At 32.9% G+C, this 288358-nt stretch overlaps 3 protein-coding genes across 3 annotated transcripts; all 3 read right to left on the bottom strand.

Annotated features, from left to right (window-relative positions):
* Positions 1 to 16471: 16471 nt before the first annotated feature.
* LOC147075263 (uncharacterized) lies at positions 16472 to 49376 on the bottom strand. Its single transcript, XM_085942786.1, has 9 exons — positions 49082 to 49376; positions 47472 to 47822; positions 44980 to 45144; positions 40720 to 40921; positions 24377 to 24575; positions 23362 to 23489; positions 21830 to 22005; positions 19123 to 19252; positions 16472 to 17298 (listed from the first exon to the last, which is right to left on the bottom strand). Exons 1-9 carry the CDS (start codon positions 49137 to 49139, stop codon positions 17256 to 17258), a joined length of 1452 nt encoding a protein of 483 aa, XP_085798912.1. The 5' UTR covers positions 49140 to 49376; the 3' UTR covers positions 16472 to 17255.
* On the bottom strand, positions 37390 to 40518 carry LOC147075264 (uncharacterized). Its single transcript, XM_085942787.1, has one exon. It carries the CDS (start codon positions 39795 to 39797, stop codon positions 38844 to 38846), a length of 954 nt encoding a protein of 317 aa, XP_085798913.1. The 5' UTR covers positions 39798 to 40518; the 3' UTR covers positions 37390 to 38843.
* A 9084-nt stretch (positions 49377 to 58460) lies between the features above and the next one.
* On the bottom strand, positions 58461 to 260689 carry Nox (NADPH oxidase). The gene is made up of 20 exons (XM_085942785.1): positions 260545 to 260689; positions 225974 to 226504; positions 82683 to 82777; positions 80546 to 80657; positions 79451 to 79548; positions 78866 to 78986; positions 78312 to 78462; positions 77914 to 78124; positions 76524 to 76750; positions 75257 to 75445; positions 73703 to 73896; positions 72117 to 72438; positions 70255 to 70396; positions 66902 to 67081; positions 65624 to 65755; positions 65309 to 65532; positions 63756 to 63892; positions 63409 to 63618; positions 61976 to 62179; positions 58461 to 59164 (listed from the first exon to the last, which is right to left on the bottom strand). The coding sequence occupies exons 2-20, from the start codon at positions 226421 to 226423 to the stop codon at positions 58967 to 58969; spliced, it is 3597 nt and encodes a 1198-aa protein (XP_085798911.1). The 5' UTR covers positions 226424 to 226504; positions 260545 to 260689; the 3' UTR covers positions 58461 to 58966.
* Positions 260690 to 288358: the final 27669 nt, after the last annotated feature.

Genomic DNA, 288358 nt, shown 5'->3' with positions numbered 1-288358 from the left:
CACTCCAAATAATTGCATACTTACATAAAAAAAAAGTAACTACAGCTGCAAGCTACAAAAGAATTGTGCCTTTGCTGACATTGTTTGAAAACCTTTTTTACTTAAATAACTTAAATTCAATAAAAAATAAAGTTGGCACCTACATATTTGTATAATAATTTCTAAAGTATGAAACATCTCAGTACAGTCTCGCTTTTACCTTTGACTGGTATGCATTGCGAATTTACTTACCTACTAATTTATTACTTATATTTTATTGTGAGTGATAAAACTTATTTATTTTCATCGCCATCCAATCGCCGTGTTAATTTTATACCCACGTCTATTTTTGCGGGCAAAATTTTCGGTGGTAAAATTAATATGATAAAGTTTGGTAATTTAAATCGTACAATTCCGCTAAAATCTACTTATTAGTGATAATCGCTTGTTTTTTAAAACATTTTGTATTATTTAAATTTGTTCTCTTAAAATTTGGTTAAACATCTCAGCAGGCGATACCTTTCTATATATTACATATAAGTATATTTTTTGTCGTTGGTATCCAAATTGATTTAACATATAATGCTGTTGACCAGTGGCCACAAGCAGAATTTTTTCGTTTTGAAAATGATAAATATGAGTGGATATTTATAAATTTTATGAAGGTTTAATTAAGTAGTAGGTACTTCGTGTAAATCTGCTAAAACATTAAGAATTCACTCCGATAAGCATTTAAGATCGACAATACAGTTGAAACAGGGTTTTCTGATTCAATGTCATTTCGACAATTGACTCGACGTTTTAAAAAATATTTATGACGTGTCGTAAACCTTTATTTTTACAATGAATAATAAATAAATGCACCATTATGCCATTTTCCTACAAAAATGTTTTTGGTATGAAACTATTGAATAGCCTACCGTAATAAGTTTATTTTTAAGGGACGTTTCTATTGTGTTATAATTACATACGTTGTAACTTGCTACTTTAAAAATAATAGAAATAATAGATACCTACTATGTAGAGAACTTTTAGTTAATTTTTGTTTGTAAATTTGTTTTAAAAACAAAGTAATATCCTCCAATAAAATTGTATTACTATCATAATAATAAATTATTGTTCTGTATTATCATTATTCATCACCGTGGCAATAATAATGACTATAATGAGACTAGGTAAGGACAAACATCACAAATTGAATCGTTTAGTTTAAAATACACTCACAAATTAGGTAGGTACGTGTTCAGTGCGACAACAAATAATTTTAGATGGTAGTCATAGATTAAATAAATACGGTGGTAAGTTCTTTAATATGAGGTGGTAAGTGTACGTATATTACAATAATCAAAGCATCATCATTGTAACATATAGGTCATGGTCTCCACAACGAGGGGCTGAGAGGGCTCTAGCCTGGGAGCCCGTGCTCAGGAGGAGCCCGGCGAGGCGAATCGACCAGATAAGTGAGATAAACACACATCACAAATTTGCTTTAATAGTAAAAAAAAGAATTTTATTACAATACTATTATTTATAGTTATGTGGTTATACGAAACAATTCTTAATTGTTTATCAATACTCGACATCTCCATAATTCGTATGGATGTTTTAAAATATACAATAAAACACTAAATATACAGATTATTGTTACCCCGTACATACTGCCTTTATTCTTAGCGATAAGAAGGGGGCCCCACCAAAGATCCTAGCCTGGGGGCCAGCTTCACGATGTGGGGCCTATGGTATAGGTATATACATACACTACAATATTAGTCCTTATAATGTTGAATATAGGTAGGTACCTACTGATTAATGACAATTTTATATTATTCTATAGGAATCGTGTTTAGCAACTCGAGTTGCACCTTCCGTCATGTTTTATCTTATATAATTAATGATACTTCTTCTTCTACCCTGTCATGTCCTAATATTGGGGCATAGGGCAAGCATTGGCGCCACTTCCCTCGGTCCATCGCCATGCGCCTCCCGCCATGTCAGACCTGCAGCAAATAGGTCGCTTTTGTAGCACCGCTGCAGGGTGAGGGAGAGGCGGCCACGGCGATGGAACCCTTGAGGCTGTGCCACAAGGGTACGAAGTGCCGCACTCTTTGGCGGCATCCGGAATATGTGTCCCAGCCACGTAAATCGTCTCTTCGTGATAACTTCAATCACCGAAGGCTGCTGTGCTCACGAACTCGGGTATTTGTAACGCGGTCGTACCAATGTACCCCTAAGATTCGGCGGAGACATCGATTCTCAAAGCTCAAAAGCCGATAATTAATGATACACCATTGGTAATTTAAAATGCTATAATTACGTAGTTTGGTGATGATGGCTTGAAGCTTTTCTTAGAAGTAGGTACGGCTTAATGGCCCTTATGGTGGAGAAGGTTCAAAATAAATCTTTGAGGATCCTTTGTTTGAAGCTGTGTGGATGCCATCCATGGCTTTATCCGATTGATTTATCTTAAGAACGCTTACACACTGTGTTCAACCAAATTGTTTCGGATATTGGTATATTCCTCCTGCGTGAGAACGAGTTTATGTGAACGATTTATAAATTCTTTGTTTTATAACTTCTTAAATAATTAAATGGCGTAGTTAGCTCTATCGGTGTACAGATATGTACTGTATAAATTTTGTATTTACTCGTCTCTGTATAGGTACTTACTATTTTTTCTAATAGTTGCTGGATCTATTTCTTTATTTTTAAACACTATTTCTTTGATTTTTTTAAAATATTCTGTGCTCGTCTTGAATCTATAATCTGTAAAATTTGTTATATGTAAATTAATTTTTAATTTGAATCTTTATGGTAGGTATGTGGATATGTTGTTTTTTAAGTTTAATTAATTAACAAACTGAACTATCCCAAATGAGACAGTAATATAAGTTATAAGCAGTAACGAGTGGTGGTAGAAGTAACATGCCTGCTGATTATGGGTGGTAGATAAAGTAAGAGTAAAGAATAATACAATTCTTGACGGTATACTTTGTTGAGACGAGGTTCTTTCGCCTGCGGCGCTGACAATCCTTGCCCACTTGCTCAATATACATCCACGTAAGAAGTTCAAAGTTTATTGATGCATTTATACATCCAACGTACGTACATATGTAAAGAAAAAAATTAAGCATACCGTTTTTTCGGAAAATTATAGAGCGTTCCTGTTCGTGAAATTTTTCATTTCGAGCACTGCTCGTAGGTACCAAGCCGACAGTCTGTATGCAGAGTGTTCTGTTAGTTAAAAAGCCCATTAGGTAGCGACGAGTATTAAATTTATATCTTTGATTATTTTAATCTTATTTAAATAGTATTATGTGCAGTTATTATATAAATAGACACACAAAGTTTGGTTTTTGACCTAACTTTCAAAACGTATATTATAACGCACGATGGGTTGGCAATGTGAAAAATGGACAATTTTTTTGAAGGGTAAGTACCTGCCTATAACAATTTCTAGCACTTCTTCTATAATGTATAAAAAGCCAATTTTCAATACGTCTTTTGGGTAGGTATACAACGAAAAGGAAAATTAAAATAATATATTCAAAATTGACCTACCATGTTTTCGAGCCTAAGGCTGCACGTGCCTACGACATAAAGTATTTACCTAGTGTACCAAATCAATGGGTTTCATGGTGATAAGACTTTTTTTATCATTTTATCTAGACTTATTTCTATTAGATTAGGACACCAAGCGACCTGCAGGGTCTAGCGAGGCTATCGCCTTAGCACTTAGTATGTTATTTTATTACTTAGGCACTTAATATGTTATTTTATATGAACAATATGTAAAAACAGGGGGAAAATATTCCAATATTTACCCATTTGTATACATGGACATTGATATTAACTGATTTGTTTTTTTTATAAATTTTTGTATTTTTATTAAAAATACAACCTTTTGCATTATTCTTTTTTACCCTCAATCCTAATAAAGCTTTTATTACGGGAACTTTTAAGAATGAAAATACTCTTTCTCAAAAATAGGTTACAGGCTGAAGTATTGATATAAAAAATACTCAGCGGGGCGTTTTTATATCCTAGTACGGCCCATTTGCGGCACAGTATACCTAATTTCATTATAATAGCATTTGCCTGTCTATCGAAATGTATGCAATACGGTAGGCTCTGACGGCGAAGCCTAAAACCATTGCGAATAATATTACTGTCTATGATTGCAACTTTGTCCAAAATAATCAATCACACATAAATAAATATCGATTGTTTTTAAAAATAAAAATAATTTTATTTAATGATTTTTGATTTGTATAATTTTTTAGGAAAATATGTACTTAATTTAAACTCATCGGTCAATGTTATATCGTCAGTGAGTTGAAATTTCAAATCATTCAATTTCATCGAATCGGTGTGTCGTTTTTTTTATTATATTCTCATTTCCCGTAAGTATAAAGTATACCTACCTGACAAGTGTGCTCTACTGTAATTATTGTACGGCAGTGGTTTCCAAACTTTCCGTTACTAAGCCTCCCTTTAAAAAAAGTCTAATCTTGGCGCCTCCCCCCTTTATTTCATTAATTAATTAATCAGTTGTTTGTTCTCCCGAGGAGCAGAACTAACCTGCCATTGGTGATGCCAATTGGGAGGGCAATAACTCTATTCAACCAAATCGCTTCGGATGTTGATATATTCCATCTACGTGAGGATGAGTATAGGTGGACGCTATTTTATAAATTCATAAAATAGGGTCTGCTTAACTCATCCGGTGTACTTCCTTGTACCTATATATATTTTTTTGTATTTACACATTTATACTGTAGAATAACTTAATACTGGTCTATCTCTTTTGTTATGTACCTAATATTGTTTTAATAATATTTCGTTGTTTCTAAATGTCATGTTGTGAACGTCTTAAACTTATAATTTTGTAATGTCCACAATATGTAAAATAAATGAATTGAATTGAATTGAATTAAATACATTTTTACACACACATTTTTAAATAGTCAAAAATGCAAAAAATTGTAAATATAACTTAGGTATGTAGGTAATTAAAAAAATAAACAAGATTTTACTATATTATATTCATTTTTTAATTTATTTATTTTTCATGCGATGGGTGTGCTTGTTTATTAAAAAGTATTTTTTTTAAACGGGCTCCATCTATATAGATTCCATTGTATCTAATGCAGTAAATTTCGTTTCGCATAAATATGTAGCAGTATTAGCAGTAGATACCTAACTCCTGCATTGCTTTTCCTGACAATGCATTATAATAATATTATTATTCTTTAGTTCGATTCAACCAAAATTGAATTTTTGTTTCCATATACATAGCCACTTTTATTAGTCAATTAGAAATACTGCTAGGATATGGTGTCCCACGGAAACTGGTCGCCGTGATAAGTGCTCTCTACACCAATACAGAGTGTCGCGTGAGAGCAGCCGGAACATCCTCTGACCTCTTTGAAATCACGTCAGGAGTCAAGCAAGGATGTGTACTTGCGCCCTTTCTTTTTATCATCATGATGGATTTCATAATGCGTAAGACGGTTTGCCCCGACAGTGGGATACGCCTACATCATGATGACACAAGCGATCTATGCGAAGAAAGACTGTGCGACTTGGAGTATGCAGACGACGCAGTCGTGTTTGACTCGACGATCGAGAGGTTGGAGGTGACCGTGAACAGGCTAGCTGCGAACTCGATGCGTGTGGGTCTTCATCTGAATGCCGCTAAGACCAAATCCATGTGCAGTGCTGCTTGCATCGACGCCGACACTCCTCTGCGGGTTTCTGGTCTGCCCGTCGAGCTGGTGTCCAGATTCAAGTACTTGGGTGCCACGGTTGCCGATGATGGTGGTATCTCTAATGAGCTTGGAATCCGCATGGGTGTGGCGGGCTCTGCGTTCAACCAACTTGGAGTCGCATGGAGGTCAAGGCTGTATTCTGTGAGGACCAAATGTCGTTTGTTTAACGCGTGCGTGCTACCTGTGCTCCTGTATGGCTGTGAGACATGGCATCTTACTAAGCTTCAAGAGTCACGGCTTTTGAGCTTTGAGAATCGATGTCTCCGCAGAATCTTAGGGGTACATTGGTACGACCGCGTTACAAATATCCGAGTTCGTGAGCAGACACAACAGCCTTCGGTGATTGAAGTTATCACGAAGAGACGATTCACGTGGCTGGGACATGTATTCCGGATGCCGCCAAAGAGTGCGGCACTTCGTACCCTTGTGGCACAGCCTCAAGGGTTCCGTCGCCGTGGCCGGCCCTCCCTCACCCTGCAGCGATGCTACAAAAGCGACCTACGTGCTGCAGGTCTGACATGGCGGGAGGCACAGGAGTTGGCGATGGACCGAGGGAAGTGGCGCCAACTTGTGCTTGCCCTATGCCCCAATGTTGGGACGTGACAGGGTGAAAGAAGAAGAAGAAGAAGAAATACACTACAAATAATTATAAAATAAAATTCTACGTATGAATTATCATCAACCACATACATCAAACCATGGCCCCCATAAGGGGGGGCTGACAGGGCTCTAGCCTGGGGGCCCGGGCTTAGAGGGGGCCCGGCGTGGCAAGCCGACCAGTTAAATGAGAAAAACGCACCACAAATTTGCTCCAATAGTAAAAAAAAGTCGTCTGCGGCGCTATTTTCCTATATAATTATTAACATTTAAAAATATGTGTCTGTGCGATGTAATTTGATGTGATATATTGATTGATATAATTAAATAATAATTCACGCGTAGAATTTTGTTATATAATTATTTTGTGTGTTTTCTGGCGAATATATGGCGAAGGGTTCCATGTTACTTGGGTACCTACCACAAAATGAGGTCGCGATCCGGGCTTCATTATTTATGCTGAGTGCTGACAACTCAATAAATCAACTGGATTTATTTAAAAATCGGTAAAAATACACGGAATACCCTTAACCCTAGGGTTCCGTGGAAACCATTTGAGGAACACTTCTGTAAAAAATCACTGCCCTTAGCCTTAGCTATAGGTAGGGGGGCCCACCATAGATCCTAACCTGGGGGCCCGCTTTTGGATGTGAGGGCCATGCATCACACAATCACATCAAATTGTATCATACAGACAGATATATTATAAAATTACAATATACTGTACTATATTATAAATGACTTTTTTTACTAGTAGAACGAATTTGTGGTGTATGTTTATGTCACTTAACTGGTCGATCCGCAACGCCGAGCCCCCAGACTGAAGCTCTGTCAACCCCCCTCTTGTGGGGGCCATGCACAATAGTATAGAAATGAGGTACCTATAATAAAATTAGTCTCCAGGTATGCAAACAACCTACCTTTTATAGGACTGTTTTTTTTATGTAGTTTATAACTAGCTGCCGTTTTATGAATTGGCAAACTGCAAACCTGTGGCTACATTATTGTGTTAAACTTTTCGCGTCCCCCAGTTTGGAAATCGCTTTTGTACGGAATAGCATCAATACTGCTATCGTATCGGAAGAGAAGTATTAAAGTATAGACACGATTTTGACTGCCCTATTTGCAGTTCCGTAATGCCATACCAGGGAACTCATAGGGAAAATAATGGGAACTGAAATACACAACGGGTAAGGCGATAGCAGGTAACCGACTCGAGTAAGGATGAACCCGGGTTAAACTTACACACGTGTCTAGAATACGTTTAACGTCGAATACTAAAAACTGCTCTCGGTTTATGCATTTACGCTCCTTAAATGTTGGTGTATTACACATACTATTGCACGTGCATAATGCGTGCTGCACACTCACACATTCAAAAGCCTGCTTCACTATGCGGCGTATGAATATAGTCTATTGGTATTCTATTTATTATCTGTTCTGTGTGCCATACCGTCGTACGGAGATAAATATTGTAATAATGTAGATACTCACAACAGTAATAACCGCTTCTGAATCGAGTATCATTGTAATTCTTGCCTCGGCACCAATACCCTTGTACTTATAAATGTTAAAAGTCCCTGACCAGTAATTATCCTTAGACGGAGATCTCCCGGTTTCTCTTGTCATCGTGATGAATCCACTAGAGCATGGATCGTAACTCGATATAGCGGTCCCGATGTCAAGCATCGAAGCGTCATCTTCATCTGTCTCCTGACAGTTTAAACCAGCTAAAAAACACACCACAAATAAAGGAATAATTTCGACGAAGCCTCGCTTCGCCATACTGATTTTATTCTTTCGCACTAAGAGAGAAATTTTAATGTTGACGAGGCCAAGAGACACTAACTTACGTAAATGTTGTAAAGTCAAATGATATTATAATTTTCCTTGTTTGCAGGATTACATCAGTGGCGCACCGAGGGGGGGGGAGGCAAGGGGCCCGGGCAACCCCCAAAGATGAAAATTATCAGAATGACTTTAACCATTGAAATTGAAAGGCAATAAACTATACCTTGCGCATAGACAAATAAAAACACGGCAAAAAATGATTTGTAATTATTCTCCGGCACCCTTTTTAGAAAAATTTCTTAGATTTTAATTTCTAGCACAAAAATTTCGAAACACTAATGTCGGGTTTTTTTAGAAACCCAATGGGGGCCCGGGCTGTGTGGGCCCCGGCATGTCGGGTTGACGAGATAAGTGAGACAAACACACATCAGAAATTAGTTTTAATAGTAAAAAAAAAGTCGCCTGTGGCGCTATTATACTTAATGTCCATGAACATTTTAAATTATATAATTGTGCAATATATTTTCTGATTATTATGTGTAAATACTCGAGAGCCCCATTATTACAATTGATGTATTAACAATCGCCAATAATTCACTGTATAAGTAGATACCCTTAATTTGAACTTGAACACAATTTGAAAAACGTTAATGTAGTGTTTCACATTGCCTTTAATCTTAGCGGTAGGTAGGAGGCCCGCCAAATATCCTAGCCTGAGGGCCCGTTTCAGGATGTAGGGGCTATGGTGTAAGTACACCGAGTGCAATAGAAAAAAGACCGATAAACGAGAAATTAGGCTGTGTAGTGTTGAGCAGGTTTGTGTATAAGTTAAATGCAATAATACTTTTTTTGTCCATTTTCAATTAACATTTTGGAACCTCTATAAAGAAACCTAAAATCGACGATAAACTTTCGGCGAAAAGAACGACTACACACACTAAAGTCGGTGGTGGTGTAAATCAAAAGAACATTTTTTTCATTGGAATTCGACATAAATATTATATATAGCTCTCTAGACCAAGCGGGTAACACAGCTGATATTATTTGAGTAATATTTTAGCATACTAGGCGCACATGTCCAGCATGGTCGCTGTTAGTCACTTCCAATCCGCCAGTCGCTGATGACACGCTCAACGGTTACCGCCACTATGCCTCCAATTAAAAAAAAACTAGGAGAAACTGTAAAAATATACCGCCATGTATTGTGAAAATACAGGGAACTCAGAAATAATGGGAACTGAAATACCCAACTGGTAAGGCTACGCAGGCAACCGATCTCGGGTAAGGATAACATTAAACGCGTGTTAATAAAACGTTATTCTAAACTTGTGCGTTGCCCTGACAACTACTGTCGGTTTTATGTTCATTTAAAATTGAAAATAGCAATCTGCTCAGTAAAAAGTTGTGGTAATGATACAAATATGAAAAATAAAACAAATAGTGCAACTACATTTCACAAGTAAGCATATTTTTATTGTTATTTTGAATATTTATGTCAATATCGTAACATGCATTAAAATTTATTTTCTGCATGGCATTTGACGTTCACCCACAAACAATGTTAAACGTTATTGACGAGTGCGACGCACACCACTGTAATGCATATAATGCGTGTATTTTGTTTGAATAACAGGGCCGCATTTCAGACAGGGAATATTAGACAATATTTATAATAATCAATTAGGGATAACTGTTTTCGTTTATCATAATGATTTATTGTTGCATATGCAATATGCATAGGTAAATGTGCATTTATTTACTGTCAATATTCATTTTAATTATAAAATTAAAAAATAAAATCAAGTCATTAAATGTTTCAGTTATTAATTATTGCTCACCGTTAATGTAGTGTATTTAGATACCGTTTTGTCATCAAGTAAGCAATTATTATGATATTTGATTTATATGTTATATAATGATATTTTCTGTTAATATATAATTATAAATGCGATTAATGTTATGCCTATTTAGAATTACCTTTGTATGTAAATATTTATGTACTTATCTTGTTATTACTTAATCTTATATATTATGTCACGTATAAGTTTGATGAGGTTTTAATAATTATATTTAATATTTTTCATAATTATTCTGTACAATGTACAAACATAGAAATATACTTACTACAAAATACAATTAATATCCTTTTTTCAATTTCTATAAAGTATATTCCTAACTGTGTGTGAAAAGTATGTTAATTTAAAAAACGCGTTAAAACACCAATATTAGTAATATGTATTTATAATATTACATTGTTTCGTATGAAATATTTCTAATAAAAAGTAGACATCAATGATGCGGCTCTGTGTGCGCTGTGAAGGTCATTTTTTGTCCGCCCACCCTATTAACGCACACTTCTAAAATCCTGCTTCAATTTGCAGCGTTTGCAGGACCTTGGATCAGAGTTCTATTTATTTTTCTTTTCTGTGTGAAAATATGTAAAAATAATTATATGAAGGAAAAAAAGCCTATGGGACTAATTTATATTCTCCTTGGGCCCCCCCAATATTAAATCCTTAGTGCGCCACTGGATTACATAATAATATATGCGTAATTAATTAATCTTGAGCGATGATTCTTGACATAATGAAAATTAAGTGACGGCAGAAAACGTAATGACTAATGAGATATAGGATCATGGCCCCCACATGACTGACTGGGCTCTAGCCTGGGGACCCGGCGTGGCAAGTCAACCAGTTAAGCGAGATAAACACACACCACAAATTTGCTTTAAGAGAAAAAAAGACAAAACAATCAACCAATGCCTTGAAGTATCCTATCAAATAATATTATGTCGATAACACTTAGTAATTAAAATTAATAAAATTACACGTTCATATTAAATTTCATAATAGGTAGGTACCTCATGAAAAGGACACTAAAACCAAACATTCTTAATTATTAACATAAAACAAAAATATAAAGCAATAAACACGTACAATGCCACATTTAATATCATTATCATCAGCCTGAATCTATCCACTGCTAACTTTATCATTTAATCGATCCTGCGGCCTCTATGTCTACCTTGCGAATGTTTTGTACCTCTTGGGTACCACTGGATGACTAGATTTGTTTGTGACGATAGTCTTTTCTTCGAGCTCGATCTATTTAATATAATATCACCAAACAAATAATTATTTTGATTACCTAATCAATATTTATTTTATTGATTGATAATTCGTTTATAAAAAAATTAATATCGGTAATAATACATTATTACCACTTGATGGACAATCGAGCAAATAGAAGCAGTATTAATTCTAATAAAATTATGAGTCAAAAGTAAATAAAACATAAATAAATAATAAATAATTCTATGAACTTATATGTTGAATCAATAAGACAATCCTCCGATTATTATATTATAGGATACAACAACGGAGAGGACACAACATTCAAATTAATCATTTAACAATTTAGAATTAGGCAACAATTAAATATATTAATCTCTAGCTGAATCGTTCTGTGTAACTTCTGTTTATTATTGAATCTGGTTGGATCTGCAAGGCTGCCGGTCTAATTCAGCAAGTCCGCTTTTGGGCGAACAGCAGTGTTCCGCCAAAACCTGAATAGGTGTTCCACGACAATTTGGAAAGGTTTTATGCACTGCAACACATCTTCTACAAAGCAGAAGTAAAATAAGTAAAACTAAAATAATTAAAGAATCTACTTCATATTGAAAGGCGAGTGATGATCAATCTCCACTGATGTTTATGACGTCAAGTATCTAGATAGGCCATGGCTCCCACATGGGAGCCTGGGCTTACGGGGGGGCCGGCGTGAGAGATCGACCAGCCAAGTGAGATGAACACGTATCACAAATATGCACTAATAGTAAAAAAAATGTCTCACTTTAAGCATACTAACATTTAATAATATGTAGTTTTGCCATTCTTACAATTTTTGATTATTGTCCATATTTGACATTTCCATAATTGTGCAACATAAAAGTGGATGTATTAAAAATACGAAAAATTGCTAAAAATACCCTTAATTTTACATTGAACACCATTTGGAATATGCAACTGTAGATCGTCATATTACCTTTAACCTTAGCGATAAATAGGGGGCCCGCCAAGGATCTGAGCCCGAGGGACATGTTATAGGTACAGACGGAGGATCATCTTTTCTCACAGCGTGCGCATGAAAAAGATGGGGTAACTATGTATATTGTTTTTAACTGACCGGCTGACAAATCTTGTCAGTTTAACGACAAATGCCAAAAATGGCAGAACGGTTAGCTGCGCTAATAAATAACCTACAAAATAAACTAAGTGTTCCGTAAAAATTTCCGGGTTTGCGAAGTGTTCCATTGTAGAAAAAGTTTGGGAAACCCTGGTCTAAATCACGGGCTATATCACGGCCTATGGGTCCCGACCCTAAGTAGGGTTGCCAAGGGTTTTATGTGGGGTCGGTGGCTGAAACTGTTAACACAAAAAATATTGATTTTGATCCCCTAGTTCTAGTATGACAAGGTCCAACCAACATAATCGACATTTTGAGTTAGAGTTGAGAAAGTACTTCCCTTATCGATAAGTACGTTTTATGGCATATTTTATTGTCTGGATTATCTGCTAGATAAACTAATTTAACAAGGTTCCAGCTGCATTAATTTATTTACACAGCCAATGTACACACAGAACGCAAATTAACACTATCACAGAATATTTATTTTAACTAATATTATTTTAAGATTTTACGGTTTGAATTTTATTTTTTCAAATAAAAGTCTCATTATTGATATTTTGAAGCTGGTTAACTAGTTATAATTTCAACCATCGCATTATATGTCTTAAATTAAAATTGTGTTTTACTGAAAGTCTCTTTTTCATGCGTTTTCTTCACCATTGTTAAAAAGGATTTTTACAATTTATCGGTAGGAATCGCGGATTACTTGGCAACTATAAAATGTGGTCACGACTTGAAAAGGATTGGGAATGTGTGGTCTATACTATATAACGACGAATGACAAAGCCATGGTTTACTTTTACTTAAACCGGTACAACATTAGAGAGTATAACATCGTCGGATGTATTTCTGTCCCAAGCTTTCTACCTCAACTATAAAGTGTCGTATAAACTATTTTCGGACAAATATAACGAAAGCTTTCTAATATAAATAATACACAACTAGGGATTCCAATCCCGGGATTCCGAGATATTTTCGATACCTATGAATCCCGGGATTGATAAACATAATCCCGAAACTTTCGAGATTGATTATTTTACCAATTTTTCTGAAAATAAAATAAAAACGAAAATATAACAGAAAAAATACTTTTATAACTAATAACTACATTAGAAATAAACCAAGTTTGAATAAAGTTTGATTTATACCCATGTGTAAGTTGCCGATTCATTTTATTTTTTCACATAAATTAATAAAAATGAGAAAAATTGGAAAAGACAATGCTTCGCACTATTAACAAAGTAATTCCACCATGATCTCATACGTTTTACGGCAGTTTCATATTTGGCTGACTAATTAGATTTATGAAGCGGAAATGCCATAAGTACACTATGATTTGCTTTACTATTTTAAATCTCGCTAACTCATCCATTAAGTCTTTACTATCAGAAACAGCAATCTCATATTAAATTCACATTATTATATATATTACAATAGTATTTACTCTATTAAACTTATGTATTTCCAAGATTGAACATATACAATATTAACAATAAATGTCTTAAATAGTATAAATTATACTAGATTTATTTTTGACCGATTTTATCAATGTTATTTGTAAATATAAAAATTTTATATTAACAATGGAAAAAAAATGCCAATCCCGGGATTGTCAAATTGTAATCCCGAAATCCCGGGATCAGAATTTTGGCTCGGGATTGGATTCCCTATACACAACTAACCGTGTAATTAAAAATGTTTTTCAGCATTATTTAATGAACTAAATAAATAATTAATGAGGATAAAATGTAGCTGGGTAATTCTTTGAGTTATTCGTATTATTCAGTGTTGCTACTGCTTTTCTAATTATTATCAGTTGAATGGGTTAACCCACTGTTTTCTAGAAACGTCGTGTACAGGTTTGCCAATCGTGTATTTCTCGACCATGTTTCCGGTTATTCTGCGATTGAATCATTCTAACATAATTTATTATCACACTTCTTGCACGTGCTCCCATACTGTTTGGTCACATCGTCTTCTTTGCATATTTTCGCTCCTTGAGTAAAGCCATTGCACACTGAAGAAGGAGGCCGAGACATTACACGACTGGTCCTACTTTTCGCCCCTCCCGTTGTCTATGGATGACTTGTCATTGTCTATACTCTATAGAGTGCTCATACTGACGCGTCTGTCGTGTTCACTTGTCGGAGTATTCTTAGTTTCAGATTATTTTAACGTTTCTTGGAGTCCATCTGATTTAGTGGTTATGTGTTATTAATAATTGGAAGTGACGATCAAAGTAAGTAAACTTCTTGTGTGTATAATAATATCTTAATACACTAGGACGTTTGTCAATGTGACAGTCGATTTTAAACGACAATAACTAATAACTTATTTATAGTCTTCAGTCATTATAGAATACCAAACTGTGCTTGCAAGTAGGTACGTTATCAATAAATAGTATGGCAGTGGACCACTCGTTGCTTGTGCGAAAAGTTATGCTCAGGCTTTATTAATCTAAAGATGGCGGTGGTAAAGCATATTATAGAGCAGGGACGGCGAACCTATGGCACGCGTGTTTTGCATGTTTGACAAATAAATTAACAATATTAAAAAATAATGACGACATAGCCATGCGTATTTTCTTCGGTTTTTCATATTATTATGTTTAGGTAGGTACCAATCGATGCGCAAACGGAAATGACGAAATTCTTGCATAGATAATGACAAATCACATTGTATAAAAAATTGCAGGCAAATCATTTTCAAGAATAATTATTACGTTTAATGTAATTGTACGATTGCATAGGTCGGTCATCAGGATCGGGGAATTAAAAATAAAAATATTCAATCAACAATCATTATGAAATTAATTATCGGCAGTCATTCAAATATAATGACTGCTTGTAATGTTACCTCCAACACAGTCTCTAACAATGGAAAACCGCTCAGTGATGGAGAATATAATATGAAAGAAGAGAGGTTTAAATGCATCCACAATCTCTTTGAGTAATTTGAAAACAAGGAAAAAAATATTCAAAGAATAAAAGATTTGCCTACAGCTAGAAATACGGTGAAAGATATAATATCAAAAACTCAATTGTAATTTTTAAATCTTTTTAATAGAATTCTTAAAAACATTTTTTTGGAAAACTTAAAAAAAACACATTTTTTCGCCATAAAAAAACTGCTTGGCACGTCAGACAGTCGAAAAATATTATTTGAGAAATTTTAGCACGCGTACGTAAAAAGGTTCTCCAACCCTGTCATAGAGTATAGACAATACGTGGCGCGTGCCATTCGTTTTTGGGTAAAACACATGATACAACCTAAATCAGATTTATTGAATATAATAAAAAAATAGGTAGATTGGTATCTATATTGTTTATTGAATATATAAAAAAATTTACACACAAAATGAAAGAAAATACTAAAGACAGTTGTATCGTAATTTTGTCTATGAAATCACTAAAAGAAGATAAAATAGAAAAATTGTCATTTTCAACTTCTAACATGAGACTTTTCACTGTGTTTTTTTAATTAATTTGTCTATGATGAATACGGTTTCTATTATTGTTAGGTTATTTTTTTGCAGTTGTTTATTGATCGAACTAATGGTTACCATGGTAAACACAGGGAATGGTTTGATTTGAATAGATAAGTTACATGATAAATAATACACTAGCATTAACACACATTCTACAAATGCAATGCATAGATCAATGCTACATATTTTTTGTAAATCGATATTACCACCGGTTTTTGTGTGATGGACAAGTCTGATTTTGATAGCTGATGAATAACAGGAATGTATATTATTTATAATTTATTAATATATTTGATTTGAGATTTTTTTATAATTCAATTTGAAACGAGAGACGGCAAATCAATATGTCAAGCAATCTGGGATCTAATTATGACAGCTGAACAGTGTACCACTCGTTGCTTGTGTAAAAAGATATGCTCAGGCTTTATTAATCTAAATTTGGCGCTGTTTACGCCCAAAGAAATTTAAGACAACTCATGTGTATTCAACTAATTTCATAATTTTATAAATACATTTTTGAAATATTATTCTGTAAAGCGCTAAGGCCGCACATGAGAACCACTGGTATAGACCCTTCTCAACGTTTTTCAAAAATGTCTCTTTTATAGTAAAGTTATTAATAAAACTACGTATATTTACAATATTATATTTTATTTGCAATAAAATAATATAGGTAGCATAAGTATTTCATTTATAATATAGTTAAATTGCAATGTATGTATACAATAGAAAAACTATCACAATATATGCTATGAATATTAGTATATTGTTTGTTTTGGAAATAAGTGTTTATAATACTTATCAATATCATATTTATTTACTGAACATGGTATCTTCAATATAAAATTACTATGCCAAAAGAGCGTAAGGATGTGAAAATAAGTAACTTTTGGTGTCAAATTGCTTAGAGTTTCATTTGTTACATCCTAGTTAGCAAGATCTATCTTATACAACAGGGGAAAAAAGTTACGCGGAAGTTATTTCTTATTTTAATGTGTGATTTTGCTATATCTGTTTATTTACTTAATATATGATGGCACATATTTAAAATGAAAGTCTGTTGAAGAAGTATAAAACAATGTTATATTATTTAACCATACAGACATATCAAAATTAATAAGAAGACGATCACCATAGAATACAAAAAAAAATGTGTAACTAACGTCTTAACCAAACAAGCTACAAAAGACAGGTTCAAGGTTCTAAAACAGTGGAAGGTAAGCACCATTTTTCGACCAATCGCCACTTTATCAAGAGAAAATATCTAAAGTGACACTCAATGGTGTTTTTATATTAATAATAATTGTATTAATGTAATAAATAATATAAGAGACACTAATTAGTTTATGTTATAAGGTCCTATTGAATAAAGTTAATTCATTATCACAATAATTTCATTTATAAAAGGATCCATAATCACAAAGGCGCTGTGTGTAGGCTTATTAGAGATTTGACTCATTCGAATCCGTGGCGCCTCCGCTCATTCTGAAACGAAAAGAGTTTAATCAATCAACTGTTTAATAATCCACAGATATACAGGTAATTATTCTACTGCAGGCAACATAATATTACTATAATGGTCAATAAGGACTTTGACTACGGTATGTATTTCCAGAATACCAGTTTTCGAATGTGGAAATCTTGGGATTGAAATTTTTGATTGAAAATAAAATTCTTTACTTCTACAGTTAAAATAATTTAAAGTTACATATTATATACAGTACACTCTCAGTAATCCGCCGCTCGATTATCCGACAACTACTATAATCCGCCGTTAGTTTTACTAGTTGAATGCCCAAAATCAAGCTCTATAATTCGCCGGTATTCGATTGTCAAATTCAGTAGTCCGCCGTGTACAAGTATGCAACGCGGATGAGAAGAGGTTATTTTGGAAACTTCTCCTTCGTAAAACCAGTGACGTCCCGTGGGGGTAGGCAGATTGAGCGCCGCTTGGGGGCGGCAGTTACTCGAAGGGCGGCAAATCGAGATTTGGTATACTTATAGAAATAGCTAAAAATATTTTGTTTACATGTTGTACCTACCTACAATATTAGCTTTGTAAAAATGGTGTGGAAATTACAAATCTGTGTATTGCTAAATGGTACAAACCAAATGTGTCAGAAATATCAACCAAATACGACATCAGACTTTGATGATTTGGGTAAGTAAGTGTCTAACTTAATTATATTTATTTGCTTTTTTCATCTAAATTTAATTTTGTATGCTTTATTGGTGTATATTTTGTTAGTAATATATCAATACAACACATTTTTTAGATACTGGAGTTATGAAAGGGTGATAAAAAATACTGTATAAAAAATGGGGCGGCTTTTTGGTGCTGCTTAGGGGCGGCATTTTGCCTAGGGATGTCACTGCGTAAAATGTATGTTCATCGCGAAGAAGGTAATGCACCAGGGAAGAAAGTGCCCAAGGACCGCATCACAATAAAATTATGCCGTGCTTCAATGCAACCGGGACACACAAGCTGAAGCTTTTGGTCATAGGGAAAGCTAGGAATCCTAAGCCATTCAAAAATATCTGCCTCACTGAACAACTGGTTGTGTCAAGTGATTTACTGTTTAATATTTAGTTAATAAACTTAGTTTATAAATATGTATAATTTAGTAAATACTTGATTTTGATTATAAATAATTACAAGATAGAAGAACTTTTTATATACAACGTTTTTAAATTTTCTGTTGACTCATGACTCATGTTCACTCAACTTGACTAGACTAGCTTAAACGATCAAAAAAATTTGTACTTGATAGAAATACTGAATAATGAAATGTCATTTCATATTGATTTCCATAGTAACGCACGTATATATTATTTATTAATAATTTAGTTGCTAGGACCCCCTAGCAACCAATAATGGTATCGAAATAACTTTTCATACAAAACAGAATTAACTGAAAATTAATTCAGTTCTACTTAAAGATGGCTAAAAGTATTAAAAAAATGCATTGGCATCGTGTTCTGATATATTCTAAAAGTTTCAAATGTCTAGCTAGTCGGGAAGTTAGTTAAAAATCGATTGCAAGATTTGTACCGGACAAATAAGAATACGATATAAGAAAAACGTTGTAATAATAAAACCGTAATTTGCTAGTATAAATTTCTCAAAAAAAAACTATTTTTACGAAATGCCTGTTTTAATAATTTTTACCATATTTTGTACGTATGCACTATAATCCGCCCCTTTCACTAATTGGACACTTTTCTGGTTTTTGGGGTGGCGGATTACTGAGAGAGTATTGTATTATGTTTTTTATAAGTTTCTAGGTTCAAATATAATATAAATGTTACCTTATAGTTGATTGGTCCTTTACATGCGTTTCCGGCAGCGACATAATTATTTCTTCATCCGAGTACAAATCGTAGAGATCTCCGTCCCTGGAAAATCCTAAATTCTGGCGGCCCATTTCTCCAGAATCAACTAAAATGATATACAATACTTAAATCAAAACAAACACTTATACATTCGATGCAAATAAATATTTTTTCCAACTTTCATACCACACTATACATTTGCTAACACTTCAATACTGATAAGTAGGGAATCCAATCCCGAGCCAAAATTCTGATCCCGGGATTTCGGTATTACAATTTGACAATTGGGATTGGGATTTTTTTCCATTGTTAATATAAAATTTTTATATTTACAAATAACATTGATAAAATCGGTCAAAAATAAATCTAGTATAATTTATACTATTTAAGACATTTATTGTTAATATTGTATACGTTAAATCTTGGAAAAACACAAGTTTAATGGAGTAAATAATATTGTAATATAAATAATAATGTGAATTTAATATGAGATTGCTATTTCTGATAGTAAAGACATAATGAATAGATCAGCGAGATTTAAAATAGTATAGCAAATAATCATGGCGTACTTATGGCCTTTCTGCTTCATAAATCTAATTAGTCAGCCAAATATGAAACTGCCGTAAAACGTATGATATCATGGTGGAATTACTTTGTTAAAAGTGCGAAGCATTGTTTTTTTACCAATCTTTCTCATTTTTAATAATCTATGTGAAAAAATAAAATGAATCGGCAACCTACACATCAAACTTCATTCAAACTCAGTTTATTTCTAATGTAGTTATTTTGTATTAAAAGTATTTTTTCTGTTATATTTTCCATAAAAAATGATAAAAAAATCAATCCCGAAATCCCGGGATTATGTTTATCAATCCCGGGATTCATAGGTATCGAAAATAGCCCGGGATTGGATTACCTACTCATAAGTATGTGATAGGTCACATCTAAATATGGTATGTAAGATGAAAGTACTTAATGATGGTTCATTGCACAAACAACTCATTTCATATCGAAGTTCTGCCCATGGAAAATAAATCTAATGTTGACATTTTGTTTACATATTCAATTTTTACGTGATTGTTCATTTAAATATTAATGCTTCACCATCCATTCATAACAAATAATCTTTCATGGATTATCTTGACAAAATTTCCACGTCTAATAGGTAATTAATGTGGACGATGAAACTGTGAAATTTTTTTATAAATGAAACATAAAACAAATTCAATCATTAGTCTTAGTAACCTTTTCCGGCTACACTTTCATATTATATTATAGACTCTGTCTATCAGTGGCGAGGAGTGGAAGTAGGGTGTTAAGATTTAACATAAATAGTGCACACTAAACTTTGTCAGTCATATTTATTTATATTCATTGAACTAAGGATACAATTTGCAGATGGTACTAGTTCGTTTTTTTTTAATTTAAGTAAACCCTGCCTAAACCGAACCATAATAGTTTAGGTATGTTATAGCCTATGGGCGATCCGACAAAAATAGTGCACAATTTTTCAGTCATATTTGTTTGTTTTCGTTGAATTAAGAGGACATAATGTGTCGCTAAATTTCAAAACCCGCTAAGTATAACACTTTCATTACCAACATATTTTGAGAAATTCATTAAAAACTTTTTGAACTAAAGAGGTTTTTGAATGTTACACATAGGGAGAATTGATAGACGCATTGATTTTGTTTCATAAATGACAGTCAATCGTAGCGGATTTTGAAAACGAATCCATTGAATTACTTGAAAAAAGTGATATAGCTGATTTTGGAATTTAGCTACACATATACAGATGGTGTTGGTTCTTCTTCTTGGTCGTACACTCATGGCTGAGGATCGTGACCACATTTGAATTTCATCATCCTTTGAGCGACCAAGACTTTCCATCCTTCTCTATCTTCCGCTTCTCTCAGGGCAGAAAGGATGGTGACCCCGGTCAGCTCTTTCACTTGGTCGCTCCAGCGCGCAGACGCTCTTTCTCTGCTTCGCCTTCCCTGGAGGCCACCTAAAACCACCAGTCTCTCCAGGTAGTCCGGTCCGCGTCTGACAATAGTCCAAAAAACAGCAGAATTCGTCTCAGACATATTGTCGAGAGCCGTTCCTTTATCTGCAGTCTCTGTATGATTGACTGGTTTGTCCTGTGCTCCGTTCAAGAAATACGAAGCATTCGGCGCCAACACCACATCCCAAAGGCATCAATTGCCTTCCGTTTCCTTGCCTTCAGGGTCCACGACTCGTGTTGGTTAGTCTGTTTAAAATTCATTAAGCCCTGCCTAACCAAACCATAATAAATAACAAATATTCTGCTATCTTAAGTTATGTACTTATCGTTTAATGGCATATTTTTTTTTTTTAAATATTTTTTTGACTATTATCTACTATGGCTTGAATTAGGCAGGGTTTAATTGAATTTTGAAAACTAACAAACACTATCTAGTATCTACAAATTGTAGTCTTAGTTCAATGAAAACAAATACGTTTTTGACAGTTAAAGTTTAGTGTGCGCTATTTATGTCGGATCTTAACAGCTTACCTCCACCCTTCGCTGCTAGTCTATAATATAGAGCAGAATTTCATAAATATCTTTGTTATGAACTGTGATAATATAGTATAAATAGATATTTATTGTTTTTTTTTTCCAGCAAAGAAAGAAAACCAACACAAATATAAATGAACTCACATTGTGAAGGATTTTCTTGGGAGTATCGTGGAGGTAGGTCTTCATCATACCAATATTTGTCATCAGCATAAGAGTCCATGCCAAAGATGGGAGGCACAGGCTGGTGAGGAGTAGGGAAGAATGAGGCCACGCTGTCTTTTTTGTTAGACACCAAGCTGTCACGCATGCTTGATTTACTGGAATAGAATAACAAGTAAAGTGATTAAATAAATAATAAAACATAAAAATCTGTATGATATCGACGCAAATGTAAAAAACAAATTACGGCAAAATTCGAATTATAGCTTGATTTGAGAAAATGATATCTGATCTACGTTCTGCACCCTAGCCCCAGAAACAACAATAACTCAATGAACATTTGAGTTATTGTTGATATAAATAAAAAGGATTTCAAGTTATACACATTTATATTTTTATAAAACTCGATGTTTTTAAAAATAAATATTAAAAATATTAAAACGATGAATAGTCAAAAATCGAAACGTTAAAAAATTGAAAACTTAATAAACTAAATTTTAATAATACATTTGACCATAAAATATAATGTAATAATAAGATGGGACCCTGCAACAAATTCACATTTTTTACAATTATTGTAAGTATATCTTTGACTTAAAAAAAATCTTTTTAATGTTTTCAGATACATATTTATTAATCAATGCAGCTGAAATTGTAAATTATCAAAAAAATATCTCAAATTGCAAGCTTCGTATTTTTCTGCTGGTACTCCAGTCTACTTTTAATATTTATTTTCTTCAGCAGTTTGTTAAAATGTTAACAAACTAATAATTATCAACAAAATACATTACAAATAGACAAAAATGTGTGATTCCTAAATACGATTAAAAACAAATGAATTACTATTGTCTATAGTAATGTATAATATATTGACATATCATTATTTTATTTTATAAGATTCTAAATTCAAATATCATTTGTATGGAACCATATGGAACTTTTGTTGTTTTCACTAGACATCGAAAAAAACATGAAATTTGCAAACTTCAATATTTGTTGCAAAAAAAAAATCCCACTATTTTTGGGACCCGGGGCTTTTATTCAAGCCATCAACCACCAAAATCAGTTCAGTGGTTTTTCCAGAATTTCGCATAGTGTACATAAATGAAGGCGTCCCTCGGAAAGGAGTTAATCGCAAAGTTGCAAAAACAAAATTGTTCAGGAGAGGATAAAAACGTTTTATTCGATCATACGGACTTTTGGAGTATATCTGTGATAATACTTATGTTCATGAAAACACTCTTTTTCATTGACAATTTTTTGTCAAAAAAGTCATATAAACCCCTCTTCTACGGTAAGCATTTTAGTATTACTAATATCCAATGACATTAATGTCATAAATAATGTCATTGTTAATATCTCAAAAACTGTTGCAGATAAAATAATAAAACTTCCCAATAACGTGAGCAATGCTATATAGACCCGTTTTACACTTTTTGACATGATGTATTATGTAGACCCAATTGTAGACCCCTTTTCGGGGGACGCCTTCAAATATAGAATAAATTAGGTACCTGACATATTCATAGAAAAAGCCATATCTCCAAACCAAGAAGATTATCAACAGGAAGAATAAAATAACTCCAATGGAAATTCCGACCCATACTGTAACAATATGGGCATCGTCTGGAAGTGGATATACCTGAAATAAAACCACATTTACTTATAAAAATCATATTTAGTAAAAAATAATTATGCTGTCCGTAATCAAATAAACATTGTATAAAACCATGCACAAAATATGTACTGACAAACAAGCAAATGTGGTAGGTTTTTCTTTATGGATTGTCCAAACCACATTTAATTAGCTTGCAATGTTTGCAGGTGTGAACTTGTGTCGAGCTTTAAACAAATGATTGTGCACATGTCTTCCTCTGTATCAAACTGATATTTTTATTTAGAAGAGTGACAATTGTTAATAATTTCTCTCTGTAATCCATGAAAAGAAACAACAATGGTAAATTTTATAAAATTTATCATCAAATACTATCATTATTACGGTGGTTTGGATTGACCAAACGAAAAAGCTCAGAAACCTCTACCCATCTCAAAATTAATAATTTTGCACATATAAATGAATTTACCACAAATACCTATTATATTAGATGTTACACCAGTGATCGGCAACCTTTTGAGAGACTGGGTAAAAAAATTCAATTTTCAAAAATTTATTTGGTACTTAAGTGGGTTAATGTTTGAAACCATTTTTTAATATTTTTAAAAACAATTCCATTTTTATAAACTGAAAAATATGTGCATATAATATAATACGTATATTTGCATATGTATGTGGAAATACAAATTTATTTTATATAAACATACATATTACAATTGCCGACCACTGGTTATGAGTATACTTATCTTGTCACCACAGAAAAAAAAATCTGCTTTCCACAAAACCTACTCTCAAAAGTTGTATCATTCACTTTCTTTTTACGCCGTCCCTAAGCAGTGTGTGTCTTGCCTATCTCTACCAGATGTCACTGGCTATAATTATAAGCATTGTAAATAAGTTGATGTTATACTTACTTCTAAATTTAAACTGGAAAGGTTCATGTATTGATGATATCTGAGCCACATATCGGCCAAATGATCACTGGTAAGTTCATATGTGTCAGAGTCATTGTCAAAGTGGACAGGAATGGAGTAAATTATGTGGACACACGTGTCACTGTCAGGCCAATTGTAGAAGCAGCTGCCGATTTGATGGTAGTTCACATTTTCTAGGCTGAAATCAATAATAAAAAACGTGTGGCGACATCTGTATAAAAATATGTAATTGACACGTGTATAATTTGGACTTGCATTGTGAGATGGCAGTATTGAAAATATTTATCAACTTAGCTAATAAAACAGAAACACGCTGAGAAGCAAGAAACTTCATTTATCATGTCAGCTCTGTAACCAAGCGGTTGTCTTGTGCTCCTATACATGGCCCCCACATCCTGAAGCGGGCCCCCATACCCATCGTTTAGGTTAAAGGCAGTCTGTCACACTACAGTGGCGTTTTTCAGATGGTGTTCGAGGTCAAATAAAATTCTGTGTATTTTTAGTGATTTTTAACGAATTAAAATAGCCCTGCAGGTGACTTTTTTTACCATTAAAGCCAATTTAAGATGTGTTTATCTCATTTATCTGGTCGACTCGCCACGCCGGGCCCCACTGAGCCCAGGCCCCTATTAAGAATAGGTACTCACATATTATTACAGATGGTGTTGGTTAGTTTTGTAAAATTCAATAAGCCCTGCCTAAACCAAATCATAATCGATAAAAAATATTCTCCTATCTATAAGATATCTAAAATTATGTAGGTTTAGCGGCATAATTTTAGATATTTTATAGGTTGACGAGTGTTTTTTGACTGTTTATCTACTATGGCTTGGATTAGACAAGGTGTAATTTAATTTTTAAAACTAACCAACACCATCTACATATTGGACAACAAATCAAGTATGACTGACAAAGTTTAGTATGCACTATTTTTGTCGGATCTCCACAGCTTACCTCTACCATTCGCCACTGAGAAAGTAGTCTTTGTTTAATGAAAACAAGTATGACTGACAAAGTTTAGTATGCACTATTTTTGTCGGATCTCCACAGCTTACCTCTACCATTCGCCACTGCGATAGATAAGTACTGGAACCAACAGGTATTACTTAAAAAACTACTAAAACTTTCAATTTCAAAAGAGGATTTATTTCAAATAAACAGAAACATACAACATTAATAACAAATTTAATATATGGCACAATACTAAATGTAAACATTAATAATTAATTAGTAAATATTTAAATAATAACATTCTATAATTAAATTACTTTTTAATCAAGGTTGAATGTACATAAGACTTAATAAAAGTGACATTATTTTGAAAAGCCAAAGAACATATTATTTAAATAATTATTATTGTTATGAAAAAATCTTTGAAATAATCGTTAAAATATCGAATACACATCTTTCACTTATCAAGTAAAAGCTCAAAATTAAACTACTGACCCAAAAATCCTTCTTTAGAATAATTTCAAATAAACTATGCAATCTGACATGTTCAAATTCCTACCTATAAATTAGTTAGTAATATCGTTACAATTAGGGATTCCAATCCCGGGATCCCGAGCTATTTTCGATACCTATGAATCCCGGGATTGATAAACATAATCCCGGGATTTCGGGATTGATTTTTTTATCAATTTTTATGGAAAATAAAATAAAAGCGAAAATATAACAGAAAAAATACTTTAAAATAAAAAATAACTACATTAGAAATAAACTGAGTTTGAATGATGTTTGATTTATACCCATGTGTAGGTTGCCGATTCATTTTATTTTTTCACATAAATTATTAAAAATGGAAAGATTGGAAAAAAACAATGCTTCGCACTTTTAACAAAGTAATTCCACCATGATATCATACGTTTTACGGCAGTTTCATATTTGTCTGACTAATTAGATTTATGAAGCGGAAAGGCCATAAGTACGCCATGATTATTTGCTTTACTATTTTAAATCTCGCTAATCCATTTATTAAGTCTTTACTATCAGAAGCAGCAATCTCCTATTAAATCCACATTATTATTTAAATTACAATATTATTTACTCCGTTAAACTTGTGTATTTCCAAGATTGAACGTATACAATATTAACAATAAATTTCTTAAACAGTATAAATTATACTAGATTTATTTTTGACCGATTTTATCAATGTTATTTGTAAATATAAAAATTTTATATTAACAATGGAAAAAATGCCAATCCCGGGATTGTCAAATTGTAATCCCGAAATCCCGGGATCAGAATTTTGGCTCGGGATTGGATTCCCTAGTTACAATGATTTAAATTGTAAATACTGTAGCTATTTCTTAACACGTTGATCGCCATGGGGGTCACCGGTGACCGGCATTGGATTACATTCAGGGGGCCATGGGGGTCACCGGTGACCGGCAAAGAAGACCTGCCTTAGAGTTGTTCTACAGCGCCGGCGGGCACGCGCGCAGTGCATTTTTCGATACGCGGTGACCGGCATGGCACTTCTGTATATTACTGCCACTTGGCCTGAAAATAAGTCTTCCCAGTCACAAAATATAGGCTCACTAATGTAAAGAATGTACATAATGAAAAAAAAAGTTTTCCTTTTAAATTGTAAATGTGTTTTTATTGATATAAAAATAAAAATTAAATAGATTATAAAAATGTAAGTTATAAAAAATATGTAAATAATAAAAAAAATAGAATAACAAAAATGATTATAAGGTTTGTATACGTATATTTCCAGTTTATGTGTATCCAGGTATTATACTACCCAATTTGAAAACATTATTCCGTATTTGTGCCTTTTCTGTTTATTATACTATCTAAATCTAAATATAATTCGACCGCGAAATGGCACCATGCTCTCGTCAACACATATGGACAGGTGACCGGCGAAATGGCCGGCACGGCCCAATAGAATAAATTAACTTGTTGGCGCCGCGACGGACACATGTGGCCGGCACATCATAAAAACCAATATTTACGTAAAAAAATCATCAAAATGAAAAAAAAACATTATATTCTTTCATAACCTATCAAATAATACCTTAAAAACAAATAATCATTTTTTAACTATTTTATGTAAAACTAGTTGGCGATCAATGTGTTAAAAGAATAATGTAGACAGACATTAGGAATTAATTGCAATGACACTTGGGTCGGTAACTTAATCAATTACATGTACCTACTCGTCCGTGAACGAAAAATATGTGTTCAAGTCCTACTCGAACCAAATTTTTTCTTATCGGCTTTTCAAAATAGATTGTTTCTAAAAACTTAATTGAAAACTTCTTGTAAGTAACAAGCTACATTAGTAATACGAGTTCTACCATGTAAATGCCAATAATTAATACTCTTAATATTTGACGATATCTATCCTAATAAATCACATTGGTAAAATAACTGACTAAATATACTTATTAACGGACCATAAGTTCTTGGCACGTTAGGCAGGATTGTTTTATATATATATATATATATATATGCGATTAGGAGCCAAATATGTATTGTTGAATTATAATACTTATATTTTTATTTAATGTTTGTAAAATTAGTTAAGTGCTTTATGTAATATGACTTAGAACATAATTCGTACTGTTAGAAATGAATAACTGTAAAAACACATAGCCCTATGAGAATTAATGAAACAGAGTTAAGACGCATAGGACTTTACTGTGGATTAATCGATAAAAGGTTCGATTTAGGCATGCTTAAATAAGTCCCATTATTACAAGTTTTTGGAATATTTTATCTTCAGATTTTAGTCATTTCCAATATACTTGATTTGACATCCTTTCAGCACCATGGCCAGTGAAATTTATGAATTTCACTAATCTTTTGTTGCTTTAAAATTATGCTGGATAGGCATTATGCATAGAACGCATGAGAAGATACTATGCATGCATTCCCTGAGGGTAAGAGATCTATCCGGCTGAAACTGATATGGCAGCATTATGACGTGAGGGATTTGAGGATGCTTAACAAGAGCAATTGAAAATACCAATTAATCTCAAAAATTAATATAAAATGACATTTAAAAATTAGCTGATCTAAGTAAGAAACATCCAACATACTCCATATTGATTGAAATATATTTAACTTTTTTAATTAAAAATAATATGTAAATTCAAATTTTATTGCTATTATTAATAATTTTTTATATTGTTTTCAACATATAAGATATGCTTCCTGATTTACTAAGTTTCAAACAACATTTTTCTCTTTGATTTTTAATGAAAGGCTCAAATTCCGCTGGATTAATGGATTTATTGTTCAGCCCCGAAACATACCAATTAGGGGGTTCTGAGCTATATATAACCATTAGTCTTATGGCCAATCTAGTCTTGTACAATACAGATGTATTCTTCTTAACCACAAGAGAAAAAAACATTATTCTTGTCTTCAGATATGTGTTTGATAATGCATAGTCCAAATATGAATGACATTCGAATGATCCTAGTGATGGTGGCAAAATAAACAGACACAACTTGCCATCACAAAAAATATTTTCGTTATAACTAATGCAAAATATTGTATCGACTCTATAATTAGTAAGGTCATCATCACATATTACAATTTATTAGGATAACATCATTTTCAAACTGGTAAGTGAATAGCAAAGAATGACCTTTTGGCTGATTTAAAAAAAAAAAAATCACTATAATGCAGGGGTAGTCAACCTGGTCCCTACCGCTCATTAGTGGGCGTTCCAGCTTTCATGTTGGGCGGTAGGGGTTTTATAAACATTTTCATTATATTTTCATAAAATTCCCCGTGACAATTTAAATATCAGAAAATAAACTATTTGTATCGCTCTATAAAAGAATGCCTGTCTTATAAATCCAAATATGTAGAAAATGATATTCAGTTTATTGATACCTTTTCCTATCTCATACCTTGTGGAATCAGGCTTTAGTGCTGTTCATAATCATAATATTATGACCAAAGAAAGAAACCTCCTGAATATTTCCGAAAGAGGAGACCTTCGTTTGTTCCTCACAAAAATTGAGCCAGATATCCATTATTTAGTTTCACAACATCAGCCTCGGGGATATCATTAATAATTTAATTAATTAAATGTAATTTCATCAGACTTCATGCTTCTATGTAAGTATGCATAGTATAAATAAAAAGATAGATTACTTAACTACAGTAAGTTGTTTTATAAAGATTTATTCTGCCAAACTTGGCGAAAGCCTGACATAAAGTATTTGGTAAGTAATTATTATTATCTGCTTTATAAATTTTATAAAGTAAAGTTACTTCCCTACTTTATAGATCACTATTAGTGTGGAACCGGTGGGCGGTCAGAAAATTTTACTACAAAAGTGGGCGGTAGGTATAAAAAGGTTGACTACCTCTGCTATATAGATGTAAACCGTTGACCAAAATTTTAATTAAACAATATTTTTCGAGAGGGATTTAGAAATTAGATAACCTATTTTGATGTTGAGTATTTCTACAGCTATAACTAATGCAAAATATTGTATTGACTCTCTATAATTAGTAAGGTCATCGTCACATATTACAATTTGTTAGGGTAACATCATTTCCGAACTGGTAAGTGAATAGCAAAGTATGACCTTTTGGCTGATTTTTTTGAGAGATCGAGAGATTGGATAACCTATTTTGATGTTAAGTATTTCTACAGCTATAACTAATGCAAAATATTGTATTGACTCTCTATAATTAGTAAGGTCATCATCACATATTACAATTTATTAGGATATCATCATTTTCGATTTGGTACGTGAATAGCGAAGAATGACCTTTTGGCTAATTTTTTTATAAAACATCGTAAGATGTAAAAACGTTGGCCAAAGTTTTTATTAAACAATATTTTTTTCGAGAGCGATTGAGAGATTAGATAACCTATTTTGATGTTGAGTATTTCTACAGCTAGCATGTATGCAGAAATTTTAGACAAGAGAATGACCTTTCTGCTGTTGCTGTCAAAGTCCGTAAAGTAAATATAATTTGATTACTTGATTAGTCTGTCAAAAACTTTTACTTGGGAGTTTATATATTTCAAATTCTAATGAATTTGACTCCTGTATTACTTTGGATTTGTTTTTATTTAACCTTATCACTACCAGCCAATTTTTACTAGATGGACACTTGTAGGCCAGCTATTTTCAGAATAAAATAAATCCTTTAAAAAATATGAAATAGGAACGGAATGATAAATATTTGTGAAAAAAAAATCGTGAATATTTTCACACTAAAATGATAAATATTGTTTATAAAATATACACATAATGTTTATTCAGAAGTTATGACGTTTACAATAACCCGCGAATATATTCGTGTGTGGCCTGACGCGACATACATGCTTTGGCGAGTTAATTCGTCCGTGGCACTAATTCTAAAAAAAATGTTTTTAAATGAAACAAATCTATCGTTAATTTTCATTAAAATACGCCATTGGTCTCCATCATACCTTTATGCTGTAAAAATATTATACATCAAAATAGGGTATTTGAGAAGAAAATAGGGTATTTGAGAAGATAATATTGTCTCATTCAAATAAAAGATATGTCCATTCGAATTAGATAAGTATCATAAAATGCTTTGTGGATGGTAATACAATTGCATGGATAAAATGGTTGCCTAAAATCTGTCATGCTAATACTAATAGCTCTTAGTGATTTTTGATGATGAACAGAGTGGAGTGTCTATAATAATGAATTCAACAACTATCATAGTGCGAGAAGAAATATATTGTGCGCTAAGTTATTGATTCAGTATCTATTTTATCTTATTATCTATTTAGTAACAATATAATTTTTAAAATCTCATTACATTAATACTGCTTTGCTAAGTAAAAAGACAGTGTCTTTGGTTTTTGTGAAATGAGAACCAAAGTTTTAAACTACCGTTTCTCCTATATTATGTAAAATCATTGGATTGTTTTGCCATAGGGTCGTATGCATGAGATTCCCAAATACTTTACAGGCTAAATACTGCTCATTTGTATGCATGAGTGCAAATGTAATCCGTTGGTTAGCGACGTAACGATCTGGTGTCATAATGTGTCATGGCGTCCATATAATGGCAAACTTATAAAATTTCATTCCCCGATAATTAATTTAAAATTTTGAAATTGTAAATGTGTCTGAAAGTGTGCAAACGGTACCATATAAATTTAATAATTATAAATGAATAATTATTATGAACTTTAAATAATTTATCAGTTATTTTATCACATTTATTTTATAATTCTACCGTACGAAAGGATAAAGTATTCCTAGTGAAAATTTCCATTTGGTGGCAATACATACAGTTATATTGTGACTAACTTCACTTCAATCATTTCTATTATGAGATGACAAAATGGAATAAGAATAAATGAATGAATGAAATGAATAAACAGCATGACTAGGAACTGTTTTTAAAGTTCGCAAATGTTTTACAGAGTCTACAAAATGAATGAGGGCCTCAAGCAAACGTTTGTTGTAATGAATGCATTATTAAAATGACATTTGAAAGTGACATATAAAGCAGCCATTTTGAATGACGTGTGACGTCAGATTGCTTACGTCACAAACAGTGCTATACGCTATATGGTGGAAAATCGGTTAAATAGCTTATAAAGAATTTCGGAATCTCATATATACGGCCGATAATCTCTAAAGATAATGTCAAAACAATCCAATTATTTTACATAATATAAAAGAAAAGGTAGTTGAAAACTTTGGTTCTCATTGCACTAAAAACAAAATACTGTCTTTTTACTTAGCAGGTCAGTATAATATTACATTACATTTTGTTATGTTAAAAAACACAACAACGTACCTATCTATTTAATTATTCAAACTTTTTAGGAAAAATAAAATTATAATAAAATAGATACATACAATAATATATTTGTAGCTGAAATACATTTTTGTATTACATAGAAACATAACCATGAGAAAGATACACTGTTAAAAAAATGTTACTAATGTCTAGTCCGGACCGAGATACATCTGTACGTAAACATTTATATGAACACTTTACTTAACGCTCCCGCCACTGTGGTGTCCTGTTGTAACCAAACAAAGGCGTTGAGTGCACATGTGCAACTTTGCCAAACAAAATTAATTTAATAATATGCGATTTTCCTTTAGAAAATTTATCAACGGATTCTTGAACATGATTAAAATTTAATTGAAATATTGCTATAATTTTGTGATTGAAATTTGCTGATTTTTATCAAACATTGTGGTTGTTCGTGCGTATCTCAGTGGCGACAGGTGGAGGTAGGCTGTTAAGATCCAACATAAATAGTGCACAATAAACTTTGTTAGTCATATGTATTTGTGTTTATTGAACTAACAATGCAATTTACAGATGGCGTTGGTTAGTTTTAAAAAGTCAATTAACCCCTGCCTAAACCAAACCATAATAGTTTTGGTATATTTTGGGCGATCCGACAAAATTATGCACACTTTTTCTTTCGTACTTATTTGTTTTTGTTGAATTAGAAATAGGTACATATTATTACACATGTAGGTTAATTTTTTTTAAATTTATTAAGCCCTGCCTAAACTATAATAGATAAAAAATATTATTCTATCTATAAAATATCCAAAATTACTTCGCAAATTTACTTAAATTAAATTACTTAAAATTTAATAGCATAATTTTATATATTTTAAAGATAGACGAGTATTTTTTTTACTTTTATCTATTATGGTTTGGTTTTGCAGGGTTTAATTGAATTTTAAAAACTAACCAGCACTATCTGCAACTTATAGGTTAGTTCAATGAAAACAAATACGTATGACTGACAAAGTTTAGTGTGCACTATTTATGGCGGATCTTAACAGTCTACCTTCACCCTTCGCCATTAAACTAACTTGATTTGAAACTAACAGCCACAAATGTTCTTTTAACAATGTTTGTATACAGTTTTCATACAATGTCCATGTGTTCACATACAGATGTATCTTGGTTTGAACTAGGCATAAGTTATACATCAAAAATATATTTGTAGACTGAATGATAATACAGCCGAACTTGGTTATTACGAGGAAGATAGGACCTAATGAATTTAAGCGGTACTCATTATATCAGAGAATAGGTATTTTTAAATGAACGGTCACATAACAAAAAAAGTAAAAAATAAAAAATCTGAAAACCATCGTAAAAATCCCTAAAACAAGCATGGCCTACATAAACTACAAAAGAAGTTGTTTATTGTAATGAATGCTGGTAGGTACCTACGGACTTCACAGACCTTGGATTTTTCAACCATATGCGTGGATTCTTTTTCATTATTATTGGCGAAAACAACAATTAGGTAGGTACTTAGACACTTAACTACTGTCATAAACATAATCCGTCCCCGGCGGCATCGTGTCCGATCAGATTTTATTGCTTAGGGTCGAAATGTTTTTAAACGATCGATACATTAACAGTATTTTAGCTCGGTATATCCGATAAGTTGCTCGTTATAACAGTGAATAAATGTACAAGGAAAATCATAAACCAAAATGTCAACGAATGTTTCCTCATTACATCCGAGATCGTAATAACCGAGTTTGACTGTATTACATTTAATAATTCTGACTTAAATAATAAATTATTGCTGGAATAAAATTGAATGTTTTGATAAGACAACAGATTATCAGCTGATTCATTCTTGTATTACCAATGAATGTGAAATACATTTTAGATAATCTCGTTTTCTGTCCAGCATTTTTGAAATAGATCTACATAAGTAATGAATTAAATAAGAAATCCCCTTTTTGTAGTTACGTTTTTGTGTTAGTAACATAGCGAATTAGTAAGTATGTACATATATTATAGTTACAATCAATGTAATGCCCATTTACCCAAATACATATTTTACATATTAATAATATAATAGCTAATTGCTTTGAGTATCTTTGAAGCCTGTTATTAATCTTCATAAGTCTCTTCTACACAGCTTCTACAAATAGTATATATAGTTTTTTGAATGACTAAATAAAACTATATACAGTACACTCTCAGAAATCCGCCGCTCGATTATCCGACAACTACTATAATCCGGCGTTATTTTTACTAGTTGAAAGCACAAAAACAAGCTCTATAATTCGCCGGTATTCGATAGTCAAATTAAGTAGTTCGCCGCGTACAAGTATAAAACACAGATGAGCCAGGTCTATTTTGGAAACTTCTCCTTTGTAAAACGTACGTTCATCGCGAAGAAAGTAATGTACCAGGGAGGAAACTGCCCAAGGACCGCATCACAATTATGCCGTGCTCCAATGCAACCGGGACACGCAAAATGAAGCTTTTGGTCATAGGGAAAGCCAGGAATCCTAAGCCATTCAAGAATATCTGCCTCACTGAACAACTGGTTGTGTCAAGTGATTTACTGTTTAATATTTAGTTAATAAACTTGGTTTATAAATATGTATAATTTAGTTAATACTTGATTTTAATTATAAATAAAACCGTAATTTTCTAGTACTTACAAATTTCTTAAAAAAACTATTTTTACGAAATACCTGTTTTAATTTTCACCATATTTTGTATGCATGCACTATAATCTGCCGCTTTTACTAATTCAACACTTGTCTGGTTTTTGGGGTGGCGGATTACTGAGAGAGTACTGTAATGGAATATTTTAATTCATAATTTTAAAATGTAGTTTAATAAAATTTATACAATAGGTGCTTATACTGTCCACAAATTTCAAATGATAGGTATATAAAATCATTTATACATATAAAGTTTATTACTAGGGGTAGCCAAAAAAGTACCAATAATAAAATCTATATTTAATTTTGCTACTTTTTTGATGACCACTATTTATTACAAAAAATTATATTATAAAAAAAAATATTAAGTACAATGCAATTAATATAATTGCTAAAATAAGTCAAGTTATTTTGGCGTTAAACATTTATTATAAATAAAGTTCACTATTAACAACAAAAAATTAATCTTTGGTTTATCTTATAAAACTATATAAGTATCTAGGTAACATTGATAAAAGAACTGAGGCTATTGGTTTCAAAGTTGATTACCTCCATTTTATTATTTTTGATATTTTCTTGATTCTGGTTCTGCAAGTACTGTTTTATCATAAGTAAATATATATTCATAAACTATCAAATATCTGTTTCTTGGTAAAATAGTATTAAACCAGAAGTTGATTGCAATGTTGGTTATATATTCTATAAGCTGCCATCTTTTTTTTTGTCTACCAATTTTCAAGATGGTTTTCTTTCTTGCTTCAGTATTCGCTTTTTCTAACTACAGACGATTCCGCTTTATTTTGCAACCACTTATTTGGGTCAAATCTCAAGAAAAGGAAACCAAGCCAATGAACCAACAGTATGTAATTTACATCACTAATTGGGACAACATTCTGCTTAATTAAGAGAGAACTTTAAGATTACAATACGGGATATCCGACAACCAAAGTCACCAACTGTCACCAACCAATGTCATTATCTTACAGAGTACATATCTGTATACTGTAGGGATCAACCACTACCATACCTTATTCACTAAACGCTACACCACCTCGCATATGCAAATTTGCTTTCTGTCAATTTTATTATTTTAGTATTATAGGAATAAATCTTTTTTTTATGCGGAATTCGCTTAATTGGGGCAGCCGCTTAATCGGGCCAAAATGCTCTAGCTAGTCTACTATGCAAGTCCCGATGTATCCCAATAAAACAAATCAATTGCATTTACAAATATGTTCGCGAGTAGAAAATATTCTATTTGCAGTCCTAAATACGCTTTTATGAATATCTCAAAATGGCGAAATATGTAGATAACCAACTTTAAAACCAATAGCCTCAATTGTCACTTTCGTAAATCTGACACGGTACCAAATAGGTATCTATTGAATACTTTTAAAAATGGATATTTTCTCCTGAATACTTTTATAATACCTGTTATAGGACAAATAATTTGGCATTGAGACCAGTAGTTTCTTTTTAACAAATAGGTAACTATTACCATAGTCAATATATAATATATATTACATATTATTATAATACTTCAGGACCTAAGTATCTTTTTTATACACTTAAGGTAAATCTTAATTTTTTTTAATTAAGTAGACAAGATTAATAAAGACGTAAGTAGATATATTATATTATCTACAGAGGATTATCTACAATTAAAAAATATGTCATAATTTATTATGATAGAAAATAATTGATATTTTTATAATAGTCATAAATAAAAATGATATGGTTAGAATGATTTTAAAAGAATTGTAAAATAATTCATACAGAAATATTAAGTACTACAATTTATTAGAATAAATATTTTGCTTCTAGGTAAGTATATGTAAATATTAATGAAATTGCCTAATTGAAAGTGTTTGACTATTATAAAACTTGATTTTACTAAAATTAGATTGTGTAAATGTCGTCTGAGCTATCCCACATTTTGTAAATAATTTATTATTCATGATTTAATCATATTTAAAACCCAGCAGGTCTATTCTTAACGGTTACCACTTCAGCACGTTTCCATTATTTTCATTGGTCAAAATTAGCACGGAAGGCATTCTATAAATAAAACACTTATCGGCCGCTATCTCTAATTCATAATACGACAAAAATTTAGATTGGTAGACACGTCGGTCAAATTCGGATATGTTCGTAATGGCAAACCCAAGCAGATAAAGCCGAACGAGCGCCATCTAGTTGGCAATTAGCCGAACACAAGAATTTTGCATTGACACGTCAGACATATCAACATAACCTACAATTTTCTTAGTCATGTCATTGCGATTGCAGAAAAACAGTCAGATCTTGCGTCTTAATTCTCAATATGTAAAATTGACATACTCTGTCTCGTACTCAAAGTTAGCTTTACCTTTTGACAGTTCAGACGGTTAACTTTTTTACATTAGCTGCCAGAATACGTAAAGTGACAAATGTGTTATATTTATCACAATTAGCTCTTTTTTGATGTTAAGTGGTGATATGTTAGAATAGGCCTGCAGGTGAAGTAAGTTTTGGAAAGGTTGATTTATTTGGTTAATACTTTAATTGGTATGGGATCTGGTATTATTTCATCAATCCACCTATAACTGTGTAATGTGTTCAGTTCAGTAGAACTTTATACAACCCAATTAAACGGTCCAGGATAAAACAGGATCAACCCTCAAATTTTTAATTTCAAGAAATATTAAGTACAAAGTGTATCCGAATCTATGAATCAAAACAAATCAAATTTGATTTACCCATTGGAAACAGATTTAAAAGGAAAAAAGATGAGCCAACATCAGAGTTCACTAGAAATGCAACAACTTATTATTATATTTACTTTCAATAGTTCTTTTAAAATTGTGTAGTTATTAATATACCTATTTCAAATGATAAAATCTTTTAAAAATGTGGGCTTTGAAGAAATATTTAAAAATAAAAATTACCAAGAACAAGTGCCACCAAATTGATACCATATGATTAACAGCGGCATCAAATTGGTATTAATTGTCTACAATGGGTTAATTTGATTACAGAATCATAGGAAACCTATGCATTTAAATTAACAAACTTTGGTAGCCTGGGTACACTTTCGTGTATATTGGTCAACATGCAATGAATGCAGGTTCAAGTTTCCGGCTGGCATAATAGTTTTTTCAAAATTTCTTATAATACCTAGGTATGTTACTGAGGTGTTCCGAATCATCTATACTAAATTTATGGTTGATACTATTTTACCTCTAAGATATTTTACTATATTCTTTAGGTAAAAAGATGCCCAAAGCCCACTTTGTTCAGGCCGCGGCACAAAATAGTGAATTTCGATGGTAGTACTACTAGTTATTGCTTATACTTCGAATGCAATATGGTAAACTGTTATCATATTGCATTCAATGTTAAGTAATAACTAGCGCTACCATCGGAAATCGTGATTTAGTGCCACGGCTTGACTATATATTCTTGAAAGATGCCATACTTAGTCCGAAAAGACAGTTTTGATAAAAAGCTTAAGAGGCAATTTTCATAGATGGCAGAGTTCTCAGAGTGAACTCATTTTAACTAAAATGAGGGTTAGTACTATTTTCTCCCAGACTTTACAATTATTAATTGTGACTTTCATTAATGTATAATAGTAATGTAAAAGAAACATTTATAATCATTTTTAAATTTCACATTCATGTAAATGTAGGGAAATCATTAAATTTTCATCTGAATGGGGATGATGAAGTTTATACCAGCTTCTCTTGAACGATTTTGCAATTAGTGAAACTAGTCTGAGCGTATTCCTTCTCGACGGGCTTCCTCTTGCTAGTTTTTGATTGGAAAACAGCCTCCACTTGGACTTTGACCCTCGCCGGAGCCAGGGCAGGAGACGAATGAGCGGGAGTAGCCGGAGAGACGCGAGCCGAGGATACCTGACTCCTGTGCGGAGAGTGCAGCGGGATAAATTGATCGGGGGCTTGCGATCACAAGGCGACGGCGGCGCAGTTGGAAGCCGGAACTTCCTTCTTGCGGTCGCGGCCGCCGGCCGACGGCTAAGTCTGCGACTGGACCATGGAGATGCTGGCCGACTCCGGAACCGAATGCGTCTGGCTCGTCTCGTCTGTTGAATCATACAGAGGAAACTCGCAGCACAGGATGAACTTCAAGGTTTTGGGTACTTCCACGTAAATAGCCGGAGGAATCGGAATCAATGGAGACGTCGAGGATTTATAGTATCGGTAGTCCGCGTTGTCTCGGTGTCTCTCGTCGGAAGACCGTTCCAGAGCAGGCACGCCCGAAAGAAATAGAATTATCATTGTCGTAAAGATCGGTGACAAAATGGCGACCCACTCGAAGCCTTGAATGACGTTCAACGATATGATGAAAATCCCCCACCACAAGACGATCTCTCCAAAGTAGTTGGGATGACGAGATAGTCGCCAGAGCCCATCGTTGCACCATTTCCCACAGTTAGCCGGGTCTTGACGGAACGAGAACTTCTGCAAGTCGGCGTACGTCTCCGCGAGTAATCCGACGAAGAATATTCCGGTGCCGGCCGAATCCAGAGTCGTCATGGTCTTCGGAGACCGAGGATACGAGTGGTGAGGCGAATTCACCACCATCACCGGCAGGCTGACTATGTACACCCACACCGCTTGGAACGTGTAAAAGACTGCGAATCGGAGAACATTGCTCTTTCTGTCTTCAAACTTTTCATCGCGGCCTATCTGAACAATTCTGTAGAGGAGATATCCTGATAGGCGGGCTCCCCATAGGCAAACGAACACAGTGACCATTAGCTGCCGGCTGTCGTAGGATTTGGCCAGACTACCCCCCTGCCCCAGGAAGAAGGTCATCAAAGCTATTATGATGAAATTGGCCCCTCCGGTGAAATCCGTCAGCTTGTCGCATCTGAACGTGGCCGCAATCGTGAAGAACACCACTTGAAGCGCGAACGTGACCATCGCGCTAATGGCCATGTTGTTTTTATCTAAAATCACCGTCATTTTTACGCTTATTTTGGACAAGCTAGCTTTTAACACGCGTGCTAGATGTAAACAACTCTGTCGTTTCCGCTTTAGCGCCAGAACAACGAGCTAGCGCATAATTATTATGTACTTAGCTTATTTATTTTAAAAATAAAATGTTCGTCACATTTTGATAATATCATCGAGGGAAACTAAAAGATTACACTCATATTTCATTATGTTTTTACAAATAGAAATCATTACAAACTAAAACATTGTTCGTACAACACGAGATAGGCATGTTGCACTAAAATCAGCTGTGAACGAAACATCGATCGATATATTTTCCGAGCGCCGCATTGCTGTATTCGGCATACACAAAAATGTGAAATTCTATTAATAAAAATTGCACATGCACAATTTAATTATTCCGTATACGGTTTATTATTGTTTCACTTTTTTAAATTGTAATAGACTAATACTGCATCTCGTTTGGCTTTCACAATAAATTCGGACATAGTTTTAAAAATATTAAAAACGAATACTGAACGTATTATGTATAGATGTCAACTGATTACGTTGGGTAAAACACGTAGAACAACGTCTGCATTATGCGAAAAGTAAGTCATCTGAAGATGCTTGGCTGTATGCCAATTTGTTTCTAGTGCAAATTACGCATTATTTACGATAAATGCATTCAATGCGAAAAAGTCAAAACTTAAATAATATCTCCTGTCAAAATCAGCGCCTGCGTACGCGTAATCCTCTATACACTGTTGCCAATGTTGCCACTTGCACCGTGAAAAAAAATGTAGCCACGCTTAGAATATAAATTAGATATATTGATAATAAAACCTCTATAATTCAAATAATTTTTCGACATTTCATTTTTATTAGATCCCTAATTCAGTCACTTCCATTTTTATTATTGGTTAAATTATAAATAAAGTAAAAATCTTACATTGTGATGTTGTCGACTGTAATATTGTTTTCCGAGCAATATTTCTCCGCAACGAACGCCAAATTCTTTCTGAAATTTTCACTAATGTTGAGGAAGGCAGTTGGAGTAAGTCCTTTCAAGTAAATATTGCTTTCTTCCATTGGTGCTACAGTCACAGGAGCCTCTTCTGTAGTTGGGGGCATAGTTGTTGTTGGTAGTTCGCCTAACATACAAGCATATTTTAGTACATAGGTATTCTTTTAATAATTTTAACCTATCCACAAAAAGTACCGGTAAATGTGCCGCAGAGGTGGCCATGAGATATCGTCGCTATAGGATTGGTTTGTCGAATATCCGTTTTTGTCGAAATCGACCTTTTAATGCAGAATGATTTTTTGTATCTAAATGGACCAGAACCATCTTTTTCTTTAAATTGCTTTGTAATGAAAACAGCATTCATATGCTGTAAAAACAACAATTTAAATACCTTCATGTATTTAAATATACAGCGACGATAATATTACAACTTTCTTTTTAGACTAAACCAAACTTAACCTAACCTACCCCAACCTATTATTACCTCATATTATAATCTTAGTTTGTGATAATGGTGCATCAAAATGTGTGAAAATTTCAAATTTTCAATTAACAATAATTATTGGATCGAAAAGCCGATGCGCCGACAGAAAAAGGTATTTTATTATAATTGTCTACATGGAATAAACTGTTTTCGTAAAAAAAAAAACATAAAAGCTTATGGCCACCTCTGCGGCACAATTACCAAAATACCTTCAAGTCGCCATAATAATAATTAATTTTTTTATGTTTTTTCACCATATTATTATGAGGTACCTACCTATCTATTTTCAACAACCGATATGATAATTTTGTTTTATATAAGTAATGTGGTTTTATGTGTATTATGTTTCAATGATTCGTTTTAATATTAGTTTTTTTACCATTTGAGTCGCTTAGTTGCTAAACCCGCTCTGGAGGTTTTTTTGAGTTTCGAGTAAATCATGAAAAACTGTTTTGTTCATTTACGATGTTGTTGATGCTAGTAGTGGTGACGTTTATATAGCGATTTAAACGTTTGCTAAAAATCATGGTTTGAATCGCGACATTTGATTGGTTGGCTATGTAGAGCGGATTTACAACCTGTTATTTATCCTAGAATGGATATGGCGACTCAAGTCAATTCAATATTTATTGAGATTTTTTGGAACCGGTGTTGCCACTTTTCAGATATTCTGACTGAGGACTTGAATTCTCATGTGATGCAATCCGGCTAACCAGATCGTCGTTTACCCTTAGGATATGTTAACAAAGCCCATTTTGCTGATAGCTCTACCATTATTATATTATATTGTCACTGTTCTGGCAGAAAACACTAATTCGAAAAAATGACTTATTGAGTTAGTACCAAAATGTTCCATATTTCAAACTTTACCGTCTGGAAACCTTCTTAATAAATAAACAGTCTTTATTTTAAAGTCATCCTTTTTACGATTACTTAATAAACTCATATGATAGACCATTATTTCAAACATTTTAATAACTTCAAAGTCAAATTACTCAAAACTAGTATTCTCCAGTTAGTGTGTTCTGCCAGAACAGAGACGATAATATATTATATGGTTGATAATATTACTACCAATGTAATATTTGTCAGTGGCGAGGGGTGGAGATAGGCTGATAAGATTTCGACATAAACAGTGCACACTAAACATTACCAATCAAGCCGCATTTAGACCAAGCAAGCGAATGTTTGTTCTTCCTCCACTCTAGTGAAATTCTCTTAACGTAAACGCTTCTTGTCAAGCGAGCATAAGAATTTCGCTAGAGTAGGGGAACAACAAACGGTTCAAGTCGGTTATGGGGAAGCCAGACGGGAACCACGGTAATTGTCATAGCCGATTTTGGGCAAAATTCATGAATTCAAGAATGAAAACCTTACTTTACCTAACCTAAACTAACCCAACCTAACAAATAATCCAGTATATCAGCTATTTTTAAAATGTATTTGCCGCTGGCTTCCCCATAACTGACTTGTTCCGAACAAATATTTGCTTGCTTGGTCTAAATATGGCTTCATACATCTTATTTGTTTTTATTGAACTAAGAATACAATAATGCAGATGGTGTTGGTTAGTTTTTTAAAATTCATTAACCCCTGCCCAGTGACGTCCCGTGGGGGTAGGCAGATTGAGCGTCGCTTGGGGGCGGCAGATACTCTAAGGGCGGCAAATCGAGGAGAATTATTTGGTATTATATAGAAATTAAGAAATTATATAGTTATATTATTATATATAATATAGTTATATTATAATATTAGTTATATTATAACCAGAGCGTTGGAGATGTTTTTTTCCGGATGTTATTTTTATCCAGTACTTACTACAGTACAGATTTTAGTATGATGTCACCACGCTTCTCGAGGAATTTTTGTTTTATTTTTGACTGCTCTTGTTTCGTATACAATGCCAATAAAAAATATTTTTTACTACTCTTGGCGCGTAGACACATTATGAATATTATGATAAATGTAAAACACCAAAAACCAATAATAAATCAGTCATAATATAATAATATATTGTCATTTACTCAAATTAAAGAGTTCCTTTCATAATAGTGATATTATGTAGGTATGTGCGCAAAAAACAATTATGTCGCGCCATAGGTGGCGCCGAACAAGCGACGAATGTAGGTATTGAAACAAAATAATTACTATATATATTTCAACGTTGGTGACGAAGCAAGGAAAATTATGGTAGAGATTTATAGGTAGGTACATACTTCCGTATTTTTTAATTTATCCAAATATTTTTGCCAGTCACTCCCGAGATTTAAAAGTTGCCGGATGTACCTATTGCAAAATAGATATTGTAATGATTATTAATCCATTGACATTTGACATAATCATATGCATATAATAGGTATTTACGTTAAGTACCAGCTAATTGTAATAAAAATGTACACTAGTAGGTACCTACCTAGATTATATCGTATTTATCGTGCTGTGAATAACAATATCTTCTTTTAAGTCGATTTTTTGTAAACATATTTTGTGCCGATAATAGTGTGGATTTGTGGTTTATTTCAATCATCAACGGTTGGATGTTGAGATTATTAACTAAAAGTGTATTTATGATTAAAAATAGGTTTATACTAAATAAATAATGAGGAAAATTATTTTGTTTACATATTGTAGCGTACAATAATAGCATAGAAAAAAAATGGTGTAAAAATATTACGTCTGCGTAGGTATTACTAAATGATACATACTAAATGTGTCAGATATATCAACCAAATGGAATCTCAGACTCTGGTGATTTGGGTAAGTGTTTAACTAATATTATATTTATTCGCTTATTTATTTATTAATATCTAAATTTAATTTTGTATGATTCAGCTTAGTGGTAGGTATATATTTTGTTAGTAATGTATCCATCCATACCATGCCCCCACAAGGGGGGGCTGACAGGGCTCTAGCCTGGGCCCCGGGCTCGATAAGTGAAATAAACACATATCACAAATTTGCTCGAATAGCGAAAAATTCGCCTGCGGCGCTATTTTCTTCAATAGTGTTATTATTTAAAATTATGTGGTTGTACAATACAATTTATAATTGTGTAGCGATACTCAAAAACTCCATAATTCAAATGGGTGTATTAAAATTTACAAAAAAACACTAAATATACACATCAATTTTAACGCGTACATCATTTGGAAAACATTACCGTAGAGCGTCACACTGCCTTTATCCTTAGCGATAGGTAGGGGGGCTGCCAAAGATCCTAGTCTGGGGGCCCGCTTCAGGATGCGAGGACCATGCTTCATACAATACATTTCTTAGATAGGTATTGGAGTAATGAAAGGATGATAAAAAAATGGGGCGGCATTTTGACGCTGCCTATGGGCGGCATTTTGTCTAGGGACGTCACTGCCCCTGCCTATACAAAACCATAATCGATAAAAATTATTCTTTCATCTCTAAAATATCTAAAATTATGTATGGCTTAATGACATAATTTAAGATATTTTATAGATAAATGATTATTTTTTTATTATTATCTACTATGGCTTGGATTAGGCAGAGCTTAATTGAATTTTAAAAACTAACAAACACTATCTACGCATTGCAGTCTTCAATATACTTCAATGAAAACAAACACATTTGACTGACAAAGTTTAGTGTGCAATATCCATTGTCACTGGTGTTTGCGTTATTATAAGCGACCTTATCACAACATTAGAAAGTAGTAGGACATGGATACTCACCGATTCTTTTGACATCTATTTTGAATCCAGTATTTTTGTTTCCTACTTTTTGGTTAGCAAGAAATTTAATGGTAAGTTTGTCTAAATGAACAAGCCTGTACATCCGTTCCTCCTTCAGAAACCAGGCAAAAACTAATTCATCTTCGGTCAATACATCCATGCCACCTGAAAATATAATAATATATATAGAAAGGTATTGACGAAAACCTTCTTCGAAATATATTGATGACGCCGTGTGTACTAATTTTCATACAAACGTGAAGAGTTTCCTTGTAGTATAGAAAAATTACATTTATAACAAACTGAAAATGGTTCAGCGATTTTGGTAGGTAGAGAAAACGCAAAAGGCTCCATCTGGTAGAAAAAGGGTTTTTTAACACCTTTGGTCGTATATGTAGTAAGTACAATGTTATTATCATCTTCTATATAAAAAAAATTATAATTTTCACGAAAACATCATGACTTGTAGAATAGGATATTATTTTTTTACAAATATTTTAGTATTGAGAGGCTGATAATGTCAATTAAAGCGATGTGAAAATCTTCTGCAAACTTTCTGTAAGAACAGTTTCGAAACCCTACAATCGTGCCAAAAGTAAATTATATTGTTTATAATGTAGATTTTGACAAAAATTTGACACCTATGATTTTTCGAGGTAGGTCCTGCATATAAACATATTCTACGTTAAAAAAGTTCTATATTCTGTAGAACATGGTAGAAGTGAAAAAAATATACAAATCAAATCAGTGCATCTATTCTATACACAAGACTGCTTTTGGCCGCTACCTTAGCTATCTAGGATAGGTTTGTATCGCAGATATCGAAATCCATAGAAACCCTGAAAATATTAATAGTGATGATGGATTATGGTTAAAAACGTCATGGCTTCCGGCACTGTCAGCAAAATCCAATATTCGATACGGTATCTTTGGTCGTAACGATTGACACATTACTCTGAGCAACGTTTATTCTTAGCTCATAGGATTCCTTTTGGCATTCTTAGAGCGACGTTTGCATTCATATTGCATACACTACACTTCATCAGAACACATATCATCTCTTGATAATGGCCTCTGCAACGAGCCCAAAACGTCGAGGAAAGAATACACGGTGGCAATCTGACCGATCCTAATAAGATCATATGGGGCTCCACGGAGTGGAGGTTTGCATTAACAGATTTTATTTTTACGAGAAATGGATGTCGGCCACTTACTCAACCTATTAGGTCCATACTCTGACTCATGCATAAATTAAAAACAATATGTGTACTTGCCAGACCCAGGATTCGAATCTGGGACCCATGATGCTAATTTAGTACCTATAAAATAATTTTTTTTTTTGACCCGATAATAATAAGATCATATAGGCCTCCATAGAGTGAAGGTTGTATTAACGGACCTTTATTACGAGGAATTATTGTTAGACTTTCGCTCAACCCACACGGTCATTACATTAGACACATTGAAAAATTACTTTTAATATAATAACATAATACAGTCGAACTTGATTATTACGAGGAAGATGTGACAGACTGAATATCCTTGTTGTAAGCATTACTCGTTATATCGTAATATAACATTTTTCGCGCCACATTCTATTTAAGCATAGAACATAAAAAATCTGAAAACAGAACATCGAAACAAGCATGGTATTCATAAACTAAAAGAAGTTGTTTATTGTAAAGAAGTGATGAGCCGCCGGCGCTGGTAGGTAACGTACTGACTTCACAAAGCTTGGATTTTTTACATGCAATTTCAACCATATGCGTGGATAATTTTTCAATGTTGTCGGCGAAAACACCAATTAGGTACTTAGACACTGAATTAGTGTCATAAACGTAATCCGATTCAGGCGGCATCGGTCCAGTTAACTGCCCGGTCGGATTTTATTGCTTGAAAATGTTGTTTTTAAACGATTGACACATTAAGGCTATACTTCAGCTGGGGCACGGTCTAAAACGATCGTGACTACGTGACGCGAAGATTGTGCAAATGACGCGTGCAGAACAAAACATAATTATTGTTATAAAAAGTCAACATGCGTCCATTTAATGTTCCATTACTAATAATAAAAATATATTCATTGACATGTTTTCTTTTTCAAGTAAATGGGTAACGTTTTTTAAGTCATCTTTAATTAATTCCCCTGTCACCATCACAAAACAAATTTACTTGTTCACAGCTCGACTTTCGCTCTCTCAGTCTGAAATTTTGTCGCACCTATAGTTGAAAATTATTTGCCGTTTCACTGAAGTACCGTCTTAACAGTTTTGCTCGGTATACCCGAGAAGTAGCTCGTTATAAAAGTGAATAAATGTATGGAGAAAATCATAAACTAAAATGTCAACAAATGTTTCCTCATTACATCCGAGATCTCGCTATTTCCGTGATCGTAATAACCAAGTTCGTCTGTATATCAATTTAGGTGAATATTATTTATTTTGTGTCTTTCAATGTGGTATATTATAGTTGAGTTTAATTATAAGTATTACCTGGATGTATGATCAAATAATCATTGCTAACTCCGTTCAAGTCCAATGCTCTGACTATCATTTCAACTCCATACCCTGGACCAAAACCGATAGTCCACTCCACATCAAACGCCCCATCAGGATAGGGCAACGGGTAATTATCTGACGTGATTGTGGTATACTCGCTACTGTCAATGGGAACATCGATTCGGAGCTTCCTTTGGATGATGGGAGCCGGGGATATATCATAATGTAGTTCGTCTATCACGCTGAGGTTGTAAGATTGCGGCGTATTCGCAGCTAGGCTTATTACCTTTAAGGATTCCTCGGTATTTATGTCTGGAAGGTTGCTTTGTGTTGTTTGCGCCAAAGCTGTAAAAATTGTATTAACATGAAGTGAAATATTGCAATTATCATGTAGGATAAACACAGAATACTACAAATTTAAAATGTAATATTTTGTACATTTTTTCACAACTGAGGAAAATACTATGTAGCCACGGCTTGAACCTGGGAATCAGAACTGTCAATAATTGAGGGAATGTGTGACAAGATTGGTTGTGCAAAAGTGACCTCCTATTAATTGTGTCTTAAGCGTAAAGTTTTCAACCAATGTGTGCTTCCAGTGCTCACATATGCGTGTGGAATATGGACTCATAATGTAAGAGAAATCGAAAAATGTCTAGTAGCGCAATATAGTATTGAAAGGTGCATGTTGTGCATAATGAAGAAACACCATAAAAGAAACCAATGGGTAAGAGGCTATCCATAGACTGAAACCGTATGCAGTTTAGTACCGTGTGCCATACTAAACTTATGATTTCTGTTCATGGAAATATATTTTCATAATATATATTATGAGCATCTGATTGTATCCGTTTATACCATACAATTGCATTTTAAAACTTAGTGAAAATATATTTTCATGAACAGAAATCATAAGTTTAGTATGGTACACGGTTGTAAACCGTATACGGTTTCAGTCTATAGATGGTCTCTAAGTAGGCAGACAAGAATACGCAATTGCCAAGAGATGAAATGGCAACGAGTTGGACATAATGTTCGGAGAGTGGATTTTGGATCAACGAACAGTTTGATGGATGTACATGGTAGTGAAGAACTAATGACCGAGAAAAGTGGAAGGAGCAAGCGGAGGCCTTATTCCAACAATGGATCGACCCCGGCTGATCATGATGAATTTTGAAACTTCTACAATAAAAGAAAAACAATGACGTAAGATTGATGCCTTTAACATGTGGTGTTGTGATTATAATATAAGTGATAAAGTGAAGAATGCCATCATGAATGGATTCAGTAAAGTTATATGGACGACGGAATGCAGGGATTACTTCCACTTCCGACAATGTCCGATCCTAATAAGATTATATGGACCTATGGGTTTTTACGAGAAATGGATGTCAGTCACTCAACCTATTAGGTCCATACTCTGACTCATACACAAATTGATAAACAATATTATGTATACTTGAAAGACCCAGGATTCGAACCTGCTGGGATTGCTACAGAAAAATAACATGGATATTTTCAACTAATCTCAATATGCAATATATAATTCAAACAATTTATAATAGGTAGTTAATAATATTATTTGATTAGTAATGTCCACTTACCTGTGATTCCCACAGTAATTAATATTACAAGCACTAACCACCAATCACGTACGGCCATTTTGCCTTTTTGCTAACCACGGAACAAGCGATAAATCACACCGAATGACCTAATTCAAAAATATTTCTCACTACGTACCTAAATAACTAAACATCTTCCTCAACTAAAATAACTAAATACCCACACAATAAAATTCACTTCAGGAACAAATATTATCAATTTGTTTCTTTCTACACCTGACTCTATAATAATTGGTGTTAACGTTAATTCTTAATAAAAATCACCTAGGTATGTTTTTCACACTTTGTTATCAGTGAATGATAACAGTAATCTCTACTACAATGTTTGATAAGGCCAAAGGTATTCATAACTTAATGACTAATGAGATAGAAAAGTCTTGTTTCAATATTTTAATAATAGATGTCGCCAGTTAGAAATTAAGATTAGGTTGATAAGAAAATAGTTATCTTAATGTTATCCTAATTACAGATAAGACGGCTAATTTAATTGTAAATGTGTACATGGCTACCATAATATAGCTTCCACACGGTACAACTTATCTCAATAAACCAACAAGTACTTTTAGAACTGCAAATCGACTGCTTAATCGACGAGTCTATTACAAAAAGGGTATTTGTCAAAAAATACGATTTTTCAGGAGAGAGAAAAAACTGTCCATCTTGGTTAATAATAAAAAACATAGTATTTAAAAAAATATATTTTATTAGTGAAGTATATGAGATTCTTGCCACCCGATACAAATGTACCGAATTTGACACGTATTTTTGGAATATGGAACTCCATGATGACTTTAAATTTTTTATTTTATTTTTCTCATTACTTTTGAATATATATTTACCGATTAATAAACTTTTCTAGCTATTTTTCGATAACAACTTTACCTAGAGACATCACCTTAAAGAAAAAAATATTTCAAAATAACATCTAGAAGTATGAGAAAAAAAAATACTAAACATAGCAACTCCTTGCACTTGACATTTTTGTAAGAAAACAGCTGAAAAATCAATCATTTTTAATTTAAAAAGGTATGAATAATTAAAAATTAAGCTCTTAGTGGGTAAGTAGAAAATATAGATTTTAAATTTTAAAGACCAAATATTTTTTTTTTATTATTAATACAAATAAAATAGTAGAGAAATATTTAATGAATTTATAAATCAAACTTCATCTCCACTATGAATAATTATCCGACACCTCAATATCATGACCTATGTGGTCTTCAGATCCCATCAAATTATCATAAAAGTTATGATTTTCAACATATTTTTCTCACAAAAAGGTTATTTGTCCGTGACATCTGACGTTTCTGTTAGAAACTCTTGCAACACATGACGTTTTTGTAGAAACAATGATTTTTCACACTTCAATATTATCATCTGACCTATGATGTATTTGTAAAATCGAAAAATAGGTATAGATATATATCGTGAACGGCCGCAAGATGGCATTCAAATGTGGATTTCTATAAAAATTGACAAATATGCCCTTTTTGTTATCAAAATCTGCATATCAGCCAATTGTACTTTTGACCAAAAATGAGATTTTGATGGCATTTTGTTTAAAAGCATGTTTTTATGCTCACACAAAATTTTAAGCTCCTAAACCTATAAACAAATCCGTTATCGTTCTTCACACAAAACACCCAACTGTAGGTGCCAAATTTCCAATATTGTAGATGGAACAACTCCGCTCTTTATATAAATTTTCTTTATATATAAAAGGGAAGCTAAAAGAGTGTATTAATTCATAGTGCAGCTTATTTGTAAAAAAAAAATATTTCCAAGTGTATTTTTTGAATTGTTAAATTCCGTTCGATAATTAAATTATTAGGTTTTATCAGCTTCCTAAACAATTTGCCCAAGTAGAGTTAGTCAGTTTGCAGATTAAGTAGTCGAAATTGAATATTTTCTTTTTGTAAACATAGTAAATAATTAGAAAAAGCGAATGGTAAAATAAAATGTCATTAAAATCATTAAAATTAATAAAACTTCCCAAATTATAAAAAAAAATGGCACCAGCTGTCTCATAAACTACTTTACAATCAACATCTGGGTTAATTATATGGTTACATGTAAGTTGTACGTAAAACATTTCACCGTGGCACAGTTCACCGTGAGCACTCTTATCGGAAAGAGATGACCGTATACTATACGATCTCCAATTTTATTAGATTTATGAACATTAATTCAATTTTCAAAGCCGATTTTGGCAAAATTCATGAATTCAAGAATGAAAACCTAACCTAACCTAACAAATTAATAATCCAGTATATCGGCTATTTTCAAAATTTGTTTACTGCTGGCTTCCTGTAAAGTGTAAACCGACAAAAACTGTGTTTTATTTAGACATGAATTTTATATCAGCACTATACGACTCAAAGAGGTTGGACGGTCTTTAATATACGGCTATATATTTCCGATACAACATTTCACAGTGAAGTGTGATACGGCGAACTGCATACGTACAATTTCCGGACACGTAAATTATACAGGGTTATCAAATAAGAGATATATATACTTACTGAACTTTTCTCTCAATAAGTTGAGTCAAGAGCTGTATGGTATGTTGCACCATCTTGTTGGAACCACATATCATTAAAATCATCTAATTCATGCCAGAAAAAATCAGTAATCATGTTTCCGTAGCGTTCTTAACATTATCTTTTTTATAAAAACACGATCCAATTACACCTCCAGATCATAAACCACACCAAACTGTTCATTTTTGTGGATGTAAAGAATAGTATGTGGTGTTTCATTACTCCAAATGTGATAATTGTGCTTATTTACAAAGCCATTTAACCAAAAATGAGCTTCATCTCTGAATTTTTTCACGAAATAATGGGTCTGTTTCAAATCGCTCTAAAGCCCAATCAGCAAAATTTCGACGTACTAAATGGTCATTCGGTTTAAGTTCTCATGTTAACTGTATTTTACACGCAAATCTTTATGAAGAATATTCCATGTGGTGCCATAAGAAAGTCCAATTCGGAAATAAAACAACATATTATTTGGGTACATGGTATAAATATATTTAATAAATTATAATGGTATTTGAATGGTAGGTACATTATATTTACAAAAACAGCACATATGGTAACTTTTGTTAATAATCTTAAGTAAAATAATAAACAATGTGTACCTATTAATTCTGTACCTATATTATTATAAATAGTAACAGATGATTTTCAAAATTCTGTACCTATTATAAAGGTAGAGATGAAATTCGCATTCTTGTTCTTCAAACTGCTATGAAGTATGGTTGTATATATTTCTTAATGAATTTTAATGATATTTACAAATTATTTAAAAAAAAATCATATTATAATTTAGATAAATTTGAACAATTTTTTGTGTAATAAAATAGTTATGTTATAATAATAATATGCAGCAGTGACGAAGACCACCTTTTGGATTGAGGTCTGATTAAATAAATTAAAAGATTTTTTTTTTTTTTAAGACCATGTCCGATCCTAATAGGATCATATGGGCCTCCACAGGGTAGAGGTTTGTATTAACAGATTTTGTTTTTTACGAGAAATGGATGTCAGCCACTTGCTCAACCTATTAGGTCCATACCCTGACTCACACACAAATTGAAAAACAATATGTGTACTTGCCAGACCCAGGATTCGAACCTGAGACCCACGGCGTGATAGTCCAACGCTTAGTCCGCGCGGCCACCGTGGGTGATTAGAATTAGATTAGATTAGAAAGAATTACAATATTATATTCTTCAGTAGTACAATAGAATATAGAAACACAAAGTAATTCATGTTAATTTGATTTATTATATTTGACTTAAATCAAAGATTTCAGATTTAACTGTATTTTAAATATTATATTTTATTGAAGTTATACTTCTTTAGGCGCGTTAGGAAATCAGATCAGAGTGTATTTTTGACGTGTGACATTTAACAAATAATTTATTTTTTCACACAAAAATAAACCCACTCGATTGGATTCGAACCAGCGATGGTTCAGTTATCAGCCAAACGCACTACCATTATGCCACAGTATGATACTCCAATCGTGACGATTATACAGTATAATATTATAGTTTGGAATAGTTCCGTTGCGTAGGCAGCGAATTTATTATACAGTATAATATTATAGTTTAGAATTGTCCCGTTGCCTAGGCAGTGAATTTATTATTGTCGGCCATTTGCAATTCCTTACGTAAACAAACTATTAAACGTCATAGTGGCAGTTGTTACTTTAAAAATAAAAACAACGATAAATAATTATATAGTTTAGTAATATAAGTTAAAGTGTATAGAAATAAACCAACGGTGTTCCAATAAGCGGTCCTTTTTCTTGAGTGTGTAATTTAATAAGATAATTAAGAGCTAGTCAAAGAAACTAGGTTATCACAAGTTTTGTTTTTGTTTTGTTACACCAAAGAAATATAACTTCTAACGCGTGTACATAAGTAGTCACACCGATTTTTTTATCTTTCTTATTTCTCTAAAGTGCAGTGCTATTTCATACAAATAATAGTTATGATTACAGGCCCAATAATTTCTGAGTATTTAAAGGTGTCGCTTGTATGTCACGTTGTAATTTTATTAGTTACTAATAATAAATCAATTTTTGCTATTCGTGAAAATATTGCATTGTTTGACAAATTCCCTATTTCAATTAATTTTACGAGTCTTCGCCACTGATATGCAACATCAAAAACAAAAAAATTATCAATGCCCAAATCACATAAAAATGGTAACTCAATAGATTATTTAAATACAATGTTATAAAACTTAATTATCTAAAATAAGCTTTCTTATGAACAATATTAAAATAAAACAAAAATATTCTCATATAATATTGTATTTTGTTGTTGGGCTGTTCCTTTATTTTCTTTTTTATTATTTCCTCAACGTTTCAGACTAATTGCAAGGGCCATTCTTTAGACATGTGTTAATGTTGTTGGTTAGTGTACTGTTAACTGTATAATGTGTCAGCAGGGCTCGAAATGGACCGGAACGCACCAGAGCGCCGTTTTTGTTCGTCAAATCGGTAAAATTATCACTCTGTCTCGTGGAAAAAATAATTTGACCGTCTGAGCTAGATAGGCCATATAATAGAAAATCTAACACACTTATTTTTATGAAATACACATAAAATTTGATAACTGTGTAAATATATTCAGAAAACTGTCGAGCGCTGTGTGTCAGACATGTCAGCAAACAAGCCACGGATACAGGGGACTGGCCACTTTGAGACTAAAATACTAGGCCAGAACAAGGAGTACTTTTCGAACATAGAAAAGGACACGATCCAAATATACCTTGAGAATATTAAAATAGACGACGAACTGTGTTTGAAAATGTCATTAATTCCATGTTTTTGTCATAATATCTATTCGATATTAAGAAAGTAAACTTTCACTATTTTTACTATGAGCAGTGTTTGGTATCAGGTAAACCAAACAGTTTTTGATACACTTAGAGATGATACACTTATAAATATTCACATTTATAGACCTAATAGTATACAGGTAATCCCCCCATCTGTTGATCGCTGGGGATGCGTTTTGGACATGGTCACAATAAGCGAAATTTCATAATCAACAGCAGATTCGACAAATTAAATAATTAAAAATATGAATATTCTGATCAGACATGTGTGATTTCATCTATTATGACGATTGGCACATGTCAAAATAAGTGCGGGATAAAAAAATATTCGTGACATGGAAAGCATTTGACAAATAATGACGTAATTGTGATGTATGCTCAATACATGCATCACAATATACCAAATGCGCAAGCCCACCACAGATATTATTTTGCCGATACACTTATTTCTGTATGGGAACAGTTATTAAGACAGTCAGAGTAGTGTTAATTTATTGAAGACTATATGAATACGTGTATTAATTAAGACGCTAAGTACCAAAAAAATAAAAACTGACATTTTTATAGAAAAATGTTCTACATACCAACGCCAATAACTTCAACTATGGTCTAAGTGCCTCAAGCAAGTCAAAAAAATACAGAAAAATATTTAAACCTGTCGACGTTGTAAGTCCGTTGGCGTGTTTTATTTATAATGGTGTAAGTATCACTGCAGTGGTCAACGGCATTCAATATAAAATGGCTGACGATGGTGTGTTGACACTTGCGAATTCTTAATACCTAAAATTATAGAAGCTGCCGTGATTGCTTCACACTGTAAAACCATATTTTTCAGAAGGTCTGCTTCATGAATTTTTACTGCAATGACTCAGTATTTTGTAACTACAGGCAATACTACTTTTTGGTACTTAGAGCCTCAATTAATACACTTATTCATATGACTCACTCCGGTAGGTCGACAAATACGTAAAAATGATGTCATATGACGTCATGTCGTCGAGTGACTTCATGTCACGAGTTACAGCATAGGGCACGAGGGATACCTGTTCTTTATTACGAATTATCTATAGGATGGCCTCTGGAAAGAGTCTGAAACGCTGAGGAAAAAAGGAGAAAGAAAACAGAGTGACAGCTCTGAAACTAAATACAATAACAAGTGAATATGAAAGTCTCAAACGGTATAATACAATCTTACAATAGGTACACAAAAGAGACTGTTCACATACATCCGTCAAAATCCTTCCTCTGTCAATTATTTTTTTTACCTATAATTTTGACAAAAACTATTATTATTTTACATAGTATAAAATATAATAAACATAATATGTTGATTCTATTAAAAGTAAATATTACAATAATCCACAATGTTAGTTTATTTGGCATTATTTTCTCTCAACCAGTTTGTACTGGTGACTAGTCAATATTGCTATAAAGAAATTTAAGTATTCACAGAAAAGTGAGCCATAAATTAATAAGTATTTACCTATGTACATATTTTTAACGTGATAAATATTTAATTAATTATAATAATAAAATTGTGCATATAAATAGGTAACTGGAATGAATAGTATAAAATTTATTTATTTTCAAGGATGTTGAAGCAAAAAATTCTTTTATGCAGATAGAACTTTTGTATAGGTACTTAATAATAATTAGTGGGGTTGCTGCCAAAAGTTGGTAAGTCAATAATTTAGGTACCTATTTAGAGTTAACAACGGATTGTGTCTATATATAAATATGTATGCTATTGTCGAAAAATAAATTCTTGTCCATGTGTTAAAACTGTTAATTAACAATACCCTCCAGTGCAGCTAATCACACTTCCGTTTTCAAATGAGGAACACCCCCAGATTTATCATTTCATTTTACGCTCCCGTTATATATATAATTTACGTAATATGAAGCTTTTTATAATAAAAATATGTCTAGAATGGTCAGAAGTGATTTTAGAATTGTTATTAGTTAACTTTTGTTAGATACGTAGATACGTCACCGAGAAGTTTTCTATATGCGACTACAGTGATTCCCTGTTATCGCCGATTTCTTGTTGTCGAACAGTAGAAAAAAATTCAAAGCACAAAGAAAATTAGCATTATGCTTGATTTTAGAGGGCATGTCAAACTTTCAAATTGCAACTACTCCATAACATGATTTCGAGACTTAACAACTTTTGGCAGTAGGCCCCACAAATATAAATGATGCTAAGAAAATGTAACTATCACTAATGATTAAATTACCTGCAAGTCATTTCGCACTGCATATTATTCATTTGTACCAAATTTATACATTTTGCTCTGAAATTTATTTACAACAGTTTACATTAAGAAAAAAGCGTCTTGTATTAGTGTTTCAATCTTAAAAGAAGTTTTTTTATACAATAAACCTTCATTATTTAGATAAACAATCATGTATAATCATAATAATAATAATAATATGTAAGTATGTAATCAATATTAAAGATGTCAACAGCTTGTCATTATTTTCTTTTTCTCGTTACAAATAATTCATTTTCTTATGGAAAATTTTTCTGGAAGTGCTGTTATATTATGTTGTTATACAAAATGATCATAAATGATTCCCTAGAGAACAACTCTTTGCTTTAATCCTAAAAAAACTGTCATACAAGACATAAAAAAGAGTACATGCTATGCAAGTGAATATAATTCATAAAATATTACAGAAGACTGAATGAAAAAATATTGTTATGTTCATTTAACTAAAACTACAGAAATAAATATACAAAAATATATTATGTTAGATTATAATAACTTAATATCATCCGATGACTAATCGGCTTTCTTATATACTAAAGCTAAATATGCACTAAGTAAACACAGTTGGCAACATGAGGAAAAACTTAACATTGCATGTTCACCAACAATGTTGTCTTAACATTCCATAAACAGTTGACCAACATGTTTTAAATTTATTTTACAATAATAAATTATTATTTTTCATGGCTATATTAGAATTATTGGTGTCTTGAACTTTCATATTATAAAGGGGCTCGTAAACGAGCAGCTTTTTACGGCAATATAATACGGCAATTGTGTTGCTATAGTTAATAATAGTTCCCCAAAACACGAAAATAGTAGTTTAAGTTGCCGAAATATTCCATCTATTGCCCATGCTTTCTGGCAGCATGGTTGGTTGATATATCGAATATCGAATGCAATCGAAAATACAGCAATAATTCCTAGATAAATAAATATCTTCTCACTCTGCCCAATATGTGTATCTCTGTTTGACCTGTCGTCAGCCTACCGCACCCCTAGCAACAACAAAAACATCGTAATGTACACACAAAATACATCAGCCTCACTTGCCCCACAATTATGTTGGGTCATACATTACCCAGCTACTAGGTAATAGTTTCACCATTTTTTTGGCAATTGTATCGGCAATCTACTATTTTTAATGCTCTTTAATGGACCCCATTATGATATACTTAGGTAATTATAAAAAAAAAAATATTATCTTTTCAAATGTTTATGTTGTCTCCGTATATGATAATACATAGTTGATTCTAGAGCAAATAATGCTAAGTAGTATAGTAACGTTGATAACAGTGTTGTCCAACAGCTAGACATTCTATCGTATTGTTAGATGACTGTGTCCCAAAAGTTACTGGATTTTACAAATAGAGTAATATATTTTCTTAGTGTTGGTCAACCGTCCATATGTAGCCTAAAATTTATGTTAGTATGGTCACATGTTCTGACAACAAACTGTTTGAGAAATGTCCGAAAAATTCATTGTATTATTAAGCAATTTTGAAAAACAATAGTTCGTATAACAATCAGTGGTGATGTGCTAGAGAAAAAAGAATGGCGGAGCACTGATTAATTTTAATATTCTTATTAAATAATGCCCACTACTGAAGATTTTCTAATATTCACTGCACACTTTAACAAAAAAAAAATAGCAATTGGAGAAAAAGATTAACAGCACATAATTGATGAAGGTAAACTTAGTGAAATCGATATATTATAGGGGTTGTAAACGGTAAAAATTACTCCATTGTGACTACCAATCTGTGGAAATATAATCATAATATGTAGAATGATTCCTTAGAATTTGTGGGTACATTATATTATGTGCATAAATATTTATAATCGTGAGGTTCCTGCCAAAATTTGGTAAGTCGATTATTCAGGTATTTAGAGTTAACAACAGATTATGTGTCTATATAAATATGTATGCTAGAAATAAAAGCACAAAGAAATTAGCATTATGCCTGATTTTAGAGGACATGTCAAACTTCAAATTGCTATTACTCCATAACATGATTTCGAGACTTACCAACTTTTGGCAGTAATCTCACGAAATGTGTACCTATATCTAGTTATTGAAAAATGTTGTGCAAAGCCGACTACATGTTCCACCCCACTACACAATCAATAACAAGATATCCGAACAACTTTCCTTCAGAACATGCAGCCATTCTAACCTAAAAATAATAGCTTAACTTATTAATATTGACGATAAAACAACAAAATAGTATATTATATCAGAAGGCTTCTTTTCTGAAGCTGAATCCAAACTGGTCGCATTTGATCCTCAGGACTCTGGCGAGTTGAGGGGGTCCACAGTAGAAGACGGTGACTTTGCCCTTCTTCTGGTCTTGAATCTGTTTGAAGACTTTGTCCCAGTTTGGTCGTCCTGCGTTTGTTCTTGTCTTCAGACCGGTGATTAAATCTCGCTTTTCCTAAAAATGTTAAAGAAATAAAAAAAAATATGAGCAAATCGGTTGGTAAAGAATGTTTTGTTGTTTAATATGCAGAATCTGAAATGTATTTTTCTTCATCTGACAATAATTCAATGGAAAATATTAGAGAGCCAAACACAATAATTCAATGTATATTTTTACCCAACTATCCTCTATTTCAGGGGTAGTCAACCATTTTATAGCTTCTTCTTCTTCTTCGATGGCGCTACAGCTCAAGTCAAACCCTAGCCTCCTCCACCGCCGTCCTCCGCACGTCTTTTCCAGTTCATGATTTTTAGCAGCTGGTTGGCATCTTTTGTAATGTTGTCACCCCATCGTGTGCGTGGCTTTTGGGTTTACTTCGAGGATCTTCTTCGGTATCCGTGACTCAGGCATGCGCTGGACATGGCCTGCCCAGTTTAGCCTGTTTAGCCAGTTTAGCCTAGTTTTATGAAGGTGGAGAGTTTTGAATCATGGTATAAGCGGTATAGTTCCGTGTTGTACCTAATTCTCCACTCCCCACCATCATTCATGGGTCCGTATATCCGCCTCAGGATCATTCTCTCAAAGCAATCCACCATTTCAGCTGCTTTCACATTTAGCGTCCATGACTCGCACCCGTATGTAACGACTGTGTGTATTACAATTTTATAGCTACCGCCCACTTATGTATCTATGTTAGTAAACTTTTCTAACCGCCCACCGGTTCCACTGTAATGGTGATTTATAAAGTAGGTTACTTACTTACTTTATAAAATTTATAAAGCAGAGTGCCTAACAGCAAGTTAAAGCATATAATAATAATTACTTACCAAATACTTTATGTCAGACTTTCGCTAAGTTTGGCAGAATAAATCTTTATAAAACAACTTAACTGTAGTGAAATCTATATTTTTATTTATACTTTGCATGTCGTAGAAGCATGAAATCTGATGAAATAACATTTAATCAATTAAATCAATTAAAATATATTAATGAGATCCCTGAGACTGATGCTGCGAAACTAAAACCTGGATACCCTGCTCAATTTTTGAGAGGAACAAACGAAGGTATCCTCTTTCAGAAATATTCAGGTAGTTTTTTTCTTTGGTCATAATATGATTAACAGCACTAAAGCCTGATTCCACAAGATGTGAGGTAGGGAAAGGTATCAATAAACTGAATATCATTTTCATATATTTCGATATAAGACAGGCATTTTTTTATTTTGCCATAGGTAGGTTTTCATATCCACCACTATCGAATTTATATTTACTTTTTTCTTCGCGCTATTCTGGGACGAGGCTCTTTTGTTTGCTGTCGCATTTTAGCGCCCTTTAGTTTCACTAACGTGAACTAAACTTATGCGAGGGCGATACAAATAGTATATTTTCTGAAATTTAAATTTTCATTGGGAATTTTATGGAAACATAATGAAAATGTTTTTAAAACCCCTACCGCCCACCATGAAAGCTGCAACGCCCACTAGTGGGCGGTAGGGACCAGGTTGACTACCCCTGCTTTATTTAAATACATAGTTTAAGCCAATTCTGGGGAAGTACGTGGCAACACAACACAGAGGGGTGGGGAAAATGGAATCAGCTTGGAGACGTCTTCATCCAGCTGTAAATTGGTCCAGGCTGATGATGGTGACAGAAACAAGAATGAAAGTCAGTGCGAAAGTATCAAAAAATGCATACCACAGTTTTGAAAACACTGCTCCACTGGTAAGGTGAATTTCTTTTGCATTTCATAGAATATCTATTGTTACTATTCAACGCGGCAGTGGAGTAGTGGCTGACTGTTTGCATGGTAAGGTAGTGGGTCGCATATTAAATATTGTTTGGCTCAAATTCACATTCACGATTCACAAAAATATCAGCCTGGATCAATTTACAGCTTGATGAAGACGTATACACCATTTATGGCGGATCTCAACAGCCTACTTCTACCCTTCGCCACTGGTAGAAGGCATATTATATGCTTCGCTTTAGAGCAGTGGTCTCCAACCTTTATGTTACTACGCCTCCCTTTAAAAAAAATCTAATCTTGGCGCCTCCCCCCCTTTATTTCATTAAATAATACAGACACTTTTTTAACACACAAGTTTTTACTACTTACTTATATTTAATTCATTTTTTAATTAATTTTTTTTCATGCGACGAATGAGCTTGTTTATTACCACAATCAATTTTAATAGAAGTCAACCAAATTCATCATCGTTCATTGACAAAAATTAATGGATTCTATCATGGGCTCCACATACTGAATAGGGCCCACAGGCCAGGATCTTTCACCCATATATTTAAAATATTTAATAGCTCTGAAACAAAGCAGCGCCGCAGGCGACTTTTTTACTATTAATAAAATAATATGAAAAATGCATTAGCAAACTAACCAAGAACTCAGGAAATAGATTTTTGTTTGCTTCAATATATCTGGCGTAGAAATCATTTAAAAGTGAAGACATGTATTATTGTTATATTATATTAAAGAAATCACGTCAAAAACAATTTAAAAAAACAATATCACACCCTGCCTACACGCTTCAGTTGACACTTTAGCTACGAGTGACATTTAAATTTGAGGTTATTGTTTTCATGCAACCAGCGGTCGTTTTGTGCATTACCGAAACAGAGCGTTTGCAAAAGCGCCATTTTTAAATTTCTCCGCTCCAAATATTTTATTTGTAGATATTATGGTATAAAAATTAATTTATTAAAAAAATTTGGCGCCTCCCCTGGCAATAGATCGCGCCTCCAGGTTGGAAACCGCTGCTTTAGAGGGTAAAAATCGTAATATACTATTAATTTTTCTATAAGCAAGGTTCACCTTTTCATGTAACAGATCCAAGGCAAGTTGTAGCCCAACGGCCTTCATGTCGCAGCGTTGCAGGGCACTGGTGATGTACATGTGCATGTCGAGGAACCTTTCCATGGCGCCGCCCAACTCCGCCTGCTCCATCTCCAGTTGTGACAGCAGGGACACAAACCACTCGAATGAACGCTGCTCGCGGTTTATCCAGAAGAAATCCACCTGAAATATCCCGATTATCTTTATTTAAAATCACCAAATTATGGAAAATTTCAAGTCTGGAAAATGTAAAATGTTTTTATATTAAAAAAATTTGTGTTATAATAATAATTATTGTCACTACAAAATGCAATCTTTTTATCAATGTCATTACGATGCACTGTTCAAATTATGTTTTTTAGTCAACATTTCCGATGTCTCGCCGTGAACAGGCTCAAAATCCAGCAGTTTTACGTGCATACCTTCCAATTGTAAAAAGTACGAGTATATAACAACAGGCGCTAGTTTTACTTCTTTTATATTTGTTGTTAGTAACACTTACAAAATGCGTCTTCTGTTTACGGCCAATTATAATAATGTATTATTGCATTGCCGACTGAAGAGGAAAGCCGATATATTCATGACTGGTCCTACCTTTCCGCCCCTCCCGTTGTCTATGGATGACCTGTCATTGTCTATAGAGTGCTCATACTGGCACGTCTGTCGTGTTCACTTGTGGGAGTATTCTTAGTTTCAGATTTCTTTCAGATTATTTTAACGTATCTTGGAGACCTTGGAGACCTTGGAGTTCATCTGATTTAGTGGTTCTGTGTATTAATAATTGGAAGTGACGATCAAAGTAAGTAAACTTCTTCTGTGTATAATAATATCATAATACACTAGGACGTTTGTCAGTGTGACAGTCGATTCTAAACGACAATAATCACAGAACAATTTTATACTCTTCAGCCATTATAGAATACCAAACTCTGCTTGCAAGTACGTATTCAATAAATAGTATGGCAGTCAAGCGGGTAGCACGGACGATATTATTTGAGTAATGATTTAGCATGCCGGGTGTATATGTCACATATGAGACACAAGTATGGGCAGGACACAGGATAGAACGGGACAGGAAAACGACTGGAAATGTTGCATTTTTTTGTATGGCTGTCTGAGACATGACTGAGTTTTATTAAATCTATGATGGCAGTGGACCACTCGTTGCTTGTGCAAAAAGTTATGCTCAGGCTTTATTAATCTAAAGATGGCAGTGATTATTGGCAATAACCCAAAAAATGCCAATATGCGGAATAACAGCCGGGTCAAAATTCCAAACTGGCCGGGACACCGGGACCAACGTGTGATACCGGGACGTATATGGTAAGCCTACTTATAGGGTGGTAAAGATAATTCTGGTACTAGCAGAAGGCGTATAACCTTAGATTTAGGGTGACACTCTCTTGGCTTACCTTTCTAAGGTGCATAATAGTGGGTGGAATCTCGCTAGCCCAGTTGAACCTGCAACGCGGGCAGCGGTGACGCGCCTTCCAGTAGCGGTGCATAATGGACTGTAAGATGGAGGCGAAGGGAGTCACTCCAATTCCTGTGCCAACCAGCACCGCGTGCTGGGCTCGGAATATGTGGGAAGAAGGAGCTCCATAAGGTCCGTCTAAAAATATCTAAAACACACATTATCAGTATTAGAGCGAATGTATTAAAAGCTTCGCTCTACATTCAACGTGTGTCGTTAAATAGACAGATACTGCCATAGTAATATCGTGAGGCATAGTTTATTACAAATGAATAACAAACTTACTTCAAGTGGTTTCCCGACAGGATAATTGACATATGGTGGTTTTCCAGCTGGTGATTCTACCTCCACTACAGCAGTCTCTGTTTGACCTTCCTCTGGATCCTTGTCAGGGTTCAAAGTCTTGGATAATCTTCGACGAGCTGGAAAATTGCAAGACGATGGATATTAATATTACAAACTGATTTCAATACCTACATGGTTCTAGCTACCTAGATCATTGAAAATTGAAATTATTTGATTTATGTAAAATGCATAAGATTTGGTGATAATAATATAGTCTAATAATGCTGACATCTCGAAGAAGTATCCTCTGCCTATTAATTGTCTTTGGACTGCTAGCCGCTAAGTGTCTAGAATTTATAACAGTCAATTCAACACATTGTTTATAACCATAATTAAATGCACCTTCTGTTATGCTATTATTCACAAAAAGTTGAAGAAATCCTCTAAACCTAGAAGACGAACGCTAAATACATAAAAGTGAAGTTGAAGTTGCTTATACTCAGACAATTAAATCATTTCACATCGCACATTCATTTGTAGCAAGCTTCACACTATTAGCATCTGTCATAAGCTACAAAGCAAATCAACACAATAATTTCAGATTCACTCAAACAGTCAATTACATAGGTACGTAGATTATGCCTGAGCACTCTCTAAAGAAACCCTTAAACTTGAATTCCCAATGGATGAATTTTTTTTTATTAATTACATACATACACCATTTTAATACGAAACACGGTCGACTTGTACCGAAACCAAAATATTCAAATTATAATGCAAAACAATGCATCCTATGAAAGGAAAGATTCTATTAGCCAGCTCTCACATCTAAACTGGCCTCGTCTACTGTACAGCCATAAATCAAACCTTCTAAGAACATCGATCTGATGTTGAATATGAACTACCTAGCGACCGTCGCATGTAGCCTCATGGAACATATATATATCTAGATGTGGTGACCGGCGAGCCGGTATAGGAATGACTAATTCGTAGGTGTTGTATGCCTTGTATTATAAATAATTCTCAATTTTTTTCATAATATGGACTTTACATCACGTAGCCCCGCCCAGTCTATCGAATTGTATGAACCTTAAGGTAAGCTCCGATCGCAGAGCCTAAAACCGAAAAAAAATAATTTCTATGGTGTTTAATCGAATATTAATAAATATAGAATGTTTTTAAAAATAAAAAGAACTTTTATCTAATGATTTTTGATGTGTATAAATGTTTTGAAAAAATACGTAATTTAAACAGCTGATCGCTTAATTTCATGTCGTCAGTGAGTTTTTGAAGTTTCATTAAATTAGTGTGTCGTTGTCATTAGTGTGTACCTATTCATTAGTAGTAAAATCATTCATTATCTTCTTATTTGTCGTAAGTATACCTGACAAGTGTGTTATTTTTATCAGATCTCCACAGCCTACCTCTTTCCAAAAGTCATCCTTCGCCACTGCGGCTTATGCATCGATAGGCAGTACTGAACTATATATCGTTATGTAGAATATTTAGATGAATAAGTAAATAATTTCATATTGTTTGGTGTGTAACCTTACCCATGGTAATCATGGAGACGGATGAGTCTTTCTGTTCACAGTTCTCCAAGCTAGGTGTTTTAAAAGCGATGATGGTCGGTTTGGTTCTCATGTAACGGAAGCTCTGTGCCAGTGACTTGTTTTGGGGGCTGAGGTATGCCAGTCCCAGGGCTTGCAAGTGAGCTCGTCTCATCTGACATTCGTCAAAGCTCTTCTCTGACTCCGAACGGGTGTACTCTCGCAGACTGTATAATTAATTAAAGGGAAGATTAATGAGAGCTATTTTACTGTGCTGTTACTAAAATGTCTTCATTATTATTGACACAATACACTTACGCCATGAGTCTTTCTCTCTTCTTTGTCTTGGTCTGGATATCCGGCATAGATTTAGATTTCTCCAATGGAGCTTTATTGTGGAGTAAAAGCAGGGTTAACTTCTTCTCGGGGGTCAATTTTCGCTGTGGTGCACTGCCTATAGAAAGAAAATATTAAGTAACGTTTAATCAAATGGAAATGTTCTCGACAACTACAATTAATTTGTTAATTTTTTGATAACCTTAATTCCCATGAAATTATACAAAGCAAAATAAATGCTTTCAAACATTATAGCGCCTATACACGTGTATGGATTTACTGGCAGCAATAGTGCGTATTTTAAACTATCGTGACAATAACTGTTTACATGTAAAAGTGCTGACTGTCTCACCAATCTTATTCTTCAAGAGTAAGCGAGACGTGATGTTGTCATTTTACGGTAATATTTGACATGTAGGTAGTGAAAATTGGTTAACCTCAAAATGAGTATAATTCGTTTTTTGCCGGCAGGTTTATCACTCGCATAGGCGCAGATCGAAAAAATCCCGACTGTCACATGAAAATTCAGAAGCTTCCAAACTTTTTCGATTCATGCATGCAAGCTTGCAACTTTACTGCAGGATAATAGGTACATGTTTATCCCTACATTTTCTTGTTATGGCCGCGATAATACTTACTGTCAACAGTAAATACATGCACGTGTAAGAGCGAAGCCACACGGGCGCTGCGTCGCAAGACCGCTGTATTCCGACTGCGAGTGGGAGTGAGTTCGCAACAGCGGTGTGTCCTTACTTCCGCTCGCAGTCGGAATACAGCGATCTCGCGACGCAGCGCCCGTGTGGCTTCGCTCTAAACAGGGTATTATTTTCTTCTGAAAGTATCGCTGGATTGAAGTACTCACAGCACCAGTAGCTCCTGCCACAACAAAATCTACATCAAGCCATGATCACAATGATCATTTTCCATCTAAACTAGGTTGATGATGCATCTCAATATTACTACAAAAACAATAAATTCTAATGGATCTAATTAAGTTTTGTACAATTTCATTTGAGTAATTTTTTGCGACCTGGGTTTCACCTTTCCGCATCTTCAGGCACTATGCGCACTCAACAATCGCAAATACACACTGACAACGACTACAGTTTATATAAAAATGTTTATGTAGTAATATTTTAACTACTCAAATGGAATAGTACAAAATTTAAATCAATTAAAATTACATTTAGTACCTACTCTCGGTCGAAACTATTATTTTTTTAAAAATAATAATATGAGAACATACTTGTAGAGCTACACGAGGCTCCTCGGGTTAAGGATTCGAGTTTTCTGTTGAGTTCTTTGTTCTCATCGATGGTGAAGGCATCGTTGGCGTAACCGGAGAATGCTGCAAATTCCAAAGACTTCTTCTTCTTTGTCGGAACTCCGTTGCCATTGGCTGGAGGATTTCCGTTTTTGGTTGATATACCATGCTCCAATCTGTGAACGACCATTTTATAATCTTAGAATTAATCAAATTAGTTTATGAATTGGATTTTTTATGACATTACACTCTTAACACATTATTGGCCAAAGATGTAGAAGAAACCCTTCTCCTGCCAGATCGTCGCTATAGGATTGGTTTGCCGAATATCCGTTTTTGTCGAAATCGACCTCTTAATGCAGAATGTTTTTTTGTATATAATTGGACGAGAACCATCCCTTTCTTTAAATTACTTTATAATGGTAATGAATACATCATTCATATGCTGTAAAAATAACAATTTAAATATCTCCATGTATTTAAATATAGGATTATGAAATTTGTTTTTCGTCTCCTGAACATTTGGTCTATTCGGGAAACCAATCCTACAGCGACGAGATGGAGCCTTCTCTGACTTCCCTGTAGCAAGTTACAAGAAACAAACAATGTGTAGGTTCATCACTGTTCAGAATTTATATGCAAATTAGTAGTTACTTAATATGGGGACTTTTCTTGCTCTGTGCATCCTCTCCCAGAGGCAATCTTTACTTAATGTCATGTAAACTCAGTCAAAACCTCAGAGTAATAATATAGAGAGAGTGGGTATTTTTCGGCAAAATGAAGCCGTGTTTCATGCGTATAATGCACAGTGCACCTCAATGTTATTATTATTAACTAATGTAATTAGGTAATTACATACATCATTCGAAAACACTCCTGAGAAATATATTACATCGAATAGAAAAAAACCTCATAGTAATAATATAAAGAGAGTGGGTATTGTTCAGCAAATTTAAGCCGTGTTTCTCGCATATAACAAAAAGTATAACCCTAGGTCTGAACAAAAACGAACCATAAGTACGAGTGAGTAAGCATTCGGCACGCTTATATCTCCGCACTATGAGTTAGAGTAAGATAGAATTTATATGGCTGAATTAAATATTTTTTCAAGACGTCACCGCTAAAAATGGATTAGACTGATTCATTCATTTAAAAACTGCGAGTACGTATTGCTGAGATTTGTTGTTTTTGTGTTAGATAATATAAAGTTAGTGGTAATTAATAAAATCGAAGTTCAACTGTGCGTTATACGCAAGAAACACGGCTTCAGTTTACTGAAAAATAAGCGTTCTCTATATATTATCATTACTCTGAGGTAGAACCTAAATTTTATTATTATTGACATAACTATGAAACGTTATACCATCATGTTGCTTCTCAGTACGGCTACCAAATTTAAACACAACATATTTAAACATATTTTTTACTAAATTAACTAAAAATAATTACCACTAACTTTATATTTAACACAAAAACAATAAATTTCAGCAACAGGTGCTCGCAGTATTTAAATGAATATAGTCATTCAAATAAATATTTACCGGTGATGTTTACAAAAAATATTTTATTCAGCTGTAGAAATTCTATCTTACTCTAACCATTGGCGGCTTAATCCGGAAAAAGCTAGCAGGTCAATTTTGAATATATTATTTTAATTTGCCTTTTCGTTGTATACTGAAAAGACGTATTGCAAATTGACTTTTTATACATTATAGAATAAGTGCTAGAAATTGTTATAGGTAGGTACCTACTTACTCTTCAAAAAATGTCCGTTTTTCATAACGCCAACCCATCGTTAACCGAAATTGCACACAACGCGTTATAATTTTTTGTAAATTAGGTCCACTTTTCTTTCTTTGCTTTTTGAAAAATCATCAATCACACGATTATAAAAATTGTCTATTTTTCCCACATATTTTTTTTCAATACTGAGCATTGCAAGAGCGGTCAGTCTATCTTGGCCCTATTGCGTAGAAAGGTTTTTATTCTTTTGAGAGTGGAAAAACATCTTTCACTTTCAACTGTTGTCATTGGTATGACGCAAATAAATGGAGAACTTTGATCGACTCGGAAAATGTTTCGTTGAAATTATTGCTGAGTAAAAAATGTAGAAGAGAAACTGCACTATTAGCGCCATGCAAATCATCTCGTTGATAAAACACCAATAATTCATTTTTTAACTTGATTATGTTTATTTCTTCTAACAGTTTTATCAAATTTACTTGACGTGTGGGAAAATTATTTTTAAAATCAGTGTAATTTTCTTTATTGAACAAATCAGATATAATGAGATGATCGTTGGATGCGAATCGTGCTTCCATTTCCATTATAATTGTATCACAGACTTCAATTGCTACTGCGTGCGTACTAACTGCTTCACAAAAATGTTATAAATCACTAAAAACCAAACGTTGTGTGTATATGCAATAACTGCACCAAAAACTCCTTACATATGATTAAAATAACCAAAGGCATTCGTCAAAACCTGTCAACGAATCCGAACCGCATACACAGTTGCGTCTTGAGACCAATTATCTAGTCAGTGTTATCATTCTGTTTCATTTAATTAGGTGAAAAAATCTTTTGTCTCACACTCGGGCATTGCCGATATTACAGTAATTCACGCACCGTTACAAGCTTCGATCTCGTATTTTGTGTTATATCGATCTCTGTCTTATATATGAGAAACGAGAGATAAAATTTTATAAAAATATTCAATTTGGGTCAATTTTCAAACTGCCGGCGAACACAATATTTTTGTTCGGGGAATTATCGCCCAAACAAAAAAAAGCCCAATAGACAGGGTCAACACAATGTCGCGCGCCCTATAATTTCAAATCCACCGATTATTATTAATATTATTATATATGACATTGCACATATTATTAATATTATTATGTCGATTGTAAGGTATTTATTTTGGCAGGTCAATGACCGAATGACCTAAGCAGGGAGCCGCCAGTGACTCTAACGCATATTGCGGAGATATAATCGTGCCGAATGCTTTCTCACTCGCACTTATGGTTCGTTTTTGTTCAGACCTTGATCAAAACACATTAGAGTGCTTGGTGATATCAATTTTGGGTTACTACTCCTGAGAATTAAGCAACGGGTTACGCTTTAAATCCATGCATAGGGCCTTGTGATATGTCCGATTTAGACCGGGTACGGTACGTGGTGGATTGATTTGGGGGAGTCTTATGTTTGCAGTTCGATCAAAAAGTTGTCTACTATCTGGATTTGGAACCAGAAACACCATTATCCAAAAACCATATTAGAAAACTACTGAAAGTCTGCATGATACTAAAAGCTTTACAAACTTTTCCTTTTATATTTCCATTTTACATACCCATTCTGTTTTTTTGGTGTGTTTTTGGAAGAAGTAATGGCAGGAACCTCTCCAGCGTGAAGTCGCTCTTGCTCATGTTCGAACCACTCGTAGAGTCGGTTCGTCCACTGGCCAACTCCTCGGATGTGCAGCCACATGTAGTCTATAAACAAATGAAACTTTAGTATTGTAAAAAGGTGTGATTAATAGTACATATGCTTAAAAATAATTTTGGGAAAAAACGTTTACTTAAATAAAAATATAGGTATTAATTTCACGCCATATAAACTGTCCAAACAGTGTTAATTGTGACAAGAAAAAACAAGTAGCCAAACTTTGCTGGGTAGATGGAGATATAATAATTGCCTTATACTTGTAGCAAACTCCCATGGTGATGATAACAATATTATATCTCTATTCACCCCATTTTAAATGTGTTTAGAAAAGAATGCTAATTAAGCAAAATATGCTTTAAACCTCAGATTAACTTAAATAAACACACAAAAATGCTCAAATTCAAATTCTATTTATTTTTACAACGTTTTTATTAGGTCGTATTCTTATTTGTCCGGTACAAATCTTGCAATCGATTTTTAACTAACTTCCCGACTAGCTAGACATTTGAAACTTTTAGAATATATCAGAACACGATGCCAATGCATTTTTTTAATACTTTAAGCCATTTTTAAGAAGAATTAAATTCATTTTCAGTTAATTCTGTTTTGTATAAAAAGTTATTTCGGAAGAAATTCTTAATCCAATCCACTATTATTGGTTGCTAAGGTAATAACAACTAAATTATTAATATATACTTGCGTTACTATGGAAATCAATATGAGTGTCAAAATGACATTTCAGTATTATTTCTATCAAATACAATTTTTTTTGATCTTTTAAGCTAGTCAAGTCAAGTTTATATGATTCAACAGAAAATTTAAAAACGTTGTATATAGAAAGTTCTTTTTATCTTGTAATTATGTTACATATTATAGTGAACATTAAAAATTATTAATTTAATTAGAAACAACGAAATAGTATTAAAACAGTATTATATAAAAAAAAAGAAATAGATCAGTATTAAGTAAAGTTATTAAACAGTAGAAAAGTGTAAATACAAAAATTATCGTAAATTAGATATAAGGAAGTACACCGAATGAGCTGAGCAGACCATCTTTTAACGATTTTTAAAACAATGCCCACCTATACTCATCCTCACGCAGGTGGAATATGTCAATATCCGTAGTGATTTGGTTGAACAGAGTTATTGCCCTCCGAAGGTGATGAGTCTAAGGAGGAATCAAAATTATTCCGTCCTCCATATGACGCAGCAAATTTTTCAAATGCCTCAATGTTAGCCTTGGTTGATATCAAGTCGCCGTGGCCAATCGGGCCCGTGTGTGGACGAACCCTGGCAAACAGCTCTGCTCGGTCGGATCCCATCAGCATATTATGGTGAAAGAATATGCTCCATGGCCCTAGACCAGTGGTTGCAAATTTTAACTTTGAAGTAAAAAAAATAAATATCCGTGGCCTGCTGTTTTTAATACAAAGTTTGAGAAATGGTGAAGGCAGTCATTGTTTGTTAAATACAAAAATGGCACTTCGGTGATTTTGATATATAGAAGCCACAGACGTCTGCATCTGGAGAATGATTCGACATATTTCGTTGTGAAAAAGTACAATTTGCCAATTTGTATTTAAATACAATAGTATAATACACTCGAAAATGTCCCACTGAAGCGGACGAAACCGGTCCTAATATATTAATTAAAAGTGGAATAAGTACTATAAAAAATTGCGTTTTATTAAATAAAAACAACGATACAATGCAGTTCCACCATGAATTGACAGTTAACAAAATAAAGGAAAATAATACACTTTACCTTCTTGTTCTGGAGCACTGCTAATAGTAAACGGATGCCACTCATAATTTGCGATTGCAGGAATATTTACGAAGACATAGTCTCCAGGGTGATAGTCGAAATGGTGTGGCCGCTTGATGACGAGGTGAGTGACCTTAGAAGGCAACAGCAGACCGGAGCTGATGTAAGTCTTGCCCGTATCGCCCGTCATACACGCCAGTCGGGACAGCCTCTCAAACCCGTACACCAGCCCGGGGAAGACGAACCACTTCCAGAAGTTGGGCCCGTGGAAAATCAATATCAGCCAGAACGGTAGATACAGCAAGTGGGTCCAGTAAAACACCTGAAGATAATTCATTGGGATTTCATTTATTTATTCGTGTCCGGAAATTTGTACGTATGCAGTTCTCTGTATCACACTTCACTGTGAAATGTTGTACGGAAATATATGGTTGCATATTAAAGACCATCCAACTTCTTTGGGTCGTATAGTACTGAGATAAAATTCATGCCTAAATAAAACATGGTTCTTGTCGGTTTACACTTTACAGAAAGCCAGCAGCAAACATATTTTGAAAATAGCCGATATACTGGATTATTTGTTAGGTTAGGTTAGGTAAGATTATTGTCCACGAACAACTCGTAGTTTTTTCATGTCGGCGGCGTCGGCGCTATAGAGATGATCGTATAGTATACGGTCATCTCTTTCCGATAAGAAAGCTCACTGCGAACTGTGCTATGGTGAAATGTAATACGTACAATTTACATGTAACCTTATTTATTTAGATCAGTTTTTCTCGAAAACTGCGTGTTGAAATTCTTGAATATAATATTTGAGTACCTATTTCTAATTCTGTAAGGGTATGATTGCAATTATTCTGAAGTGTTATTTTGAGTACATTTAAATTGTTATCTAAAGGAAAAAGTTCCCTTACAGAATAACAAATACTCAAATATTATGTTTGAACCTAGCTTACTCAAAAACAACCAGAATGGACTTGGTTCACTATGATTGTGAAACACTCATTTATTATAATGGTAGGGAATCATAATATGACAAAAGCTGCATCACAAAGCTGTAGTATTTGGTTACATGTAAATTGTACGTAAAACATTTCACCGTGAGCATTCTATCGGAAAGAGATGACCGTATACTATACGGTCTCCAATTTTATTAGATTCAATATGAACATTAATTCAATTTTCATAGCTGATTTTGACAAAATTCATGAATTAAGAATGAAAACCTAACCTAACCTAACAAATAATCCAGTATATCGGCTATTTTTTTTTAAATTGTTTGCTGTTGGCTTGCTGTAAAGTTAGTGTAATCCGACAAGAAACGTGTTTTATTTAGATTTGAAATTTATGTCAACTCAAAAAGGTTGGACAGTCTTTAATATACCGCCGTATACTTCCGATACAACATTTCACGGTGAAGTGTGATACGGCGAACTGCATACATACAGGTTATTCAACAATAATAAACACTAATTGAATCTCTCAACAATGAAGATAATGCAGGTATTTAAAATTAGTGATGCATTTATAGGCAGAGATTTTTTCCATTTAAAAATACAAAATTATTATAATATGATCATAACTACCTCAAAACTGCCTCCCCTTCTGACGAAAGCCTGGGAGCAAATAAACATGACCATCAGAATGACTAAAAGGGCGATTCCAGTCGGGTTGGCACACCCGCCAACAAGGCCAAACACTCCAGGATCCGCAGTCAGCAGCCACTCACTCACCGTGTAATTGTTTGCGTTTATTATTGGGTCATTTACTACGATTGTACCTGGAAAAGAAAGTGGATTCATATGAAATTAATCTTTTATTTCAACATGATATGCAGTGATACTAATGTTCCATTCATTTTAGACCTGTCAGATTTTGTGGGTCATAGATTCAAGCTTCAGAGCTGGGTTTATATTGTTTTTTTCTATTTAGCAACGTGCTTTTATAATGCTGTCAGTTTGACATTTACTTTTATAATGATAGTTGCCTGACTTTAATAATTATTTAAAAAAACAAAACAAAATAACAATAATGGGTACATTAGTAAATACCAATGGCGGTTTCAGATATACAGAGGCACTAGGAGGTTTGGAGGTGCCCTCACGAAAAGTTTATCTATGCAATAAACCTTCATTGAGCTTTCAAAATACAGCAATAGCTATGTTGCCAGGATTTTTTACATTACGATTTTGAAAAATACGCATCTGTTTGCGATTTGAAATTAATGAATTGGTAACTGTTTAACCTTTTCTATGCCTCACAATATTAATATGGCAGTATCCGACATGCCGCAGATTTTTAACGACACATATTGAATGTAGAGCGAAGCTCTTACTAAAATCGCTGTAATATCGATAATTTATGTGTTAGTGTGAGGCCTCAGTGCCAGCGTGCGGCGCAGCGTTGAGCATTATGTGCAACTCAAACGTATAACCGTATAAATGTATAACCAAAAAAAGACATTGTCTACGAACATTTTCACACACGGTTATACGTTTGAGTTGCGCAAAACGCTGCCACTCAGGACGTACACTTAGCATTATTCATAATTATTCAAACAGATGTCGCTATGTGTTTAATTTTTTAGATTATGCAAATCAATTGACAGTGGCTAGTAATTATTTAAGTTTAACACATTCACGGACATGACGTCTATAAACGTCATATTTTGTGAGATGTGATATGACAGGACGTCCATTGACGTCCTGTACTGTAGAACAGAATACGACATGACATTTATAGAAGTCGTATTTTTGATTAAAACGATATGTTCCCTGCTACTTGTGTCATGGTGCGAACATATTTCCATTAGATAGTGTTGTATCTGAAGACTTAACTCATTTCTGTCTAAATCGAAAATGTAATAAATATAAATTTTAATATGTGTCATATTATCGCTAACATCTATTAACTAACATGTGTTCGTGAATGTGTTAAAGTCGGATGAGGTAACGTGTGCCTGTCAATCACGGCCTCGTAGAGCAAGAAAGAAAATTAGCTGGAGGCATAGAACTGATTAAGGAAAGCAAAGTGAGTCATCGAATCAGCTCATGGAATTAGATCATTTAGAAAATATTGTAAAATTGTCCCTTGATCTATAAATGCATTGTGATGTATAATTAGATAATTTGTTGACTTACTGAAGTTGAGAAGATGCATGATGGTGTGGAGGACACTGAGTATGAAGATGAGCATGCCGGTGACTTTGTGCAGGTAGATGTGCTGGTCTAGAGGCAGCACGAGGCCCAGGCCGCGTGTCCGCAGGAACGTGATGCAGCGCCGGAGCATTAGCACCAGCACCCACATGCAGTTCAGGTTCAAGCACTGACCTGATCCAACAATATATCACTTAACTTATCTCAATGGGAAAACTAGGGTCATTCACTAATAGGGACTTTTAACTTAAGCACATACTGTAGCATTAAGACTTCCGGTTTCCTTCCAGTAGACAGGCAGAGTGAAAAGCTTAGATTTCATTTTGAGGGGGCTAGTGGATTTAAATTATTTTTTTAATTACCAAGTCAAAGTTAACTTTAATTATTAATCATTTACTATTGAGGTAACATAGATTTAAATTATAATCATTAATATATTGTAATAAGGGTTCTACCAAGGAAATGTATGACTTGATTAATAATAATAATAAACATTGAAATTCTTACACAGTTCCAATCTCAGAGTAATAATAATATATAGAGAGTGGGTATTGTTCTTCTAAATGAAGCCAAAAGTTTCTTGCATATAACTCTCGGTAGAACCTCAATCTTTATTATTATTAACTCAATTATGAAACGTTATACTATCATGTTACTTCTCAGTATGGCTACCAAATTTAAACACTGTATAGTTAACCATATTTTCTACTAAATTAACTAAAAATAATTACCACTTACTTTATATTTAACACAAAAACAATAAATTTCAGCAACACATGCTCGCAGTTTTTAAATGACTAGTCATTCAAATAAATATTTACTGGTGACGCGTACAAAATATATTTAATTCAACCGTAGAAATTCTATCTTACTCTAAGACATATTGCGGAGATATAAGTGAGCCGAATGCTTTCTCACTCGCACTTCACCGGTTGGTTTTTGTTCAGGGCTAGGTTCCAATAATTTAATACTAATTAAGCGGCTTAAGCATTGGCATGTAACGTTGTGAGTCCTAAGTTCGAATCCTGGGTCTGGCAAGTACACATATGGTTTTTCAATTTGTGTATGAGTCAGAGTATATGGACTTACTAGGTTGAGCAAGTGGCTGACATCCATTTCTCGTAAAGACAAAAATCTGTTAATACAAACCTCTACTCTGTGGAGGCCCATATGATCTTATCAGGATCGGATATGGTCGGAAAATTAAATAATATAATATCCATACAACAATATATTGGGGCAAATAACTTACCGCAAGCCCTAGCCACAATGACATATCCATTTGACTCCCGGTACTCTATGGCTCTGGAGATGAAGAGACCGGCGTTGAGGACCACAAATGCGCCAAGAAAGAGAAGGTAGACATAGTTATTTCGAAGATACGGAGCAGACAGTTGGTAGGGTCTCAAGGCCATCAGTCGGCCAACTTTAGAGGCTGGCGGAGGTTTCGGTTTAGGTGGAACAAGCCATCTGTCAATGCTGGAAGAGAAGGTGCATACATATTTTTGTATTGTCGGAAATGTTAAATAAAACAAAAAAAATTGACTTTAACATAGGTAATAAAAAAGAGATTTTAAAAACACTTGACAGCATGGAATATTTTTAGTGTGGTAGATTTGGTAGCTTGTGCAAAATTAATATATTGTAAGTTGGTGGAATGGAATTGAAACATGACAGCATATTATTTATAGCTGCCATATTTATTTTAATTTTTTGTCATTCAGGCTTCAACATTCTTGTACGGGAAGATAAAATCGGCTGATTATCTAACTTTCGGCTTACTATACATCCCGATTTGACCGAGATTGCCACAGATTGATGATGGGTCCCAAAATTACGGCCGATCTGTCATTTAGTCCCGGTTTATAGTGTTATAATAGTACTTATATATTTTCTGATCGAATTGTGTACATTTTTATTATTGTTTGTTAGTCATCACCACTTATTTTTGTCTTTGACATATTGAAAATCAAATATTTAAATGATATAGACCAGGGGTCGGCAGTTTGTCAACTGAGAAGAACCAAATTGTCAAGGAAACAGGATAACAAAGGTACCAGAGAGCCGCATATTATATGTAATATACCTACATATGTATATAGATATGGATTTTTACGCGGGAAAAAGTTCAAGATTTTTTATTAAAAAAAATAATTAGAACGGCGCCATGCATCGCTTTTGATAGCTTTAAGATATCTGGCAAATAGCTACTTATTTTTAATTGAATACATGATTGTAAATTTTCATTCCTTATTCTGCTTTTAAGTTTATTTTTTATTTGGTTCATAGATGAAAATGTTTGTTCGCATATGTAGAACCAAAGATTCTGAGAACACCAAAAGCTAGTTTTTTTAACGCGTCATATGTTTCAGGCAAACTATTCCATGTATTGAAATTATTATTTCTATTTTAGGCAGTTGTTTTATGGCTGTCCACTTGTGCTGAGAAAGAAGAGCTGCAAACGTCTATGCAAAGAGCCGCTTCTGCCGACTCCTGATATAGACCATTCATAATTATTGTTTCCAATTTAAATTTTAAGATTTTTTTGTTCTATAAATACATTCTTAGATTTTTTATTTTAGTTTGTCCCGGTGTGGAAAAGAATAATTATAGTAAGCCTATTATTATCGATATTAACTAACCTAATGGTAAGGTTTTCAAGAAGTCCACCATGTTTCTCAAGTTGGTTCTTTAGAGCTTCGTAAGTGATAGCACCTCTTCTCGAAGGGTCCGCATCTTCCAGCAGGGCATCGGCCAAGTCCGCCAACTGAGCTTCGCTGAATCGCATCCCATTCTCTTCCATACACGCCCGCAAGACATGACGTAATTCACGCTGCTGGATTAAGCCATCGCCTGGAATTGACCACCAGATTACTCTTATTAGATGTATTCATGGAATGGGGGCTAAACATTGTGTACTTCCAATTCAAGATGGAAATAAAAAAAGGGACTTTTACATAATATTATGACCACATTTTTGCTGTAAACACTTTTCTCTCGTATCAATGCATTTATTTAAAAAATAAATAAAAAAACGTACCGTCAAGATCGTAGACTTTGAATAAAAATCTTATTTTATCATCGGGTGACTGTCCTGCAAATTGGTGCATCGCATCCAAGAATTCTTGCAATGATATGGAGCCAGAATTATCTTTGTCGAATATTTGAAACACTCTCTCCGTAAAAAATGGCTGAAATATAAGATTTTTTTTTATCCATATTCATTTCAAGATCTTAATTATTAGCTATCGTACAGTGGTTTTCAAACTTTTCTGTTTCACAAAATTATCGTTTTGTGTAATGGGTGAGTCTGTTGTTCACCTAAAAGTTTCTTTAAAACGCATGAAAAATGGCAGTGGTTAGTATTTAAAAAGTATTCTTATATTAGTAGTTGGCGTATAAAAGGTGTTGATAGGTGATTAGCCATTCCGCAGACAATGGAACAAAGGGAGAGAAGTGAGCTATCAAAATTTTAGAATATACTATAACACCTCTGAGAGTTAATCGTGGTGCCCCAGGGCATCAAGGTACACACTTTGATAACCTATGATCTAATAAATTAAATAATTATAAAGTAGATAGGTAGGTACAAACATTTTTTGAAATGACAATCTTTTGGAATTCCTCTCTTCTGATTTCTTTTTCATTGCCTACTGTTTGACGGAAGAGTTTTTCGAGCCATTCTAGACTACTTTTGTCGAAACCTCCTCTTGGCCTGTAAAGAAAAGTTGAATAATCAATAATCATTCCTTCACAATAATAATATAATTTTATTGGAGTAAAAAATATAAACATGGTTTGTAATACAGTACCATCTATTAAAATAATATGATACTTAAAATAGTAATTTATTTTTAAAACAGGCAGCTGTATTAAATACTTTTAGCTAAAACCAATAGATGTCACTATAAACACATTAATAATGAAAATAAAAAAAGATATATATTATTTATTATCTTGCCTGCGAAGTTTTTTAGTGATAGGATATTTTATTTTTTGTCGGGAATCAGGATTATAGGAATTTTCCGTGGACGAGGATCTGTAAACAGAATTTCAAAGGAATTAATTTGTTATTTTTTAAATAAATCAAAAACTGTTCTCATGGTGGACTGGGAATAATCTCATGTGAGGGATATTTTAGTTAAAATTCGAAAGTTTTGTTTTTAATTTATTATTTACCTAGTGTTGGTAATTCCTGTGATAAACTCCAGAACTTCATCTGGAGACGCGATTCCATCATTGTCTCCATCTATGAGTCGAAACATTTTATCTACAATCTGAAATAAAATAACATAATGAATGATTTCTGTGGTAGATGGACTGCATAGAACAGATAATAAATAGAATTCCGATAGGCTATAATATATACCAGCCATTTGCAGAAGGCATGCAGCCAACACGATTGACGATCTTCAGAGTGAAAACGGCACATGGAGAAAAATAAACATTAATGGTCATGGTGCAGGGCTCGAAATGGAACGGAACGCACCGGAGCGCCGTTCCGGCTCGTGAAATTTGTAAAATTATCGCTCCGTCTCGTGGAAAAAATATGTTGACCGTCTGAGCTAGATAGGCCATAGAATAGAAAATCTGACACACTTATTTTTATAAAATACACATACCATTTGATGACTATGTAAATATATCTTCTGAAAATTTGTCGAGCGCTCCGGTTCGTAAACTTTTCCATTTCGAGTGCTGTCATGGTGTGATGGAGGATGATTAAGTCGAGATTTGGTGGTTGCTCCGATGGATGGAGGAGCAAGTTTTATTGACAGTGTAAACAGTCGGTACAAGAGTATGTTACAGTAGTTATGTTACAGTAGTTATGTTACAATACTTATGATACTGTTCCGAGGTCCGAATCTCGGTTCAATGAGATGTTATGCGGAGAGATACAGAGATCGGGATACTAACAGACCGGGAACTTATATTCGAGTGACATGTCCAATGAATTATAATCCGCTATTTATTGATGTAGTTACTCGCAATCAAAACAATATCTTGAAAAGAATATTTAGGAAAGAATTATTGTAATTGAGTCAGCTACTATATGGAGTTTGCATCATAGGATATAGTTGACTATGTGGAAAAATGAATATCGCGGAAACAATCTGCAGTAAGCTATTTACTGAGTTTACAATAATTGGACACTCCGGGGAATGGATATTATTAGATAATTTGTAATTTCGGTAATATATTTAATATTGCCGATCAATATGCTGACACGGATTGAGTTGTTAATCACCATATTATACTTAATAAAAAACTTACCCCTTTAGCGTGAAATATTTGGTTGAACCTGTCAAGTGTGATGACATCTTCTCCGCAAAGCACGTAAGAGACGCTCTCCACCTGCTCTGCCAGGTCTATTTGTTTTTCATCTCTGTGAAAAATAATTAATTGAAAGTACCTACTTACATATTTTTGTAAACAATAAATGATTCCATTATAATAAATGTACGTACTTATCCCAAACTACCCATATGTTAGCTCCGACAAAAACTTTCCGAACTTTGAATGAATATTAGCTAATTAATCTTTATCGCAATTGTGTAATAAAATTAAAAAGACGTTCCTTTATCTGGAATCCATGGATGATTATCTTGTTTATCCTGTGCTCTATAACTCGACACCGTAGCACAGTTCGCCGTGACCTTTCTTATCCGAAAGAGATGACCGTAGGTATAGGTACTATACGGCAGTGGCGAAGGGTGGAGGTAGGCTGTTAAGATCCGCCATAAATGATGCACATTAAACTTTGTCAGTTATATGTATTTGTTTTCATTGAAATAAGACTACAATTATTTACAGATGGTGTTGGTTAGTTTTTAAAATACAATTAAACCCTGCGAAATCCTAGCCATAATAGATAATAGTCAAAAAATACGCATCTATCTATAAAATATCTAAAATTATGAAATTAAATCTTGATACAAAATAACTTGGATATATCTATACTTGGTAGTTTGGTTTAGACATGGTTTAATAAATTTAAAAAAAAAACTAACAATTATGTGTAATATGTATTTCTAATTTCATTGATTTTTAAAAACTAACCAACACCAACTGTAAATTGTAGTCTTAGTTCAATAAAAACAAATACGTATGACTAACAAAGTTTAATGTGCACTATTTATAGCGAATCTTAACAGCCTACCTCCACCTTTCGCTACTGCTAATACGGTCATTTCTATAGCACCGAGATGAAAAAATACGCGTTGTTCTGTATTTCTAATTTAATTACATACATATTATTTTCTATTGTCTTTTCCTTGTATTTCGGCAGTTTTTATTACGTATTTTAAGTGTTTTAGGTACAAGTCGGTTTACAGGAAGCCAGGAGGGGACCGCGCCAATTTTCAAGGCCGATTTTGGCAAAAATCATGAATTCAAGAATGAAAACCTAACCTAACCTAACAAATGATCCAGTATATCGGGTATTTTCAAATTTTGTAAACCGACAAGAACCGTGTTTTATTTATACATGAATTTTACCTCAGTACTAGGGAATCCAATCCCGAGCCAAAATCTTGATCCCGGGATTTCGGGATTACAATTTGACAATCCCGGGATCCCGGGACTGGTCCCGGGATTGGCATTTTTTCAATAGTTAATATAAAATTTTTATAAATGTACAAATAACGTTGATAAAATCGGTCAAAAATAAATCTAGTATAATTTATACTATGGCCTTTCCGCTTCATAAATCTAATTTGTCAGCCAAATATGAAACTGTCGTAAAACGTATGATTTCATGGTGGAATCACTTTGGAACCGATTCACTGCAGAGCATTTAATTACTTCTTAATTACCACATTTAACATGCTAAATATATCTAATGGCCCCTAATCAGGACACGACAGCTGTGGCGTTCGCGCTGTAAGGATTAAAAGTGTGAACCATTGTTTTTTCCAATCTTTCTCATTTTTATTAATTTATGTGAATAAATAAAATGAATTTGCAACACATGGGTAATAAATCAATCTTCATTCAAACTCAGTTTATTTCTATTTTAGTTATATGTTATTAAAAGTATTTTTTCTGTTATAATTTCGTTTTTATTTTATTTTCTATAAAAATTGATAAAAAAATCAATCCGGAAAGTTTCGGGATTATGTTTATCAATCCCGGGATTCATAGGTATCGAAAATAGTTCGGGATCCCGGGATTGGAATCCCTACTCAGTACTATACGACTCAAACAGGTTGGACGGTATTTAATATACGACCATTTATATTTCCAATACAATATTTCACGGTGAATTGTGATACGGCGAACTGCCGAATCTTCCATATAGTGGTAAGACGTGTCATTGTATTTTTCGCAATCTGTGTGCGCCTTCTTATTTCTGCTTCACATCCATTGGAATCTCATGTATTGAAATAATGTATAAAATTAAATATCTTACGTGAGCCTTTCTTTGAGAAATTCCACCCAGTCTTCTTGTATTAGGTAATTATTTCTTTCTTGATCAAACAACTGGAACAGTTTTTCTAGGAACTCCTGAAACAATAGAAATTAATATTTTAAATTAATGTATGTATTAAATACTAAATAGGCTGATTTAAAAACAAGAAAAATATGGTTTTACAACAACGGAACACATATTATGTACAGATATATATGTACTAAATTTATATGTACTAAATTTAGGAAGGCATCATTGACGTGCGGTGACCTTTGCTAGTGGGAATGCTGTAAAAAATACTACATATTATCTACTTAGGGTGGAGTAACCAATTTAATCATAGCATGGGATAAATCTATGACATTCTTAAAATATTTACGTATTATTAGACTGCGACAAGTTTAACGTGCAGCGTGGCCGTTTCAAGAACTACAATACTGACAATCCTTTCATAATATATCGTAGCGCCACGACGTCAGCCATGACACTTCAACTTATAATTTTCGCACTCTAGTTATATAGAAACTTTAGAAGTTAAGTAAAATTCACCACACAATTCCACAATGCATATATTAGGTACCAGTGGCGAAGGGTGGAGGTAGGCTCTTAAGATACGACATAAATTGTGCACACTAAACTTTGTCAGTCAAAAATAGGTATTCGTTTTGTTTGTAAAGTTCAATTATTAAACCCTGCCTAAATCAAACCATAATAGTTTAGGTACGCTATGGGCGATCCGTCACAAAGTGGACACTTTTTCAGCCTAGGTACTTATTATTTTGTTTTCGTTGAATTAATAATAAGTACATTATTACAGATGGTGTTGGGTTGTTTTTTAAAATCATTAAACCCTGCCTAACCAAACCATAATTGATAAAAAATATTCTTCAATCTATAAAATTATCTAATATTATGGTTTAATTTTATATATTTTATAGATAAACGAATATTTCTTGACTATTATCTACTATGGTTTGGATCAGGCAGGGTTTAATTTAATTAAAAAAACTAACAAATACTATTTACACGTTGTAGTCTTAGTTCAATAAAACCGAATACTTTTAACTGACAAAGTTTAGTGTACATTATTTATGTTGGAGCCTACGCCCACCCTTTGCCACTGGTAGATATTTTATCAATTACTTCTAGGGATCTTGCTCATTTAGAGTATATAATTGCGAAGATTGCTTGTTGGAGAGAGGTAAACCATGACTAAATGAAGAAAAAAAATCATTTGATTTTTCTTTATAAATTCCGGAATCTTTTGTATTTCGCCAGAGTGCGCTGTTGGTGGTTATCACACAACTTGAACAATGTCGAATATTATCACATAATTAACTAATTATCGATGCAATAAGTGGATAGGTAGGTACTTTTTATTATTATAGACGTTGCTAGTTTTTTTATTCTGTAATTTCAATAGATACCTAGGGACTTAGATTATTTGTCGTAATTACATTATGTTTAACAATATCTTCGTATTTGTTTAAGTTTTATTAAATAGTAATTTATATTATATTTCATACATACCTACGATGTATTTTTGTATAAAATTGCACAATCTTGAAAACCAGCAAAGAACACTATCTACATTGATTGATTTATAAGAACATGTTTGACATTTCATATGACTCATATGAGTTATGACAACAAATAACCATTTTGGGAAAACACAAACGAGAAACAAAATTATTTATTTATGATTACAAAATTTTCATCTTTTGGCTTACACACAGTATTGGCAGATTTTTTTTGTTAATTTTCACAAAGTTTGAAGTTAAAATGGAACGTCTGCATCATTCTTATACTATAATATATTTTTTTCGATTGAATTAATGAATTTGAAAACTACAATCAGCGACGTCCCTAGATAAATTGTCGCCCTTAAACGACTGCCCCTAATAATTTTTTGTTACAGATTTTCTGCAAATTGGTTAGATGTGTTGAATTACAATAAAATAGTTGTAATTGTTACAATAAGTGCTATGTTTTAACAGCGCCTTTCTTGGCTATGCTAAATTTTAGAGCAAGATAGACAGTTAACGTTACAGTATAATAAATTATACAATACAAACAAAAAACAACTGATGGAACATTGATTTATATCAATTATTTGATTTGAGTACCCTAGGTACCGATAGAGTTGGGTATTTCCCGAGAAAATCTCCTGGATTTCCCGAAATGATGAAATTTTGAATTCTCGAGATTCGGGATTTCCAGAAAAGAATTCTCGAGATATCGAGAATTTTCAAAAAAAACATTCTAAAATCAGTGTAAAAAAGACAAATTCAAAAAAATATGATTTTTTTTATTTAAGTAAGAAGACAAACAAAATAGAAGTAGGAAAACAAAAATAATTCAAAACATTACTTATTAAAATAGGGTATCAAAAAACACAGACTGTCAATGGCTGCGTATGATAAATTGAATCTGATGTTGAAAATTGCGCTCGTTTTGAGTCGACATTGGCTTAAATTGTGTTAAATGCCCCGATCAAACTTTGAACGTTTGTATTCTCTGTCCACTTTTTTCATATAGAAAAATCATTTTTTTAATTAATATTTGATAATGAAGAAAACCCGAGAAAATATTCTCGAGATTTCCCGAAGTGTTAAAAAAATTTATATTCTCGAGATTCGGGATGGAGAATCTCGAAAATTTCTCGGGAATTCCCGAAACCCAACTCTAGGTACCGATCGACCCACCCCTCTCCTTTATTCTACAACAGCAGAAGCAACGATGTCTTATAATATTTCAAAGGGAAATAAATTCTGAAAGCAATTAACGTTTTCATACTCGCGCACTAATGACAGGTGAGTGATTTATGTTGCTTGCTGTTGCACAGACCTGTTGCTCGTTGCTCTCAGTTGCCCGCGGGGAGACCTTTCATGGACGAGACGTCAAATTGACCGCTCTAATTAGTTGCATTGTAACACAAAAAAACTTAACTAAACAACGTATTGTAACTTGTGGTTAAATAATCATCTGTTGATGTAAGCAAAAACCGAACTAATGTTAGTATGATTATTGCCGTGATGAGAATTTGGTTTTGTATGAGTGATAATAAACTATCAGTATAATAAACTACATGTAATGAGTGGATAAGGAGACAGACAAGGGTTTGCGATGTAATAGAGTTTGCAAAAAACCTCAAATGGAAATGGGCTTGATCATTGCCCACTGAATAAGAAAGCCGATACATTACACGACTGGTCCTACTTTTCGCCCCTCCCGTTGTCTATGGATGACCTGTCATTGTATATATAGTGCTCATACTAACGCGTCTGTCGTGTTCACTTGTTGGAGTATTCTTTCAGATTGTTTTAACGTATCTTGGAGACCTTGAAGTTTATCTGATTTAGTGGTTCTGTGTTATTAATAATTGGAAGTGACGATCAAAGTAAACTTCTTCTGTGTATAATAATATCATAATATACTATGACGTTTGTCAAGGTGACAGTCGATTCTAAACGACAATAACTAATAACTTATTTATACTCTTCAGTCATTATAGAATACCAAACTCTGCTTGACAGTTTTTTTTATCAATAAATAGTATGGCAGTGGACCACTCGTTGGTTGTACAAAAAGTTATGCTCAGGCTTTATTAATCTAAAGATGGTGGTGGCTGGATACATAGCTCAAAAAAAGGACAATTGTTGAACAAATTTATATCCAAGAGGTAAAAAACGTCCGCAAGGTAGGCCTAGAGGCCGCTGGATAGATGAAATGATAACGTTCTGCGGAAGTACATGACAACGCACCGCACAGGACCGATAGTAGTGGAATCAGCTAGGAGAGGCCTTCATCCAGCAGTGGATAGATTCAGGCTGACGATTATGAAAGTATTATTTACAGTGTAAAGTAATTACGCTACCAAAATAATTTGTTGCCAATCTATTCTATTCAATTTAATTGTCTATTTCATTTAAATTCCTACTAGGATTTTGGCCGGTTAGCCGATTAAAATTATTACTTTGTTAACAGTTATTTCGCGGTTACCCGGTTTCGGTTTAACCTGGCTTGGAAACCCTAGTCATTGTACAGGTTTTAATTGAAAATAAATTTAATGGAGATGTTAGTTAAAAGAAGTAGTTAATGTCATTTTTAAATTAAATTTAATAGTAACGAATATTCTACATTTTGTAATTTTAACCGATAAATCATTGTAGTCAATATAAGGTTTTTGTACAAACAGTGATTAATGAATTAAACTAGCTAATGACACCCACATGGTTATATTAATGTCTTCCAAAAACATCAAATAATTAGCATAAAACTAACATAAAATAAGTAGTTAGCACATTAAAAAAATACATATTATTAGCAAATTAGCATGTTAGATGTGTAGAGTCGTCGGTGTCCTGAGGGGCTGATAGACCTTGCTCCCGATATCTTTTATTCTGGTGACGTCATCCATATATGTGGCCAATCAAGAGTCACTTGTTCAGTGTTTCTCAAAAATAAACTGAGTGGCACCTTCTCATTGGTGATATACCTCATTTTTCTTTGGACATCGATAAACTGCTGACAGATGAATGAATGCAATTATATTAAGCCCTACCCTCGCTTTATATTGTGTTTTAATCATAAAATTTACAAGAAAACACGTATTACATAAACTATTTTACACACTTAAACGGGTGCCATTTTCTGTATGCGAAAAAATGCAATAGTAGGGAAATGTACGAATACTGCACATACGAATTATTATAAAAATAATATGTTTGTATTACAAATGGCGATGATAATACAATATAAATTATTATTTTAATGGATTTAAGTTTTGTACTATTCCATTTGAGTCGTTTTCTGCGACCCAGGTTTCGCCTTTCGGCATCTTCATGCCTGTGTACACTCACCAAAAGGCAAACACACACTGACAACGAACACTATTAACTCTAACTTATATGACAAATTAATGCAATACAGTACGTAAAAAGGTACTGTTCGGTTATCAGGAATACAGCGGAAAACATATTTTGAAAATAGCCGATAAACTGGATTATTTGTTAGGTTAACCTAACCAAACCTAACCTAACCTAACCGAAACTACCAAATAATCCAGTATATCGGGTATTTTCAAAATGTGTTTTCCGCTGTATTTCTGATAACCGAACAGTACCGAAGTGTTTGTAAAAAAAACCCTACCTAATAATACACTCGGAAAGCGTATAAGAATTTAAATTCAAATTCCTTCAAGTACCTTCGGTAGATAGTATTAATATTATAAATTAATTTATTTTGCTGAAAATCTGATATTTCGTTTAGATTTAATGTTTTGTTAGTTTGACAACCAATGAGTTAATTTATTGCAATGAAAAGATGTCAATATTATACCTACACTATTCAATGAACTTTTCACAAGATTGATAGCTTGTAGTAAGAAAAATGCCGAATAGATTTACAAAATAATAATGTTAATCTTAAAAAAACATGTCTTTCTGAAAAAAAAAATGATACAATTTACAACATAGATTTCTAATGGAGCCGTCTAGTAATAATGAAATTTATAAGCTCTTTCAAGAATAAAAACATTTACATATAGAAAAATTAGGCTCGCATGTCTTCGGGCTAATACAAAAACAAAGTGTTTTAAATGTCCATTTGTCATTGGAAAATGGAGAATAAATAACTCAATGTTGATAAGTACAATATAATATTTAACTTATTTAGAAATTATTGTTATAAGGTGCGGACTTTTTGGGCCATACTGCCCGAAGACTTTTCCAAATTTAATGAGGCGACCATGTATTTTTGACTAATTATTAGGAACCAAAATTGGATGGAAAGTCTATCAACATCTAAATTCTTGTTAGTTTATTAGGAAATGTATGTTGATATCCCGAATTAAGGAACATGTCTCATATAAAATAACAGAAATGAATGCCTGAAGTCTTCCTTATAAAGTTGGTACCTAATCCTATCATTAATTTTAATGTTACTGTCAAGGAAAATGTCATGCGTATATTGCAGTGGTAGCCAAACCACGGTGCAATGGATAATTGCAAGTGGCGCATTGCATCTTTGCGAATTTGAAAATGAACTACCTAATGAAAGAACCTTAATATTTGACAACTGGCTGTTTGATTTGGCATTTTTAGTTAATATTACTAGCCATCTCAATGATCAAAATTTAAAACTACATGGTAAGAATAAATTATTTCCTAGCTTAGTAAATAACATCAGTTCTATCATGTGTGAGGCTTTCACGGTTGTTTTTAATCGTAGTAGATTTTTGTGTTTCCACCTTGTGTCATTCTTCCTTCTTTACTCGACGTTTCGGGCTCGTTGCAGAGGCCATTATAAAGAGATGATATGTTTTATGATCGAAATGTAGTGCAGGTATAGGAATGTAAACGTTGCTCTAAGAATGTCAAAAGGAATCCGATTAGCTAAGAACAAACGTTGCTCAGAGTAATTTTTCAATCATTACGACCAGTGCTCGAAATGGAAAAGTTTACGAACCGGAGCGCTCGACTATTTTCTGAAATTATTTACGTAGGTGTCAAATTTTTTGAGTATTTTATAAAAATAAGTGTGTTAGATTTTTTGTTGTATAGCCTATATAGCTCAAACGGTCAAATAATTTTTTCCACGAGACGGAACGATAATTCTACCGAGTTCACGAACCGGAACGGCGCTCCGGTGCGCTCCGGTGCGCTCCAGTTCATTTCGAGCCCTGGTTACGACCAGTTCCCGTTCCGTCTCAGTTAGAAAATCAGGATTTGAGTCAATTTCTACACTTGAAAGAGCAGAATGAATGTGCTACGGATAATAGCAATTTGACCAAATTTATTGAAAAAATCAAGATATTGCAAGGGTCATTTGAAAGTAGTTTTCATGATTTTGCTAAAGAAGAAAACTGCATTCTCGTATTTATAAACCCATTTTCACTTAGTGAACAAAATGGAATGCAGATGCCTAGTAACATACAAATGGAACTGATTGATTTAAAAACAAATTCATTATTGAAAACGAAATTTGATGAGCCTATTACAGATCAAAATGCTTTGGCATAATTAATTTCTGGCATTCATTACTCTGTGAACATTGCCCAGAGCTAAGAAAATTTGCAAGTAGTTATATACTATATTGTATAAGTTTTATTTCCACAATTAATAATTAACGCATACATTCAAATGAGCAGAATGTCTTCATAAAAATCATAAACCTACCGGAAATTTTTACGTAAACAGTTCACCGCAGGACACTAATGTGTCGCTAGATTTCAAAATCAGCCAAGTCCATAATAGATGAATAGGAAAAAAACAGCGTTTTGTTTTCTCAAATACACAGTCACAAGGGTGAAAGTTTATATTATTTCGAGTATAGAATATTTAAAATTAATAAATACCTCATTTTGATAATGTAGAAATGTTAGAAAGCAGTAGCTCTTCAGCAATTCACAAAAAAGTCAAAAATACCTAAATGTGGACTTGGCTGATTTTGAAATGTAGCGACACTTATTCGTGCGCCGCAGTACGTGAAACATGAGTTCGTGTAACATTATTTAATCAAACGACGAGTTCTTCATTGAAAATTTCACCGTGGAGTATATTTGTACGTATGCTACAACATGTGGCAAATTTTAAGAGATGTCTTTACTAGGTTAGGTTAGGTTAGGTTAGGGTTAATCTAATTGGAACAGTACTATTTGCAAACAATCACCACATTTCGTAAGATACGTACAAATGTATTCCACGGTGAAATGTTCAACGAAGAACTCGTCATTTGATAAAATGTAATACGAACTCATGTTTCACGTACTGCGGCGCACGAATAAGTGTCCCACGATGAACTGTATACGTGCAACTTACGTAACCTTCAAAAACACATTATAACAAATCTTACAGCACGATTTATATCAATACATTCAGTCGAATGGCGGCAGAGTGTAGATGACAATATAGAAATATCAAAAGAAACAAAACCTCAGCCACAAACACAAAATTACAGAGCGGAGGCAGGGCTCGCAGCGCTATGATTTGTAGAAAATTACATTGGTAAATAGTTATAACTGTAATGTACTATTATCACTAATTTTAATTTAAAGTTGAGGTTAAATTCTGAACAATAATTGTTATCATTATGGTCACCGCAAAACAAATTGCCCAAAGGTGAATTATACATTACAAAAAAACTGTTGTAATGATGGTCCAGTGGTAAAAACGAACGATAGCGAATCGACACGCCCGAGGATCAGAACAGTCCAGATCTTGGCCAGTTAGCATGTCACAGTTTACACCTTTGCACGCGAGAACAATTTGTCAAATTATTTTGACAAGCCCGCCAGGAAGGAGTGACCCACATTTGTGGAAGCTTTGAAATGTTTTGAATCATTTAGATTTTTTTTCATAGTTGTTTTGTTTTAGAGAATACACGAAGATCGTAGATAAAGGCATCAAGAACTTTCTTACAATGACGTACATTAGGAAATATTATAAGAGTTTAAATGTGATATTATTACAATTATTATTTATTAATGGCATATTATTTCGTCACCCTGGGAAAAAAATACTTCTTTGAATAGCATCAATTATCAAGAAATTGGTTTAGTTTTGGTGTCCCTTAAGTAGGCATTGCCAATGCGTAAAAATTTTGCTACTCGGATTTATCTAATAATTATTATATAATAAATCTTGTTTCTAACAACATAGCATATTTAGATTTGATAATTAAACACACAGAACAGATTAATAAATATAATTTTGATGCAGGGGTTTGAATTTATGAATGTTCTACGAAAATAAGCCATGCATTATGGACGTGCAATAGTGTGTGTTGCAACCTTCAATACGCCAATATTAAATGAGCGTCAATGCATAAACCGAGAGCAGTGGTCAATATTCGACGTATGACGTATTCTTGACACGTGTTTCAGTTTATTTCATATTCTTCCACTGTCGAGATCGGTTGCCTGCTTCTCCACACCCGTTATGTATTTCAGTTCCCTGATTAAACACGATTAACTCCAAGTAGTAAATCACTATACTGCCCCCATAAGCAAAAACACAGCTAATGGGAAAAAATGAGAAATTAAAGTAAGTATGAGGTGACATACTAGATAAAATTCTTAACATAATTGCATAACAAAATAAACTGGAAATCATTTATTTTAATATAGAAATCATCATAATGTGTTCACTACTTTTGCAAAAATGTTAGGCTTTTCGATGCAACAAAACAGTAAATAATGATTCATAAGCAAAAACACATCACATCTATCGATTTGCTGTGTTTTTTGCTTAAAAACGCTGGCTTACTGTTTTTTTTGTTTATGATTCTAGAATTTTTACACAAACGTAATACCGCATGTAACTGGTAATAATGAGATAACCTCAAATTAATCATTCACTAATTTCATATCGCCCTACATTTTTAATGATATTTTAATACTCAAATGTGATTAAGTTCTAAATTGGATTAGGAATTGTGAAAAAAAGATTCTCAACTTTATTTTGGAGAGTATGCAATTGGATAAACTTGATCAAAATGCTGCAAAATCCAATGAAATTATAATGGCAAGTAAAATGCTAATGACCAGTTAATTACATTTTAATTACCACATTTAAATATCATGTTAATTATATCTAATGGACAACTACTGAAAACGCGCCAGCCCATTGTTAGCACTAAATGAGTTATTAATTTTAATCTTAATCTATCATAAAACACATTTCTAACTATCTAGTTTTATTAAATTAATGATATTTGTACTCACGTCTCTGAACATTTGATATTTAAAAATAATGCAAACGGAAATTCCTCAATATTCCCTTTTTCCAATGCGAGCCGCATAACTGCTTCTACGTTTACATCTGTCAACTAGCTTCGATATTTGTTTTTTATGAAGTGCATTACACTGAATAATCTTTCACAGTATACAGTAATAGGAAAAATTGACAATATTAACTCATTTAGTGCTGACACTGCGACTGGCGCGTTTGGCGCGACTGGCCATTAGATATAGTTAACATGATATTTAAATGTGGTAATTAAATATTAATTAACAGGTCAGCAGTTTATGGATTATATATGGAAAAGAAGAAATGCATAATTCAAAAATAAGGAAGAGTAATGCCTACAAATAGGATGACGTTTTGGGAGTCTTCCCACCAAAACTGACGGATTTTTGTATATTTAAAAATATATATTGTCATTCCAATATTATTTAATGAACAAAATACCATTACAAGTATTTAATTTTTCAAAAATATCCATTACAATTTAAATTATAAGCAAAAAAACATATTTACTGTTTTTTTCCTTATGAAACTGACATTATTCCATTCAAAATCATAAATAAAAAGACAATAGTGGAGTTTTATAATCAATATTTTTGTAATTTTGCAATTTTTATGTAATGAAAATATCAATTTTTAAATAATCTATTATAAACCGAAACATTTATTAAAATTGATTAACTTTTAATGAAGCAGCAATGAAAAACATGATAACCTCTCTTTTCTCAAAATTGACTTTTTCCCATTAGCTGTGTTTTTGCTTATGGGGGCAGTATATGTATCGCGGCTTTTATATATATATTTGTCAGCGTGACAGCACGTGACAATACGCGGTGTGATGGTAATGTATTCGGGCCATAAGACACACCACAATAATTTTTGTAGGTACCTACGCATAATCGCAAACCGACTGCAAACGGACTTCAAAATGCGGTAACTATGTGCATTGCGGTCTTTAACAAATTTATTATTAAATGTCTATAACAATGTTAACAGTGCAGTTCATATTAAGACGTATATTTAGGGTTTTGCCATACTTTTTTATAATTATTATGTCCAAACATTAGGCCAGCTTGGAAAATAACTAGATCAGTATTCTGATCAGTGATTTGTTACTTGCGACAATATCTCTTGTAATATATGCACTGCATTTGTATATATTGGAAGGACAATCCATGAATCCCCACTCACTCATCGAGTCCGCCACGCGACGCACTACTATTGTCACGAGTCTTTCACTCGACCAAAATAATGTTCCAAATTCAAAAATATGTTAATATTTTAGGAAAAATATTGAGCGCTCCGGTTTGTAAAATTGTCCAAGCGCTTGTGACTATACCATTGAAATAAGTAGGTATCATATTGTAAATCAGAATTGCATTAGTGCAACGTCTACACCTCCTTGCACTATTGAAAGTAACATAATACATATATTTCAACTAAATGTTAGCCACCTTGTATCATGTAACCTATAATGAATATAAATCTAAATCGAATATAATAGAGGTCGTGACGTGATCCGATCTTTACGAGCGCAAAACAAATATAAATGTTTGTACAAATGACGTTTAAATATTGTGCATGTCTTATCGACCGGTGTCATCTTTCGGACACCTGTGGTTTTCAACAACTGACTTGTTTTGTACTTACGTTGTTACTAACTATTAAGTTGGTAGTTATATTTCCTTACTTTACTTGAATGCATTATATATATTAACTTAAGATCTTTAAGAAACCAATGTTTGGTTAAAAAAGGTATGGAATAAAACGGTTAGTTACATGTAAATAATTGTACGTATGTAGTTTGCCGAATACTAGGGATTGCAATACCGGCATTACAGTATTTATCAATACGGAAATACCGGTTTTAAAAATCCAAAATACCGGAGTTTTCGGTATTAAGAAAGCACACTCGTTTATGTTTTTTGAAAATGAATTTTATCATAAGTGATGTGCTACTAAAATGCAAATATATTGAGTAAATCCAACAGAGGTGAAAAAATAATAAAACAGATTTCATCAAATATATTTTATATAAGTAATTGTCGCGATGAATTATCATAATATTATTTCGAAATATAAAACATCCGTGACAAAAATTTTCAATTATTCCATAATTATTAATGACTGTACAAGCGTTGAACTTAAGCAGCTTTTCCTGCAGCCGGACTTATTTGCACTTGATGAACTTTTGAGAGCTTTAGTTAAAATTATCAATATATTCAAATTATTTGTAGAAAATCACTAGTTCTACAAATATGATCAATACATATTTTTAAATGTAAACATAATAAATGTAGGTATGTAGGCTTTTGCTATAAAATAATATTTTAAAAAGATTTTAATAGCTATATTTATTGATAAGCACGTATTTATGTTTTTTCTATGTTTAAGAAATACCGGTATTCAATAAGAAATATCGAAAAACCGATATTGACATTTTAATTCGTTATTGCAATCCCTACCGAATACATTATCGGCGTGAATTTTTGTACCGGTAAAAAAAGTAGTACCTATAGCATTTGACCTTTTAGCATTAGCAATTTTGTACGCAACTGCGTCTTATTTAATATAAAGTTTATTTTATAGAAAACGGCAAACTACACTTTTTGAAAGGACCGTTAAACTTGCCATACATGTTTCTTTAGACCCATTGTCAAAGTTTAAAAAGAGGAGCCATCTGAAACCTTCCGACAAAATGGCGACTATGTTCCAAATTAGATGGTATAAAATTTACATTACTTACATCACCATCCTAAGAAAATCATACGAGGATTATATTATGGATTACATGTAAGTTGTACGTATGCAGTTCATCGTGGGACACTTATTCGTGCACCGCAGTACGTGAAACATGAGTTCGTATAACATTTTATCAAATGAAGAGTTCTTTGTTGAACATTTCACCGTGGAATACATTTGTACATATCTTACAAAATGCGGCGATAGTTTGCAAATAGTACTGTTCCAATTAGATTAACTCTAACCTAACCTAACCTTGTAAAGACATCTCCACATATTGTAGCATACGTACAAATATACTCCACGGTAAAATGTTCACGAAGAACTCGTCATTTGATTAAATGTTACACGAACTCATGTTTCACGTACTGCGGTGCATGAATAAGTGTCCTGCGGTGAACTGTTTACGTACAAATTTCCGGATACGTATATTATGGGCCTCCAGCAGAGGTTGTATGAATGTAATTTGGTTTTTATCACAAATGGATGTTAGCTCAACCTATTAGGTTCATACTCTGAGTTTAATATGCGAAATTTTACAGATCCGGGATTCGGATTTGGGATCCATGGGGTATTACAACATATTCACGATAATATTTATAAAATTTTAATTACCATAATTATTTTAATATACTTACTTATGTGAGTTTGGTGTCGCGTAAAGTACCTATTTTATAGCATTTTTTTTGGAATTCAACATCCATAGTTATAATTGGACACCAAAGTTACATAAATATTAGAACTAGGACGGACATTTTGGATATCTCGTCCTATAGATTAATAACATAGTTTTTAAGTATTTTTTGAATTAAGTATCCTTAAATATATAAGTAGACAACTACCTCGAATATCTAAATTACAATTACAAAAGAATGACGATAAAAAGTACGTTTATGTTATATTTAGTACACAATATTTTTTAACACTATAACGATTGCCTAAACTCTCACGGTGGGGGTACACATTATGGAATATGGCATTTTGCAGAAAGAGCTCGAATGGGAATGGCTGGAGCAACATTCAACTCGAACCGGAATATCTGGGACTCATGGGAATAATGCCGCCTATTCGACGCTTGCATTCTGACAGTGCTGCTTTACGGTAGCGAATCATGGCACCTTACGAAGGCTCACCGTATACTGAGCTTCGAAAACAGATGTTTGCGACGAATACTGGGTGTGCGGGTGGTATGACTTTAGGAGCAACGAGGAGATAAGAAAACGCACAAAGCAGCCTCTCATCACGCTGAAAGTGAAGAGACGACGTTGGACCTGGCTCAGCCACGTAATGCGGATGCCAGAAGAGAACTTCAACTTGGCTTGCCTGTTCTTCAAGCCGAACGGATTCCGGCTTCCTGGAAGGCTGCTAAATATAATCTACAGAGTGAATACGGCGGAGCTACGGGATGTTGGTTTGACCTGGAATGTAACAAGAAGACTGGCGAGCGATAGGGATTCTTGGAGACTCCGCGTGGTGTCCATATGCTCCAATTAAGGGGCGAATATGGCCAAAGAAGAAACTCTCACATTCGAACATTTTCGTCGGTAACATATTATTAAAGACCATTTAGCGACTCGTGGAGAGTTTTAAATCTAAAGTAAGATGAATTTCCACTCTATTGTTGAACGTTTAGCTGATCTACTTTAGTAGGCAATTCAACCAATTACTAAATTAGTGAACCAAAAGCAAATACATAACCAGTCACGCGCGTATAAAGTTTTATTCGACGTATATAAAAGATTTACAGCGGTCATTTTGTAGAAACGTGATACTACACTACAACATGGCAACAGAAACAGCTGATCGTCGATAAAAGAAATTTGAACGTAAGTTAATTTACGACACCCTTGTATTTATTTTTATTGTATACAATTAAAATAATATGAGTAACAACAATGTATGAAAAAACACTACGGTGAGAATTAGGGTTTGTAAGTCGAAGAGAATTTAAATTCGGAATCCCATTCGATTTTTCGGTCCAGAAACCATGGTATTTCGGACGGCCCACGTGCTCGTCGTAGGTCAAAATTGAGTTTTTATTGTATTTTCAACCCATGATCCTGGACACTTCTTAAACTTTGTAGATAATCTATTTATATAATTTTGAAGCCTTATTATCCTTTATAGTTATTTTAAACATTTGATGACTGCATAAAGTATTTTTGTTACATAAAATAGTATTCTTTTAAACCTCTCGCTCTAATGTTTTAGAATATAGTCATATTTCGGTACATAACTGTGCAGTGGTGTTAAGATTTTTTACATTTATTAATTTTTAAACGCATTTATAAAACCATTAGTATAATTTATTACGCGATAATTTTTGTAAAATATTCACGATAAAAAATTATATTGATAATCTCTGTGATCCCAAATTTGACAAGAATTAGGCATTTTATTATTCAAAAAATCGGCAAGATTAACACATTTGAAGATAATTCTAAAGATATTTAATATAAGCTATGTCTTTGATCATTTAAGTGTGATAAACATCTTATGAATAATGATTGCTTTATAATAATTATTGACCTAAGAATAAGGTAGTGTTTTTTTGAAATACGCCATTTCTTTTGTCATTCCCCAGTGGTTAAGCTACAACATACGGCCGTAGCCATAAATTGACAAATTATAATTAAAGTAGGGAGTAAAATGATATTGACGCGCGTGTTTGAACATGTAGGTACCATTTAAAAAAAAATAAAAAAAAATTCGGTTAGGTATATGTTCAAACACGCGCGTTAACATAATTTTACTTCCTACTTTAATTATAGTTTGTCAATTTATGGGTACGGCCGTATGTTGTAGCTTAACCACTAGGGAATGACAAAAGAAATGGCGTATTTCAAAAAAACACTATCTTATTCTTAGGTCAATAATTATTATAAAGCAATCATTATTCATAAGACGTTTATCACACTTGAATGGTCAAAGATATAGCTTATAATAAGTATCTTTAGAATCATCTTCAAATGTGTTAATCTTGCCGATTTTTTGAATAATAAAATGTCTAATTCTTGTCAAATTTGGGATCACAGAGATTATCAATATAATTTTTTATCGTGAATATTTTACAAAAATTATCTCGTAATAAATTATACTAATGGTTTTATAAATGCGTTTATAAATTAATAAATGTAAAAAATCTTAACACCACTGCACAGTTATGTACCGAAATATGACTATATTCTAAAACATTAGAGCGAGAGGTTTAAAAGAATACTATTTTATGTAACAAAAATACTTTATGCAGTCATCAAATGTTTAAAATAACTATAAAGGATAATAAGGCTTCAAAATTATATAAATAGATTATCTACAACGTTTAAGGAGTGTCCAGGATCATGGTTTGAAAATACAATAAAAACTCAATTTTGACCTTCGACGAGCAGAAACAACACCGCGGAAGTCAATTAATTCAAATTTTCAGGGGAAACAAAAAACGTCTCAAAAAATTGAAAATAAGTTAAAAGGTAACAATTTTCAATTTTTTGAGACGTTTTTTGTTTCCCCTGAAAATTTTTATTAATTGACTTCTGCGGTGTTGTTTCTTAAGCGACGATATGCTTGCTAGAGAGATATGTCAAGTATTCATTTTTTAATAGTATTTGTAGGGGTAGAAAAATGTTGTCGCACTCAACTGAGAAGGTGATCGATCAGTTTTGAAAACCATTTTTTTTACCAAGGTAAAACATAATATACTAAGTACTAATAAAACTTCTTCTTCTTTGCCCATATCCGCCCCTTAACTGGAGCATATGGACACCACGCGGCGCCTCCAAGAATCCCTGTCGCTCGCCAGTCTTCTTGCTTCGTTCCAGGTCAAACCAGCATCCCGTAGCTCCGCTGTATACACTCTGTAGATTGTATTTAGCGGCCTTCCAGGACGCCGGAATCCGGTCGGCTTGAAGAACAGGCAAGCCAGGTTAAAGTTCTCTTCTGGCATCCGCAGCACGTGGCCGAGCCAGGTCCAACGTCGCCTCTTCACTTTCAGCGTGATGAGAGGCTGCTTGGTACGTTCTCTTATCTCCTCGTTGCTCCTAAAGTCATACCACCGCACACCCAGTATTCGTCGCAAACATCTGTTTTCGAAGCTCAGTATACGGTTGCTCTGAGCCTTCGTAAGGTGCCATGATTCGCTACCGTAAAGCAGCACCGTCAGAATGCAAGCGTCGAATAGGCGGCATTTGGTTTTGACCGAGTACAATCGTGAGTCCCAGACATTTCGCATCGAGTTGAATGTTGCTCCAGCCATTCCCATTCGGATAGCGAGCTCTTTCTGCAAAATGCCATCTCCCGTGATGTGTACCCCCAGGTACTTGAAGCTGTCGACGCTCTCGATGCTCTGTCCATCGCTAATCAGAGGGAAATCTGGATCAGGACAGGTGCTATTGCACAAGACGTTGGTTTTCTTCGCGTTGATTTTCAAACCAACGCGAGAGGAGTTGTTATGCAACCTGTCGATTGTCTCTTGAATGCCCTCGATTGAGTTGTCGAATGGGACAGCATCATCGGCGTATTCCAGGTCGCATAGCTTCACCGTGGGGGTAACAGGTATGCCTCGGTCGGGTGGTATTGACTTCCGTAGTATGAAGTCAAAGAGAATGATAAAGAGAAACGGTGCAAGGACACAACCCTGTCTGACTCCGGTCGTGACCCCGAACCATTCCGTGACAGTGTCTCCAATTCTGACACAGCATTCGCTATTCTCGTGCAGGCTTTTGATTATGGCAATGATCTTGGGAGGGATCCCGTATGCTCCCAGTATCATCCAGAGGGAGGGGCGGTGCGGACTGTCGAAAGCCTTCTCATAATCCACAAAACAGCAGGCCATCGGACTGTTCAACTCATGGCTCTGCTGGAGAAGACATCGAAGGTTGTGGATTTGGTCTGCACACGCTCGACCAGGTAGAAACCCGGCTTGGTTTTTCCTGAGGACGTGCATTATTGGGTCCCTTATTCTCATCAAAATGATGTTTGTCAAAATCTTTCCCGGAACACTGAGTAGCGTAATGCCTCGGTAATTGTCGCAGCTTAGAGGGTCACCTTTTTTAAGAAGTGTGATGATTTCACCGTTCACCCAGTCCCTTGGGCAGCGCTCTTCTTCCCACACCTTTGTCATCAGATGAAACATAGGGTGCAGGATTGCGCTCAAGCTAGTGGATTTTATTGTTTTTTCTCTGTGAAACGAAATATAATATGTATTATTTAATAGGTTTTCTGAGTTACCAATTGTAAATAATTTTTATAACAAACCACACTGGCGAAGAGTGGAAGTAGGCTGTTTAGATCCGAAACAAATATTGCATAGAAAACTTTGTCAGTCAAACGTATTTGTTTTCATTTAACTAAGACTACAGTGTAGAGATAGTGTTTGTTAGTTTCTAAAATTAAATTAAACCCTGCCTAATCCAAGCCAAGGTAGATAATACTCAAAAAATATTCGTTTATCTATAAAATATCTTAAATTATGTCATTAAACCTTAAATAATTTTATATATTTTTTAGAGAGGAGAATATTTTTTTTATTTGTTATGGTGTCGTTTGAGCAGGGCTTAATGAGTTTAAAAAAACTAACCAACACAATCTGTAATGTGTATTCTTAATTCAACGAAACAAATAAGTATGAATGAAAAAGTGCGCATAATTTTGTCGTATCGCGCCAAATATACAAAAAAGCGGTCTTTAATTGATTTTTAAAAAACTAACCTATTCCATCTATAAATTGTAGTCTTAGTTCAATGACAACAAATAAGTATGACTGATAAAGTTTCGTGTGCACTATTTATGTCGAATCTTAACAGCCTACCTCCACCCATCGCTACTGCAAAATCATATATTTTCCCTACAGAATCAAGTTTAGATTTGAGAGTTATACCTATGTTGAAGTTAATCTCAGCTGCCAATTTCCTTTAATGCGGATCTTTTGAGTTGCCGATTAAAAGTTTCTCAGTTATTTCTTCATTTCAATTTATTGAATCTATGCATACTATTTTTGATTTTACTTACCCGATTATAAAATTTATAAAAGTATTTACAATACTTAAGAACATATAAATTTCCAAATAACAATATCAACAGTGGGTTTTTGAAAGAACAAAAAATACTATAGAACCTAGAATCATTATCCGAATCTAATAAGACCAAATGGATCTCCACAAAGAAATAACAGATTTTTGATTACTTATACGAAAAATGAATTTTAGCCACTTGCTTAGTAGATTAGGTACATACTCTGACTCCAAATACAAATTAAAAAATAATATGTGTATTTGCCAGACCCCCAAGCCGATGTGTAAGCCACTCGGCCATCACAAAAATATGAGCAAAATATATTTTAAGTAAGTATATAAAATAAAGGAGGAATGGTCACTCTAATTAGACCTAAATATACACACATATATATATAAAATAATATTAGCTTAGGCACCTACGTAATACTCGTATCATAATTATTATTAGGTATATACCCATATATTTAATGCATATATGAAAAATAACATTATTGTCATTTAATTTCGTGACCTTATGCCTAATACAAAAATAATTATAATCACATTATCTGTAATAAAATAATCACAGTAATTATGCCCTTAGTTAAAAACAAGAATTTAATAAAGGGCATAGTTGATTATTGCTAAGGTGAGTATTTAAATAATTATATTTTATGACTTATCATCAGTGACTTTATTAGTTTATTACATGTTATTTGAATTGCATAATAATTGTACTTATGGGTTATAAATGAGGGGGTAGATTATTTAGTAGATTAAGTCCAAAAATATATTTTAAAATAGCAATTGGCGCTTGATTAAGAAACCTCGAATATATATATGACGTTTCAGGAAAAATATAAATTTAATATTGAAATTGTTATATCTCTATTATGTTGATAGATTTTTAATAGCACAGATTTTCAATACGCCATAATAAATCAAATTATATACCTAATTTCTGCGTTCCTAATCGCTAGAAAGCCTCAAATAAACGGGACTTTGCCGGCTTAGGATATCTCATCTTAATCAATATAATATGTTCAAAATGATTGGGTGACTAGGTACAACGAAATAATGACCTAACCTAATCTAAATAGATTCCACAAAAAATAATGTTTCATTTTTCCGCTGACTGTTCTGTTTTGTCACTGTTCTGTTTTGTCATGTTCTATTTTGTCATTTTCTGTTTCGTCATGTTCTGTTTTGTCACTGTTCTGTTTTGTCACTGTTCTGTTTTGTCACTGTTCTGTTTTGTCATGTTCTGTTTTGTCGTGTTCTGTTTTATCCGGTTACCGGAAATGGAAGAAAGATCAATACTACATACATTTGTGATGCCAATTTTAATTCAAAAGTATTCTGTTACAATACGAAATAAATATTCCACTCGGAAGGTAAATCACACAATTTAGTCCGAGTGTTATATTTTATTACAACGTTTTTCTTAGCTCGTATTCTTATTTGTCCGGTACAAATCTTGCAATCGATTTTTAACTAACTTCCCTACTAGCTAGACATTTGAAACTTTTAGAATATATCAGAACACGATGCCAATGCATTCTTTTAATACTTTTAGCCATCATCATTTTCAGTTAATTCTGTTTTGTATGAAAAGTTATTTCGGAAGAAATCCGTAAAAAGTAAAACTATTATTGGTTGCTAAGTGGGTCCTAGCAAATAAATTATTAATATTAATATATACGTGCGTTACTATGGAAATCAATATGAAGTGTCAATATGACATTTCAGTATATTTATTCAGTATTTCTGTCAAGTACATTTTTTTGGTCGTTTAAGCTAGTCAAGTCAAGTTTATATGATTCAACAGAAAATTTAAAAACGTTGTACATAAAATGTTCTTTTTATCTTGTAATTATTTTTATTTTTTTTATTATTAACTATGTCCTCGGTTTTTCGTACAGGGTGGTTGGGGGGGGGGGGGTTAATTATGTTATTCCATTTGTATATTTAATTTTCTTTATGGCCAGAATTAAACATTTTGTGTAGTACTCTTGTGTTGTTTTGTTGTTTAATATTTCGTGAGGTGTTTGAAGGTCAAATTCATGATTGTGTTGTCTACACAGAGTTCTGAGAGCCAGACATTCATTATGCATACTTATTAATACTTGATAAGAATACAAAGATATGCTCAAAGTTACTGTGCTATAACAAGAGACTCCACATCGAGGTTGAATGTTGCTGCAGCAATTCCCATCCGGACAGTGAGCTCACTGTGTAAAATTCCATCTCCCGTGATGTGTACCCATGACCCCTATATCCTGAAGCGGGCCCCCCAACCTATCGCTAAGATTCAGGACAGTGTAATGTTATACATTAGTGCTCCCCAAATGATATTCCCTGTTTTTTTTAGCGATTTTTGGTATTTTTAAATAAATTCAATTAAAATGTCGGCACTCGGCATCATAATATTATGAAGCAGTTATCGCAATGCCTTTTTGTGATGGCCAAGTAACATGCGACCATTTGCCATATTGGATAGTTATTTTTATTAGTCAGGGAACATGCTAAAAATAATTTTAAAATTAAGAGCCATTCGAGAAATAGCGCCTTAACTTTTTTTTTTTACTATAAAAGGAAATTTGTAGTGTGTGTTTATCTCACTTAACTGGTCTATCCGCCACGCCGGGCCTTTAGGCTAAAGCCCTGTCAGCTCTCCCTTGTCGGGGCTATATGTGTACCCTCAAGTATTTAAAAATGTCGACGCTCTCGATGTGTATAATTATTATTTCAAAATTTGCTTTTTTGACTTGGTCCGCTTTATTATTAAGCTATTCATAATCAATTACTAACAAGGTTTAAGCATAATATTAAATAACTCTCTTTCGATTGCATATTTGAACTAAAATATTTTTTATTGGTCATAAATAACAGACTATCAAATTGAGCCTTTGGTATTGAAAAAAAAACTATTTTGATAATAGCACCTATTAAATTATTGATGTCGTGTTTCCGTTTCCAATCGTGTCACGATGCTATCAAGGTTCGATAAAGATAGTATGTAGATAATATAATATGCTGATCAGGTGAGATAATATCATATTAAAACCATTCCAATCCTTTACCATTGATATTAATTAAGATATTAATCACCTGTTGAAATTATGAGTGACTAAATTTAAAATTAACTATTTCTTTTATTCAACGAATAATTCACAAGATTTAAGAATGTACCATTCTAATTATTGAACATACATCATTTTGAAAAACACTTTCTGAGAAAATATATTATAACCAATAGAAAAAATCTTTTTGAAAAAAGTAAGCCACCCCGGCAGGGAATCGAACCCTGCATCTGCCGGGTTTACGTCCCATCCGCGCATTACTTCTATGCTACGCAGTGACATATTAATTGCGACAAATTTTAACTATTGGCCTTTTTAATACCTACTCATCAGCGTTCTTTCAAATCAAACTACTTTGGCAATCGGTTTTTGTTTTATTAAATCAAAGTAGATACCTATTACTTCAATTACTAACCGACGTCGTTAAACGTTTTCTTTTATTCAACGAATAATTCACAAGATTTAAGAATGTACCGTTCTAATTATTAAACATACATAATTTTGAAAAACACTTTCTGAGAAAATATATTGTAACCAATAGAAAAAGTCTTTTTGAAAAAAACGGATGGGATGTAAACCCGGGGTGGCTTACTTTTTTCAAAAAGATTTTTTTCTATTGGTTATAATATATTTTCTCAGAAAGTGTTTTTCAAAATTATGTATGACTAAATTTCACCCATCCTTATACACATGCCTGACTTAGGATGAATTAATGTTTATCACCATTCATCAGTGGCGAAGGGTGGATGTAGGCTGTTAAGATCCGCCATAAATAGTGCACATTAACCTTTTTCAGTCAAATGTAGGTATATGTTTTTATTGAAATAAGACTACAATTTACAAATAGTATTGGTTGGGTTTTAAAAATCAATTAAACCCTGTCTCAACCAAACCATAATAGTATTGGTATATTTTAGGCAATATGACAAAATTGTGCACATTTTTTCATTCTTACTTATTTGTTTTCGTTAGATTAAGAATACGTATTACACACATAGTTGGTTCATTTTTTTAATTCATCAAGGTATGCCTAAACCAAACTATAATAATAATAGATAAAAATTATTATTCTATTTATAAAATATCAAAATTTATATATGATTTAATTGCATAATTTTAGATATTTTATAGATATACGAGTATTTTTTGACTATTATCTATTATGGCTTAGTTTTCGCAGGGTTTAATTGAATTTTAAAAACTAACCAACACCATCTGTAAAATGTAGTCTTATTTCAATGAAAATAATTATGTATGACTGACAAAGTTTAGTGTGCAATATTTATGGCGGATCTTAACAGCCTACCTCCACCCTTTGCCACTGCCATTCATATACCTACCTACAAACTGCCTAATTTATCTCCTGCGCATCTATTATATACACAAGGCTGCTATTGGCAGCTATCGAGTGTAGTTTATATTTATGTATTGAGGAAGTTAATTATTACAATAAGTTAACCGTGTGAACTCTCAAAAAGTGCTGTTTTAACAGCGTCTCTCTTGGCTGTGTTAACTTTCAGAGCGAGATAGACAGTTTTCACATTTTAGACGGTTAACTTATTGTTACAATAATTATTATAATACCTCGATACATAAATTTGATAAACTATCCTCGATAGCCGACGATAGAAGCCTTGTGTGTATAATATAATTATGCGCTGATGTGTTTGAGAGAGTAAAAAACATATAATGGCCCTGCATCTTTAAAATATTTTATAAATAGCTTAAACAACACATAAAAACTCTATTTGACATATTTTATTGTTTCCACTGACACACAAAATATAAAATAAAGAATATAATTGATCAATTATAAATATAGGATTTATTTGAATTAAATGAATATTAACTGAAGAGTGTCAATTTTCCTGGAAAATCTACCTTGTCTCCAATGGTTTAATAAATTATTTAAACCGTTTAAATAATATCTTTAGTTACTAAAGGTTAACTTTTAGTTTGTTAACCATGTCATGATTAGGTTATAAGAAGGTATACAATAAATTCTCAAGAAGTTATGCACATAGCACGGCCGCCGGAATGCAATTATAGCCAGTTGAAGAACATAACCGACTTGTTAATTTATAATATTGTAGAATTTAAAAAAATGTTTAAAACCATCTATGCAGTGTCGCGTTTAGTGACGTAGAGACCCGACGTACTGACTAATTTTGAGGTCCCATAATGATAATCAATTTTAATTTACCCAAAAAATCCATGCATTTAAACTTTTATTATTCATTGTGTTAATTGTGTGTAAATTATACAAACATGGTTAAAATTGAATTAGTCTTCATTTAACAACGTTTTTCTTAGCTCGTATTCTTATTTGTCCGGTGGTTCTTTGTCCAGTACAAATATTGCAATAGATTTTTAACTAACTTCCTGACTAGCTAGACATTTGAAACTTTTAGAATATATCAGAACACGATGCCAATGCATTTTTTAAATACTTTTAGCCATCTTTAAGTAGAATTGAACGCATTTTCAGTTAATTCTGTTTTGTATGACAAGTTATTTCGACACCATTATTGGTTGCTTGGGGTCTGGGGTCCTAGCAACTAAATTATTAATATATACGTGGGTTACTATGGAAATCAATATGACATTTCAGTATTATTTCTATCAAGTACATTTTTTTTGATCGTTTAAGCTAGTCAAGTCTAGTTTATATGATTCAATATTTTTTTTTTTAAATGTTGTATATAAAAAGTTCTTTTTATCTTGTAATTATTTACAAATTACAATACATAAGTACCTGCATGCAGCAGTACACTTATGTATGAATTTATATTAAACACGAATAAAACGGAAGTAGGTGAATTACATTTAATGAAAACCTTTGTCAAAATTTACTTCTCTAATTTCAGGATATAAAGAGGTTTTTATTGCAAATATGCCATGGAACTATATAAATGTGCATATTTTATTTGTTAACAAAATAACAAGACATTTATATATATCATGTAAAAATAGGTAACAAAAGGATATACAACGAAGATGTATCTTAATTAGTTACATATTATGTACTGTTGCTTGTATCAGTAGAGTTGATAATTTATTTACTCTTGTACGGTAGTAAAAGATGTTATCTTAAAAAGATGCTTTGATGTTGATATGATTTTGTACGTGAAATCAATATGCCAGAACTAAAAGTTACGTATTATATTACTACAATTTTATTATTGTATAAAGGCGTATGCAGTGGTCACAGGGCCCCATGGATAGCGGGTTCGACTCCCGATCTAGGCCATGGGCCGAAGAGTTTGAAGCGAATGGCGAACAATTATTTCTCGATAAACATAATACTTGTCGAGATATGGCCAATATTCACATAGGGTTGTAGAACCAATGAAAAAATAGTAAAGCACAAACTGTATTATTCTTTACATTTTTTTCGTGTAAATGAAATTCTATTTAAAAACTTTAAAATGTGCTGACCAAATAGTTATAGTTTTTATTCGCAGGTGTCATTGCTCATTGATAATAATTATATTAAACATTAAATGTGATCGATCAGAAAAAAAATAAGTAACTAAGTATATACATAAAAATATTGCCATCATACATAAAGATTAATTTTCTACATAAGTAGTAGACAAATTATTATATAAATTAAAGATTATAATGTCGTGGGTCTCGGATTCAAATCCTGGGTCTGTCAAAAAATACACGTGTTGTTTTTCAATGTGTGGCTGGAGTCAGATTATGGACATAACTAGTTACAAAAACTGTTAATACAACCTGCATTTTATGGAGGCCCATATATGATCATTTTAGGATAGGATATGGTTTTAAAGATATATCTGTAGATATTTTGGTATGTTATTTAATTTTAGGTTAGGTTAGGTTTTCAAAGATTTCGGTTTAAATTAATTAATTTAGTTGTTAATGTCGTAATGAAGTAAATTTTAATAATTACTAATAAAGTACAAAAGAGTCATTTAACACTGTTAAGATATGTGGAAAATCATTAGGTAGGTACTTAAAGTTAAAATAAGCCTATTTACTTAGAAAAGTTAGTGTTTTTTTTAGGACGATAGGATCATTTAATTATATACTGAAGAAAGATACCTATAGATACATACATAATCGATCTGACAGCAAAATTCGTTTCACTTGTTTCGAATGTTAGATTAAAAAATTTCCTTTATTTTTTACATACCCATACCTATATTTATATTTATCTCAACACCTTATAATATTATGCTGCCTTGATACTTTTTGATATTCCGTGGCGAATTATGGTCTCATATAAATAGGTAGGTAGGTACCTGTATTAATTTTTCGGGTGATTTTACCAAACCGTGGTCAAAAAAAGTCAATACAGTGTCAGGGTAACATTGTTTTAACTCTTGTTTATTATTATAAATTGTGTCAAGAATTCACATTTCGCTAGATTTATATTCAAATTTGTAAATGCATAAATGTGTTATTATTTATTTTATAATCTAGTCACAAGTGGTTGCTATCTCACTGAAACTAACCCTATCATTTTGAAATAAATCCGAATGAAAGCTCACTCTCAAGGTGTTTTAAGTAGTAAAAATAATAAAAGACGTATATTTGTCACGACTCTCCACTGGCCTTACAAGTTATGTTTTATTTGTCAGTGGTACGCTAACTATGGTATGCGAGAAACAAATAAATAAGTGTGGTAATATCCGGCAGGAAAGAACTTGTGTCGTATAAAAGTGGAACGAGCTAGAGAACGCCTTCATCTAGTAGTGGATTGCCCTGACTGGCTGATGACGAAGATACTTAGTTTATTTAAATATTTTTTATCGTAGAGGTAGGTACTCGAAATCAATCTCAAGCGCATCGAAGAGAGTCGCCACTTACATATGTGCGAAATGTACATTTCCTGAGGACGGCCAGAAATCAGTATTTTTCATTTTATAAGTAAGTTTTTTTACAATATTCAGTCCTAATCGGAGCATATCTATGTTGTGAGACATTCGACCAACCCATTGGGTCCTTTTACTTAATTAATTAGACAAAGTGGTCAGATAGCAGTCACTGGACGAGCTGAGTAAATCAGAACATATATTTAAGCCGCGTTGCCAGTACAGGGTGTCTGATCATTCATACAAACGTCATCATGATTCATATTAATCCACGTGTAACAGTGAGAATGACACTCCTAAACTATTTACCTACAAGTGCATGAGTGCATAACCCGGGATCAGTTCCAGCACGCGCTAGCCCTCTCAACATCAAAGGTGAGTGCCTGGAATCCTGTTTAAATCCCCCCCAGATCCGGAATTCACAAGTATCCTTCAAAATTACAGTCCACAAAAGCTCAACCAATTCAAATGTGCCCCTTATCGTTGTACGGGGGGTGCCTTCAATAATTATTAATCTTCCTCTTTTAAAAAATAATTACTTCATGACGTAGCTTTTAGAAAAGTTTCATTACACCTGAAATTGGTAGCTGTTTACTCGCAAGTGATGATTTTATCCTCCGCGTATGTATAAAAGTAAAATTATCGAACTGGTTTCGAAACCATTCGGAATATTTTAATGCTAACGTGACTTACGTAATCTAGTTAAATCCATAATATGATACTAACTTATAATAGCTCGACTGTAATTTACTGGCTCAGTAGTCAACAACGAAACGTGATCAATTACAAGACTACGGAATATTACAATATGTTAACTAAACGGGCGCAGTGTTTTTAATTTAACAGATATGAGTAACCTATGAGCACCCACAATAATTAGAGTTGGGTATTTCTCGAGAAAATCTCAATCTCGATATTCGGAATTTCCCGAAATGATGAAATTTTGAATTCTCGAGATTCGGGATTTCCAGAAAAGAATTCTCGAGAAATCGGGAGATTTCAAAAAAACTTGTAAAAATCCTAAAATCTGTGTAAAAACAGACAAATTCCAAAAAAAATATGTTTTTTTTTATTTATGTAAGACAAAAAAAATAGAAGTACGAAAACAAAAATAATTTAAAACATTACTTATTAAAATAGAATTTCAAAAAACACAGACTGTCAATCGCTGCGTCTGACAATCGCGTACGCTTTTGAGACACAAAATTCCCTGATGTTGTAAAAATTGCGCTCATTTTGATTCGACGTTGGCTTAATTGTGTTAAATGCCCCGACCAGTCCTTTATTCTTGTGTTTTCTGTCCACTTTTTCCATATAGAAAATCGTTTTTCAATTAATATTTGATAATAAAGAAATCCCGAATCCCAAGAAATTTTTATTTTAAAAAAATTTCCCGAAATGTTAAAAATTTCTATTCTCGAGAATTGGGATGGAAAATCCCGAAAATTTCTCGAGAATTCCCGTCGGGAAATTTCCGAAACCCAACTCTACCCACAATGGCCGCACGGCTTAAGCGTTCGCCTATTGCGTAGTCGGTCTCAAGTTGGAATCCTGGGTCTGACAAGTACACTACTGTTTTGCAATTTGTGTATGAGTCAGAGTATGGACCTAACAGGTTGAGCAAGTGGCTGACATCCATTCCTCGTAAAAACAAAATCTATCAATACTAAACTCCACTCTGTGGGGGCCCATATGACCCTATTAGGATCGGACATGGTCGAAAGAAAGAAAAGAAAAAAGAGTACCTATGTCATTCCTGATATACAAAGACTTTTGCTAAATAATCAATAGCATACTAATGCTTCGGTGAAATTTATAATCCATTATTTTGGTGGAAATATTCAATTGTATTCAAGGAAACAGAGAATTTTTACGAGAAACATTGCATATGATAGGCTTTCAATTTAAAACAATCCTTTCTAAAACAAAGGTTATTGTAGAGAGATACGACAGTTGCGTGGCGAGCTAATATCTTAACACTATGCGAAATAATCGACTTTGTGAAAACCGCCCTGCTTTCTATGTAGACAAATAAATATGCACGCCAATGGCGACGGGTGGAGGTAGGCTGTTAAGATCCTATAAAATTGTCTTTTATTGTCTGCCTCTTCTGTCGAAAAAGTGAGGTTGTTTATCACTTGGCGGTGTTGTCGTATTTCAAATAATTTCAGTGTTGCAAAGTATATAATATTTTCATTGGATTTTAGGACGAAAATTTAATAATAAAAAACATCCAGAGCAGTGGAGAACTACAAACTTTTGGTGCTCCGGCTCTGGTTAAAACCCCATTACTCCATTGCTCCGCGCTTTTGCTCCGAGTTCCGCTCCAACGCTCTGAACATTACTAATGAGGAGGTGTTAAGATGAGCCAATCAAAGAAGAGAGCATGTAGCTATTATCAGTCGCAGAAAGGCTGCATATTTCGACAATATTTTCCGCAATAAGAAGTATGGTTTACTCCAACTTCATAATACGGAGGAGATAAATGGCAGCAGAAAATTAGATATTAGTAATAAGATTCTCTTGGCTACGAAACTTTCGTAGGTGGTTCAATGTACAATGCGATAGGGATCTAACACGACACGACTGATCCAGGATAAGGAGGTGCACTGCAAGTTGGTCGCAAACTTTCGATAGTAGATGGCACCAAAAGAATAAGAACAATTTGATAATATGATAATCAATCTTACATATAAAAAATAAACAATTACAATTTAAAAAGCTGTTGTAAAATGTGTGTTCATTGACGAATCTCCTCTTATTATCATTGAATTGTAATTTAATGAGTTAATTCGAAGATCATAGATAAATAATGTGTGAGACCTTCACGGTTGTTTTTTTAATCGTTATTCTTTGGTTTCCACCACGTGTACTTCTTCTTTCTTTCCTCGACATTTCGGGCTTGTTGCAGAAGCCATTATCAAGAGATATAATGTGTTATGTTGAATTAGATCCGGTATCTCTGGTCGTAACGAGTGTCACATTCCTCTGAGCAAAGTTTGCTCTTAGCTAATTCATTTTGGCATTCTTAGAGTGATGTTTGAATTTATACACCTACACTACACTTCATAACACATATCTCTTAACAATTATTGCCTTTGCAACGAGCCCGAAACGTCGAGAGAAGGAAGAAGTACATGGGCTGAAAACCCAAGAATCGGTTCCATGACAAAACATAACAACTATAAATATAACTATGACCTTTCAGAAAAAATATAAATTTAATATTGAAATTATCCTATCTCTATTATGTTTTTAATAGCACAGATTTTCAATACGCCATAATAAATCAAATAATATACCTAATTTCTGCATTCCTAATATCGCTAGAAAGCCTCAAATAAACGGGACTTTGCCGGCAAGCTTAGGATATCTCATCTTAATCAAAATAATATGTTCAAAATGATTGGGTGACTAGATACAACGAAATAATGACCTAACCTAACCTAAATAAATTCCACAAAAATTAATGTTTCATTTTTCCCCTGGCTATTCTGTTTTGTCACTGTTCTGTTTTGTTCGGTTACCATAGTGAAGCTTCTTGAAGCAGTTTTTAAGAATATAATTTTTTGGATGGCAGTATTATAAAACTATATTACTTAAACCAGTTTTTAATCTTATATTTTATGAGGGAAAAATAGGCGGGTACTTTGAATAAATGTTTAATAAAGATATACATAATTGATAGATCTTCAATAAAAATTGCGTAAAGCTGCATAATGAAACAATAATAAAATTTAATATTTTTGACTCACTTTTCTAAGCATAATTATTGATTTTTGTAGAGCAATCTAAATAGTAATAATAGGTAATAAACTAGATAGATACGGACTTCAGTTAAAATCAATATAACCACTGGAGAAAACAATTACCCAACATCCACGTAAGATGGACGATAAAAAATGCTGTATGTAAAAAGATAATTATTATAATAATATGTAGTTTAGATATTTTGTTTTTGAATGCGTCCAAATTATTATTGTAAGTTGTAATAACACGTGACTTATGATTCGTATGAGAAACAAATTACCTTTCGTTATAAACAATAATTTACACTTTTAAAAAAATAGAGCACAGTATACAGTAATTACTTTATTGTATACGATAGAGATAAATTAAAATAACACCTCTAATTTGTTTCAAATTGTTTTGTAAGAAATGTAGTTTATTTTATGTATGTAGTGAATGTGTAATAACAATGTTGAAAATATCTATACTACGAGTATGTGGTTGGGCTTTTTGCAGTCTACTGTAATTGATCGTGGCATAGCTGCCAAAAATTGGTAAGTCGATAATTTAGGTATTTAGAGTAAGTTAACAACGGATTATGTGTCTATATATTATAATGTATGCTAGGAAAAAAATTCAAGACCATCCGATATATAGAACACGCACATAAATCACACAGAAATTAGCATTATGTCTGATCATATATAGGGCGTGTTCAACTTTCAAATTGCAATAATTACTCTATAACATGATTTTTCGAGACTTACCAACTTTTGACAGTAACCCCACAAATTTTGAAGATGCTGGTGAACTACGGATCTAGGGGGAGGGGGGGTTGAATAGGATGCCAGGCACTGACCTTTTATATTCAGAGGGCTAGCACGCTGGAACTGGTTACACCCACGCACTGGTAAACGGACGGTTCGGAACTAGGGGCGGCAGGTTATATGAAAGTATGGTGAAGCAGGCAAGTATGGTGAAAAAGTATGGTGAGGCAGATTGGTAATCAGTTTGCGGTAAAATTTCCATATTAACAATATATTATATGGGTACGTTATAACGACCAAAGTAAATCCTGCATGATGCCCTGCATTTTTTTATCGCGTCGCTATTTCTCGTAAGTTGTCGGCTATTGTTGGTCTGCTTCATTCAGGTGTATGAAAAAGGTGATTCCTTGCCCCTCTTTTTAGATAAGGGGGGATATGCTCAGCGCAGGTCAAAATGGAGCTTTTGTTCTGTTTTCAAATCATGATCCTGGACATACCTTAAACGTTGTGGATAATCTATTTATATAATTTTGAAGCCTTATTATCCTTTATATTTATTTTAAACACTTGATGACTGCATAAAGTATTTTTATTACATAACATAGTATTCTTTTAAACCTATCGCCCTAATGTTTTAGAATATAGTCATATTTCAGTACATAAATGTGCAGTGGTGTTAAAATTTTTTACATTTATTAATTTTTAAACGCATTTATAAAACAATAAGTAAATTTTATGTTAAGATTATTATAATGAAATATTTACGATAAAAAATTATATTGATAATCTCCGTGATCCCAAATTTGACAAGAATTAGGCATTTTATTATTCAAAAAATAGGCAAGATTAACACATTTGAAGATAATTCTAAAGATAATAATTATAAGCTATGTCTTTGACCATTCAAGTGTGATAAACATCCGACGAATAATGATTGTTTTATAATAATTATTAAACTAAGAAGAAGGTAGTATTTTTTTGAAATACGCCATTTCTTTTGGCATTTCCAAGTGGTTAAGCTACTGTACACTGCACATGGATGTATTGAAATATAACTATATTCTTAAACGATCGAGAGGTTTAAGAGAATACTATTTTATGTAATAAAAGTCATCAAATGTTTAAAATAAATATAAAAGATAACAAGGCTTCAAAATTATATAAATAAATTATCTACAACGTTTAAGGAATGTCCAGGATCATACTTTGAAAATACCATAAAAGCTCCATTTTGACTTACGTGGAGCACATGGGCCGTTAAACTATGGTATCGATACTTATTAAGTTATTATTATTCTAACATAATCTTCAGTAGATAAGTTTAAAGAAATAATTTATTGTATATTATGTCCGTCGGCAAAATCGAACACCCTTTAATATTTTCGGAGAATTTTATTATCGAGTGCTCCGGTTCTTAAAAAAAATTCGAGAGCTGTATATATGTATATTTTTTTCATTGTCGAGTTGAGATAATAATAATTATTAATAATATAGTAGTGCATTTCTCTATGGATTTGATTAATTAAACGATAAATAAATTATTGTATTGCCTGACCAATCATTTGAATAAGTTCGAAAAATTTCCACGAATAATGACCGTCCGTTTAGGGACAAATAGCTTTTTAATCTTATTAGCATGATAATAAGAAGAAATGGAAGTAGGCATGAGACACGAGTCGTGATCAATGTTTAATGTTACACCAGCTCAGGCGAGGGCTAATGATAGAATGATTAATTGATTTGAAAAAACGTTTACGTATTTGGGTCACGTTGTCTAACGATAATTAAAATCAATCACGTTGTTTCGGCCGGTTCTTAGAAAATTGCATGGATCTCACCAATTGAATGTCGTCGACGTAATTATGGTATACGTACCTACCGATTTATTTTTTATTAAATGATGAAGACCTTTGCAGGATATGTCTATTATCTGAGAAAAAAATCAATTAGATCTTGAAGGAAATCATCTATTACGGAGCAGGGATGTTCGATTAAAAAAAGATCGACTCGATTTAGGTAAATAATAAACATCTAAAGAAAAATATCGATTTTCTTATAGTTAATCGTGGGTTAATGCTAAAAGTCTTCAAATCATGTTATGTAGTAATTGAAATTTGACGTTTGACATGCTCTCTAAAATCAGGCATAATGCTAATTTTGTGTGCTTTATCTGCATGTTCTATATAAATCCCATGATCTTGATTTTTTTTCAAGCATACGTATACACATAATTCATATATACGTATACACATATACCTAGACACATAATTCGTTATTAACTCTAAATACCTAAATTATCGACTTACCAACTTTTGACATCATGTAAATTACGAGTATTTTTATTATTAAGGCCCACAAGCTCAGCGTAGGTCAAAATGGAGCTTTTATGGTATTTATATGTTCAAACATGCACGTTACCATGATCTTACTCCCTACTTCATTTATCGTTTGTCAATTTATGGCTACGGCCGTATGTTGTAGCTTAGCCACTGGGAAATGCCAATAGAAATGGCGTATTTAAAAAAATACTACCTTATTCTTAGGTATTATAAAGCAAACATTATTCGTAAGATGTTTATCACATTTAAATGGTAAAAGACATAGCTTATAATCAGTATCTTTAAATGTGTAAATCTTGCCCATTTTTTGAATAATAAAATGCCTAATTCTTGTCAAATTTGGGATCACAGAGATTATCAATATATTTTTTTATTGTAAATATTTCACTATAATAATGTCGACATAAATTTTACTAATGGTTTTATAAATGCTTTTAAAAATTAATAAATATAAAAAATCTTAACACCACTTTACATGGATGTACTGAAATATGACTATATTTTAAAACATTAGAGCGAGAGGTTTAAAAGAATACTATTTTATGTCATAAAAATACTTTATGCGGTCATCCAATGTTTAAAATAAATATAAAAGATAATAAGGCTTCAAAATTATGTAAATAGATTATCTACAACGTTTAAGAAATGTCCAGGATAATGCTTTGAAAATAGCGTAAAAGCTCCATTTTGACGTACGCAGAGCATGTCCCCCCTTAAGTACCTAATAAAAATCTAAAGAAAACTATTATAGATAATATTACATAACCATATAACATGTTTTTAATGTTAAATCAGCTATTATGTAAACGAAAAAAATCTTACGCATTAAAAATAAGTACTGATTTCGATTTTTTTTTTGAGTAAAATAAATACATTATTAATTTTTGAATACATGATTTATAAAGTAGGTCAGCTAGAAACCTGTGGCGAAGGGTGGAGGTAGGCTGTTAAGATCCGCTATAAATAGTGCACATTAAACTCTGTTAGTCACACGTATTTGATTTTATTGAACTAAGACTACAATTTACAGCTGATGTTATTTTTTAGTTTTTCAAATTCAAAGCCTGCCTAAACCCAAAATTTTCCACACTTTTTCATTCATACTTATTTGTTTTCGTTGGATTAATAATACATATTACACATATTGTTGGTTATTTTTTTTTAAATTCATTAAACTCTACCTAAACCAAACTATAATAGATAAATAATATTATTCTACTTATAAAATATCCAAAGTTATGTATGATTATATTGCATGTTTTTAGATATTTTATAGATAGACGAGTATTTTTTGACTATTATCTATTATGGCTTGGTTTTCGCAGGATTTAATTGAATTTTAAGAACTAATTAACACCATCAGCTGTAAATTGTAGTCTTAGTTCAATAAAAACAAATACGTATGACTGACAAAGTTTAGTTTGCACTATTTATGCCGGATCTACATAGCCTACTTCCACCTTTTGCCACTGGTTCACCCATACCAAAGTTTCGATACCGCATCTCTCTATTTCAGGCCACTGGTTTCAAAATTGGTATCTTCCATTTATTTTCTCCTTTTTCTTGTTTTTGTTCTCTAAGTACTTTTAAATCGTATGTAGGTAGAATATATTATCAGACTATTAAATCTAGCTCGAATTTTTGTGAAATATTATTTGGTCAGCACCACATCTTTCAACAAACTTTAAACATGATTTTTTCATCAATTGAAGCGCTTAGTTTTAAAAGCCCTTAAAACGGTTTTTGAATTTTTTTGAGTTAGATAGGTATGTATTTAGATGGATATTTTTGTTATCTATATTATGGCCAAAGATTGAACTTTATAAAACGAAAAAAACCGTTAATACGTATGATCATAAATTAGGGTAAATTTCAAAACCCGCTAAAATGGATGGGTGTGCTTTTCAAATACCCCTAAAATGCAAAGCCAAAATACTCTATAGAATGTAACGAATTAAAAAATAAATACATAAAGTTCACAGATTTAATAGATATGATTTTTTCTCATTTTTCTCAAAACTATCTAAAATAGTTTTTCTCATTTTTCTCAGAACTACCTAAAACCGTTTTAGGGGCTTTTGAAACTAGACACTTCAATTTTTGATTATTATCTGTTTGCAAAAAAATACATAATATTATATAGGTACTATTTGCAGTAAAAATGCGTTTGACGATTTAAGCTAACTAAATGGAGCTAAATTAACAACTCTGCATGCTGTTTATTGCCAAGTTAAACCAGATGATTATGCATCGTGCTCTATGACTGATAAATTTATGGTGTTGTGAAAATTTGGCACCCCTGGTTATTATAAAAAAACAGTAATTTTACGCGCGGTATAATTAAGTCGAAAATATGCTTATTATCAATACAGAAATCTATTTCTGACACGAAAACAATAATAGATATCAAATAATTGAGTCTAACTTTAACCATTGAACCTACTTCATCAATCAAATCCTAAACTGGCTGCAGTATAAAGACTATCAATCACGCGTTATGCGATCGTGCAATTACACAAATCATTAAGCCTCTACTATTACAAAGTAATGTGTATCATTCGCGTTTCGCATGGCGATGTGAAATGCTAGCGTTTCGAAATAAACATTGCCCCTGTAAGCTCCCGTGGATACGCTTATGGATTATTATCACAAAGCATGGTGGTCTGTGGATTTTTTTTATAACTAAATGAGGAACTTCGTGATATACCAAGATTTCTTTATTAGGAGTTTTCAACTTGCTATCGACTAACGTAGATATGCGTCACAGCGTGTTCCTTTTTAATGGTTATCTTTTCGAAAATGGGTATTGTTCTAAATACGGCGGCATGTTTTGTGGATTGATAGCGGTTACCAAATCGGTCAAACAAAAAATAAAAAAATAAATGGAGTCCACATAATGAAGTCTGATCGAGACCACAATAGAATTCTTAGATTTCTCTACTTAGCCCGGGCTCACATCTAAAGTAGCCTTGTCTGCCGCATAGTCATAAATCAAATCTTCTAGGAACGTCGTTTCGATGTTGCATATGAAGACCGCACACATCTACCTAGCGACAGTCGCGCGTAACCTTTCGAAAAATATACCTATACATTTGGATGCGGCGACCGGCGAGCCGGTATAGGAATGACCAATTCGTGGGTGTGTGTATGCATTCTGGCGTCTTCATTAATTACAATTCGTCTACACCAGTAAATATTAATTTTCATGTTTCCATCAATATCACTCGTAGCAGTCGTAGCTCTGCGGTCTTCATGATACCCCGTCGCAGGACGGATGTGATGTTTCATGATGCTGTGTATCGTGCGATTAACTTGCCCGATGGCACCATAAAGGTTGTTTTTTTAACTATATAATATTCGTTGATGTGTTAAATAGTTTAAAATTGTAATGTTTTTTATCATTTTACTGTACTATTTACAATTTACTTTCTCTTCCACTTTATTATTATTTGTTAATTTGTAATTAAATCATTTTTTATATTTTGTATATATTATGTATTATGGGAAATCTGTCAATCTCTGTTATGCCACAATACTTTTTTTTAATAAAAAAATAAAGAAATATCGATAAATCCACATACCAGTTTAATAAGATGAAAATGCGACCAAGCTTTTTTACCGGATTTGGCTTATTACTTAAAACTCAAAAAACGCAAAGCTCGCAGAGGATCGTCAAGTAATACAAAAATATTAGATGTGCATTTTGTTCGCATTGAAAATAAGATAAGTATTCTTTAACACCTGTTTTAGTTTATCCCATATTTCTCCACACTCGAGATTTATACCTAGTTACAGCCAGAAGGTAAACTACTTACCTATCATTACGTTTGTGTTCCCTCTTTACTATAAACGAATCAGCAATGCTAAATGAATTTGAGTTAATGTAATATTATTCGTATCCGGAAATTTGTACATAAACAGTTCACCGCATGACACTTATTCGTGCGCCGCAGTATGTGAAACATGACTTCGTATAACATTTAATCAAATGACGAGTTTTTCGTTGAATATTTCACCGTGGAGTATATTTATACGTATGCTACAACATGTGGAGATGTCTTTACAAGGTTAGGTTAGGTTAGGGTTAATCTAATCGGAACAGTACTATTTGCAAACTATCGCCGCATTTTGTAAGATACGTACAAAATGTATTCCACGGTGAAATTTTCACCGAAGAACTCGTCATTTGATTAAATGTTATACGAAGTCATGTTTCACATACTGCGGCGCACGAATAAGTGTCATGCGGTGAACTGTTTATGTACAAATTTCCGGATACGAATAATATTACATTAACTCAAATTCATTTGGCATTGCTGATTCGTTTATAGTAAAGAGGGAACACAAAAGTAATGATAGGTAAGTAGTTTACCTTCTGGCTGTAACTAGGTATAAATCTCGAGTGTGGAGAAATATGGGATAAACTAAAACAGGTGTTAAAGAATACTTATCTTATTTTCAATGCGAACAAATGCAAAAATGCAAACTGCATACGTACAACTTACATGTAACCAATAATATTATGGTTCCATGAATAAATAGAACATGAAGAAACAGAACGGTGACAAAACAGAACATGAAAAACACAACATGAAAAAACAAAACAGTGACAAGACAGAAACAGAAAACAGAATCTTTATATAATGTTGTACGTATACATTTTTAATAATACTTTTCAATACACGTAAAAAATCAAACTATATAATTTCTGTATTCCTCATCGCTGGAAAGCCTCAATTAAACGGGACTCAAATCGGTGTTGCCGGCAAGCTATGTATATTTTGACTTAGGTAATCAATCTAATATGTTCAAAATGCTTAGGTGACTAGGTATAACGAAATAATGAGTTTAATAATTCTGTGGAGTTGTGGATGATTATCCAAATCAAGCAGTTAAAATTGAGGTTCTGATGCCGAAATGGTCAACATGCTGTGATTATATATATATTGAATTTTATATATATTTCGTTGATAAAATTAAGTTTCATAAGTATTTAATTAATAAATAGATACGACAAAAATGGATGCTGTAATTTTCCCCTGGCTGTTTTGTTTTTTCACTGTTCTGTTTTGTTCGGTTACCAATATTATTAGTCTGATTTCAACATAGTTTGAATACATATTTAGGGTCTGTCTTCATAGAGTAGGTTTTTTTCTAACGTCTATGGATTTTTTTATTTTTGACATTTGAATAAAAAAACAACTCCAGAATGATGTAACATTATAACGACGTGATTACTTTGATATTTTACTTTTAAAATATTATAAAGATTTTTAAAGAATTAAAAAAAAACACATCATTAACATAAATGAGTCCTTGATCGGATGAAAACTTAGTAGTAAGTTAATACACCTGTATCGTATAAAAAAAACACTGGAACGTTTTTTAAGCGCCGAATTTCAAATTTAAAATATAGTTTAATAATTGTATATTTCCGTTCATGCGCGTTGAAGTCATTTATTACGATTGATTGACTTTTGAATAATCCAGTCGTCAAATTTTGAAACCGACCATCATATTTTTGCACGAAAATAATTATTATTAAAAAATAGAGACGTCTGAGTGTGTATTTAAAAATTGAGATATTTGCAATGTATTTTAATTATATTTTTTTCATTAGGTAAGTAGATATTATGTCTTAGATAAGTAGTAATGTGTTTATTAGCAGAACTTTGGATCATATTACTATATTATGAAGTAAGTATTTTATAATGAGTTGTTTACACTTAAAAATAATATTCAAATGGACAGATAATTATTATGATCTTTTAAATTAAAATCTGAAATAGATGTTACTCAATAGGATTTATTAATTAATGAGCACATTTAATATAATGTTTTAAATGACTCAATAATCACTGATTATTACTTTCTAAAATAAAGTTTGGCATACCTACCTAGAACAAATCATACAAAACCAATCTCGAGTTCCATTATCCGGTGGCTTAACTATGCAGAATTATGAATCATCATAGTGATCATGTGGGACCGTTTTGTTTCTTTGCCTCTTTCAAGATAAGTTGCTCCATAACTACATTCATAATAATTGTATTGTTTTTTTTTTTAAATATTATTTTTCAATCCCTGGTAAGCAAGATTACTAATACCAACTATTTTTTTCTAGGTACTTAACTTTTATTTTTCCTTACACTGTATGCAATTTTTAATAACTGTAATAATTGGTTATTCTATAATGCTTCTTGTACCCGCCTGCTAGTATAGATTATTGCTTAATAATATTATTTTGTATAATATCATTCTAGTAGATATTTTATACTTATATGATTGATTATGTTCGTTGACGGAAATAAAAAATATATCAAATTAATATAAATAATAAATATATAACAACGAATGTGTGAAATTGCGTATTACATGAAATCGGCAAAATTTTGCCTAATTTATGAAAAATGCAAGCCCATTGTCTTATTCATGAATTAGGCAAATTATCTGCCGAGTGCGTGAATTTGGCAGGGTATGGAATTCTTAAACTGTCAACATAACAGTAGAAAAAGTAAATTTAATACGGATGGTTTTATTAGTTATAATTGGACATAATATAATAGTATTAGGTTATGTTAGGTTTTGTAATTCTGAATTCAACTGAGTGTCTATTTTGAGGTTAACTAACAACTGTCAACAAACTATCAAATCATACTATCACAAACAAACAATAGACCATTGCCTGAGATCCAAGCACGAATCAAATCGCGAAAGTACCTTTTAATAAATTTTTTCCGTTATCATAATATTATTAAAGTTCTATTTTTGGGCATAGTAAATGGATATGAATGTCATTGTAGTTATTGATTGGTATATTTTTATGTAATCAATGACATTTGACACATTTGGTTAGTTTGATTAGTTGCAAAAACACCACCGGAGCGCCACCACCTATTTTGACCAATGCATGAGCATTTGACACATTTGGTTTAGTTGCAAAAATACCACCGGAGCGTAACTATCTAATTTGCCCAATGCATGAACGTGGCAGAAAAATTACTGCCGAATTCACGCACTCGACAGATATTTTGCCTAATTCATGAATAAAGCAACAGGCTTGCATTTTTCATGAAATATGCAAAATTTTACCGATTTCATGTAATACGCAATTTCACACATTCGGCGTAACATAATATATATTATTCTCATTCGTTCTCACTCGATAAATATGTTTAAAAATTGATGACTTATTTTAAGTCGCAGGTTGTCAGATATAATAGTAAGTGTGTTCTACAGAAATAAATTAAATGTCTAATGACAAATGTGACCCTAGATTTCAAAATCAGCCAAGTCCATAATAAATGAATAGGAGGAAAAAAGCTTTTTGTTTTCTCAAATACACAGTCACAAGGGTGAAAATTTATATTATTTCGAGTATAGAATATTTAAAATTAATAATTTCCACATTTTGATAATGCAGAAATGTTAGAAAGCAGTAGTTCTTTAGCAATTCACAGAACAAGTCAAAAATACCTAAAGGTGGACTTGGCTGATTTTGAAATGTAGCGACGCAAATAACAAAAGCCACGAGAATATAAATATTTTAATTGATTCAGGTAGTTATAAAAATATATTCAGTACTAACTTTTAGTTTGACAATTAAGTTTTGTAAATTAAGTTAATATCTAAAACAATATAATATACACAATGACTATTCACGGAAGTTCAAAGGGCTTATTTTCAAAAACCGATCCGAAGTCTAAATAATTTAGGTTACATCCTAATAACAAATATGTACACAATATTATTCTATGCAATGATTCGTAACTTCTTAACCTGTTAAAATCACATGAATAATCCTTACTAAAGATGGATCATTATGTCTCTGTTTAGTAGGATTTCAAAAATATGACTAAAAAACTGCATAATTGCACTAAAAAATACTATTGCAATCGCTATAATTACACAAAATTAAGATAAAAAGGTATTGTTCGGTTGTCAGGAATACAGCGGAAAACACATTTTGAAAATACCCGATATACTGGATAATTTGTTAGTTTGGGTTAATTTAGGTTAGGTTGGGTTAGGTTAGGTTAGGTTAGGTTTGGTTAGATTAAACTAACAAATAATTCAGTTTATCGGCTACTTTCAAAATGCGTTTGCCGCTGTATTCCTGATAATCGAACAGTACCGATAAAAACTACGTTTTTCTAAATGCTTACATGTTATATACTATATTTACGTCAGCGGTGTATTACGTCTCATTCCACAATTAGTGATCTTAAGTAAACATCAAGCAATCGGAAAGAATAATGTGGCAATTATCAACAATCACCACAATGGCCTATTATATTAAATGAAAGGTATGCAAGCGCATCCTCTTGATATATGATAGTGGAGTCTTTAGTATTCAGGCAGCGTGTGTCCAGCTGTCACCGTGCACGACAAATATCTAGCCTTCGGTGGCCGCCGAAGCCTTGTAAAAACCGCAGGACAGGAAATTCCTCAGGAGTAGAAAAAATCAACGTGAAACTGCAATGCTTCAATATGGGCAATTAGCTATTTCTAAGTTTGCAATAAATATCAGAACTATGTGCGTATCTGATTGCCAATGGTAGAGAGCGGTGTTTGTAATTGTATTTATAATTCTAATGCATTTCAATTTTGTACCATTCCATTTGAGTCGTTTTTTGCGACTCTGGTTTCATCTTTCGGCATTTTCAGGTACTGTGTACACTAAACCAACACAATTAACTTATATAACACATCAATACAATAAAGTAATCTCAATAAAAAATATAACCATCAAATTATGAATAGTTGAAGTGTTTGTAAAATTATTATTAATTATTAGTTAAAAGTATTATTAGGGACCTTTTGGTGAGTGCACATAGTGCCTGAAGATGCCTAAAGGCGAAACCCAGGTCGCAAAAGACGACTCAAATGGAATAATACAAAACTTACAAACTTAAAAATAATACAAAACTTAAATACAAACTTAAATCCTTCGGTCGATGGTATTAATAGTATTTATAATTATTGATTTATTACGATAAAACAGGTAAAACCAAAGAAAACCTTCATTAATAGACGCAGGCCTGCTTTGTATGCATATAAGTATAAAATGTGCTTTACAAGAAGGTGGCAAAAGTTAGTGGGCGACCAAAAATCAGTTTTTATTTAGTGACTGCCAACCTTTACAGATATGAGTAGGTTACAAGCAAAATGACTACTCTCCAATACCCATATATTAAAATATGTGGATAAAAATAAATACACTGTTATAAGGGGATTTCAGATAGGTGTATTAAAAGTTTTATCAGATTATAGGTAGGTATTAATGGAATATATTGAGAAACTTTGTCCATTGTTGAAATTAAAAATAACGTAAAGTAAGCAATATAGAGAGTGACTAATGTATTTTTATTTCTTTTGGCCATTTGCATATTAACATAATATTATTTTTACAAGAAATGGATGTTAGCCACTTTCTCAACCTATTAGGTCCATACTCTGACTCCGAACACATCTTGAAAAACATAATGCGTATTTACCAGACCCAGAATTTGAACCTGAGACCCACGGCATTATAAGCCGACGCGTAAGTCACACGACCGTCATTGTTGTAAACTTGTTGACTGCGGAGAATTTAATTACCGCATTAAAATAAGATGCTAATTATATCGAATGGCCAATTAATTAGTGTACAACAGGTGTCCCGTCCGCGTGGAAAGGATTAATCTACTCATATATCTCCCTTCCCAAAATAACAACTTCAATGAAACTACAATATAAATCAATGCACCGAAAATTATTTCGTAAGGAACGGTATAATCCTTAAATATTGAGAATGAGTAGTTTCGGTTACGTCCATGGATAATTAAACCATAGAAAATTATTTAAATTAAAACTAATGAAGTTATTTGGTATAATTTAAATATTTTATAAGAGTGAATGTTGAGCATTTCAAAAATTTAGAGAAAATCTAATAATTAAAATATTTTAATATGCAAATTATCAATAGTCTAAAAGTAGAAGCTTCGTATTTTTTCCGTTAGGTGTCTCTTGTAGGCTGAGATGTTGAGATAATCATGGAAGCTTGCTACAGGTACTATTTTATAATAATCTTTTAAATCATTGCAATTTCAACATAATTCTTCTCGCGTCTATAAATACATATAAGGCAACATTCTAATATGGAGAAAGAATTTCAGCAAATGATTAAGAGGAAAGATTTTAATAGAAACATATGTCGGAATTCGTACACTGCTCCATATAATCCGAAACGAAACTGGAGTTACCGCATTTTTCGATATCGACGTTTCCTTTTTGAAAATTGAACGATCGCATAAATCTATCAATACGGCCCGTTACATTTTTATTAAAACAACAATGGTGGTATTTCCTTTTACGTCAAGTAAAAAAAGCTTGTTAAAATAGATAACATAAGATGAATAAAGTAGCTTAATATATATATATCCTTTTAATTTATTATATTATTTCATAGTTGATTTAAATCTATATTATACATTTTTCGAATGTCTTTGAAATTGAAAATATAATTGAGTTAACATTTATAATTTTCCATTTCAGGCATTTTTACGACTCGGGTTTTACCTTTCGCCATCTTCAAGCACTATGAACACTCACTTACGTCATGTCTTATTACCTAATATTTATAAATAATCCAATATAGGTAAGTATACCTATTTATACCTGTGCAGTTTTGTGGCTTATGTGTTTAATGCACTTGTTGAATCATTTCTAAATACTTCATCTTCGCGATATTTTAATGCAGGTATGTATTTATTAGGTACATATATAAACAATTATTATTAACTATATTCTGTGTCATGTTGTGCATTTGCCATTGGTAGAAAAATAAACATTCATAATATAAATTATAGGTTTAAGACCATATAAAGTACTTATTTCTTTGATGACAAAGTGCTACTGTATGTTTACTAAAAGATTCAGAGCTTTTTAAGAATGATGTACAATTAATATATTGTAACAATATTATTCAGCATACGCCTCATCGATGAGCTGTAATAAGCTCCGATTTGAGATTATTTTCAAAATGGGCTTTTTTATGTTTTCTGTTCTTTTATATATTATATTACACGTATAGTGTGTAGTATAGCTTATCTCCTCAATTATCTATAATATATCACTAAAATTAAAATACCATTAGTTAGAGAAACCTCAAATTTTCGCGGTATTCACGGAACTATAACATATACTCTACAATGAGAAGTCCTTTTTCCTCACCATGTCCGATCGTAATAATATCATATTATGGGCTTCCAGAGAGTGGAGGTTTGTATTAATAGATTTTATTTTTACGAGAAATGGATATCAGCCACTTGCTCAACCTATTATGTCCAATGTCCATACTCTGACTCATACACAAATTGAAAAACAATATATTGCGTACTTACCAGACCCAGGATTCGATCCTGGGACCCACGGCGTTATAGGCGTCCTTTACGACCGGTTATTTAGTTAAAATTTAATGAGTTATTCAAAATTAAAAATGCATATCTACCTGTACCTACATGTTTGTATTTTAGGGCAGTTTTTTTTTTACATTTCTTGTGTAATTTCAAATTTCGATTTTACAGCTTAGTGACGGTTTCATTGTAATTGTAATGTTATTGTCTATCTTTCGCGGTACACAGTTTTTCTATTGATACACAATTTTGAGAGGGGTGTAATTAATCGTGGCCGGAAACATGTAAGCATGCAGTTCGCCGAATCACACTTCCACCGTGAATGTTGTATCGGACATATATGGCCGAAATAATTAAAGACCGTCCAACCTGTTTGGGTCGTATTGTACTGACATAAAATTCATGTCTAAATAAAACACGGTTCTTGTCAGTTTACACTTTACAGGAAGTCAACGAATTTTGAAAATAGCCAATATACTGGATTATTTGTTAGGTTACGTTAGGTTAGCTGACGTTTTCGTTCTTGAATTATAGAATTTTACCATAATCAGATATGAAAGTTGAATTAATGTTCATATTGAATCTAATAAAATCGGAGACCGCATAGTATACGATCATCTCTTTACGATAAGAAATCTCATGCCGAACTGTGCCACGGTGAAATGTTTTACTTACAATAAATTTACATGTAACCGTAGTTAAGGCTATACTTCAACTGAGGCACGGTATAAAACTCTAAAACGATCGTGACTACGCAACGTACAGATTGTGCAAACGACGAGTGACGAACAAAACATAATTTGTCATAAAAATTCAACATGCGTCCATTTAATGCTATGTTTATTGTTATTTAAGTAATAATAATATGACAAGTTTTGTTTTTCGAGTAAATACGTAACAGTTTTTAGTCATCTTTATACGATTTAAGAATTAATTCCTCCGACGCCATCACAAAACAAATTGACGTGCAAACAGGTCGACTATCCCTCTCCGACTGGCAACGCATGCAACATTACTTCCCACCTATTGCTGAAAATTATTTGCCGTTTCACTGAAGTATGCTCTTAAGACAAAGGGAAAGTTTTTAATCGGGTGGTAATATCCAGTTATTAGGATTATTTTAATATACCTATTATTTTAATCTTCTCCACAGTAAAATCACCGTCTAGAATATTTTCCAGTCAACCAAAAATAAGCTTAGTGAAATGTGAAAAAAACCTCGCATTATTATTGATTAATGAACCCCCAATAAAATGTCTGCGGCGATAAATAAATTATTATTTTGATGCAACGAAAGTGACGTCGGCGCATTTGATTTTGATGTAGCCGAAACAGAAAAAAGAAAAAAATCAAATTAATAATATTATTATGTAGGAGGCAATCTTGGCTGAGATGTTGATTCGTTAATTATACATGCCACGGGGACAAGTCGTCTAGTTTTTTCGACTCTTGATTGGACGTGGAATCATGTTTAGGGAATATATTAATTGAGACACCTCCACACTGTCGTATTCCATAACAGTTTTCAATATCGGGTGTAATTGTTTTTACCGCGATGAGCTTATGTGCAATGTTATAATAAAAACCATTAAAGCATCAAAATTATCTACTTAAAAAAATGGTGTGTGTACTTATGTACGCGCGTTAGAAGTTATACTTCTTTGGCGTAACAAAACAAAAACAAAACTTGTGATAAACTAGATTCTTTGACGAGCTATTAATTATCTTGTTAAATTACACACTCAAGAAAAAGTACCGCTTATTGGAACGCCATTGGTTTATTTCTATACACTTTAACTTATATTACTAAATTATATAATGGTTTCTCGTTGTTTTTATTTTTAAAGTACCAACTTTCAATCTGACGTTTAATCGTCTGTTTACGTAATGAATTGCAAATGACCGACAATAATAAATTCGCTGACTAGGCAACGGAACAATTCTACACTATAATATTATTATACTGTATAATCGTCACGATTGCAGTATCATACTGTGGCGTAAAGGTAGTGCGTTTGGCTGATAACCGAACAATCGGTGGTTCGAATCGAATCGAGTGCGTTTGTTTTCGTGTGAAAAAATAAATTATGTGTTACATGTCACACGCCAAAAATACACTCTGATCTGATTTCCCAAACGCGCCAAAAGAAGTATACCTTTAAAAAATCTCGATTGGAGATGTTTAAAAATAGAATTCATTGTCCGTGCTAAATATGAATTCTGACGAAAACCTATACTTCCTATTTTTTATGTTATGAATTACCACTTATTTTTTTACTATCAGAATTAATTTCGGGGGCTTTTCGTATCTATTTTTTTATAATTCAGTGGCAAAGGGTGGAGGTAGGCTGTTAAGACCTGACGTAAATAGTGCACGCTAAATTTTGTCACTCCAACGTATTTGTTTTCATTGAACTAAGACTACACTGTGTAGATAGTGTTTGTTCCTTTTTAAAATTCAATTAAGCCCTACCTTATCCAAGTAATAGTAGATAATAGTAAAAAAATATCTAAATCTATAGATAGAAGAATATTTTTTATTGATTATGGTTTGGTTTAGGCACGGATTAATGAATTTTAAAAAAACTAATCGATACTAGGTATCTGTAATATGTATTCTTAATTCAACAAAAACAAATTAGTATGACTGAAAGAGAGAACACTATTTTTGTCGAATCGCCCATTGCATACCTAAGCTATTATTGTTTCGTTAAGACAGTATTAAAACTAACCAGCAACATTTGCAAACTGTATTCTTAATCCAATGAAAACAAATAAATACGACTGAAAAAGTTAACTGTCCATATTATATTTATACATACGCCTACAGAATGAGATACAAATCTCACTGTGGGAAAAATTAATGAAAAATCGATACGATGTAATCTTATAAAATGACAGTGTATAGTGTGACTAAGCCATTAGATTTAAGTAGTCAAGGAACCGTATAAAATGTTAACGGCTTGAATTAAAAGTTAATACAAGTTGACAAGTGATTATGGTCAACTTGAAAGCGCCTCACCGAACAAAGATTACGGCAAAACAATATAAGGTTTATCTTATACCAGAGATATAAATAGAGATACGACGTCTTATTAATATATCAAAGACACGCTTTAGTAGATGATCATAATATGATATAATATTTGCTATATACATTTTCTCTAAACTTTATTATCAATAATTGGTATAGATTTTCTCAAGAGATTCAGAGTTTATTTAATGGTGGATTCATGATAATTAATTCATAAAAGTCACTTAGTATTGTTATGTTCATTTTTAAACATGACCAACTTTAGCCCACTGGCAACTCGAATTATCATCGATGGTCAAGTTGGAAGAGCGTTCGGCGAATAAACAGATGTCGCTGTTGGAATTTCCGGAGACAATGTCAGGTCGCGTGGTGTGACGGCAGAAACAGGGCTTTTTGATTTTGTCTGCCCTTCAGAACAGTCGTGCTCCGGTTGGGTCTACCCAATAGTAATCACGGACGCCACCTAACGGAGCACGATGAAGCCGTCATGTCGAGAGTCTCTGATCGTTCCAATTGAGTATTTTAAAACTATTTAATTAATCCACCATTCTTCCTTTATTTCTTTTTAAATCTTAGCCGCGTGTATTTAAAGTTAGATATTTAAAATTTCAGTATCGAGCTGCCTAATATCCATTTAATGTATTTTAAATTTTTGTCTTTGCGATAATATAGTTTCTGTCAAGTATAACTCGCTCTTTTATTTTATTGTTCCTATATTCCACACATTCATAAGATTGTGTTGCGCCCAGAAATTTATTATGTTATTTCTAACCTTGGATTCCACGAGCCTTCAGCCGTGCGAATCTCTTTTTTTAATCCAAATTCCAGTTATCGGTTGCGAGATTTCTGAAGGAGTAGCGGAGTTCGGCTTGGAAAAGATCAGGTAACTTCACGACCCGGTTTCATGTCTCATGCTCATGTTTGCTTTTACTATTTTATTTATGATTCTTTAATTTGTAATTGTGACATTGAAAATCACAGTTAAAGAATTTTTTATGCATTACAGTATTCACCACAAATTTTTACTGACTAAAGTAAAATACTGAACATACATAAATTGAACACCTCAGATATTGTTACAACCCCGAATGGTCCCCATTTGGGGATGTCTCCTCTGGGGCTCTAAAGAGGCCTGAACCATTCCGAGCTGACGAATAGTAATGGTCGATTACGAGAAAATAAAAATACCTGGCAACGTTGTTTGTCCGAATGTCAAAAAAAGGCAACGCGGCAATTGTACACCGCTTTTGTGGTGAGAGGTCCCTTGCAGCGCTAAAGTACTTTTGCGCTTACAGCGACATCCAAAAGCGCTTTTTTTCACTGAAAGCGGTCGAAAGCGAATACATGATTTTGGCGGGCAGACGCTCCTAGATATCTTAATTTGTAAACATATACATTTCGTCCACCGCAAAAATTATTAAAATAATTACAAGATAAAAAGAACTTTTTATATACCACGTTTTTAAATTTTCTGTTGAATCATATAAACTTGACAATTCTATGTGTTAATAAAAACTTTTTATTGTACATGGTAGAAATCTAATATATAAAAATTAATATTTGTGTGTTTGTGTGTTTGTTTGTTCGTATTTAATGCGCAGCCATACCGTTCATCCGATTGCGATAAAACTTTGTAAACTTATTGCTTGCACTTGCGGAAAGAGTAAAGGCTATACTAATATATAAAAATGAATGTTTGTCTGTCTGTATGTCTGTCTGTCTGTGTGTCTGTCCCGTATGCGTTCCTATACCATTCATCCGATTGCAATGAAATTTTGGTAAGTGGTTGTATGCATACCCATAAAGGTTTCTGAATTAGAAAAATCATCAACTTCTTCTTCTTCTTCATTATATTTTCTTTTATTCGTATGGTTCCTATACCATTCATCCGATTGCAATGAAATTTTGGTAAGTGGTTGTATGCACACCCATAAAGGTTTCTGAATTAGAAAAATCATCATTTTCTTCTTTTTCTTCATTCTATCTTCTTTTATTCGTATGGTTCCTATACCATTCATCCGATTGCAATGAAATTTTGGCAAGTGGTTGTATGCACACCCATGAAGGTTTCTAAATTAGAAAAATTATCATCTTCTTCTTCTTCTTCATTCTATCTTCTTTTATTCGTATGGTCCCTATACCATTCATCCGATTGCGATGAAACCTTCATCAGTTGTTGTGGTAACACCCGCAATGGTTTTTGAATTAGTACAACCATCTTCTTCTTCTTCTTATATTCTATATTCTTCTATTCGTATGCGTTCCTATACCATTCATCTGATTGCAATGAAACTTTGATGAGTTGTTGTGCCCTTGCCCGCAAAGGTTTCTGAATTACTACAATCATATTTTTCTTCTTCTATTTGTATGCGTTCTTATGCCATTCATCCGATTGTGATGAAATTTTGACCAGTTGTTGTGCGCAAGCCCGCGAAGGTTTTTGAATTAGTACAACCATCTTCTTCTTCTTCTATTCGCATGCGTTCCTATACCATTAATCCGATTGCAATGAAACTTTGGTGAGTTGTCATGCGCATGCCCACGAAGGTTTCTGAATTAGAAAATCATCTTCTTCTACTATTCGTATGCGTTCCTATACCATTCATCCGATTGCGATGAAACTTTTGTCAGTTGTGTGCGGTTTCTAAATTATTATTATATAACATACAAAGTTTGTTGTTTGTTTGTTCCATCCAATTTTGATTTTTTTTTTACTACATATTTATAACATTAATAACGTTTTCATATTTTGGATTCGATTTTAATTTAGTGTTCTTATGTTTGACCTTTACTCCTATTATAATTATTTTCATATTGCCATATTGTATTACACAGATATTTTAATATTAAAGAAATAATTACCTCTTATTATTTTTCAAATATCTAAGATAAATATAACCACGAAGCGACCCCGTGCGAAGCCGGGTACTTCAGCTAGTACTGAATAAATATTATAGAATAAAGAAATGTCATTTTGACATTTCATATTGATTTCCATAGTAACGCACGTATATATTCATAATTTAGTTGCTAGGACCCACTTAGCAACCAATAATAGTGAGTAGTAAATATTACTTTTAACGATTTTTTTCCAAAACATACAAAATAGAATTAACTGAAAATGAATTCAATTCTGCTTAAAGATGGCCAAAAGTAATAAAAGAATGCATTGTCGTCGTGTTCTGATATTTATATTCTAAATAAAAATCGCCGTTTTCGACAATTCCGAGGTGATTCACTCCCAAGTCTCACATGACAGCCGATGACCAGCAACCAGCATACTGAGTGAGGAGGGGAATGCATCTTCTCACTCCTGAATTGACGGGATATGACAATATATACCCAAAAAATACGACGCCCGACGGGATTCGAACCCGTATATCTACTGGTATTACGCCAATATGTTTTAACCAATTAAGCTTTGGGCCTACTACTTAACTTAGTCAAAGTACACTTGATTGCGTGACAACCTCAGTCTTGAGCATCTGCTCCTAAGATATTCCCAGGCGTAAACAGCTACTGATGCTTCATATCAAACGTAGGGAGTAATGATACGCTCAATTAAGACCGAGTATGGTGTGGAGTGGGTTGGTTTGGAGGAAACTATTAGCTAGTAGTTTTCTGTAGTATGTTCACTCGTCTTATTGATAATACCACAATTATATATGCGTATTTAAATATATTATTAAAAAAACTGTGTCGGTAGGTTTAATAACATATTATTAATTACTAATACTTCCGGTTCCAACATAATAAAGAGGTTCTCAGGGTTCCGGTTATATTTTTCTAGCTCTGATTTTAACATCCAGTCAATTTGACCAAACATTACATTTAATCGATTTTAATTGTAAACTGGCGATGTTATTATAAGAATTATTAATATTTTTATTTTATTGTCCTAATTACATGGCTATCGATCTATGACAAGCGCTAATTAAAACACCTTTTTAATAATTACGTATCTGCAATTATTATAGAACTTAATAATTATTACATATAATGTATAATATATTTTTTAGAGCCTTGGCGGTATGATAGCTTTTTGAGGGCGTCTAACTTCACGACTTATACGTTATAATATTTAGTATTTATCTTCTGGAAACTGGCACAAACTCTATTAAGACTCAACAATAATTTATTATCAACACATAATAAGATCTAAAATTTATGTGAAAAGCAATAATGTTGTTAAAAATAACAATCTAGAAACTAATAAATAATTTAGAAATTTAGAACTATGCGCTTACATCGCAGAGGCGTAGATGCGTGTTTGTTATTTAAGGTTTACTGGTGTCAGGCTGGTTACTATAATTTAGTTCACCTGATTTAATCAAAAAAAAATAAAAAATGATTAGACCCCCTCTTCCATAAATGACGTCACATAAATTTCTGAAGTTATAATTCTTTTGGGGCTTTTGGTAGAGAGTGAAATTAAGAGCTGCGCGCGCACACCGTTACGAAAGTGCGCGACAGTATGAAGTTAGCTGCGAATCATTCAGCTGTATACAAACGCAAGTTTGATAGTATAATTATTCCGTTGCCTAGGCAACGAATTTATTATTATCGGTCAATTGCAATTCCTTACGTAAAAAAACGATTAAACGCCAGAGTGACTGTTAATTAAAATATAAAAACAACGATAAATAACTATATAATTTAGTAATATAAGATAAATTGTATAGAAATAAACCAACGGCGCTCCAATAAGCAGCCCTTTTTCTTGAGTGTGTAATTTAACAAGATACTTAAGAGCTAGTCGAAGAATCTAGGTTATCACAAGTTTTGTTTTTGATTTTTTACACCAAAGAAGTATAATTTCTAACGTGCATATATAAGTACACACACCGATTTTATGTTTAACCTCTCCCTCTAGTCTTTTTGTTCGATCCCAAGAAGATCATAATAATATTGGCCTCCACAGAGCAGGAGTTGTATTACCAGATATTGGTTTGTACGAGAAATGGATGTTAGTCACTTGCGCAACCTATTAGGTCCATACTCTAGCTCCAAACATACATTGAAAAATAACATGTGAATTTTTTGCCAGACCCTATATTTGAACCCTGGACCCACGATATTACAGGCCTACACGTTGCCTAAATCTGTGACGTCTGTCTAAAGTATATCTTATTTATTAACTTCTTTCGTTAGAAAACAAATCCGTCGGTGATGATTGATTTCAGTTTAATGTTCTCACGAAAAAAAATCTCAAAAAAATGAATTTCTTTTTCTGTTGTTTTTGTGACAATAGATATTTTTCTTTGAGCAACGTTCGCATTCATACACCTAACTAAACTTGTAATATTTTGATTACCTGTGTGTTTTATTTCGTTATATAAAATATCTTTTTAAATTAATGTCATATTACTTAAAATTATTTATACTTTATAGAACACCGAAAAAAAATATTATTTTTAATTAAAAATACTGACGCCGTTTAAGAATGAAGTTGGTAATGTTATTACCTCGATTTAAATTAAAATAATGGTAAATATTAGTGACATGAGTGAAACGACAATTAGCATCTAGTTGTCTAGTGGTAAGTACCCTCGCCCGGAAATTGAACTATTTTTTGAAGGTGTATTTTTAAATTCCACATAGTCTAAGATTTGTCTGTGATTATGTAATATGACGTGAGTCTTCATTGAATGAATCATGTTTGATCATCGATTTATTATTTACAAGACTTTGAACATTTTAATAGTAAACGCAAGGAATCACGTAGCAATTAAACTTATTTAATTACTTATTTATCAATAAATTTAATATGTCTTGGATTAAAGTACCTATATGGAAATGAATGGTGTTAACCTATGAATTATAAAATGCAATTAAAGAATATCTCACGATCTTTTAGTCCCATTGACACTATCATGACTCGCACCGTGAGTGTAAAACCAAGGCATCTGCAATTTTTTCAATTTCGAGATTAAATGCAAAATAACTGCAAAAGTCGTGAACTTGATAATGTAAAAGTGAAGTAACTGATAGAAATGCAATATAATGTAGATATAAACCAAATATTATGGTTTTTTTTTAGAAACTCTATTTGTCCTAACAAAAGGAAGACTTCAAACCGTAATATATCCATAATATGTCTTTTGCACATGCCTTGGTTTTACACACACGGTGCGATGTGTTTGAATGCACAACATACATGTGAAGCGCCTAGTTTCAAAAGCCCCTAAAACGGTTTTGGAACATTTTTGAGTTAGATATGTATTTAAATGGATATTTTTGTTACCTATATGATAGCCAAAGATTGAACTTTAAAAATCGTCAAAACCGTCAATACGTGTGATCAAAAATTACGATAAATTTCGAAACGTTCTAAAATGGTTGGGTGTGCTTTTCAAATACCCCTAAAATGGAAAGCCAAATACTCCTTTGAATGTTACGAATTCAAAAATAAATACATAAAGTTCACTGATTTAATAGATATGGTTTAACTCAATTTTTTCAAAACTACCTAAAATAGTTTTTCTCATTTTTCTCAGAACTATTTAAAATCGTTTTAGGGGCTTTTGAAACTAGGCACTTCATGTATCTACTCAGTTTCATTCAACGTAATCACCAACATCTAAAAACACATCCATAATTACTGGTATTGAGTTGTACAAAATCAAAAGTAGAACTATCCATTATTATTACAATGGATTTTTCACATTTACAAAATAATCCCTAAAAATATTTAGCCTTCCTGTAACATGTAGTACATTTAAAAAATATATTAAATTGTCACATCATTCAATCCTTTATTGAACGGTGAAGCTGTTTAGAAATCAACAAGAGAATTATGTCTGCGAATAAATGCTACTTTGGCCTGTTAAGACATTGTAAGTCCCGCATACTATCTCGCCGAACTAAAAGCACTCTTTACAAGACACTTGTAAAACCAGTGCACACATACGCATCGGAAACCTGGACATTAGCTCTGCGAAATGAACGAGCCCTGAACATTTTTGAAAGAAAAATTCTCCGCCGTATATATGGACCGATCAGGAATGGCAGATATAATGCTGAGCTCTACGGGCTGTACGAAGATTGCAGTGCAGTTCAATCAATTTAAGATTGGGAGACTGCGATGGCTAGGTCATGTGCACCGTATGAATGACAATGAACCGGCAAAGAGATGTCCAGCAATCAAATAGGGCATAGAAGAAGAGGCAGGCCAAAGATTTGCTGGTTGGATGGAGCTGCCAGTGACTGCCGTATTCTGGGGGAACCGAATTGGAAAGCGGCCACACTGGATAGGGATAGGTGGAGGGAGCTGTTGGAGGAAGCCAAGACCCACAACGGGTTGTCACGCCCCTGATGATGATGATGATGAAGCTGTTTAAATTTTATTTCATTTTTAGAGGTAAATATATCATCAGCTGGGGTTAATCCACCGATTGACAAAAGCCTCCCTTCAGTCTTTACGGTCCATAGTTCTTCGCTGCCACGTGACGTCCACCGAACTTTACGAGCTCATCTATCTAGCGGGTTGTAGAAGTGTAGTGCTCCTTGGGTACCACTGTATTATATATTTTACATAATCCATTATTTTCGGCCTAAGCCCGCTACTAACTTTATTTTTATTTTATATAACGGATACAACGGATAATTCACAAGATTTTAGAATGTAACATTCCACATATTGAATATACATAACTTGAAAATACCTCAGATATATATCAACTAGAAAAAATCACATTTGAAAAAAATAACGCAATTTGATAGATATTTCATGTAGGACCTACTAGTTTAAATTATCGCAAATAAGTGGGAGGCAAAAAAACCAGTGGATATACGGGTTCAAATCCCGTCAGGCGTCGTATTTTTTTCAAATGTGATTTCTTTTATTAGGTATATATCTGAGGGGGAATGGGACAACTGAACGCCAGGACAATTGGACGCCGCACTGTCGTAGACACGTATACAGAACGTAGACGAGGAATTTTAATCAGTTTTTATCTACTACTTAGTAGTTTTAATTCATCTTACTCTTAATATAATGTTTTTTTATTGCGGATTGAGAATTACCAAGGCTTTATATACAATAAAAAACTCTTTTTTCGTTGGAACTTAAACATATGCATGATTAAATCATTATTTGCGTATGCATATTTAAATTCTCACCAACTATTATATCATAATATAATAATTTAAATATAAATAATAATATTAAATATATTTTTTTAAAGTACGTATAACTAGCTAACGTCTATTTATTTTAGAAATGCGTGGCGTCCAGTTGTCCCGGCGCCGAATCGTCCTAGACCCATTTGAGGTGTTTCAAGTTATGTAAAACTCTTTATTATTATCACTCTTTTTACAATATTGAAAAACATGAATTTTTGTAGGAAATAAAAAGCGTATAACTCGAAATATATTGTATATATGTATTGTATAAATATGTTGGCATAAATACATGTATTGTATATGTATTTATGCCAAATCAAGCCTCTACAAATTGAAGACTATATTTTTGGAGATATTTAACATAGGTAATCAAATAAAATAATTGAATTAAAATTTATAATTCATTTCTAACCAAAATCATTGGGGACAATAATTCATAAAGCCACACCTTATGGCGTTTCTTTAACAAAAGTAAATTATACTCGTTTTCTTATAAAATAGTTTATAATATGATGTGTCAAATCTAATTTTAAGTAAATCGTATTAATTACTCGTTTCATAATTCCAACACTAGATGTCTCTAATTCTCATATTACATTACACCTCAATTGACTTTTAAAAATTCAAAAAAATATCCCAAGAAGGTTGACCCGTCACTTTTAATTATCAACTACACACGGTTCAGTTGTGTGTATGCGTTTGCTGGAGTAATTATAAAAGATAAACGCATATTAATATGTGAAAAAAAAAACTATTTGATTAATGGCCGCTATATATTACCGGTGAGCCAAGCATGGGGACAGAGCGACATATATTGCCTAAGGTGAACTTGGAAAAAATAACTCAACACTTCTAGATGGCGACAGTTCCAACTGTGTTACGTTATAGACAGTAATTTATAAATAAAATAAAAATATTTTAAAAATGCATACAAAGAAAATGTGTTAATTTGCAACATGTCACCAAAAATATGTTATTGTTTATCGAAGATATGAATTAGAACGAATTTACTCATTAAAACATATAAATATGATAGTCCGATTAGTGCCGATAAAATCTGTGGTTGGGACAATTGTGGTTTCCCTCATCCGTATATTTCCCTCCTACCTATAATCCAAAGGATTATCGCAAGCCCAGGCACAACTCAGTAACAAGTCATTAGTCGAATGTTATTAATAAATAAACGGCAGTTAGCAACGAGCGGATATAGGCTTGTTAACTGTAAACTGAAATCAATTAGAATTTAAATTCAAATTGTATTCCTAAGTCAATAGAATTGTTTAAAAAAATCGGTGTGTGTACTTTTGTACGCGCGTTAGAAGTTATAGTTCTTTGGCGTACCAAAACAAAAACAAAACTTGTGATAAACTAGATTCTTTGACTAGCTCTTAATTATCTTGTTAAATTACACACTCAAGAAAAAGGACCGTTTATTGCAACGCCGTTGGTTTATTTCTGCACACTTTAACTTACTTATATTACTAAATTGTATAATGATTTCTCGTTGTTTTTATTTTTAAAGTATCAACTGCCACTCTGAAGTTTAATAGTTTGTTTACGTAAGGAATTGCAAATGGCCGACAATAATAAATTCGCTGCCTAGGCAACGGAACAATTCTAAACTATAATATTACACTGTATAATCGTCACGATTGAAGTATCATACTGTGGCGTAATGGTAGTGCGTTTGGCTGATATCCGAACAATCGTTGGTTCGAATCCAATCAAGTGCGTTTATTTTTGTGTGAAAAAATAAATTATGTGTTACATGTCATACGCCAAAAATACACTCTGATCTGATTTTACAAATGCGCTTAAAGAAGTATAACTTCAAAAATATAATGTTTGCTAATGTTCCATTTTATATAATATGTTATCCCCATTCCAGTTCGATGGCGATAGTTTCCTGTAATAGTCCCTAATTACAATATACAAGATTTTCAAGAACTTTATTTTGTATAAAATTGTAAACCAGTTGCGCATCTATAATTTTACGGTGCAGAGCATTTTATGTTTATTAGCGAACATGATCGCAAAGTGGAATAATTATTAAGTTTTAATTTAATGAACAGTTTGAGAGCAAATATCGCAGAGCGCAATATGAAGCATTATGGCAATATCCGGCCCTTAAACCGGATCTGGTGGGGATAATGTGGACTAAAGGCAATAATTATCTATACATGACTGCAGTACAGTAATTAAGGACAATACTAGATAGCAATAAATGAATGAGCTTATTTATGATGCCCTTTCAACATCAGTTTTATGTATCTGTTATCTTAGAATATCAACACTTAGATCATTACTGCGTTCGAAATGGAAGATTTTATGAACAGAAGTAGGTAATCGATAATTTTGCAATTTTTTTTATTTATTTATATAATAATCATTCTATGTATTATATAGAATTAATATACCCCCAGGCTCCGACGGTTAAGTGGAGTGATTATCATTCTTAACTTGTGGCATGCAATATTAAGACATAATTTAATAAACTATTTCTCTTATTCACGAATAAGACACAATATTTGAGAATGTAACATTCTATATATGGAATATAAGTATATAATTTGAAAACATCTCATGCATATACACACTAGAAAAAAAGACACCCGACGGGACCTGAACCTGTATCTGCTGGATTCGCGCCAGTATGCTTTTCCAATTAAGCTACGGGCATCTTAGTTAATTACGACGATTTTAGCTTGTAGTTTTTACATGAAATGCTTATCGAAGTACTGTATAATGTTGGCTATCGGTATCAATTAATTCCTTAATTACTAACCGGCGTCGCGGATTACTGTAATGTTTAGTTTTTATAACGTACTTAGGTTTGCTAATAATTTAATAAACTATTTTTTTTATTCAACGAATAAGACACAAGGTTTCAGAATGTACATTATATATATTATTATTGAATATACACAATTTTAAAACATCTCTTGCATATACATACACACTAGAAAAAATCATTTTGTAGAAAAAAAAATAAGACACCCGAAATGATGAAAATGAATTGAAATGGTTTTTTCTAGTGTTTATACATAAGATGTTTTCAAATTTTGTATATTAAGACATAATGCTGTGAGCGCGCAGATGAAAATCGAAGTTTACGCCACGTTATAAATATTTTTTTTCACTATGATTCCGACAAGTTTTGTATAAACTTTAAAAATATATATATTTTATTATATTTTAACAATTCTCGAACCGGAATGCAATATTCCAATTATATCCAATATACAATTTCCACAAGGCGGATCGATAATCTCGGGAGTTTCACGAACAAAAGCTGCGCTCCGGTGCGTTCCGTTTCATTTCGAGCTCTGGTTTATTATTTAAATGAAGTACATAATGCATATGTAAATATATATATTATTAATACTTTAACATAATTTTCAGATGGAAGTCAACAATAATAAAGTAGAGGCAGAGTACGTAATATATTTCGAAAAAGCGGGAACGGAACCGGAAGCTTAGCGATATGTGTGGAAAAAGGGGGATTTTTTGTTTGTTTGTTGTTATAGAGATTTTTATATATATACACGACATTAATGTAACTGTTTATTTTATTCAAATAAAATATATGTATTTTTTAAAATAAGCGACCATTAATTGATTAGTCATAGGTTATATTATATGCTTAGTTAAAATATATTTTTTTTTGTTTTTATTTATTTAACCAATAGGTAAAGTATATTAAATGTATGGATTGCATAGAGAATTACACTTGGAATTAATATGTACACAGTACATACATAGTAAATAATAACAATAAAATAATAAAACTAAGTAACAGTGATAAAATGATATAAGTCCTTATATATTATAAACTAAAAACTATAACCAGACAAGAGTACGCGATGTGATAGAGGTCGCTAAATAGGTGAAATCGCAGTGGGCTAGAAATGTTGCTAGTGGACAACCGCTGGACACAAGGGGCATTGAACGCTCACATATACGCCCTAAAGCCCGATGTGTAGACGAACTTATAAAGCTTGGTGAATGTACGTGTCAGGACCGTGAAGAGTGTAGAGAGCTGAGGGAGGCCTTCATCCAGTAACGGATCGACCCCGGCTGATAATGATGATATAAACCAATAATTTCAATTAATAACACTTCATTAAATTTAATATCCTACATTATTACAGAATGCAAAATATATACATTTATATATGTGAAAAAAGCGTATGCAGTTATGTTCATTAGTGAAACTCTAAAGATGAATCAAAATTTAACTACAAGTCTTGTAAGTACGATTTTCCATATATACACTCTTTTCGAGAACTAATTGCTTACCTCCCTTTTGCAGTCACTACTTTATTGACATTGTATATGTTTTGTATTTACATCGTATATAATACTATTTTCCTTTCGATATTCGTCACATGATTATTTTCCAAACGCCTTTCTACAAGGCATGCTTACTTTTCACTCTCTTGAATCTCGTAGGTCTCTTCTGATCTTGAAACACTTTAGCCTGTTATCGCGAGGGATGGTTTCCAATCCTGGTGTCCTAATGAATTTGAACTTACATGCGATTGTCAATTACCTGCGTGGTCGCAGCCATGGTTTATTTTGGATCGGAACCGTTTCCTCGTGTCAAGCCTATCAGGTACCATTAGCGAGGGGTACAAGATTAGCCAATGCGCTCCCCAAAGACGTAGATATTTTTGGTGATGTGCTATGTATTTTGTATTCGAAATACGTAAAAATGTTGTGCACGTCTTGAATGTAGATTTGTTATGTCCACAATATTTTGTTTTCTTAAATAAATAAATAAATTATCTGAAATAACCACTGGCATACGATACACAACTATAATAATATGATCTCAGCTTCTACCTAGTATAAACGAAAAACATTTTTATGTTACGAGTATTATAGTCACATCGTAAAGAATTACAAATTAATACATGCCATATAATATAATAACACAGCAGACATCTTTCCAAAGCTGCGCTCGTTACCTAAGCTTAAAAAGCTGATCTGTCAGGTAAGATTTATGCTCGAGAGCTTTTTGTTAGCTTTTTGTTTACCTCAAGCAAAACCAAAGCACAGAGATATGCTTTTACGCGATCCGACGCCGAGTCTAAGTGCATTTTTATGCAGCAACGATGTGGAAGTCGGATTGTACGCAGAATCGCAACTCTGGGAGGAATTTTAAAAGTACGAGTAATTTAAAACAGTGACACTTCGAAATGTGGTTATATGGCATACGTTGCACTTTATTTCAGTTGCAAACAAATGGTGGTATTTTACTACGTCATAATATTATTAACTTGCAGTATATGAACATACAGATATACCTATACCCACTATAAAAAATCATGTTTGAAAAAAAATACGAAACTCGACGGGATTTGAACCCGTATAATGTGCATTACCATTTCATGTATGACCTCCTAGTTTAAATTGTCGTAATTAGATGAGAGATTCGTGGCATAAATTGTTAATGCACATATTGGCGCGACACCAATGGTTATACAGGTTCAAATCCCGTCGAGTTTCGTGTTTTTCATCAAATATGATTTTTTCTAGTGGGTATATCTGAGGTGTTTTCAAGTTACGTTCAATATAATATGTAAGGTTACATTCTCAAAATCTTGTGAATTATTCATTGAATAAAAGAAATGGTTTATTAAAAATTGCAGTAGATGTTTGTGATTTCAAAATACCTGTCTCCTAATCAACGTCTTTACTCACTGAAACCACTATTGCGCGTCAATATTGTGTGATTCATTTTTGTAGGACACTCAAACATTCAAAACCCTGTTTCAAAATGCAGTGTATTAATATATCAACACAGTAACGAAATAAAGACACCGCCTACATATGCCGTGACAGCGTGAAATAAACGCCTTTTAATCGAGTATATGCATGACTTTGGCTGTTCAGGATTTTGTCACTATTTCCACGCGATCACCCCAAGTAGACATTCACATATTCCATCCCCAAATAATTATGACATTGTTATGGTTTTTACCAAGGTATTTAAGACAAAATGATGAAACAAAGTGTGGTTAGCAAGTATGCAATGTATAATTGGGTGGATATCACAACAAACTCGTCCATAAAATATTACGGTGGAAGAAATCAATCAAATATTCATAATTGGCTACGGTTAATTATATAATTGGACCAATTATATGAACATTTACAAGAATTATGTTCGGAAAAAAACTGACATTTCAGACACCAACGTCAGACTTGGCTGGTAACGGAAATGCTCTGCTATCTGCAATCTTCAATAGAAGATAACATGCGATTAGAAATTCGATGATTTATATGTTGACACCGTTTTTTGTTATAATCTTCGAGTTATAAATATTATGTCATCATTTGACAGGTAAAATTCATTATCTGCATTTTTTGAGATAAACAATTTATTAAATATGCACATAGATAACACAATGTCAATATATTATATCGCACAACGAAATAATCGACATATCCGCTCCGCTGGGATGGCAAGAAAAACATTATTCTTTATTACATCATAATTATTGAACGTATTTGGTATATTATTATCAATTATGGTACTTGGCCTCCTTCAAAAACTTCCTCCATCCTGGACGATCCAGCGCCGACACTCTCCAATTGCTTTGACCTAGCATTTTTAAATCTCCCGTGGCACAGTCCAACTATCTCAGTTTCGGCCGTCCAGTGGGTCTATTCTATACTTATCGAACACTAAATTGATAAATAGTATCAAACTTAGGGTAGGTTTGTATCAAAATATTAGCACTTATCGTAACAATTACACGAAGCTGGTTTTTATTGTTGCAATAAGTGCGATATTTTAACAGCAGCAAGATAGGTGCTGTTAAAATATAGCACTTATTGCAACAATAAAAACCAACTTCGTGTAATTGTTACAATAAGTGCTAATATTTTGATACAAACCTACCCTAAGTTTGATAATATTTATCACTTTATCCCTTTAGCGGTCGATAAGCATAGAATAGACCCACTGGTCTTCTTTTGGGTTGCGTATATAGCTCGCCTCGCCGGTATATCCTCCGGCATTCTATGCACGTGGCCGATCAAGAGTAGACTCTGTATTTTCATATGCCACGTGATCTTTTCGCCACCATAAAGTGTGTATAACTCCTCATTATACCTTGACCTCCAAATGCCACCTTCTTGAACAGTCCCAAAGATTCTTCTCAAAACTCCCCTCTCGAAGATATCCATACTTCTCTCATCCTGTTTGGTGAGTGCCCAGCATTTTGATCTAGGTATATGTTAATAACGGGTGCAGGAGAGTTTTTATAAGTATATTATTATGTATATTATAATAAGTATTCCATGTAGGTAACGGTATAAATGCTTTACCTAGGTTTATTCTTAACGGTTATCATTTTAGCGCGTTTTCATTATTATCATTGTTGCAAATTAACACAGAAGGTATTCTATATAGTAAACGGTTATCGGCGGCTATCTCTAATTCGTAATATGGCGAAAATTTAGGTTTGTAGACATGTCGATCAAATTCGAATATAATCGTGCTGCCAAACCCAAGCAGATAAGACCGAATACAAGCGAGTAATAATAGCGCCATATTGTCGGTAATGAGCCGAACACAAGAATTTTGTATTGACACATCAGACATTTATCAACATAACCTACACTTTTATTAGTCATGACATTGCGATTGCAGCAAAACAGTCGGTCTTGCATCTCAATAACATGTAAAATTGACATACTCTGTCTCGTTCTTAAAGTTAGTAGGGCCAAGAGAGGGGCTGTAAAAGATATCAACTTTTGACAGTTCAGACGGTCAGCTTTTTTACATAATTAATCGCTAGAATACGTAAAGTGATAAATGTAATATATTTATCTCAATTAGCTCTTTTTTGATGTTAAGTGATATGTTAGAATAGACCTGCCGAAGCCTTAGAAACTTGGATATTAAGTACCTAACTCTGCGAAATGAATGCGTCATAGGCTTTAGATAATACCGAGTATATGCCGACTAAGTACTAAAGGATTCAACTTACGTCGTCTCTCAAAAGTGAAGAAAAGTGACTTAAGCCCTTATTACAAAATGGTATAGAAGAAGCAGGAAAAGCTTCATAAATATTGGTTTATTACAACGTTTTTATTAGCTCGTATTCTTGTTTGCCCGGTGGTTGTTTGTCCAGTACAAATCTTGTAATCGATTTTTAATTAACTTCCCGACTAGCTAGACATTTGAAACTTTCAGAATATACCAGAATACGATGCCAATGCATTCTTTTAATACTTTTAGCCATCTTTAAGCAGAATTGAATTCATTTTCAGTTAATTCTGTTTTGTATAGAAAGTTATTTCAGAAAAATCCGTAAAAAGTAAAAGACTAAGTGGGTGGTCGTAGCAACTAAATCATTAATATATACGTGCATTACTATGGAAATCAAAATGAAATTTCAGTATTCTATATAATTTGTTTGTTTGTTTGTTTTTTATTTACTTCATCAAGTACAAATTTGAGCATATTGAGCATAATAATTCAACAGAAAATTTAAAAACGTTGTATATAAAAAGTTCTTTTTATCTTATTATTATTTTATTTATAACAGACAGACAGAAAAGCAATACAAGATTATATTTTTTAAATTAAAATTTTTAGCTGATGAAAATACAAACATTTTGAAACCACTCAAAAAGACTGCAATTTTATTATTAGACAATAAATCATTGTTTTAGAAAGAGATCTATCATTATACACCCCTGTTCAATCAATGAAATTATTCTGCCCATAGTTCTATCTTGATAAAATAAAATAAAACATACAAGCATTGCTCTATGCAATTTACACCCACGCTTGATAATATGTAATTACTGGTGGCGGGACCGCAGGCCTTAGTTGCAGAGGCCTGCAAGCGTGATCTAGAAAGGTGTTTGTCAAGAGAGCCTCAGCCTCAGTCACTTGCCCCAGATATGTGATACTTCGAATACGTCCCTATGTGTCTAACGCACGGCGTTCAATGTTGACCGTTCATTTTACTATTGAATTTAATCATCATTATCTATAATTTTTTCGTATAAAACTCTGGAAAAAACATTTTGTAGAAAAAAATACGACACCCGGCGGAACTTGAACCTGTATTTGCTGGATTCACGCTAGTATGATTTTCCAATTAAGCTACTGCAATAAAGCGTGCTGGTGCGAATCCAGCAGACACAGGTTCAAGTCCCGTCGGGTGTCGTATTTTTTCTAGAAATGATTTTTTCTAGTGTGTATAGGCATGCATGAGATATTTTCAAATTATGTATATTCAATATATATAATGTTACATTCTGGAATCTTATGTCGTATTCGTTGAATAAATGAAATAATTTATTAAATTTTTAGCAGGTATAAATAAAAACTAAATAATGGAGAGATCCGCGACGTAGGTTAGTAATTAAGTAATTAATTGATACCTACATTAATTTAATATACTTACTTAAACCGATAGCCAACATTATAATGCAATTCGAAAATCATTTCATGTCACAACTCATAGTCAAAATTGTCGTGATTCAATAAGATTCCCGTAGTTTAAATGGAAAAGCATACTGGCGCGAATCCAGCAGATACATGTCCAAGTCCCGTAGGGTGTCGTATTTTTTTCTACAAAATGGTTTTTACTAGTGTGTATATGCATGAGACGTTTTCAAATTATGTATATACGAGGGTGGGTCAATAAGTCCTTAGAAAAGCCGACAAGTGGCGCGACTAGTACTGTAAGCGGTTTGTTTTCATGCAGCGGCACTACCGATTCAGTATGCTGCGAAGTTTCAATCAGATTGGTCGGGTTGTTGTGTGTTTTTCGTACATTTAAAAAAAAAAATTGCTTGTGGAAAATGGAAAAATGGAAAATGGAGAAAATTGAGTTTAGAGCTGTTATTAAACATTTTAATATAAAAGGGTTAACAGCAAAGGAAATAAAAAATGAGTTGGATTTAGTTCACGGCATATCTGCTCCTTCACTTGCAACTATTTATAACTGGTTAAATGAATTTAAACGTGGTCGTACATCAACAAAGGATGAACCACGCTCAGGACGTCCTGTAGAGGTGACTACACCAGATATGATCAATAAAATCCACGATATGGTGTTAAGTGACCGAAGATTAAAGTTGAGTGAGATAATTGAGGTTACAGGGATCTCAAAAGTTAGCGTCATTTCTATTTTACATGACAAATTGGGCATGAAAAATATTTCTGCAAGATGGGTGCCGCGTTTGCTCACAGTCGACAATAAACGCAATAGGGTGGTGGCCTTTAAAGCCCTGTTGTCGCTCATGCAACGCAATCCGGATGAATTTTTTCGTCGCTTTGTGACTGTAGATGAAACATGGATACACCACTATACTCCCGAGACGAAAGAACAGTCAAAGCAGTGGATTGCGAAGACAAACCATGTCCAAAGAAGGCGAAAACCGTAAAATCAGCTGGTAAGGTTATGGCTACTGTATTTTGGGATGCACGTGAAATTATTTTCGTTGACTATTTGGAAAAAGAAAAAACAATAACAGGGGATTATTATGCATCTTTATTGGACCAGCTAAAAAACGAAATTGAAGAAAAATGGCCTCATTTAAACAGGAAAAAAATCCTCTTTCATCAGAACAATGCCCGTGTTCACACATGTTTACGATCAATGGCTAAAATTGAAGAATTGAAGTTCGAATTGGTCGACCACCCACCGTATTCGCCAGATTTAGCCCCCAGTGACTATTTCCTTTTCCCAAACTTAAAAAAATGGCTAAGTGGACAAGGTTTTTTTTCAAATGAAGAAGTCATCGATCGGACAAATGCTTATTTTGAGGACCTTCCGAAAACTTATTTTTCTGACGGTTTAAAAAAAATTGAGAAACGTCTAACCAAGTGTATTGAGCTCCAAGGAGATTATGTTGAGAAATAAAAAAAAAATACAAAAATAAAAACTGTTTTAATGCTTTTTTCTAAGGAATTATTGACCCACCCTCGTAGAATGTTACATTCTGAAATCTTGTGTCTTATTCATTGAATAAAATAAATAGTATAAAACGCTACTGAACTATTTTTTATTAAATTGAAAGCTTCTGAAAGCTTCACGAATACTAATCCTCATTATATATAGTACAAACACCGTAACCTAGGTCTTTCAACTTTAATTTTTTGTCTATTGAAGAGGAGTGTCTTGCGCGTCAAACAGGATGAAAAATTCAAGAAGATCTCTAAATAATATAATAGTATAAAATATAGAGTATTTCTATAATATGGAATTCGGCAGTCACTCGTTGCTATGTATGAAAATATTGTTATCCGAGGATTTTGGGATTAGTTTATTAAAATGGATAATTATTTTATAAAAAAATACATCAATATCATTAGGGCCTGCTGGAATTCAAATCAGAAATTTAAACTCGATGGTAGAAGAAATAATATTATTCTTAATAAGGCATTTTCTATGCCAGTACATTTTATTCTATTGGATTAGCATCAATTAGAGTAGTTTGCGTGCCAAAGTCTTTCTATTTTTATGATTTTACCGAGGATTTGACTGCGACTCGCTGTCATATTGCCTCTTCTCTTCTAGAAGGCCAATCAGGTCCTTACTCCAATTCTGTTAAAGAACTTTGCCAAGCTCTCCCATCTTACCCACCGCCACGGCACCTTTCAATTCGTCGACATTCTCAAAGATATCCGCAATAATTCGCAGCTGTACTCTTTGTCGTTCATATTTAGGGGGCGTTGTCTGCTATATGTATAATGTCATCCAAAACATCACATTAATCGCAGAGCTGCGAATTGCTTCTTTCCATGAGGACATCAAATCTTTTACCCATTGTATGCCCTGTTCTTAGTTTCAGTATGAGCTTAAGCTCATTCCTCTTCAATGGAGACTCTACAAACCAGGGCACCAGCTGTGGGGATGGTAGAATGGACTTACTCCATTTCCCCTTTTCTAATGATGCCCTATGGTGAAAATCTATCCACATGCTTTGTCACATTTTCTTTGTGGCCTTATTCCAGTCCAGGCTTTCTGGTATCCACTGATATGGCATACCTGAATGGCCAGCTTCCTTTGCCAGATCATCAATCGAAACGTGCAACAAAATTAGAATTTTCTTGTTTATTTTTATTAACATTAATTCATATTATTATAAGTAACCGACAGACAGTAATAAAATTAACAAAATTTCTCTAAATTCTGTTCTCTAATTTCGGCGTTGAAAAAAAATACAAATCACGGGATATTAATATAATGTAAGTGAAATTTAAATCTCTAAATTTGATTTTCATTCTAGTCTTGCGATTTTTTTTTTTTAAATATTTACATTTTATTTAGCAAGTCAATCTTGAACACTCCCCGTATGTACATATGATTTATTCGAATATGCGTGTACGGGTAAAAAATGTAGGGAGTGGAAACAAGCAGAGGTCACAAGATTGCAACAAACGACATACAATTTATTATTTATTTTATTTATTCACCCAACACCCAATTATTATTGTTTGAGATAAAGATAAAATAGTTGCAATAATAGACATTTTAATCGTAGCCACGGGGCGGACACCAGGGTAATTAAATATATATTTTATTTTCAATTTGAATTATATCATTTTATATAATTTAATATGGCTTTAAAATTAATGAGTTTAGAAGACAGGCACTGATATAACTAGGGGTAGGCAAATCTAACAATCAACAGTATTTTCGAATTGGAGATATATATTTAAATAATTACAAGATAAAAAGAATTTTTTATATACCACGTTTTTAAATTTTCTGTTGAATCATATAAACTTGACAATTCTATGTATTAATAAAAACTTTTTATTGTACTTGATAGAAATACTGATTAAATATAGAATACAGAAATGTCATTGTGACGTGTCATATTGATTTCCATAGTAACGCACGTATATATTAATAATTTAGTTGCTAGGACCCCAGACCCCTAGCAACCAATAATGGTGTCAAAATAACTTTTCATACAAAACAGAATTTACTGAAAATTAATTCAATTCTACTTAAAGATGGCTAAAAGTATTAAAAGAATGCGCTGTCGTCGTGTTCTGATATATTCTAAAAGTTTCAAATGTCTAGCTAGTCGGGAAGTTAGTTAAAAATCGATTGCAAGATTTGTACTGGATAAACAACCACTAGACAAACAAGAATACGAGCTAAGAAAAATGTGCTAAAAAACGTGTTAAAATAGAACGATTGAGTAGTACATTTACAATAATTATTCTATAAATTAGAGGATTTAGCTGGGGTCACTATGCCAGGTAACAAAACACATACGACGATGAAAATGAACAAAAGTAGACATATAGTTGAATTCTTTGATTTTTCTTATTAAATCTACCACTGAATTGAACATAAAATACTTACAACTAAATTATAACTATTATTTTTCAATTTTCAGTTATTAGATCACCCGTAGTTAGTTTCATCTTATCGTAATAGATTCTTGGTTTCCATCGCGTGTACTTCTTCCTTCTTTCCTCGACATTTCGCGGTTGTTGCAGAGACAATTATCAAGAAATATATTGTGTTATGATGAAGTGTAGTGTAGGTGTATGAATGTAAACGTCACTCTAAGAACACCAAAAGGAATGCGTTTAGCTAAGAGCAACCTGTAATGCGTCAATCGTTACGACCAGAGATACCGGATCGAATATTATTTTTTTCTGACAATGCCGGAAGCCATGACGTTTTTAACTGTAACCCATCATCCCTAATAATATGTTTAGGGTGGAACAAAAGAAGAAGTACACGCGGTGGAAACCCGAGAATCTATTACCATGAAAAACAACCGTGAAAGTCTCTAACATTCTAGCTGAAGCTTAACCCCCGAAAGCGAATCAATATAGTAAGTGTCAGTACCTATATAATAATAGTAAGTTTAAAAAAAAAACCATTGTATTTATAATCACATTATCACTCGCGGTGAGATCTAGCCTCCCATAGTATCAGTTGTCATCCCCATGCTGGTATATTCTTCAATCCGAGATGCTGATCGTTTGCGTATCCTGAATTACGCCATTCAACCACCACGCCTTAGGGTTTCCAACACTCCTCCAATCAGAAGGTAACATATAAAATATTTTCAGGGGTCATAGATTCAAGTTCATTCATTGGACATTACTATCCCAACTCAGTCGGAAAACTTGAGTGCTTTCTTAAATTCTCTTAGATGTATATATATTACACTCTATTTTACAACGTTTTTCTTAGCTCGTATTCATATTTGTCCGGTGGTTCTTTGTCCGGTACAAATCTTGCAATCGATTTTTAACTAACTTCCCGACTAGCTAGACATTTGAAACTTTTATAATATATCATAACACGATGCCAATGCATTTTTTAATACTTTTAGCCATCTGTAAGTAGAATTGGATTCATTTTCAGTTAATTCTGTTATGTATGAAAAGTTATTTTGACACCATTATTGGTTGCTAAGGGTCTGGGGTCCTAGCAACTAAATTATTAATATATACGTGCGTTATTATGGAAATCAATATGACATGTCAAAATGACATTTCAGTATTATTTCTATCAAGTACACATTTTTTTAAGCTAGTCAAGTCAAGTCAACAGAAAATTTAAAAACGTTTTATCTTGTAATTATTCATTCTTAATTCAAAATATCGATGTAAGAATTTTTCTTTCATAAATATAACCAGAATATGACACCAACATTCTGATTGTAAGGACTGGCCTCAGTAATGTTTTGTTCGACTGAATTTTCATTTTTCGGCAAAATTTATACTTCTGTTATTTTTTTGTCTGTCTGGATACAGGGTTCGTTTTCTGATTTATGTTTTCACGATTGCTAGCTGTAATGATGAAGATTATAAAATAAATTGTGTTGTTGATTTTCTAAAAAACCCAAATGATTACAAGATATAAAATAGGCGTTTTGATCACTAATATACCCCGCAAAACGAAAAATATTGATGATTTTTAATATCTATTATTATATTGCGGTTAAAAATATTTATGCTTATCGTATTACAACAATTTTTTAGATCTGCAAGAGTGTTAATTACAAAAAAACTTGTGGTTTTATTTAAAACACTTAAATATAAAGTAGGTACATGGATTTTAGTACAGTTAGCATAATAAAAAAAACCATCAATAATTTAACTTATTTAAAAAAGACATTATATTTATTAAAATAATCGTTCTTCTTACTCAAGCAGCTCCAGCGAGTCACCTTTATTCTGTATATCCAGCGGAGCCGTGGTATTTCATGATTTTGCTTGGTATATTGGTGCTTGTTGAGGATTAGTTTTAGATTTCATAAGTGTAACAAATGGTGAACATGACTTGTCCATTCAAACTGTTGATGTTTCGAATATATGGAAAACTTGAATGAAGACATTGCATATATTGTTATTCTCAGGTTTTCCTGTACGTGATTGTGTTCGAAAATCTTCCTAAGAACTTCCATTAAGATAAGAATCCATTCACAGGAATCTAATTGATGAATTACTTTACGAAGCTAGTGTGTGTATATATATATATATATATATATATATATATATAATATGTTATTCGTATTACGTACCTACCGTAAGATTTCAATAATCAATACGTTTCTTATACTCACTCTTTTTAATTGACGTTAGAATTTAAATCAAAAATATTGATATTTTGTATATACGAGTATTATTGCTATGTCCATTTCAGTTACAAAAAAATAAGGCTGAAATTTAATGCCTTATAAACAAGTTTACTTACTATTATAATATGCACGGCTTCACAATGCGAGAGGCTTGGCGGTATTGTTATTAAAGTATTATGAAAGTATTGCAAGGGTTGGAAGAAATTGTTCCCCACTTCCTTGATAAAAACACAATATAAAATACCATGACATACTCAATTTTGTGCCATAAAGTATTTTTAGTTACATGGCAACATTGAAATGTCAAACGATTTGTCCCGTCATTACCGCGATTCTTTCTTTAACATTGTTTATGAGCCGAATAAGCTCTTATTATCGTTTTTATTCTTCGCTTCAATATAAATTATTTACAGCACATACAAGACACACCAAATGCTTTCATGGTGATGGAAATGAATAGGAAAGCGTGAGTGGGGATTCGAAAGTACTGTTCAAATTGAGGTGCATGTTGCCTACTATCACGTGACGTTAAAGTAAGCTGCCGCTACGGGAAAATAGTGTGTAATGTCGTTTTTCTTGGTGTTTCCCATCGCGTAGCACATTTTGAACCTACGAACATTGTCAGTTAGCAAAATCTGCCGAAATCACCAGAACAGCAATGAGGTCACCTCATGTTGAACTGCACTGCATCGACACCTGCTTCCATCTTCTACATGTCTACACTTTTAGACTGTCATGTCAAAATCACGTTTTTCTGTTTTTAGCGGTTGACACTATATATTTTCTATAAGAATGTTGTATTACCTATGGTCTGCAGGCTGAGTTTTGTTCAAAATATTATCTATGGATGTCATGTCGTAAGTAATTTTAATGCACGCACACGTAGAAACTGTTAAAATCAATTGAAATTAACATGAATAATTAATAATAATTCAAATTACTAATACATTATAGTTGGCACTCTTCATCAGTGTCATTCTTCAGTGAATTTACAGCGATGATGACAGTTCAAAATATTCTGCAAAATGAAGAAACCATAGACTAAATTTGTCGCCGCAACAGCGTGTCAGTAGGCGACATGCACCTCAATGTGATTCGCGCTTAATACACCAAACTGTCGCGCATTAAGTTAATCCTTTCGCATTCTAGAAGTACACACTCTGTCATTCGTCGTATATATATCTGTATTATGTAAAAAAGATTGCAATTTTTACAATTTTGAGGTTGCCTTTTACCCCCTAACCCTTTACCCTAACAGAGTTACAAATTGTGTTGTCAAGTTTATCCTTAAGCGCGACACGTGCTTATAATTTTCGGAAGCTTTTATGTATTTAATGTACTTGAAATAATCTGTTTATTCAGACTTTGACGTCATCAAAACAATTAAATATGTTCATCATCATTAAATCAAGACCTTGGCCTCTTTAAGAAGATCTCAGTGCAACGAGGTGGAATCAAAAAATAACTTCCAAGAGCTATGACTAGCCACTGACATGCCTTCTAGTTAATATTATAATTTTGTAATAAATATCATTAGTTGGTTTAATAATTCATCAATTCTGTAACTCAATGTCATTTGATAGTTATTTTTACGACATTTATTATTCCAAGAAAAGGTGTCAGTATTAAATTTAACGATTATAAATGTATCACAAATAGTGTAATAACTGTCAAATTGAGATAGAGAATATGATTGTCGAAATGAGCATTCCTTAATGCCTGATGTCATAAATTTTATAAATGTTATTATTGTATATGTTACACCGAATGTGCGAAATTGACTATTACATAAAATGGGCAAAATTTTGGCTAATTCATGTAATAGTCAAGCCTGTTGCCTTATTCATGAATTAGGTAATTTTTCTGCTGAGTACATGAATTCGCCACGGTATGAAATTCTTGAACTGTCAACATGACAGAAGAAAAAGTAAATTTAATACGGATGGTTTTATTAGTTATAATTGGACATAATATAATATTATTATTATTAGGTTAGGTTAGGTAAGGTTAGGTAAGGTTTTGTAATTCTGAATTAAATTATTCAACTGAATGTCCATTTTGAGGTTAGCTATCAAGTGTCAACAAACTATCACAAACATTCAATCGACCATTGCACAATTGATACCCAAGCACGAATCAAATCGCGAAAATACTTTTCAATAAAATTCTTCCGTTATCATATTATAGTTCTAGATTTTTTTTGCGCATAGTAAATGGATATGAACGTCATTCAAATCAATGACATTTGACACATTTGTTTAGTTGCAAAAAACACCACAAAGCGCGATCATCTATTTTGACCATAGATAATATAAATGTACATTTTGACCAATCCATGAGCATTTGATACATTTAGTTTAGTTGCAAAAAATACCACCGTAGCGCTACTATCTAATTTGTCCAAGACATGAAGTAGGCAGAAAAATTACTGCCAATTTCACGCACTCTCCAGATATTTTGTCTAATTCATGAATAAGGCAACGGGCTTGCATTTTTCATGATTTAGGCAAAATTTTGCCCATTTCATGTAATATTCAATTTCGCACATTCGGCGTAACATATATACCACTTAAAAATACAGAAAAAGTTTTTTTTTTAATATTTTTCAGTACTGGAACGCAGCTCCGGTCCGTGAAATCGCCGACGTTATTGAAAATTAAATATTGCGTCTCGGTTTCTGAATTATTAAAAAGTAATTAAACATACTACTTACTCTATTTTAAATTGAATACAAAACTTCTCTGACTCATGGTAAAAAATAATATTTGTGACGTGTTGTTATCCCCGTTTTTCGTCTGCGGCGCTGACAAATGCATGCCACAAGTTTAAACACTGTTTTTCCATAATATGAATTTCGGAGCCAGGTAGGTATATAATGAAAAAATCTCAACTCTCTTATTTGTACAATATACATAAAATTATATAAAAGAGTAAATAATTTCTGAAAATTGTCGAGCGCTCCGATTCGTATAATTTTCCATTTCGAGCGCTGATTTTTTCGATATATGCGTGATTAAAATAAATATCTACGTAATTCTAGCCAGAGTTGATCCATGTGATATTGATCGAACGAATTGGGATCATGAACTGTGTGTTCTTCGAATGTGTATAGATAATCTGCCGTGGGTAGGGTCGTTTCATGGAAAGAAAAGCTTCTACACCAAAGTATTGTAGTGTCTATGCTCTCAAGTATTGGTATTAAGTGACGCTTGTTAACGAGGTATGTATTTCTAAAAATAGTCGTCAAAGAAAGTGTCAATACATTTTTGATGACCCTAGCCATGGGTGACGCCAATAATTTGGAAAGTTGCGTTGAATATCGATATATTCCGTTTAGTTGAGAATGAGTTTAGTTCGTCATTATTTCAGCAATTATTAAGTGACAATATCACTAGATGTAGGTAGGTAGTACCTGTTACTTATATCAATGGCGAGGGGTGGAGGTAGAGTGTTAAGATTCGGCATAAATAGTGAACACTAAAATTTGTCAGTCACACTCACTTGTTTTCATTGAACTAAGAATACAATTTGCACAATTCGTCGCTATAGGATTGGTTTGTCGAATATCCTTTTTTGACAAAATCGACCTTTGAATGCAGAATGATTTTTTGTATCTAAATGGACCAGAACCATCCTTTTCTTTAAATTGCTTTGTAATGAAAACAACATTCATATGCTGTAAAACAACAATTTAAATACCTTCATGTATTTAAATATAGGATAATCAAATTTGTTTTTCGTCTCCTGAACATTTGACATTTGGTCTATTCGACAAACCAATCCTACAGCGACGAGATGGGGCTGGTTAGTTTTTAATTCAATTAAACCATGTCTAAACCAAACCATAATAGTTTAGGTATGCTATGGGTGATCCGACAAAATAGTACACATTATTCAGTTATATTTATTTGTTTTCGTTGAATTAAGAATACATATTACAGAATGTGTTGGTTATTTTTTTTAATTCATTAAACTCTGTGTAAACTAAAGCATATGTGATAAAATACTCTTTTATCTATAATATATTCTGTATTATGCAAGGTTAAATGGCATATATTTAGAAATTTTATAGATAAACGAATATTATTCGATTATTATCAGGCAGGGTTTAATTAAATTTTAAAAACGAACAAACACTCAATTTGAAAAAAAAATACGTTTGATTGACAGATTGAAGTTATGTAGGTATGCACTATTTATGTCAAATCTTAATAGCCTACCTCCACTCTTCGCCATTGACATAGATAATCGAGTTCAGCGGAAGAACTTGGCATCGAAATACGAAGAGTAGAATGGAAAAAAGCAAGATAAAACCTTCATCTAGAAACGGGTCGATATAGCGATTAGGTAAAATTGTAATTATTTTTAGTAAAAATATATCACAAAACATAAATATGACCACAGGTACAAATATTATATTATTGTTCTACCCGCTTGAAAGAAATTTAGAAAGTGGGAAATGAAGTATCATCTGGCAACCATTGATTTATCTTCGATAAAAGGTAATGCTGTGGTATTATTTTTATATAAAAAGTTTTTTTATTAAAAAAATATTTTATAAAAGATAAGACTGTACCTAAATTGTTTTATAAAATATTCTTCATAAAAGATATTTGTCAAAATTTTTTGATATTCAAATACCCGCCTTAGTGTTTTTGTCATAGCCACATGACACTATGTATTTTCGAATTAATTATAACTTAAACTAAACGGCAGTGTATAGATATTACAGATAGCTCTATTAATAATTGTAGATACTTAATATATTATACATAATATGGCAAATTGACATGTGATCCGTTTGAAAGGGCAACAAGGATAGATAAGGCCTAAGGCTCACTTCGTCACACCTGACCTCCGTGGCTTGGTGTCTGTGACGCGGCTTCCCTCCCTCCATCTTGAAATTTGTGTTACACTTTAAATCTCATAAATAAACATGCAAACATATTATTGACATTACCTACATACGAGCACTTACTTTTTATGGAGGCATGCAACGGAATGGCCAGATATTAAAAGCTCTCCAAACTTGTTATTTAACTTTAGTATAATATAATAATATTACATATTATATATAATTATTATTATTACTTGGATTGCCAACCATCAGAGTTGGTCGGGATTAGGGAATCCAATCCCGAGCCAAAATTCTGATCCCGGGATTTCGGGATAACAATTTGACAATCCCAGGATCCCGGGACTGGTCCCGGGATTGGCATTTTTTCCATTGTTAATATAAAATTTTTATATTTACAAATAACATTGATAAAATCGGTCAAAAATAAATCTAGTATAATTTATACTATTTAAGACATTTATTGTTAATATTGTAGACGTTCAATCTTGGAAATACATAAGTTTAATGGAGTAAATATTATTGTAATATTAATAATAATATGAATTTAATATGATATTGCTGTTTCTGATAGTAAAGACATAATGCATGGGTTAGCGAGATTTAAAATAGTAAAGCAAATCATGGTGTACTTATGGCCTTTCCGCTTAATAAATCTAATTAGTCAGCCAAATATGAAACTGCCGCAAAACGTATGAGATCATGGTGGAATTACTTTGTTAATAGTGCGAAGCATTGTTTTTTCCCCAATCTTTCTCGTTTTTATTAATCTATGTGAAAAAATTAAATGAATCGGCAACTTACACATGGGTATAAATCAAACTTAATTCAAACTCAGTTTATTTCTAATGTAGTTATTTATTATTAAAAGTATTTTTTCAGTTATATTTTCGTTTTTATTTTATTTTCCATAAAAATTGATAAAAAAAATCAATCCCGAAAGTTTCGGGATTATGTTTATCAATCCCGTGATTCATAGGTATCGAAAATAGCTCGGGATCCCGGGATTGGAATCCCTAGTCGGGATCATCCCAGAATAAAAGTCTAGGATCTTGATTAGATCATGACTGTGATACAAAGTGTCGGGGTATTTTTAGAGAAAGCCACCAAGCATAATATAATCTCACTCTACGAGTTCTTCTATAGCACTCAATTCTTTTCGTCGTTCATACTTATTGATAGTTTCACACCACTACCACATAGGGCTTGCAATACCGGTATTTTAAAAACAGGGATACCGGTTTTAAAAATCTAAAATACCGGTATTTTCGGCATTAGGAAAACAGAAAAAATAACATATGTATTTTGGGTGGAATTTTCTCTCGAATTTAATTTTGGATGCAATATTGTTTTTGCCCTCACTCAGCTGACAACTTACACTGGTGGATCTATACTAGCTCTGGCGTCCAAAAATAATTATATATTATTGTAGATAATGTATTTATTGAATAAAAATCATTAATATGTAAAATTTCTTTTATTTCTGTTCATAAAAATGTTTTATTATATATTAATATTATGCAGGTATGTGTGATAGTCGGCTGTTTTTTCAATTTCTGTTTCGGACTATGTAATGCAACGGAATTATCTGAAAAATATTTGGTCTTTTACTATAACCCACTGATGTCAATAGCCACTTCTAGGTAATGTCTTAATTCTCCCCTGGTCACCGAAAGCTCCATTCACTGCCTACGCCGTGTATCTTTCAACATTGTGAAATCACGCCAGTCTAGATGTCCTGGTCACCATTATCCTTTCCGGTCTTTTAATACTCTTGAGTGGTTTGCATCCTTGATCATGACTTGTACAATAAATTTACTCTACGTTGGCGATAGAGGCATACAGTTTTGGATTGTACCTTTATTGATAATAAATTTATTACATGCGGCACGAAAACCCTTAACAATATTTTTCTTTCATATATTTACGGCTTTCTATTAATTTTTATAATACAATTACGATAAAAATACGCATACATACATTTAAAATAATATATGTATCGCTAGATTTCAAAATAAGCCAAGTCCATAATAGATGAATAGGAGAAAAACAGCTTTTTGTTTTCTCAAATACAGTCACAATGGTGAAAGTTTATATTAAGTATTTCGAGTATAGAATATTTAAAATTAATAAATTCCACATTTTGATAATGCAGAAATGTTAGAAAGCAGTAGTTCTTCAGCAATTCATAAAAAAGTCAAAAATACCTGAAGGTGGACTTGGCTGATTTTAAAATGTAGCGACATATATAGGTATCTTATAAACAGATTATTTTTATAGGAATGGTTAGCCATTGGACGACCGCATTGGTTCCAAACAGTCCAAGCACACATTATGAATGAAATATTATCACATGCATTTCACCATTGGAACAACACTCGAATGATCTATACTCGATCTGAATAATTAGGATGACATAAATTTTAGAATATGCATGCCAGTGGCGAGGGGTAGAGGTAGGCTGTTAATATTCGAGATAAATAGTGCACACTACCTAAACTTTGTCAGTCATATTTATTTGTTTTCATTGAAGTAAGAATACAATTTGTAGGTGGTACTGGTTGGTTTTTAAATTCAATTAAACCCTACCTAAACCGAACAATAATAGTTTAGGTATGCTATGGGCGATTCGACAAAAATAGTGCACACTTTTCAGTAATACCTATTTGTTCGTTGAATTGAGAATACATATTATTACAGATGGTGTTTATTAGATTTTTTATAAATTCATTAACCCCTGCCTAAACCAAACCACAATCGTTAAAAAATATTCTTCTAACTATAAAATGTCTAAAATTATGTATGTCTTAATGGCATATAAATGACTATTATCTACTATGGCTTGGATTAGGCAGGATTTAAATGAATTTTAAAAACTAACAAACACAATCTATACATAGAGGAGGAGATCTATGCCTTCAATGGATCCCATCGCACATGGGCATTGAGGGAAATGAAAGGGCAGATGAGCTGGCAAAGGTAGCCGGCCATTCAGGGGTACCATATCAGTGGATACCAGAAAACCTGGACTGGAATGAGGCTATAAAGAAAATGTGCCATAGTATGTGGATAGATTTTCACCATAGGGCATCATTAGAAAAGGGGAAATGGAGTAAGTCGATTCTACCAACACCACGAGAGGTGCCCTGGTTTGTAGAGTCTTCTTTGACGAGGAATGAGCTTAAGTTAATACTGAGGCTAAGAACAGGGCACACCATGGGAAAAAGATTTGATGTCCTCATGGGAAGAAGTGAATCGCAGCTCTGCGATGAATGTCATGTTTTAGAGGACATTGTACATATAGCACTGCAATGCCCCAAATATGAAGTTCACAGAGTACAGCTGCGAATTGCAGATATCTATGAGAATGTCGACGAATTGAAGGGTGTCCTGGCGGTGGGTAAGACGGAAGAGCTAGGCAAAATTGTAAAGTTATTTAACAGAATAGGAGTGAGGACCTGATCGACGGATCCCCTTCTAGAAGAGAAGAGGCGATATGACAGCGAGTCGCAGTCAAAGCCTCGGTAAAATCACAAAAAAAAAAAAAAAAACAATCTATACATCGTAGTCTTAGTTTAATGAAAACAAAAATGTTTGACTGATAAATTTTAGTGTGCACTATTTATATCGGATCTTAACAGCCTACCTCCACCCTTCGCCACTGATACTTACAATTGCTGTCCCACTTTGACATTTCTCTCGCTCATTGGTCAGTTGAATTTAGCGCAGTACCACGTGGTAACTGTTATCAACATTATTTGTCAATACAATGTCACATTCTTGGAGTATGTTCTGATTATTATAAGTAAGTAAGTAAAAAACAAGTTAACGCAACACTACCTGTACATGTTATAAAAGGTAATTTGATTGAGACTCTGTTATAATTATAATATTCATGGTAAAAATAATGCCAACGCTTAGAATTCTTAATGAGTCGAACTTATGAAATGTGTAATCATGAAACTGATCATTGTATCAGATATGTGGAATAAATTAAATATTTTTTTTAGTCATTACGACCTCTTGCAGACTTCGAAGTTGCAAAAAAAGCAGTCGCTCTCGGATTGGGCGTACATAGTCGAAAGGAATTGTGCAATGCCATTAATTATTGGACACGCGGTGCACCAATGGCGATCGAGAGTGTCAGACGCAGCCGTGACAGCGACAGCTACTGTCAAACAGTTGCGTCGGCCGTTTGACAGCGACAGTTGACTCGGCGCGGCTACTCGGCTTACTTTCAGCTATCAGCTCCATGGTATTTTCTGATAACTTCATAAAAATGTCTTGCAATATGCAACATGATCGCGAATCAGATATCGTCAATAGTAAAACATTGCATAAATCAATTTTGCAATTTTTCTGGAGAGACAAAAATATGCTATTGGCGCGACAACTAGGCACTCGCTAATTATGTAAAATAAGTTTAAAATTTAACGTTTTAAAACGATTTTTTTTTTAACTTAATATTGTATCTAATTTTACAATCATTAATTTAATGAATCGAAGGTTTGTTTAGAATAGAATACATTATAAGTATCAGTGGCAAAGGGTGGAGGTAGGCTGTTAAGATCGTACATAAATAGTGCACATTAAACTTTATTAGTTCTAGGTATCTGTTTCTATTGTACTAATACTACAATTTACTGATGGTGTTCGTTAGTTTTTAAAAATCAATTAAACCCTGCCTAAACCAAAGCATAATATTTTTGGTATATTTTGGGTGATCGGACAAATGGTTTGGATTAGGCAGGGTTTAATTAAATTTTAATCTGTAAATTGTAGTCTTAGTTCAATACCAACAAATACGTATGATTGAAAAAGCTTCTTCGACCATGTCCGATCCCAATAGGATCATATGGGCCTCCACAGAGTAGAGGTTTGTATTAACAGATTTTGTTTTTTACGAGAAATGGATGTCAGCCACTTGCTCAACCTATTAGGTCCATACCCTGACTCACACACAAATTGAAAAACAATATGTGTACTTGCCAGACCCAGGATTCGAACCTGGGACCTACGGCGTGATAGTCCAACGCTTAAGCCGCGCGGCCACCGTGGGTGGCTTAGTCTCCACTATTTATGGCGGATCTTAAGAGCTTACCTCCACCCTTCGCCACTGTGTGTAGATTGTGTTTCTTAAGTATTAAGGTCTTAGAGGTCTTCGAACAAGTAAATCTCAATATAGATATTAAGCAGGGCTCAGCCGCATGGCCACCCTTAGTAGTCCAATACCCTGACCTCCAAATAGTGAAGATTTTAAGTCAATAGGATCATTAAAAAATTAGAGACCCACTACGGCACTACGGGTACAGTGGTTATATTATCTGCAGTTCTGCCAGTTCAGGCACCTCATGGTCATGGGGAATGTAGGTACCCGGGAAAATACAGAGGTCTACGATGGAAGTAGCTTTGTGCGGTATTCTTGGGCTTTTAATTTTCCTTATTTCCTCTTAATTTTTATTAATATTTTTAGTGACTGCGTTTCTGACATCCTTATTTAGAGAAGTTTTAATTTATTCGGCTGCGTACCTTTTCCAACTTACACGAAGTTTAAATGCGAACTCTGCTATTCTTGGCAGTGTTAACCTGTACCTGATAACTATCTTAGCGATGCAAATCGGGTGGGCAATAACTTCGGATGTTGATATATTCCACCAATGTGAGTATGAGTATATAGGTGTGTGTTGTTTTATACATTCTTAAAATAGGGTCCAGTTAACTCATTCGGTGTACTTCCAATTATCCATTTTAAAATTTTTGAACCTATTTACTCGTTATGCTGTTTTAATCCTATTTTGTTTTTTTAAATGTAATGTTGTTAAGGTCTTAAATTTATAATAGCGAGACTATGCGTTGCAATACCACTCAAAGAAAGAAAGTGTTGTGAGCAGGCCACATACAGCTGTCCATGTGAGAAGCATGGATTTTCCAAATTTGGTATAGGAACGCATACGAATAGAAGAAGATAGAATAGAAGAAGAAGAAGAAAATAGTTGTACTAATTCAGAAACCTTCGCGGGTATGCACACAACAACTCACCAGAGTTTCATTGCAAACAGACTAATGGTATAGGAACCATACGAATAAAAGAAGATAGAATGAATACGAAGAAGAAAAAGAATATGGTTTTTCTAATTCAGAAACATCCACGGGTGTGCACATAGCAATTCACCAAAGTTGCATCGCAATCGGATGAATGGTATAGGAACTCATACGGGACAGACAGACAAACAAACATCAATTTATATATATATATATATATAAAGATAGTTTTCACTATATTATTGTTATGTAAAAGTAAATAAATTTGAATAATATTTTATACTACTTAATTTGTAATAAACCATTTCTGTTATTCAACAAATAATTCACAAGATTTTGAGAGTGCAACATTCCATATATTGAACATACATAACTTGAAAATACCTCAAATATATATATATATATATATATATATATATACCCACTAGAAAAAATCGTATTTGAAAAAAATAGGCCCATCGAGCATCGTATTTTTTTTAAAATATGACTTTTTCTAGTGGGTATATCTGAGGTGTTTTCAAGTTATGTATGTTCAATACTCAATTTGTGTAAAATACATAAATCTTTTTAAGATTTTGGTGTACTTCTATAAGCGCATGATTAGTTTGCGCTGTTTCGAGACCCCTATTCCATCTTCATCTTTCAAGCGTCATCTATGTATATTGTAAAATATATAATATATATATAATATGTATGTTATTGTAAAGTAAGAAATACGTCATACTTTAGAAGTGTAATTGATGTGATGTGACATCTATGAAAACGAAGTAAAGGAAAATAACATGTTCTTTGGAGTAAATAACGACTTTATTAGTTGCAATTAAATGCACCCGAATGGACAATTTTGAATAATCTTTGATTTCAATCTCCTAGAAAAGGTCCGGGCACCCTTTTTAACAAAATATTATTCAAAGTTCATCAATCACAGAAGAAAAAAATGTTGGATAATAATTATAAGTAGAAAGGGCCCTATCGCACTTTAAGTTTTTATAAACTTGTATTGCATGTTTTTAAAATGGTATAATAATTATTTAAAAAAAACGGCAAAATTTTTAAAGTTTTACAAAAGAGAAAATAATTGCTGCTCATTTTTTTAGTAATAATATCGTCTCATGAAATCATTTTGAAATTAATAGCCTAGGCTGTATTTTATGAAAAAGTAGAGCTAATACAGTTTAGTTAGGGATTGCAATACCGAATAAAAATATTAATACCGGTTTTTCGGATTTTTTTAATAAATACCGGTATTCGTTCACACATAAAAAGTACTTATCAGTAAATATAGCTATTAAAAATTCTTTAAAACATTATTTTATAGCAAAAACCTACCTACCTACATTTTTATTTTATTATGTTGACATTTAAAATGTGTATTGATGATAATATTGTATAATTGGTGATTTTTACAAATAATTTGAATAAATTGATAATTTTAACTGACACCCTCAAAAAGATTAGTTCAGTAAGACGTGCAAATAAGTGCGTTTGCAGGAAATGCTTCTTCAAATGAATGCTTGTACAGTCATCAATAATTTTATTACAGAATAATAAAAGTGGACATTTGTCACGGATGATTTCTATTTCGAAATAATGTTATGTTAATTATTTATCGCGACAATTTTATAAATAGGTATATTTGATGGATTTTGTTTTATTACTATTTCAACTTTGTTGGGTTTAGTAAATATATTTGCATTTTAGCAGCATATAACTTATACACTAAATTTAATAGGCAATACAGTATAAAGTAATGTAGATATAACATTCAATTAATTTTCAAAAACGTAAACGGGTGTGGTTTTTAATAACGGAAATTCCCGTACTTTGGATTTTTAAAACCGGTATTTCGGTATTCAAAAATACTGGAATACCGGTTTTGAAATACCGGTATTGCAATCCTTAAGTTTAGTCCTGGCATCTGGATGATTACAGAAAAATAGATCACTAACTGTTATTTAGTTTATTTATTATTAATAAACGGAGTAAGCATTTGTGAAAGAAAACGTTTAAAATATAACTAATATTAAATAAGCATATTAGCCATTAGTTAAAATTCATTGCAATTAAATGAAATACGTGATTAAATAAATGGTCAGTGCACATGCGAGAGACGCAGAATCAAATCCTACTGGGTGTCGTATTTTTTTCAAAAAGGTTTTTTCCAAGGCCTGAACGAAAGCGAACTGTAAGTGCAAATGAGAAAGCGTTCGGCTCGCTTATATCTCCGCAATATGCGTAAGAGTAAGATAGAAGTTATACGGCTGAATCAACTATTTTTTGTAAACGTCGCCGGAAAATATTGATTTGAATGATTACGTTCATTTAAAAACTGCAAGCACGTGTTGCTGAAATTTATTATTTTTATGTTAAACATAAAGTTAGTGGTAATTATTTTAGTTAATTTAGTAAAAAATATGTTTAAAATATGTTGTATCTAAATTTGGTAGCCGTACTGAGAAGCAACATAATGGTGTAACGTTAAGTTCATAATAATAAGATTGAGGTTCTACTCTGCGTTATAAGCGCGCAATACGGCTTCAATTTGCCGAACAATAGCCACTTTCTTTATATTATTACTCTGAGGTTTTTTCTATTCGTTATATATTTTTCAGCGAATCTATTCTATACACAAGAATGCTTTCGGTCCGCTAAGACAGCTATCTAGAGTAGGAAAGTATCAATTACACTAAGTTAACCGTCTAAGCAGTAAAAACTGACTATCTCGTTCTGAAATTTAGCATAGCCAAGAGAGTTAAAACATAGCACTTATTGTAACTACTACAACTAACATATTACAATAAGTGCTAATACTTTGATAATTTCCTATCCTAGATAGCTGTTGTAGCGGCCGAAAGCAGTCTTATGTATAGAATAGATGCGCAGGAGTATTAGATTTTTGGGTTTCCGCCGTGTGTCCTTCTTCCTTCTTTACTCGACGTTTCTTAGCTAATCGGATTCGTTTTGACATTCTTAGAGCAACGTTTACATTCACATACCTACACTACATTTTCATCATAAAACATATCATCTCTTGATAATGGTCTCTGCAAAGAGCCCGATACGTAGAAACCCAAAAATCTACTACGATAAAAAACAACCGTGAAAACCTCAAAAATTATATGCGAAGGAGTGTTTTCGAATGATGAATGTAATTATATTAGTAACTGGGTTCACTAATCTTTTACAGATAAGTCATGTATGCTTTTGTTATGTTTATTAGTATATGGTAGGTACGAAATTTTTTTATAGAATAACAAAACTATAAAAAAATGAATAATTAATGTGTAGTGGTGTCTACTCACTTTTACGCCTATAATATTATGACGTTACATAAATATCTAAACTAATGAGGAACTACTCAAATATGTATCAGTAAGCAATAATGGTTCATGCATTATGTAATAATAAGACACAGTTAGTTGTAGACCACACAACAATGACTCGGTATCAATCATTCGGGTACCACCGATCACCGATCTCTGTCAGCGGATTTCAGAACATCGTTTGTCAAAGCGGTAAATTCTTTAACTCTGTAACGTACTCTTAAAATACTTTGCCATTAAAATATTGTTCGAATATAATTCGTTGGAGTTAGAAGTTAAAGTAAGATTGAATTTCTACAGCTGAATTAAATATTTTTTTGTACACGTAAATATTGATTTGGATGACAACAGTCACTTTATAACTGCGAGCATGTGTTGCTGAAATTTATTGTTTTTGTGTTAAATATAAAATTAGTGGTAGTTAATTAATTTTAATTTAAAGTTAGTTAATTCAGTAGAAAATATGGCTAAGTTGTGTTTAAATTTGGTAGCCATACTGAAACGTTTCACAGTTAAGTTAATAACTCAATTCATTTATTTTACATATTGTGGACATTACAAATTATAAGTTAAAAACGTTCACAACATGACATTTTGAAACAACGAAATATTATTAAAACAATATTAGGTACATAATAAAAGAGATTGATTCTACAGTATAAATGTGTAAATACAAAAAAATATATAGGTACAAAGAAGTAAACCGGATGAGTTAAGCAGAACCTATTTTAAGAATTTATAAAATAACGTCCACCTATACTTCATCTTCACGTAGATGGAATATATCAAAATCCGAATAATAATATCGATGTTCTACTGTGCGTTATACGCATGTAACACGGCTTCATTTTTCTGAACAATACCCACTCTCTTTATATTAATACTCTGAGGTCGCATGTTACTTGACTACTATAAAATGGGTTCACAATCATTACTTCATAATAATATGACGCCAACTACCGACAACTCAATAATGCAATATTTATTTCAAAATTAAAAAAAACCGTTAAAAATACGCGAAATAGGTACCCCTAATTTTACATCGCGAAACCTTTCAGTTCCACGGAATATCTGTATGGGAACACTACTGTAGAACATCACACTGTCCTTAATCTTAGCAATATGTAGGGGGGCCGCTTCAGGATGTGGTAACCATGCTCCTATACCAGTAACGAGTATGATGTAGGACTGATCGAGTGTCTAGCTGTTGAACCCATTGAGCCATCCGACCTGGTCGCCACAAAGGCGAAAAAATTTCTTGCATTTAAAAAAATTGCGGCGTCTTACTGCGGGCGTGAAAATATCTTCATATATTTTTTGCTGTCCGTATGATTAGCTTGGTTTTTATTATATTTATTAAATTCCTTTCTTTTTTGTTAATTTCCTTATGCATTTTTTCTCCACGGCACTTTGAATTAGATTAAATCAGTAAACTCAGTCAAACCTCATGAGAGCGTGGCGACCTTAGTCTCGGGTAACTGCTCTCGGGACATTACCAGGCGTAAACAACTGTACAGATACTTCACATCAAACGTAGTGCCTCGTGATACGCTCGATTAAGACCGAGTGTGGTGCGGGGCGGGTATGGTTTGGAGGGAATGTTTTTGTTGTCCAGAGCTATGTCTCGATTGCAATCTTATACCTTATATTTTTCGGAAAATTTTGATATCGAATAATTTTTCATTATTTTTTTAACAATTCACCGACTGTGAGATATACAGCACACCACTGTAGAAGCCGAATTAAATTGAGCGAGCATTACAATAATATCTGATAGGTATTATGAATACTTGAATAGTGAACATGCTTCAAAACCATCCCACACAACGTCATGTCAATTTTTTTTGTTGCTATTACAAAACTATCTCTACATGCCATCTAACTACTGAGGACTGGCTACTGAATTATTCAGTTTTAACATTTGCCGTCGAATCTGAATGATATAAGAATTTCAATATTGTCTATTCCAGATGATAATCATATTCCTGGAACAGTGACAATGTTTTTCGTAATGCAGAGTTACCCATTTCATGGCCCCCATATCCTGTAGCGACCCCATACTAGAAGTTTTGGCGGGCTTTCCTATCTATTGCTCAGGTTAAAGACAGTGTGACGCGCTACACTCTACAGCACCTATCGTTATTCAAATGGTGCTCGATGTCAAATTAAGGGTAGGGTATTCGGTGTATTTTTGGTGTTTCTTTGTCAACTTGAATTATGTAGTTATTGAGTATCGACCCACTATAATAATAAAAAAATGCACGGTACTACTACATATTTTTAAATGTTAATAGTTTCGTAGTAAAATAGCGGCAGAGGCGACTTTTTTTATTACTATTAGAGCAAATTTTGATTATGTGTTTATTTAACTTATCTGGTCGACCCGCTGCGCCGGCTCCCCTGAGACCGGTCCCCCAGGTTAGAGGCGACAGCGAGTTACTCATTATCTTGAGCTAGTAGGTGGTCGCAGTTGTCGAAAATATTCTGTACCAGATCGTAGCGGATCGTACGGAAAATACCAATTTCATGCATGCGTCCTCAGGAATGAAAAATAGGTACTGTTCGGTTATCAGGAATACAGCGGAAATACCCGATATACTGGATTATTTGTGAGTTTGGGTTAGGTTAGGTTTGGTTAGGTTAACCTAACAAATAATCCAGTTTATCGGCTATTTTCAAAATGTGTTTTCCTCTGTATTCCTGATAACCGAACAGTACCGAAAAAAAATACTAATCATTTATGTGAGTGGAATATTACTCATAAATTTTTGGTTTTAATATCCCCGTGTAACTAGTGCGACACGGATGACACAAACCGATACTAATTATTTATTTGAGGATGTGTGGATGTCACAACTCGTAATTATTCATAGGTAAACATCACACTAGGTGCTCATTACTAGAATGATAGCGCGGACGGTCTAGGGATTGCGAATGTAAGCTTTGTTCCTGTAAGCGTTTTAACCAATTTATATATTTGAATATATTATATAATCAACGCTCCGTGACTTTTTTATTATTATTACACTGCTATTCAAGTAACCGGTGGTTGAATAATTAATATAATAATCCCCCACCGTAAAAAAAGGTGTTAATCAATTATTATACTTACATATTACATTATAGTCTCAACACTAGGGTTATTTTTAACTTCTTGGCATTTATTTTCTGCACGTGTTCAATCGAGATGTTGCATTTCATGTCCAGTGTACATAATATACAATGCATGCATGAATGCATGTAATATAGTAGGTGCACTCCGTCAACTTCGCTGGATTATAGAGATAGAAAAGACATCAATATAATTTAAAAAAAAAACATAGGTCGGTATGCATATAGTGTTGGTACATATTTAAAATTATTTTTTGAATAATAACTATGCCCAAAAGTGGGTTGAAAATCTATCATATTCGACGTTAACCAGTTAAAATAGCTCTGAGCAAAAAATATTATATATCTCAATGCGTTTTTTAAAGTGCACCGAAACTTTTGAAATATTTAAATTATCCAAAAAATGGCGGTAGATACAGTTTTTGAAATATTTCATAATGAGAAAACAAATATTTTTTAATATCTCTCTATTAATAAATTGGACTGTGATATCGATCAATGTAAAATTAAGACAACGATTTAAACTGTTTTACAAATGTCGACTTAATTAAGCATTTTAAAAATATATTCGTTTATTTAAAAATAATATTATATAATATTTAATATTTTACAATTGATTATCTAATGTATTACACATAAAATTATTAATTTCAAATAATAAATAATATAGCACGTATGAAATAAATACAATTATGATATTTTCTCTTCTTAATTGTTCGAATAGACAGTACCACGATAGTCGCGCGGCTTAGTCATCGTCCTATAATGCCGTGGATCCCAGGTTCGAATGCTGAGTCTGGCAAGTACACAAATTGTTTTTTTCAATTTGAAATCTTTTCCAAAGAGTATGGACCTAATAGGTTGGGCAAGTGGCTGACATCAATTTCTCATAAAAACCAGATCTGTTAATACAAACCTCCACTCTTTGGAGGTCCATTTATGATCTTATTAGGATCGGATATAGTCTGAAAAAAATTGTACGTATTTCATTTTGCCGTAGCACAGTCCACCGTGAGCTGTCTTATCGGATAGAAATGGCCGTATAGTATTGATATAAAAATGCGTGTTGTTCGTGGAGCATTGCAGACAGTAATGTTCCAATTTTATTTGATTCAATATTAACAAAGATCTAATATTGATTGATAGCAAATATCTGTTAATAACGCTGTCATTATTACTCGAACGAAACCGCGGTCGACTCGAGACTTGCGAGAATCACTGTTGACGTACTTTGCAATTGACAAATCTGCATGCCTTCGCATTATTGCCACTTCGAGCGTTTTGATGACCAAATCCAAGACAGATGAACCACATAGAAGAATGACATGCGTGAAGAATATGCTGACTGTAGATGGGACGACTATATAATAGTTAAATGAAATTCTCGAAATAATGCTGACGGATCATTTCGGAATATTTGAACAAATTCGAGTTAATGTATATATATTGCCATATCAATTGGAATCACCAATACAAGGTTAGTTATAAACCTTGTATTGTTATGCGCATGATTTGTCAGAAACCTAGTTATCAAGGACCAATGACATTCATTGTCAGGGACACATCCTTCGTAGACGGAATATAATATACAAACATGAAGGGCAGAATACATACGTCGTAAAAGGCACGTTTTACAATGAATTTAAACGTTTTGTTAAAACATAAAGGTATTAATAATACTATAAAATTGTCTATATTAGTCGTTAAATATGGCTAAATAAGTATTCATAGCTCACCCGTTTTGCCCAAATGTAACGTTATAGTTTTTGAAGTCATTGAAAAATTACGGTAATAAAAATGATCGATTACCCTGTTTGTATTTTAATTCGTTAAACGTTTATGCTACTCAGATTATAAGATCAGGTTTTCGCTAATGACTACATTATTTTCAACAATAAAACAATTTAGAACCGATTAATAGCCTGAGGTTTGCGTTTAAATTGTACCAAATTATGGTGAATTGGCCTAAAATACAAAAACACACTTGACAACCCATAGTATACAGGTACTTACCTATATTGTGTTATATTATAACAATCTCTGATAATTGACCAAGTACCCAGTTTTGAGTTTAAAAAAATATGCCTTGTTGGTAGGCACTGTTACTTTTTTCCCGACCATCTCCGATCCTAATAGGATCATAATATATGGGCCTCCACAGAGTAGAGGTTTGTATAGACAGATTTTTGTTTTTTTACGAGAAATGGATGTCAGCTACTTACTCGACCTATTAGGTCCATACCCTGACTCACACTGAACTTGAAAAACAATATGTGTACTTGCCAGACCCAGGATTCAAACCTGAGACCCACGGCGTGATAGTCCAACGCTTAAGCCGCGCGGCCACCGTGGGTGTCACTGTTACTTACGTACTTATAAAAACTAATTTAATATTATAAACACCGGAGATAATACAAATTGGCACCTGTATCTTCAAATTCAAATTTTATTTATTTTTACATATAGCGAACATTACAAATTATTAATTTAACACGTTCACAACATGAAATTTAGAAGTGAATAAAAATATAAATTAGATACAAAGAAGCACTCCGAATGAACTAAGCAGACCCTATTTTATTTACCACGTTTTTCTTAGCTCGTATTCTTGTTTGTCCGGTGGCTGTTTATCTAGTACAAATCTTGCATTCGATTTTTAACTAACTTCCCGACTAGCTAGACATTTGAAACTATATAATATACCAGAACACGATGCCAATGCATTATTTTAATACTTTTAGCCATCTTTAAGCAGAATTGAATTCATTTTCAGTTAATTCTGTTTTGTATAGTTATTTCAGAAAAATCCGTAAAAAGTAAAAGACTATTATTGGTTGCTAAGGGTGGTCTCCTAGCAACTAAATTATTAATATATACGTGCGTTACTATGGAAATCAATATGAAATGTCAAAATGACATTTCAGTATTCTATAATATTTATTCAGTGCCTATTTCTATCAAGTACAAAAAAAAGTATTTAGTAATACATAGAACTGTCAAGTTTATATGATTCAACAGAAAATTTAAAAACGCGGTATATAAAAAGTTCTTTTTATCTTGTAATTATTAAGAATAATTTTGTTGTCCACCTATTTTCATCCTCACGCAGGTGGAATATGTCAATATCCTAAGTGATTTGGTTGAACAGAGTTATTGTCCTCCTAATTGGTATTACCAATCGCAGTATAGTTATGTACCTTGGGAGAACAAACAACGGATGCCCCCGATTCCTAAGATAATTATCAGAGACACACAAGCCAATACCACCGAGGATGGCAGAGTTTCCATTTACGCCATTCCACTTAAATATAGTATAAGTATAAGTCTGAAAAAATATGTAGCTAAATAAAGATCCCTTCTAAATTTTAAGCTACAGGATATAAGTATACCTGAGAGAAAGTCAGTCGGATAGAGCCACGGACAATATCCATACAGCCGAAAGTAAAGGATTACTTCTGGACTAGGGAATCCAATCCCGAGCCAAAATTCTGATCCCGGGATTTCGGGATTACAATTTGACAATCCCGGGATCCCGGGACTGGTCCCGGGATTGGCATTTTTTCCATTGTTTATATAAAATTTTTATATTTACAAATAACATTGATAAAATCGGTCAAAAATAAATCTAGTATAATTTATACTATTTAAGACATTTATTGTTAATATTGTATACGTTCAATCTTGGAAATACACAAGTTTAACGGAGTAAATAATATTGTAATATAAATAATAATGTGAATTTAATAGGAGATTGCTGTTTCTGATAGTAAAGACTTAATGAATGGATTAGCGAGATTTAAAATAGTATAGCAAATAATCATGGCGTACCTACTTATGGCCTTTCCGCTTCATAAATCTAATTAGTCATCCAAATCTGAAACTGCCGTAAAACGTATGATATCATGGTGGAATAACTTTGTTAATAGTGCGAAGCATTATTTTTTTTCAATCTTTCAACTTGAATGAATCAGCAACCTACACATGGGTATAAATCAAACTACATTCATTCAGTTTATTTCTAATGTACCTAGTTATTTTTTATTAAAAATATTTTTTCTGTTATATTTTTGCTTTTATTTTATTTTCCATAAAAATGGATAAAAAAAATCAATCCCGAAATCCCGGGTATCAATCCCGGGATTCATATGTATCGAAAATAGCTCGGGATCCTGGGATCCCGGGATTTGGGATTCCGGGATTGGAATCCCTATTCTGGACCCTCTCCACCATAAGGCTGTACTTCAACTGATGCGGAGCCCAAATAATAGACCCACTCTCAAGTCTGCTTCTAACTAAAGAGTTATAGAGAATTTTTAGTACCGTAACATCCGAAAAGTCCCGGGTAGTACGCAAAACAAAGTCCAACATTTTTAGCGCCTTTTTACAAATGGTATCCATATGACCACTTAATGTCAGTGTAGTGTCAAACGTAATGCCAAGATCCCTTACATATGATATTCGCGAGATCTTTGTACATACTTATCTTTGTACTCCCTTGCAATCTAATAATAAATTGTATTATCTATATTAGGTACGAGTATTATTTAGTAATTAAATATTAATTTTGTATTTTTAGTGCTGTTTTTTTAATAAACCGTGTACATAGAGGTTTTGTTATCAATAACCAACACACTGATATTTGTTTAAATCGATGTTCCCGTACGCAAATACCGTATATTACAGTTGTGTTCAACCTGTATGCCGCAGCACCTTGGGACGACACACTAGGCTATTCGATTGCCTTTTATTAATATTATGACGTATTAATCAATTCTCAATTTGGATTCCGACATGAAAAAAATGGTTACATTTAAGTTGTACGTATGCAGTTGATCGTGTGACACTTATTCGTGCGCCGCAGTACGTGAAACATGAGTTTGTATAACATTTTATCAAATGACAAGTTCTTCGTTGAACATTTCACCGTGGAATACATTTGTACGTATCTTACAAAATGCGCCGATAGGTTGCAAATAGTATTGTTCCAATTAGATTAATCCTAACCTAACCTAACCTCACCTAACCTAATCTAACCTAGTAAAGACATCTCATAAAATTCGCCACATGTTGTAGCATACGTACAAATATACTCCACGGTGAAATATTCAACGAAGAACTCGTAATTTGATTAAATGTTACACGAACTCATGTTTCACGTACTGCGGCGCACGAATAAGTGTCCTGCGGTGAACTGTTTACGTACAAATTTCCGGATACGGAAAAAAATGGTGAGGAAAATTTTACTATAAAAAGGTCTATAAATAAAGAAATCATAAAGGGCTGTGAGAAAAAATTTTTATACATCGAGGGCGTATGAAGTACATATTATATATGTAATTTTCCGTATTGTCTTGATCGCTCACTCTATTCATTCATATGGCGACGGGTTGTAGATAGCTAATATAAAATGGCTTTATGATTAATTAGTTGATTAAAATTTTCAATGTTAACGCTTTCGCTGCTGAAGAGATAATGAGATTTTAATTGGCCCCTTTAAAATGCACGTTAATTACATCGATCGGCCGCCTGGTCATTACGCGCCGTGTGCGTCTTCCGCGTCCAAAGTATTAATACAGAATTCATTTATGTACTTAGGAATTTTGAAAACCATTAGTCTATTAGGAAATATCCACAAGAATCAATAGAAGTAGTCTAACTCGCAAGCGAAAGAAAAGTGTTTAAATCCCACTCTATCCAAGGTTTTGTCTCAATGATTTTTCTTAACAAGTACTTATTTCAAAAGTTTTTTCAAGCATATTATATTTTTTTTTATAAATATATAGATATACACATATCTCATTTTAAATCTGAAGTAACGCCGGAAGTACCTACACCGTGTATCGAAATTAATTTCTTTTGATCTGAGTCTAAGGCATTAATCATGACGTATTAATTCAAAGAATACACCGCTTATTTCTGAATAGTAATATAAGTTTCCTTCCAAGAAAAACGTTTCGAATTAGTCATAAGGCTCTATTATTTTATGAATGAGATAGTAGCCTTCGAGGCAAGGCTGTATCATTTATCCCCGTACAGTTATAAATGTCCGCTACGACTTTGAGTAAAGGAAACAGAGAACTAATCGTCTTTCCCCTCCAACATTATTCATTATAATTTTGTTTTATAACATATTATTGTATCTAACTTAAAACAATGCATTATCAATTTCGCGAAAACTATACAGCTTCAGGGTTAGTCAATTGTGAATTCGCGTGGGTTCAGATTGGTTCAAAAACAATAAAATATAATATCTTTTCAAGAAATTCGGAATTTATTTAATGGATAAGTCATGATAATTTATAAAATCACTTGTATATCAACCTAATTATAAGATGTTCTTAACATTAGTGATTAGTCGAGAAATTGAAAAATTACCTCTTACCTGTATTCATTAAAAAATATCTTCCGTAAATAGGTTTATACATATTTTAACTCTGTTCAATTTATATATTTAATTCAAAATAATATATTTGAGTAAAGACAGTAGAGCGATATAACGATATTATGCACAAAATGATTCACGGAAAATTGATATCGGAAAAATAAAAAATAAATTGTTCAATAATTTTTAGTGATTTATAATTATGTTTACTTCATGGTAAGGTACTGCAATATTTAAGAGTGGATAAAATGAAAAATCCAATAATTGTGTATTTCATTAAATCGACTGTAATTTAAAAATGATAAAAGACATTAATATAATATTGCAATCGATATTATTTGTAGTAAAATAAAGACGTGCATTACCATCTTTCTGTAGTGAATTGATAAGTAATATTTTTGAATATGTTTACGAATTTCCAAATTATACAAACTTATAGTGAACATTACAAATTATTGATTTAAGACGTTCACAACATGACATTTAGAAATAAAGAAATATTATTAAAACAGTGTTACATAAAAGTTATTAAACAGTAGTGAAGTGTGAATTCGTGCAAAAAAAATTATGTACATGCGCTCAATTCTCCGTTAATATAAAGCTTGACACTTTCATGGTTGTTTGTTGTCGTACGCCCACGATGGCCGAGCAGTAACGCGTCGGCTTATAATGTCGTCGGTCCCGGGTTCAAATCCCGGATCTGGCAAATTCATATTCTGTTTTTCAATATGCGTTTAGACTAGTTTGGACCGATTTTTTCTTAAAAACAAAAAAAAATGTTAATACAACTACCATCATATTATGAAGGTCCATAAGATTTTCTTGGGATCAAACATGGTGATGGAATGTCATTGGAATATAATGTAATAGTTTTTTGGGTTGTCACCACGTATTTTTCCTTTTTCTTTCTTCGACGTTTCGGGCTCGGTACAAAAGTAATTCTCGAAAGATAATGTGATCACCTACACGAAATAAAATAAACACTAATACCAAAAACCTGAATCTGAGATATAGGGGTTTTATTGAATAATTCATTTATTATTCATAAAAGCACCGTTTAATTAGCTTCTCAATAGATCGAACATACAATCTTAATATTCTTAGAATACAAAAAATACAATTTTATTTATAATGAAATATTGTAAGAAAAACATATTTGAACGACTGTACGGAAAAGCACTACATCGCAACACAATTTTTTTTAAATATGGACTAAGTGCCACGCTCTATATCGTAAACAGGGAACTATGTCTCAATGCCACATATTAACCAAACAGCACTTAGTGCCTATTTTAAAAATAATCACGCTGACTCTTACGCCCAGAGCTATTTTTGAATATCCATAGAAGCTCTAATATATATTTTTTGGCACTTAGACATATTATATTAAATTTATGATATTGGCGATGGCACATAGAAAATTTTCGGGCACTAAGTGACTTTTTTATTTCATGTATTCATGTATTAAAGTGTACTTATGTGTATGAATGAGAAATGTCCGTGAATGTTTAACGATTAATATAGGTTTGAAAATAAATAATTTTATTGGTTTTAGAGGCCGAAGGTGGGCCGCTAATCGTCGAATGAAAGCATCTGGAAAATAACAAGCCGCAATAAAGAACAATCGTGATGTTTCTGCAGTAGTAATTTAATATTTTTAGGCTATCACAAATCATATGAGGTCGTTTTTGCAAACATATAATATTTATCGGACATGACTAAAAAATGAGGTCAATTGAGAACGAAATACGTAAATGGTTGAAACAATAATTATTATTATATTTTTTGTCAATATCAAATTACGTATTATTTTCTATACACATTTTGATAGACTCAAACCACAAGATGAATAAGTCCACGTTTCTTAGTAATCAGCTTTTTTTCTTTTTGTGTTGTTATGTTTTCTGCAATGGATCCATCCGTCCATTCCATCCGCTTAGCAACCAATAATGGTGTCGAAAAAACTTTTCATACAAAACAGAATTAACTGAAAATGAATTCAATTCTACTTAAAGATGGCTAAAAGTATTAAAAGAATGCATTGGCATCGTGTTCTGATATATTCTAAAAGTTCCAAATGTCTAGCTAGTCGGAAAGTTAGTTAAAAATCGATTGCAAGATTTGTACTGGATAAACAACCACCGGACAAACAAGAATACGAGCTAATAAAAACGTTGTAAAATATGCTCTTACAGTAGATACTACATAATATATTATTAAATATAATTCTGACAGGCTACACCCCAATACATTACATTTTGAATTATGAGTGTCCTACGAAAATGTAACACACATTATACACATGCAATAACGTGTGTTGCAACTTTCAAATACACCAATATTTAATGAACGTCAGTGTATAAACCGAGAGCAGTTTTCAGAATGAAATAGAAGCGTATTCTTGACTTGTGGTTAAGTTTATCCCATATTCTCGACACTCGAGATCGGTTGCCGTGTTATGTTTTCGGCAACAGAAATCCTTACCAACGGGCCCCGATCGTTCACGTGGTCCAGTGGAACGTGTATGTCAGTAATAAGACTTAATAGATGTTAATCTTCAGAGATGTTTATTCGTCAATTCTCAATTTACAACTACATCGTGTATAAATAAAAGGGAAAGAACTCAAGAGAGTTCGATCCACAGTGAAACAACTAGGTGAGCAGAGCTGAGTTAAGTTCGAACAAGTTGAATGGTCCGAGTTGAATGCTATCAGAATCATTTACTATAGTATAAATATGAAATAGTAAGTAACTAATATTAGTGACGCTTAGTTAATGTACGAGGGTTTATACGTGTGTAGTAATACAGCTAGATAGGGTGGATAAATTAGGGTTGATCAATAATATAATATTGAGAAGGTAAATTGTAATAGTCGAAATCACACCGATTGAATATTCTTAACAATAGTACGTAATTAGTAACTTAGGGTGTCGATGAAATAAGCAAAAGACAATTTATTGTCATTGGGGAGATATCATAGAGGGGGGAGTTATAGATCCATAACAGTGTTAGAGGCGTAAGGATTCGATATCTCGATTTTCAAAGAAATAATCGTGAAAATCCGACTTTCTAAAATATATCGCCAGAGAGTTCTGTCAGCACCAATTTTCTTTGACGAAAATGATGTAACTGAATCGTCGAAAGATTTTTAAAAAGGGGGCCTCGAAACGGTTCAAACCAGAGATAAAATTATTAAATTAGATACAAAAATTTTATAATGATCCTGCAACTAACATCAAAGAGGTTTATGTATGTATAACGGGTGCCGGACGAAATCCCGAAGGCCGAAGTCCCGAAGGTCAAAATCCCGAATGCTGAAATCTCCAATGGCTGAAATCCCGAAAGTCTAAATCCCGAAAGCCGAAATCCCGAAGGCCGAAATCCCGAAAAATACAAATACAGTAATAATTGTTACTGTTTGTATTTTTTTTAATTTTTCGGGATTTCGGCCATTCGGGATTTTAGCGTTCGGGATTTCAGTATTTGGGATTTCGGCCTTCGGGATTTCGACTTTCGGGATTTAGGCTTTCGGGATTTCGTCCATTCGGGGTTTCAGCATTCGGGATTTCGACCCAAACCCATGTATAACAACCATTCAAACAGATACGTAGGTACTTGTAAAGTAAAGTAAACTACTACTATTATTATAATATTATGCCAACAATAATAATTAGTTTCAGTTACAGTGTGTGATTTTCGGATAGAGATACCTTTATTGATATTTTTACTTGGTAGTTGGAATGAATGATTTTTATTTTATTTTTTATCAAAGGGGCTTCAAAATCATTCAGTATCCCAGTTCTCCAAATCCCTAAACCATTCACAGAGCTCTGCAAGCCGTATAGCAGAGATTTAAACAATACTAATCTACTTACTTCGGTAAAATATTCATTCATTTTGAATACCGGTTTCATATTGAGATTGTCAATTTGATTTCGACTATTAATTCGCCCACAATGAAGCAGAAACAGTTATGTTTTTTCTAGCGAGTAGAATTTCATACCTGGCTTTAATTTATATAGCGTTACTCCAATCATTGTAACATAAAATTATTAATTTTGAGTTAATTGAGTTTGTACTTATATCTACTTTAAATATATGCGGTACGACTAAGTATATGCGCCTACATGAACCAATAAACGGTACGTTCGACCCCTCTATCACCTGTCGATCCTTCCGTCGTAGAAGTTATAAAAGCCAATCTATGCAGTACGCCTGCGCCGACTATATCATACTTACAGGGACACCGGCTAAATCGACTGAATTAATGTAATTTTAACTATTTTCGTCTTGGAAGAAATATTCATTGGAATCAGGGAAAACAAAATTAATGGGAACTGGTCGGGTGTGGTATAGCAGGCTTCGGATCTTGATTGTGGATAAATATGGGATAAACTGAAGCATGTGCTATTTTCAATAGTTACATAATATATCATTTTTTATCACTGGCGAAAGGTGACTTTTGGAAAGAGGTAGGCTGTGGAGATCAGAGAACACACTTCACACTTAATGATAACGACACACTAATACGATGAAATTTCAAAAACTCACTGACGACATAAAATTGAGCGATGAGTTTAAATTACGTATTTTTTAAACAATTATTATATAAATAAATAATCATTAGATATAATTTATATTTGTCATGACAACAATGTCATGCGCAAAGGTTTTAGGCTCTGCGATCGGAGCCTACCATATTTCATACAATTCGATATACTGACTGAGGTTACGGGACGTAAAGTTCATACGAAAAAATATCACAATACCTTGACAAATAATCCGTCATTTATTTACGTCAAGACAGACGGCGCGCTGTGGTATATATTTTTTAAACAGATTACATATTATTATTTTGTAATCTGTATAATACATTCCTACATATATGACATCTGTCGTTGGCAAATAAAATAATTTTTATAGAATATAAATAATCAAGTGATATTTAAAATATATCTCAATATGCAATTAAAAAATATTTTTCTGAAGAAATTAAGCTTTAAATAATCGCCTAGTATAGAGTCTTCGCCACTGTTAGTTATATATGTAATAAAGTTTGTCACGTAAACAAAACGCGCATTCAATATTTGACGACTGTCTAATCAATCTGTTCTGTGATTGGAATGCCTTTTTCCGAATGCCAGCATATAATTTCTACGTCTTGTTTTCGTATTTGTATTATTATAGTTGCATATAAATGCGTGGACTAAACAAATACAGACCCCTTAAAATCAACCCGCCTCGCACTACACTCGGTCTCAATCAAGCATATCACGAGGTCCTGCGTTTGGATGTAAAGCATCAGGAGTTTTCCGCACTGGTAATGTCCTGAGAGCATATACTACGCACTCAAGTGAGCTTTGACTGACTAATGATTTTACTCTAATACAAAGTGTCATGGTATAAAAAGTCACGGAGAATTAACAATAAAAAAAAGAATTCAATATGAAATGCGTGGACTATAACTATTTTTTGATTAAAAATGATATACTTATACAAAAAAAAGATCTAAGTGCATTAAAACCTAACCAGTGTACATCTTTATCATCACCATTATTGTATCAATAAAATTCCTTTGAGTTGAAGCTATAAAAAGATGCTAGATAAGAAATTATTCCCAGGAGAGCTAGAAACAAGAAATTTAAAACGAATAATTTTGCATCCGAAGTATGTAGTTCGATTTCCGATAGCCAAGTAAGAAAACAGTATGAAACCTCTATGCGGAATAAATTTAAATATTATTCTCGCTGTATTAATGGTAACCGAACAAAACAGAACATGACAAAACAGAATAGCCAGGGGAAAAATATAATCTAAGGGAAAAATGAAACATTATTTTTTGTGGAATCTATTTAGGTTAGGTTAGGTTAGGTCAGGTTATTATTTCGTTGTACCTAGTCACCCAATCATTTTGAACTATTATGTTGATTAAGATGTGATATCCTAAGCTTACCGGCAACACCGAGTTAAGTTTATTTGAGGCTTTCTAGCGATTAGGAATGCAGAAATTAGGTATATAATTTGATTTATTATGGCGTATTGAAAATCTTTGCTATTAACAATTTATCAACATAATAGAGATAGGACAATTTCAATATTAAATTTATATTGTTCCTGAAAGGTCGTAGTTATATTTATCGTTGTTCTATTTTGTCATGAAACCATTAATGGGATACATAAGAAATAGTTATGCTTTTTGACCATACTGAATTTTCAATGGATGTGTGTAATAACTATTTTTAATATAATAACTAATATTAAGGCTATATATGTTATAAAAAAGTCAGGTCTATGGCCGTCTGCACATTTTGTCCTCATGCGAGGCATAATTACGTTGTTTCTGTTTAAAAAAAAATTCACGGCGCCCTTAAGATGAATCCTTTACTCAACCTTTCTAAAAGAGGCATATAGCGGAAAAATACGAAACTTGCAATTTGAGACATTTTTTGGATAATTTACAATTTCAACAGTATTAATTAATAAAAATGTATCTGAAAAATTGAAAAAGAAAAACTTTTTTATTTCAAGTCAAAGATAAACTAACAATTATTGAAAAAAATGTAATAAAATGTGAATTTGTTGAATCGGACCGCATCTTTTTATTACATATATTTTTAAGTCATATTTAATATTAAAATTTAGTTTATTAAGTTTCTAAGTATCTCCTACGAGATTTTTGACAAATTCATAGTTTTATTATTTTTTATATCTATTTTACAAAACATCGATTTTTCTAAAAATATAAATGTGTATAACTTGAAATCCTAATTAAGTATGGAGACTTCTCTACTGATTTGAAATATTATATTACTGTTGAATAAACAATGCCAGGATAGGGCAAGGCAGTCATGTTTAAAAGCGTGCAAAATTACTACTGAATTAATAATTATTTACATATTATTTTATTATTTTAATGACAGCCATATTAATCGATATGATGTTAGTATTAAATACCTATACGGCTTGTTAAATCAATTCAATATTATTCCACTAACGAGCTGATTTCCCATTTTGATAATGGACAGCTACGGAGATGTGTTTATAAGATCTAAAATAAATTATAGAGTACAAGGATTAACAGCATTATCAATTTTGAAGCCATCTTTAAATTCCATTTAATTGTTAATTATTTTTTATTAGCATTGCTGATAATCCCCAGTCAAAGCGATAACTGTATTCACTATTAGCAATGTTATTGTTATTATAGACTGCCGCGCCGGTTGGACTTAAAAAATTATCGCACATGAACAGCGGTGATTTTCTATAATGCAAATGACGCAATTGATTTGAAAGGGGGCGCCGAAGTAATTCAAACCAGTAACCAATACCTAATGGGTGTGGAATAACCGGCTGTTATGTATCAGTAACTCCTCTCTATCTGATATCTCCCCAATGACAATACATTGTCTTTTGTTTAATTCATCGACACCCTAAGTTACTAATTATGTACTATTGTAAAGAATATTCGATCGGTGTGATTTCGACTATTGCATTGTACCTACTTAATATTATACTATTGATCAACCCCTATTATCCACCCTATCTAGCTATGTTAATACACACATATAAAACCTTGTACATTAACTAAGCATCACTAATTATTACTTACTTACTATTTCATATTTATACTATTGTAAATGATTCTGATATCATTTAACTCAGACCATTCAACTTGTTCAAGCTTAACTCAGCTCTGCTCACCGAGTTGTTTCACTGTGGATCGAACTCTCCTGAGTTCTTTCCCTTTAATTTATACACCATGTAATTGTAAATTGAGAATTGACGAATAAACATCTCTGAATATTAACATCTTTTAAGTCTTATTACTGACATAAACTGGACCACGTGAAGGATCGGGGCCCGTTGGTAAGGATTTCCGTTGCCGAAAACATAACACGGCAACCGATCTCGAGTGTGGAAGAATATGGGATAAACTAAAGCGCGAGTCAAGAATACGCTTGTATTTCGTTCTGACAACTGCTCTCGGTTTATACACTGACGTTCATTCAATATTGGTGTATTTGAAAGTTGCAACACACGCTATTGCACGTGTATAATGTGTGTTACATTTTCGTAGGACACTCACACTTCAAAATCATGCTTCAAAATGTAGTGTATTGGGGTGTAGCCTGTCAGAATCCTATTTATTAATATGTTATGTAGTATCTACTGTACGAGCATATTTTACAACGTTTTTCTTAGCTCGTATTCTTGTTTGTCCGGTGGTTGTTTATCCAGTACAAATCTTGCAATCGTTTTTTAACTAATTACCCGACTAGCTAGACATTTGAAACTTAGAATATATCAAAACACGATGCCAATGCATTCTTTTAATACTTTTAGCCATCTTTAATTAGAATTGAATTCATTTTCAGTTAAGTCTGTTTTGTATGAAAATTTATTCTGGAAGAAATTCGTAATCCAATCCACTATTATTGGTTGCTAAGGGGGTGGTCCTAGCAACCAAATTATTAATATATACGTGCGTTACTATGGAAATCAAAATTACATTTCAGTATTCTATGTTTCTTTGTTGCAAAATAGCAAAACAATGATTTGTTGACAATTGCCTTATTTGTCCTAAATTATTATTACATAGAATTGTCAAGTTTATATATTCAACAGAAAATTAAAAAACGTGGTATATAAAAAGTTATTTTCATCTTGTAATTATGTAATATAAATTTATAATTCCCAGTTCATAATATAACGGATTAAAAAACACGTTTCAAAATAATTGAAAACATTACCAAGTGCGAATAAAAATAATCACAAAACGCCTCACTTTATTGATTGAGGAAGCGCCTCTTAAACTCTTTAATATTCACGGATTAAAAAACACCAACGGTTAGCAATAATAATTATTAGGAGATTACCTGTTTCGGATGGCGTCTTCATAAAAAGCTTCGGTGAGCAGCTTTTTTTAAGAATATAATTGAAAGTTTGTGAGGCTTCGGCGGACATAAAGAGGCAGTATGACAGGTCATTTCCTTTAACAGTGCCGTAATGGTGGTAAAAAAGGGTATTAGGCGGCTTTGGTAACGTGCAACATGTTAAATACCCGGGGGAGTCAAATTTTATTGATGTTACTATGTAATAATACATATTATACAACTACTTTAAGCGTGTTGAAACCAAGGCTGTAGAGCAGAGGTGAGGAAAACAGAACAGTGACAAAACAGAACATGACAAGACAGAACAGTTACAAAACAGAACAACGATAAATATAACTATGACCTTTCAGGAAAAATATAAATTTAATATTGAAATAGTCCTATCTCTATTATGTTGATAGATTTTTAATAGCACAGATTTTCAATACGCCATAATAAATCAAATTATATACAGTGTTGCCGTACAGTATATATTATAGTGTTGCCGGCAAGCTAAGGATATCTCATATTAATCAAATTAATACAATATGTTCAAAATGATTGGGTGACTAGGTACAACGAAATAATGACCTAACCTAACTTAACCTAAATAGATTCCTCAAAAAATAATGTTTCATTTTCCCACTGGCTGTTCTGTTTTGTCACTGTTCTGTTTTGTCCGGTTACCCCCTCTGTTAGCAGTAAAAATTTCTAACGGCCCACCGGTTCCACAGTAATGGTGATCTTTAAAGTAGGGAAGTAACTTTTAAAGTAGTTTTTAAAACCCCTACCGCCCACCATGAATGCTGGAATGCCCACTAGTGGATGGTAGGGACAGGTTGACTACCCCTGCTGTAGAGACCCAATCTTTGGAGGTTGATTATTATAACAGAAAACTGAAATTAATAACTCCACTAAAACACACCCGGTCTTAATCGGGTGTATCGCGGGACTCTACATTTGGTTGTGAAGCATTAGTAATTTTTGTAACTGGAAATATCGCACACAATATAACACTCGCAATTCAAATTTATTTATTTTTACATACGGTGAACATTACAAATTAAAAAATTAAGACTTTCACAACATGAAAACATTAAAAACAAAGACAGTATTAAACAGTGTAAAAAAGAAATAAATATAATACGCAGTATCACAAAAACAGTATGAAAAGTAAAGTAAAATGTTAAATTATAAAGCGTGTAAGCACACCGAATGAGCTAAGTGGACCCTATTTAGAGAATTTATAAAACAACGCCCACCTATACTCATCCGCGCGTAGGTGGAATATATCAACATCCGAAGCGATTTGGTTGAACAGAGTTGTTGCCTTCCCAATTGGCATCACCAATGACAGGTTAGTTCTGCTCCTTGGGAGAACAAACAACTGATGCTCTCGATTTATAAGATAGTTATCAGGCAGACACAGGTCAATACCACCCATAATGGCAGAGTTCTCATTTATACCACGTATAAGTCGAAAAATATACGTGGCCAGATATTGATATCTTCTAGCATTTAAACTACAGTATGTAAGCATACAGACAGATTGGAAAAATATTGTCGTCGGGTATATTGTCTTTCATTGTTGGCAGGTAGAACCCAAAGTAGGGGAAAATAGTCTCCTAATACTGGCAATCCTTTCAAAATATATCGTAGCGCCACGACGGCGGCCATGTCACTTCAAGTTATAATTTTCGCAGTCTAAATTTAATTTCGTTGTAATACGATAGGGCGCAGGTAATCTAATACACATGTTTCTGAAGTGTTTTAAAATGATGTATGTAAATATATTTTCAAAAATAGAATATGTTTACACCATTCTCGATATAGGTGCCTCTTGAGTATGCTCCTTTTATGAGGGTGTTTAACCTGGGTGCCGGACGAAATCCCGAAGGCCGAAATCCCGAATGCTGAAATCCCGAATCCTGAAATCCCGAATGGCCGAAATCCCGAAAGCCTACATCCCGAAAGCCGAAATCCCAAAGGCCGAAATCTCGAATGCTTATATCTCGAATGGACGAAATCCCGAAGGCCGAAATCCCGAAAAATAAATATGCAAACAGTAAAAATTCTCAACAATTGCCAACTCGAAAGCAAAAAATACTATTTTTTATAAAAGAAAATGCAATAAATATGTATATTTATTGAAAATTATTAATATATTAGTTTCCATTTTTCCACAAAAAAATGGTTTTTTGTCTCTCCTGTAAAAAATTGCGTAATCTTAACACTTATCTTGAATTGCGCAAATTTTCCAAGAGAGACAAAAAAACATTTTTTGTGGAAAAATGGAAACTAAGATATAAATAATTGTCAAAGTATACATATATATATATATATATTGCATTTTCTTTTATAAAAGTAGTATTTTTTGCTTTCGAGTTGGTATTTGTTGAGAATTATTACTGTTTGTATTCGGGATTCCGACCATTCGGGATTTTGGCCTTCGGGATTCCGACCATTCGGGATTTTGGCATTCGGGATTTCGGCCTTTTGGCATTCGGGATTCCGGCCTTCGGGATTTCGACACAAACCTTTTTTACCTGCCTCTGCTTACGGGATGCCACTGTACATGCTCGCTTGCTTATATGTATACTGATAAAGTGGGGCGGTCCTGTAGACATCACCTGATGACGGTTTCTTCATGCCACTCGACCAGATCGCGAGACTTTGACGATGACGGGTGTTTTCCAAGCGATTAGCCAAGAAGAGGATTGACTCGTCAAATTCTCAACTGACGCCCACTGCCTGTCGAAAGGACAATGGAATATAGAGTTCGTTAAACGAGGCATATGTAAGCTTGGCACATTTATATGTACCTTCGGACATATTAAATTGAACGATCTACATTAATCGAACGCAATTGGGCGACTCAGAAAAGCAATAGGTAGTTTTGAAATTAATTGATTTTTGATTGTTGAATCTTGCACAAGTATAAAATATACTTATGACCTTTTATGTGAGTATTTAATTGACAAGACAACTGATTTGATAAATTCAATGGTATAAAGGCAATTATATTTCAAAATACAGGTGTGAAATATTATATATTCTCTTTTACGAGAAAATCTTGACACGAATATACGGTAATATTTGCATTTACGTGAGCATGATTCCATAATTATCCTTTTTGTCGTATTCAGTGGCGTCCCTAAATTAATTTCCATCCATTAGTGGGTTCAAAAATTCAACCCTCCGATTACTTAATGGTAGTACTGTTTCTAATTTCGTTACACTTGGACCATTTTATTCATTTGTTTCCCAGTTAAGGGCTTGAAATGGACCGGAACGCACCGGAGCGCCGTTCCGGTTCATAAAATCCACAAAATTATCGCTCCGTCTCGTAGAAATATTAATTTGATCGTCTGAGCTAGATATTTAATACAAATAAAAAAATAACACACTTCTTTTTATAAATCACATTTACAATTAATGTAGTATAGTATAATATAGTTGATATTTTCGTAAAATTATCGAGCGCTCCGGTTCGTAAAATTTTCCATTTCGACCGCTGTCCCAGTTATATATTATATAATTTTATATATCGATTCATGAGAGCTCAATTGAACAAATACCACAATTAAAATAAATATTATAAAATTTTCATAATAATATATTATAATATAACATAATAAACATAGCAATTTTCATAGTTGATTTTGGCAAAATTCATGAATTCAAGAATGATAACCTAACCGAACCTTACCTAATTTAATCTAACGTAACCTAACCTAACAATAATCCAATATATCGTTTTTTTTTCAAAAATTGTTTGCCGCTGGCTTCCACTAAACAGACAAGAACCAAAAAAATATTTCATTAATAATTATTATTGTATTGTGTGAAAAAAGACGTGATACATCCTGCCAAAACGTATTCTACATTAAAATCGTATTGAAATTGAAAATAACATATATGGCGTCTTACCATCTAATACGGTTGGTAATCGTCCATGTCAGTTCAGTGTAGGTTTTCGTAACAAGCATGAGAAAAAAAGTTTTTTTGTGTTTGTTATAATGATGGCGGGCCTGTTTATCAAGAGCCAAACATACCTCACCCACTTGATAAATACTATATTTAGACAAATAACATCGATAGAAGTTTTGAAGCCATGTATAATGAACAGAAAAAAAAATCTATTAGATGACGTAACAAAAAAGGCATGCAAATACCTACTCTGTTTTTTTAGTCAGTTTAAAATTTACTAATCGAACGAGTTAATACTAAAATTTTAAAATGTTTTAAATTTCAAAATAAATTAAGAATTTTCTGAAATATTTTATTTTAATACTTTGACCTATTAATTTATTCATAGCTTTACTTCGTTCAACCTTCTTCCTATCTTCCCGTAGGTCGGATACAAACCAATGGCGAAGGGTGGGGGTAGGCTGTTAAGATTCTACATAAATAGTGCACACTAAACTTTGCCGGTTATATTTATTTGTTTTCTTTGAAATAAGACTACAATTTACAGATGGTATTGGTTAGTTTTTAAAATTAAATTAAACCCTGTCTAAATCAAACCATAATATTTTATGTATACTATGGGCAATTCGACAAAATATTGCACACTTTATCTGTTATACTTATTTGTTTTCGTTGAATTAAGAATATAATATATTACAGGAGGTGTTCATTAGTTTTTTTTCTAAATTCATTAAGACCTGCCTAATCCAAACCATAAACGATAAAAATATTATTCTATATATAAATTATATATATCTAAAATTACGGTTTTTTGGTTTAATGGTATAGTTTTAATATTTTATGGATAAAAGAATATTTTTTGACTATTATCTACTAGTGCATGGATTAGGCAAGGCTTAATTTAATTTTGCACCTGCAACTTGTAGTCTTAGTTCAATGAAAACAAATACGTTTGACTGACAAAACTTAGTATGCACTATTTATGTCGGATCTTAACAGCCTACCTCCACCTTTCGCCACTGCTACAAACAGGATGATCTTCGCTCTATCATCTGCTACCCAGAACAGTTCACTGAAGCTGCATTTTTAACGATTATGGAGGATGTTAAGCTTGCTCGTCTGTTACATTTACCGTTGATCTTTCCTTGGATAACGAGTTGAGGGATGCTTTTGTCCTCTCATAATTTGTCCAAGGTACGAGTACTACAGTTTTCTAGTTTTGATACTACGTGGATCTTCTCAGTTCTTTCCGATTAGTTTGAAATAGTCTACATATATAATTTTGTTGCCCGGTCAGTCCAAGGATGCGTCTGTTCAGGGGGGACATGCTCGTCGTAGGTCAAAATTGAGTTTTTATTGTATTTTCAAACTATGATCCTGGACACTCCTTAAACGTTGTAGATAATTTATTTATATAATTTTGAAGCCTTATTATCTTTTATAGTTATTTTAAACATTTGATGACTGCATAAAGTATTTTTGTTACATAAAATAGTATTCTTTTAAACCTCTCGCTCTAATGTTTTAGAATATAGTCATATTTCGGTACATAACTGTGCAGTGGTGTTAAGATTTTTTACATTTATTAATTTTTAAACGCATTTATAAAACCATTAGTATAATTTATTACGAGATAATTTTTGTAAAATATTCACGATAAAAAATTATATTGATAATCTCTGTGATCCCAAATTTGACAAGAATAAGGCATTTTATTATTCAAAAAATCGGCAAGATTAACACATTTGAAGATGATTCTAAAGATATTTATTATAAGCTATGTTTTTGAACATTAAATTGTGATAAACATCTTATGAATAATGATTGCTTTATAATAATTATTGACCTAAGAATAAAGTAGTGTTTTTTTGAAATACGCCATTTCTTTTGGCATTCCCCAGTGGTTAAGCTACAACATACGGCCGTAGCCATAAATTGACAAACTATAATTAAAGTAGGGAGTAAAATTATGTTAACGCGCGTGTTTGAACATGTACCTAACCGAATTTTTTTTTATTTTTTTTAAATGGTAAATAAATTATACTAATGGTTTTATAAATGCGTTTAAAAATTAATAAATGTAAAAAATCTTAACACCACTGCACAGTTATGTACCGAAATATGACTATATTCTAAAACATTAGAGCGAGAGGTTTAAAAGAATACTATTTTATGTAACAAAAATACTTTATGCAGTCATCAAATGTTTAAAATAACTATAAAGGATAATAAGGCTTCAAAATTATATAAATAGATTATCTACAACGTTTAAGGAGTGTCCAGGATCATGGTTTGAAAATACAATAAAAACTCAATTTTGACCTACGACGAGCACGTGGGCCGTTCAGTCCTCCTTCAATAATTACTTAACCTAAAATTGATACATAAAGAATAAGTATTTACATCCAACATCTCTCGATCCATCTCATCATTCTTTTCACCTCTGATGGCTCCGAAATCTTCTAACATGACTTAAGGAAGGTCCATTTAGAATTTAAGCGTGATTTCGTCGGTTTATTTCTACATAGTGGATACGTTTCATCCAGTGGCGAAGGGTGGAGGTAGGCTGTTAAGATCCGCCATAAATAGTACACACTAAAGTGTGTTAGTCATACGTAATTGTTTTCATTGGAATAAGACTACAATTAACATATTGTATTGGTTAGTTTTTAAAATTAAATTAAATCCTGTAAAAATCAAGCCATAATATTATATAATAGTTAAAAATACTAGTCTACCCACAAAATATATAAAATTATGCAATTCAATCAAAATAATATGTAACTTTGGATATTTTATATATAGACTAATATTTTTATCTTTTATACTTTGGTTTAGGAAGGGCTTGATGAATTAAATAAAATGAACCAACAATATTTGTGTAATAATATGTATTCTTAATTCAACGAAAATGAATAAGTATGAATGAAAAATTTGTCGTATCGCCCAAAATGTACGAAAACTATTCTGGTTTGGTTTAGGCAGGGTTTAATTGATTTTTAAAAACTAACCAATTGTAAATTGTAGTCTTAGTTCAATAAAAACAAATACTTATGAATGACAAAGTTTAATGTGTACTATTTATGTCGGATCTTAACAGCCTAAGTCTTAACCTAACCTCCACCCTTAGTTACTGATTTCATCACACATTTTGGGATGTGCGATGTACTTACCTACATCGGTCGCTACTTTTCTACGGAAATCCGGTGGTGAGATTTCACCAACAATGTGAATTTTTCACATGATATGCTTTCAAGCATCCCATTCGTATGCGGCAGGCATAATAATTCAGGCACGTATGCACCTTTCTCACGTAGTATGAACGGTAATTTTGTTAGAAATATAACGCAACAGCTTTGATTGAGTTAATCAAATAAATTTTTAAAAAAATCACCCAAAAAACTATGATTATCAAATCTGTCGAAATGGTTTTGGCAACAATCATTATTATTTAAGTATTTTGATAAACAGCCTCACAAACGAGACACGCGAAAAACGAATTAAATACTAGCGATAGTCCCCATCAAATTAAGTTATAAATTGGGCAAGAAATCAAACAGCAAAATGTTATTATCTTAAGTTATAGACATTTAAAATGATAATATTGTAAGTAAAACCAGTATGGAGAGATTAATTTCCTTGCCTGTTTGTATTTATTTTGAACAGCGCGTAATCCGGATTTAAAAGTACGATGAGAGAAACTAGTTTTAATATTATAATACGTTGAGTTGAGTTATCAGTGGCGAAGGCTCCATACTAAGCGATTATTTAAAGCTTACCTTCTATTTTCAAGTATTTAATTTATATAAATAAATATCTATATTGTAGGTCGTAGGACATTGTAGGTTATAATAAAAATATTGATTGCCATCTATCGTCGTTATTTATAAGTAGAGCTTTTAATTTAGTCATGTTTCGAATCAAAAATAAATGACGGAACGTCCAACGTGAGTGCTATTTTTAGAATTATTTCAACGATAATCCAAGCCGAATTTTCTACCGAAATTCAGTTGCCAACTTCATGCATGTCTGGGTTTTTGTTCGAGACTCAGAAGCGTTAACAGACAAGCTTATTCGAAATGTTGATTTGTTTATTGTGTTTGCTTATCTTTAAAAGCAAATAATAAATAATAAGGATAATTAAAAAAAATAATAACTATTGTGTTCGATCACATATAATTTATAAATTGTTATTAAAAATAAATATTGTATTAATTCGCGATTATTATTTAGGTTACTTCAGTCATAGACAAACATAACATGCTATTCACAGTTTATGTCATTTTGACATGTCAAAGCGGTGGTAAAGGTTTATTTTATAATACAAAATTCATTGTGTTACTGTGAATGTGTATAAATTATCTCATACTGTACCGAAATCATTCGCCAGTGCTTTAAATATATAAGTATTTATTAAATTGTGTAGTGTCCCGGTAGAAAATGTGCGAACGATTGCATTTAAAAATTATCAAAGCTTGACCTTCCAAGGGTTCATTTAGATTTGAATACAGCAAAAAAACTTATATTAGACATTTTCACAACAATTTATAAATGATAAATATTTGTTTTTAACTGGCAGTTATACATTAAACAAACTTTTTTGTTGGCGATGCGTATTGTTTGGTAAAGAAAGTATGCGTGGAATTCTACTGCCATAAGTGATTTAAATAATTTGACAAATTCAGCGGTGAAACCTATGACCAGTGTGTCGTTGTCATTAGTGTGCACCTATTCATCAGTAGTAATATCGTAAGTATTATCTTCTTATTTCCCGTAAGTTACCTGACAAGTGTGCTCTTTTTCTCTGATCTCCACAGCTTACCTCTTTCCAAAAGTCACCCTTCGCCACTGTGAGTTATATACTTATACAACTAAAAAAGCATTTATTGTAAAACGTTCCAATAAAACCGTTTAGCATACATTGGTTAAATTTAAAATGAAATCAGCGCTCGGAATGGAGCAGAACGCACCGGAGCACAGCTTTGGCTCGTAAAATTCTCGAGGATAGCGTTCCTGTTCGTAAAAATTACGAGAATAGCGTACCAGTTTGCAAAATCCCCGAAGGACAGCGAGCCGTCTCGTAAAATCCTTGAGCCTCGTCAGAATACTTACCTAATATTGCATTATGGTTCAATTTAATTTAAATAAATTTGTTAAGTATAAAAAAATACCTAAACATGATATAATAAATATTTTTCTATTAAAATAATTTTGCTTGTTGAGTATCTCTGGATTTGTATTGACACATACCTATTTTGTACTTTGTGCGAAACAGTGGTTAGCTGGTTAAGGCTATATACCTCAGTTGAGGCGTGGTCTAAAAAGATCGTGGCTAGGCGATACGCGGATTGTGGGTTACGGGTGCAAATGACGCATGCCGAACAAAATATAATTTGTCATATAAATCCAACATGCATTCATTTAATGTTCTGTTTATTGTTCTATTAGTAGGTAACAATAATAATATATTCATTGATATGTTTTCTTTTTCAAGTAAATGGGTAACGTTTTTAGTCATCTTTACACGATTTAAGAATTAATACCCCCGTCGCCATCACGAAACAAATTGACGTATTCACACCTTGACGTTTGCTCTCAGAATGCCAGCGAGTCCAAAATTTCGTCGCGCCCATAGTTAAAAATTATTTTCCGCTTCACTGAAGTATCGCCTTAATAAAAAAAATAATCGAAAACATGTACCTAAGCTTTTAAGACAATTGTATTCAATCAAAATGCCCTTCAAAATGCATCAATCTATAGTCTCTATCTGTATCTATAGTCTAAGGCATCAATAGTTCACAGAACAGATATTTTTTGCGTCAATGCATTTATATACACATGGGTGATAAAATAATTGTATTGAAAAAGGCTTGCACCAGGGATAAGATTTATTGCTTTGATCATAGTACGACAATAGGCGCAATAATAACTATTGAAAACGACGAATAAGTAACACGAAAGACTTCATTACAGAATGTAACATAAAATAGATAGATTTGTTTTTGCACTCCTTTTTTGAAGAGGGTCCATGTTTCCGGGGAGGACCCAAATTTCGATCAAGTTCCGTTCCAATAGTTTGGACGTATCGTATGTCAAGTTTCATACAAAATGTTAGATCACGTGTACTTTACTTTGAACACATTTATTTGCAAAAATCAATAATAATTAATAATTTACATAATTAAAAATAAAAAAATTAGTAAATTAAAAAAAAAAAAATCATTTTTAAATGCCATATGTCGTAAATTGAGTGTCCGTAAGAATATCCATACTTTGTAGTTATTAAATAAAAGTAAATCAATATAAGATAAAAAGAACTTTTTATATACAACGTTTTAAAATTTTCTGTTGAATTATTATGCTCAATATGCTCAAACTTGTACTTGATATGAAGTAAATAAAAAAAAAACAAATATAGAAATACTCAATACTAAATTGTCATTTTGATTTCCATAGTAACGCACGTATATATTAATAATTTAGTTGCTAGGACGACCCAGTTAGCAACCAATAATAGTGGATTGGATTACGGATTTCTTCCGAAATAGCTTTTCATACAAAACAGAATTAACTGAAAATGAATTTAATTCTACTTAAAGATGGCTAAAAGTATTAAAATAATGCATTGGCATCGTGTTCTGATATATTATAAAAGTTTCAAATGTCTAGCTAGTGGGGAAGTTAGTTAAAACTCGATTACAAGATTTGTACTGGATAAACAACCACAGGACAAATAAGAATACGACCTAATAAAAATAGTACAATTTAAAATAATCGTAAAAAACTACATGACGATTTATATTTAAAGTTTTATTTTGAATATAAATTAAATAAGGCCATATTATAATAGTCACTGGAATTGCTAGCATTCCGATAAACGATGTATATCATTTCAACTTTGAGTTGTGACAGTAATACATAGTACCGACGATAGTGTATAATCGCTCTGCAATCATAAAGCTGTCACAGCGAGAAAATCCGACGCAGAACGTTAATTTATTCTGTTGGATGATTTTATCGACTGAATCGGACATAGCTGATTATTCCTGGAATGTAAGTTTATCTGAATCAAAATTTATTATATTTTGATAACTGAGCATAGCTTTATTTGTTCATTAAAATAATTTTGAGCGGGGAACGAAACCAGTTATTCATTATCTGCCTTATTATCGAAGAAAAGAAAAAGCATTCAGTAGTAGGTATATCATATATAATATATGTATTCGAAACTTATTAATTATAGTACTGCCAACCAAAGTATGGTGACATCCGTCAGCAAATATAGCATACTTAGCGAGTATTTTTAATGTTGACATTGTCTCATTCATATTATCATACGTACGTGATAAAATTAAAATTTGACAAATCAGCAAAACCATGAAATTTATTGGGTCTGTAATCCATCTGATATTTTACAACGTTTTTTATTAGCTCGTATTCTTGTTTGTCCAGTACAAATCTTGCAATCGATTTTTAACTAACTTCCCGACTAGCTAGACATTTGAATTTTTAGAATATATCAGAACACGATGCCAATGCATTCTTTAGCCATCTTTAAGCAGAATTGAATTCATTTTCAGTTAATTCTGTTTTGCATGGAAAGTTATTTCAGAAAAATCCGTAAAAAGTAAAAGACTATTATTGGTTGTTAAGGGGGTAGTCCTAGCAACTAAATTATTATTATATACGTGCGTTACTATGAAAATCAAAATGAAATGTCAAAATGACATTTCAATATTCTATATTTGTTTGTTTGATTGTTTTTATTTACTTCATATCAAGTACAAGTTTGAGCATATTGAGCATAATAATTCAACAGAAAATTTAAAAACGTTTTATAGAAAAAGTTCTTTTTATCTTGTAATTATTTGTAATTAACGCAGTATTTTGAGAAACTAAGAAAGACCCAATAAATTATTTTTTATACAATGAATAATTCAGAAGATTTTTTAAGAATATTATAAGACCCAAAAGTTCTTCAGAACAGGATGCGGGTGCTTGCAAATGCAAGCCGCAAAGTAGGTATAAAGATAATTGACTCAAAGACAAAGGTAATAGAAAACTGCTTTTAACTGAAAGAAAAGCGATACTCATCAATGGTACTCAAATCGAGCGGGTCAACAACGATGTATATCTCGAACAACAAATGTCGGTGATACAAATGACGAGATTGCTCCCAGAACTAAATTGGTATGGAGTGCATTTGGGCGCCTGAATAGTATTTTCAAAGGTGACTTCACATTGTGCCTTAAGCGTAAAGTGTTCAACCAATGTGTGCTACCAATTCTCACGGACAAAAATTACGAGTAGCTAAACGTGACATGGAAAGGTGCATGTTGGACATAAAGCGGAAAGATTCGCAAAATAATCAAAGGTGTAAGAAAGCAGACAAGAGTAATGGCGCTGGACAAATGTCGTCATACAATGGTACCCAAATGGCACTAAGCATCCACAGGGGCGCCCACAGAAAAGAAATATTTCTGAGTTTGACGAACACATTAAATTCGATAGAAGGTGGCAGCGAAAATTTTCTTTCTTAACTTTATTCTTTAAGCACTACGGTGCATGGTTGCAGCATCAGTCCCGTGCGGCTACGTCTCGGGACGGAGTGAGCACTTAAAATCACTTCTTTCAGACACATTTAAAGCATCATAGAAAGCGGCCGTGCATGTCCACGGCTGTGCATATATGACGGGTGGTGGTGGGAAATTTAACGTAGTAGGTGGCAGCGAAGAAATAAAAGTTTGTGTGAAGACAAGGGATGCATTCATCATGCGTGGATCGACCTCGGCTGGTGGTGATTGAAAAATATACGTAATAGTATAAGAGATAATTACAAATAAGAAATACATATTTGAATTGCGAGTCGATTCAACTTCATGTTGGAAATGGCGCGTTTAAAGGAAGTAGGTGAGTTATTAAATGAATCGTATGTATGCCTGCTTCATATTATGCGAATTTTTGAAAGATTCATTATTATTGTTTTTGTCAGTGGGTCAGTTAAAAGGAGCAGAAGGCGAACACAGATACGATGGAATGACCAAGCGAAGGAATTAACTGATCGACCCATAGAGAAGGGTGATCCAATATTCAGCAGTATTTTTAAGTGATTGCAATCCTCAGGCATAAGAGTAAGGACATGGAGATACATGAGATAAATTTGTTGGAGTAGATTTTAATCAAACATAAAATTCGTTTATTAAATTACGATTTTAGAACGTATATTTCCAAACCTTATTCAAATCAAAAGACCACATTCAAATAATGAATGCCCAATGCTATTACTTGACATCATTAGTGAGTTCTATGTTGAATACATTAATTTAACAAATTCGTTGAATGTATTATAATGGTTAATAAACCACCTGTCACGTGTTGTTACAGGTGTACGGCGACAATAAACGATTTTTTAAAACACGTGGGAGAGTAATCTTTCACAAGTCACTTTAAATCATTGACGACAATATTTATTTAAATACAGCGAAGCGGTATATATAAGTGCGTGGGAAATCACTTTACCTAAATTAGTCTTTGAGGATAATAAATAATACTATTGACAGCCCTTGCATATTATCACTTAGCATAGATTCTACATATGCAGCTGTTTCGACAGTAGGCCAAATATTTTAGTTAAATTGATCAACTGAAAATTATAAAACAAGATTATAAAGTGGAACAATACCATGATTATCTTAGAAAAGAATATTTTAAATTGGGGTGACTTAGTATTAACAAAAAGAATTTGGCTTTGTTTGGCTGCACAGAACAGATTATTAAATCTAATTCCGATAGGCTATATCCCAATACACTACATTTTAACGCAGGGTTTTGAATGTGTGAGTGTCCTACGAAAATTAACCACACAATATAGACGTACAATAGTGTGTGTTGCAACCTTCAAATACACCAATATTGAATGAGCGTCAGTGCATAAACCAATAGCAGATGACAGAACGAAGGACAAGCTTAGAATGACGTATTCTTGACACGTGTTTAAGTTTATTCTATATTATTCCACACTCGAGACCGCTTGCCTGTTACTCCACATCCGTTAGGTATTTCAGTTCCCATTAATTCTGTGTTCCCTGGTTGTGATATACGCGATTATACATTACACGCGTACGCTAACTACATTTTTAATCAGTCAGCTGCATCAGTGCATAAAATGAGAGCAGTTGTCAGAACAAAATACAAGCGTATTCTTGACACGTGTTTAAGTTTATCCCACATTCTTCCACACTCGAGATCGGTTACCTGTTCTCTATACCCGTTACGTATTTCAGTTACCATTATTTCTGAGTTCCCTGTTTGGTTGCTTTCTGTTAATTGAAAGATGCCCCACAAAGGGGTAGCGGGGTGATATGAATCTAAGTTGGGACCCGGGATCAGGGGGCCCGATGTGTCGGGTCGACTAGATAAGCGAGATAAGCACAAATAACAAATTTACTATAATGATAAAAAAAGACTATTAACAATCTAAAATATGTGATTGTGTAATGCTATGTTTAATTATTGTGTGTCTCGGCAACTGCATAATTAAAATGAACGTATTTAACAATACAAAAAATCACTAAAAATACACTGACCACCCTTAATTTTACCCCAAACACCATTTGGAACACGCTACTTTAGAGAGTCACACTGCCTAGAACCTTAGTAATAGGTAAGGGGGCTGGCCAAAGATCCTACCTTAGGGGCCCGATTCGGGGTGTGGGGGCCACGGACTCATGGCATGTAATATCTCAATTGGGTTTTCGATCAATTGTGTGCATTGGATAGTGGCAACAGAAATAAAGGGTTTGATAAATTGATAATACGCCATTGTTACGTCAGACTTTGAACGTGTGATATATAGTATTTTTCTTTACTGTGTTGTTGACAACCTGCCATCATATTTACTTTAAAATATGGCCCAATAACTGAATATTTGTAATACATTAAAGAACTTTGCATTGTATTGAATATTGGATAAAAAATAATGTAAACAATATAAGATTACATTCATCAATATTAATGCATGTCCCAATCTAATATTTTTATGTATATCAAGTTCGAGTTGACGACAATCGTGCGACAAATGTGACAACTTTCAAGTCATCAGCAAACAACAAAAACAGAACATTTTTAATTATCGTAGATGATACATCGAAAAAACTAGTTATGTCTTATTTATTAAATTCTAATTGATAAATGCTACTAAACTTAAGCTGGCATTGCTTACAATGTCCAAGTTTTTATAGAGATGCAAGTCTGCAATGTATACATACTGTTTAATGGCGGTATTTAATTAATAATCCTTATAGGTAATGTGTTTTGTTTCATTGCGTCTTATAAAATGTTAATATCGGTCCGTTGCTGAAGACATTTAGTTTTTTGTACAGATTAAATTATCATCTCATGTGCAACCAAACCGAATGTTACCAAGAGTGCTTCTGAGAACTTGAAAATTATCGTTTGGTCCCGGCTGAATTAGAAGTCACACTAGAGGTGAACGAATCTAATTTTACTATTGCTAAATTGATATGGTATCAAGAAATTATTTAATGTTATTGTGCACCTACACATTGTATTTGAATCGGACCTTAGATTATAGAAAAATATAGATAGAGCTATTGCAAGTGTTTGTCCCTCAAAACATGACGAACTTTTTCACGCAATTGCCTCGCCCCCTTCACGCTTCCTCCGCGACCCTTTCCTGGGTTATTAGAAAATATGTGTTACTGTGTGCGTGTCGTAGTGTTGCCAGATATCGAATATTTATTCCAATGTTATAATTTTACAAGCGATGTTTTTATAAATTAGATTATGGCAACACTGGCGTGTTGGCTATGCACTTGGTAAAACATTACTCACTAAAATCGGCTCATGCGGAGGGCTTGAATCGGACACAATCTGTTGTGTAGCGTAAGCGAAATAATTCAATAACGTAAATAGGACATCAGTTGATAATTTATTATTTTAAGCTATTGATTCATAAATTCGGCGTTATAGGTCCCTGTGAATGCTAAAGGGATTCAAAAGGGGGGAAATTGTAACCACGCGCCATAGGTGGCTGCTGCCCGGATGTCAGCCCAAAATTGGCGCCCCCCCATGTAAAAAAAATTCTTGACATACAAAAAAAAACAAAAATTGTTAGCAAGTTCAAGTAGACGTTATAACTAAAATATTTGGCGAGAGCCGGGCGTCGGTTAGTAATTAAGGTAATTAATATTCCTTCATTTAATACACAAAAACCGATAGTCAATAATAACGCAATTTGATAAGCATTTCATGTATGCGCGTTAACATGTTCTTACTCCCTACTTCAGTTTTAGTTTGTCAATTTATGGTTATGGCTGTATGTTGTAGCTTAACCACTGGGGAATGCCAAAAGAAATTGCGTATTTCAAAAAAACACTACCTTATTCTTAGGTAAATAATTATTATAAAGCAATCATTATTCGTAGGATGTTTATCACACTTGAATAATCAAAGACATAGCTTATAATGAGTATCTTTAGAATTATCTTTAAATGTGTTAATCTTGCTCATTTTTTGAATAATAAAATGTCTAATTCTTGTCAAATTTGCGATCACAGAGATTATCAATATAATTTTTTATCGTAAATATTTCACTATAATATTATCGACATAAATATAAAGGATAATAAGGCTTCAAAATTATATAAATAAATTATCTACAACAATAAAAGAATGTCCAGGGTTATGCTCTGAAAATACCATAAAAACCCCATTTTGACCTACGCTGAGCATGTGGGCCATTAAGATTATTTGACTTTGAAGTCATTATTAATTATTGGTTGTCAATTATGATTAAAGTGTTAAGGCCGTTTCGAAAACAGTATTTAGTGATCATCTCTCGTGGTTTTTCAGCACGAGCAGGCGATCTGGACAAGATGTCTAGCGAATGATATTTTTTGTTTGATCAAAGTCACCTCGCTTTTGCGAAACAACTTTTGGGTAATTGATCAATTTAAAAGGTCCGTTTGAAACTCAAAATGATTACTAAATTTGGTGATAATTTGCCTGGCCATTTCGACATGCCGTATCGAATTCAGTTATATAATTAAAAGCTACCGACTTTGAATGGTGAGGCATTGAACATTATTGAGGTTTTATGACTCTATGTTTGGTCAATACTTTGAATAAATTTATTCATGACAGCAGTTAGCAGCAATGACTCGAAAACGCTAAGTACTTGTACGAATATAATTTTTTGCTAATATTACCGCCATTAAAAATTATACATGTTTAAAACTTACATAAATTTGACGTGCTCTCTTCAATATTTGCAAAAACACTTCAAGGTGATATTTGCTACTTTTTTTCAGTTAAAGCAAAACTGAAATGTCTGATAAATCATCATCACCAGGAACGTGACAACCTTGATTAAATATGGCAGTCATTGGTAACTCGCTTAACGGTTTTGGAGAAAATGTTTACCTCCCATGCCCTTATGTCCACAATCCGTAATAGTACCTACCAGTGGCGAAGGGTGGAGGTAGGCTGTTAGGATCCGGCATAAGTAGTGCACACTAAACTTTATCAGTCATATGTATTTGTTTTCATTGAAATAAGATTACAATTTACAGATGGTGTTAGTTAGTTTCTAAAATTCAATTAGTAGATAATATTAGTGGTTCATTTTTTTAGTATGAGTAAGTATCTGCTTGAATTGTTATATAAGCCCTTTGATGTTACTTGCAGGGATTTTTTTAAGCATTGGGTAATATTTTATAAGTTATCATTTTGTTGAAAATTCGCCTCTTTTTTTAAAGATTTTGTTATAATTTAATAATTTATTGTTTGATATGTTGAAGTTCTCAATCGAATGGGAAAGGACCGAGAAGTTCTACGTAGTATCAAAACCAGGAAACTACAATACCTCGGTCACATTATGAGAGGACAAAAATACAGCATTCCCCAACTCGTCATTCAAGGAAAGATCAATGGGAAGCGTAGCAGAGGACGGCGCCGCATTTTGTGGCTTAAGAACCTCCGCGATTGGTACGAGTGCAGCTCCACCGAACTGTTCCGGGTAGCAGACGACAAAGATAAGATCGCCTTGATGGTGGCCGACCTCCGCTAGGTGATGGCACAATAAGAAGAAGAATTGTTCGATTTGTTTGAACTATTTCGAGGCTTCTTTTTAAATATTCTGTCGAATCGTTTGCGTCATTTACGTCGCCATCCATTGCGTCATTCATTCTGCCCTGAGATAAACGGAAGATCGAGAAGGATGCAAATTTTTGGTCGCTCAAATGATGGCAAAATTGAGTGTACGACCAAGAAGAGAGAAGTAATGACAAACGTCCTTCAAAAATGCGCTAGAAGGGTCACAGAAAAAAATTCCCAATGCCCTTACCAACTGTAAATGGCGAGCACTGGAATAATTGCAAGATTTTTATACCGTGTGCCATTAACAGTTAACGTAGGTATTGTTTATTAAATAAAATTTCAGTATGTTACTTTACCCAATCAGCATAACTCCATATACCTACTTACGTAGTTATTATATTTACTAATTTTAATATACTAAGATTAAATATATTGTAACGTAAATAATTCCAGATATTGTGACTTGTTCCGTGAGAACAATTTGCAACCATCTTCCCGAGATCATCTCGATCTCAACATTATTTTAAATCAAGTAAATCGACTCAAGTAACATTACTTTGTATGCAAATGTATGCAGACAAGTAAAAGGGGCTATGTACATGCTTCGACTATCGCAAGGTCCATGTACGTAAGTGTATTTCAAGTTGTAGCAGATGACATTTAGTTTATTTATGAACATGGTGCATTTTATGAACAAGATCAGCTTTAAATAATAATATATTATTATTATATTAGTTTTTGCTTTATATGGCTACTCAAACTAGAGATTTTTAGTAATTATTTTCGGCCACTTTAATCACGTTAACTGTCAGTGATAATTAAGTAATTGACATTAAGTAAATTAATTTATTAACACATAGTAAATTCTAAATTTATGATGGTTTTATACAAATCCATAGATATTGATTTTATCCATTTTGGTTTTGTTTTTCGGCATATTGACTGCATAATCTGCAAACTGGCTAACTCAATTTGGTTAAATTCTTCAGGAAGGAGAAAAAACCTTATAATTGAACTATCAAGCGGAATTTAATAAATTTCAAAAATGCACTATGAACTAATTCACTATGTTAGCTTCTCTTTTATATAATATAAAGAAAATTTATATAAAGAGCGGAGTTGTTCCATTTACGATATTGGAAATTTAGCACCTGCAGTTGGCTGTTATTGTTTGAAGAACAATAACGCATTTATTTATAGGTTTAGAAGTTTGAAATTTTGTGAGAGCATAGAAAACATGCATTATAACGAAATGCCACCAAAATCTCATTTTTGGTCAAAAGTGCAGTTGGCTGGTTTGCAGATTAAATATTTGATATTCAGTCTTAGATAAATTAAAGTTGTTTACTACTTCTATACTTACTAAATTAAGATATAACAATAGGTATCATTATAGTTAATGGCCCTACAAAACCTTCCCCGGTCTAATTGGACCTATCATGGGACCCTATGCTTAAACGTGAAGCATAATTTGGCAGAGAAATACAGCATGTAAACCACGTCCTAAAATGTGTATGAAAGGTAAGAGGTGCTCAAGTCGGTTTAACCAACCAAGCCCATCAAACCATCCAACCTGATTGCCAGAGAGACCAATATTGTTGCATTTGGAAAATTTACGGCTTCATACTACCAACGTGAAGATCTCTTTATTTAGATTGTTCGGTAGATTTTTATTAGCTTTTTTTACTTACTACAATATTTTTTTTTGCTCCTATTTCCAATGGGTATTCTTAATTTTCTCAACATTTGAGTGCATGGTGACCTCAGTCTTAGGTAATTGCTACTGAGAAATTCAAAATCATATTAAAAGACCGCAAATGTTATATTATTAATTAAGAAGGTACTTGACCAGCTATATGTAAACTGAACAATTTCGCTAACTGTGTTTTCAAACCCATCTTGGCGAACATAGTTATAAATGTGTAAAAATTAAATTAAAAAGACGGTAGCCATTATTGACGGAATATCCAAATATAGATCAAGGCTATGATTTATTACTTAATGACCGCAAGAAATACTAATATTGAATGTGCATTTTGTTAATTGACAAATTTTAATGCATATTATAAGACAGGCGTAAGTAATGAATATAATATATTATTACTTTAACAATAATGACTAAGTTTATACCATATTGATCCATACTCTAAATTTATACCTCCCTACAGCCTCACCAATAAAGTAACCCATTCCCCTATTATTTTGTTCTCTAAACTAGACAATTCACATTAACTTACTGCTCGGAGAATAATAGAGGTAAATAATTATTATTTAATAAAACTATTTTTTTATTAAACACATAATTCAAAAGATTTAAGAATGTAACATTTTTAATTGAATATAATATGTGCATTGACCACTAAGAAAAATGTGTCCTATGTAATTGCGAAGAAGTTAACTAATAGTTTTTATAATACTCTCTAAGTTGCGTTAATTATCGGTAATCGATTTTTGTATTTTAAATCAAAGTATTGAATTACTCTTCTAAATTTGTATTCTTCTTAAATTTATGTAAAAACTCAAATTGTTCAGAGGCGGCATACTGATATAATATTAGTTATAATATATATTATTCACAAAGGTTTATCTAACACTACTTACATATTTGGATTACATTGAAGCTAATGCGTGAAAACTCTGTTAAAAATTGATTGTATGGATTAGGAACAGTTCGTGCTTAGATTTGCTATAGAGCTGAATAAAATCAATTTATTGAAGTTTGTCAATTTATCGCCCAACAATAAAGGCGAGCAATCTAGACGCTCACAATAACTGGTGCCTTTGACTCGGCTTCATAGAATCAATAAACAACCGGCTCTAGTACATTGTCTGCTCTATAATAGCTTCACAGAGGGATAGTTGATAAGCTATTGCACACATTTATGTTACAAGAATAATTATGAATAGTATTAGGGTAAAACAAAGTTTTTGATGAAACGGGTATTGGATGTATTTACATACCGGAAACTTCATAACACCAATGACATCGATTGTCGATAGACTAAAAATCAAAGCGATATATTTTCCTAGTCTTAAAGAGGAATTGGACTGACTAATCTCTTCCCACGGCTTTTACGACCAGTTGTATTTATTCACGTGACTCAAAACAATCACGGTAACACAATATTGCCGGAAACTGTCTGGAGAAGTAGCAGGAATGATGACTATTTCAAATAAATGACTTTCAGTTAATTTTACGCAATAGCCTTATGCCGGGTCCACACTGGCAACATGTCGCGCGACAACCTCGCTAATTTGCACGATAATTATCATAATTGCTTAAGAATTTTTACGATAATTATTATACTTCTCGTAAAATTTAACGAGGTTGTCGCACGACATGTTGCCAGTGTGGACCCGGCATTAGAAGCGTTATTTTGACTTCAATTTTATGTAATTAGATATCGTTAATGTAGTTTGTTCAACACGTGTGTGCTATCTGTGCTCCTGTATGGCTGTATGGCTGTGAGACATTGCATCTTATTAAGCTTCAAAGGTCTCGGCTTTTGAGCTTTGAGAATCGATGACTCCGTTAGGGGTATATTGGTACGACCGCGTGACAAACACCCGAGTCCATGAGCGGACACAGCAGCCTTCGGTAATTGAAGAAATCACGAAGAGACGCTTTACGTGGCTGGGACATTTGTTCCGGATGCCGCCAAAGAGTGCAACACTTCGTACCCTTGTGGCACAGCCTCGAGGGTTCCATCGTCGCGGCCGGCCCTTCCTCACCCTGCAGTGGTGCTACATAAGCGATCTACGCGCTACAATTCTGGCACGGCAGGAGGTCGATGGACCGAAGGAAGTTGTCATATGCCCTAATGCTGGGTCGTGACAAGGTGAAAGAAGAAGAATATTTACTTTAAAATTTTTGACGTATTTTATTATTTACCATTTAATTATTGGTCCATACTACATGATATTATATAACTTTTACACTATCCATAAAACTTATAATATTAATCAATAAATGAATATCGATGATAGATATACGCCTACAGTATCAAACGCTCCTTGCATGGTTAAAACGCCCAACAGGTACCTAGATAATATAAGATAGAATGTTGGAACGTGTGTAGCTGGAGGCAGATATACGATCTGCCAAACGAAAGCTTGGCTACAAAACATATGGAGTACAAAGAGCGGATTGACTATTACAAAGCTTTCTGCCTCTATATAAGTGCATATTATGCGATATTATAAATTGAAATTTATTCAATAGGTAACTCAATCTACCGGACATAAATTTAGACGGTGTATTTTTTACTAACCGTATATAACCTCACCTAGGCTATGTATCTATGTATACATATTTATGAATTCTATAACCTCTTTAAATTGCCAACGGCTTTTAAAATAGCTATGTCCCTGTACTCAGAGCTTTTAAAATCACTACACAAACGCCAATACACTATCAATGCACTCAGTGACAGTTTTAGATACTGATTTTGAGGCTCTCACGATAAATATAAATAAAAACCATAAATTATAACTTTTTTTTTGATTATTACTTTTTGAAAAACCCATTTAGGTACATAGTTTCCTAGTAAAATATCAATGTATCTTTATCCTTATATCACACCAAGATGCGGCCGCCTTTTCAATGTTTTGACGAATCGTTTGCACTATCCTCGTCGAAGAAAATCACCGCTGAAAATTTGGATGTAAAAAGAATGTCTAAATGTACAATCCCTGCCCCTCTATTCTATACACAAGGCTGCTATCGGCGATTATCGAGGGTAGTTTATCATTTATGTATGTATTGAGGTATTATAATTGTTACAATACATTTCTAGTTTTTGTTTACAAAAAATATATTTGTGCATCATATCTTAATTTACCTATATAAATTTAAGTTATAAATCGTATATTATTATAATTATAATTAATATAAATAAAATGATTCATATTAATATTAAGTTTTAATTGTAAGTTAATATTAATACAGAATGCGCATTACACATAATTGTGTTTTTATTACGCACACACGCTCTTCCAATCGCAATATTCCAACAATTCGTCATATTACCAATATATATTAAATTTATTAGAATAATAACTAAATAATAAAGGAAAATAAATCAAATCATTACTTCTTTCCAAACTTAGATCAAATGGAGCTTTTATTTACTTTTTGGTCATTCTTTCTAAGTATTAGGTCCATATTATTATAAATCCAAACTTTTACCCAAAAAAAATTTTTTTTTTTATAAAAATCGATTTTTTTTCCAAATAAATTTTAAAATTAATTAACAGCCCAAAACAGTAGTCAACGTTCAAAACTTAGCCCAGTCGCACATTGCAAATCTTTTCGACTGGGTTATAATCATAAATCAAAACTGGGCGCAATATCGCATCTTTCTTTCGTGCGCATATGTGATGCCATACCGGGACAATGACGCCACGTAGCTAGCCAAAATGAATGACGAAGTACGACATTGCGATATTATATATGTGCCATGTCAGGTGAAATTTATTACTTGCGGCACCAGCTGTTTTTTTTTTTTTAATTAAAATGCCACTTTTGAGCTGCATGAGGAGGGGTACATTAAAGTATTTTGTGAATACCAACAAAATCACATCGACATATTCGACGTTTTCAGTCGAGTCGAGTTTATATGTACGACCCGGCTTAGTAAATATACTACATCGTAGCAATATAGCCGGTTTATACGTGCATGGATTTACTGCGGGCAGTACGTATTATCGCGGCCATAATAAGAAAATGCACGAGTAAACAAGTATTATTATGCAAGTTGTAAGATTACATGCACGGATCAAAAAATTTCAGTGGTTTCTGATTTTATGACTTGTGCGATATCCTGCGCTGAAGAACGTTAGCGGTGAACCTGCCGGAAAAAATAAAAACTATACCGAGTAGAGGTAAGGTAAGGTAAGGCTCAGAGCAACAATATACTGAGCTTCGAAAACAAATGTTTGCGATAGATACTGGGTGTGCGGTGACTTTAGGAGCAACGAGGAGATAAGAGAACGCATCAAGCAGCCTCTCATCACGAGAGTGAAGAGGCGACGTTGGACTTGGCTCGGCCACGTGCTGTGGATGCCAGAAGAGAATTTCAACCTGGCTTACCAATTCTTCAAGCCAACCGGATTCCGGCGTCCTGGAAGGCTGCTTAATAATATCTTTAGAGTGTATACGGTGGAAATATGAGATTCTGGTTTGATATGGAACGATACAAGAAGACTGGCGAGCGACATGGATTCTTGGAGGCGCCTTGTGCTCCAACTATGCTCCAACTAAAGCAGTTATGGCCGAAGAAGATCAAATAGCACCATACAATGCCGATAACGCGTCTCACTTAGGTACCCTTGAAGAATAGGATTGGCGAGACAGTCAGCACTTTTGCGTTATTATCGTGATAGTTTAAGTTATACACTATTGGTACCAATAAATCCATGCACGTGTAGAGTATTACACGCTTTATAACTTTTTTCTACACTGATACGCCTCTTTGCCTGATTACCTCGCATAATATTAGGTCATATGATATTTACTTATATTAATATATTACTACACTCAATTAAATGAACTGTCAAACGGCTATTAACACCACAAGTCATCCGGTGTTTCCACTTTAACATTTTAAATATTGTGCATAATCACAAAAATCCTAACGAACAAATTATTATTTTTTAAACGTGATAATTGCGTGGATTGTTTGTATACCGCATTCATTTTACATTATTAATATCATATTGCATTTCGCTTTTTGCTAGCGGCTATTAAAATACTCAGAGTGAAATTGTTCGAAAGCATTTAATTTTACAACGAAGACACCGCGGCAATTATAATCGATGCGATCGACTTTTATAATAGACCAATAAAATTATTCAATATGAATTAAAAGCTCAGTCGCAAAGGAAGGCGGTTATTATCCACACATACATCCGCAATAAAAGTTTCTTCTGGATATACTTAGCGAAGCTATGAGTATAATACTAAAAAGCTTAGTTATTGTAAGTAATCGTAGTGATGTAATGATAATATTTTATCAACATACCGTATATTCGTGGGGTAACTGCCAAAAGTTGGAGAGTCTCGAAATCATATTATGGAGTAATTGCCATTTGAAGTTTCACATGCCATTTAAAATCAGGCATAATGCTAATTTATTTGTGCTTTATGTGCATATTCTATATATTGGATGAACATGATTTTTTTTCTAGCAAACTTACATATTTCCACCTCTGGCTGAAGGCCTCCCCTTTGCTTCCTCCACTCTTTTCTATCTCTAATTCTTTGCTATCATGTACATTCACACACATATTATATTTCTTTGTTTTTAGATGTCATAATATAATATATGTCGTAATGTTCACTATATTTAATATAAAATTTGATTTGATTTGATCCACCGAACTTTATAAGTTCGCCTATCCAGCGTGTTTTGGGGTGTCCATGTGGGCGTTTACTACCCTTTGGGTACAACTGTATGACGGCATTTATCCAGCGGTTGTCCACTCGCCAAGCAAGATGTTCAGTCCATTGCTATTTCATCTGCTTAGCGAACTCTATCACGCCATACTTCTAATAGTACTTTTATAACATATCTTATAATATATAAATAGGTATATATTATTGTAAAATAAAAAGTATACATATTTTCAGAATGATTTTTAACTAACTTCCCGACTAGCTAGACCTAGACATTTGAAACTTTTAGAATATATCAGAACACGATGACAATGCATTATTATAATACTTTTAGCCATCTTTAAGCAGAATTGAATTCATTTTCAGTTAATTTTGTTATGTATGAAAAGTTAGTTCGGAAAAAATCCGCAAGGTGGCGCTGCGATCGAATTCAATACTTGCACTTTAGCGTAACAGCATTCGACGATTTTGAAAAAAGAATTAACTCGCTTTCCTGTTTTTTGTTTGTTTGTTTTTTAAGTTTTAAAAATCAAACTAATAAATGTTTGAAAATTTCTTATAATTGTCTCTCTATTGCGCATTTGATCATTTTCTTTCAAGTTGATGGGATCATTTATTAATACATAGAATTGTCAAGTTTATACGATTCAACAGAATTAAAAAATGTGGTATATAAAAAGTTTTTTTTATCTTGTAATTATTTTTGTTCTTAAATGTATTTGTCTTCTGTTCATAAGCGCTCTCCAAATTGAGTTACGGTAGGCGATCGGTTTTTGTATTCTAAATTAAATTAGTTATTACTTTAATTACTAACCGACGTCACGGATCACTCCAATATTTTCTGTTTAGTTTATATATTTTCTCATGTGTGTTTTCAGAATTATGTAATATGTTCAATAATTAGAATGGTACGAGTGCATTATTAAAATTATGTGAATTTTATAATTCGTTGAATAAAATAAATAGTTCTTAATTAAAAGTAGGTATATGTCTTCCACTTACACAGGTATTTTTCTATTTAAAAAAATGTATAAGTAAGCATATCTTTTCTTCAATCAAGAATTTTCTCCACTATTGAGACGTCCGTAGAAATGTGAGCAGAGATGTTCAAGAAGACAGTCGTGATGGAGTGATGTCACTCGGCTGATGAATTTACAGTCAGATGTAAGCTAGTAGCTTCTACTGTTACTAATGGCTAAGTATTCCTCTTATTTATACTCTGTTTAATTTATTAATCCACCACTAGATACTGGCTTATATGAGTGACTCTAACGAGGTGCAATTTAATACGTAGGGCCAATTAAAAGATTTTTCTAAAGACTTATCATTCTTTAGTATTTATATATGGAAAAAACTTGTTTTCTAATAAGCAAAATATATTATATTACTCAAAATAGATAAGGACGCATTATTCATTGTATTAAGTACTTAATTAAAAAAAAAACATGTTCTCTTTTTTAATCTAAATACCTATAAGTAGCGGTAATTTTCTATTACGATGTAATCGAGTCGTCAGAAGATTAAAAAGGGGATTCGAAACAGTACCTATAAACAAGTCATACGATAATTAAATTATTATATTTTAAAAAAGATGCATTTTTATCAGAAATTGAGTATAAAACATTACCCAAAGCATAATAAAATACATGCATTTAACATCACCACTCAAACAGATAGGTAGGAATAGGTAGGATAGGAAAAAATCACTACGTAATATGTATTTATTTATTTTAAAAAGACACATTTATAACATAACAAATTATTAATTCAAGACGTTCACAACATGACATTTAGAATAAAAAGTACAGGTAAATCAACTTAGTAGAAAAAACAAAGCAAAAAATAATTAACAAATAATAGTTGCAGACGGACGAGTTTAGATGTGCGAGCCGTTTTGGCTAGGGCCATCATTGATCTCACTATATGAATTTTAGTCGTTTTGGTAATGTTTTTTTCTCTATTCCAAATTCGTTGCAGTTACGACATAGCTTTTTTTTGCAAATACTTTTCTCGTTTAAATTCCAATTTCGAAATAATACAAAACTTCGAGTGGCGGGACTATAATGTTTCATTGCAGTAAAATGCATCATCATTAGATGAGAAAAAATCTTCAAACAACAAAACAACAAATGATTTCATACTAATGAATGAACCCAGATAATAAAAAGTTCTGACTCAAATCAAAACATGACTTACATTATGTGTGATTCATTGTGATTGTTTGCGCTCATAATAACATCGTGGCGGATCATGGTTCTGAGACGCAGTTTGCATGTGGCGCTCGTGTTGTGACAGAGCAGCGGGCGGCTGTGGGCTTTCGATTACCTCCGACAAAGTACTTATCTCATATGCCGAAACAATGTCCCGCTGGGAACACGAAACGCAAAGCACGTCCACATTTCACATTATGTGTTTATTTTCTACAATTTTAACTAACCTTTAATTAACTTAACTTGGGCTCTATATTTTCAATTTATTTAATTTTTAAAAAATATCTTGGACATTACAAATTATAAGCTTAAGACGTTCACAACATGACATGAAACATTATTATAAAGAAGAAAGAAAAAGAGACGTAATAAAAGGGATAAAAATGAAAATATAAAAATAGAACATAATATTATAAAGAAACAAAAGCAGTGAAAATACAATTATACACCTATAGAAGTTCAAATAAGTACAACGAGTTTGCTAAGGAGACCTTATTTTAAGAATTTATAAAATAGCGTCCACCTAAATTCACTCTCACGCAAGTGGAATATAATATCAACACCTGAAGCAATTTGGTTGAACATAGTTATCGCCCTCCCTTGGCATTACCGGTGGCAGGTTAGTTCTGCACCTTGGGAGAATAAACAACTGATTCTCCCTATTTCTAAGAAAGTTATCAGAGTTAAATTAACTCTATATTATACAATGTGTGCCCCATGCAGGCCTCTAAATGAACCGGAGCGCACCGGAGCACAGTTTCGATTCGTGAAATCGATAAAATTATCGCTGCGTCTCGTGTAAAAATTAATTTGACCGTCTGAGCTAGATAAGCCATTTAACAAAAAATCTAATACACTTATTTTTATAAAATACACACAAAATTTGACTCCGAGCGCTCCGGTTTGTAAACATTTCCATTACAAGTGCTGACCACGTATTGTCTATAATGTGTATTAACCCCATGTCTATAACTCTGCCATTCTTGGTGATATTGACTTGTGTGTCTCTGATAACTATCTTAGAAATTGGGAGCATCAGTTGTTTGTTCTCCCAAGGTGCAGAACTAACCTGCCATTGGTGATGCCATTTAGGAGGGCAATAACAGTGTTAATATAATAACAAAAATACCAATTAAAATGTTGTGCCAACCATTTTTTAATGGTGCCTTGCAGCTAAAATCAAGGCATAGTAATATGTATATTACAGTAACGAAGACTTCATGTTGGATTGAGATGAACGATATGTACCTACCTAGGTACTTTTTTTATTAATTAAAAGGACATTTTTCGGTTCTTCTAATAAAAATATAAGTGAACGAAATCGGTTTTGATAATTATTTATAATGTAAATTAGGCAATATAATTGTGTTTTATTAAAATTGATAGATTAAGTTAAATTGAATACCTTTAACTTATTCAATCGATTTGTTAATACGTTGTTAAAGAGATATGAGAACTCTTTATAACATTAAATTTGTTTGGTTTTTGGAATCGTCTATAATAAAATTATTTGCCAATCGCCTAATGTGAAGAAAAGATTTTATTAAGAGAGCAATATTCTCGAGCTAGTTTGAGGCTTGAACGGGGCTTTAGAGGTGCAGAACAATCGTCAAACACATCCAAAGGCGGACGACGACGACGTGTGTGGTGTATCAGAAATGTATGCAGTTATAAAAAGCAGGCACTTGGAAAAAATTACAGCATGGAATCTGACAGCGGTCCCAACTTATTTGGACACACATAATTTATAATCTTATTGTTTTAAAAAGACCAGACTATTTTTGCATAGAGAAATGGGCGTAGGAATCTTTTAATGTTATTCGGAGAGTGTAACCTTCTTCTTATTTTTAAATGGTAATTATAATATTAAATATAATAGTAATTAAAATCAACGCGAAAAAAACCAATGTTTGATGTAACAGCACCTGTCCCGATCCAGATTTCCCTCTGATTAGCGACGGGCAAAACATCGAGAGCGTCGACAGATTCAAATATCTGGGGGTAACACGTCACGGAAGGTAGCATTTTGCAGAGAGAGCTCGCTATCCGAATGGGAATGGCTGGAGCAACATTCAACTCAATGCGGAGTGTCTGGGACTCACGATTGTACTCGGTCAAAACCAAATGCCACCTAATCGACGCTTGCATTCTGACGGTGGTGCTTTACGGTAGCGAATCATGGCACCTTACGAAGGCTCTGAGCAACCGTATACTGAGCTTCGAAAACAGATATTTGTGACACGATACTGGGTGTGCGGTTGGTGGTATAACTTTAGGAGCAACGAAGAAATAAGAGAGTGCACCAAGCAGCATCTCATCATCCTGAGAGTGAAGAGGCGACGTTGGACCTGGCTCGGCCACGTGCTGCGGATGCCAGAAGAGAATTTCAACCTGGCTTGCTTGTTTTTCAAGCCAACCAGATTCTGGCGTCCTGGAAGGCTGCTAAATACTATCTATAGAGTGTATACGGCGGAGCTACGGGATGCTAGTTTGACCTGGAACGATGCAATAAGACTGGCGAGCGACAGGGATTCTTGAAGGCGCCTCGTGGTATCCATATGCTCCAACTAAGGGGCGGATATGGCCGAAGAAGAAGAACATTATAATATGGCTTATAAAATTAGCGGTAGGTTCTGTCAGAGACGTAACCGCAGGTTTAGTACATCGAAGAATACGCATATATCTGTGTCTAAGTCAAGGGTGTCATTTTATTAATAATTAGTACATGATATAAAATATAATATAAAAGGGCTTGCTATTTTTTTAACACAAAGTTAAATCGATACGTTCAACTGCGGTGGCATCTTTTCGGATTCCTTAGTTAGAGTATAGCTGATTATATATTTGTGACTCATATATTCAGACGATGTTTTGGACACCCAACTTTTGGCACTTGTTTGGTATATAATGTTTCAGAATATTAAAAGATATGTCACTGTTTTACATAGACTTTCTTTTTCAGGCAGAGTCAAATATGCGTTCCTCTGCGGCTCAGTTCAGACATATACGTCTCTCCTCCATACGAAACTCCGATTTCAGTCATTATTGGGAAAATGAAATTTAAATTTTACTAATTAAGAGCATACATAATATGTGAAACGGCAAACAATTTTCAAAAGTAGGTGAAACGAAATTTCGCAATCGTCGCCAATCGGAGACTGATAGTCGAGGTGTGAACACGTCATTTTGTTTTGTGATGGCGTCGGAGGAATATATTCTTAAATCGTGTAAAGATGACTAATAAACGTTCCGCGTGTACTTGAAAAAGAAAACATGTCAATGAATATACTATTATTATTACGAATATAATAATAAACATATCATTAAAAGGACGCATGTTGAATTTGTATGACTAATTATATTTTGTTCGGCTCGCGTCATTTGCACAATCCGCGCATCACCTAGTCACGATCTTTTTAGACCATGCCTAAGCGGAAGTATAGCCTTAACATAAATCTAGGCTATAATTATTATTTATAATAAAAATGGAAAATTGTGCTTGTCTAATTATGAGAAAAATTAAATAATGTCCAACTGTAGGAAAAAGAGTCTAGAAGAAAATGTAGTATCATATTCAATAGCCATTTCAAAAACAGTGAAAATAAAGTTTTTTTTGTTATAGTATTGGGGTGACGATATTATTAGACATTTAATTTAATACATCATACATTACGATCGGGGTTTCGTGCTTAACTTACCATTAATGTCTTTTAGTTAGATTGGAATCAGATAACTACTGCAGCATTAATTCGTCGTTTTACGTATGTATTGAATATTAAGATATCATTGATTAGATTAGATTAGATAATGTATTATAGTTGTAAAAGTTTCTGTTGTAATTGTACAATTATTACGTACTTTAATGTGAATTCTTCATTTAAAAGATAATACAATATGTAATAGATAAATGATAAAACTCAAATTAATAAATTGACTACTTTATTCTAACATTAATATTAGTAGGTATAAGGACGGGGGTTGTTAAACTCAGGTGAGGCTGACAGGGCTTTAGACTGGCGGCCCGGCGTGTCGGATTGACCGGGTAAGTGAGATAAACACACATCATAAATAATTAGCTTTAATAGTAGAAAAAGTACTAAAAAAGTTTAATAGTAACAAATCAATACAATAAAGTTATTTGGCTTTTGGTGAGTGTAGGTCATGGCCCCCACATCCTGAAGCGGGCCCCCAGACTATGATGTTTGGCGGGCCCCCTACCTATCGCTAAGGGTAAAGGCAGTGTGATGCGCTACAATAGCGTTTTCCATGGTGTACGCGGTAAAATTAAGGTGTATTTTTAGCAATTTTTTGTATTTTTAATATGTCCTACATCTATTTCAATTATGGAGTTGTCGAGTATCGGCACACAGTTAAAATTGTATCGTACAATTAAATATTTTAATTATTAATAATTATTGAATTAAAATAGCGCAGGCGAGTTTTTTCTACTATTAGAGCAAATTTGTGCTCTGTATTTATCTCACTTATCGGTCGACTCGTCACGCCGCGCCGGGACCTTCCTGAGCCCGGGCCTCTAGACTAGAGCCCTGTCAGCCCCCCCCCCCTTGTGGGGGCCATGGTGTAGGTACTACTGAAATGGAATAGTACAACACTTTCGTCCATTAGAATTGGTAATATTTGATGATATTCCGGAGGCTTTGTATTTTTGCAGCATTTTATGGCTTTATGGTCTATGGAAACAGGCTTCGCAATTCTATATTATTAATCTATTTTGCGAATACGGCGATACATTATGTGAATAACGTTGGTACAGAGTGGTCCAAGCGAGAGAAAAAAAATGAAAAAAAAAACGGTGCAGTGCTGATACGCCATTTTTTGGCTCACGTTTACTAATCATAAATCGTATTAATTTCTTTCATGAAAACAATGGTCAATAAATGTTAGGAATAATAGCGTGCAGATAACAATCTACTAGGGAGTGTGCTATTGGTCGTTTGAATATTATTATAATCTAACGCTAACGGATTGTTAACATAGTATCGGCTGATTAATGGGCGTAAGTATCACACATGCCTTAATCATTTGTAATATAATAAAAATTAATATAAGTATAGGGTGGCGCGTATTTTTTTTGACACTTAAATTCATTAAAGGTTGCCTTTAATTTTTATACAGTCAAACTCCGTTATTACGATCACGGAAATAGCGAGATCTCGGATGTAATGAGTAAATATTCGTTGATATTTTAGTTTATGATTTTTTCCATACATTTATTCATCTTTATTATGAGCTACTTATCGGATATACCGAGCAAAAATACGTCAAAATTTTTCCTAAAACTGTAACTGTAAAAATGTGTCGATTGTTTAAAAACAACATTTAACAATAAAATCTGACCGGGCAGTTAACTGGACCAATGCTGCCGGGATCGGATTACGTTTACGACACTAGTTAAGTGTCTAAGTACCTACCTAATTGGTGTTTTCGCCGACAACATTGAAAAAGTATACACGCATATGGTTGAAATTTCATGTTAAAATAAGTCAGTAAGTACCTACCAGCGTTCATTAATAATAAACAACTTTTTCTAGTTTATGAATGCCATGCTTGTTTCGGGATAAAATTCTAATTGTGTATTTTTATTTGAATTGCGACTTTTTGTATTATGTGACCGCTCATTTAAAAATACCTATTCTCTGATATAACGAGTAATGCTTATAAAGAGCAAATTCAGTCGGTCCCATCTTCCTCGTAATAACCAAGTTTGAATGCATTACTATTATAATCGAAAATGTAATGTGTAATATTATTATAAATTAACAGTAGCACCTGTGAATAAAAGCTATACTTAACTATTTTGTCAACTGTAACGAACTGCTGCAAGTTTTTAATTAAAATTTCATTTACACAAAAAATATACAAATAATAATACAATTTAAAGGCAACACCATACAATTAAGAGTTAAATAATTAAAAGATAAAAAGAACTTTTTATATACAACGTTTTTAAATTTTCTGTTGAATCATATAAACTTGACTTGAACTTAAACGATCAAAAAAAATTGTACTTGATAGAAATACTGAATAATGAAATGTCATTTCATATTGATTTCCATAGTAACGCACGTATATATTATTTAAAAATTTAGTTGCTAGGACCCCCTAGCAACCAATAATGGTATCGAAATAACTTTTCATACAAAGCAGAATTAACTAAAAACGAATTTAATTATACTTAAAGATGGCAAAAAGTATTAAAAAAATGCATCGTGTTCTGATATATTCTAAAAGTTTCAAATGTCCTGCTAGTCGGAAAGTTAGTTAAAAATCGATTGCTAGAGTTGTACCGGACAAATAAGAATACGACCTAAGAAAAATGTTGTGAAAAGACATCTATCTAGGCTAAATTAATATTAAATCCGAGATTGCGTCGTTTACTGTATCCATACATAATGTACGTGATAACGTAGGTAGTACATCTACGGAAAAGGGTATTTTAAATTTCAATTTCAATTCAATTTATTTATTTTTTTACATATTTTTGTGGACATTACAAATTAAAGACTTTCACAACAGTAGTAGTCTAGAAAAGCTTAGCGTGAGTAACCTATAAAGAAACCATTTTATCACGTTTATCTAAGGAGTAGTAACAATGCACAAACATCAAAGAAAATCCCTAAGTAAAGTTGGGTACAAACGCTATTCATTTAATAAATTCCTTTTTTTTATTCAATAACGATTTATTGTGAATTATTTGATGAATAGAAAAACAGTTAAATTTAAATAACTAATTTATATTGTATTTCAGGTAAGCTAAAACAAAAATAATCTACGAATATCTCAAAAATGTAGATAATGACTTTCACTATTATTCTGAGCTTTTTTAACCAGTGCTAATACTGCAAACCGCAAAAAAATCTCATGATAGTATTCCTTACCACAAAATAACTTAACTGTACTAGTGTTCGAAGAATCTTACTACTTTATATATGCATGGACAGGAAATTTTGTATTTGAAACACGAATAAAATATATGATTTGATCAACACAATTTCATGGAGAATAGTATAACACCTTTTGACAAGAAATTTTATACGAGACGTACAGCTGTTGAGTCACCGGATATCGTATATCGTAAAACGAAGTTTATTATTATAAAAAAAACAAGTCATTATAGGTCAGACATTATTGTTGTTTTTCGTATACCAACCACTTAATGTAACAGGTCATTATTAGATTGTTATAATTATTATGAAATCTGTGGCTTTGAAATAAAAATACTCAACAATTATTCAATTTAATATACACTATAACATAGGTAGAAACGTGATTTCTATACAAATAATTACATGATAAAAATAAACTTGTTGTATACCTACCATGTTTTTTAATTTTCTGTTGAATCATATAAACTTGACAATTCTATGTATTAATAAAAACTTTTTATTGTATTATTTGATAGAAATACTGAATAAATATAGAATACTTACTGAAATGTCATTTTGACATTTCATATTGATTTCCATAGTAACGTACGCATATATTAATAATTTGACCCTAGCAACTGACAATAATAACTTTTCATACAAAACAGAATTAACTGAAAATGTATTCAATTCTGCTTAAAAATGACTAAAAGTATTAAAAGAATGCAATGTCTTTATGTTCTGATATATTCTAAAAGTTTCAAATGTCTAGCTAGTCGGGAAGTTAGTTAAAAATCTTCAATCGTCCAATACAAATCTTGGACAAACAAGAAAAAAATGTGCTGGACACACAAGAAAAAATCTGTTCTGGACAAACAAGAATACGAGCTAATAAAAACGTGGTAAAATATTGTAAGTGACAATTTGAAACTTTACACAAGGGCAATTTGAAATAAGACTTTTATTGTTTTCCATAGAATGTCGTTTTGCCTTAAATCAAACTAGTGAACATGACAAGTATAGACCAAATTAAAATGACAACTAGAACTCTCTTAATTAATTTACGTTCCGTCATTAATTGTTGACATTTTTTAAATTTAGATTTTTGGATAGTTATTAAAATATTTTTGAATTTACATACAATGGTAAAAGTAACAACACTGCATCACACATATTGAATTTTTTTTTTTAAACAATAGTTTCTATCGCTGCTGGTTTACTGAATCAATTCAGACCATAAGAACCAATAGACAATATTAACGAAATTTGAGAAACGCTTCAGTTGAAGACTAATTATTGTTAATTTCGGATTACTTTTAATTTAATCCGATTAAAACTTTTCGTCAGAATTAGATACTGTGCAGTCGATGGTGTGATTGAAAAATCTCGTCTCGAGAAATTAATTTTCCAAAATTTCGAAAATTCTCTTTTCTCAAAAAGTCATCAATGATAATATTCTCGTCTCGAGAAACTATAACTAGGCTTAACTGCCCAATAATCTCGGTTATTTTGGCCGAGAGAGCTAAAAAAGGTATCGACTTTCATTGTGAACGGAATTTCTTTTTTTTATAGTATTCTCGAAAACGGTCGAAAGCTCTATTAAATTTGTAGGTGACTAAATTGGTAAAATACATTGACCGGAAACTAATTGATACAGGTTCGAGTACTCTCCGGCACTTATATTTCTTCAAGAATTTTCCCAACAGGCATGATTCTGATAACATATTTCAAAATTATCTTAAATCTTTAATAAAAAAATAAACTACGCGCTTTTCGCCTCACGGGGGTTCTACCCCCCTAGGCTCCTCAGATGGTAGTTACTTATGCCCTGACGGCATGAAACATGCTTTGCCTACTGATTCTCTGAATGCTGGTTGTCCAAATTTTAAAGAAAATTTATTTGTCAAAGTAACCGAATCCAAAGGATTCAAACAATTTTACTTCTCTGAAAATTATGTAATTAGGTACAATAATAAAACTAAAGAAGTAATAATAACAGTCGAACAATACGTCGCACAGAATGTAGGCTACTGAACGTAAAATGAAAATAATCGGCGCGCGTAAGTAATTGGGGCGGGGCTCGGGCGGGCTGCGCGTCTATAGTTATTCGACGTCTATTTTTCGTAACGCTTTTGTGTCGGAGACCACGAGTAAAACATTTTCCATGTTAAAATAATTTATTGTATGTTAATTTTCAAGTTACGTAATTTTACCGGTTTAACAAACATTTTACAATAATACTCGTATTATCATGACAAACATACATTAAATAAATAAATTTACAACACTTTTCGTTCATCAATTGAGTATATTAGTGTATCGTATATATTAAATTTTAATTACTGGGTGACATTAAATGTTATTTGGTTATTACTACTTATATTAGATTTGATTAATCACTAATCAGATGTAGAAAATCCTTAATAAATGTGTGTTTATAAATGTCTATGAACACAGGTTTAAAACCTGTCGTTTATAAATGGATTAACACGTAGCTTGATGGATTAACGAAGACTAAAATAAAATAATATTAATATTGGTATGTATGCATACTTATAATAATGTGACGTGAAAGATTGTCAGACACACAGTGTACTGTCTCTATTACACACATGCCCATTTCGACTTTTATAATTGACTTTTTCCATGCGTCATTTTTTTTTCCAATCCCGACAGCAGTAATTATTTCCCAACGAAATCCGTTCCTTTAATCGCCACCAATAAACCAATTATAACTGAGACAGCGTGATACTTCAAAGTGAATAAATATTTTCGATACGTAAAAAAAATATATTAATAATTCGCGAGCTGATGTCTTTATTCGGCACGGTGTAAGGCTATTATCGGGCACTGTGCGATGCTCGCTAATCGAAAATTAATTTGACAGAAGATGTCTTAAGGCCGGTCTTCACTGTCTTGTTGTATTCAAGTGTATCGTATCATCGTTACATATAACCACATAATAACAGATAGACTAAGATAGCAACATGAAAGCTAGTTGCCATGGACCAAGGTTTTGAATGCAGGCTATCTTTATAAATATGACCCAACTCCGTGGCCCTTACAAGGGTAGGGCTGACAGGACTCTAGCCTGGCGGCCTGGCGTGGTGGGTCGACCAGGTAAGTAAGAAAAACATACCACAAATTTTCTCGAATAGTAAAAAAAAGTAGGGCTTTGCAATGCAATTTGATGTGATAATAATATAATGATTTGATATAATTAAATGATAATTCATATTATTTAGAATTTTATTTTATAATTATTTTATTAAGTATGTTTCCTGACTTACAAAATGGCTTTTTATCCGATATGGCGAAGGGTTGCATGTAATTGGGCTACTACAAAAAGAAATCAACTGGATATATTTATAAATCGATGAAAATACACAGAATCACATTGACTCTGGGGATCCGCGGTAGGTAACCGTTTAAGGAATACTACTGTCGAAAACGATAGTTAGAGGGGCCCGCTTCAGGATGTGGGGGCCATGCCCAACCCAACGAGAAAAAAATAAAATATGTCGGTAAATATAATACTTAATACTTCTTCTTATTTTTCGTCAGGACCCATGACTGAGGATTGTAGCCCAGATGATTCGCCGTCGAAGAGCTTTCTCAACGGACTAGCCCGACTTCTCTCGGTACTTCTCTACAACACTCAAAGTCTGTGACTACTGGAATAACTGTGGCACTCATAAATTGGTATAATTATCTAGGGCATCCAACGTTAAAGTCAAAACAGTGCGGATGACATAAACGGATACCAACGATCCTAATAATTAGGACCATTAAACCACGCGTATTTGATAACCACGTGCAATAACTCGTAGTCGAATAGTAGGTCATTAGCAAGTGCAAGTAGTTACATCTAAAAAAAATATTGGAGAAATTCCACGACGTACCTACTTTGATTTAAGAAACAAAAATCGAATGGCAAAGTAGCTTGATTTGGAAGAACGCTGATGAGTAGGTATTAAAATTGACCAATAGTTAAAATTTGACGCTATTAGTATGTCACGCAGTAGCATAATGGATAAATGCGACGGATGAGGCGTAAACTTGGGAGATACAGGGTTCGATTCCCCGTCGGGGTGACTTACTTTTTTTCAAAAAAGATTTTTTCTATTGGTTATAATATACTCTCTCAGAAAGTGTTTTTCAAAATTATATATGTTCAGTAGGTCAGATGTTTGTCGCTAGACTAAAAGTGCATTAAAAAGTGCGGTATTTACAGTGTAAATATGGAAGTTAATGTCACTTGCTAGATTTTGTTTACCCCGCCACTTCCCGCCAAAATGGGATCCCCCAAATGAAATTTCGGTGTGCGCGTCCGCATATTAAAACACAGACGTATCTATTGAAAATAACATAATTCTTTAATATTAATTTAAAACTATCCCATATGTCTCCACATTCGACATCCGTAGCCTGATATTCCATATCCGGTTGGGTAAACCGGTTCCCATTAATTTTGTGTTCCCTGTGTATAACATAATCTTCTAAGGCAAGCTCAGGCAGGCTTTATCAGGGTAAATGCCACTTGTAATTATTATCTGTAGGTAAGTTTTGAGGTCCAACTCATATCTTATATTTAAATAAAATAATACAAACTAAAAAAAATACTCGAGTACCTATTCTTGCGTGAATAATATAGTGTACATAATTATAAATGTCAAAAAATCGTTGGAACATACATACAGAAAAGTTGAATAAAAGTATAAAACGGTATCAAAAGAGTGTCAATAAAATTAATAATGTAAACAGTCACTGACCTTATCCTGGAAGACTCTGCGTAGTGAATCCCTAGTATACTTCTGCTCCTCTTGTTTGAGAATATGCGCACACTCCTTCAGCAAAGCAGAGTGCAATCTCTCTCGGATACTTTCTTCTTCCATGCAAGACTTCCTGTGACCTTCTCTGGAAGCGACGAGCAGCTTGTTGACGTCACTTCCTCCCTCAGGCCGTTTCCCGTTGGCCCCGTTACAAGATGGCGGCGGCGCGTCCGTTTCCGGCTGGCCGACTGGCTCGTCTATCTTCATTTGAAAATGCATCTTAGACAGGTGATCGGGCATTTCGCACATGTCTGACGCCATGGTGTTGAGGGAATTTTCAAACTTCATCTCAGCGACGTTGGCAGGGTTGCCGCTTACATAGTCACTGTCCTCCATGACATTTTGGCCGGACGTGTCCATTATTTTTGTGTTTTTAACTTCACTAGCCATTTTTTATATTCATTTATAATATTATAAAGATTTATCAATCACCAGCAATCAATCTTTGACACTGTTTTATTATTTACTGAACTGGAAATAATTAATTTCAATATTACACAAGAAATATAGGCGGCATCACCATCGTCAAAGCTAGACGTTTATTAATTAGTATCAAAAATCATATACCTATATTAAACTTGTAAATGGTATTTTCCGATATTTGTTTCTTTATAATAGGTATGGTGTAACCATTCCAAATTCAAAACGCTGTAATCTGATATACCTATACACATTTTAAACAAGATTTAAAAAAAAAAAAAGAAGTTCGTAAATACTGTCACTTGCATACTACCCACTCATTTTATAGAAGATTTAAAAAAAACAAATGAATACCTACTTATACCCCGTTTACATGTGCATGGATTTACTGTTGACAGTAAGAAAATGTATGGGTAAACATGTCTGCAGTTGGCAAGATTGCATGCATGAATCAAAAAAGTTTGGAAGCTTCTGAATTTTTATGAGACAGTAAGATTTTTTCAATCTGCGCCTGCGCAGAAGAACGATGATGGCGAACCTGCCGACAAAAAAACGAATTTACAGGTTGACCGATCTTCACGAGCTGTCAAATAGTACGAAATAGTACAATACAATGACAACATCGTGTCTCGCTCACTCTAAAAGAATGAATTGGAGAGACAGTCAGCACTTTTACGTGTAAATAGTTATTGTAATGATATCATAAGCACTATTGCCGCCAGTAAATCCATGCACGTATTCAGGCGCTATTATTATATCTTCTGTTACTTGCATAGATACTATGTTTTTATGACAATTCATTATTATTTGCAGAAAGTGTCATTTTCAAAACGTATTTTTGTTTATTGATTGTTAAGAATTCAAAAAATGTATTTTCTCTATCTACATAATGATAAATTTTCATTCACCTTCTTTCTGAGCTTAGTTAAATCTAACAATTATTGCGTATCTAACAAAATTGCATGTGGAGTGGGCAAGGTAAAGAAGCTGCTTCAAAGAAATCAAAATGTACTGTAGCAGCATAATATGCAATTTTATCGAAGTGATAGGACCCACTTGCAGGCGTGCAATGGTATTATTAGTTCAGCAGAATAACTTGGGTGCCATCAATTAAAAAAAAAATGTATTTTCTCTACGAATCTGCGAATATATAAAATGCCATCTAACAAAATTTCGTGTGAAGAGGGCAAGCTAAACGGTATTCACTTAAATACAAATTAAATTTTAAGATACCTCTGTATTATTCTACTTAGCAAATCTCATACCACAGTACATTTTCTCCCGTATGGAGTTGATCCGGGCAAATATTAACGATAATTTCTTCTCCAATAACAAAAATATTGACTAACAAAGATTTTTAGCCATACGCTCAGTTCCTTAATGACTATAGAACAAAATTGACTGAAATAAAAATCATACCATAATGATTGATAATACAGTTTGACCCCTTAGCCCATTGATAAACAGTGCATTGAAAGATTTTGGTTTCAGCAGCTAATCTACTACCTTACAATTTTTTCCTGGCTCTATCAGACCACGAAATTCTTTGAAAACAACTTTTTCTATAAATTGAGAAGCCAAGAAGGTGATGCGATTCTGGTTTTTAGAACAGGATAATTATTATTTTCAAAGGGTAAACGTCATTACAGGAGTAGTGGACAAAGTGCATTATTTAACTTTCATGGGAGTATATTATAAAATAAAATAATAAATCGTTTTATAAGCGGGTCAAAGTTACCTGAATTGAATCTAAGTGAGTATAAAACAACACATTGAATATGATTAACGTGTATATATTAAAATAATATCTGTGTTATTGCATAAGGTAACTCTATTGCTTTATTGGGCGATATTTTTTTACTATTAACAATCACTCGTGAGATAATATAAAGATATTTTACAATATTATTAAGTAATAAACAATAGTACGGCATATCCGCTATAAAATTATGATCAGTACATTGAACCGTGCTAAGAAGATATATTTGAATTAACAGGTATTTAAACCGGTCCCAATCTAATTGTATGCATTATATACAGTGCATAGACAATATACTAATTTAAGATAATATAATATAGTGTTTGAGTTTATTAATACTATACAAAGGTATTGGTGACTATTGCACATTGTTTTTCTTTAATTTTTATATTTTACAACGTTTTTCTTAGCTCGTATTCTTATTTGTCCGGTGGTTGTTCGTCCGGTACAAATCTGGCAATCGTTTTTAACTAACTTCCCGACTAGCTAGACATTTGAAACTTTTAGAATATACCAGAACACGATGCCAATGCATTTTTTTAAAATACTTTTAGCCGTCTTTAAGTAGAATTGAATTCATTTTCAGTTAATTCTGTTTTGTATGAAAAGTTATTTTGGAAGAAATCCGTAAAAAGTAAAATACTATTATTGGTTGCTAAGGGGGTGGTCCTAGCAACTAAATTATTAATGTATACGTGCGTTACAATGGAAATCAAAATGACATTTTAGTATTCTATATTTGTTTGTTTTTTATTTACTTCATATCAAGTACAAGTTTGAGCATATTGAGCATAATAATTCAACATAAAAATTAAAAACGTTGTGTATAAAAAGTTCTTTTTATCTTATAATTATTTTAAATACCGTTTTATTGCGACTATACTTGATTTTATGTTAATACTCAATTCGATCATTTTATGGTTTATTAACTGTAATATATAGTACTTAACTGATATATTTAGGTATAAATTACTAGATAATATTCTTAAATCTAGATCGTCTGTATGATGTTTTCATTTCCCTCTACCCAATTTCCATCTCACTGTTTTAAAGAAGGTATGTTGATTTCATAATATAGATAATATAAGATTCTATATATTGAATATACATACATAATTTGAAAACATCTCATGCATATACACACTAGAAAAAATCATTTTGTAGACCTATCTTAATATACTAAAACCGATAGGTAACATTATAACGCAATTCGATAAGCATTTCATGTAACAACTACTCATAAAAATCGTCGTAATTTAAAGCATACTGGTGCGAATCCAGCAGATACAGGTTCAAGTCCCGTATTTTTTCTACAGAATGATTTTTTCTAGTGTGTATAATATATGCATGAGATGTTTTAAAATGATGTATGTTTAATATAGAAAAATTGAACACATACTACATTTTCTGGAAAGTATAGAAATTCTTGATTATAGATATTATTCTTATTATAGATTATCTAATTTTTTAAATAAAATATATGAAATCGTTTATATCGTTCAATAATCTATTTTATCTTCACATCCCTCCTGAAAATCAGTTTAGATGATAAAAGAAGAAGAATGATAGAAGATAAAAAGAACTTTTTATATACAACGTTTTTAAATTTTCTGTTGAATCATATAAACTTGACTTGACTAGTTTAAACGATCAAAAAAATGTACCTGATATAAATAATACTAAAATGTCATATTGATTTCCATAGTAACGCACGTATATATTAATAATTTAGTTGCTAGGACCCACTTAGCAACCAATAATAGTTTTACTTTTTATGGATTTCTTCCGAAATAACTTTTCATACAAAACAGAATTAACTGAAAATGAAATCAATTCTACTTAAAGATGGCTAAAAGTATTAAAAAAAAAGCATTGGCATCGTATTCTGATATATTCTAAAAGTTTCAAATGTCTAGTTAGTCGGGAAGTTAGTTAAAAATCGATTGCAAGATTTATACCGAACAAACCACCACCGGACAAATAAGAATACGAGCTAAGAAAAACGTTGTAATATTTGGTACAAGTCTGTTTACTGGAAGTCAGGCGGGAACAGCGGCAATTTTCATATTCGACTTCGGCAAAATTCATCAATAATTAAAGAATGATAACCTAACTTAACAAATAATCCAGTATATCGGCTATTTTCATTTTCATCTTTTTGCTGCTGGCTTTCACTTAATAGACAGGAACCATAATATATATTAGTAAGCTGTTGATATTCAATTCAACTCACATATCTCATGGTAATTACCCTGCTTCCCATATTATGTATATATTATTATTATTTCCTTTTATAGTTCCATTTTGAAAAAAAAACTATGATTTAATATATTTCATAATGTTAGAAATATATAGGTACACCTACGCAGTTTGTAATCAATGTACAGTCAAAATGAAACAAAAATAAACCTTCGATATAATCACATAAAACCATTTAAACTAAATCATAAATTTAATGTCATATATTTCTTAATAAAGCAACTGTCGAAGATAGTGTACTTAATCATATCGATTCTGTAGACTTAAGACGTGTTAATAATAAACTGATTTAATTCTTATAGCTAGAGCTGATCTCATTTATCAGCGGAAATATATTTCATTTTTAATTGCGGTGTCAAAGCGGAAACACTAAGTGTCACATGTTTCCCGCCTATAATATAATAATTTATTATTATCCATATTAAATACAACACTTTTGCGTGTAAAAAACTCAACAATACCGCTTATTTAGCCTAGTATAGGCCGGCCGACATAATATATAAATTTTCGCAAGCAATTAATAGGGCTCAATAAAAAAAATGAGTTTCCATTTTCAAAAAATGTTGGTAAGTCAATAAAAGGTCTTATATAAGAAGGAAATCGAAAGGGATTTTGACATGGCCGTCATTTTTGCAGTTTTAAGATTTTTTTAAAGCAATGATGACATGCTCTTTATAAGACAGGGTACATTGTGATGGTCACGTCATAAAACCGTAATCAAACAAAGCACGTCGATTGCCTTTATGTGACATACTTTTAGGCGCGTAAAAAAGGGGGATTTGGGTGCAAACCCCCCTCCGGGAATGAAAAAAAATTCAAATTATGTCATAATCATCATCAGCCGGGGTCGATTCACTGTTGGATGAAGGCCTCCTCTAGCTCCTTCCAGTCTTCCCAGTCCCTAATTATTTGCTGCCATGAACACACCAAAATACGTTCGTCTACCCAACGGGTTTTAGGGTATCCCTGTGGGCGTTTAGTGTCCCTTGGGTATTGCTATTTCATCTGATTTGCGACCTCTATCACATATATAACCTTTTAAACGATGTATTTTTTTACTACACAAGTCAAAAAAAGTTTCGGAGTACCTACTATCAGCAGACATAGGTGATATGAAAGGCTGACATCGCGAGGGGCGAGGTTATGTATCTATGTAGGTATAACAAAATATATAACATTTTACGTCAAAAATATTTATAAGTAGGTACACACCATTTGACGGTTGGATAAAAATAATACAAATATGTAAGAGTAGCTGATGATGGCAGCTATAAATGCATTCTAATTTGCACAAAAAATAGAAGCACTAGGCAAAAAATTAAATGCACTCTGCTCTAGTTTCGATCAATAATATTGAAATAATATTCACTGAAGAAGTCAAAGTAATCACGAAGTATATTGCGCTCACCCCAAAAAAGGATCTCGCTTCATACTGTCAGCACAGCTGATCGCTGAACAATTTTAATTGGGAACACGATTCTATGTATGTAATAGGCTAAGCCTTTTATGCCATAGCATAATACAACCAGAGCTGCATTAAGGACATTCAAATGGCAAAAATGATTTTTTGATTATCTTTTTAAATTCCATATTGGTTATTGTAAGCGGACGTTTCATTATTCTTGGTTACAAAGACAATCTCATATATTATACGAAGCCTGTAATTCAAATACAGCTAAAGTATTTTCTAAATAAATGTAACATTTGTATTAAGGGATGACGTAAAGTTGATTTATTGAATGCTTGACCACCAAAGATTCAATCTTAGGTACGAATTGACAGAAGGGACTCGAGTGAATTGCAGTCTAGTGCAGTTCGTACCAATGAGGAGTTTACAAATGATATTTACGAAGATTGTGTTTACAATGAAAATTATTTTACGTCGAAGCGAGAAGCGTGTAATTAGTTTGAATGATTTGAAGGTACTAGCTACTGTTAGGACCACCCCTTAGCAACCAATAATAGTATTTTACTTTTTACGGATTTTTCTGAAATAACTTTCCATAGAAAACAGAATTAACTGAAAGTGGATTAGATTACGGATTTCTTCCGAAATAACTTTTCATACATAACAGAATTAACTGAAAATGAATTCAATTCTGCTTAAAGATGGCTAAAAGTAATAAAATAATGCATTGTCATCGTGTTTTGATATATTCTAAAAGTCGGGAAGTTAGTTATAATGCAACATTTGTATTGGACCAAGAAAAAATTTGTACTGGACAAACAAGAATACGTGCTAATAAAAATGTGGTACAATATTTGTGGTGCAGTGCGCAAGGCGCTGGCCTTCCATCACGGAGTTCTGGGTTCGATTCCCAGTGAGGTCAAAATATATTTATGTAATCTAATATGTAAATTCCTCAAGCCTGGGAGTTTTACCACTATTATTGGGCTTCACGGTCTGTTGTGGTGTTTAATAAAGAAACAAATAATAATAAAAAACGATCAAGAGGTATCATTTCCTTTCATTCAATCAATCTGAAACTTCACAGGAATTATTTTTTCGTCTTTAAGTGGAATCAATGTGGAGGTGCTGTAAAGAAAATTTAATATTTGGAAATAAGACAACTTTAAATTAACGCACTAAATGAATTCAAATGCCTTTGTATTTTAATGTTACCTACGTGACAAAAAATTCTTCTAATAAAATATTGTATACCTTTACTTAGTCCATCTCTGTGCGTATCCAAGCCATTACGGAGCACAGCATGTTGAATGGAAGAGTGTGATAAACATTATTTTAATGTATGCAAAATCCTCGCCCCATTGTTTCAGATCAGAATGACTTTAAGAAAGAGATTGGTATAATAAAAAATAATATAATGTAGCTTACAACGGCATACAGTTGTAAGTGGAGTTAAAGGTTCTGGTACCGAGCAGCGTGGATTCGAGAATGACATCATACCGTAGACTCATTTCGATATGAATGTATACCGTAAGTAGGTATGTGGGAAAGCTTCGAGGGATATTCAAATCACAGATTGTTGAACTTCCGTTATCTAATTCGCCTAATTAAAGTGATCGATTGTTGTTATTTACAAATATTATCGCCAAATGAAGATATATGGGTGACGCGACAGTTCGATTTTAATTGTAGGTAATTTAATATGAACGGCTCTATAAAACCGTCATACGCACAGTCGTTGCATACGGGCGCGAGTCATGGACGCTAAATATGAAAGCAGCTGAAATGGTGGACTTCTTTGAAAGAAATATTCTGAGGCGGATATACGGACCAATGAATGATGGTAGGGAGTGGAGAATTAGGTACAATACGGAACTTATACCAAGATTCAAAACTCTCTACCTTCATAAAACTCCAGAGGCTAAACTAGGCAGGCCATGTCCAGCGCATGCCTGAGTCATGGATACCGAAGAAGATCCTCGAAGGAAACCCAGGGGGGGGGAAGGTCAGTAAGAAAGCCACGCACACGATGGGGTGATAACATTACAAAAGATGCCAACCAGCTGCTAAAAATCAGGAACTGGAAAAGACGTGCGGAGGACCGTTCCGACTGGAGGATGGCGGTGGAGGAGGTTGTAGCACCATCGAAGAAGAAGAATTTAAGATGAATGGTTCACCAATCAACTAACTATTAAGATCGAGCTTGCAATTTGAGACAATTCATTGATAGATTATACAAACTATTTCTTTTATTCAACGAATAATTCACAAGCTTTTGAGAATGTAATATTCCATAAATTGAACATACATAACTTGAAAACACCTCAGATGTACACACTAGAAAAAATCATATTTGTAAAAAAAAAAAAGGAACCTCGACTGGATTTGAACCCGTATAACCATTGGTGTCGCGCCAGTCTGTGCATTAACTGATTATGCTACGAGACTCCTATGTAATTACGATAATTTAAACTAGTATTAATTTAATACACAAAAACCGATAGTCAATAATAACGTGATATAAATGTGTAGGTACAACTTAAAATCATTGTATGTATATCGAATCTATTCGAAATCTTACTAATTATGCCTTCATAGGCTCATTATGTATGCATTATTCAATTTATAACACAACATTAAAATATACCAGGTAGGTACTCCCACAGTCTTACTGGTTCGGGACTATGGGGTCAACAGAGACACTTAATACCTTTGTAGCTGTAAAGTTATTGATACATACAATAATAATAATTAATATGTTAATAATATATTTTTATTTTCAGATTCAGGTTTTAGAATCACTGATCGATAAGAGATGGATAGGTGCCGTGTATACGTTTTGTCAAATCGCGAAAGGTCAAGCGCATTGTTTTATATTATAAACAATTCCAAGAGAGTGTTAATAATATTATATTAAAAAATACAGGTGTTGCCTAACTTTCAATTTAAAAAATAAAATATATATTTTAATTTAATATGAGTTACCTTCAATTTGTATTAAATGGTCAAGATGAAAATCTTCAGGAGCTTTTATAAAACCCGCAGAATTGTTACGCTAACATTTCGAGTGTGTTTGGGAAAAAGGGCGTAACCCTCGATTTTTCGAAAAGTGCTTTTATTAGATATTAACAATGTATACAACTAAATACTCGTTCTGTAAAAAGGAAGTAAGCCACAAATTCCGAATTATTATCTAAATTCAGGTTTTAATTAAGTTTTGATTTAAGGCAAAAAGCATTTACCCTCAATTTTAATGATTTTTCTGTAATAATTTCTTTAATTATTATTAGATCAAAAAGATATTACACCAAATCATCAATCATCTGGCACCCAATGTGTGTGCCTATTTTATTTTTTTTAATATTGAACCAAAATCATTCAAAAAACGTTTTTTGCCTCTCATGTAAAATTGGTTCTGTGAGGGTTACGCCCCTTTTCCTAAACACACTCGAAATGTTAGCGTAACAATTCTGCGGTGACTCTTACTTCAAGAGATATTATTAAAAACTATATATTATCTACTAGTGGCGAAGGGTGGAGGTAGGCTGTTAAGATCCGACATAAATAGTGCGCACTAAGCTTTGTCATACAAACGCATTTGTTTTCAACTAAGACTACAATGTTTAGATAGTGTATGTTTATGTTTGAGGATTTTGTCCAAGTACCTATTGAGTTGAAACCCATTTTAGTTTTGGTACCGAATCCTGTGATATTGAGTTATTTATATTGTAGGGATTAGGCTATAGGTATCGGAATATAAACTCATCCCCAGAACTTACGTCCTGACAGTAACTCTTCGTCTTGACTCTTGATAGTAACTTTGCAATACTACACATAAAAAATATTGTTTCTTAGGTTTTCTCGCTTGACCTACCGTTGAAGTCTTTTAAAAACAATAAAAGAAAATCTTAGAATAATATTTAGATTTTGCAAAAGGTTTAATTATTTATTGAAATAGCCAACTATATAATAATTATTTAGGTCTTCAAATATAATGGAATCTTCTATACTTTATTGGTATTAATATTTAACAGTGGCGAAGGGTGGAGGTAGGCTGTTAAGATCCAACATAAACAGAAGTGCACTATAAACTTTGTCAGTTAAACGTCTATGTTTTCATTTAATTATGCCTACTCATAGACTACTGTAGACATTATTTATTAGTTTTTTAAATTAAATTAAACCCTGCCTAATACAAGCCATTCATAGTAGATAATAGTCAAAAAATATTCGTTTATCTATAAAATATCTAAAATTATGCCATTAAACTATACATAATTTTAGATATTTAGTACATAGAAGAATATTTTTATCGATTAGTTTAGTTAGACAGGGCTTAAAGGATTAAAAAAAACTAACCAACACCATTTTTAATATTTATTCTTATTTTAAATAAAAGAAACAAGTATGACTGAAAAGTGTGCACTATTTTTTGTCGGATCGGCCATAGCATGTAAATTATTATGGTTTACTTTAGGCAGAGTTTAATTGAATTTTAAGAACTAACCAGCACCATCTGCAAAGTGTATTCTTAGTTCGATGAAAACAAATAAGTATGACTGATAAAGTATAGTATGCACTATTTATGTCGAATCTTAACAGCCTACCTCCACCCCTTTCCACTATTATTTACTCACTATATGGTATATATTACGAGTATCTAAGTATTAGCATTGATGGTTATATGTATATAATAGATATTAAAAACTGTACGCTGTCTGTCTAACTCTGTAAAATATAATTGTTTATTAGAAGCCACCCACAACCCTAGCCTTCACAGTAGGTACTTTATTTATATATTTCCATAACGATCAGGACCGGTTACATATATTTAGAATAATAATATTGCTAACAGATATTTATTAAAATATATATTTTTATACATGAAAGGTATAGAGTATAATAATATTCTTATTTTGGTATTTTTTGTGAGTGATAGAATCTTCACCGGTATCGGCAATTCGCTCAGTTGTGTCCAGAGAGTACTGGAGGAGTATAGTGTCCTGAATATGAACTTTTTACAAATACCACGATCCTCAGTAAGTAGGATATGGATGAAAAAACACTAAACTATCGAAAATAAATGACCTCCCAACCAATTTTGCCCAAATATTAAGATGAACTTGATTTGAGTTACCCCATCTCCACTCGCCTTGTATACGCAGCCGCAATTTGTGCACGGGCGCATTCCATGATGCTTTAAACGTGTCAGAATGAAATGATTTTAGTGCCACACTTCCTTGTTCCGAAACGAAGCTGCAAAGTGTAGTGTTTAAATAAAGAGTTTTAGAAAATAAAAAAAAATTGACTTACTCTGCCGTCATGTATCTTTAATAACATTTAACCGTGTACTGAAACTGTGCGAAATTATTCTGTCCTACGAATTTTTCAAACGCCTCAAAATAGTCGATATCAAGTCGGCGTGGCCAATCCCGTGTGTGGACGGACCCTGGCAAACAGCTCTGCTCTGTTGGATCCCATCAGCGAGCAGTTCCAGAGGACGTGTTCAGCGTTCTAATCACAGAACAGATAATAAATAGAATACCGATAGGCTATATTCAATACGCCGCATTTTGATGCAGAGTTTTTGAATGTGTGAGTGTCCTACGAAAATGAACCAGGCATTATGCACGTTCAATAGTGTGTGTAATACACCAACATTCCGAGAGCAGTTTTCAGTATTCGACGTACAAGGTATTCTTGACACGTGTGTAAGTTTAACCCGGATTCTTCTTTACTCGAGTCGGTTACCTGCTATCGCCTTACCCGTTAGGTACCTATTTTAGTTCCCATTATTTCTGTATTCCCTGGTTCTAATGGTCGTGTCTGTATGATGTGAATTCTAGCCCATGTCCTATCAAATGGAAAGCGTGCAGCTTGGCTGTTTATAGCTAAGGGGGACGATAACATATCATAGATAGACTATTATTAAGTATACCAGTGAATAAGGTCACACATGACTTTAATATTACTAGCTATCAATTATTATTAGATAAAAATATCTGAAAATGCCTGAAATTATTAATGATGCAGATGGAAAAATGGTTATGGCAGTTGACAATGTCTGTTGCAAGACGTCACAATCACCATTTTGGGCCGCGAGCAAGGCGAAAGAGGTGACAGACAATACATTATCGACCTATGTTTAATATTTCATTTTTTATTCTCACACTCTTAACATTACGATAATGTCAAAGAAAATTCTTTATTGCTTTGACACCGATTCGTTTTCAAGATCTGAAATAAAGACACGGTTATGATATCTGTAACAATGCGCCTTGAATTAAATTGTGGCTTTCATCTTGCAAATCGACTGATGGAGCAGGTTGTCGTCGGCGAGCTGTTAAAACCTCCGATGTGACAATTTTGTCAAAATGGCTTATTTTAATATTAATATATGTTCATTTATATTACACCCCATAATTTAGTAAAACTCTCAATGTTATATACACTGAAAATATGCCGTTTTTAAATATGTTAACAACCCTATAAATCTAATACCTGTATGTAATGGGTAAAAGATTTGATGTCCTCATGTCCGATTCGCAGTTCTGCAATGAATGTGACGTTTTAGAGGACATTGTACATTATAGCAGTACAATTCCCTAAATATGAACATGGTGTGTAAAACTCCCACCTCCGCACCCGTTATGTATATACAGCCACGTCGATGCGGGGCCGTCAAACATAACCCTTACATGTAACAGATCAAAGAATTTAAGCCCTCATTTTGTCCCGAGCAGAGCCACATGGTACTGGTGATGCAAACTTGCACCGAAGTGCGAATGCTTGATGTTAATTTATATGGCAACTATCAAAGTGGATAAATATTAACAGAATGTACCTACAGCTGCGAATTGCGGATATCTTTGAGAATGTCGACGAAGTATTGAAAGGTGCCCTGGTGGTGGGTAAAACGGAAGACCTGGGTAAAATTGTAAGGTTTTTAACAGAACAGGAGTGAGGACCTGATAAGCGGATCCCCTTTTGGAAGAAAATAGTATGACAACGAGTCACAGTCAAAACTTCGGTAAAATCATAAAAAATCCTGTATGTGTTAGATTTGTATTTTCAATAATAATAATCGGCATTGAATAAAAATTAATAGATACTACCTAAATTGCAATTTACGTAATTATAAAAGTCTCTGATATTAAAACTACCGTAATATGCAGTAATTACATCGTAGTTATTACAAACGCTCGTTTAAGACGAGCTCTTTACTATATTATGTTATTTAGATAAATCAAATTATTTACAGACTAACAAAAAATCAAATCATACATTTTATGTCTGTTACACAGTAGCTTTTGTGTCCCGTAAAATTTAAATTTTGTCACATCGGAGGTTTTAACCGTTCAATGACGGTATACATTTCAGATTTTTTAAAAATGAATCCTTTACTATGATTCTAAAATGAAAATACATTACAAATAAATAAAACTGTAGCCATTTTCAGATATCTAGATTAGAAGATATTGGAAATAAAAAAACATTGGAATATTCAGAAAATCACGTAGGTACATAGACAAGATCAATAATTATTATAACGTATGAGATTGAGACTGAAGTAGATACAGCCAAAATGAAATATTTATAAAATGATAGAAAAGACGACAGTCAAATGCAAAACCCTCAGAAATCATATAAAAATGTATAGATCCAAAAATTTCGACGTTGATAATGTTGTCAATTGGGCAAGAAAGCGAACAAATTTCTAGAATGCACATATGGAAAGATTGAATAAATTAGTATCCCATAGATTGTCTTGCACGGAAGATCTGTTGCACATTAATAATTACTAAACAATAGAATTATAGTTTATAATAAACCATTTCTTTTATTCAAAGAATAATTCACAAGATTTTGAGAATGTAACATTCCATATATTGAACATACATAACTTGAAAACACCTCAGATATACCCACTAGAAAAAATCACATTTGAAAAAAAAAATAGTGGGTATATATCTGATATATATATCTATGTTCAATATATGGAATGTTATAATTCTCAAAATCTTGTGAATTATTCGTTGAATAAAAGAAATGGTTTGTTGAAAATTGTTGGCAAGTTCAAATAGACGTTATAACTAAAAATATTTGGCGAGAGCCGGACGTCGGTTAGTAATTAAGGTAATTAATATTCCTTGATTTAATACACAAAAACCGATAGTCAATAATAACGCAATTTGATAAGCATTTCATATATGACCTACTGGTTTAAAATGTCGCAATTAGATAGGAGGCTCGTAACATAATTGGTTAATGCACAGTTGGCGCGATACCAGTGGTTATACGGGTTCCAATCCCGTCGAGCAGAGTATTTTTTTTCTTTCAAATATGATTTTTTCTAGTGGGTATAATAATATATCTGAGGTGTTTTCAAGTTGTGTACCTATGTTCAATTAGGCATAGTTTATATTTTACACTTGCAAAATTCTTTACCAAAAAAATAATAGCTACATGCTAAATATAAATAGGTACCTATATATTATCTACTTAAGATATATTTATATAAACTATGTTAATTGTTGGGTAACACTTCAGAAGGTAGTAAACTTAGTAATAAAATTGATCTATAATTAATTCTTTTATATTGACTCTGGTATGCAACTAATTACATTCTTATATTAATTAACGAAAATAAAAATCACTGCCAAAGAATTTCATCAATTAGGCAAGTATTTTAAATACTGATTTTTTTAGATCATTGATTAACACTAGGCTAACCATGCATTATACTTTTAATGCTATGTACCCAAGTACACCATTGAAATCTATGTTGTAGAATTTTAGGAAAATATTTTAATGGCATTTGAGGCATCAAAGACTGTGATGGAATGGCCACGTATATAGAGTACATACAATGACGTCCCTAGACAAAATACCGCCCATAGGCAGCATCAAAATACCATCCTATTTTATTTCATGAATTTTTCAATGGAAAGATTTTTTCGTTATTACTAAGTTTAGGTAGCTCTTTCTATACCAAATGATTCTCCTCGATTTTCCACCCTTCAAGTAAATGCTGCCCCAAAGCGACGCTCAATCTGCCTACTCTCACTGGACATCATTGAGTACATAGGTGGAGATAGGCTGAAAGATCCGCCATAAATAGTGCACACTAAACTTTGTTAGTCATACAAATTTGTTTTCATTGAAATAAGACTACAATTTATAGACGGTGTTGGTTAGTTTTTTTTTTAATTCAATTAAACCCAGCAAAACCATGCCATAATAGATAATTCCGACCATGTCCAATCCTAATAGGATCATATGGGCCTCTACAGAGTAGAGGTTTGTATTTACAGATTTTGTTTTTACGAGAAATGAATGTCAGACACTTGCTCAGCCTATTAGGTACATACGCTGACTCACACACAAATTGAAACACAATATTATGTGTACTTGCCAGACTCAGGATTCAAGCCTGGGACCGACGGCGTGATAGTCCAACGCTTAAGCCACGCGGCCACCGTGGGCGTATAGATAATAGTCGAAAAATACTCGTCTATCTACAAAATATCTAATATTATGTAATTAAATCATACATCACTTTGCATATTTTATAGATAGAATAATATTGTATGTATTATAGTTTGATCATACATAACTTGAAAACACCTCCGATACATACCCACTAGAAAAAATATTTATTTGAAAAAAATACGATGTTCGACGGGATTTAAACCCGTATAACCACTGGTATCGCGCCAACTGTGCTACGAGCCTCCTATCTAATTACGACAATTTATAGTAGGTCATACATGGGATGCTTATAAAATTGCGCTATTATTGACTATCGGGTTTTGTGTGTTAAATCAATGAATATTAATTATCTAAATTACTAACCGACGCCCGGCTCTCGCCAAATATTTTAGTTATAACGTGTACTTGAACTTGCTAACATTTATTAATAAACCATTTCTTTTATTCAGAGAATATTCAATTTTTTCAAAGTGGGTATGAGGTATTTTCAAGTAATGTATGTTCAATATTATGGAATGTTACATTCTCAAAATGTTGTGAATTATTCGCTGAATAAAAAAAATGGTTTATTGTTTGGTATAGGCAGGGCTTTATGAATATAAAATAATGAACCAACAATATATCCATAATCCAACGAAAACAAATAAGTATGAATGAAAAAGTGTGCACTATTTTGTCGTATCGCCCAAAATATACCAAAACTATTGTTTTTCGGTTTAGGCAGGGTTTAATTGATTTTAAAAAAACTAACCAACAGCGTCAATTTATATGCATACTGGAGTGTTTTTTATTTACAATTATTCTAACAGATACATTTTTACATACACAAAAGTCGTCTCGTCTGCAATGTGTCGAATACGTCGATGTGCCGCCAGCGTTATTTATAATACACACGTTGCCAAATGGAACTTTGCAGATTGGTCGAATGCGACTTTTTACAAAACATCTAGTGCTGCTATTAACAAATCGCGTATGTCTCGGGCTGCGAGTCGAAGACGCCAGAACGCAGACGAACACCTACGAATTGGTCATTCCTATACCGTCTCGCCGGTCGCCACATCCCAATAATATACGTTTATAGAGGTTACGCGCAACTGTCGCTAGGTAGATGTGCAATATCATATCATACATCATAAACAACATCGGATCGACGTTCCTAGAAGGTTTGATTTATGGCTGTGCGGAAGACGGGTGAGTTCAAATGTGAGAGCCGAATTATAATGTATTATGACAATCCAACGTATCCCAGTATAGTTTGATTCCAGTGAAAATATGGTTACCCCATTTAACAGCGACCGCGATTTGCATCGTAAATATTTTTGACATTTTTATTTTACCGACTTGCAATTTAAAATATTATTATGCGCTGGCCGCAAAATAATAAAGTTCTGATTTACTTCGGAAATCGAAACATATTTAATGTATTCTCACAAGTAGGTTAATGTATCTCGAAAATCGTAAGTATTTTTTTCCCTCCATTTTATACGAAACGCGCGTGTTGTAATCAGCTGTCGATTTGTAAAAAAACTGTGTATTCTGCAATCAAAATTTACGATTTCGAGGCATAATCTGGGATTTTTTCCGAAAAAAATGTCGCGTGTTTCAAAGGAGAGAAATTATTACATCCGGTTGAAGGTTTTTTTTAATGAATGAAAAAAATATCTAATTTTCGGTGACTGTTAGATTTTATAATATAGTGGCAATGAGCTAAATTTCATTCATAGAAATATGATAAATTACACTTAGGTGAGTACGTGACAATATGGAATTGACCTACGTTAATTGGTTATTATTTTTTTTATCTTGTAGCAGAAAATGTAGCCACTGTTAGAATGGACGAATGACGCACGCATAACGTTGTTGAGTTGGTGAATAAACCCTGAAAGATGGGTAGGCTATCATCACGTACCTAAAAAATGTATGTTGTAGGCACCAGTGAACACAGAATTAATGCGAACTGAAAATACCTAACGGGTTTGCAGTAATAGACAACCCATCTCGGGTATGGAAGAATAAGGGATATACTTAAACACATGTCAAGAATACAACATTTGAACCTTGTCCTTCGTTCTGACGACTATTTTCGGATTATGCACTGACGCTCATTCAGTATTGGTGCATTTGAAGGTTGCAACACATACTATTGCACGTATATAAAGTGCGTTTTATTATCGTAGGAAACTCACATGTTCAACAACCTGCTTCAAATGGCGTGTATTGGGATATAGCCTACCGGAACTCTATTTACTAATCTGTTCTGCGTATGGCACCCAGTTTTGTCTAGTTCGTAGAGTGGTGACCCTCTTTCCATAAATTGAAAACCTTGGTTTCACGCGGTTTGTCAAAAAATGCATGTTGCTTTTTAATGTGTATTTGATCCAGTGCAAGGACCCAATGGATTATGAAAATAGCTAGCAAACTATTTCTCTTTTGATAAAAAAAAACTCTGCTAAAACAACCTTCATTCTGTAGTCTAGGTTTTGTAATGCTCCACTAAGATGGAACATGGTAATTAAGTACCAACCCAATATCCTTAAAATCATGTAAGTACATACTTCTGTGGTTACGTACAAACACGTAAAATTAATTGTTATTCTTTTACAAATAAAATAAAATTGTCAACTAAGCAATGATATGTATAAATAATATAATATTACCTATTTATTTTAAAGTAATTTTTCTATTTTCAAAATTATGGTACGGATATAATATACTATTTTTTGCGTACTATATCCACATACTCTGCGCTAATGCATTACTTGTTACATGAAATGGTTATCGAATTGCGTTATAACGTTGGCTATCGGTTTTAGTATATTAAATTAATGTATGTATCAATGAATTCCTTAATTACTAACCGACGTCACGGATCACTCCATTATTTAGCATAAGCATTTCATGTAACAACTACTAGTTAAATATTGTTATGATTCAATAAGATTTCCGTAGCTTAATTGGAAAAGGATACTGGCCGCGAATCCAGCAGATGCAGGTTCAAGTCCCGCCGATTTTTTTCTAGTGTGTATATGCATGAGATGTTTTCAAATTATGTATATTCAGTATTTATAGAATGTTACATTCTGAAATCTTGTGTCTTAAAAAGAAATTACTTTATTAAAATATTATGTAAAACACTATATGTACTGCTGTACGAAAGATGCATTTTTTTGTAAGCTAAGTTTATTAAAAAAGGTAAAAAAATATTAAGTTGGCAAATATGCAGATAATCATCATGCATTTGATTTTATATGCTCACTCAACTCAACTCTACTGTGGTTTGAATCCAGGAATATTTAGGTGATAAATTAGTATTTTACAACCTACAGAAAATGAATCATGGCCGAGTCTTAATAAATTATAGTTTCTTTATCAAACTGCTTGTAATACTCAGTCAAATATAACATCAATATTAAAATATAAGCCAATAAAACAGATCGTTCAAAGATTCAATCAGTCTGAGTCATAACATGTTACTGAAAATGAGTAAATTTCTATATTATTTTTTGTGCTAACTTATCTAAAACACCGTTCTACTTTGAACAAACTCATAAATTTAACGAAAATTAAGTGGTACCTACCTAATCTATTTATCAAATACCAATTTGTTTACGACTAAACTTTTTTTTTCTTTCTCTTGTACGACTATATATTATTATAGTATTATTTTAATATCGGGTAAAATTTACGATATTTTTCCAAGTGCTTCATCAAACAAACAGGTAGGAGTAGTGTATAAATGTTTATGTAGATACCTACTTCAAATAAATCAAAATATTTCAACGAGAAAACATTAAATTATAAGGTCACTCTTATTAATTGACAAGGTTTTTGAGAAATTTCTGCGCTTGACTGATCTTTAAGGCTATCCCATTGACGCATCTCTGATTTTACGTTTAATTTTTACGCATATAAACGATATATAAAATTACTTTTTTTATTCAACGAATAATAAATTTACAATATGTAAGAATGTAACTTTCTAATTATTGAATATACATAATTTTGAAAATACTTCTGAGAAAATATATTATAACTAGGTTTCAGTGGCGGATGGTGGACATATGCTGATAAGATCCCCCATAAATAGTGCACACTAAACTTTGTCAGTCATACGTTTTGTTTTTATTGAAATAACACCACTGATGGTGTTGGTTAGTTTTTCAAATTTAATTAAACCCTACGAAACCCAAGCCATAAAAGATAATAGTTAAAAAATTCTCGTCTATCTATAAAATATCTAAATTATACAATTAAATCATACATAACTTTGGATACTTTACAGATAAAATACTTTTATTTATCTATAATAGTTTAGTTTAGGCAGGCATAATGATTTTTTTAAAATAAACCTAAAATATGTGCTCAATCCAACGAAAACAAATAAGTATGAATGAAAAAGTGCGCACAATTTTGTCGTATTGCACAAAATATACTATAATTATTATGGTTTGGTTTAGGCAGGGTTTCATTCGTTTTTAAAAACTAACCAACAGCATCTGTAAATTATTGTAGTCTTAGTTCAATAAAAACAAAAAAGTATGACTAATAAAGTTTATTGTGCACTATTTATGGCGGATCTCAAAAGCCTACATCTATCCTTTGCTACTGCTATTTAAATATTTTTTTTGAGCGAGCCCCGTAATCAAAAATATCTGTCTGCTTCAGATAATAATTTTGAAACATTTAAGCCCTATTTGTTAGCACCTATTTTTAAATATTTTTGGATAATTACATATTTTTACATATTCTAGGTTTAAGCACATATTTTCACATAAACACAAAATTTCAACTTCAATCACTACGCCTTCAACCCGTGATAACTAGGTGGGGAACTTTGAAAAATTTAGAAAAATTATAAGAAATTATGGAGATGCTTGATGAGGAAGATTCGAACTCTATTTCAATAGCAAAAGAAATAATGGGAAACCGTTCAATAAAAAATGAATTGGCATTCATCACTTCAAATTATGATCATCTGGTAAACACAATTGAAATGTCAGAATCATCCTACGAAGTCAATAGTGGAGCAAATTAATATTTTAAACAATACTGCTGCTAAAATATGAAATGTTCATGGACCAATTGGAATAAAAATACGTACAAAATTAAATAGTGTATTAAATAAAAATACTGGACTTCAAACGCTGCAGAATATTAAAGCTGTTTTGGAAAATCCATCAGATGCCTCAGATGTTTCAATTTTTCTACTTCAGAAATAGTTTCATTTACATATGCAATAATGACATCTGTAGAAGTGTAAAGAAATTTTTCTATGTATAAAAATTTGCTATGATCAAATCGTCAAAGATTCACTTTCGAAAATTTGAAGCATTATTTTATTATTTATTGTAATAATGCGATTTCTGTTCGTGAATAAATAATTAATTAAACTGTTGAAATATATTATATGATTTATTGTCATACGAGTACATAAATATTTAGCACCTATTTTTGTTTTTTAGCACATAATTGTGAAATTTTATTAACATATTTTCCAATTATATCTACATATTTTAGGTACCTCGTATTCATTTTTAGCACCTAAAAATCCTAAGCCTAATTGAACGTAGTTATGCAGAATGTAGCCAGTCCACAATAATGTCGAGCTGAGATAATGGCACTTTAGCAACAACATGATATTAACAATGTATGTAAAATGTAAAATTGTAAATAGTATTTTATTTTAAGAATATTTTTTTGCGGCTTGGCTATTTTCACTAGAACGTAGTGAAAACCTTCTCGCATCTGATCTATATCATATCACATTTTTTGTGGACTGGCTACTTTCTGCATAACCATGTCCAATTATAACCAATAGAAAAAATCTTTTTGAAAAAGTAAGACCACAGGAATCAAACTTGCATCTCTCGAGTTTCTTGCTGATTTTTTAAAATTAATTGATATAAACAGCATTCAAAATCATACAGTGACAGTATTCATACTATTATATGAGAGACACGATGTCTTGAAAATTACCTCTACAACGAATTCAAAAATACCGTATGAAATTAAGCTGGTTTTTTCGTACCATGATCATATGTCGTTTATAAAAAAAATATACTTACTTAAATTTGGTGTCTGATGCGTGGTTCTAGTATACCCTTAATACGTTATGACAATATCAGTTTTGTATGAGTTTATGACTTTCCTATAAAATATTATTTGCTATTTTCTATTTTGATGTAATATATAGATAAAAGATGGGCATGAATTCGTAATATATCATATATATAATTTGTGGTGTCTACAGCAATAGAACAATAGCTTTTTCGTAATAATTCTTCTGATATTTATTTTTTTATGATCTCTTCAAATTTAACATGATTAACAATCATTTATAATAATAAGATAACAATTATCTCATAATATATTAACTAACTGACTTTAATATGTAGAATTTTAATTATATAATTTAGAGTTTAGACGAAAAATAAAATTTATTAGTTAACTACTTATATTTTATTTTGTAACTGTAAAGGATAGATATATTTTCTAGGAATGGATAGAATGAAAGTAAACTGGTGTAATTGATTGATTTGGCTTTATACTAAAAAATTTAAATGTGACACTCCAATCGTAATTCTCTTTATCAATTCAATCATAAAAATAATTTAACCACATAATATTATCTCAATATTATTTTGTTTAGTTATGATTTGGACTAATTTTTTTTAAATGGTGCCATACTTAATGGGTAAATTGTATAGCAGACAACCTCTTCCTATACAAAAGTATTTTAATATGCTTTTTTGTATTGTGGATGGAAAGATGATTTTTTACCATTATAAATTTGATATTACATACATGAAAAAATAAGAGTCTAGCTAAGACGATTCGGCGCCGGGACAACTGGGCGCTACGTAATCGAATGAAATTTTAAGATGAATAAACGTTCGTGAATTATAGGTAGGTACTTTTAAAATCTATATTTAATATTTAATACATGGCAAGAATTTAAATATGTTTAAGTTCTTACGAGAAAAGAGTTCTTTAATTTTTATATAAAGCATAATAATTATAAAACCACAACACAATTATTAATTATGTTAAGAGCAAAATCAATTAAAACTACTAGGTAGTAGATAGAAACTTAATAAACTTTCAAATCGTAACGAACGTTATTTCATTCGACAGTGCGGCGCCCACTTGTCCTGGCGTCCAGCTGTCCAAGTGCCGAAAAATATATGGTAGGTAAACGGAATGCACACATAAAGTCTGCCTCATGACAAAAGAATAAGTCTAAACAGATCGTCCTTAATACATATTTTGAAATTAAATTCGTTGCAGACAACATTTTAAATGGATAAAGTTGTATGTTCGGTATATTATGAGTGCAAACGCTGCTCAAAGAAATATGAGTATTGAAAAATTACCTGAAAGTGAACGTTGACAAAAATTAAAATATTCTAGTTTATATTATTATCTTTAAATTGATACCAGAATTTAAAGAGTCCTGGGTTTTTATAGAAACAGTATGGTATTCTTATTAATATTGTATAGTTCTAATTTAATTATGATATTTACTTATCTATGCAATGAACTCAAAACGAAGAAGTAAGTTTAAGTACTTTGGGAATAATTTAATACCAACAGCGAGTAAAAAATGCTCATTGGTAAGTATTCAAATAATATTTATGAGAAAGTATTTACTAATCACATTTGAAGTAAATATCGTTTATAGTTATTTGTATCGAATATTCATGAATTTGGCATGCAAACATAGACTAATATCATTTACGTGCAAGGATGGTAACCCTAAATTGCTTTGCCTCCCATATAAAGTTGTTTACTTGTCAAACATCCTAATAATAATGAATATATGTTTTATCTACTAAGACACGTGATTTAAATAGTGATTATTTAGTTTTACAACCGATTTTTTCAATAATATTACTTGCTCAAACATTATTTTATATTAAAACTGGCATTAGTATACTGCCCTTCCAAGGAAGAAGGCAGTAACTCGCAAAATTTGTGAAATTGAGTTATGAATGCCATCCGTTAGGTAATTTTGAAAGCTATATATTCTGTTCTCTTTAAAATCAGTATTATCACTAAAATACCGTTAAAATCCTTAGAGAAATGACTATCTGCTAAAATATTACAAATTTCTTAGAAAAAAGCCAGCAGTTGCACCTATTTATTGCAGTTACTGCTTGTTTATTATTACTTTATTTGTATTTTAACATCCTACTAATAAAAATTATCACCGTTTTTTTACAGTACTAAAGTTTGAAAAAAAACACATTATGTCATTTATCTCGAAAGTGTGTGAGAATCAGTTACTATCTTCTTCCTTAGAAGGGCAGTATACTGACGCTTCAAAATAAATACTTGCCAATGAGTAAAAACTCTGACAGTCGAAATTTAATAACTATTCAAAGTTGTCTATTAATACTTACTTCAAAAATACACGCCATAAATTAGTAATGTTTCATTAACAATGTAAATCGATCATTTCTTTCTCGTTTGTATCTTTTGTAGCATCTGCCAGAGTGTATATGACTTACGTCACTTTGCAAATCCGTCGAATCAATTCACGATGTAATGTTAACATCTCTTAACAACGCCGTAACTCAAGTTGTGTGCGCTGTAAGCGTTGGTAAAGGATTAATATAATATTGTAACAGAATGTTCCAATTCGAGATAGTTCACTAATGGATTAACTATGTAAATTGTTTGTTAAATAGTCTTGTGCTTGCGCCGAGCCGCAATACTTTCTAGTGTAAGTAATAAAAACAAGGTCTACGATAGTAATTTATATTATTTGGATATTTAGAATGTTCGACAGACAGCGATTAAACGGACATATTGTAGACATTAACAAGAAAAATAGCAATAAAGTATGAGAATACTTATATAAAATATAAAATTATAGACTTGTATGCGAAAAGAACAAATTTGTCAACATAATGTTACAAAAAAATAGTTTACCATGGCCTCCACAGAGGGAAGGTTATGTATTATTATTAAGGCTATACTTCAGTTGAGTCATAGCCTAAAAAGATCGTGGCTAGGCGAATCGCGGATTGTGCAAATGACGCGTGCCGAATGAAATATAGTTTGTCATAAAAATCCAACATGCGTCCATTTAATGTTATATTTATTGTTATATTACTAATAATAATAGTATATTCATTGACATGATTTCTTTTTTAAGTAAAGTAAAGTTTTTTAGTCATCTTTACACGATTTAAGAATATTTTCATCCAACGCCATGACCCGACGTCGGTCTCCGATTGGCGAGTCCAGGCGACGAGTGAGAGATTTCGTCGCGCCTACTGTTGAAAATTATTTGCCGTTCTTAATGAAATATATGTTAATTTATTTTTATCAGAAACTAATGTTATGTAAGCAACTTTTTAAATTATTTCCACCCTCACAGTATTACAGAGTCTCGACAGCTTCATTTATATTACATTTAAAAAATATATATATTATAATGAGCAAGTTAAGTTTTGTTGCTGATATTTACATGTTGTCAGCAACTGTAATCAGGCCAGTATTATATATAAATTTACGAGATATTATATAACAAATACAAACGGTAGATTGTATTGTTTTTTTTTAGTTAGATATATTAATTAATATACGTTGCTATGTGAATTAAATTAATATCTTACCTAATTTTAATAACACAACAGTTAGTGAAATGTAATGTGATGTTAGGAATAAAACTAATTAATAATATTACACATAATGCAGTAACAGGGTTAATCCCTTTTTCATAAAATAGATAGGTACTTAAGGCTATACTTCAGTTGAGGCATGGTCTAAAAAGATCGTGACTAGGCGATGCGCGGATTGTGCAAATGACGCGTGCCGAACGAAATATAATTTCGACTACCTCATGGAATAATACACTAACTCTAAATTATCAACTTTTCAGGAGAGCAAAAATACCATTCAAAAAAATGTGTAACACAAGCCGTTTATTATGTGCAAATATTATTTAAATTATAATTTATATCTTTAAATAGAGTATCATTTAAGCATACAATCAACTTTTGCAAGACAATAATTTGGGAAATAATACCCTAAATGTGTTTTTCCACGTTAAGTTTGACAACTAAAATATTACATCTAGATTTGGTGTGATTTTTCCCGTTTATATATTTTTAGAGGGTCTATATATCTATACTTGGTGTGTTTTTCCACGTAATTATTTTATTTTTCATAAAAAAAGTACCACGTAACTTGAGATGGTGTTTTTTTTCATGCTAATTCTGAAAGATAATCTTAAATATCTCGACTTGGAGAGATTTTTGTTTTGAATTTTACGGGGAATGACATACTATGTGCTCTTAGTGTTTTCTCTCTCGATGATATTTGATTAAACCAAAAATATGTTTAGATATTCTGATGAAATATGAAGAGATTTTTTAATTAAACAATATTTTATCGCAATAAATTGTATTTTAACCATTCAGTCAGTTTCAGGAAATTGTTTTACAGAACATAATACGAGTATTATAGTAAAATAATTGCAAAGTTACTTAATGAATATTCCACTCAACATAATAATGATTGGTAGTATAAATTAAGAAATGATAGGATAGTTTGTTACCTATATATTTTACGTAAATTACGTTGCAGCATTATAAACGTTATGTAAATTAAACTTTTTAAATTAAGTATAGGAAAACTATCAACAAATATACAACTGTATTCTTAAAATTAGATTTAAAATATGTAAAAATAGTACTTATAAGACTTCTATACTTCTATGCAGCTACTTATTTCTATCGCACCTCACTTAGCTGTTTGTAGATGCCAAAGGTAACAATTAATAGCCATCCTATCATGAACAGTGAGATTATAGATGGCATATTATTTTCTTTTATAATGAAAGACTCATACTTCACTTTGTGACACAGTTAAAACTTTTGTAAATCAAAACATGCTGTAACAGTTTTAATGTGATTTTCTTTTGCACGATTTATATCACCCTGTTTCATCTCTCTCGAACGTTCTGTAAATAATAAATGTTGCTGATAATCACTTTATTTTTTATTAAATATTTAATTTACTCAATTATTGTTTCCGTTCCTGTTCAGACGAAGAAATACGAGAAAAATATGCCTTTATATTGGCGTTCAGTAGCAATTGGAAATTGATATTATTTTGATCCAAATCATATGCTATATTGGGGAAACATTTTCACCATATTCAAATTCTCGTCTTAATATTCTTTTTAGCTATTTTTTCTAACATAGTGGGATTCTTTTCTTATGAAATATATTATTAACATGTTCAATTACACTATTTTTTTGCTTCCTTGAGTGCATGAGAACGGTTGTTGTACCTGCCTTGACTATACAATAGCAATTCTGACTCTTCCTTTTTTTTAAAGCACTCACCACCCACATATTTGAAATTGAAAGTGTTTGTAAAAACATATTTTTACATACTTTTATTATTTCGTTATTGCATGACAAACCATAAATAAGTGCTTTTAAACGTCTTAAAGAAGCTGGTAGTTTTTGGGTTTTCTCAGAAGTGTTTTTCAAAATCATGTAAGTATGTTCAATAATTGGAATGTTTTGTTACATTATTAATTTTTCTGACAAATTTTACCAGAATTGTTTTTAAAAAGACATCTTCAGTAAAAAAAAAACTTACATTATATATGCGTATATTTAAATTTTTTATTTATTATCAAGAATTAATAGAAAAACGAAATTATGAAAATAGTTCACTTTAAAATTGGGCACCCCATAATGTGGCGTAAAGAATTGTGGAAATAAGTCTAAATAACGTGAATTTTAGATATTATACATGATAATAATATTATAATTTGTATTTATAAGGAACGGAGTGATTCGTCAGATTTAGTACATAGTCATTATATATTTTCTTAATACCTATATACTCAGAGAAAAACAATATTGTACCTACTAACTGACATAATATGTTATAATTACTTTCTTAAATAAACTATTTCACATATTCAACGAATAATTCACAAGATTTTGAGAAGAATGTAACATTCCACATATTGAACATATATAACTATACCCACTAGAGAGCCGGGCGGCGGTTAGTAATTAAGGTAATTATATTCCTTGATTTAATACACAAATACCGATAGTCAATAATAACGCAGTAAGCATTTCATGTATGACCTACTCGTTTAAATTGTCGCAATTAGACAACACGCTCGTAGCATAATTATTGGTTAATGCAACAGTTGGCGCGATACCAGTAGTTATACGGGTTCAAATCCTTCGCTTCAAGCTTCGTATTTTTTTTTTCAAATATGATTTTTCAAGTAGGTATAAATATATCTGATATGTTTTCACGTTATGTATGTTCTATAATTACTTTCGTTTAAATTTAGCGTCATAGGGATATATTTCAATGTAATGTTTTTAGCTTGTAATCCTAAATATTGAAATATGGACATTTAGTTTAAATAAAACAAAATAACAGATAATATTATTATATAGCCAAAGGCCGCAAAAACTATTGCATTTTACACGAATACTCACTGCAAATTCCTCAACTCGATGAAATTTTCCTTCTTATGACCACCAATAACTGGTTTTTGGTGAAAATAATTCCTCCGCACCTCTAAATGTCATTAAAAACTCGTTTTAAGCACAAAATAAACATGTTTTGTTTACATTACCAGCAATTTACTAGTACGCTGTTTCAATGTCAAGAAGACGATGCAACTGATTTATTAATACTATTAAAATATTAACGGATACAAAATCGGAAGACAAAACGGCCCCTCATTAAATCAATATAAACGATTACTTTCATATAACAACCTAAATACTGTATTAAAAATAATATATTGACTAATTAATTTATTATTAGTGGTGAGTAGGGAATCCAATCCCGAGGCAAAATTCTGATCCCGGGATTTCGGGATTACAATTTGACAATCCCGGGATCCCGGGACTGGTCCCGGGATAGGCATTTTTCCATTGTTAATATAATTTTTTTATATTTACAAATGACATTGATAAAATCGGTCAAAAATAAATCTAGTATAATTTATACTATTTAAGACATTTATTGTTAATATTGTATACGTTCAATTTTGGAAATACAAAAGTTTTAATGGAGTAAATAATATTGTAATATAAATAATAATGTGAATTTAATATGAGATTGCTGTTTCTGAGAGTAAAGACTTAATGAATGGGTTAGCGAGATTTAAAATAGTAAAGCAAGTCATGGTGTACTTATGGCCTTCCCGCTTCATAAATCTAATTAGTCAACCAAATATGAAACTGCCGTAAAACGTATGAGATCATAGTGGAATTACTTTGTTAATAGTGCGAAGTATTGTTTTTCCAATATTTCTCATTTTTATTAATTTATGTGAAAAAATAAAATGAATCGGCAACTTACACATGGGTATAAATCAAACTTCATTCAAACTCAGTTTATTTCTAATGTAGTTATTTGTTATTAAAAATATTTTTTCTGTTTTCGTTTTTATTTTATTTTCCATAAAAAATGATAAAAAAATCAATCCCGAAAGTTTCGGGATTATGTTTATCAATCCCGGGATTCATATGTATCGAAAATAGGTCGGGATCCCGGGATCCAGGGATTGGAATCCCTAGTCGTGAGGTGCTAAATAAAATGGTGCAGGATTCCTATTTTTTTTTTAAATCCTAGTTACACACACCCACTTCTAAAGCACATAATATACTAATAAACTAATTAAATAAACATTCGTTATTTTCTTTTACATATTCGATCATTTGTGCTATTAACGGGTAATTACCATATTTTTTCACTTTTCTAGGAGTGTCCCAGGAGAATCTTCCCAAGATCTTGGTTGACGTACACTAGAGTATATGTACCTAATGTTCATAATATACTACGTATACGAAAAGGTTTGTGGAACCAATTTTTGTCTCATTTTATCTTACTCATAGAAATATTGCTGTGTCATAGAAGCACAGAACAGATAATAAATAGAATTCCGATAGGCTATATTCAATACACTACATTTTGATGCAGGGTTTTGAATGTATGAGTGTCCTACTAAAATGACACATGCATTATGCACGTGAAATAGTGTGTGTAATACATCAATATTAAATGAGCGTCAATGAATACCGAGAGCAGTAGTCAGTATTCGACGTATGACGTATTCTTGTCACGTGTTTAAGTTTATTCCGGATTCTTCCTTACTCGACATCGGTTACCTGCTACTCCTTACCCGTTAGGTATTTCAGTTCCCATTATATCTGAGTTCCCTGCATAGAAGCATTGGTATACAGAATACACCGTCGTATAGAAAATCTCAATACTAAAGTAGACCAGCAAAATAGGTCAAATATAATATCTGACTGATATAGCCCTTATTGCAATGTTAGTACAGTAAATTTTTGACTACATATACCATATATATATATTATTATAATAAACATCCAACGTTACAGCTTAAGACGTGTAAGCAGAATATAACAATAAAATATCAATAAATTTACGTATATTTGAAAATTGATCATAATTATTGTAATGTGAAGTTTAAAACTATTTTTACTACTTTCTAAAGATATTAATTAAAATGTATATTAGATATAATCTTTTAAACACTGCAACAGGCCTAGAGGCCCAATTAAAGTAGTGTAGTTTAACAATAGCGTATTTAGTAATATTAGTATAGGTAATAGAAGTGAAACAATGACAAACACTCAGGCTGTGAGAAAACCGTATAAATATATTGTGTCCTCACCGGGATCGAACCCGGAGCTCTCGAATAAAAGACCAGCGCCTTACGCACTGCACCACGGAATATTCGTTGATAGAGCGACCGTATCTCAAACTGTGGGTCACGGATGCGATCCCGCAACTGGCAAAAATGCGTTTAATCCAGAGCAAAGATCCGTTGAGTTGGGAGAATGGCTAACAACTACTTATGCCATCATTTATGTTTAATTCTAAAGTTGTCAAAAGATTTAACATATTTTTATTATATTAAATTTAGTCGACGCCGATTCAATGAGCAAAGAAGCGTCCTCATTTAGGGCGATACCGTATTTACAATATGTTTATGATTGTTTTAGATTAAAAATATTTTTTATTTTACATGATTTTTTTGTGCCCATATAAAGTTTGCAAAGTAAAGCTCGGCTGGAGAGCTTTTGGCCGCCTGAATAATGTCTTCTAAACTGACCTCCCACTGTGCCCAAAGGGCAAAGTGTTCAACCCGTGTGTGCTTCCCGTAATCACATAATATACGTGTGAAACGTGGACTCTAAGTAAAAAAGAGATCCAGAAACTTAGAAACAGAGAGGTGCATGCTGGGCATAACGCGAAAGGACAAAAAGATGAACGAGTGGATAAGGACAAGGGTTTGCGATGTAATAGAGTTCGTTAAAGGCCTCAAATAGAAATGGGCTGGACACATAGCTCGAAGAAGAGACAATCGTTGGACATATCGGCTCATCAGGTGATACCCAAGAGGTACAAAACGTTCTTAAGGTAGACCTAGAGGCCGTTAAATCGATGAAATGATAAAGTTCTGCGGAAGTATGTACGTGGCAACGCACAGAACCGAGAGAAGTGAAATCAGCTTAGAGAGGCCTTCATCCAGCAGTGGATACACCTAAAGTGTGTTTTTGAAAACGTTTTTTTATATATTTAACGCTCAATACGAGGCGTAGATTGTCTTCAGAACAACATCTTCAATTAATTAACAGTTTACAAAATACATCATAGGAAAAATTAAATATGATAATGGTGACGATAATGGTGTGTGCACATTATATTTTTTTTAAAAAATGACAGTTTTTGTTTAGCGACCGTGTTGAATGTGTCTTAATATCCGACAAAAAACGGCGACTTGAAATTAAATTTAATGTTTACAAAATAAAAATAATAACAAAAAAATTGCAGTAATTTTCGTTTTTGCTTCGGCACATTTTTTCTGATTTTCTCACGTATGCGCCGATTGGCACGAAACCAATTATAAATTATTATTTTCAAACAAAATTACCGCAAAATGTAAACTGTGAATAATAATTAATAATATTTATTACATCATTTGCAATTTAAACGTGACGATCTAAAAATAAATTATTTCAACTTGAAACTGCAGCTAATTATTAATTAATACCTAATCATTAATAATCTACTACATTTTACTGATTCTGTATTTTCTATCAGGGTCCTCGAGTTCTGGTTTTTTTATCTATATAAAACTTTAATAAAAAAATATTCACTGTTGTAGTCTAGCAATGCTCAATTTTTGCAAAAAGATTTATTCTATCCAAGTTTAAATTACGATTCTAGAAAAAAATCATTATGTAAAATCATAGTCATTTATACTATATTCAACATTTTTTTCAAAAACTTGAATTAACTGAAAAAAATTGGAATAAATCAATTTCATTTTTAGTTAAAAATAATATTAACTGTTAAAATGATGTATACAAAATTATAAATAATATAATATTTTGTACATAAATAATTTGGAACCCCCAGAAACATATCAAGATATTTTCTAATAAATAAATAATACCTACCTTCATATATTTAAGTAGTTTCAAAATTATGTAAGTATGTTTATTAAAGAATGTTACATTCTTAAATCTTGTGATTTTTTGTTGAATAGCTTATTATATTATTGTGTTAAGAATGATAAGTAAAATAATTCAATATTCAGTATATTGTAATATTTTTACTAAACATACAATGTTATTGATTTGCTAGGTATCCCCCAACTGTCAAAATTTCTCCCCTAACCAATGAAAATGTAGGTATGTAAATAATATTATTTAATTGCCAAATAAAATCCTAAAAAGTACAATTTTAAGGCAAGTCGAACAACGATAAGTTCGTCTTAATAAACTTAGTTTTCAAAAAAGTATTAAATTGTTCTAAAAAAAATTGATTTCAATGTGACAAACCCCTAGTTTAGACGTGTTAATATAAATTTAATTATTCACCAGCTGTATATAAAACTAAAATCAACGCTATCCATAAAAAAATATAATGAAGCTGTCAAACGGTTGCATGATATACCTCGTAATTATTGTAATTAAGAAAACTGTTCATATTATTAACAAAATGCTGACAAGTTTTAAAACAGTTAATTCCAGGAAAAAATCCAAAAAGCTGATTAGACGAAAACATTTTTGACGTTACTACACTCGATTCCAACGTGAAATGATTGGTTGGTAGACTAGTATGAGATTATTCTCATAGACAGACAAATTACCAATATACCCTGTAAAGTTCTGTATCGTCTTTCTGTTCCTCAATTTACACACAAATTCCTTCGTATTCCTTAGTATTCCCAGCTACTTTACGTTACGTTATTTGGAAGAGTGTCTTAAAACTTCTACCTACTCGCAATACGGTTTAAACGTCTAATGTGTCAGAATGAATTAAGTAGGGAAGCAAGTGTATTAAAATTTTAAAAATTAAAACTATTATTAAATTTAAAAAAATTGTTACTTACTACTGTTAGTTTCTTTCAAAAGAAAAAAAGCGGGGCAAAATATTCCTGATATTATTTAATTAGCTATGTGTTGTTAGGTTTTTTTTTTTAATCAACGTGTCTATCCCATAAATTGCTAAAAATTCATTAAAACAATCACTGTTGATGCCCATATGGTCCATCCTGAATTAAATGACATATTATGTCCTACTTTCTTTAACGATTTGTATGTAATTATTATGTATATTCCATCGAATTTATCATTACTTTTTAAATTAAAAAATATCCCACTTAACATATTGCTATAAATATGTTTGCTGCAATGAAATGATTTTAGATTTACGTCATGATTATCGTCAGTAAGATTAGTTTTATATACTACATACATATTAATTTATTATATTTAACATGATTTCACAGCTTTTCCGTAAAAAGCTAAGCGTATTACAAATTAATATATTTATACAAAAATATAAATAAAAATCATACTTGAATAATTTTGCATAATTGCAAAGACTTAAATAGATTAATTTGTAAGTAGTTCAATATTATGTAATTTAATTCAATATACTCTTGAGAGTCCTGAGTGTTAGATTCAAAGTTATATCAAAGTCTTCGTATATATTTTAAGATACACAATTATGTAATTATTTTATATAAACTAACTAAGAGTACACATTATTAAAATTCGTTATTTTTATTTTCAATTCTCTATATAATAATGGAAATATTAATAGTGTGTTTATATCGCATACAATCTTTCTATATCAGATGAGATCTGTAACATTATACTTTTGTAATCTCCTATACCTTCAGGGAGATTTTTAATTCAGAATTCAATCGAGATTTATACTGGTTTTTAAATCCCGGATATACTCAAAATTTATTTCAGACGGAACCTTAAAATATAAAACAAAGTACGTCAACTTATTTAAATTACTGTAACCTCAATTAATAATAAACTTTAAACTACGCATACGTAATTATGTACCTATAAATGGGTAACTATGAAGAAATTCATTTATTTATGTACTTAAATCTAATTTTTTTATAGTGTTAACTTTCAATGCATGGTGGAATTGCATTGTATTATTTGATTAATTATTTGTTTAATTAAATAAAACACAATTTTATAGTACTTATTCCACTTAATTAATTAAATTTTGGACCGGTTTCGTCCTCCTCAAAGGGACATTATCAATATAATTAAAAAAGTGGAATAAGTACAATAAAGTTGTGTTTTATTTAATTTAACAACCAATTAATCAAATAATACTTAAATCTAGTTAATATTAAATACGTTAATTTAATTTAATTATAAATGATCTTTAAATTGGGTTAATAATTCAGTTAAATCACTTTTATTTTCAGTACACTATTCTGAGTTACTTATAACACTTTTACTTTTATAGTTATATATTTTTTACAGTAATTATTTGATAAATTATTTAAAATTGTCTTTGAATTTATGGTATACAAATATTATGATAAATGCAATAATTAGTTGATACTATATATATAATTATTTTTATACAGTAACTGTAATCCGTTTAAGAATAAAAAAATATATTATTATTATATTCTAAAAAAGTTGTTTAATTATTAGTTTATTTATTAACATTAATGGATTCACTCAATTTTTGGAAAATATATTTAAATCTTATTTTGTTCTAATACACAAGTATTTTTATGTGGCTTATAATTAATTATGTGTAATTATTATAATCAGCACAATTTAAAATTATTATATTCCATACTTAAAACGTTTCGCAGTTATTTAAAAAAAATATTTTGCAGGCGCCAAAATTTAAACTTTTGAAAATAGAAATTGTTCTTTTTTTGAACGCGAAAATTCGAAGCGGGGGATATAATATAATCACGCGGCAAAGTTACGTGTACACTAAAGTCAGTGGGGCGAACGCCGAGTTACCTGACGCGAAATAACAGCACCAGGCTACCACTGGTGGGGCATTACGCTGCATAAGTAAAGCAAGGGAGCGATTACGGCCTCTGATACGCCATGTTATGTAATGTCTTGTCGCTAGTATGTAGATCAGTGGTTTAATGAGGGGGGCTGACCAGTACAGAAGTGGCATAAACCATATTTTCTATCTTGAGCTAACTATATATTATAATACTTACAGCACAGTACTGCCGAAGAACCAGATTATATCATGAATAACACATGACTATGCACAGACTCAAATATTACAATATTATGATACTGTCCTAAGGAAAATAACGTACCTACTGAAAGCACTATGTGTGCAGAATTCAATTAGATGCAATTCAAATTCAAATTTATTTGAACATACATTATTTTGAAAACACTTCTGAGAAAATATATTATAAACCAAAAGAAAAAATCTTTTTGAAAAAAGTAAGGAATCGAACCTGCATCTCTTGGGTTTCGCGCCCGTGCACATTGACCACAATGCTAAAGGCGCCGTACTTAATTGCGAAAAAATTTAATTAATGGCTCTTATAATACTCCTAAAGCAATTTTCCTAATTGAGCTACTATTGGCGATCGGCTTTTGTATTTGAAATCAAAGTAGGCATCACTTGGATTACTAACCAACGTCAAATTCTTAAATCTTGTGAATTATTCCTCGAATAAAAAAAAACATACTGTGAACATTACAAATTATAAATTTAAGACGTTCACAACATGACGTTTAAAAACAAAATAGTATTAAAACAGTGTACCGAAGAAAGAAATATATGCAGTCTCAAAAGAACAGTATGACAAGTAAATAGGTACAAAATTATAAAAATTATAAAGCATCGAAGCACACCGAATGAGCTAAGTGGACCCTATTTTAAGAATTTATAAAACAACGCCCACCTATACTCATACTCACGTAGGTGGAATATATCAACATCCGAAGCGATTTGGTCAAACAGAGTTAACAGAGTTATTACCCTCCCAATTGGCATCGCCAATGGCAAGTTAGTTCTGTACCTTGTGAGAACAAACAACTACTGATGCTCCCGATTTCTAAAATAGTTGTCAGGGACACACGATGGCGGATTTAGGGACGTGGTTGTCTAACGCACCGAAAAAATTAAACACCCAATAAAATTACATCCTTTACTTATAAATAATTAATATTTAAATTGATAGTGATGACACTATTAATAATATTAGCGGTTTGTTTTTTGTATACAAATACGTATTTGCTAGAGTGGTTATGTTATGGTCCCCTTTGATTTTATTTGCAGGGGGTTTGTTAGTGTATTGTATTGTTGTATTGAATTGTAATTTAGAAATGTAAAAATTTAAATTGACTATCTGACACTTATTTTTTATAAAATATACATAGAAGTATTTATACAACTATGTTAATATTTACGGAAAATTATTTAGCGCTCCGGTTCGTATTTTTTTCCACTTCGAGCACTGCGAATGTGTCTAGATAAAACACAACCAGGGAACACAAAAAATAAAATAAGTGGGTCACCTCCTGGGTGTGGCTGTTGAAACGTATAATTCTTGAATGTAGATAAATTTAGGATGAACATACACACTTGTTAAAGATTTTTTTATTTTCAATAGATACCTACGTTTGTATTCAATAAAGTTTGCCATGTTAACGAAACATGCATTTAATATTGGTAACATTTGACACGTTGTCGGTCCCAGGCTCGAATCCTGGGTCTGTTAAATACATATTGTCCCCCCGTGTATTATATTATATATTTTATTATTTATGAATCAATATAGTATATTATAATGCCGAATTTGTGCGAGTTTTTCTACCCGCATGGTAATTCCACACACTTGTAAAAAGGGTGTTCTTTATCCTCAACTGAATCCTCATCCTGATCTGAAGAAAAGGGTACTTCAAATATATGAATCAATAAATTAGTGCCTAATATAAGTCATCAATATTATCTAAAGTAGAGACTAAAGTAAAGACTTAAACCAACCCTTAATATTCTAGTATCATACCGAAATTAAAGTTGATATAAAGAAAAAGGATTTCAACCAATACGCATTTTATAAAACAAATTTTAAACTATGAATTAATATTAACAATAAATTAAATTTCAATAAAAACTCGATATAAAATAAAATTTAATACTAGGATGGTAAGTATCCTTAATGAATTCACATTTATATTTGACTTTAAATAAAAGATATTTTCCTTTTTAATATTTTTAGATCCCGCATATTATTATCTAATTAAAACAATTTAAAATGTAAATTATCAAAAAAATGTCTCAAATTGCAAGCTTTGTATTTTTCCACTGCGGTACTCTGGTGGACGCAGTATTCACTTTAACGCAATTATATATAATACTGCAATTGACATATCGACCAGAATTTAACTTAGGTATTTGGTTAAGAAAATATTTTATGATATTATATTTTACAACGTTTTTCTTAGCTCGTATTCTTATTTGTCCGGTGGTTCTTTGTCCGGTGCAAATCTTGCAATCGATTTTTAACTAACTTCCCGACTAGCTAGACATTTGAAACTTTTAGAATATATCAGAACACGATGCCAATGCATTTTTTTAATACTTTTAGCCATCTTTAAGTAGAATTGAATTCATTTTCAGTTAATTCTGTTTTGTATGAAAAGTTATTTCGACACCATTATTGGTTGCTAGGGTCTGGGGTCCTAGCAACTTAATTATTAATATATACGTGCGTTACTATGGAAATCAATATGAAATGTCAAAATGTCATTTCAGTAAGTATTCTATATTTATTCAGTATTTTTATCAAATGCAATAAAAAGTTTGTATTAATACATAGAATTGTCAAGTTTATATGATTCAATAGAAAATTAATAATATATACGTGCGTTACTATGGAAATCAATATGACATGTCAAGTACAAATTTTTTTGATCGTTTAAGCTATCAAGTCAAGTTTATATGGTTCAACAGAATTTAAAAACGTTGTATATAAAAAGTTCTTTTTATCTTGTAATTATATAATATGCATGTCTTCAAATTCAGGTTTCAATATATATTTCTCAATTCATTCAATAAATACTATTACATATTTTGTATTGTCCCGATTTGGGGGAAAAAACATAACGTAATTCTACGTATGTATGAGATAAATAATCGTAGACGCTATAAAACCTTTATGTTATTATTAAAATACTGTTAACCACGCCAAGTACATTCCCCAATTAGACGAAGACTCCATAATACGTAGGTAGCAGTATATGTTTTGATGTTAAACTAAAAAAATATATGCCGTCGATCGGCTGTAAAATCAATCATTATTATAAAAGAGATAATCACCAAGCAGCCATTTCTATACTCGCCTATCTAAAAAGGCGGTCTCGACGCCCCAAAGGATAAACGAAAAGCGAGATCACAGCAAACGAGGACGCAGTGGCGTATCAACCATTAATACGGGGTTTAATTTATTTTTTGAGGAAACTTCTTTCGTATCCGGAAATTTGTACGTAAACAGTTCACCGCAGGATACTTATTCGTGCGCCGCAGTACGTGAAACATGAGTTCGTGTAACATTTAATCAAATGACAAGTTCTTCGTTGAACATTTCACCGTGGAGTATATTTGTACGTAATAGTATGCTATAACATATGGAGATGTCTTTACTAGGTTAGGTTAGGATAGGTTAAGGTTAATCAAATTGGAACAGTATTATTTGCAAACTATCGCCGCATTTTGTAAGATACGTCCAAATATATTCCACGGTGAAATGTTCAACGAAGAATTCGTCATTAGATAAAATGTTATACGAACTCATGTTTCACGTACTGCGGCGCACGAATAAGTGTCCCACGATGCATTGTCAACTGCATACGTACAACTTGCATGTAACCAACTTCTTTAGTTAACATGGATAATTTGAAAACACCACAGAAATATCGTGTCCGGAAACGTGTACGTATACAGTTTGCCGTGTCACACTTCACCGTGAAATGTTGTATCGGAAATATATGGCCGTGTACATGGTCCCCACAAGAGCGGGGCTGACAGGGCTCTAGCCTGGGGGCCCGGGCTTAAGAGGGGCCCGGCGTGGCGGTTAAGTGAGATAAAAACAGCAAATTTTTCCTCTAATAATTAAAAAGTCGCCTGCGGCGCTATTGCATAAATAGAAATTTATTTTATAATTATTTATAGTATGTTTGATGACTAATAAAAGCGACCAACGGAACAACGGAATTTATCCAATATGGTGAAGGGCCGCATGTTACTTGGATATCACAAAAGGGGGTCGCAATCAGTGCTTCATAATATGTATGACACCGAGTGCCGAAAATTCATGTTGATTTGTTTGGAAATGTTAAAAATCTCGAAAAAATTAATACACCTTTATTTCACACGGAACCGTTCCGCAGAATACCATTTGAGAATATCGCTATTATAGAACGTTACACGGCTCTTAGACTTAGTGATAGGTTGGGGGGCCCGCCAAACAGCTTCAGGATATGGGGGGCATGGCCGTGTATTAGAGACCGTCCAAAGTCTTTAAGTCGTGCTGACATAAAATTCATGTCTAAATAAAACACGATTGTTGTCGGTTTACACTTTACAGGAAGCCAGCAGCAAACAAATTTTGAAAATAGCCGATATACTGGATTATTTGTTAGGTTAGATTAGGTTAGGTTAGCTTAAGTTTTCATTCTTGAATTCATGAATTTTGCCAAAATCAACTATGAAAATTTACTCTTATAAAATTGGAGACCATATAATACCTATACGTAATGTTTTACATACAATTTACATGTAAACCAGAAATATATGTTTCATAAAATATACGTCGCCGGACAAGATGAACATGCAACCAATCCAATTCCGGCCAATTTGCTTTACTAATTGAGCCACCTGCGTCCCATCTAACGTCTCGAAATTTAAAGTAGTCATACAACTGAAGCGCATTGCAAAAAAATACATTAGGTTTGAATCAAGCTATCAATAATAGGTTACTTACCTTGATAACTAGCAAGCCTATTAAAACTATTTATTTTCACAAGACAGTCTCATCCGGCGTGTTATTACTTTTGAGAATATTCTAATAAGTATATTTCTGAGGTGTTATTACATTCTGTATGTTTAATAAAGAATGTTACATTCTCAAATCTTGTGAATTATTATTATATTAAAAAATAGTTTGATAAACTTATTTAGCGTTAAATTTTACTAAAGAATAAAAATGGTCATAATACCAAAGCTAGTTTCCACATTAATATTGATTTAACCTACCTAAATATAATACTATAAGTACGTACGCACTTTAAATTAATTTAAAAATATAAGTAAAAACTAATAAGTTGTCTGCTGAGTGAGGGCGCCACATGCTAACATTTGACATGCAATTCAATGCTTTTTATACTGTTATGAGTTTAGTTCTAAATTCGAACACCTTCCGATTTATGATGGTATATCTATGGGAATGGCTTTAAAAAGTTTTCATTCCAAGAAGTAGGAAAATGATGGGATAAACTTTATCTCGTAGAATATGATATTTTCAATAGTTATGTCTGTATTCACGTCATGATATGCATTAAAGTTTGTCACGTGACATGACAACGAAACGTGTATTCAATATTGGTAAGTTGTTCCACTACACGCCTCTGGTAGGTAACAAATATTCTCATTTAAGCTAAAATATTCTTTTCCAGCGAATACTACTCTGTTCTTCGATGTGTGGTTTATTATTAAAATGAATTCAGAAAAAAAATAATTAGGTACTTCCTCGGTTGATCTACGAGATACAATAATTTAACAAGCTCATTTAACTGCGGTAAATGTGATTATTGACTAACATATTTTTTTGCATCTTCAGATGATGGTTATGTACTTAAACCCTGACGGCTAAATTTATTTAACATGGAACATGCTTTGCCTACTGATTCTCTGAATGCTGGTTGTCCAAATTCAAAAGAAAATTTATTTGTCAAAGTAACCGAATCCAAAGGATTCAAACAATTTTACTCTTATGGAAATTATGTAATTACAATAATAAAACTAAAGAAGTAATAATAACAGACAAACAATACGTCGCACAGAATGTAGGCTACTGAACGTAAAATGAAAATAATCGGCGCGCGTAAGTAATCGGGGCGGGGCGCGGGCCGCGGGTGGGCTACGCGTCTATAGTTATTCTACGTCTATTTTTCGTATCGCTTTTGCGTCGGAGATCATGAGTAAAACATATTCCATGTTAATATATTATGTATAATTGTGTTGCTAGATAATAGATGAATAGGAGAAAAACAGCTTTTTGTTTTCTCAAATACACAGTCACAAGGGTGAAAGTTTATATTATTTCGAGTATAGAATATTTAAAATTAATAAATTCCACATTTTGATAATGCCTAAATGTTAGAAAGCAGTTGTTCTTCAGCAATTCACAAAAAAGTCAAAAATACCTGAAGGTGAACTTGGCTGATTTTGAAATGTAGCGACACAATTATACTTTTACCCCCCTGCGAAAATACGGAAGAACCCCACTGCGTTGAAGTATTATTATGGTGCACAAATAGTGGTAATGCTAACAGGTTTCTCTACTCTGAAGGATTGCCTTCAGGTGTTTGGAGGTAAGCAATTACAGGTGCGGAGTATCTCGCACTGCTCTATGACAGTCCGTCGCCACTTTTTCCCTCCAATGAACATCTATCATTTCGCTTCTTTTTTTAAAATTCTGCAATAGTACAAACTGACAGCGGCATCCCATAAATTACCTCTAGACCACTGTACAGTAATTAAAATTATGTTTCTGAGTTGATTAACGCTAATATGTAAAAATGTCGTAACATATCGACCAAGCAATAAAACTTTTCTTGAGTTAACATTTATTGTAGGTATAGGACAACGAATATGTAGTACTGGCGGCGCTTTTTGCAGTGGACTGTATAATTTGAAGGTGATGGTGGATGGTGGATTCCGGATCTAAGGGGGAGGAGGGGGGGTTAACAGGATGCCAGACACTGATCTTTCTTGATGTTGAAGATGGCTCCGTGGTCTGGTTGCACTGTCACTCGCACGGTATTATTTGTTGTGTTGCCCGGGGCGCGGGATGGATGATATATGAGGTGGATGAATGATGATAAGTTCTATGGTTGATGAGGATAGGCATGTCTGTAGGATTGAATTAATCAATAAACTGTGGTTTAGCGATAACAGGCCAACACACTTCAGTGTCTTGAACTAACTTTTGAATCACTCGATAGTTAACGAGGCTAGGCTTTTAATAGGCCCGCAACACGACCGTTTTCTGACTGACGTTACTGACGGCTGTCTTGAAGTGACTGAATGTTATTTGCTTCACGGTCTATCATGACCCGTGACTGTCGGTTATTTGGTCTTGTGACAATAATACTGGGATTTGAGGGAGGCGGGAAGAAAGGAATGAATGCGAGTATAAATGGCCCAACCAAGTACAAATATTTTTAATTATATACCTACTTTTTTGCCCATAAATAATTTGGAAACACTTCCCAACATACATATTAGAAATAAAACATGGTGCCGGGCGGGTTCGATTCTGCATCCATCAGATTCTGACCGATGTACTTTACCAATTTAGTTATCGGCACACTACCTAATTACGACGAAATACGTTGATCAAATTTCGATTGTATTAGTGATTGACTTTAATAACTTACATTGATTCCTAACCGAGGTTGATTCCATATTTTAATCTTAACATACGTGCGTTTGTCAATAATAATAAACCATTTGTTTTTATTATTCAACAATTCATTTTTATTATGGATAGTCCGCCCGGCACAAAATTTTTTAAAATAAATGTTTCTGGTGTGTTTCTAAATTTTGTTACATTTTTTCAATCAATTAAACTAAGTTCAATAAAGAATGTTACATTCTTAAATCTTGTGAATAATTCGTTGAATGAAAACTATATCAAAAGTTATTTTAGACTTTTTATAATACGTACGAGCCATCCATCATCGCCACCACAACCCAATGTGAGGTGGTGTCTTCGCCCCATGTAGAAAACATCATCAATCCATGTTACTGCAAATCTTTAAATACTTCCTTGGATGATATCAATGTAAATTTTCCTCGAAGTGAGAATAACGGGTATAAATGACGTATTTTTTCCGATCACGTCCGTACTAATAAGATCATATTATGGGCATCCACAGAGTGGAGGTTTGTATTAACAGATTTTGTTTTTACGACAAATTGATGAAGAGCCACATGCTCAGCCTACTAGATCCATACTCAGACTCATACAGAAATTGAAAAAAAAAATATTTGTACTTGCCAGAACCAGGATTAGAACCTGGGACCCATGACGCTATAGACCGACGCTTAAGCCGCGCGGTCATTGTGGGTGTAAATTAATGTCTTACTAAAAAAATACTTTATATCAATGAAAAAAAAATATATGTGTATTATTTTTTGGTTGGGGCTGCTATTTGGTTATTTTATTTCACTCGGGGGCTGACGATTTTCTTGGAGTGGGCCTGGTTACTATTAGGGAATATGAATAATGGAAATGTTATCACAGCTGTGTGGAGTTTGAGAATCTATATACAAATTCATTAATACATTTTTAACACATTTACTCTCATAATACAATATACAATCAATGTTTACATGCATATAATAATGTACCATGACAATTTTTATGTTCTCATACATTTTCTATGACTTGTTATTTTAGTGAGGAATTAAAACAATGCAAGAACTGCAACGAGGCAGAATTATTTTGCTGTGAACATGCATAACAATAGAACGTGCTGACTTTGGCATAATTCTATTAATGAAAATGACTACTCATAAAATTGTATGCGAATTCCGTTTTATCGTAACATGTCATAAACATTGCTTAGGCTAATTACCATTTCCGCTCTAAGGTGGAGCGAATGCACATTTACCTGGGAACACAAAGTAATGGGAAGTGGATTGCCTTCTGTATGAGACTATAATAAGTTGTAATTCTTGAGTGTGTAAATATGGGATAAACTCTTTCCACAATGACCAAGCGGCTAACGCGTCGGTTTATAATGTCATAGGCATGGCCCCCACATCCTGAAGCGGACTTTAGGCTAGGATCTATGGCGGGTCCCCTTACCTATCGCTTATCGTTAAGGGTTAAGGGTAGTGTGAGATCGCGGAACCCCAGGGTTAAGGATTTTTAAATAAATCCTGTTGATGTATTGATTTGTCGGCACACACAAGTTATACACATTTATATTTTTATAAATTCGATGTTTTTTTTTTAATAAATATAAAAAACGTTAAAACTATGAATTAGTCAAAAATCTTTACGAGGAAAAATTGAAAACTTATTAAACTAAATTTTAATAATATCTAAATATGACCATAAAATATAATGTAATAATAAGATGTGGTCATCTGACAAATTCACATGTTTTAACATTATTTCACAATAATTATCGTAAGTTTATCTTTGACAAAAACAACAATTTTTTTTAATGTTTTCAGCTTACATATTTATTAATTAAAACAGTTGAAATTGTAAATTATAAAAAATAAAGCTTCGTATTGTTCCGCTAGGTGCCTCTGGTAGGTAGAAGCATCACCCTTATACGTAAGTATTTATTATTGGTTTTACTTACTAAAATAAAAATAAAATACAACAAAAAATATCGTTTGGCTCTCTCCAATTAATAGGCACTCTTCACTTTATTTAAATGTTATCTTTAGACCATTACTATATTTATCCTACAATGTCCGCCAGTTGCCAATACGTGACATCGTGACCAAGCCACTCCAACAGAAGTATAAACAAATAGAAGACGTATTTATCTGATCATCATTAACCTGTGCAGCATTCAGTACCACCTTTCATCGAGAAGCTCCTGGTAAATAAAACAAAATACCATCGTATCGAATATAATATATTCCGACCACAACTATTTGGCGTCACGCAGTATGGTATGTAGCAGTGGCGAAGGGTGGATGTAGGCTGTTAATATTCGATATAAATAGTTCACACTTAACTTTGTTAGTCATATTTATTTGTTTTCATTTAACTACTAACAATATAATTTGGAGATAGTGCTGGTTAATTTTTTAAATTCAATTAAACCCTGCCTAAATCAAACCACAATAGTTTATATAATATGATATGGATCATCCGACAAAAGTAGTGCACATTTTTCCAGTCTTACGTATTTGTTTTCGTAGAATAATTAAAAATAGGTACATATTATTACAGATAGTGTTATAATACAATAAGCTCTGTCTCACCAAACTGTAATCGATAAAAAATATTCTTTCATTTATAAAATATCTAAAATTATGTACTGCTTAATTGCAAAATTTAAGATATTTTATAGATAAACGGTTTTTTTACTATTATCTACTATAGCTTTGATAAGGCAGGATTTCATTGAATTTTAAAAACTAACAAACACTATATATGAGGCATATAAAAACAAATGCAGCAAACTCCAGTATATTTCGAAATTATACCAACAATGTCCCATGAATCAAATTATTTGGTATTAAAAATCGCCGTAAACGGTATAAAGTATATACTATATACATTGTTGTCTTAGTTCAATGAAAACGAATACCTCTAACTGGCAAGTTTAGTGTGCACTATTTATGTCGGATCTTAACAGCCTACCTCCACCCTTCGCCACTGGACTATAAAGCGTTACTATTAAAACCACATGCATATAATGTCGATGATCCATGTATAACTATATACAGATAAAATAATAATATATATTATGTAAACATCTTAAAAAGCAAGGCAACGCTGCAGTATTTCACAAAACTGTTGGTATTTTAAAAATTCCGATTGCTATTATTAAAATATTTTTGTGGATGTGGATGTACATTACAATGGTAATAGTGATAGTATTGCATTATAAAAATTGAATAATGAAACGTAATTAAATTATATTAATGCATTATCAATGATACCCGTTACAACAGCATTATGTTATAACTTATAACAGTATTGCCAAGAAGTTATGGTCGCTAACTATAGCTCCCGTTAAAACTATTTAGATCAAATGTCCAGATAAAATGGCAGAAATATATCAATTGACATCCTTAATTCTAATAATACGTTTGCTCCAATAGTTGACCTTCACTTCGCTGTAAAATAGCGCTTCTCAAAGTGAGATCTATGACAATTGTTGCATACTATAGTATATTATGTTCGCTGTAAGTTTGTATAAATATATGAATTTACACGGAGTGAAAATTACAGTAACAGAGGTTTCACTAGAAAACGTTGTTAGCCACTCGCCTAGCCCAGTTGTTTCTTGCTTTAAATAAAACTCAATAATCTAACAATATATTGTGATTTTGGCTAGATGAAGAATCAACCCCGGCACCACAGATTCATTGACTAGGGTGGAAAAACAAATATAATCTTTTTAGTGTATTTTTTTATGTTCTTGTATCATTTCGCCTTTGCTCTATATGTAGCTATTATAATTGTATGTATGATACATACATGTTTCGTTATTTTACTTAATGGGTGAAGAATCATATAACTTACAACTTTTATTATAATATACTTACGGGATTCAAACCTGCATCACCTACCTACATCAACAACGGATGTTCTACCACTACACGGAGATTTTTTGTAGATCTTTATTTTATATGCTGCATTAGAAATATTTGAATAATATTCTCACCCCCTAACAAATTAAATTCACATTTGGAGATGAATAAATCAAATTATTAACTATAAGGGAAGAATAAACGTAACTGGATAACAATTATTATTAAATTGGTTATAAAAATTTATAAAAATAGATTAGAGAGAAGATATTGCAACTAGCAAAGTTTCCATATATAAATTATAATAAAGTAAAGCCTAAAAAGATAGGAAGAAGGGAGAACATAAAATAGAAAGACATTACATAAGAAAGATAAAAAAAAACATATTGGATAATAATTATAGACGAAAAGGTAATGTTTTAATAATATACCTATATTATATGTGTTAAGAATTAATGAAAATTATACATATGAGAAATCTAAGGTAGAACAGACAGAGAGAAAAGACTTACATTTAAAATTCGATTTGTGTCAATTATTATATAAAATTTTAGAGATAGCGCGTTTAAATGATATTATGCATGATTCGTACTCTACTACTGTATCACCATAGTACTGGGTTGGGAACCCCTGGTATAGGATGCTGTATGAAATAAGTTTGAGAAAGACTGCATTTAAACTACCGGTATTCTTATCTGTAAATTCTTTGTTTTAATAAAACATACCAACATACCTACTGGTGGAGATGTTTTAATTATTTGGAGTTTTAGAATGCTCTTATTAAAATGAATGATTAATGACATTTTCGTTATTATGTACATATTAGTTTTTAATAATGTTAGTACATATTGACTGATAAACATTTTTCATATATCTCAGCATAAGTAGATAATTAGTGTTTGTGCCAGGGTCGGTCCTAGAAAGTGCGAGGCCCGACTAGAGAGCGAGTGCGCGAGGTCTATTTCTGATGCTAAATGAACATCATCATTAACTGCTGCTAGATGCAGGCTTTCAATTGCACTCTTTCCACTCGCTTCGGTCCTTCTAGCAGGGTTTAGGCCGAATGTGATTTTTACTAAGGCTAATTGTTTGGGCCAATTATGGTAGCAAAAATCCCATATAAATTCCCTGGTCATGTCAATAATTATTGCCACCATCCAGGCACTGCAGTACCAGACACATTAATAAATAAATGACACTTCAGTTACCTATAGACCATAAACGCATCAAACTCGTGTGACCCTAGCGTCACCACAGAAATAATTCAATTACGAATTATCGGTTCGCCCAATGCCGCGTAACTTAATACCTAACCATAAATTCAACAAACTACAGAGTGACTCAAAAGGTAAAGTGTAACCGAGAGAGTGGTAGTGCTAACGAGTGAGAACTAGACCACGGAGCCAGCCTCATCATCAACAAAGGCCAGTGTCCCGAATCCTTAGTATACCCCCCCGTTATATTATAGTCCACTAAAAGCGCAAGTCATATTGCAAAATAGATTGATCTGTAGCAAATTTCGCATATGTGTTATGTGATTTTTAACCTGGACAGAGTTTAAAGCCACTCGCCATGAATTAATGCTTTGAAGCTTATTTCAGTTTACGACTTAATCACGGTCAGGCGATATTATGTAAAATATACTATACTTACCTAAATGTTCTCAAATATTACCAATCTGACAAACTTTAATCCAAATTATAATATTATATAATGTAGTCAGGGTAATAGGTTGAGCAAGTGGCTGACATCCATTTCTCGTAAAAAACTGATCGGACATGGTCGAAAGAAGAATTATAATAATTATATAGACATAACTATTGAAAATAACATTTTATTCAACGCGAGTTTATTCCCTATTTTTGTCCGTACTCAAGAATTATGCCTTGTTAAAGATTCACCTATAAAACAACCCATTTTCCATTATTTTTCTGTTCATTACTAAGAAAATATTTATTTTATAGTTTCAAAAGCAATCATGTTTATTAAAAACATTCTAAAATCGCTGTGAGATGTTTACACATGTATTCTGCTTTCTCTCTAATAGGGTTTCTATCTCTTTGGTTCAAAATATTATTAATATATCGTGTATAATCGCTTAATAAATTGTAACATATTTATGTGTAAAAAATCGTTCAAATATTATATAAGTATTTATATTATCGGCTTTATCAATGATCTATCATAATATCAACGAGCTTCTGAGGAAACACATCAGCTCCCTTCAAAGCGATTTAGATCCAACATGGAGATTGCGCGGAACATGTATTTCAAAGATCAGATCTTGAAATCATTATTCTCTGATCGGTTTCTAGTTAAACCTTGAACTTGCTTCATATTATTATCTTACTAGATGAATAATTGAGGTGCTGAGAATTTATTTATTTATTAAAAAAAAACATTGTGGATAATATAATAAATAATCATTCGGGAGAATTCACACCATGAGAGTTAAATGAAAAAGAAACTAGGGTACAGTTCAGTTATGAGGAATACAGCGGAAAACACATTTTGAAAATACCCGATATACTGGATTATTTGTTAGTTTGGGTTAGTTTAGGTTAGGTTAGGTTGTGTTAGGTTAGGTTAGGTTTGGTTAGGTTAACCTAACAAATAATCCAGTATATCGGGTATTTTTAAAATATGTTTTCTGCTGTATTCCTCATTACCGAACTGTACCGAAACTAGTTATCTATATTCAAACAAGTTAAATAAAAATACATGGGTAGTTATTTACCTAATATAATTATAGCAAATTAACATTACCCTCATAAGAGAGTTATACAATAAAATTAAATTTCGAAAACAAAATACACATCACGTCACTGAAAATTTAGATATCTTTGGGGAGCGCATTGACTGGTATCGCACCCCTCGCTAATGATGCTTGATAAGCTTTAAACCAGGAAATGGTTCTAACTCAGAATAGGTGATGGCTGCGAATAGGTAGATAATTGACGGGTGCATTTCATATTATTTAGGACACCAGGATGGAAAACTATCCCACGTGAGAACATGCAAAAATGTCCAAGAGCAGAATTAGTGACTTATGAGATTCAAGAGAGTGATCAGTGAGCATTCTTTGTAAAAAGGCAGTCGGAAAATAATAGTTTGACAAATTATCAAATAAAAAATAGTGCATAAAGTTAAGTAAATCGGTTACGAAGTTAAAAATATCTACTATTGCAATAGTGACGATTTTACATAAATCTGATGAGACAGTAGCTTCTTGAAAAGAATGTACAAAAAGTACATATATATGGGTATTTTTGACAACCTGAGAGAAAAAAACAACAATTTAAAGAGAATTTTGGTAATATTTCCGTATTTTACTGCCCAATGGCGGTTTATTATAGAGTCAAAAAAATCACCTGGAGGCCTCTACGTACTTTAATATTTTAATACCTGTTTTGGACATTCTATTATTGGTCATGTGTTGTTCTCATTGGTACGACCGCGTAATAAACACCCGAGTTTGTGAGCAGACACAACAGCCTTCGGTGATTAAAGTCATCACGAAGATACACTTTACGTGACTGGGACACGTATTCCGGATGCCGCCAAAGAGTGCGGCACTTCGTACCCTTGTGGCACAGCCTCAAGGGTTCCGTTGACGTGGCCGGCACTCCCTCACCCTGCAGCGGTCCTACAAGGGCGACCTAAGTGCTGCAGATCTGACATGGCGGGAGGCGCAAGAGTTGGCGATGGACCGAGGGAAGTCGCGCCAACTTGTGTTTGCCATATGCCCCAATGTTGGGACGTGACAGGTGGAAGAATAAGGAGTTGTTCTCGAATTCAAAACCTTTATTACTTTTGCACGAATTCAATAATTATAATATAATACTAGAAAAAATAACAGATGGCAGTACCACCTATCAACACTCATTAACTAACAATAATAATATTATTAGCAAAACTAATTACTAACCGGTGCCATGGTCATTCCAAATTTTTGTCACGTACTACTTGCAGTTGCTAATATATATTTTATTCAACGAATAATTCGCAAGATTTAAGAATGTAAGATTCTTTTATTGAACATACATAATTTGAAAATACTTCTGAGAAATATAATTAAGGTAATAATTGTAATACTTTGATTTAAAATACAAAAGCCGATTGCCAAAACGTAACGCAATTTAGTTATGCAAGACATTATTGTAAACAAACACTAGCTAACTTCATCGCAATTACATAGGACACGTATAGCTTAGTGATCAGCGCACATGAGCACGAATCTAGGGGGGCGTATGTACGAATCCTGCTGGGTTTTTTGCTAGTGGTTATATATTTCTCAGAAATGTTTTCAAATTATACAATATTAGGTAATATGCTGCCCTGCTAAGTAAAGAGACAAGTGTTAATTTAGAGGTCAAAACAATCCAATAATTTTACATAATAATATAAGAGAATGTACTTAAAATCTCCTACAACAATTTTCACTAAAACCAAAAACACTATCTTTTTGCAGGGTAGTGTGTTTACAATAAAAACCAACTAATGAAGAATTGTCATACGTGACGTCATCAAATTTGGATGCCTGTATATTATTATGCTTTTAATATTATACATATTATGAGTATCGTGTTCGCTTCTTCCGTCGAGTTTCTTATGCACAATCCTCAGCCGATGCGCAGTCAGCGGTGAGCAGCGGTGGTGTGCAGTAATAAATAATTCAGTGAGGGCCAAGAACGGCATTCGAGTCCCGAACCGGCCCGCGCACCGTTTCCTATCCCATTGTATGGTTATGCGGCTGCGCGCTATTACAGAAGCCATACATTTGAAACCAGTTGCACAGCTTGTTGCGTTGGATTTATGGCTTTTTGCGCGTTTGAGTGATGGTATGGCAATTACACTTAAAAAGTTGAATATACAATTGAGAGACGTAAGAATTTTCATTACTGATTTAAATGAATTACAAATAAAAGTATATCTGTACTTCAGAGCCAATTTCTCGCACAGGTCCGGTCACAGAACAAATTAATAAATAAAATTCCGATAGGTTGTAACCCAATACACTGCAATAATTATTTAAAAATTTGTACCGTAAAATGGGGTGAATAGGAACGTTTTCAGATTTCAAATTCAATATAAACCTATGCTATGTTTAATTCATTTTTAAACATAACCAACTTTAACCCGCTGGCAACCCCGATTATGATCAATGGTCAAGTTGAAAGAGCGTTCAGCGAATAGACAGATGTCGCTATTTGAATTTCCGGCAGCAACGTCAGGTCGCGTGGTGTGAGAGAAGCAACAGGGCTTTTTGATTTTGTCTGCAGCACAGAACAGTCGTGCTCCGGTTGGGTCTACCCAATATTAATCATGGACGTCACCTAACGGAGCACGATGAAGCCGTCGTGTCAAGAGTCTCTGATCGTTCCAATTGGTATTTTAAAACTATTTAATTATTGATCCACCATTATTGCTTTATTTCTTTTCAAACTAAGCCGCTTGTATTTAAAGTTAGATTCTTCAAATATCTGTATCGAGCTGCCTAATATCCATTTAATATATTTTATATTCTTGCCTTTGCGATAATATAGTTTTTGTCAAGTATAAATCGCTCTTTTATTTAATTTGTTCCCATATTCCATACTGTTAAATATCTATTATTTTTCACGGTTGTAAGATTGTGTGGCGCACAGATATTCATTATGTCATCCTAAACCCTGGATTTTACGAGCCTTCAACGTGAAATCCCCTTTTTTTAATTTAAATTCCAGTTATCAGTTGCGAGATTTCTGAAGGAGTAGCGGAGTTCGGCTTGAAAAAAATCAGGTAACTTCACGACCCGGTTTCATGTCTCATGCTCATGTTTGCTTATTTTACTTTAATTTAGAGATCCATTTATTTTGTAATCGTGACGTCAAAAATCACAATTACAAAATTTTATACATAACAGCTATATAACTGAAAGCGAAATTCGCTTGCCAAAAACTTGTGTCTGTGATTCAGCAGTATGATTTGGTGAATGGATACACTCAATATTCACTCGCCATCGATATTCACCCAAAATTATGGTCTGTTCCTATTCACCAGCGAAACAGGGTCAATAGGAACGGGGAGTGAAAAACAACAAATTTTATTAAAACACATGATTAAATAAAGGAATGTTTATTTAGAAAACAGAAACTGTATTATTTCTTTAATCAGTGGATTAGCTGGAACAAAATTAGGTACCTATTTAATTGTGTTCTGTTCATTCATCGACATAGACACGTTCGATAAAGTTTTTCAGACCTGCAAAACATGCGAATCGCGACAAACTTTTTCACGTCTGATAAATTCTTACCTAACGGAGTTTCCGAAAGTTATAAAAATAAATTATCTGTCAAATAAAAATACATATCGGAATACAGACGATAGCATCTTGGCAATTGCACTCACTACTCTGAATATTTTTACCGGGAACTGTTTCTATTCACCACGTCGTTCCTATTCACCCCGTTTTACGTAACAAATTTATCTTATTAAATTACTTTATTTTATTCAATTATTTAACAATTAATTGTATTAACAGGTTACTTAACACACATATGGTCGGTATAAAATCTGTAACAAAATGTCCCCTAATGGCAGGACGCACCGTATTATATAGTAGGTAAGTTTTACAATTAATCTACATTATTTATTTGCAATACATTCACATGGTCAATGCTTAGGGGAGCATCCCCCTCTAATCAATAGATCTACGTGAGGATGAGTATAGGTGGACGTTGTTTAATAAATTCTTAAAATAGAGTCCACTTAGCTCATTCGGTGTGCTTCCATGCTTTATAATTAATATTTTTTATAATTGCTTTTTATAATATACTGCATATAGTTATTTCTTCTTTACACTGTTTCTTTGTTTTTAAATGTCATGTTGTGAACGTCGTGAATTTGCAATTTGTAATGTCCACGGTATGTAAAAAATTTGAATTTGAAAACCCTACATATCGACCCCGGGATAATAATTTATTATTATTTTCTACAAAAAAATTGTAGAAGCATTCCTATTCTGTAAATCTTAACTTATAATAGGTAGTTTTTTTAATAAGTATCCCTTATTTATCGACTTAAAAACATCCCTTGCAATATTGATAATAACACATAATATTACTGTAGGAATCTGGTCAATTATTGACTTACATACATAATTACATAATATTATATAATCATTATATTAGTTCACATATTATACCTACCTGATAATATTCCTTTTGTCCTCCTAATATTTTGAAGCGTTTTCAATGTATGTGTGTCCTACGAAAAAAAAACACACATTATAGACGTGCAATAGTGTGTGTTGTAACCTTCAAATACACCGATATTGAATGAGCGTCAGTGCATAAACCGATAGCAATTGTCAGAAAAACTTAGACTGACGTATTCTTGACACGTGTTTAAGTTTGTCCCATATTCTTCCACATCCAATATCGGTTGCCTGTTACTCCACATCCGTTAGGTCTTTCAGTTCCCATTAATTCTGTGTTCCCTGGTAATTAAGTGCGAGGCCCCTAGATAATATATTATTTCTCTTGTACAATAAATAAATATATATCTGTCGATATAACATTCTCGTAAGATCGAACATAATTAACACAAATACGTATGTATTACGATTAGTACATAAAATAATTAATTAATGACTAAATATTCATTAATAAATTGAAATAGATATGTATCCTTCGATACACATCTATTGATTTAAGATTTTTTACACTATAATTCAGAATGTTATATATTTTGATGACAATAAAATAATTGTTTCAACATTTCTTTGACTTCTGTCATATTATTCCAATATGTCGGATTGGCGCCCGGACGACAGCCACCGTTGGCGCGTCTCTATATGTGCTGAACAGAACAGAACATGAAAAAAAAGAACAGTGACAAAACAGAACAGCGATAAATTAATATAACTATGACCTTTCAAGAAAAATATAACATTTAATATTGAAATCGTCGTATCTCTATATATTATTGTACGTATAGATTTTTAATAACACAGGTTTACAATACGCCGTAAAAAATCGAAATATATAATTTCTGCATTCCTAATCGCTGGAAAGCCTCAATCAAACGAGACTAAACGGTAGGTTTTGAAAGTAAATAGTACTTATATCATATTACATTAACTTGTATTTAAAGCAGTTACGTACTATTTATTATTTGGTACGTAGTTATTAAAATAGATAACAGTTTGGTATCGAAATTTGAAAAAAAAAGTAAAAATAGTGCTCACATAATGTCGATTTTTACTTTTATAGATTTTGAGTTAATAATGCACTTCGATGTAGAAAGGTCTTATATTTATAATTCAATAAAAACAACTGATCAAAAAATCGAGAACCCTTTCTGGGATTAATTATTAATTCATATAAAAACGAATGTCTGAGTTGATTATTTGTCTGAGTTGAGTTAACTATAAAATTTCATTGTGAATTGCTTAGTTCATTTGAACTAAATAAAAAATAAACAAGCTTACTTAAAAAATCAAGGCCTTCATTGAAATGAGAATTTGTACAAAATTTTAAAATGTCATTATCCTTGAACAAGTGACTTTGGATATACATAATTTTGAAAAACACTTCTGAGAAAATATATTATAACCAATAGAAAAAATCTTTTTGAAAAAAGTAAGACACCCGGCAGGAATCAAACCTGCATCTCTTGGATTAACGCCCCGTGCGCATTGTCTACTATACTACAAGGTAACATACTAATTACGACAAACTTTAACTATTGGCCTTTAATACCTGCTCATCAGCGCTCTTCCAAATCAAGCTACTATTGGCAATCGGTTTTTGTATAAGTTACTTTGAATTGTTTCCATATAGAACTAAGGTATCGATGTCTGAAATTACTTTTGATAGAAATTTAATCAAACTAGGAATCGTGCATACTTGAATCACCTTGGAGGCCTTTGAGGAAGTTCTTCCAGCACACCTTTCATTGTTTGCGCCACAGTGTATGTCCGAAAGGGTGTGGAGATTTGGCGGATGTTAGAAGAAAAACATATTATGGCCATATACGATGGTATGTTCAGCTGAATTAATCACACTTCATGTTGTAGTAATACTAACTTGTAGCCAATAAATTACCATAAGTTCATATTTTTTATTGTTCTACTGTAATATAATATATAACTACTGATGTCAGTTGTTATAAAACTTTTTCATTTCAATGCAACCTATAAAACCAATAATTAGTTAGAAATGCAATTAAATTAGGTACAGTCTCATCTAATTTCAGTACTTCGGTCGTACGAAGTACGGCCGAAGTACTTACGAAGTTGTACTGTTCGGCATTACGGTTCTCGGAATTGGCTTCAATTGTATGTGAAACTATTTTGTACCATTTTTGCATATAAACACTGCTTCTGTTTATTTAACTTAATCTTATCAGCTGTTGCTAAAAATCAATATTTTACAATTTTGTTTTAATATAAGTCACAATTTGGCACTGAATCAGTCTTGAATCTATATGAACTTCTTGAAAGTATTTTCTAAATAAGATAGCAACTGCTTAGTCTGCAAACCGGCTAACTCCATTTGGGAAAATTGTTCAGGAAGAAGAAGAAATATTATAATTTATCTATCGAGCGGAATTTAACAATTCCAAAAATACACTTGTAAGTTATTTTTTTACAAATAAGCTGCACTATAAATAATTATACACTATTTTAGCGTCCCTTTTATATATAAAGAACATTTGGTACTGTTCGGTTATACCGGAGGCAGCGGAAAACGCATTTTGAAAATAGTCGATAAACTGGATTATTTGTTTGTTTGGGTTAGTTTAGGTTCGGTTAGGTTGGGTTAGGTTAGGTTAGGTTAGGTTAGGTTAGGTTTGGTTAGGTTAACCTAACAAATAATCCAGTTTATCGGCTATTTTCAAAATGCGTTTTCCGTTGCCTCCGGTATAACCGAACAGTACCGAACATTTATATATTGAGCGGAGTTCGGTGGTTTTCTGAGTCCAATTACGATATTGGAAATTTGGCATTAACGCATTTATTTATAGGTTTAGGAGTTTGAAATTTTGTGTGAGCATAGAAAACATGCTTTATAACAAAATGCCATCAAAAACTAATTTTTAGTCATAAGTGCAGTTGGCTGGTTTGCAGATTAAACAGTTTGATATTCAGTCTTATATTAATTAACGTTGTTTACTACTTATATACTTAATAAATTAACATATAACAATACCATTGAAGTTAATGGACGCCCAGAACCTCACTCGGTCACAATAATTGAACCTATCACGGCACCCTATTCAAAAGTGCAGTTGGCTGGTTTGCATATCAAGCAGTCAATAGAAAATATCTTTATATTGTAAGAGAAGTTAACTGAGTTAACCTAGTATTTTTTTTAAATAAAATTTACAATTACCAATGGAGAGTTAATACACTTTACAAGATGCGAATGCATCCTTGTGAATTATGTAGTAGATAATTTTTTTAGCACATGAAGAAAACAGTCATCAAAATATTATGATTATTATTATTTTAATCGTGAACCAGGGCATAGAATTAATGTTACCCGGAATTATTAAAAACAATTGGGTACCTTACACTTTACAGGTTTACGGTACCCCTGGACGCTCAGACACACGTTTTGAAAACCTGTGCTATACATGAAATATAACAGCGTGACCCAAAAAAATATGGCCTGCATTCGCTCTGCTTTGGATTCAATTGTGTTTTACGATTTCTGTAACGATTTATGTGAATTTAAGTAAATAAATTATATACAACAAACAGACTGTAAACATTTCTACAGACAAGCCATGATATGCTAACGCCCCGACAGTTATTTATATTGATACGCAATTTTTACAAAAAACAATAACAATAAAATTAATATTTTAAAGCTTTTTAGGCGACATTGTTCGTTTTGATTTTGAAGTTGCGCTTTTTCTGACAGACGTACATACAATTATTATAAATAAATTATTATTTGTATGTAGAAATTGAAAGAATGATTTAATACCCCCAGTCTATCACGACACCTGACTTCTGACCATTGAAACATTTAATTATTATAATCTAGCAGGTAAAAAGCCTAACCTAAGATGTACTAAATAATAACTAAACATGCCTTATTTAAAATAACAGAAAAAATGCCTAAAGTAAAGTTTATACCTACCTGTCAAAACCCGTCATCATTTTTTTTACTACTGCTAAGGAAAAATGTATTCCGTATGTAAAAGTATTATTTCCATAATTAATGCAGTCATTCAAATGACCAAATATCTTTTGATACCTTCATACAAATCTTATTCGTACTTTGCAAAATGTTCCTCATTATTTTCAGAAACCACCACAATATAGATATATTATAATTTAATTAACACATATTTTTCAGTAAGTAGGTTCGTAATGCGAATGACAGCAACGCTATTTTCATTTGGTGTAAACATCATTCTGTGCTGACGTCATTTCATTTAAAAATAAAGTTTCTTTAAAATAGGAGCTCCACATTTTTTTGGAATTGTAAAAATATAATTTATAATTATGATTATTATGATTTTAATCCGTTTAATTCGTAAAAAAATAAAATTTCAATTAGGTACCTATCAAAATTATGACCCTACGATGGCCGAGCGGTTACGCGTCAAGCTTATAATGTCGTAAGTCCTGAATTCGAATCTCACCTGGAAAAAAATACAATATGTTGTTTTTCAATCGTCGTTTGGCCCTAATACGCAGAACAAATGAGTAACATCCATTTGTCGTAAACTAAAAAAATCTTTGTGAGGTGGCCCAGATCCACATAGAAGATTATTTTTTTTTAGAATTATTAATAACCATGTCCTTGCCTTTTTCGTACAAGGTGGTTGTTAGTAATTTTGAACAATCACAAACACTCAGGCTTCGAGAAAAACACACAAATATTGTGTCCTCACCGGGATCGAACCCAGAACTCTCAAGTGGAAGGCCAGCGCCTTACCCACTGCACCACGAGTACCGCCTCCACAAAGAAGATTATAGAGCCAATAAAAAAAAAAGTTGTAAAATTTCCAAGAAAAAAAGCGAAAGTTAGCACTGTAATGTAATACCATTATAATTAAAAGGTTCAATATGCAATTCTCTGTTGATTTCTTCAGTACGAGTTTTTACCCGTCTTTCCTTCAACCGCGGAATTTTTGCAGGGTGCGTGCTTAATTAATTGAAACTATTATTGCCGATTTTTTCCATCCCTCGCAGCGCTCAGTTGCAAAAGGCTTATCGCCATACCGGGAATGCAGTATGTATCCAGAATCTTGGCCGTTCTAAGGGCAAACATTATCATGGACGTATTTGGTTTCCTCTATTTATCACCCGGTTGAGTACTTCATCTTAATGCGTACGTGTTTCTCAACAGAGTAGGATTGGAATCTATCATCACTCTATGAGCAGCAATAAATGACATTAATAATTATATTTTAACTTAAAATTATTGTTATATTCTATTATTATAGAAAAATTTGGATTATCTATATAGAAATAGTCATTAAATATATTCACCAAACGAATGAAGCTTGCTTAAGTTTTGTAAACTGCACAGATATTTAATATCACTAAGTTGGCATTTCCAATTTGTTAACTCACAATCACTTTCATACAATAATATGCATTATTTTTATTATTACAACGTTTTAATTCTTATTTGTCCGGTGGTTCTTTGTCCGGTACAAATCTTGCAATCGATTTTTAACTAACTTCCCAACTAGCTAGACATTTGAAACTTTTAGAATATATCAGAACACGATGGCAATGCATTTTTTAATACTTTTAGCCATCTTTAACCACAATGCAGTGCGTGCAAAATTTTGTACGATTTATTTTATTTATCTATTTTTATGTGCGTGTATTACAGTGCACAATGCCAGCAAGACGCAAAGGGGGCCATTTGGGCCGTCGAACGAATAAAGCAACAAATATGCAAAATGGTAGAGCAGAAAGAACAGATGAACAAATCCAACAAGATAACAAAAATGTGCGTGTAAGCATGTCGCAATTGCGTGTATCTCAATCACAAGAGGCACGAGCTGAACGAAATCAACATCGACAATTGGAACGAAGCCAAGCGCGCCGGTTCGTAGTTAACACATGCAGAGCAAATGACCGACAACGCCAACAAGTACATCGAACATTTACATCCGCTTCGTTCCTTCGTCTCGCATTCGAGTACGAGCCAGATATTTAATATTCCGCTCATTCGAAAGTGCTGATTGGTGCTCTGGACAAAGAATGTCCACATTGTCATGCGCTCAAATTCAAACATGAGTCAGCCGAGATGTGTTGCGCATCAGGAAAAGTGCAACTACCAGAAATTGAGATACCACCAGAACCATTGAACGGCTTGCTCATCGGCACGGTTCCAGATTCAAACCTGTTCCTGAAGTCCATTCGCACATTCAATTCATGCTTCCAAATGACTTCGTCCGGAGCAACAGAAATAGTTCACAATACTGCGGCAAATAGTCAACAATTCCATTCTACGTTCAAAATCAAAGGCTAAGTATACCACGAAGTAGGCTCATTGCTGCTAATGCCAAACGAACCACATACATTTTTACAAATCTACTTCATGGGCGCGGGTGAGGACATCAATCATGTGGATGCACGTTGCGGCTACAATAGCCTCAATTCGCCTAATGCCAGGCGCATCGTCGGCGAACTGGACGCCCTGTTGAATGAGCACAATGAATTATTGAAATTCTTCAAAGCACACATGCACCGATTGCAAAGTGACAATCACGCTATTGTCATCAATCCTGATAAAACACCAGCTGGAGAGCACGTACGTCGATTCAATGCGAGTGTTGTTGACGACATTGCTGGAATCATGGTTGGCGATCATAGATCCCATCCCCACACACTTACGATACATTCGTTATTTTTTATTTAACAACCAAAATATTCACTAGAAATAATTTATATGGCAGAACAACGTTTGCCGGGTCAGCTAGTAATGTTATATTATTGGATGCTTATCTATTCATCATTTCAGATCGTCTTTTTGAACTGGCTACCCAGCCAGTCGCCGTGGTGGACGCAGCAAGTTTCGAACCTGCGGAACTTTTTCAGGAAAGCACGCAAGGTCCATCAACGTGCGCGCCGACTCAAGCAACCACCTGCCTCTATTGATCTTTTTGCATTCATGGCTAAGTCCGCCCGATATGACTACAAGAAAGCAATTACTCAAGCCAAGAAGGACTACTGGAGGAACTTCGTCACCATCGAGGGGGGTTCGGACCCTTGGGGTCCTCCATACCGTGCATTAAAGCTTGGTCTCTTGTGCGGTATCAAGAAATCGGGTGGCGGAAACACCAGTACCGAGTCTGAAATGGCTGCGGTCCTGCTCGAGGCACTCACCCCCCTGGATGACCCAGGGACGATGCCACCATGAGTATGGTCCGCTTTGAGGCTTCTCTTCCTATCGACTCGGACCATTCATCGTTGCCCTCTGAACAGGGGATCAATCGCATCATTAGAACGTTGATTGTTGGCAAGGCCCCAGGCCCAGATTGCATTGACAATATACTTGTCAAACGCACATGGGCCATCGCCGCGCCAGAAATTACCAAACTTTTCAGTGACTGCATCAAGAGCGGCACGTTCCCCGACTGCTGGATGTGGGGCTTACTGAAGGTAATCCCCAAAGCCGGCGGTCGAGAACCCTCAAGCCCCTAAGCCTACCGTCCTCTAACACTCTTGCCGGCTCTCGGTAAGGTGCTGGAGAAACTTCTGTGCTACAGGATTGAAGCCCACCTGGAAGAGCATGCGCCGCTTTCTCAATTTCCCAATTTTGTTCGCGTCGATTCAGAGTTATTTCACGAATAGATCGATTGAGTTTCGTGTTGGTTCTACCACAATAGAGAGGCGCACCAGCATGGGCTGCCCCCAGGGCTCTGTCCTCAGGCCCTTCTTCTGGAACGTGCTCTTCGACGATCTCCTTAGGATCTCGCTTCCAACCGATTGCACTGTCATCGCCTACGCTAACGATGCGCTGCTGTTGGTGGAGGCCGACAGCAGGGCGAAGATTGAGAGTGCCGTCGGCGAAGACTTAAAGTCAATTGAGGCGTGGGGTAAAGTAAGCAGACTATCTTTTGCACCTTCCAAGACAGAAGCCATTGTCTTGAAAGGACCGGGACGACTAAACTGTAAGCGGCCACCCACAGTCCGCTTCGGTGACACGAGAGTGAAAGTGTCAAAGATCGTCACCTACCTGGGCGTCCAAATGGACACTATGTTAAATTTCCATCACCATGCCTTTATCCAAGTCTATAAGGCTGGGAGAGCCTTCCAGACGGTGGGCCGTATGGCTGGTGAAGGATGGGGCTTAAAAGTAAGGGCGCCTAAGATTGCCTATGGCGCCATTTATATGGAGATCGCCGCCTACGCTGCTAGTGCGTGGTGCTTGCGTATCCCGAAAAGTGTCAAACTTAGAAGCACTCTTTTAAGCGGACAGCGCAGCGCGCTGCTTTCCATAACCAAGGCCTACCGAACAACTTCTACGGCCCCACTCCCGATCCTGGTCGGCATTCTCCCACTAGATCTGCACATACAGGTCAGCGGCGGGTCAACGATGCTCTTCAAAGGCGAGGAGGCCGTTGTTGGTGACTTTCACCTAGCCCCGCCTCCTCGGCTTGTTGATGAAAAAGTAACCTCGTTGAAGCGGACGATACGTCTCATGACGCTTGGCGCGGCGTGGAAGACCTGGCAGCGACGGTGGGATGAATCAACCAAGTGCCGGCACACATATATGTTTTTTCCAAATATTAAATGGCGATTGGAGATAACCAAATATCTAACTCCTGACCATCACACCAGTCAATTTGTGACTGAACACGGTGGGTTCGCTGGCAAGCTCTTTGAGCTTGGACTTGTAAGCCGTCCGACATGTCCATGCGGAGGGGAGATTCAGGATGCCCACCACATCCTCTGGGAATGTCTTAGAATGTGCTCCGAACGGGAGGAGATGCTCGGGTCGGTCCAACCAGCTGTTGGGCCCATCGGGCCGTCCGACTTGGTTGCTACTAAGGCCAATTATCTTGCATTTAAAAAAATTGCGGCGTCTTACTGCGGGCGTGAAGATCTCTTCACATGTTTTTTGCTGTCCGTATGATTAGC

Source organism: Rhyacophila brunnea, unplaced genomic scaffold (genome assembly GCF_057557595.1).
Source record: "Rhyacophila brunnea isolate RB1 unplaced genomic scaffold, BYU_Rbru_1.0 scaffold_15, whole genome shotgun sequence".
In the NCBI taxonomy this organism is placed as follows: domain Eukaryota; kingdom Metazoa; phylum Arthropoda; class Insecta; order Trichoptera; family Rhyacophilidae; genus Rhyacophila; species Rhyacophila brunnea.
The sequence above is the reverse complement of the archived record's forward strand: the minus strand, read 5'-3'. Positions and strand labels throughout refer to the sequence as shown.

What these genes read in the sequence shown, in the direction of transcription:
- LOC147075264 (XM_085942787.1), bottom strand. Translation starts at nt 39,797, where the DNA reads ATGACGGTGATTTTAGATAAAAACAACATGGCCATTAGCGCGATGGTC.
- Nox (XM_085942785.1), bottom strand. Translation starts at nt 226,423, where the DNA reads ATGGCTAGTGAAGTTAAAAACACAAAAATAATGGACACGTCCGGCCAA. An exon ending in CATGCATCTTCTCAACTTCA is followed by an intron (nt 73,897 to 75,256) that starts GTAAGTCAACAA and finishes TTTCTTTTCCAG; the next exon opens with GTACAATCGTAGTAAATGAC. An exon ending in TCCTTAACCCGAGGAGCCTC is followed by an intron (nt 65,756 to 66,901) that starts GTGTAGCTCTAC and finishes TTCTATAGGCAG; the next exon opens with TGCACCACAGCGAAAATTGA.
- LOC147075263 (XM_085942786.1), bottom strand. Translation starts at nt 49,139, where the DNA reads ATGGCCGTACGTGATTGGTGGTTAGTGCTTGTAATATTAATTACTGTG. An exon ending in TTTCCAGTTTAAATTTAGAA is followed by an intron (nt 23,490 to 24,376) that starts GTAAGTATAACA and finishes GTTTTATTTCAG; the next exon opens with GTATATCCACTTCCAGACGA. An exon ending in CCAAGAAAATCCTTCACAAT is followed by an intron (nt 19,253 to 21,829) that starts GTGAGTTCATTT and finishes ATATCATTTTAG; the next exon opens with TTGATTCTGGAGAAATGGGC.